We start from the raw sequence: 282,685 nt of genomic DNA, 5'->3' as shown, positions 1-282,685 counted from the left end.
CTATTTATTATTATTATTATTATTATTTTTTTTTTTTTTAAAGCATCAGAATAATATTCTACTCACAGTTCACTGTTGGATTTAATGTAGCATCAGGTCTGTTCTGCACACAACTCGCTATCCTATTGTTGTCTTCAGATATTTAAAAAATCCAAACACTTCTCTTTTGAGACATATTCAGGATGATTGCAGGTTACACAGACCCTGGAAAATGACTGTCTCAGTGTTCTTGTGTCACATTAGTAAGCGCTCCTGACCAAACATTAAATTCTGTGCTGGAAGAAATTTAAGCTTGAATATCGGTGTACGTGGTCGGCTAAAATAACACAAACTGCTGATAGCCGATTGGGTTTTTTTTACCTTGTATCGGTGCCATGCCGATAGGCAACCGATTATCGGTGCACCCTTAGTTAGGACCCCAACCCAAAATAGCCCCCATCTAGATTGGGTCGACCCCATCAGGTTGGGGTTATTTAAAATTTTTACAACCCCGAAATCTTTTTCGTGTTCAGGGTGGGGTTGTCTTGTCGCATTACTCATGGAATATTGAAGAAAACATTTGTATTTATTAAAAACTAGTGCTGCATAAAATTAAGAAAACCTTGAAATATTTTTTTTTAAGTACTGTATCCATTTTCTAATAGCAATTGAAAGCTCACAAGATGGCTTTACCTTCTGGAAAGGCCCTTCTTGTTATGTCAAACGCCCTTGCTTTCGAGATGGGCCTTACCACATGGTAAATACCTCTTCTTTGGGTTCTGTTGCTTAAGTAAGGAACCGGTCTGAATGGAGTTACATGCACAACTACTCTCTAAAAGCAATTTTGCTCTGAGCCAACAAGTATTATATTAAAAAATGTCAAAGGTTCGTTGGCAGTGCACACCTTGCATCAGCTTTTTCAAAGACTTTTAATTCTGTTCATTTGAGTCTCACACAGGTTGCTGTGTTCTGTACAGTGCTACCCAGAGACTACTGTGTGATGCATCTGAGCTTATACTCAACTGACTAGCTAATGCTGCCCTCTAGATCCATAGCCAGCTGTTTTGTTGGCAATAAAGAATATGCAATTACTTCTCAGTTCTCCCCAGTCCTAGGATGGCATCGACTAACCGAATTACTCATTAAAAAGCTTCCCTTGAGATCCACAGCTGAAATTCTGAAACTGCCTTGCCCTGGTCTCTAATGAGCATAGTAGAATTCTGATTGATCGGTGCACACCCCTAGTGATTAGGGAGGAAAGTCCTCTCCCATCTCCCAGACTGAATGAACATAATCAGGAGCAAAGAAAAAAACAAAAAAAACAGATTCCCAACCATCATTCTGGAAAATATTACCACTTGACATGACCATCAAAAATAAATGCATTCTTTACAAGATGTACATGAAAAGTTCACGTGTCATCCCTGTGCACATTGTTAAGATTAGAAGGATCGTTCAGGTATTGCTTATCAAGGGCATGCAGAGGTATATGTTTCGCACAAAAGGCTTCGGTTCATTTTAAGTTTGATTCTCCTTTAAATCTGCTCCCCCTGCCTTTGTGAAATTGTTTGGGATATTGCTCTGCTCGTTGCATATAACTTAAGGGAAGAGCTAGGGTTTTTATATTCACTTTGGCACTGTTTGATCTAATATCATATTGAAAGTGAATGCAGAGACTCATGTTGATATACAGAGTAGAATCTTTTACTTTCAAAAACTTTTTTTTTTTATGAATGATCTTATTGTCTTTGTAATGACATTTCTACAGAACAAGTACAGTTTTACATCACAAAGTAGCAATTCAAATCCCGAGATTCTATTTTTACTGCTGCAGATCTAGTCCCTTTTCTGCCTAAGAAACTGCATCTTGTCTCTTTGATTTCCACGTTCCATCTCACTCTATCTCTATGCTATCCAGTGTCCAATCTGCAAACCAGGCCCTTCCTGTATGAAAACATTACATATCTCAATATTTCTATTTATTAAATGGATACTTCATAGAATCAATTTTTTCAAAATATTGAATTTCTTACCATTTAATATGACATGGCATTTGTTTTGTATATTTTTTCTATTGCAGTTTCTGCTTGGATCATTAATGTGCCGTGATTAATAGATATTAGGATTTTTTTTCAGCCACTTTCTACTATTAAACTATTACTATTAAAGATGATGAAATGTGTTAAATATTCTCTTTTGACTGTGTGCAATAAATGAAGCCCACTAATCAGCGTTTCTGAGTTTTGTTTAGAAACTACCCTGATTGCAGAAACAGGAATTTCCTTCTGAAGTAGTTATTAAGTATTGTAAATAGTAATCCACGTAGGCAAACCCTTTAAGTTTCTCAGAATAGTTGTATTTCCAAATTCCCCCTTTAACATGCTGTAAGCTGATGGGCATCGCTTAAAACAGAAAGGAACCTGTTAAAAACGTGTTAATTGCATGATGAAAAGTCCTGCCTATTCAATTTTTCGGTACCAATCATTGATCATGAGAAAGCATCATCTGATAATCTAAATAATAGATAACAATGCATTTTACTAAGGCCAATTTCTTTGCTGATTTTGGCTGGAGTTTTTTTTTTTTTTTTGAGTCAACAGTATAGGCTGAGACATGGATCCAGGTGTCATAAGATTAAATCGTATTCCTTTTCTGATCAAATGAAATGTTGTCACTTCTTTACTTATGAAAGGAATACTATATATAAGCATAACCATTAGCCTGTGTAAAATGCGCTGGGAAGTTTTCAGATTGTCAGGAGACACTTTCTCATTATCATTGCTTGGTACTAAAAAATTGCAGACAAGGCAGGACATGCCATCATACAATTAACACGTTTTTAACAGGTTCTGTTTTAGGCGATACCTGTCGGCTTAAGACATGTTAAAAAGGAAATTTGGAAATAAAACTATTTGGATAAACTTAAAGGGATCCCCAGTAATTCGAGCCCTGACATTTGCCTATTTTGCTGAAGGACAAACATGTTTTTATCTTTTAGGAATAGTTGTATTTTGATCATTAGTTGGGCACTTGGTCTAGATACAAGCAGCTGTACGTAATGACGTCACAAGCTTTAAAAAATGGTTATCGCATACATTTTCTTGATCCGAACAAGACTAGCGTGTAAACTGTAGCGAATAACCAACCTCGCTGAACATTCTGGTTATATGTGCTGTTGGCCTGAAAATGGACCAAAAAGGAACAACGTGTTTCAAGAATTAACCCTCTATTGCACATTGTAACTTACAGGTAACTTACTATCTGTGTTGCTTAATACACGTACAAATGCTTTGATTCTGTAGTTGCATGCTCTTACTTTCAGGAGACAATCTAAATAAACCAACGGTAGCGTCCCATTTGGTCACGTGACTTTTTTTTATTTTCATTCTATTACCACGATGTGAGCAGGTTGCATGTGTAAAGGCCCGCTTTGTGAGTGGAGTGTTTTATACTGTAATATTGCCTTTTCTGCTTATTTGATTAAAAAAAATGATTCATAATTATAGGTAAGTAAAAAATTATGTTCATAACTAGAACATCGTGTTATATCACTTTTACTATATAAAATGAACAAAAACTGGTATGTATCCAGAAAGTAACATTATGCATAGGGACACAGAGGGAGATATTAGACTTACTATTGTTGGCATATTGCAATATTTTAGAGGGGTGGTACACTAAAGCAATACTATATTATTATTATATATTGTATTATTATTATTATTATTATTATTATTATTATTATTATTATTATTATTTAGTCATTTAGCAGACGCTTTTATCCAAAGTGACTTACAGAGACTTGAGGATGAACTGTGCAGAGTCACTTACAATAGGACCTTGGTTTTATGTCTCGTCGCAAGGAAATGAATGCATCAATGTTTTACGGCAAAGGGAAGAAAAAGCCAGATTTCGCTATTCCTCCTGATGAAAGTGGAGATGAACTGGTCGTTAGCGTCGAGGATAACGAATGTGTTCCAAATCCCACCGACAGAATCTGCAAAAGCGAGGACGATGATGACGACGAAGATCAAAATAACACAGGTATTATGAAAACAAAATTTATGATTTTTTTTTCAGCTATTGTTTATCATATGTCATGTGTCATGTTTTATTTGTATGGGTATTTACTGATATATCAGTCAAAACAGCCTATGGATTAATATATCAGTAAATACCCATACTAATAAAAGATGTTTTCATAATACCGGAAGCAGAGGAGGTGCTTGTCTTCTGGAGGGAGCGTCCCTCCACAGGACGTGCAAGCATGAAACTTAGGCATGCTTGCCGTCAAGGTCACACCACGTGCAGAAGGTGTCAAGCACGAGGCACGGGTGAGTGAAAAAAATGATTGCTCAAGCACCGAGGGCAACCAGAAACGGAAGCACAGAGGTACTGAGGGCGGCGAACCACCAAAAGCATTGAGGACACCGCATGCACAGAGACTCTGAGGCCTGAGGACGGCGAGGCACCGAGGCCCTGAGGCTCCAAAAGGTTTCGAAGCACAGAGGAGCGTCTAAGTACTGGAGCATCGAGGGCGCTGGAGCACCAAGGGCGTCTAAACTCTGGAGCGCTGAGGCACAGAGGGTGCCGAAGCACTGAGGGTGTCTAAACTCTGCAGCACGAGGCACAGACAGCGTCGAAGCACAGAGGCCATCGCGTGCACAGAGGCTCTGAGGTCCAGAGGCTCTGAGGCTCCGAAAGGTGCCGAAGCACCGAGGAGCGTCTAAGTACTGGAGTACCGAGGGTGCCGAAGCACCGAGGGCACTGAGTGTGCCGAGGCTTCAAGGCCCCAAGAGGCGACGAGCACCGAGGGCGTCTAAACTCTGGAGTGCAAGGGGAGGTCACGCACAAGTAGAGGACATGTATCCCGAAAAGAAGCGAAGAGGACCTGCAGCCCTGTTACCATGTACATCAATTTATCAGGACCACACTGGACACTGGCCTGTTTTTGTTGGAGCTAGAGGAAGATGCAAAAATCCAGGCTGCAAAGGACTTATAAAGGTACAGTGTCAGAAATGTAGTGCAAGAGGAGCCAAAGTTGAACAATGTTACTTCCAGGTAACGGAGCAGGGAGGGGGTTAAAAGCCTCCCTGCAAAAACACATACAAATGCATTATTGTATTATTGTTTTGTAAATTACTGTCAGCTGGCGATATTGTAAATTACAGCCAGCTGCAGTTTAAAAAGGCAGCGGTCAGACTGCTCGAGACTGCTGATTAGAAGGAGGCAGAAGGTGTGCTCTCTTTCCGAGCAGTCAACAAAGGTCCTGTGCGTACAAACGTCTAAAACTTTGTGTTTTGTTTTTTGTGTCGGGCAAACAGCTTAGCTGTCCCGGGATAGACAGGGCTGTTCCTGAATGTTTGGTGAGTGCTCCGAAAAGGAGCTAGGTGTTTATTTTGTTTTTGTTTATTTTGTTTATTAAAAAATTTGCGTAAGTGCTTAAAAATTAAAGTTCTGTGTCTCTGTCTCATTTAAAGGGGCAACGAACCACGGAGAGGAAGCCTGGTTTACTATATATATATATATATATATATATATATATATATATACTGCTGAAACACTTTCAATTAGATTGCTTGAGCAATGTGAGTGTAATAGTTATGACGGCTACAACATAGGTAAAATAGAGAAGGATGGGAACTGTTTCTTTAGATGTTTAGGTGTGGTTTTATAAGGTTCACAAAATGACCATCAAACAATTAGACATAATGTAATAGAACTAATGGAAAGCAATATAAAATGATATGAAATGTACATCGACTCAGTGACCCATATTGAAAAAATGAAATTAAGTGACGGGAGTATAGATTCTTGGGCTACAGAGGCAGAAGTTATGGCAGCTGTAGACCTCCTAAATAGGCCCATACACGTATACCTAGACTTAAAGAATAAGGTTTGTTTTAAATACGAAAGCACAATAGAAACTATTAAAAATAAGAACGATCCAATTAATCTTTTATACAACAATAACCATTTCTCAGTTACTGTATTTAAAGACAATGAAACCGGAAGAAAATCTGAATACTGTGGCATAATTAAGAAAGATAATCAAAATAAATCTAAAACAAAATAAAAATAAACCAGTTTAAAGCAATTAATAAAATGCAAAATAGAGAATTAAACATGACTAGGACAGAGAATTCAAAGAATGATAGGAGACCCAAAAATGGAAATGGTACCAAATGCACTAAAGATAAGACAGAAGACATAGTATTTAATTTATCAAGTAAAACTTTAACCACATCCCAGAAAGCGGTACTGAGTAAAGGACTTATGTTTATACCGACTAAAAAATACATCGATAAAGATAAACTGGCCACCGAATTAAAGGAGAGGGAGAGACAAATGAGATTAGCAGAATATTTTTTCAATGAAAATATCTCAGATTCAGAGGGTAATTATGAACATGGGATTAAGGTTAATAGTACAAGCACTTGGACTCCTCCAGATGGAAGAGATAAATGGTTAGATATGTATATTGAAGCAGTTAAACAAGAAATTGTAGTAGGACTAAAGAAAAAATGTAAACTTAATTTAACCGATATTGAAGAACAAGCTATGACTGAGTTGTTAAATATTGATGATATAATGATAAGACCAGCAGATAAAGGTTCAGGAATAGTGATAATGAACACAGATGACTATATGAAATCTGTTGAATCTGTTGAATTAAATAATACAGATACATATGAAGAACTTAAAAGAAATAAGATCAATAAATCGGTAAAAGAGGTTAAGGAAATTGCAGAGAGACTATACAATAAAAGCATTATATCAAAATAATTAAAAAATACATGCAGCTACATAATGCAAGAACAGGCCTAGCAAGAGGAAATCCTAAAATGCACAAAGAAAATCACCCTATGCGACGATGGATAATCCAACACACATAATAGCCGAAACAGAAGAAAAACAACTTAGGTCACAGGTTGAGAAATTACCAAGCTATGTTAAGGATACAACACAGTTTTTAAAAGACTTGAATCACTAAAGCACAACCTTCCAGAGAATACAATTTTCTTTTGCATGGATGTAAAATCCTTGTACCCTAGTGTCCCTAAAGAAACTTTAGAAGCTTGTCAAAAAGCACTAGATAATAGACTAGATCAATCAATACCAACAACAGAGGTGCTGTTTTAGAAAACTGTTATTTTACATTACAAACAAAACGATGGTACAGCAATAATATCTAAATTAGGAATGCATTTATTAAAAGCGTAGGTTTTATTCATTTTGTCGCATCATGAAGTCTGGTGTGTAGAGGTCTTAACAGACTACTGTATTGCCCATTCTGAAAAAAAAACCAACCAAAAATAAAACATTTTTTTATCATATAAACGTGATGGAACTTTGTCATTTAAATTTGAAATGTACCTGTTCAAACCAGTAACAGGGCAGCAGTGTGGAGTAGTGGTTAGGGCTCTGGACTCTTGACCGGAGTGGGTTGTGGGTTCAATCCCCAGTGGGGGACACTGCTGCTGTACCCTTGAGCAAGGTACTTTACCTAGATTGCTCCAGTAAAAACCCAACTGTATAAATGGGTAATTGTATGTAAAATAATATGATATCTGTATAATGTGAAATCTTGTAACAATTGTAAGTCGCCCTGGATAAGGGCGTCTGCTAAGAAATAAATAATAGTAACACCCTTTTAAAATATTTTATTCAAAACGATGATTCACCCTTTTAAAATATTTTATCCAAAACGATGATTAACTCCTGTGTTAGTCGCCAAACTTATTACGAAAAATAAACTCACCAGGTACAGACCCCTTGGCTGGACGAAGTCGGCCAGCAACATACAACTAAATTAAACTAACAGAAATATTATTCAAATCGACTGCAAATAAACAAAAATTAAATTAAGTCAATAAGCAAAATATTGTAACAAAGGGCTGCTAGGACTTAATATCGTTAAAAATACATTTACGTTGTGGCATTTTTATTTTTTTATTTTTTTTTACTCACTGCGTCAGGCTATTTATTGATTCGGGTGCTTGCAACCTCTCGCTATAGTCTGGGCTAAATTTACCGCCAGAACTGAACAGCCACGAAATGACCGTATTACACACAGTTATAGATTCATATTGAACATAAACTAAATGAAAACCCAAGACGCACTGAGGAATAAGCACGTACGCCTGTTTTAAACACTTTATAAAAATAATGTTCTTGATTACCCTACCTTATTTTTAATTTATTTTGTTTTCACTGCAGGTGACAAAAACTAAACGCGCGTGTGTACGCTATTTTGACAAAAGGTATTTAGAGTGTGTCGTGGTACATGAAGTGGCTGAAAACCGGGGCATTTGAAAGATTTTGAGCAAAATGTCGGGACACCGGGACCTTTGATGGGAAAACCGGGACTGTCCCTGCTAAACGGGGAAATATGGTCACCCTAGTGTTAGAGGCGCGATGTGTAACCTGCAGTACTGCTGTAACCTCCTCCCGGCTGTAACAATAAACATGTTATTGTTTTGGAAGATTCCTCTTGCCCCTGTTTGTTCCTTCATTGCTAATTTATTACAATATATTTAACTACACCCCAATTAAAACTTACAGTACCGTGGTATTTTCTGCGATTGATGTTCTACAATGTTCTTCTCCACTGTCGCGATGATGGACAGCGATAGACTCTTCTCTCTCAGTGTGACAGGGGAGATCTTCTGTGGCAGAATGCAGCGGCCGACAGAGATGACAGTGGAGGGCCGTCCCGATGCATACCTGGACGTGTTCGAAGCAACACGTGGCAAACAGTGGAAGTAGCCACACTTACTTGTTTGGAGTATGGTGTTTGTTTGTTTTTAAGGTGAAATGCAATATTCAATCGCAATGGGCAGTCTAGCGCGGTGTCTGATTGGCTACTGAAGTCATGCAAATTGTGTTCTTAAAGAAAACCAGAGCCATGATCACCCAATTGTTTAAAAACCCAGGCTTTATATCAAAACAGATGCAACTGTGTTTAAAGACAGGAAGCTGCATCAGACTGGGATAAAAGTCGCACGGTGGGTGTCCTGTGTAGGTTTTTATTTATTCTTCTCTTGTAGACTGATCCATGTGTAAGACTCCACATGAAGCCACGTTTTATCATAATTCATTTGTTAATGTCAGATTCCAGGCCTTATTGACTCTGTGCCATGCTTGTTACTTGTTTGTGATTATATTTGTCCCATCTTGTTTGCAAGGTTCAGAGGGTACAATAGTGCTCAATCATAACCAGGGTTTGTTTCCTTGGCAGTAGTGAAATTGGGACTCAGCTGTGAAATAGGGACTTAAGTCTGTCAGAAGGGATAATGACATTGCTGGCTCGAAGTGTGACATGTGTACAGTCAGAAAGACCGGGGCCTCCGTTTATCACCAAATTCTGAACCACTCTACAACTTGTCTTTACCAATGTCCATTACAATTGGACAAGCAATTATATATCAAATCTGAAGGTGTCACAGGAGGATGGATATGCATCCCCAACTAGGATAATGAATTCTGGTGAAAAACAATAAAAGATGTTTGAAGTGAGTTTTTTTGCATCACATGCTCTGTATATGTATGCTTCTGTCTGTATGCACATGTATACCAGATTCAATGCAAGAAAAGAAAAAAACAAACCACTACAATTTCTAATAGAGATACAGTAGGTTTCCTGTGACAAAGTGCAAATGCTACCCTCTACTGGACTAATCAATTACTACAACCTACATTGCTTGCAAAGCCTGAACTATCAGGACTTGACTGTACTACTGGCTGAATCTATCTGGAAAACCTAAATTATACATCTTTCAGGAAAACATTGGATTAAGCCTGGAAAACATAAATATCAATGTCAAAACAGGGACTAGTGATAATGTGGCTATCTGTACATAGTAATATTATTTTTAAGCCTTGGTCATTACACCTGTAGAAGATGTTTTTATGTCTGTTTAGTGCAGAATTTTGAGGGTATTATTTTCCAGTCAGAAAGAGACTATCCTTATTGAGAACCCTGATATGTAGAGGGATGGGTATAAGACTCCTATTGCATAGCAGTTTCACCCATTCCAGGTTTATTACGAGCTTGATTAGCCAGCTTAGGTAACAAGCTCAGGTGTGTCTTATTAAAAACAGCAAAACCAGGATCAGCTCAAACTGCCGATCTATATTAACGTTGTAATGGCATTCAGGCACTTCTGTGTGTCGTAAGTCATTATCACCAAGCCATTGCTGCAGGACTACGAAATAACACAGTTCAAATGATCTGAAGAATACATACATCCTGGGACTTTGAGATTTATCCTGTATACCCTTTATTGAAAAAAGAAATTCACTTTTCTTTTCACAACCAACACATCAGTTGCCATAGTTGTTTATGGTGAGCAGCGGTGAATTCACCCCTGCTCTTCATGAAAGCTGCGTAAAGAAACACATATGTTTAACAATAATACCACCACAAAACTTTTTTTTTCTTTTTAAACTTAAACAATGAAACTTTCAGAAAATAAGGTTTGCTTTATATACATGAATGAGAAATAAAATAAATAAAGTCCAGTTTCAAGTTTTTTGTTGTCAGCATGCAAGCAGTTAGTCCACAGAAGCACCTTTGAATTGGAGAATGTAGCACCACATAGTTGTTTGGACTTAACTGTCGACATGCAAAATTGAAAAACTTGGAATATGGTAGAAAAGTTACCCTACATGTCGCAATACATTACAAACACTACAAGGCAGTTAATGAATATTCATACAGTACCATACATGTAGAACATGAACCAATACAGTACACACATTGAAGAAAGTGCCAGTTTACAGAACAATTGCTTTCCTCCTTTACTTTTACCAGTTTCTAAATGACAATAAGAGAACAAGCTAATGCAATACATAATCGTTTACCCCAAGATACACTTACACATTTTTTTTAAATTTCACCACCTTTTATCATTACCCAACACGTACTATTCTAAAATCCAGCTCTTGCTACAAAGCCATGGCAAATGCAATGCAATACAAAACACAAACAAAACATAGAAAGCCTCTTTGTTACTTTAGCAGCAAGCTATCTACATCATTTTCCTGCAGTCCAATGAGGTTTTACTGCTTCAGGGAAAGCTATTGGGAAGCACACTCCACGTACTAGAGCCACTCTCGTCAAAACCCATAATAAATATCACTTTGGGTCAGGAAGGTTTTGACAAGAGAATAGCGTGATAACAGCACTGTTTGTGTGAAGCGCAACGTGGCTGTCTTCAATTGAGTGTATTGTGACAACCAAGAATGAGTGGAGTTTCCAACTTGTTCATAAGAAAATAATTATTATTACAGTAAAACCTGTATTAACAGTCACCTGCTCAGATCAGACAGTTTTCAGTACTTGAGTGAAACAAATGATCCTTGAGGTCAACCGCCTTTGTTTCATGTCTTGGTGACCAGTTAATTCATGGTTTGCTCCTTGTGTTCAATTCATTTCTCACACAGGCACAATGATATTGCAAGTCTGATGTCCAATACTATGATATTATCCTACTAGGGCCCAGTCCCAATTGGGTATTTTTCTAAATTATGGGCAGTTTTCTACCTCAGGAATAAGCCCATATAACGGGTTCAATTCATAAAACTTAAAGGACTGTTTAAAGGAATGTTTTATTAAAGGACTGGTTTATTAAATCACGTTTGAAATTCATGAAGCCGTTTGAGAAAGGTTTTAATAGCTTATTCTCATTTTTCAAAAAAAAAAAGTTTAACCTAAAAGAATGTTTATCGACTCTTGACAAAAAGTCCTTAATATTTCAAAAGGAAAACACATGAAAATCAATACAGTAAATACATTAATAGCTGCTCAAAAAAGGACCTACAGTTTATCTTTCAGTTATATTGTTTTATTGGAGGCATTAAAAAAAAAAGTCTCTGAAATTTGAAATTTAAAGTGCTTGTTTACTGGTATATATCATAGTATTTTTTTTAGCAGGGATGCTTTGTGTTACAGTAAGTGGATACAAAGTACATCTAGGAATTATTACAAGTAAAAATCTTCTAAAGTACCTAAACAGAAACTACAGTCAACCACCTCCGCACTGTACTGAACTACATTTCACTACAGAATGCTAAGCATGCACTTCTCTCATACAGAAGCACAATATCAATTACTCTATACTGCAGTACAGTAAATCCCACTTTCAGAGTTTAGATCATACATACAATGTAAGCAAGGTCATAATTGAGAGGTTATTTGTAGCCGAGTGAAAAAACTAAAACAAAAAAATATAAATAATAAAAACATTGCTTACTTTGGTCCCATAATATACAGACAAAGAAGGTTTGGAATTTAAACAGGTTACATTAACTGTTCCATGTTGCTGCCAGTCCTGGTAAAACTATTTAAAGCAGCTTTAGTTTCAAAGTACCATAAAGTAAGTGCTTCTTCTCAAATCTCACTCTGCCAATGACCACAGCATCCATGCTGGGTTTGTAGATTCTAATAGTGCTGGTGCTGCTATCATCCAGCAAGAGGGACAGAACTGAAAACAAACCAGAATTGGTTTCAGACCAAAGAAGTACATCAAGCTGTGCAATATTTCTAAACCTAAACAGCCAATCCCAGGTAGTAATCACATCTTTGCAACGCAAGACCATCCAATGAAATAAAGCACAGTAGCTCCAACAGCGCCTAGATACAAACCAGGGGAGCTCCTTCTCCCTGTCCAGTTTATTATTTCTATGTTTAGGCGTAGATATAAAGTAGTCTAAACTTATTATTATTTCAGGATTGCTTTCCAGAGTTTGTGCTTTTTATTTCAGTGTGGTATTAACATGGCATGTGACATCCTGTTTTAAAATGTACTAACAGCTTTTGCACACAGGGACCAGACACGATAAGAGTGGAGAGTCAGGTCAAATAACGAGCTTGAACGTGGTAGTGAAAGCAAGCAAAGCAACACCACTGAATGCCTGGCTTGCTAGCTGTTCACTAGATAGATACATAAAGAGCTCTCAAGAGTGCTGGTTAACCACCTTGAATATGAAAGTATTGAGACAAAACCCACTTCCTCCAAAACTTATTGCAATGTTACATCATCCCCATACTGACTGACGAGGCAAATTAGAACTGTGCCACCGAGGGAAGAGTCACAATATTTGAATTATTTCATGAATGTTTCCATTCTTAATATATTATTCATAACTAACAAGTTAATTCGCTTGCTAGTCCTCTAGAGTAGACCAGTGTTTTTGTTTATAGTGCAATTTGCAGGTCCACTCAGATTCTTATTTCAACAAATTGCAAATAAAATGGCTGACACATAGAGATCAAGTATTAAAAGCTCTAACCTTTTTGCTTTGTTTTGGCAGTTTTGCCTTTTTTTTTTTTTTTTTACACATGATCATATAATAATAAGCTTTCTTATACTGTGCCTTAGCAATATTAAGATATAAAATTCAACAACCCCTACCAGCAAAGATTACTATTTCTTTTTTTTCTTAAACTGTTAAAATCAGTAGAATATATTACCCTAATCACACTAAATAAGGCACCACCAACATAGCTTGAAAACACTTGATTGTCATTCATGTGATGGTTGCGCATTATTTAGGTATTAGAGTACATGTCAGGCAAGCTGAGTGTTGCACTGGCTGTTTTCTGAAAATCTCATACCACTTGTGGTTGATGTAGGTAATTGAAGATGTGCTAAATCACTTTAATGAGAATGTTAGAAAAACTAAGATGTAGTACAGCACTCTGCTTCCCAGATAACTTATCTAGGCTAAGGAGAACCCTGACCAGCATTTCGCTACCTTTGCTAGCAATTAACAGCGAATGTTTATAGGATGAAAACTAGTTTTGCTTCTTTCGATAGTTACAAAATCAATCATTTGATTCTCTATGAAGAAGTTTTTCAATCATTTTAAAACATTGAGAATACATTTAGTTTTCTTATAAAGAATTGGTAACAAATGATTATTTTTACATCTCATACAGTTTGCTAATTATTTTTTGTCGGGTCACCAATAGATCGTGACAAGTTAAAGTGCTATAATAATTAACGCTGTTTCAAGTAACCCTAAATGAGTTTCAGTATGTGCAATCAATGTTGAATTAAGCAATGGCAAGTAGGAAACTTTCTATGTTACATGCCAAAATTCTGGGGCTAGCTAATTTACTGAAGTACAGTACTGATCTACTTCGTTCATTAACATTCCAACTTTGGAATGCCAAAAATCGCTCAGGGGTCCAAAAAGTAGCATTGACCGCATAAAAGGTCCATGATAAAGGATCATTGGAGTTACTTTAGGATAATTATGTAACTCAATTCTGTTCAACTAAATATATATATATATATATATATATATATATATATATATATATATATATATATATATATACACAATATGGAATGCCCAATTATTATTATTTTTCTCCTTCCCACACAGCTCAGGGACCCGAGGCTCAGTAGGCGTCCTACAATCCCATGAGCCAATTGGCGTTTTTTTACACCCAGGAGCCTGAGAGCGGATATCCGCAGGCTACCTGCCTTTGGAGTACAAAGACCAGCCCAGCCCTGCAAATCTCCGCCCCCATGCTCACTCACCGCCTGGCCTGTAGGGGTCACCGTAGAGCGGTGAGCAGAAACAGTCTAAGCCGAATCCCTCCTCCACAACCCCGGAAACGCCAAAACGCCAAAGCCAATGCGGCGCCCTGCCCAGAGTCCCCAGCAAAGACCGGATGCCTCGCACAACCAGGATTTGAACTTGTGACCTCTGGTTGTATGACTCACCCTGCATGCCACGCGGCAGTGCTTTTACCAGGTGAGACATTCGGGGACCCCGTATATATATATATATATATATATATATATATATATACACATACATCCAGGATAAAAAATATATATAATATTTCAAGTGTGTCCTGGCATAAAACCCAGCAGCATACGGCACCACACAAGGTCAAGAAAACATATTTTGTACTTTTTTTTTTATAGAGTACATTTTTAAAGTGCTCCTATATATAAATATATTAATACGTAACAATTGAATGCACTAACCCTTTTATAGTTGTACAAAGTTAAGAAAGCAAATGAAAACTATAACCCTCTCCTTTTTGCCCGGGATTAAGAAAAGGAAGAGACGTCTTGTAATACAGCTTGGATCACACCTGGCTTCCTTTCCTGTGGTAAGTTCAATATTTAATTAGGCTGGATAGTAATGACATTGAGCACTAGTTCTTCCCACGCAGGGATGCACTGATGGCAAAAAAGGTTACTGAATATTAACATTGAGAATCAGGCACAACAGACACATTCTCAAATATTTATGGTGTTTTACCAGTAGCTTTTGTGAAAATCAGAATCCCATATCATATTGCTCTTGGCATAAAGAAAAACTTCACAGCTTGCTTAAAATCACGTGAGGTAAATCATTTACCCTAAGAGGTAAACTAAAATACTAAAATACTAAAATACTGCACCACTACACAGTGTATAATATATCATATACACGCTTTTTTTTTTTTTTTGGATGTACACAAAAGGTTTAAATGATTACAAAATCCCTTTGTGTACATCCTGTGTATATATATATATATATATATATATATATATATATATATATATATATATATATATAAAGAGCACATATTTTGGTGTAAAGATCTGAGAGCTATTAAGCACATCCATTATACATTTTCAATACATAGAAGGGTGGTGGTTAACCATGTCATGCTCCAATGAAAAAAACTGCCCTGTTTTTGTACAACATTTTCTATCTTGTTATACAAAGACTTTATGTTAGAAATGAGTGGCTTGGGAGGATACTTTTTAAATGTGTTTTTCAATCCTGCACTGCGCACTTGAAATCAGTATAGCAGCACTAATCACCTTTTAGATTAAAACATTGGAGAATGCTCCCTGGAGCTACAGTAAAGCACAATCATCATGCAGGTGTCACTCTGTAGTAAACAATGACCTAAAACAACACCAGCAGAAATCACCCTTCATAACGGATTACAGAACAACCAAAAACCAAACATTTAGAACCCAAACCTACAGGACATCATGCTGCTTTCACTGCAAACAAATGCATTTTTATTAATATTTGTGGAATGCAATTAGTTAAATGCCTGAATAGAGACCCGATATTCAGTCTGAGATGAATAGGATGATTTTGGACCTTCCCCAGGGCCTGCAACTGTAGCTTGTACACTTTTTTGTTTTGCCAATTCAATAAAAGGTATCCTACTTTCCATCTCTCATGTGTCTCCAAACATTTCTTGACCAATTATCCTTATGCGGCAGTTCAAACTGCAGTAAAACTGTAAATGGCTACTGCCAGCTTGAGCTGTTTCTAGTTAACTTGAGTGATAGGTGGGGATGGTGTTGACCCCTTTAGCATATAGAGGATACTTTTGTAATGTATCACCCTGTATTTTTTCCACTGCTGTGTTCGGTCAGGGAGCCAACACCAAACAAACTCCTTTAAAAGTATCAGAAAATTTGCAACAAACCTTAATGTAAATACCACAATAAGGTATTATTATTATTATTATTATTATTATTATTATTATTATTATTATTATTATTATTATTATTTGTGCTAAAACCAATTGTTCAACAGTCATTAATTTCCTGCTTCCTGCAAAATTAGCTTTTTTGCTGTTGTTTCACGCTTGATGATGGTGCAAGAAGTTCATGAAAAAACTGAGGGACAACAGTTAACTCATTTCAAAGTGCTAGTTGACGAGAGTCATACAGTACAGTATTTTAGAGGTACAGTATTAGAAAACGAGATATATAAACTATGTTATTGTCACAGTTAGCTTTTTGTTTTTGTATGTAAGCTCATTTGGGTTGTTGTTTTTGTTGATGGGTTACCCATTACCACATTATAAGCCATGGTCAATCATCCTGTTCTTCCCCACTGTCTCTTCGGGGGTCTGTCCTCTTCTCCTTCTGGCAGTTGAAGATCCTTCTCATCTCCTCTTCGTACCTGGTGAAGTTATCGCCGAACCTGGACCAGGCCTTCAAGGGGACAGTGATTGTGTTCCGGTAGGGCTGCCTCACCTCACTTATCTTTAAGAAAACGCCATACCTGTTGGAACCCACGTCAAAATAAAACCTCTTGTTGTCCACCCTGAACGAGACCCCCTCTGGAAGCTCCTGAACCTCTTCGTGGTTTTTTCCTCGGCTGTGGTTGTCTGTGTCTTCCTCCCCATAGTCCTCAATCAGCTGGGACAGGGCATCCCTAAATTCGATCAGCCCTTGTGCTGGCAGGACGATGGTCTGCTCTATGCCCTGTCCGTAGTATCCCATAGTCCCATGCCCTCTGCTCACCGTCTGCCTGATCCGGAGGAACCTGCCGCGCTGATTCTCCTTCAAGTCCAGGTAGTACTTCCTGTTGTCTCTCTCAATCAAGTCACTCTTTAGGACACTGTGAGAGGGCTCTTCGGAGCCAGTGGGGGAGGAAGCTGTGTGGAGAGGTTGCTGTCTTCTCCTTGCGTCCGGGTGATGGTGACCCTGGCTGTTGCCATGCTCATCCTGCCTCTGCCCCTGGGCGCCTCTTAGCCCAATGTGGGCATAATACTCGATGAAATCTCCCAGGCAGTACCTCAAGTCAGGAGCCATGGACATGGAGAGCGTCAGTTTGCTCTTTCTGATATTGTCGTGTCTTCCTCTGCCTATCCAGACCTCTGCTATTTTCAGAAAACGCCCCCTGGCGCTTTGCTTCACATCCAGATAAAACCTCTTCTTTTGGATATCGACTCGCTTGGACGCGAGTTCCTGTATCTCTATGCCCTGCGCTGCAGGATAATACTGCTGAGGGTAAAGGGTTCTCAAGCCAGAGTCTGCCGTAGTCCTTCCTCTCCCTCTCTCCATCCCTCTGGTGCTACCATCAGCCATGATTATTCAATTTTTTCCACAGTTTAGCAGCACCACCGCTAGCCTCCCCATTACTTATGTATTAACAAGCAAAAAAAAAAAAAACCGTTTACGACAAGTGCATTTTTTATAGGCCTTTGTCATATGTTGTCTTTCCTTATACTACTGGCGATCAGGTAAATCGTTTGCTTTCACAAATGACTGCCAACCTTTCCCTTTTCCTTTGCCTTCCCCCTGTCACTGTCACTTTTCTCCGCCCGCTTGATAACCCGGCAAAACAGGAAGAGAAAAAGTACCAATGCGGGAGGTCTTTAGAGGGCGCTGCTTTTCAGACGCGACTGTTTAAAAAAAAAAAGAAAAAAAAGAAAAAGAGTTATAGAAAAAGTATACAGTGATTTCTATACCCGAAGACAGGAGCACAACGTTTTTTTTATTTCTTTAATTTTTTAGACCCTCTACACCCATTTTCTTTTTTATTCTGTAATATCCCTGTAATCTGCCAGGCAGCAGGGACACAGTGACGTTTTAGGAATGCGACCATAAGCGGAAGGGGTTTGACTAAAATCCACAACATTTCTTCTCATATGGCGGGAGTTCATGGCAGGAACAATTTAATAAATAAACCACTAGCAGCAACAGCGAGCAAATTATTTATTTTCCTTTCTCACGGGTTTTGCCAACTGAATTCTATTCTCCCTTTTTAAATATGTTTGAGCGTTGATTACATCGCGTCTTCAGGTAGGTATGTTTTATTTAAAGGGAGTCTTGAATAAAGTTCTTACTGCGATTTAAAAACGAAACCAGGTGCGTAGATCCCCAAATACTAGTAGCAGAAGTCGAAAAGGATCTGCACACTGCGATCAGGAGAGTGGCGACAAAGAAACCACTACATAATCAAACTAAGCGAAAAAACCTACATATTCACATTATTCTTAAATTAGATACTGTACGTTTAAAATCATTGAGATTGTGTAGAAGTGTGTTTGTGTGTGGTTTTATGCATCTGCTGCACGGTCGCAACACCTACTAGCAATAGGAACGGTCAATGATTAGTTATTTATTACAGTCCCTACAAAACATCAACGTTTTGTTTTCGAAACAAGCAACTGATGTAAACTTAGTTGTGAGATGTCAGATAAATCGTATCATGATATTCTGTAAAAACAAAGAGCGGGCCCGGTTGAGGTTATCGTTTGGAGTAGATTAAGTATAGCTGTGGGTGGTAATATAACATTGTGTTACAAACTTAATCATCTTGGCGATTTATTCAAATTCAAATTAAATATGTTCTATAACTTCTGTATCTTTTGCCTTTATTTATTCAGTGTTTTAGCTGATGAAGACAATTATTACTTGCATTCCGTAATTGCTATGCTGTAAATCCAATACATTGCCATTAATGAATATCTCCCTGATGTTGTCTATCTTTTAGAGCGTAACAAGCCTTTAAAAAAAAAAAAATGACTGATAGAAAACTGCCAGAATGGATGTCCTCAGAAGCTTATGAGGAACTTGCAAAGCAAGCCAAGGTAAATATGACAGTCAGTCAATCAATCAATCACGTGGTGCACCTCTGGCAATCCAATGCAGTACCAAATCAATATCTCAACTTTATTTATTTATTTATTTATTTAATTAATTTTATTTCATACCATGCACATTTTTATGTACCCAATTTGACAGGCTCCCCCAAGATCTCACAAGAAGAATGTTTTGGAAGATAACCTTCCATATCTGGAGTTCCCAGGCTCTGTTGTTTATAGCTATGAATCTGGTGACTGTTCTTTTCTGTCAGCGGATTTGAGGTGAGCTACAATTATTGAGGTAGAATGTAGGGGTATAATGTTACAGGTCACAATACATTACCTGCCTCGTATAAGGTTGTAAGGAGTCACATTTTCTAGATAAGACACATGGTATAATAAACGTGTATTTGATTTTAATAGATTTTTAATACTAATGAAGTAAAGAGGACGACATAACGCGGAGACATTTCAAACACATGCGTGGACACATGGCCACACCATGTACAATAATGAATACTTGTAATAGTAAATGTTCGTGTTCTATGTGATAATAGTGTGGCTATGTAAAATGGTCATTTTAATGTCAAAACATTTTGCTTGTTTTTATTGGATTCCTTTTTTCTTTTTTATTTAGGGATACTCTTGCAGCGGGCTCCCCAGTAGGGTTTGATATAGAATGGCCGCCGTTCACCAATGGAAAAGCTGGAAAGGTAGCCCTCCTCCAGCTGTGCCCATCAGAGAAGAAGTGTTACCTCTTCCACCTGTCTTCCATGTCAGGTTGGTGTGATTGCAGGGATGGGAATAAGAATCCCATTGCATAGAAGTTTTGATCCATTCCTGGTTTTACTAGGAGTTTAAGAAGACACACCTGAGCTTGTTACTGTACCTATACACTGTGGCTAATCAAGTAGTAAAACCTGGAATCGATGAAACTGCTATCCAATAGGAGTTGTATTCCCATCCCTGTATTGTATGAAATAGACTCTTGGAAACAAGCTGTGACAAGTCAGAGGATTTATTGATTTTTTACTTAAATGAATCCATCACAGCAGCTGTTTTCTATATCTAAAAAATATGTATAAAAAGAACATTGTCTGTCTACTACAAGCTTCATTCCATCAGTGCTGTCTGAAGCCAAAATTGTTGTAGCTGATTATTAAAATCGTGAGTTATGTGTTTACTCTTCATCTTCAATATGATGTGCTATTGAGTCCCAACACAGTTTAACTGCCTTTTAAAAACACTTTATAAGACATTGAAAGGAGTAAGAAGTAGTCTCAGGTTAGCAATTGAAATTTAAATGTATCAATATTCTTCATCTCCTGTCTTGTGGAGTTTATTTTGTAAATGATTGAAAACAATAGTCTGTGACTAGGCATCTGATAATAATAATAATAATAATAATAATAATAATAGTAACTAGAAATTGCAAGCAACTTGACGGCTTCCAAGGAGTTATGAAATGTAAGCATTTTGATTGGTTGCCATCCATTGGTTGCCATACAGTCAGTTGTAGACATAGGCCTTTTTTTTATGAACAAACTTGACATTAATAGTAACAACACATTTGACCTTAAGGAGAGGTCAAATGTCACAATCAAAGTAATTTTTGAATAAAGCATATATGGGTTCTATAGTAACCATGACATTATTTGCGGGTATAAGCTAGTTTTACATTTGACCTTAAGGCGAGGTCAAAGATCAAGGTATTTTTTTTAATTGAGCATACATTAATTCCCATAGGCCTCCACTATTCTGAAGTTTCAAGAGTTTTTGTTCAACGGTGTTCATTTTATGCTCAATATATGCAACTAGAGCAATGCTGAAATGGGCTTGGAAGCCTAATAATAGTAATAATAATTTAAATGTTAACATTTTTTAGTTGCTGTTTTGCACCTTACAAACAATAGTGTAATGCTGAAATCTCAATGAAAGGGGACACATTTAAGAAGTTAATGATATTCATAAATCAGTTTAGGAAATGAGTGTTCAGTGTTGTAACGTTTCAGGGTTTCCATCTGGTCTGAAACGTTTACTAGAGGATGAAACAATCAAGAAGGTGGGAGTTGGAATAGAGGGAGACAGGTGGAAGCTTATGAGTGACTGTGATATTAAACTGAGCGGCTTTGTGGAGCTGACTCATATCGCTAATGAGAAGGTAAGTCAGCGTTTTACATTTCATTATTTCAGTGTTTCACTAATTAGCATTAAAACATTAAAAACAAGGATCTGTCTGTGTGTAAAAAAGAAGGCCAACAGCGAAACAATTAGGTACTTGTGAGTGTGTATTCCTGTGAGATGAATGCTTTTAAATGATGGGTTATTACACAACTATTATTATTATTATTATTATTATTATTATTATTATTATTATTATTATTATTATTATTAATTACACTATGTAACACAATTTTTGTTCCTGGGTAGTAAGTGTTATTTCCTAATTGCTTATGCCTCAAAAGTATAGAAAATGGCTATTATTCCCCACAAACTTTGCTTTTGTGACCAGGACAGTGATATTTTGAAATTTACCTATTTCCAATGAGAAAATGGGCAAATTTGTGTCTTTTCGTTCACATAAAGTCAGAAAAAACAACATATGAATCCAAATTAACATGTATTTATACTAAAGTAATACAAAAATGACTACAAAAGATTTAGAAGTGAGTAGTTTTTCGAGATTTACGATTATACTGTAAATCACTTTCACGAATCAGCCCCCAAATGTAGTCTCCCATCATGTTCTCGTTATACTGTCCTTGGTAGTGGCGTTCAAAGTCCAGTATATCCTGGTGGAAGCGCTCGCCTTGCTCCTCCGAGTACGCTCCCATGTTCTCCTTGAATTTATCAAGATGAGCATCAAGGATATGGACTTTGAGGGACATCCTACAGCCCATTGTGCCGTAGTTCTTCACCAGAGTCTCAACCAGCTCCACATAGTTTTCGGCCTTGTGATTGCCCAGGAAGCCCCGAACCACTGCGACAAAGCTGTTCCAAGCCGCTTTCTCCTTACTAGTGAGCTTCTTGGGGAATTCATTGCACTCCAGGATCTTCTTTATCTGTGGTCCGACGAAGACACCGGTTTTGACCTTTGCCTCAGACAGCTTATGGAAGAAGTCTTGAAGGTACTTGAAGGCTGCCGACTCCTTATCTAGAGCTCTGACAAATTGTTTCATAAGGCCCAATTTGATGTGCAGTGGTGGAATCAGCACCTTCCGGGGGTCCACCAGTGGCTCCCACTTGACGTTGTTCCTCCCCACAGAGAACTCGGTCCGCTGTGGCCAGTCCCGCCTGTGGTAGTGCGCCTTGGTGTCCCTGCTGTCCCAAAGGCAAAGATAGCAGGGAAACTTGGTAAAACCGCCTTGGAGACCCATCAGGAATGCCACCATTTTGAAGTCTCCTATGACCTTGATGCCATCTCAGAAAAATGCAGATATTGAACTGGTGGGCTTAAGGCCCCTGTATTTATACTACTATTTATATTACTGGAAAGTTCTAGAAAGTTCTAGAAGTTACTCCAAGTTTACTCAGCACTGAATCTATCTGGAATGTTCTGGAAAATAGGTACATTTCAAAATATCACTGTCCTGGTCACAAAAGCAAAGTTTGTGGGGAATAATAGCCATTTTCTATACTTTTCAGACATAAGCAATTAGGAAATAACACTTACTACCCAGGAACAAAAAATAAATAAAAATGTGTTACACAGTGTTATTATTATTATTATTATTATTATTATTATTATTATTATTATTATTTACAGCTGAAATGCACAGAGAAGTGGAGTCTTGATGGTCTGGTGAAACAGCTGTTCAAGAAGCAGCTGTTAAAGGAGAAGTCGGTGCGCTGCAGCAACTGGGCCAACTTCACACTCACTGAGGACCAGATGAAGTATGCAGCCACTGATGCCTATGTAAGCGTCTCAAAAGTAATACAAATAAACACACAGCACCAGCTAATCAGACTTTTCAAAAGCGACCCTTGTAATCCATATTGTTAAGATTAAGTGTGGATCAAACTGGAATATGCTATAAATACTATTGCATTAAGTAAGCAGTGTGTTAGTTGCATCAGTGATAATCACAAAAAGTGATTGATGGTCTTTCATGTGTTTATTCTGAAGGCTGGACTTCTAATCTATCAGAAGCTTGAAAGTAAGGATACTCAGTTGGGTGAGTTTAATTTTTCTTTGTTTTTTCACAATCTACCCTTTATGACCATGTGCGAAGTTCAAGCTACAAGGGGGTGGGGGTCCCCTTCAATTAGGAGGGAATTGCAGGTGCCAGGAGTAGGGTGTGCCAAGAGAAGAGGATATTGCTACAATCAGCAGTTTCTTCATGATGGGTTCCAGAGTAACTTTTTTTTGATGGGCCAGGTTTGTTTCAGGTAAATGTTTTGTTTTGATAGTGTTTAAAAGTGCCCTGTTACGTTTCAGGTATAACTCCTTGCGTTGTTTATGCCAACAATCTGCACTCATATTAATGGTTCCAGAATATTTTTCTTCTAGGTTACATATACTAGAACATCAAGCTAAACGTGGCCACGAATTGGAAAGGGAAGGTGCAGTGGTTGATGATGTGTGTGTTTTTTATTTATTTAATTGTTATTACTTAATGGTAATAGTGATAAAAGCACAACAGCTATATTCAAATAAGCATTTTTAATCTTTGTCCTGGTTTTGAGTTTTGGAAATCTGGTCATCCAAATATTAAAGCTAAAGGAGCAGTTTGTAAACAGGTTTTGAATTTGACTGTTGCCCCTCTTTACAGGAGAGACAGTTTTGCAGCTGGATATAAAAGAAAAACTTCAACGTGTGTCCAGTGAAGTCCAGGATTTATTAAGTCAGGTTCCAGATACAGTCAGTGACAGCAGAGGGTAAAACACATTTCATAACTAACTCTGTTATAACTATGTAAAGTACTGTATCATTTTGCGATATAGGCACGTGTTCAAACCTGAAGCGCATACATGTGTTTATTATAGAGAATAGCACCTGATATTTCGTGCATGATTAAAATTGTAATTTGTTGAGATATATGTGAGTCTAAGGAAGCTATTTTTGTGTTTCTGTAGAATGCAGACTTCTTTATGCGCACAGATGATTGTGTTATTAACTTGGCCGGATCAGTTGTTCTTTGAAACGCTTTGTCGATCATTACAGAGCCGCAGGTCTGTTAGACGACGTGTCTTTGAGCCTGGGTGCTTTGAGAAGCTTGCTGCTGGGGAGCACCTCCAAAACTCAGGCTCGAGTGGAAGATGAACTTGATCCTGAACTGGTGATGGAACCTGCAGCTGAAGAACACAGTCCCTGCTCTGTCCAGATGGATTACATAAAACAGAGGATATCTGGAGGCCAAGACTTCAACAATTCAGGAGTGGATCTCTTCAGCAATGCTGCTGGTGGCGCTGAATCTGCTAAATCCAAGCAGAAGCTTGGTGATTCTCACCCAATGCCTAAACAAAATGCAGAGAGAGAATGCATGATGTCATTGGACATCACTGATCTTCAGATGTTAGAGGAACAAGCCAAGGAAGAGGATTTGGAGGACAATGCTGTGCTAGCACACAAGGTATGGAAGCATTCCATTGAGGAGGTACCTTTTTGAGTTGGGTACAGTACAGAGGGTTAATCAATTAGTTTTATAAATCCCTGGAATGACTATGTAAAGTTGATTTTAAAAAAAAAAAAAAAAAAAAAAAAAAATGCAGTACATGAAACAGGCATATTGCACTGAAACACATTCATTCTGTAAATAAATGTAACATGGATTTTTTTATATTTCTATAGAAAGTTTAATAAAAATCTATAAGGTAAACATGAAGGGCTTTGGTTATGAGTTAGGATAACTACAATGGGTTAGGGAGACCATGTATTTGATTGCTTAAATTATGCCTATTAAACAAAGGTCTGATTTCTAGGGATATCTGTTAGGATCTGGACTGATTAATTTTAGACTGCTGAGGATCTTTCAGCCAATCGTAGTGTGTGTTTGCCAGCTGTATGCCACTACATATCACAAAGAAACCCCATTCATGAGAGCAGCTGTACCAAATGCACTTTCTACTGTTCTTTTTTTCTCATCTGATCATAAAAAATCATACCTGAAGCACTTCTCAGAATTCACTTCAACTGCAATGTGAATTTGAAATGGTGACATCACAATGGGGCACTTATCTGAGCCACTTTTGCTCTTTTCAATTAACATCACAATGGACTTAATAAAGGTTGGTCACAGATATAGCTGATTAATTAAACGTGTTTATTATCAGTAAAGCAGTAACCTGTAGAGTTATAGGTCTGTAAGTGTAATAGTGACACTGCTGTGAAAGGTTCCTCATTACAATTACTATTTGTTTTGTTTTTTCAGAATCAAAGTGTAGTGGATGAAGGAGCTGATCTGTCCTATGTTGTGGAAAGTGATGAAGAGCTGGAAAGTGAAATGCTGAAGGTTTTTACACATGTTTTTTTTATTTTTCGAGCACCCTGACAAGACTTGTATTTTCATAGGAACTTGCTTCTTTGCTGAGAGGGAGAGGGAGATCCTACACAAACACACATACACGCTAGGCGGTTAAACTGCCAACAACTAGTCTTTGCAGAATGACATTTTCTTTAACTGTTGAATTTGAGGCCATGTGGAAGAGTGAGAACTGTGATATGAATAAGGGCTACGGCACACAGATACATATTATCATCTCTGTGTGGCATTATTCAGGGATGGAAATAAGACTCCCACTGCATAAGTTTGATCCATTCCTGGTTTTACTAGGAGTTTAATAATAAGCTCCTGAGCTTGTTATACACTGGGGCTAATCGAGCGCATATTAAAACCTGGAATGGGTGAAACTGCTCTGCAATAGGATTCTTATTTCCATGCCTTTTATTTATGGGTTACTTGATACCATCTATATTTCCTGAATGTTTAATTTCATTATTTGTTGAGTTCTCTATTGCTGTTAATTCTTGGATCATTACTCACCAGACATACTAACTAATGTCATTTTTCAGTGATTGTATCTGCTTCTTAAAATACTCCTAAGCTGAATTTCTGAAGTCAGGTGGTTTTAGAGTGTGCAACTGTAATTTCTGCTCCTCTGCAACCGTGGCAGCTGTGAGTTTGTAAATGTGATTTTGTATAGAGATTCTGCCAATTTCAGAGGGGGACAGAAATTGATGACACATCCCTCATGGTCATTTCTAAAACCACCTCTATAACGGAAATAGGTTAGAGGCCTTCCTCTAAATGACTCTATTTCGTCTTTTTCCAGTACCTAGATGATGTAGACAACTTGAATAGAGGTGAGACTAGTGACCCTGGCAACAAGACCAGTATGCAGACTGTGACACCAGCGGAGGAAGAGGAGGACGAAGGAATTGAGGAAGAGGAAGATGAGTGGGGTAATTCTACATTTGTGTCAGTTAGTTTGATATACAGTATTTGTGTCCCTCCAAACTGAAAATGCTAGATTAATGTTAATTGGTCAAATTTGTATATTTTTTGCTTTAGATTTATGATTGTAACGATTTTATGGTAGCGTTTTAAAATAAAATGGTATGTTTGGGGGGAGGGTGGTGGACAAACATTTTTTTAAATGTTCTGTTTCAAAAAATTGGAAATGTATGTTGCTGGTATTATTGATAAGTCGATTCAGTCTATATGCTTTTTCTTTTCTAGATTCTTCCATTCCAGAACCTAACTCAAGACAGATTAAATGCCTTAAGATGTATTTTGGTCATTCCAATTTTAAGCCGTAAGTGCCTAATTATCAACCTTTGACTTACTGTTCCAGCTGGTTCAGTTCCTAAGGCCCTGTCCTCTTCTTCATTGATAACCCCCATCTAGACAAACCATCAATATTCAAGAGAAGTCTGTGCATATTTCAGGCTCGTAGAAATGGAGAGCCATTTAAAGGAATTGTTGGGTGGTGAAAGGAAAACCCTTTCTTTGAATTATTTTAGAATGATACCTTGAACATCATGTGTAATACTGTTGTCTAAGCATTCTAACCCTATGTATTACATCACTCGTTTTTGTTTTCTCCAAGGGTACAGTGGAAAGTGGTGTACTCCGTTCTGCAGGAGAGGAGAGATAACGTAGTTGTCATGGCAACTGGTGAGTTCAATTTCCTAGTTAATTGACACATTCACTTTAGTGCTTCATGGGGAGAAAATTGAGTATACCATGTTACAAAAGTATATTGATGTTTTCCCATCCTTGAATCCCCACTTGTTATATATGCTACTGACAGTACATGCCACAAACAGGTCTGCTGTTCAGTATAAATCAATAACATGTCCCTATGCCTCAAACTGAATGTAAAATATTATCTACGGAGAGTTTTTCAGTTCAATGTATTACTTGTGTTGCTATAAACATATTCATACCCCCGGAGCGCACTGAATTGAAATGGATATACAGGGCTGGTATATCATTGCTTGGCATGGGGTATGTCTATGCATGCTTTGACATGCTTTAGCCGATGGAACATGACATGGGAAACACAGTGATAATTAGCCCCATGGTTAATTTGCTATGAGCATCTCGTAAATCCACGCTGGAGGTCTCTGCTCATTCACCATGTCACTAAGTGATGTTTACACTCAAAGATAATTAACCATGTGATATGGGCTTCAGCAGCACGCCCTATGGAGTTTGTTTTTGTCATGTCGAAATACCCCTGTGGCTTGTTCTGTGCCGGTGGCAGTATATATGGGCTAAACAAGATTAGTTTAACAGTCTACTATACTGACCTAGATCTATATGCAGGTCTGCAGTGTTAAACTATGTGCTTTCCTGTTTGGGTTTATGTATTGTAAACTGTACTGGGAGAAACTATCTGTGTATATTGTTTATTTCATTTATTGTTAACAAAAAATGGTACAAAATAAATACAGTATTTTCTGGTATGGTTGAAAGTTACTTGTTACACTAAACCAAGTTATTTTTTTTTTATTATGGCCTTAACAATTCTCTTTGCAAGCTACTAAAATTATATGAAGCTGCTCATGCATTTTTGCAACTCATCCACAGCACAATTGAATCTGGCCCGCTGCATTGCTCTTTAGTATTTTTTCTCTGTGTGCAGGTTATGGGAAGAGCTTGTGTTTTCAGTTCCCACCTGTTTACACTGGTGGAATTGGGATCGTCGTCTCTCCTCTGATCTCACTGATGGAGGACCAAGTGCTGCAGCTTCAGTGAGTGTGTTGTGTTGTCCTTCATAGCTGTAATTTTGAACAGCAAGAGAGCCGATAGCAGTCCAGAGCAAGCTAGCTTTGGAGAAGTACAGAAAGGATTCCAATCTGTTGTAAATGAACTGATCACACAGCCTGGGGAACCCTGCTATGTCAGCTGTCAGTCATTTGGGAGGGAATTTTCTGTAGGCCAGAGGTCCCCAGTTTGGGAGCCCTGCTGTAAGGTCATTTTAAAAACCTATATAAAAATTACAATAATATTTTAATGACTGCTCTCTATGTCCTGAGTATTGTCTACCTGTTCTCTTCAGTGATGCGTGAAATAACCTCCAGATGGGATTCTGTACTTTTATAAATTAATATAGTAATGATTTGTTTTTTCATTTGGATTGTGTTGGGCTTACTGTCATCAAGTGATGTAGCACGTTTCTTGAACTGATGGCTCCACCTTGTGGAAGCTTTTTAGAACTGCAGAACAGGAAAGGATTTCCTGATACAAGAGCATTAACAAAATTGTCAGCATTAACAAAATTATCAGAGAAACTGAATTGTGTAAAAATAAATAAACTTTTCTATTCCATAATAAATTGTGCATAAATATTTTTGTTTCAGAATGTCTAACATTCCTGCTTGCTTCCTCGGATCAGCACAAACTGAAAATGTTTTAACCGATTTATTTAAGTAAGTATTAAAGTCAGCTGACTGCTTTTTTTCACACTGCAGACTCACTGTGCAGCCACCTCAGAGCTACAGCGTCGGAGGACAACGCAGCTCTGGGCAGCTTGCAGGCAAGCCCGCAGGCGCCCGGCCAGACTACAGGGGTTGCTGGTGCGCGTTGAGCCGAGGACACCCTGGCCGACCTAAGCCGCTCCCACCACCACCCCCCGGGCAGCGCTTGGCCAATTGTGTGCCGCCCCCTGGGAGCTCCCGTCCTCAGTCTGCAATATAATAGCCTGGACTCGAACCGACGACCTCCAGGCTATAGGGCGCATCCTGCACTCCACTCGGAGTGCCTTTACCAGATGTGCCGCTCGGGAGCGCTTGAATGTATTTTTTTAACATTTGCATGTGTAATTGTTGGAAACTGTGATTTGATTGTTGTGTATATGCTTTAGGGGTCGTTTTCGAGTGGTGTACATGACCCCTGAGTTCTGTTCAGGAGGTACCTCTTTACTTCAGCAGCTGGATAAGAATATTGGTAGGTAGCAACAGTTTATCTTGAAGGATTACTGGATAGGAATTAGTATGCCTGTTTATTCTGTGTTTGCATAAGAGTCTTAGGGGCAGGGAAGGCAGATCTGTTTCTAAAGTCTTACTACTTGTTGCTTTCTTACATATATCCAACTAATTGCTGAACTGTACTGTGCAGTGATTGTTGGAAGGGGGGATGCTGGGTATATCTTTATTTGAAGAGCTATATTGGCAGTTTTTGCACAGCTTTTCTTTTGATTTTTATGTAGATGACCTTGTCACTTATTGTACTATATAAACTGTATATAAAGCCGAACTAAAGTTTGAAGTTACAACAAAATGTGGATAATATGTGGTTATTCAATAAATCTTTTTAATAGTTACTTTGTATTATGACTGATACAAAACAACATCCAATACCTTCAAAATAATAATAGCATGGAAAAGGTTGAACTAATTGACAGTTTTTTAGAAGAACTGCAGTGAATGAGACAGTATAACAACCCTTGGTTCTGGTGCTGAGTTGTGCTGATTTCTGTTTGCACTTCTCTGTATGTAGATTGTATTTCAATGCTTTAGATTTTTGAAGGGCAGTGTGCATGTTTGTGTTTTTGAAGTGCAGTGTGCATGTTTGTGTTTTTGAAGTGCAGTGTGCATGTTTTGTTTTTTTGAAGTGCAGTGTGCATGTTTTGTTTTTTTGAAGTGCAGTGTGCATGTTTGTGTTTTTGAAGTGCAGTGTGCATGTTTTGTTTTTTTGAAGTGCAGTGTGCATGTTTTGTTTTTTTGAAGTGCAGTGTGCATGTTTTGTTTTTTTGAAGTGCAGTGTGCATGTTTGTTTTTTTGAAGTGCAGTGTGCATGTTTTGTGTTTTTGAAGTGCAGTGTGCATGTTTTGTGTTTTTGAAGTGCAGTGTGCATGTTTGTGTTTTTGAAGTGCAGTGTGCATGTTTGTGTTTTTGAAGTGCAGTGTGCATGTTTGTTTTTTTGAAGTGCAGTGTGCATGTTTGTGTTTTTGAAGTGCAGTGTGCATGGTTTGTGTTTTTGAAGTGCAGTGTGCATGTTTGTGTTTTTGAAGTGCAGTGTGCATGTTTGTGTTTTTGAAGTGCAGTGTGCATGTTTGTGTTTTTGAAGTGCAGTGTGCATGTTTGTGTTTTTGAAGTGCAGTGTGCATGTTTGTGTTTTTGAAGTGCAGTGTGCATGTTTGTGTTTTTGAAGTGCAGTGTGCATGTTTGTGTTTTTGAAGTGCAGTGTGCATGGTTTGTGTTTTTGAAGTGCAGTGTGCATGTTTTGTGTTTTTGAAGTGCAGTGTGCATGTTTGTGTTTTTGAAGTGCAGTGTGCATGTTTGTGTTTTTGAAGTGCAGTGTGCATGTTTGTGTTTTTGAAGTGCAGTGTGCATGTTTGTGTTTTTGAAGTGCAGTGTGCATGTTTGTGTTTTTGAAGTGCAGTGTGCATGTTTGTGTTTTTGAAGTGCAGTGTGCATGTTTGTGTTTTTGAAGTGCAGTGTGCATGTTTGTGTTTTTGAAGTGCAGTGTGCATGTTTGTGTTTTTGAAGTGCAGTGTGCATGTTTGTGTTTTTGAAGTGCAGTGTGCATGTTTGTGTTTTTGAAGTGCAGTGTGCATGTTTGTGTTTTTGAAGTGCAGTGTGCATGTTTGTGTTTTTGAAGTGCAGTGTGCATGTTTGTGTTTTTGAAGTGCAGTGTGCATGTTTGTGTTTTTGAAGTGCAGTGTGCATGTTTGTGTTTTTGAAGTGCAGTGTGCATGTTTGTGTTTTTGAAGTGCAGTGTGCATGTTTTGTTTTTTTGAAGTGCAGTGTGCATGTTTTGTTTTTTTGAAGTGCAGTGTGCATGTTTTGTTTTTTTGAAGTGCAGTGTGCATGTTTGTTTTTTTGAAGTGCAGTGTGCATGTTTTGTTTTTTTGAAGTGCAGTGTGCATGTTTGTGTTTTTGAAGTGCAGTGTGCATGTTTGTGTTTTTGAAGTGCAGTGTGCATGTTTGTGTTTTTGAAGTGCAGTGTGCATGTTTGATATTTGAAGTGCAGTGTGCATTTTGTTTTTAAGGCATCACGTTGGTAGCAGTAGACGAGGCTCATTGCATCTCTGAATGGGGACACGACTTCCGAGGAGCGTACAGAAAACTGGGATCATTAAAGAGAGTACTTCCTAATGTAAGTACCGTAGATGAGGTCATTTCAGCTGCTTTTCTAAATATTCTTAACTTAAACAGACTTGATTTATTTTTTATTTTTTTTAGCAGGAGTGAAAACAATGCCTAGCATTAATGTGTGTGTTTTTTATTTTTTATTTTATTGATCTCAGCATTATATTTAATTCCACCTGGGCATATTTTAATATCTCTCAAACTATTACAGTACTTGTCCTCTCCAAGTAATTCAAAGACTAGGAAAATAAGAAATCCTAGATAAAACTTTAAAACCAGATCAAATAATTGGGTTAGGGTCAACAAGATCCATAGTATCCATTCTATCCATAGTAATTTGCCTGTGGGAGCACACTTCTAGTGGAGCACTGTCCACAGGCATACAGGATGGCTCAGGTTCTATTATTGCATCACCAGTGCACAAATTCACAAGTTTCAATCCACTGCTGGCTCATCATCTTAACTTTACAACATTCTCTATTTTTAACTGTGTATTGCTGGAAGGTTATAGTCCTTGGTGTTTACAGTGTGATAATTGTTACATGCTAACTACAGTACTATAATATAATTTGTATATTGTTTTATTTTAATTTGAATAAAACCTTTTTGTTTATTGACCAGGTCCCTATAGTAGCATTAACTGCTACAGCAAGCCCTTCTATCCGACAGGACATCGTGAATAGTTTGCACTTGGATAACCCACAGATTACGTGCACCAGCTTCGATCGACCCAACCTGTTCCTGGATGTCCATCGCAAGTGTGGAAACATCACACAAGATCTTAAGCAGTTTCTTATTAAAAAGAAATCGTAAGTTTACATTTCAGTGCTGTGTAAAGCACTGGCCAACATTAATGTCACTGTGTATGTATTGAGCATGTTGAAGGACATTAATACAGTACATGGTTTTATAGGGCTTTCAGTGCTACAGCTATAATACCTTCACATGCTTTAAACCACACCTGTCACATGCTCTGCCAACAAAGAGTTATCATATATCGCAATACAATGAAGCTGCTTTTCTTAATATAGAAAGTATATCATGCTGTTATACTGTATGTAACTATAGGTTACAGTAGACTGATTTAAAACTTCAAGTTGTAAGAATTAATAAGGATAGTGGAGTAGTGGTTAGGGCTCTGGACACCTGACCGGAGAGTTGTGGGTTCAGTCCCAGGTGGGGGACACTGCTGCTGTACCCTTGAGCAAGGTATTTTACCTAGATTGCTCCAGTAAAAACCCAAGTTTTTAAATGGGTAATTGTATGTAAAAAATAATGTGATATCTTGTAACAATTGTAAGCCGCCCTGGATAAGGGTGTCTGCTAAGAAATAAATAATAATAATATATTTTTTTTCTTAGTTTTGATTATGAGTTTGAAGGCCCCGCTATTGTTTACTGCCCTTCGAGAAAGGTGACTGAACAGGTCTCTGCTGAACTGTCAAAGCTTGGGATAAACTGTGCCACCTACCATGCTGGCATGGGTATCAAGCCAAGAAGAGAAACTCATCACAAGTTTATGAGAGATGAGATTCAGGTAAGAGACCACATAAGGCACAAAGTTATCGATTGTGCTGTAATGTTGTACTTGGCCCTACTATATGTGTGGGATCTGTTAAAACATGACCTGCTTGGAACAAAATGTGCCATATAAGACAAGCACTTAGCACACATTAGAAATTCCTTTTGAAATTGATACTGAAATTGATTGTATCGGTAAGACACCATATCCCATTTAACATTCAGTTCAACAGTCAAGATTTCCTGCTGTATACTATTGATAGTTTTAAAGGATCTATGTGTCAGATTTGTGAATCCTGTGTTTTTTTCTTCAGTGTGTTGTAGCTACAGTTGCTTTCGGAATGGGGATAAACAAGGCAGACATCCGGAAAGTCATCCACTATGGAGCCCCCAAAGAAATGGAGGCGTACTACCAGGAAATTGGAAGAGCTGGGAGAGACGGATTACCTAGTGCTTGTCATGTAGTCTGGGGTTCAGGAGACATGGCTTTGAACAGGTAACTTTCTTACAGCCATTTAATAGTTAATACAACTTTGCCTTGAGAAAGATGAAACTTGTTAGATAAGTGCTTGAAAAAATGAACTAAATAAATGACGATGTGTGAACTAACAATAGTTCAGAGACCTTTAGTTTTAGGACTTACGAGTAGAATGACATTTCATAACAAATGCATGCATGTTTTCATCACTCTGTAGGTGTCTCGGACACCTATGCGACAGAATCAATGATCCAAGTTCTCAAGATATAACGTGTGAATGTGACATTGGTATTTTGTTGTTTATAGGCATCTCCTGAGTGGTGTTAAGAGCGACAAGTTTCGGGGATATAAAATGAAAATGATGGCAAAAATGGAGAAGTACCTCAGCTCGCCCAAATGCAGAAGGAAGTAAGTTTGTACATAATGGAATTTACCTGTGTTCAAGAATTGGAACCATGGAACAGCACAATGTTTTGGATGGTACATAAATGTGTCCAGTTTATCGTAAGTGAGTCGTGTTGCATTGACCTTGATAAATGTAGCCGTTGTGTGGTGTGTCCATCTGCGATGTTTCAGTGCCACTGTGTGCACTTTGAGGAAATCCTACTACACTTATACTCAACTGTTTATTTGCTAAATAGCAGCCATTGTTAACTTATCTTTTACTTTTCTGCAGAATCATCTTGTCCCACTTTGAAGATAAACAATTAAGAAAAGCCAGCTTGGGCATCATGGGCACCGACAAATGTTGTGACAATTGCAGCTCCAGGTGGGTGTTCTGTTTTTGTGATTTTTATTTATTCATTTTGGATCAGTTTATTTTATAACACGGTATTGTTTGTGAACACCCTTCAACATATCCAGGTATTAACTCAAAAGTGGAAATTTTTGTGAAAGAACTTTAATTCTGGTCCTGTCAAAACCAATTCAGCCCTATTAAACATCTCTGGCATCTATATGGCCCCAGTTAAGCAAGATTGCAAAAACACACCTCTGATATCCTGTAGATCTGTTATCTGAACCTAATTTTAATTCACCTGTTCTAGTATGCTTGCAGCAACAATTACACGTGCATATACCATGTGGATAAATAAAAAAAAAAAAAAAAAAAAAAAAAAAAAAACACCTGATTTTTAAGATTGTATGTTTCAGACCTCTGATTTTTACAAGCTGTGAATTCCTCTTAGGCTGCTGTATGACCCCAGTGCAGACGACACAGAGTCTAACCTGCAGGATTTCGGAAAGGAAGCCTACCAGCTGATGTCTGCGGTCACTGCTCTAGGAGAGAAGTTTGGCACTGCCGTCCCGGTCCTCTTCCTGCGTGGATCTGTGAGTACAGCCTTCAATTGGTTAACCATGCATAGAAATAATACTCAAATACAGTTCAGCACTTTAACCCTCATTGGGCAGATTCTTTCTTAATACTTCTAGCTTAGTTTAACCTGTTTAACCTCTTCCAGTATACGCAGCGGTTGCCAGACAGGTTCCGTAAGCTGCCCCTGTTCGGCTGTGGCAAGAACATCCCTGAAACCTGGTGGAAGGCTCTGGGACGGCAGCTCATTACAGAGGGCTACATGAAGGAGAACTCCGGACAAACCAAGTTTTCAATCACCTGTGGCTTGGATCAAAAGGTAAGAGCTGTTGACGTGTTCTTCAGCATGGTAAAGCAGCATAAGTAGCAGGAATGAACTCAAACAAACAAACGGTGCAGATCGATCTCTAGGTCATGCGTGGATATATGATGATGTTGAAGAGCCCTCCGGACCTGCTGCAGCACAAGATGCAGAGCGTGAAAAAAATAAGTTTTACTTTTTTCTTTTGAGAAATGCCTGTAATGTTGCCACCGGCTTAGTGCCATTTGGCCAACTCTATTCCATTTACTCAGAATCCACTAAAAGAACACCAGCGGTATTTCGATATTTTTGAGTGATCCACATGGCAAGTAATAGCTAAAAAGAAAATTATGCTTGTTGCTACTGTCAGCCAATGAACATAGTGAACAACCAAGGAAAGACTAAATCTGATCAACTGTTAAAGTGCTGCTGACTGACTTTGTTTAAACAAACTGTGTGACTGGATGTGGGGTCCATCAAAAGATAGGTGGCCATTTTAAAACAATCTCCCTTTATGAAGTAAACTATAGACCTCCTGTGTGAATGGAGTTATTGACCCGTCTTCCCTGGCTTTAGTCAGCAATGTCTTACTCTATATGATGCTGACCTTTACTGTACTCCTTTGTAATGACCTTTGGAAAGACGTTTTGTAGTGGCTATATGGAGCTGAAGCTTTCTGATTGAAAAGGGCTGGTACTCCAGTCTAAGAGAGCTGAACAACCAGAGACCAGGTTTGCACTGGATAAACCCAAATCATTTGTGTTCTTCTTTTTATAATCCCCAGGGGAGGACGTGGCTCAGCAAGGCAAATGATGAATCGCATCGAACCCTTTTGCTTCAGCCAAACACCGAATTGTGTGCCAGGTTTTTCACTGTGCCAAAGTTATTATTATTATTATTATTATTATTATTTTATTTTTTTACCCCAGCATGACAGAGCCATGTTTGTGAAGGAAACAAAATGGGATTAGATTGAGCTCTGGCTATGCATTTCTGTCATGAACAGGAAACTTGTAAATCAAATAGAAGATGTAATTCTGTTTAACTTAGTTGATGATTAGAAATGAGTGTGCTCTTTTTTAATGTACTTTTTTAATAAACGTGAAGGCTGTTCAATTGTATTCAACTGTATTTTATAATATTCATGATTGTTGTGTATTTTTCTTTTAGTCGGTACCAAGCCCCATCTTCTGCAGCCTCGCCAGCCCCATCCAGCACCCACCCCTCGGGCGCAGAACCGCCGGTCAGTTTGGGGCTTCAGGAATGTCATTAACACTATTTGTACCCTAATTTTGATCAAATTCAGTATTCAATTATTTATTTATGTTTTATTATTCCAGCAAAACACAGTAACTGTTAACTAGATTTGAACACTCCTACACGTGTTTGAGACAATCAATTTTTTAATTTAATATTTTACAGTCACTGTAGAAAGCTTGAATGTGTTTTATAAAGCTCTTAATATAGCTTCACTGCTATGCAATGGCACTGGTTACAGTGAAGACTTCAGTCCGAGCAAACTGCAGCAGATGTGAGTGTATGATGAAGCACTGGTCACTTTGCACAGAAGTTGGAAACAGGCACTGAAAATAAAGAACAAGTATTGTAGATGTATTTCAGTTTTTTTATGCAAACATAATGGCTAATCAAACAATCTTTGCCCCCTTTTTTGTTATTTATTTGTTTGTTTTTTTAAGAAATCTCAGATTTCACAATTTGCATTTCCGGAAAGAGAGAGGCTTCAAAGAACGTCTACTCCAACAAAAGCAGGGTAATACAATTTTTTTTTAAATAACATTTTAGATTATAATCTATACTGTGTTTTACAAATGTTACTGTATCTACAGCAGTCAATTTACAATGTTATTCAGACAAATACACGATAAAAAAAATGTACTAATCTTGCTGTTTTGTTTCTGTGTGAAGCCTGCAGATTTCAGCATTCAAGTCTCCACCAAAGACAGCACCTTCACAACCTCCACCTCCTACTGTGTGTCCCAGGGAGCTGGAGCTTCAGGTAAAGAGCAGAGCCTGGCTGTACTTACAGGTGCCAATGGAAGGTGTTTGAGGTTACTTTTAGTCGTCTTTTTTAAAGAGAAAATAGGGTGAGACGAGACGGGTGGAAGGGGGGTTTACATATACTGGGCTGTACAAATGTCATATCTAATAGAATATTGGTCAACTCTGCAGAGAGCTGGTTAACAAGGTTTCATGGAATAATAAACACATTTTCAGAGTATAAAGTATTTCATAAAGTGACTTTAGTATCACTGACGTCATTTTATCTGACTTTTTTTTTTAAAAGCATCAGATATCGGGGGAATTTCTGTGTTCTTTCTGATTAGCCGGTGATGGTTGAGTGAAGTTTTTTATGCTGTTTTGTCTAGTATTCAAATACTTTAAGAGCCGCCTTTTGAGATGTTCTATTCATCCATATACCAGAAATGACCATTGCAGACAACTACTATGCGAGTTAAAGCAGTGCAGTGTTTAAAAAAGCATTTATTTCACAAGGATCACTATGGTTGAACTAATTGCAGAATGTAGTACTTTTTTTATTCTACATTGTCAAAGAATGATAATTGGTTTAGTTGTATGTTGGTTGTATGATGTTGTTGTATGTTGGCTGTATGATCTTGTTGTTGTATGTTGGTTGTTGTTGAGCAGATGCCGTTATCCAGGGCGACTTGTTATAAAATATCACATTACAGAATATCATGATACAGATAAGAGCAGTTATGAAAGTACAATATTCAAGTATTATATTCAAGTAAGAGCAACATAAAGAATACAGTAAATTAAGAAAGTCTAAGGACAGTTAAAACTTATAGTAAATATTTGCTTATATGAATAAGTCCAGTAAGAACACATATACTGTGTGTGTGTGTATGTGATTTGCACAACCATTAAAATGATACAGCATTTTTTTTAAAGAAATCCCACCCAGATACTATAATAAATACCTCCATAAGCACTGCAATTCATTCATTCATTCATTCGCTTTGGGTCAGGTAGATTTTATTAGCTTATAAAAACTTAAATCTAAAGTGGATGCAATTGCATGGGTCAACTCCTTCCAACTAAATCACCATGTAGTGTATCAATGGGTGTGAATGGTGTCTTTATCCAGGGAGTGTTGTATGGCAAACTTGTGGCTGGCAGACAGAAGCTGGCCAACGAGAAGGACGTTCCTCCTGCAGTGCTGGCTACGAACAAGATTCTCCTTGACCTTGCAAAGATACGGTAAATTCTATAAACTGATCGCTCCGCTCCCAGGGCAGTCCATTTTGGAAGAATTATTATTTTTTGTTGTATAATCTGTGTTCTGCAAGAAAACGCAGGTAGGCAAATTGTGTGGTGTCTTTGTTTCACATTTACCATATACGAAAGGTCGATGTTTTTGGACCAAATATACTTTTGTTTGGGACAAATTTGATTATGCACCACTTTAACTGTACATATACAGACTGATGTTATATCCTAGACTTTCTTCTAGGACGTAAAGGATTAAAAGTTCTTGTTAATCTTTTATTTTTATTTTTATGGGTTCTTGTTTTTTTTTTTGCCTCAGGCCAACCACTGTTGAAAATATGAAGAGGGTTGATGGTGTGTCTGAAGCTAAATCCAGTATGCTGGCCCCTCTGCTGGTTGTCATCAGTGAATTCTGTCAGTCGGAAGACCTGGAGGTAATGGGCTCATGACTACACATTAAACTGCATTTGCAGTTGCACACCTGGCTAGTTAAACTGGCAAATCTAGCCCATCTTATGTGAAGCTGTTCTTTTTTTGCTTCTGACAGTCTGGTTTTCTGATGTTATGGTTTTTAGTTTATAAGAAGGAGCGAAAGGATGGACACCTTACACCTCTTTACACACTGCTGTCTGTTAACAGGCTCAGTAGCTTCATCTCATTTGCAGTGTGGTTTGGAGATGACGGAACCTGCTGGAAGTAATAAATAAATCCCTGAATATCTTTCTTCCCAAGGCAAACACATTTTCCAGCCCATCTGGTGGCATTGAGAGGAAGTGTCCCCCTGGGATGAGCTCTTCATGCAGTGCTCTTCCTGATAGTGTTCGCATCACCTACAATCTCTTCCAGCAGCAGGGCCTGAGCTTGGTGAGTAGCGTGCTTGTACTGGGACAACGACAGTACCACTTTCCATTGGAGCCTGTTTCACAGACACTGATTTGGTAACAGTAAGTTGTCTAGGATAAGTGCTATTTGTGGTTCCATGTAACCAGGTGTAAATGCTGAAGTACCATTGTTAGGTAAACCTGCAGTTTTCTGCAACTTTAAAACATATCCCATCAAAAGAAACTTATCACTGTTATAACACCTTTATTAAAAAAAAAAAAAGGTATATAAATGATGGACATTGACGAAATGTTTTTGGTTTCTTTTTAATCGTTTGATCATTCTACCTTGACCATGCATATGCACTTAATCACCTAATTAGTGAGACAGTTGATTGGACACTGGATATGGAGTGATTTCAGCTGTTGAATTGCAAGCTTGAACAAAGTGGGCGGAGCTCATATGCATAAACGCCAGGTTTAGCTGGCCAGTTAAAAGATTTAACGTTTAGCTAAATATTGAACTAAAACTTAAATCTCTTAACAAGATTTAAAATTTGCTAAATATTTAACTTGTCAGCTAAATCAGGAGTTTATATGCAAATGAGCTCCGCCCGGTTTGTGCTTTCACGCAATTTGATTGGCTCTTGTAATGCTGAAAATATTTAGCTAAATGTTAAATCTAGTTAAGGATTTAAGATTTAGTTAAATATTTAAATTCACAAAGTCCAAATTTATTTGCGATCAGCCAAATTTTGATTCTCAAAATAAATATTTAATAATAAAATATATATTTATTTTTAAAATAAAGATTTAGCATTTAAATGTTAAAGTTGCTAAATATTTTAAGATTTATAAATTATATCTGAATGTACACATTTAAAAAAATATTTATTTTCACAACATTTATAAATTGGGGAAAAAAATCCAAGATTTAAGTTAAATCTGGAAAAAGACATGTTAAAATATTAATACTTTTTATTTTTTTTACACGTGGCACCACATTATTTATTTATATATATATATATATATATATATATATATATATATATATATATATATATATATATATATATATATATATACACACACACACGGCTAACTAATGTCACTGTTTAATAAAACGAACCCAGTGTATTTTTTTTAATTTTTTTTTTTCAAACCTTGTTTGATATCCCTTATTCTGTTATTACTTCTTAATTAATTTCTTCAAAATTGTACAGCATTTAAAAATGCAGTGAAAAGGCAGAGTGGGAGCATACATATTTGTGAACAAACCAAACCAGTTAGTATAACACGTTGCTTGAATCTTTTAAATGTAGGGGTACTTGGATAAAGGCATCTGCTAAATAAACAAATAATAAATAAGCAAATAAAAACCGTGCTGGAATTAGCTTTCATTTTGAAAACAGCTCGGTTGTGGTTGTACCCTTATCATTTATAAGGTCATACAATGCAGGATTCTACAATATTGTGGCACACATTAACTTTTTTTTTTTTTTTTTTTTTATCGTCGTTTTTTATAGTATGATTTGGTTAGTTACCGAAATCTCAGTCAACAACTGAAGACATAAGGGGATCATTTTGCACCACTTAATTTGCACCGATGAAACATAACCTGGTTAACTGTACTGATGGCACATCAAATGCTTAGATGACAGATATGGTTGTGTTCTTGTAGAACTGAAGGATACAACAAAATACATTTAGACAACGAATTGCATTAGTTCCATTACTTAGGCACAAGGTGGTTTCAGTAAATACTTTCTGATTTAAATATAGGCCTGCTGCGTGGTAGTTTGGGTTATTCAGTCTGTTTAAAACAGTAGGAAGGTGTTTATTTTTTAAAATTATTGTTATATATAATTAGTTCCAAGCAATGTAATGGCTTTTATTACTTTTTGAAAAACGAACGAATATCCGAACAAATATTTAAATTGAGAGAATAGCAGGACATGAAAATCCTGTGTCCTTCCTAGCACTATTATTTTGAAAGCCTGATCGAACCGCGTCTGTTAGATGATTAATCACACAGCATGCTGTATATTCCAGAGGAAGGTCGCTGACTCCAGGAGCTTGCCCGTGTCCGTGGTTGGTTCTCACCTGTCCCAGGCCCTGAAAATAGGGTACCCCCTGGACACCGAGCGAGCCGGGCTGACACCTCAAACCCAGAGAAAAATCACAGATATCATCAGAAGTTCTCCCATTAATTCCGGTAAGGCATTATAATTTGTGCACAGTACAATACAAGACAAATGTGAATCTTTTAATCCTTTTTTGAAGATACCTTGTTGATTTTTGAAAAATAAAATTTCTTGTGGGGGGGATTTACTGTACCACTCTCCTCTTACAGTGTGCACAAAAGGTGAGTAATTGCACCCTCCGTCACTGTTTAAAAATATATCAGTTTTCATCAAGACTAGGCAACAGAATTTTACATTCCGCAATTAAACAGTTACATTGTAAACCCAGCAAGCTGATGTAGACTAAAAAAACAGTAATCACATGTATGTACCAGCCCCTGGGCATTAAACTGTGAAATTAGCTGGGGATTGGTTTGAGAGAAAAGCCAGAACATTTGATAATTTATCACAAAAGAACAGCAAAGTTTAAAAGAGCATTTCCAATAATTTCAAATACACCTAACACAGGCTGACTCTCCGGTCATTAAGCTGTAGGAGTGAAAATCCAAAACATGTATAGCTTGGTTAAATCCTCCAGAGAATTATTATTATTATTATTATTTATTATTATTATTATTATTATTATTATTATAATAATGCAGGGGTTGCATTTCCATGCATCCAGGGATATAGCGCGTGACACGATTTTGAGTTTTACGTTTTTCTAGACAACCACTTACCCTACTGTGACAAAACTTGTTGACGCCATTCTTTCAAAGAAGCGATTGGGAGTATCAGAATCTGAGATGTATGGACGCACCAGTCTGTACTTCTGTCACATTTGTATAGATGTTGGTACCCGTAGTTCTCATTGTATATGTTACTAGCATACTTGTTTAATACTGCTTTGTGAATTTGAGAGTATATATCTAAATTGTTCTGATTTTATGGTGTGCTGCTTGTACGGGAACCTGCATTGTATTAGCAATGTCTGAATGGATCAGATCCCCAGTGTATTATTAGGTGTGGATTGTACCTTTTTAAAATGTGTTATCTTTAAAGACCTGAGCAGACAGAAGGCTATTCGAGACCTGGTCCCTCAAGACATAGAGTCCTACCTCATCAGTCTGACCATCGCATTACTGCAGAAACAAACTGGAAGTGGCCAACCAGGACAGCAGAGCACTGGCCAGTCTGGACCCAAACAAGGCCCCTCGAATTCGGTCAGCCAGCAACAGAAGGTGGTGACAGTAAAGGAAGAGGCTCTGACCTGGATTGAAGCAGAGGTGTGTAAACACGGTTCAGGTGCAGCATAGCATGCAGTACTGCAAGACCAGTGCTCCCTTAATACAGGTTCTCACGACTCACTCGTTTGGTTAGACCATTTTGGCTGTAAGTTGTACTGTATTTTATTGTACAGTATAATTGCCCTTCACTAATACACTGCCCATAATATAAAGAAAGTTTGCTAATTTTTGTAGTTATAGTATCTACTTGGCACATGAGCAGACTTTTTTTATACTTGTTTTTCTTTCTATATACAGAAAACCCTTTTTTTACACATATTAAAGGATGGCACCAGTGTAGAAAATAAGACATGCATTGTTCACACAAGCAATGTTGTGAATTGTTTCTTCAAATACTAACCCTAAAACAAATACGAATACCCCTCCAACAGCCTGGTGTTTGTGCCTCAAAGTAGTGTGTTAATACAAGAATAGAACCGTCTTGCTAAAATTGTTATGAATTGGGCTGTATCGGTGAATTGGAATTAATAGGAGCAATGGGTAAACTAGCACCCTTTGCACAGTGTGTGACCTGTACATTTGAATAATAATGCACTTTTAATAGTAACATTTTGTTCTGCAAATTCTATAAAGTATATAAAGAAATGCATGGTTTGTAGGCTTTCTGTATATAGCAGGTTAATATTGAAAGGCAACAATGCTAATCTAGATTAGTATTTTTATCATCATACATTACCAGCAGGGGTCAGCAAACCTCCATGCAGTAATACGATTTAGAGTCTAAATAAATTAGTAAGAAAATCAATTTAATTTGAAACCTCTTGTGTTGATTCACTAAATGTAACATACGGAATTTAGACATAGCACTCTACAATACTAATTCATTGCATCTGTGATGCCCCTTAGGAGAAACCTGTGAAGAAAAGTGCACTGACATCCTTGATGACAAAGTGTCAGCCGGAGCAGGGTTATGCTGATGAAATAGAAGATGACCTGCTTAGTGACATCCCTATGCCAGTAAGACCGGTAAGTCTAAGTAGCAGGAAATAAATATCGCCTGTTTCCTATGCCAGATGTGGACATGCATCAAATGAAAGGTGATTGATTTCTGTTTAATCGCATGTCACGTGACCGATGGGGTTTGGGAAATTTATTTTTAGCCACATGGTGCTATTTTTGTACACTATGCTATTTTTGTACACTATGCCTGTGTATTGCCGCTAACAGAACTGAAGCAATACACCTCAACCCCACTGGAACAAGAATAAATGCTGTACTGTTATTAAAAAACAAAACAAAAAAAAACCGTATTTCTTAGGAGAGTTGCACAAAGAATCGTGATGGGCCTTCGGTCCCCGCTCTGAAAGCTGGGAGTCAGAAGGCTGCTCTTGGAATGGCTTCTTGGAACCAAGGAGAGCTGGATGAAGACACTCAGGAGCTCTTTGGGGACTCGCAGTCTCAGGTAAAAAAAATAAAATAAACAACAACATAAAACTGCATTTCTTACTTTTCTGTAAGAGCTGTTACACAGATCCGATGTGACAGCACTTACTGTGGTTTCCCTCTTCAGTTAATTAATATTTTAACATCTGAATAAGAGTATGATTTATCTGTCTCTAAAACCTTTACACTAAGAAATCGTTTACATTTTTATATATTCGTTTTAATTGTAATTGTAAACAGTCTGTAATTGTATAATCCATTTGTACTGTGCAAACGCACTGTTTTTTCTCTGTGATGTAGCATCTAAATTAAAGTTTCCAGCACCACAGCTGATCAGTTTTGCTGGACTGCTGCTGTCAGACAGAGTAGGTGCCAGATGTAGGGTAGCCCCTAGCTAAGCCAGCCTGTTCATCCTGTAAGAGTGCTGTCTTGAAGAGATACATTCTGAGATCGGATTAGACAAATCAAGGATCAAAACTAATGTAAGTAAGTTGTAAAACCTCACACAGAGGCAGGGGTGTATCGATACACAGAGGTATCCTGTATCCTTTGTGTAGTCCCAGAGTCACAGCTACACAGAGGTATCCTGTATCCTTTGTGTAATCCCAAAGTAACCGCTGCCTGTAGTTTTGTGCTCATGACGGTCCATCAGCACAAGAGCACACTGTGATCCAAAGAAACAGTGACCAGCCAAGAGTTAAACACTGACCTTTGAATAGATAGGATCTACTGGGTGTCAGGACTGCAGAGAGTCCTACTGATGCAATAGACTCTTCCTGTCATCTTTACTACCAGTGAATGAATGTGTTTTAAGATGCCCCTTAGTGGATTTCCAGGTTATGGGGAAAAAAAAATTCACCAGCGGGAAACAGTACAGTGTGCCTACCACTGCCTGCCTTCTAACAAGGGTAAGGCATCTTGCATTAAGTCTTTGATTTAGAGTGAAATATTTTGGGGATGTAAATACCAATGCTGTGTACTTTTGCTTTCACCCAACTCATTTTTCCACATATCACTTTACTCAATGTACCCCCCACCCTCCCTCCTTTATGCCCCCCAGGGATTTTCTAAAGCAACAGGTTCGTTTTGCTTTATCTCGCTATGTTATCGCTCTAAGTATAGATTTTTCTCTGCTGTTGTGTTTTTTTTATCTTTACGTTTTTTTATATATGAAGTATAAAAAGAGATTGTTTGTTTATTTTATTTTTTGTGTTACATGCTTGACATAACTCCTTCACTTCAGCACTCATTGCATTATTCATCTCTTGGCACTCCACTCCGTAGTCGTTCAGACGATTCTATCTACAGTCATCCATAACCAGCAACAGTCACGAAATCAAAGCTTATGGTTGGCTGGGTAGATAGAATACACAAGAGGTTATAAGCTTCATTTATAAGACTATTAATATTTATTTGTACATCAGAGCCTGTGAATAATGTTCCGGTCCTAAAATAAAAGGTTTGATTTGAGGCTTTTTAGCTGAACAAGAAATCCCATTACAGAAACAGACACAGCAAATACCCATCTTAATCACTGTTTGCTTAAAAAATGAAAAGCTCAAAGAATGTATTTTGATTTGGAATCTTAAGTGAAATGCCTTGGGTCTGTTACGCATTCAGTACTGCATAATGATGATTTAATATAGGTTGTGTTAGCAAGTAGACCTCTTGTGGCTTTCAGAGACAAAAGCCATCATGCTACTACATTACTGGTGCTTGTGGGTAGAGCACGCAGCTCTGTGGGTAGAAGTTTGCCTGTTCAAATTCTGATCTCACATCAGCATCGTTATGGAAAAGTGAGCGCCATGCGTTCCTGCTGTGGGTGATCGAGAATCCCACCATATCTGTAGAATTCTAGTAAGAGAGACACACAGTAGCATGAAGGGGTTAATTATGAATAACTTTTTATATGTTGTGATTTTAAGAAACCTGTAAACTCAACATTTTAGTAGTGTCTTGAGGTACTCTGGAAAAGCTGATTCTTAGACAATGTTTTAGATAAGGGAGTCAAGCCATTCACCCTCCCTTTTAATTGATATCCCCAATCGTGCTGTCAAGATGTGAAGAAAACGTCAAGCCTGTCGAGGGCAGGAGAATGCGTTGAAGAACGACCCCTTTTTAAACCCTCCACAAATAAGATTTGTAGACTGGTAACAGATTGTAATTTGACAGCGATAAGCTCTTCTTGTCCTGCTAAATGAAACTGTCCAGTGGTCCTGATGGAGTGCTGGTTGCGTGTGCGTTTTTCACATGTCTATTCATAGTGTAGATCAATATGTCCTTATTAAATTGCCCCATATTGAAAGGAATCGTCGCGGTCGTGAAAGGGTTAAGCCGTTTGCGGTGGATGGATTGGAAAAGAAAAACCTAATTCTCTTGAAATGAAATTTGAAGTTCCAGATAAATGGCTTATTGTGCTGGATTATAATCAGATGAAGCAAGCCCTGTGGCTCTCATTGATGTTTTCTATCTATTGTTGTAAGAGAAGTGGCTTGGCAGCACTTTGCCTGCTGAATCTCAATGCACTAATCCCACTGGTAGTGCCCATCTCACTTCGTGAAGATCTGTGGGACCAAATAACAAACTCCAGTTGCCATGGTGATTCTTTCTTTCTTTATTTGTTGTGCCCCAGTGCTCATTCTAGGAGTGTTAACCATGCTGGAGATCAGACTCCACATCTTCCAGTGCAAACACTCCATTAAACATTACACCCTCCCACTGTGATGCATTAGAGCGAAAGAATGAGAATAACTTATTACAGGATTTGATTCAGCCAAACCATAGTTTTGTTTTGTAGACTAAATCACGGATTTTATATAGCCGATGTAAAGTTGTTTTATGCTGCATAATTCTGCACTGTTTTGAGGTGTGTATCCCTTCTTGGGCTAACCAGGTTTTCCCAATACATGGATTGGTCCTCATCCTAATTAGGCTTTACAGGATTAACATATCCTGTAGCATTACTGCAAGTGTTCTTCTGAATAAAACTAAACAGCAGCAACCCTGCAGTAGAGATTTTGAAAACAATTGTTTGAATTGTAAATATTGTCATTTTAACAACATTGTTTCCCTGTTAAAGACTGCTTTGTATTGACTACAGTATCTGCAGAGAAGCCAGGTTGTAGTGGACTTGAAACACGACAAGCATTTAGGCAATGTCTACGATTTGTTATAATATACACATTTGGAGGTATACTGTTTGTATGTCACACATGTATTTTTACATATAACAAGGGGACCACTCAAGTTGAACTAGTGGCTAACTAACTACAGCATCTGCATTTCTTTCTCAGAATTTTAGCCAGCCTGCCAAGAGAAAATTACCAGCATGGTTTAATGCATCTAAAGGAAGCAGCTCTTCATCTACTGCCACCAAGAAAGCCAAAACAAAAAAAGGTTTGTTCATGTAGAATTGAGAATCTTCTGGGACCTGCCTAAGGAAGTTCTTAATACATTTGAGTAAAATTCCAGAATCTGGGATCAGTCTTCACTTGAGCAATAAGTTAACACACTATTCATAATTTGTATGTACAAAACCAATGCATGTGTCAGATTTCTTTATCTAACAAAGATAGCATTTCATTTAATTACTTTATTAATATACAGTATATGTATATAAATGCATTTATAAACTGGTACCTTTTTTGCAAGGTGATGAAAGCACTTTATTACAATTTTTATGTATGATCAATTAAATGATTTTTTTCATTGTAAATTAAATTCTCTAGTCTGATTTTTAAATATCACTCTGATCTAGGCCGGGTTATACGTACATTTCTAATTATATGACACCTCTGTGGGATTAAAAACAATAATCTTAAAATAACAGGACATGGTGCGGTTTCAATAAACAAACATTACAGATGGTCCCGTTCACAGCACAGCAAACCACATGCCAAATGCCTATTGTTTTTCAAACAAATAGTTATCCCTTATCCTGGTGAGAGTTGAGCTGTGCAAGGGAGGGAGAAAGGACTAAAAACATTTGTAACCGTGTTTCTTCTGCCTCTCAGAGTTCATACACCTTTTTCATTTTCCAGCTGAAAGTGACTAATTAATTTTTATATATATATATATATATATATATATATAATATATATATATATATATATATATATATAAATTGGTGGTATTAAGGATATCTTGGGTGTCTTAGTTTTAGAAATAAGGTCAAATGAGAAATTGACAAGAAGCCCCTTTTTTTTTTTTTAAATCTAAATTGTAAACCATTCCCAAAACGTTCCTCGAGTGGCTGTAAAAAGAACAAAATCCTAAACGACATATTTTTCACATAGTATATTGCTGCTCTGTAAATCACTGCAATTGAATACTATATGAAAATGCAAAATGTGCAATACAAACACGACAATACAATACACTTAATGATAGCTAAACAGTAAACAAACATTGATGCAAGATTTAAATGTTGACAATGGATGTGTTGTGTAACACCGTGAACGTGCTGGACATACGGCATGTGGCTTTCATTAGGATGACTTACTCATTTTCCTGACAAAGTGTTTGTGGTAAAGGTTTATATTGCTTCTATTCTCAACTGTGTTGATGCAAAGAGGTTTTACTGTATCTATGGATGAGTAAAAACTGCATTGAATCTTTTCTCAATTACATGAGATCCAGGCAGCTATATGGGGTGTACTGTTTTTACAGCCCTTAAAGGAGGATGCAATTAGTGTAACAAGACCTTTCCCAATAAACAAGTTATGGGGCATATAAACACTACATATAACAGTCTACATGAGGTCAGAGAACTGGTGAGCTTGATGCACACGATGTATGTTTAACAGCATTCAACAAAGCTTGAAACATGTTAAGAATGTTTAATATTATGATGGTACCCTGATTTTTTTTTAAAAAATTGATCAAATCATTTCCTGTCTTCTGTACTGTGTAAATATACTGTAATATCCCCCCCTTCCCAAGGATAATGAAATGCTCTTTAACCTAATTGGGGCTCTATTCAATCAACCTCCTTTTTTAAATGAGCCATTCCGTTATTAGAAGCTGAGATGGAAGACTTCATTGTTGATGTCCGTGTTTCCGCTGTCTCTCAGAGCAGTCTGCAGTACATGCACTGGATCCTGCTGGCCTGCTGCGCTTCGCCACACCTGTAGCATCTCCACGATCTGTGTGGAAGAAACAAAGGCATCCGGTTATAGTACCTCGGAAACTGCTCGAAGGTCCAAGTCATAGCTACCAACTCGTTTAGCTTGAAGTGTTTAAGAAAGCCTGCATATGATAAGCTTCTGAGATACGAAGGTCAGGCCATGCAGTGGCAGCAGTGGCAACGGTTCATTTGTCTTGAACAACACCAGAAATCCAACTTGACCCAGGGAATCGTAGAATACAGTTATGTACCAAGTATGAAGCCAATATCTTAAACCTTTAGCAGCCCTGTTCACAAAACTTGTAAGGACTTAGAGGAATGGTTTTTGAAAAGTGATAGAGAGATTCTCTTTGGCTAAACTGCTTTGTAATATGAGACCACAGTATAATCGTCGCCTTACGTCATCGGTCAAAGTGAAGGCTACTGTAATATTTTACTTGGTGAGTTTCCATAATACTGAGAATCTGAAACTGTGGACTGAAATGGTTTAAGGCAGGGGTAGTCAACAGGCGGACCGTGGCAGAACATTTTGAGTGGACCGCCAAGTCATATGCCAATCTGTGTTTTTTCTTGCATTCACATTGGAAATTTGAGAGACAACATGGTTCTTATGAGCGTGGTGCGCGAGGGTACAGCAGGTGTCACTGTGATAGCAAGTAGCAGATACAATGAACGGCATGAATGAAACAAAATGTACAACAGCATTAGAAGCTAAAATGAAGTGAAACTGCATGTGTTGGCTGCTGTTGCCTGTTTTGCAAGCATCAATCATTCAATCTCTATGGCTAATAATTGTGGTTAGTATTTTTTTTTTAATGCAAAATTCAGATACACTTGTTATACCTTATGGTTCGAGTTTAGAAAAATGGCACGTAACAAAAAAAGAAAACAAAAATCTACACCAGTACTGCAGAAAGCATTTTTGTTAAGTAGACTTCCCAAGCCGATTAAAAATATTACAGGTAAAACATAATATAATGTTTTTTTAAAAAAAAACAAGTACAACGTGTATTTGTGTTATTCCGGGGGAAAGCACATAATATTTAAGCGATATGTGTTTGGGTATTTGTTCTCCAAGATGAACATTATTCATATTATTAGCGTTCTGTTTCGACTGATGCATATCTTTGTGCCTCTGTATTGCTCTTGCTGATCTGACCTGTAACTCAAGCCCCTAGAGGACCTACCACTTAAGTTACTGTGAGTATTAGCCGATTACAAATGTACTGAATGTAAAAGTACTATAGATTTATTATTTCTAAGGTTTTTATATTTGTATTTTAATTCACTTGAAAGTATTTTTTTTTTCATTTTTGTTTTCTTGTGCTTCACTTTTCTTTGCTACAATAAGCTTTGTTTTTACAATGGTGAAACACAATGTTTTGGTCTGCTAGTACAGAAACATATAAGAATACAGTAGAGTTATGTAATTCTATAGTTTTAGCAGGGAAAGAGCTCGTGTAGGAACAAGTTAGCAAAAAAAGCAGACTAGTGAAGAACGTCTAAAACCAAGTGAAGAACCAACATGTATTTGTGTAGTTATGTGCTTGTTTGAGGGTATGGGGATATGCTCTGGAGCTTCACCTTGCTGTAACTAAGAATTCTGGACCTTCACATAAAATAATTGACTACCCCTGGTTTAAGGTATTAAATTACAATAGCTAAATTAGGGGTAGATGTACAAGTACTAGAGAAGTATTGTCTTTCATTAGCTCAACCCTGAAGGGGAGCTTAAGATAAAACAAGGAACAATATTTGCAATAATATTTCAGACTATAGACCGCTATGACTGTTCTACCTCATTAACACGCTCATCTTTGCTGATTTTTTTTTTATATATATATATATATATATATATATATATATATATATATATATATATAATATAGGTTTATCTTACCTGGTTCTGTACTTCTAAATGTTTTCTCTCAAATGTTTGACTGTCTGTCTCCAAGAAACCAAGGCTATTGGCCAACAGTTTCCAGTCTCTTCTCTGCCTAGACATCTCCACAGCAATTTTAAGAAGCTGGTTATCTGTTACCTTTCTGGAGTCTTGAGCTGTAGTCAACTGAAACACAAACACCACAGTAAATATAACAGCCTGTACGATTAGGGCAAGTAAGACAAACCAGACAATAACCTCTAGTCCAGTGGTCACGGGGGGCGGTGGGCGGGCTTACTACGTGGTGTGCACATTACTAATCAGTGGTTGGTTCATGCAAAAGAAAAAAACACAACATCAGTGACATACAGAGAAGCCAGTAAGTAGCATGCTGAATTTTTTTTATTTATTTTTTTTACTGGAAATGAACGTGGGTGGGTGGGTGGGGGGGACGGGACGGGACGGGACACAAGAAGGGGGGCGCGGTCCAAAGGGTTAAAGACCCACTACCTCTAGTCTAACCAAAACCCATCAACTGAACTTGAAGGTTAAGAGAGAGAGGAAAGCATTAGAACAGGTCTGAGTCTGATTAAAACAAACTAGATGAAATATTTATAAGCATGAAGCAGGTTTTTGTGGCTATTTAACTGGATAATCCTCTCAAGGGAGAGAGCTGGGAACATAATTTATGAAAATATGCTGATCCTGTAAATCAAGTAGAAAAGTGATTTCAGTATATGAAACTGCTTTTGAGGGCATTCCTCAAAGAAAACTGAAACTGACATTCAGAAGCAAGGCAATAAGGGTGCTCTAAATTATCAGTACTGTTTTGTATTCTATAAAGTATTTTCTTCTAAAAAAAAAATGTTTTACATATTACCAAGGAAAAGTGTTTATTTTATAATTATTTATTTTTTTAAACATGAATCGTAAATAAAATTGGAAAATGTAATAAATAAAATAATTTACTTTGCAGTTTTAAACTGTAATACCACATAACTAAAATAAATAAATAAAATACAACAGTATAGAAATACATATTACAGTTTATATGCAATGCTATTAAAAAAAATACATGTTTAATTTATGTATTTATATTCAAGACACAAATTAAGTGTTTCTGCCACCATCCTTTCTGACTGTAACCAATGTAGACCCCAAGTTAGTTGAAAATATGTCTTTTTCAACTCCGCAATGAGGTTTTCTTGAGACTTGGGGGTAAACTACGCATCACAACTGCTGCTGCAGAGTCACTGCCAACAGGACCTCAGCTTTGCGTCTCATCTGAAGGACGAAGCACCAGGAGGGCAAGTGACTGGCTCAGGGTCATACACAGTGAGACAGTGTCTGGGATTGCACCTGGAACCTCCTGATAACAAGCCCCTTTCTTTAACTATGGGACCAACCACTGCATTCGCTATCAGTCAGAATTATCTGACTGTGATGACGGCTAACAACTAATTAAAATCTCTGCAGCGACTGACTCTGGTGAAATTCAACTGACGACTTCGACTTATGCGGGTCTAAGCCAGTGCCACTGTGTTCCTCAAGTAAATTATTTAGTTTTTTAACATACCCAGCATATTGGAATTACAGTGCCACAAAAAAGTACAAAATGCAAGTTTAGGCACGCTTGCAATCTATTAAACAATATTACAGATATACACTGTCCTTTTTTAAGACACTTACGTCTCTCTGGGGAATTTGTGGTGCACTTGCTGCTGTGAGCTTGTGTGGTATCACCGAGAAGTGCAGCAAAGCTGTCAAGGTTTCCTGTGGGAGTTTCTTCATCCATGCAATAAACTGATCTTCATCAATAAACCCTAGAACAATATAAAATCCATAAAGTATGCCGGTTTTGGAACAATCGTACCTTCTCTAGTTGACGGACAGTAGACAATTTCAAAGTGCAGAAACCCGTAAATTAAAGACCGAATATTTATAAATAACCTCTGTCCATAGGGAACTTTTACATGTAAAAAACAATGATAAATAAAATGGTCCCAACCTTATAGAATAACTTTCTTGTGTAAGTGGCTCATTTTTTGGATTACCCCAGAATGTTTCGCACAATACAACAATTAGACACTTTAATACTAATGCTTGATTAAAGTTCAATATCAACATGCATTTATTATTAATGATCCATTCTTCCATTTCTTCCCTTCTGGTCTAACAAAAGAGCTCTAAATAAGCCTTTTTATACCTAGCTTGTGGTGACATCATTCTTCAACAATGCTTTCTTTTTGCAACTGTTCTCCAGTACAGCTTCGTATCCTCCTATACCTTTCCTGTCTTGGTCACTTCTAATTTTCTATGATAAACATAGTCACAATCCATGCATTTGACACACACACACCCTGTTAATAAGATATATTGCTACAAAAGATCACAAGACACAGACATTGGTACAGAAGATCACATGACACCGACAACCTCCATATATCAAACCCAAATAAAGAATGTGTCCTTTACGGTAACTTTCTACAAGTTTGCCTTTACATCGGGTTAAAGAAAATACACAGACACAGCATAGCAACATATAAAACAGAAAACAACAGCTCATCTTGCAGCATGTGAAAGCATTTCATCACTGAAATTTCAATTCTGCTCGATAGCTGACCGGTATACACAGTGTTCCCATTTTGTCCCATAGAATGCATCAGCTTTAAGTAAGAAAGGTGCAGATGATGTCAAATTAAATTCCAGCTCCTTTGTGCCCCTTTCCCCCGCTGCGTTCAAATTATAGTGCATGCTACAGTGCCTTATAAACACACTTTGACCCCCAACTTACAGAGAACAAGATTACTGACATGTCAGTTATCTGCATGCTGTGGGCTTTTCAAGCCATGCAATGCACTGCTTTGTGTTAAAAGCTATCTGTAATTGCCACACCTGCCATGACACTATGCGTTAAGTCTATCTGTTTGCAATTGCAAATAACATTCTTAAAAATGTGTGTTTGTACTCATTATAGCTATTCGCATGTTTAGACGACTGCACTTCAGGTCCCCGGCCTGTTGTGCCCTTATTATCTCATGACGCATAAAATTACGTTGCCGTGTGGTAGAAACCAGGGAGGACTTTTTCTTTCATGGATACTGAACCATGAGCAAACAGGCTCATTTTAAGTAAGGGTAAAACCCCTGGTTGAAGGAGTTTAGACCTCCCTAATGAGAGGTGCTTACGGAGAAGGTCTACATGTACAGTAATACGTTTTGCGCATCTTCAGAGTCTTACCTTGGTTTTTCGTGTCCATTTCCCACATTAGCAGGCTGGAAAGCTGGTTCACTCCCCCTTGACTTTCCTTTGGGTAAAGAGCTTGTAGAAGACGCTCTAGAGAGTCCTTGTTCAGGGAGCTGCAGGCTAATGTCTGATACAACCCTGAGAAAATGAAAACAACTGGATTAGGCAGGAGGTGATTAGACATTGCAAATGTAATTCCTATAACTATACTGTTTAATTAAAAAAATGTAATTACTGCGATACACTATTTAATTACCTGAAAGTTATATTTTTCTCACTTAAAACAAAGTTGCCCCCTTTTGTCATAGTCTTCATAGTTTCTGTAGCGAGTCATTTTAATTAGGCTGGTTACATGATAAACTGCGAACAACAGCAACACTATCTATACAGAATCATGTCTGCTTTAAAAAAAAATTAGACACGTAAGCCTGTCTCTAATGGTTTCCAAGACTTGAATAGAGTCTCTTTCTGTATGGTCAGCAGTTTGTACCATAGCCATTACAGTACCTGTAGTCAGACATCAGGGGAATCAATTAATCTCTAGTGCTATGGCATTATCATTTTTAAGAGAAACTTGATGTAATAACAGACACAGCACCCTATCTGTTAACTGGAATGGCCTTGTTTGTATGCAAGCAGACAGTCAAAGAAAATAACTGCTTTAAACTAATAAGCCTCACATTGAAAAGAGTGGCTCTGCTGAAATGGATAGACCTGGCCAAGACCCTGTCAATCACTGTATAGTTTTGGAGGATAACAAAATTGCTGCTGAGGGTCTCACTGGAAATTTCCATAATGCTTCCACTGCTTAGTAAAGTTAAGACCTCTCTTGAATGCCAACAGGCAACCATTTCATTAGGAAATCATATGAGTGAGATCAAGGCCTAGTACCAAAGTAAAAATATCAGAGGGCTTCCTGAGTCTGCTGCTTTAGTCAGATGCATATTAAATCTCATTAGAAACTAACATGATTGTCTAAGACTGGATGTGTGACTACACACCGTACAACAGGAAGTAAAAAAAAAACCATGTTAGTTGCGGATATTTCTTTCAGCATGAAATGTTTTTATCAGATCTATTTCGTTAGTTCAGTTAGCAGTCCACATTTCAGGTGGCTCATATACTTTCCCTTCCTTCCATGGCTGATACACAGAGAACGGCAGTGCATAACAGGTACAGGATTAACGGATAACAGGAGGTGGGAAAAAGAAAACGCTTGTGTTCTTTCCAAAGCGTTTTACAAACACACAATAATATCACATTGTTAATATAACCTGAGTAAAAACACTCTGGTGCAGGTTACAACATGCGGATTCGGACAGGAAATCTGACTTTATAGCATCTGGGGAGTTTACGACTCTGTGTATTGTCAGTTTCAGAAACAGCGCTGTCAAATCCGAATCACTTACACAAATATTTATAATAAATTCAATTGTAAGAAAAATGATTTCTAATGTGTGTTTAACATCTCCAGAGATTTTCACCCCACCCCCATGAGATAAAAATGGGATCCCACAGCAGTGTGGTTTTAAAGACCACCCTTATTTTAGGATATTTTTACGATGCAACCGCTTGTCATTTTGACACAATGACAATAAGGAGAGAGTAAAATGAATAGACACGATGTACATTGTGACAGGGTGGACCCTGTCGCTGGTTCATCTGCGCTGCCTCTGATTGAACAAGGAGGCTCGCCCGGGGGTGGGCTGATCGGGAGTTCCTGATTGGCTGGGGGCATGCCCACTTCAAAAAGAGGCTGTGTCACAGATCGTGGCTGCTGTAAAGCCATGAGAATGCAAAGCGCTGCTGCTGGAAGATCCACAAGAGCCTGACCGCTGCTGCTGCAGGCCCATGGGCTCCAGTGACCAACCACACATGTAACAAAACACCCTGTTACACACATGCAATGCAGATTCTTACCTCCCAGTTTTGTCTCGATGCTGGAGTTAGACAGCCAGTACACAGCACTGCAGTATGTCTGGAAAGTCACAAGGCCATCCTCTGTGACAGGTATCTGCTGCACCAGCTAAACAGAAGAATAAACACGTGGGAATCAACTGAAAAACCAAATAAGATGGTGCTTTCACACAACTAGCCTGAGTCAGACAATGGGAAAAAGTGTTTCTTTTGTTTTCGCAATACTGGTTGTTTAAATATTAAGCTTAAAGGGGTAATATGCATTAAATTACATTTCCATTGATTTAACTCGATGTATGTCTTCCATGCCTTGTGTCTTTGTCTTTCCTCTCCAGGGAGTAGCAGAAATGTGTGTAAAGTGTGTGAAGGGAAGCTCTCGTGAGAAACCACGTATCTCCTGTACAATACATAGCATCTATTCAATTATAGATTTGAAGAGCAGCAGCTATTCAGCTGGGAGGACGTTTCTCATGGGAATATAGAAACAGGTACATTTTCTGTTTGTCAGCAAAAAAAAAAAATTAAATTAGCCATTTAATTTAAAATGATTGTTATAATAAGCCTGGTGAAATCAGGCTTGTTTACAGTACTTTGAGACCTATACGCAAACACATCATGAATTATGAGGTAGAACTACAAGGAGATTATTTGTGTGCAGATTAATTCAGATCATTCCAAAAAGTTATAACAGCGTTAGCTGAAATGTGTCTAACGGATGTGACATAGTTTCAACTAAAAACACAGGAGCAGAGCCTAATGTATGCAAGAATTTAAAACACAGCGCAAAACTCCTGATGAAACTCAATCTGTGTTTCAAATTACAATAAAGTATCATACCACTGTGCATTGTGCACTGCTGGAATTCATATCCCACGGTTTATGATGAACGAACTGAGGCCTAAACACTTATTCTTATAGCAGCTGTTATTTAATGAGGTATGTGATGCACATATGGGCTTCAACAGCACACTCAGGTGGCAAATTCAGGGTTCCCATGATTTTTTTTGTGGGTGTATACCCCAATCCGAGCGACTTTATATTAGCCCTGTATATTGTACAGCTATGAATTGTACATTTTTTCTCATGTAGTGATATAATATCGTGCTAATTTTATTTGCAATCAATCATATTTGTTGAAATAATTTAAAAACACATCATGGGAGTCATGTACGTTTTGAAATAATACTACTAATACTAATAATACAACTGATAATAAAACATTCCATTACCTGTCTATTGAAAATATCATCCTTTATAAACCTGTGGCGATGAACATTTCCATTCTTATCTGGCTGCAGCAGCAGGAAGCGACCCCAGCACCTCTGCACTTCAGGAACTGGCACTAACATGCAATCAAAGCAAAACCCCATCAGAGATGTGAAGGCCAATTCACTTGCACAGGTGGAGAAATAGTCCAGCACACTGGAGAACTATCCTGAAGTAACAGTAAAAGAGAAATACAATATGATGAAAACCGAAATAGTTCAATCGCATATTATAATACATAGGATAACAGGTGCCTTGGAGTCCATAATAAGAGATGTTACGCACTCTCAACGTACCCAACATGGTCAACTACCAGGCAGCAATTCCTTCTGCTTAGGGTTCTATTAGTTAAATAATACAAAGTTGAGGGCTTATATAGACAATGGCATACATATTTAATGTAAATAACATTCCACACTGGAACCTGTTAGCTCGTGAAACAAGTATCGTTGCTCTGTTCACTCCATAAGCCCTAGCATATCAGGCAGCCACAAAATCAATAACAAACACCAGAAGGCACCCAGATGCCTCTGCCCCAGGGGCTTTCCATTGTAAGTGCACAATTTGGTCAAGGTGGCTTCTGTGAGTATGCTACACATTGTGTGCTGTAAAAACGTTGTTTAAAATAAATATGGCACAAAATATCAACTATACTGGTCATTTAAAGTCCTCACAGTTGGTTTTATTGTAGTTTATGTACCAAGTGTGAAAGGACATATCTGTGCAGGTGTTTTATTTTGAGCCCCGACTGCCATGGAACAAGGATGTAATTACTAGCAATACATTCAGTAATGTGAATCTGTGTATTTGTTAAATAAATAAATAAATAAATAAATACTTTTGATAATATGATTCAGTAGAAACTTAGAAATAGAGTAATTTATATAAGCTATATAAGACAAATGTTTAGATAAGAAGCTTTTTTATGATTCACTTTCCATTATGGGCAAATTGCCCATGTAATACATTTACTACGTAAGGAGCAGTTTGCCTGCGATTTGCCCGTAGGAGCGTTTAAAGGATGTTCGTTTGTTTATTGACACTGCACCAGGATAGCAGGTCATATAAAAATGTATATACCCATATTTGTTATTACAAATATGTATTTGGAAATTAGAGAAAATGTACTGTATATGGATTTGTTTTGCACAGTTTCTTGTGTGTTAAAATATGAATGTGATTGCAGTCTGGGGATATATACAGTGTAAAAGTTCTAAAGCTATCCAGAACTGTTCCTGAGATAATCGAGTTCAACACAATCAGGTCTGAGCAACTGCATGAAAGGATATACAAAAAAAACAACTTTATTTCGGTATCTTGTATCTTACCAAAGTAACAACTGACCAAGCAAAACGTGCTTCAGCAGTACCTCCTTTAAAACCGGCTAAACAGTACCTAGATTAGAATAACAACAATTATCTGTTTGTAATGCCACAAAGCAGCCGAATACTTTCACTCTGCGTCTTTTATTAGAAAAAGTAGTGGATGAAATACTGGGTCCAGCATCCATGCAGCACAATCACTTCACAAATGAAGTGTTCATTCAGAGTTGTTAAGACATGACACTTCAATTATATTCAGTGTACAGTACTGACACAGGGCTTTATTTGGCTGGTAATTGATATGTTTTACACACAATGTACAGAGTTACAGGCACATTACTATTTTAATTCAGTATCAATTAATTTAAGTAGACTGTCTGGGTACTAATATCTAGTGCATACATTTTGAGTTATTTTTGTTGTTCTGCTTACTTACAGCATGCTATATCAGTATGCCCTACTACTGTACTAAGGGAAAATGATTACTGTTTTACATCTGCTGGGGTACCAGACTGCAGTAACTGGAAGGATTGTATGGTTAACACAGGGTCTTTATCACTATGAGCCTGGGCTTTTGAAACACCTTACACAAAAAATAAAAGCAAGTAAGTTATATAATACATCACCTTGGTCAATTGAAAAAAAAATATCTATGTTCTAGGAGTCTATTGCATAGCGATGTTCACATTTATTTAACTTTATCGAATTATTCATTTTACAGAAGACCAGTAGACGACTTTGTTTTGTACTGTATGTAACAAGAAAAACACAGTTTAAACTACACAACATTTAGAGCAAACTGAGCAACTAAAACACAGATAAATCCTTACTTTTACAGGCATCTGAATGGGCTGTAACCCAGTTTGCTTGGGATGGATCTGTGGAATCGATGAGGATTTGACCACTACTTTTATGAAAAACGCTTGCATAAACACCCATGTTGCAAGCAAACCTGCTGGAGTAAATATAATTACAATTCATATGAATAATATAACAAGAGCCCAATGGAAAGTTTACCCTAAATGTCTATTAATCTGGATACAAATACTCTACACAACTGATGTATAATAACTGCATACCGTAACCTTAAATGTGGTCACTTATTATTTCAGTGTGAAAAGTGCTGTTGCTAATTGACGTCTTTTCGATTTACACCCACTGCGATAAAAAACCTTCTGTGCAGTTCGAGTGCACTTTCGTTCTAATGTATGGGAGGTCTCAGTGGTATTTTATAATACTGTACTCTTTTAAGTGTGGTAATAAGTGGAGAAACAAACTTGTTACTTGGATCAGGCGTCTACAATACATGTTATTATCTTTGAACTAAGTAGTTTCCTACCAAATCTCTAGGATAAATTCAACGCACAACCATGTTAAACCCTGAACAAACACTTCAAGTATGACCAATAATTTTTACTAACTTTACATTTATAAACGACAAAAATAAAACTTGAACTTGTTGCTCCTACCTGTATCTGAAGACGTTGGTAGCCAGGCGTGGTCTGGTCGTCAGGAAAACTCTCACGCGATTTTCGATTGGTTGTGTGGGGGCTGGTAACGTTCCCATAGTTACATAATTCATTGGTACTGTACTTATTTTGTTATGACAACTTATAATAATCACACAGTCAACATGCCTTTTGAACGTTTCATATACTTTCCAACAAATAAAGCAACTGAAGCATTTTCAATTAGAGATGAGGGGAGCTATTCGATTAGGTCGTCCCTGCCCAAGACTTTGTAATTTATGTTACATTGCTTTTAGTTTAACTCTGACTTGAAATGTTAACTACATTAACTGTTAACTTCATAACATAAATACAATATTTTTCTATTAGTATTCTTTGAATAAACGTAATCATTTAATATAGTTTTACCGTTTGTTAATTTAACAGACGTTTAAAACTCATTTTGTATAGAATGTGCACATATATCATGTTGTACTACTAATAATTACTAGGCGGTGTCCATCATGGGCCTACACAGTACGTATAAACAGAATACAAATTAGATTCACACACATTTTTAAATATTAATACAGTCTCAGCAAAACTATTTATTAATGGGCGCTTGTGCTGTCAATTCCAGCCCCTATCCATCCACAGCCATCAACATTGTTATGTCATTCAATGGTTGGCGCCAGAGGAACGTGCTGATGGCGTTGAAAATCGTTCCAACACAACAGACTTCATTCCCCGGCCTAGAAGAGTATATTTTGAGTCTTAACATGGAACCAGTTTGATTATTTAGAGCAGAGAAACAAACTTGTTACATGGATCAGTAAGTCTGCAGTTTAGTGATGAAATCATTCTGCATAATCACTTTGAAGTCTGACTTTTATCAGCAAAGAAACATAATGTGTAAAACACAGTTATACATTGTTGCAATTAAAAATGAGCAACAGACCTTTGCAGGCTGATTTACTAAATATCCTAGTTTAATATACAATTATTATTAACATTACATTGTGTGCAGTTTATTTGATTGAAAATAGTTTCTGGGAAAACAAAAACAAAATCATATACACGATGGGTCACATTTTTAAAACATTAGTATGTTGGTTAATGCATACACCTCAATGCACTTTCTCACATGATAATGCTTTATGAATACATATTACAATCTTACATTCTTTACTGACCTTAAAGGGGAAACAATCGAATAACATGTCTGCCATGCAGGCATCAACATATGTTAACTTTAGTGAAGGTTCGGGGGGCGTGAGCCAGGGCTTTGCTCCTTCCTAATTTCACCTGCCTATCATCATTAACTCCCTATTTAAACCCAGTCACAGCTGAGATCTTTCTCTTGCATTTTGCTTTTTCCCTCCTCCTCACTTTATGATATGTCGTGTGCCACGTGACTCTGTGTTTCAGGGGCCCGGAGGCTGTTAGGCCTAGCTTTGACTCCATAGGGAAGTCTCTCTTGGTTGGAGTTCGGCCCGTCCTTTCTCCCCTGTTCTAGAGGCAGAGCCTCCGATCCTAAATGCAAAAACGCTCCCTTCCACTCGCAGCCCTGGCTCCCGCCCTGTGAAACATGTGTAAACTGATGGAACTCATTTTTGTTTTTGTGTTGAATTTGTATTTCAAAGACATGTTGTTTAACATACATTTTTAAAAGTTTAATTAAGATTAAGAGGTTATCTGCTGAAGCACTCTCCCTATGACTTTTAGGAACATCATTTCAATAGAACAGTAGAACCTTGACAGATTTCATACAGTCAAGAACGGATGTAATTTAAGCCAGGACAAGAGGTTGAATTTTACTCTAACTGTGAAAACGTTTCATGTCTAGAACCCAGAGGTTTTAAAAGCATTGATTTCTAATGATGAAACACCATTTAATTAAATACTTTATCTGTCCATCTTGGTCTGTATAGAGCCTCAAACATTTTCAAAGTTACCTTTCAGCTTGTATATTAATGATAACACAGTGCTTTTGCATACTCCCCAGGAAATAATGAACTTGATTAAAAGCTAGATAGCTGACTGGGTAGAATGCAAGACTGAATCCATCAATCATACTTGGAGGGCAGTATAAGGCAGGCCTTCATGTGCGAGGGAAATCAGACAAGGAGAATGAAGAGTAAAACAGGATATTATGAATTAAAACAAGGAACTGCAGTAAAACTAAGCTTTTAAATAAGCTTTTTCTAAATTTCCAAAGGCATAAAATACAGTTTGCAATTGAATATAATTTTATAATGGTTTTATTTGACATTAAATGAACTGTTCGTGCCAGACTCAATCAAGTCAAAGTTTATAAAGTCAATGAAGTTACAATATCAATCCACAATGCTGCTTTTGAAATCCATCTGACTACACGCCTTATTTTATAGATCTTAACAGCTACTGTGTAAGTTATTTAATTTGGTCCTCTGTGCACGAAGGTCAAGAAAAAACATATGTGTAAGCGTCTCTTACATTTTTGTCTGTAAAACACCAGGGAAGGCACTATTTAAATGAAGTAAATGGTGAAGGTGTTTGATCTTCCACCTTTAGGATAATTAAAAGAGCTACCAATGTCTGAACACATTTTGTTCTTATTTTTACATTTCTGTTACTAGTGTTTGCAATGATTATGGGTTCTGTTGCTCCAATAGTGAGGCTTTGTTTCTCTAAATCTGCCCTTTACTGACTTGAAGCTTGCTTTGGACTTGGAGAATCCTAAATGCCAGGACTGGACCACCTTCCTCAATCCATTCAAATCACGTGACCATTCACCCCTGCCAGCGCCACCTACTCTACGTTTATTTTCTTTATGGTAATCCGCTGTCCTGATTGACTGTCACAAGACCACACATATGAGATCAGTTCTGATAGAGTTGATTTGAACTCTTTATACTTGTGTTTTACTAGTTGGCGTATTGGGCCACCTGGAACTCCTTGTGAAGAAGGTCAGCTGTGATTATCATTTTCTAATCATAGTCCCAGATATGAACTACACAAAGATTTCTCTCTAACTGCACAATAACCACTTCCATTGTCTTGGTACCAATGCCAGTATATATATATATATATATATATATATATATATATATATATATATATATATATATATATAATTTTTTTTTTTTATAAATTTAGTCGTTGCCAATTATTTTTTTTATTTTCTCCCAATTTGGAATGGCAAATTATTTTTATGCTCAGCTCACCACTACCACCCCTGCACTGACTCGGTGGGGCGAAGACGAACACACGCTGTCCTCCGAAGCATGTGCCATCAGCCGACCGCTTTTTTCACACCGCGGACTCACCATGCAGCCACCCAAGAGCTACAGCGTCGGAGGAGCTCTCGGGCAGCTCACAGGCAAGCCCGCAGGTGCTCGGCCAGACTACAGGGGTCGCTGGTGCGCGGTGAGCCGAGGACACCCTGGCCGACCTAAACCCTCCCCCCCCCGGGCGACGCTCGGCCAATTGTGCGCCACCCCCTGGTAGCTCCCGTCCACGGTCAGCTGTGGAATAGCCTGGACTCGAACCGGCGACGTCCAGGCTATAGAGCGCATCCTGCACTCCACGCGGAGCTCTTTTACCAGATGCACCACTCGGGAGCCCACCAGTGCCAGTTTTAAGGTGGTTAACAACATATACTTAACTTCTATAACCCAAGAACCGAGCTGTGTTTCCTAGAGCTATTATTAATGGTGATGCTTCAAATCAATTTAATGTTAATGTAAGTATGTTTAGGGCTGTAACAGCTTTTCCATCTCAGGTGCCTATATTATTTAAAAAAGGCAATAATGATTATGATCTAACAATAGGTAGTTACTGTAGAAACATAAACTTGTGATAATCACTGGCCTCTCATTTTGAGAATGCCTGCAAAGATTCCCAGTGCCAAATTGCTGAAAACTGTGAGAGGCATTCAAATATTCAATGCATGAAAGGCATTGGCTTGAGAAGTGAAATGACCAGAAAGGTATCAGCTGAAACAACATTAATGAATACAGACCAGCTGATCACAGCCCCCATCTACTCATTTAATACTGAATTACAATCTTTGTGTTGTGTGGCATTTATGCAGTGAAACAGGCATCCATGCCATTAATGGACCTTTATCTTGTCTGTCATTGTGTCCAATGCAATGATTCTCCCCTCTCAACTCTCTCCCTCACACTGTTCTTTTGATTAAGAAATGCTTTGGCAGACTTGCATGATTGTGGTTGTGGACCCGTGGATCATGCTATGTCCTACTGTGTTCATATCTGTTCATAACCTTTTGGTCTTTATTAAAATAAATCTTAAAATATTAATCTAAATTTCCTTTACAATCCTTGCCTTCACTGTGAGACATCAACAGCTTTTTTTTTAGGGGGACCCAAAATACATTATAATTGAATATCCATTTACAAGGTGAGCCTTATTATTAATCTAAACAGCCACTGTATAGATGACTCAGTTTGGTCATGTGCATGTGAGTCTCTTCTTAGGGAAGGCACTATTTTAATGATGTAAACAGTGATGATATTTATCTGCCATTTTTAATTATAATTAAAATAGTGACCCATGTCTGACCGTAGACTGTTTAAAAGATGGAACCTGCAGCTTGTACAACACAATTCTCACAGTTGACATCTGTCTAAAATAATAAAGAGAACCTGACACGTAAAAAACAAAGAAAACAACACAAACATATTTGCTATAAATTGAAACTACAAAGACACTTGTGGTCTTCTTGGGGCCCTATATGCAAGCAAGCTACATTTCCATAGAGAGAAAAAATCATCTTAGCGGTGCAAGACTGGGAACGCTTGCAATTGTTTTATTGCTCTCAGAAGCATATGCAAGTGTCTGTGTAATAACTAGGGCATTCTACCCAACCAGACCTATGGGTCTGATTCTCAAAACTCGAAACTTGTACCACTCAGATTCTAAAGCATTTTTGTATATTTAGGTAAACAACAGAACCTTGAATTTAAGTTGAAATATAAGATAGGTCGGTTTATACTTCACCAGTTGGCCATTGCCTCTGGGCAGGAATATGAAGGCCTGTATCTTGCAGGCAAGTTTGGCAACTGCGAGTTAATAAAGAACACTATACAAAATCTCAGTTTCAGAGAGGAGAGAAATTATGATATAAGACTTGTTGGTCATTTTTCAAACCACCTCACTTCAGAAGCTGGTGGATTTTTGCTAGAACAAACCTGCTAAATAATGACCTAAGCAGAAACAACACTAGAAAACACACATGCCAGGATATTTAAAAAGGTAAGAAATGAAATATTAGGAAAATATATATGGTATAAAATATCCCTTGTACAAGCATTTGTGTTTTAAAATGTAAGTGTACTTATAAAACGCCAGGAAGAGGGGAATCCTCGCACACGTGGCTTGAAAACATACTTTCCCATTCAGCAACTCCGCCTCCCCGTGTCTCAGGCGGCAGCAGCTGCAGCCTTAGTGGCATCTCACTTGTTTGAACCATTGAGCAAAGCTCTACAGAAACCCAGCATTATCATTTTTCACAAGCTTTCACAAGCTTTCACCTCATCCAACCCCCTCACCTGCATTTCTTTTTCTCACGTTTACAATGAGAGCTCGTCCTGCTGCTCAGAACAGACCGTATTTTAGTCCATTCAATATTTCCACGGTTTCTGGATTTGTTTTGCTCTTTGCTTTTTCCCTGGATGGTGTTTTGTCAAAGAACCTCGCTTGTGATTTCTCTTCCACTCCTGCTACCAGCTCAGTGCAGGAGCTGGCGCACCGATCTGGGGTGATTATTGAAGGCAAAGTGCAGGTAGAAGGACTGGAGAGCGATGTAAACCAGGAGGAAAGAGAAATTCTGCTCCGAGAAAGAGCTGAGGCGAAAGGAAAAGAAAGCCAGGGCGAAGAAATGGACGGGAACGAAAAAACGACGCAGGAGTTGCTTTCCAACAGGACATCTTTTCTAGAACCCTACCTGTTAAAGGTGAGGGTCCACCAGGTTTGGGCGGTAAAAGCGGGAGGTATCAAAAAGAACTCTATCATCTCCCTTATCGTAGATTTTGGATCACATTGTTTTACCCTCAAGAACGACACCAGGTATATTTTCTTTATGCAACCTACGAATGACACTTCAGTGTTTAAAGCCGCTTTTCAGCCTTTGGAGGCGGGAAGGAAAGCAAGAAAGGACGTCAGCAGGGTTCTCTGTCAAAGATGCAGTAAGTGCATAACTTTTTGAAAACACTTTTCAGATAAAGCGTTTAAATGTTGTTAGTTTGTATAGTACCTCTTGTCTCTGAAAGTTGTTATTGCTTTGTATCAAACATTAAGTACATTATAGTTTTAAGGTGTGTGTGCTTTGTGCTTAAGGTAGGCTATTAAGCAAACAGTGTTCACAAGTTTTATTTTCTAGTTTATCCCTTACATACAATGCCATTAAAATCGCAGGCTACTAATTATCTACAGTATATAATGTAGACGTAATAAGAACCTGCTCTTTTAAGAACGTTTTATTTCGTGACTGTTTCGTTGGAAACCAGGTATTTAAAGGTTCTTAATAACCTTGTTTTCCAAAGCAAGACACACGAATGAAAATATGAGACAGCGGTATTCCCGCGAATACGTGAACATTTCAAGGAACTGCCTAGCTCGTGTCTCTGTGTGTGTGTGTGTGTACGTGTACGTACCTTGACTGTATCAAAACAAATGGGTGCTATTAGGGATCTGGGGCACAGACGCTGCTCAAGAGAATTAGACAGACTGCTTTAAAAATCAATTGGTATCTTTGTCACATGGTGCTCCATCACTGTTAAAAAATAGTGTTTCCTGACGTTCCGGTGTTCCTTGATTTATGGTGAATATATTGCTGATGTTGACTACGTTATATTATGCTAGCATGTATGAAATCCAACTCTTTTTGCATATAGAATGATCTGCACTTTATAAATAGAGATTGTTGTTTGTTTTCTATTGGTAATTAACTAATGAGTATCACAGAGGTCCTTTATTGCTGACATATTTAGATAATTGCAGTGACATTCCATCAGATCATCATCATCATCATCATCATCATCATTATTATTATTATTATTATTATTATTATTATTATTATTATTATTATTATTATTATTATTATTATTAATAATACTGAAATCAGTATACCAAATCTCTGGTATTGTTTTAGGTAAAATGTGTATTTATAAACAAATATAGGCCTAATAATAATTTATTTTAATATTATGATTTTTTAATGGTGTGTAATATCAGGGGGTACCAGAGGATTTATATCAACTCAGTGTATTGATTTTTTTTTTTTTTAAATCCCACGATTTCCTTGCTGCAAATATCTTTCAAATGCATTCACATGATAACACCCCTAAAGCTTATCTTGAGTCGTATTGCAATCATTTCACTGGTAACGGGAGCTCTCCGCCAGCTGTGGTGCTGAATCCTGCAGTTTGACGGACAGGGAAAGCCCCTTTGCTGCTCTGCTAAGTGTACAGAACCAATAGAACTGGCGTCCTAGCGTCTCTTCTTGATATGGTAGCATCACATGATAACCTCCATATATCCAAAGCCACATGCTTGTTTGAATTACTATTCCAAAATGGAACAATACATTTTAGGTATACTGTATTTGTATGTGCAGTCTAATGTAACTCATGTAGTCTTTCATCTGTGTACTCTTTACTATTATGAAATACATTATTGTATCCGTTAGAATAACGTAATGTAAAGCACTGTGAAGGAAAGAAACATCATAAAATTGATGTGTAAATATGGAAATTCCATTACTTGAAGACAGTATTACAATGTGATAGAAATGCATATGTGACTGTAATAGTGATGGTTTAAACAACCTTGACATCATTTGTCATCGTCTAGTGTTTTTCTTAATTGAACAAATCCAGCTGTTTAATCAACCTTTTGTGGTGTATTCTAATCATTGGAAGCTGTGTGTTGTTTTTAATGGATTTACAAAACGTATGGCAAGTTCATTGAATCACTTGCCCAGCTCAGCATATCTACAAGCCTCAGGTACAGCAGTTAATAATGTCTGTTGACTTTTATGCTAATAGAAAGCTATAGAAGATTGTGGCATTATATTTGCAGCATGAGATTGTATGATGTAGTGACACTCTAGCCCAAGAGCAAATAATTGGGTTATGGTCCAAAATTACATTCATAATACCGAAACCTTCAATGGCGCCCCAATAAATGAAATATTTCCCCCCATAATTTTATACTACTAATAAAGCTTCCTTCTTTTTGTATTTAAGATGTGGGATTCTAAAGCCAGGAAAATGGCCCTTAGTGAAATTTATAAAAGGTTCATGGCATTCTGTCCTTCCCTGCGTTTCACTAAACCTCAAGCCCTCCCTCCAGAACGTTAGCCTCGGCTCCTTGGGGAGTTGGTGACAGCGCTACCACCAAACCTTAGACATCTGGCAACTCTAACTGGCCCTAGGCCAAATTAAGTCATACAAGCACATAATCAACTTTTTGCTATTGACTTTTCAAGAGTATTTTGCAGTTCAAAGCAGATTGCTAAACGGTTAGTTTCATAAGAAGGTGAAATGCAAAAGATACATGTAATCAGCGTGGCACAGCATTTCATTTTGGAGATCCTAACAGTGGTGGTGTTGTTGTATATCTATACTAATACGAAACAAATGAAACAACTTCTAAGTTGCTCAGCGGTTTATATTGTCCCATTTTGCAGTATTTATGTATTTAATTATATTGGGTAGAAGACCACTGTTTACATTTTAGCAGGCAAAAGATACAAACCAATAAACCAACCAATAACATGTTCTATGTACTTCATGTAATGTAGTTTGGTGTCTATATGAAATTACACACTAATGATTTCTTAGTGTGTAATTTTCGCGGAACATATAACACAAAATGTAAACCTTTATTTATACTTTGAATATTAGCTTAAATGAGTAACTCGTTTCTCGATGACCTTATACTGCAATCTGTCTCTATTCCACTCCAGCCTTCCTTGTAGTCTAGCCTATGGTATCTCTAATCCCATATACCAAGACCCTAGCATTACTTTGCTCCAATTATCACAAATGAGAATCACCAATTAATAACTGCTTTGAGTCTCCCACTCTGACACAATACCTATTACAGTATGTGGAATAGGATGCAAGTGTTTAAGGGTGTTATCAAATAAGTACAGTAGGTTCTATCAATATACTATTCCAGCCACTACACATACAATAGGATCATAAAAACCTGTGTCAGGCTGTTTGCTGATCCAAAAAGCATAGCCTTCATTTTGGTTGCATTCATTAAGAAGTTCACTGTTTGCAATCCATTTTGAAGTCTGTCACAATCAGATTGCAGTGTGTGTTCTATATCAAACACTACATGTAGAAAGGCTGTCAGACAGTCTGTCGTGAAACCTGGAGCACAAGCTGGTTCTGACTAACATGAGCATATGTATTAGGTGCCCTTCATCTTCCCTCTCCATCATTGTAATGAAATGTATTTGCTTACGATTGTAAGTCGCCCTGGATAAGGGCGTCTGCTAAGAAATAAATAATAATAATAATAATAATAATAATAATAATAATAATAATAATAATAATAATAATAATAATAATAATAATAATAATAATAATTGTAATGCTGTCCCCAAATATAGAACCCTTTTAAAGACTGGTTATTTCAGTGCTTTCTAATGGTAGCGAGTTCACACTAGGAAATTGCAGGGGAGAAACAGGCCAATCTGATATAGAAATGCATTTTATTGTGATAGATCCGTAATATGGTGGGAATTAGTTAGTGCATGTTTTTTCATTGTACATTTCAGGGATCTGAATGAGCGTTTTATTGATATGTTTTATATGTATCAACCGTACTATATTGAGTTTTGACTGTTTATTCTCAATATTAGCACGGTTGACATCACCTGCTTGATAAATCATACCTGAGGCACCAGATGGAATCCCATTCCACTGCAAAGCCAGTTTAAAACAGTGACATTTCAATCGATCAAGTACCTCAGCCACTTAACAGAATACCCTTAAAACACAAAACAAACCTAAACATGACAAACCACCTTCAATTCAGTTCAATTCTACTTATGCTTGGATTCCCTCAAACACAGACTTTCCTCTTACCTTCTTATAATGTTTGCAGTCCTGATTGGTGTTTTGTTTTGTTGTTTCAATGCTGACATTAAATTGCCCCCCCCCCCCTCCCCACCCCCATTCTGCAGTTTCCTCTAACATACACACTTACAGAGAGTCCAGGTGAATTTCAAGGGATTTTTAAAAGACAATATTTTAATCACATGCCAGAAAATATGAGATTAATTCATGTTTATATTTACAACATGTACTGTATTTCCATGAGTCACCTGAGGTTTGATGGTTACCACAGGTCTCCCACTGACATTTACAGGGATCCCACTGACAGTTAGCCTTGGGCTAAGTGAGATGTTTCCGGGCTCCTGCATGTGCAATAACTTTCTGTAAGCTGATGTGATCAAAATTATTGTGTAAAAGACAATTATTGACTCAAAAAAAGATGCAGGTACATACAATGTTCTGGTTACCCAACAGTGTTCTCCACCAGTGCACACCAGGGACCCTATCTTGAAGTAAGTGTAATGGCAAACTCTCTGAGATGAATATGTTTTTAAACTGGCAAGCAAGCAAGAAACCTACTCAGAACCATAACTGAACTGTTCCTTCCTGCAACTAAGGGGGTTGTTTTGAGATAATTGAATGTTCACTTCAAAACGGTCCCTCAGACGTTATCAGCTCAACAATGGTTTATGGTTCTTTTTTCACTAGCCAGTAGCAAGCACTTAATATTCTCAAAGTGTCTTTTTTCATGACAATAGAATTTCTAAACTAGTTCTTGTCGCTCGTTCGCTTTAATCCTGGGATCAGCCAAGCTGATCGTTCCATATCTTCTTAGCTGCAGTAATGTCTTTTTAGTGATGCCCTTACGAGAGCTGGACAGAGGACTGTATTTTAGATGAAGTTTTGTACTTTGACAAATAGAAAAGTTATTCATAAATAATATTATCAATGTGAGCCACCCTAATCGTCCACGCTCACGTTACTCTCACATGCTCACAGAGTCATGTGAGAGTAGCGTGATGTTTTTCTATTGGTTATCTTGTTTCTGAAGCACAACAAGGAGGCAGATTCTCAAAAGCATTACATTACTCAGTTAATGTGGTTATGGATTTATTTGGCCTTTTCTGTGAATCCCAGTGAAAATCGCATCTTTGCAAATGTAGTATTGAAAACCCTTAGTTAAGGGTTTTGAATTGTGAATCTAAATCGAATTAATTCAGTGTTGATTACATAGAGTAACTATCAGCTAAACTTTCACAAAATCCCTGTGTGTAAAAAAGAACCTTTTATTTAAAGAACGTTTGGCAGAACCCCATAGACTACATCATTTTCATAATTCATTCTAGAGAAATGAAAAAGCAACACTTCAGTTACCTATTTAAACAAATATGTAATCATTTTCAGTCTATCCAGTTTCAAATCTTTTTAAAGGTTTCTTCAATGTATTGGCTGTTATCAATATGGTCCAAACACTGAACCTTGTGGGAACCCCTGCCAGTACCCCTCTCTTACTTGCAAGTATTGTTATTTTTACAATCTGTCCATGCAGAACTTTAAATATATAAAACTGACATGATGGACCTCTTGTAGCATCTTTAAAAAAGGCAAGAGTTTAGGTAGGCTGTTTGAAATACTGTACCTTGGCATGGATAGCAGTATTTTGGTTCGTTGTTATAATGGGTTTGTAGCCTCCTATTTCATGTCCCAAAATAGCTGTGTTGTGTTTGCAGGCCACACTCTTCTATTAATGTTTTCCTTCCATCAACAGATGATTAAAAAAAGCATTAGACGTAACAGAAAAGGGTGCATGATTCCCTTACACTCTTTCAGATTCTGATACTGCAAGTGTTTTTGCATGATTCCCTTGGACTCTTTGATATTCTGATACTGCAGGTGTTTTTGCATGATTCCTTTAGACTCTTTGATATTCTGATACTGCAGGTGTTTTTGCATGATTCCCTTGCACTCTTGAGATTCTGATACTGCAGGTGTTTTTGCATGATTCCCTTGCACTCTTTGAGATTCTGATACTGCAGGTGTTTTTGCATGATTCCCTTGCACTCTTTGAGATTCTGATACTGCAGGTTATTTTGCATGATTCCCTTGCACTCTTGAGATTCTGATACTGCAGGTGTTTTTGCATGATTCCCTTGCACTCTTTGAGATTCTGATATGGCAGGTGTTTTTGCATGATTCCCTTGCACGCTTTGATATTCTGATACTGCAGGTGTTTTTGCATGATTCCCTTGCACTCTTGCGATTCTGATACTGCAGGTGTTTTTGCATGATTCCCTTGCACTCTTGAGATTCTGATACTGCAGGTGTTTTTGCATGATTCCCTTGCACTCTTTGAGATTCTGATACTGCAGGTTTTTTTGCATGATTCCCTTGCACTCTTGAGATACTGATACTGCAGGCGTTTTTGCATGATTCCCTTGCACTCTTTGAGATTCTGATATGGCAGGTGTTTTTGCATGATTCCCTTGCACTCTTTCAGATTCTGATATGGCAGGTGTTTTTAATTTCATAAGGAAATTGGTATTCCGTTCCAAAATTAACTTATCAAAGTGAAAAAAAGATGTGGATCAATACTGCCAATGATGTACTCTTGTCGCCAAGTTGACTTTCACAATTTCCTGTAAATATATATTGCTACCCTGTTGGTTCAGACGCTTCTAGCTGAACTGAGAGCTAGCTGCCTACTCCCACACATGCCCTTTCGGATCAGAGCTATCATGCAATCATAAATTGGTAACATTTAAATGTAAGCTCCCTGGGTCTACTAATAGATTTTAGATTGCATGGCAACCCTTTATATCTTACTTCAAAGAAACTAAAGTCACATTTCTGTCAAAACTCCTTTGACCACCGTGCTTTCCTGCTTTCCTTCTCTCTCTTTGTATTTTTTTTTTTAAATATTCATTTAGATTGTCAACCGGGAAAGGAAGATGCAACATCTAATTTACAACGTCACCCCAGACCAGTTGTGTCTGGACAAGTGTGTATTTAATTTGCTATGATCCTATTGATCTTACTACATACTGTAAATATTCTTAACAACTCAAAGAAAAGAGTTTAGAAATTACTGTTTTTACAGCTTGAATCCCCTTGAAGGTTAAAATCTTTGTTTTGAACATCACAGTTTTATTGTGTACTTGAATCTATTACTGTACTGATTCGTATACGAGTCTATTCCCTGTTTGTCTGCAAGGAAAGATACCATGCAATCAATTATCACATCAAACACAAGCATCTTATGTAGCAGCTTTGGGAATTCTATCCCAGATAACAATTTATCATCATATATTGAAATTGTGTGTCTCTCCATAGGGAGCAGAGTTGCAGCCATAATTGTTTATTGCAATATCTGGTATTCAACTCTCATAAATATTTTTCCGGCCCCTGTTTGGGTTTATTTGTAGGGGAAGTGGCATCAGTACAGTTGAATGCATTTTCACCAGCAATCTACATTAGGTGCTGTGGTTAATTACAAGGAAGATACTGAGGCTGATTAATGTTTTTACACTTTGTAAATTAAGACTTGGAAAAAAAAAAGTTTGTACTAAGATTAGAAAAAAAAAAGAATGTTTGAACTCATTTAAAGTTCAATTAAAGTTCTCTTTCAAGGTTAACTGGGTGATACATTACATGGCCGGTGCAGAATAAATGCAGTCAAGGTATATATTTTAAAGGATGGCTGGGTATTCCATACAAGACAGTAATTCAATTGAAGGGTTCAGATGACATCATCAACTGCTAGCCCTGGCATTGAATTACTGCCATGTGGTGTATTTTGTCAAGCTTTTCTTATGATTTGTACAACTTTCAGGTCTGTATTATTTTCATCTTTTTTTCTGACATCAGTGGCTATTAGCATGTAGTTATGCAGCAGGTGTATATTTCGTTCTGCTCATTTTCCTTAGGCATGTACTGAACAACCACACCGGAAAATATCACTGGCCTGAGGTTCTTGGAATCCAAACCAAAACATTGTGAGGGATCCAGAGATGTGTTTAGCCGGATTCCACTCAGTGATTGTGTTGTGTGATGGGCTGCCGTTATGGATTAGGGTAATTAATAAAAATAGCCAACCAGAACTTTGAATAGTATACAGTAGTATGGTCATCTGAGAATTTGCTATGATTGTTGTATTTTTTCATGTTGTATAAATATATATATATATATATACACACACACACACACACACACACACACACACACATTTAGTAGAGACAATATTCTCACATACGTGGTTTGACTTATACGTTTTAAATTGCTTTCATTTACAGAAATTTTGTTTAGCTCATTAAACATAACTTGAACCAAGAGATGTGCTAGAACTGTAGGTCAGTCTATTCCAACTAACATGCTGTAGGTGGGGCTTGAGTGGCAGTTTGGTAGAACCCCCCACCCCAAAAAAACCAAAAAACCACTGACTATCTTGCCTGACTGTGTAGTTTCAATGTGAGCTTCCAATGTGACCCTGGCAACTGATTAGGTTTCTGCACTTGGAAGCTTAGTTGAAACAGGCAGAATGGAAAGCCAGAAAAACAGCATTAGTTGGCCAATTCGTTCGTGGGGGTTCAGGGAACAGTCAGCGAGTCTGAGTAAAAGGGTACAGCTGAAATATTGTTTAGAGCCCCCTGATTTCTTTTTTCTGACAATGGCTTTGTATTGGCTGCTGTATAAGAAGTCAAGCAGATCTCCAGAGCGCTTCTCTTTTCAGTTTCTCTGAGCTGCTGTCTAAAGTGCTAAAGAAATCCACAGTATATAAAAGCATATGCACATACATATATAACAAGTAAGATCAAAAGAGCAATGCTTTTGGGCTTCAGAGCACTTGCTGCCCTCCAACACTGGGAGTCGGATTTGATTCCACAGATAAGTGGCATGCCCCTGTGCCCCTTTATTTAAAAAAAATAACGATTGCATGCTAACACATACTGGTTACATACACTTTCTTTTAGATAACAGGATAAGAATACACCATGTGGGATAGCGGGTTATGAGAGATTATCAGCCAATAGTTTGGTGAAGATACTGTTAGGTTTGGCAACAACAATTAGATTTTTTTTATAAATCACAAATATATGAACCACATGGTTTATTCACATGGCCCATTGTCACAAGTAAAACACAGTAAATCAAGCTGACATTTTTAAAGGTAAATTTATAAATATAAATATGAAAAACAAGTTTGAGTAAGATTGTAACTATTGGGTTGCCAGTTTTGCTAAATTGTGCTGTAGTTTTTTATCAATAGACGAATATCCCCTGGGGGCTAAAAAAAAAAAGTCTACAGGACGTGAAAGAATAGTGGAAAGCTAAACACACAGCTGGATTTTTTTCTAAATATATACCCCCGTTTACGACTGAAGAGCAACTTTCCAGCTGTATAGTCAATCAAACCTTTTCTCCTGGCAAACCTAAAGAACCAAAGTTTCAAGCTACTAAAACCTGGAGACGAGGCCCAGCCTGGCTTGTCTCTACCTGGCCTTGTTTAGTGCCTGACCAGTAGGGGTCGCTACAGTGCGATGAGGTGAACCAACCCCAGGTGATTTTCCTCTGTAGCCTGTAGCCCAATGTAGAGCTGCTTGGGTCCCCAGCCAAGACTGGAAACCTGGCACAACTGGGATTGTAACCAGCAAGCTCCTGATCGCTTTGATAGTCGAGCCACTCCTTCTCTACAAAGGAGCATTTGGAGTCAAGACAAAAAAATATATACTTTGAAAATACCAGTGCATAGAAATTAGCAAACAATTCGACTGCATTCCTCCACATACATGTTTTTAGTCACGTGAGTTTTAAAAAGAAGTCCTGCTGAATACAGATAACTAGGATTTCGGATATTACTGATACTGCCCATCAGGTTGTTTTTTCTCCTGAAACATTTCTCTCCAGTCAGTACAAGATTTGCCCATTCATGTTTTTTTTCCTAACAGAAAGAAACATGTGTTTGTGAATAAGCCCCCTTTTGCTCACCTCCTTGAATGAGTGTTAGAAGCAGCAGCATGATTCACAACAGCTCTGATTCCTCTTCTAATCCCTTAATACTCTCCCAGCTGCTTGGTCTACAGAGCTCACATCCTACATGCGCTGCAGAGCCGAGAGCATGCACTAAACAAACCTGCATATTGCAGGGTAAAGCAGGCCTGTTTTCATCAGGATTTACAAGGGCCCTCCATCCCTTTAACCTTTAATTGCACCTTAGAGCTTGATATGTCTGAGGAAATAAGTTGGACAGATCGCTTGAAATCTGGCTAATGAAAAATCTAGTTTTGTAATATCAAGGGAAGTGAATTAGGGAAGGGTTCTTATGCAGTAAAATATTGTTCAGAACAAATAAAATTACAATAAACACAGCATATGAGTGAAATAAGAGAATTTATGAATTAGGCAGCAAAAAAATATTTAGAAAATTACAAGTTTGTTATCTACGTGTTTAATTGTGAACAAAATGAATGGTAAAGCTAAGAACCCTAGTTTAATCCCTAACCACAGCAAACACTGAAACAGGGTCCATATAAGCTTGGACTACTATACATTAATGTACAAGTTAAAAATTCTGAAGTTTATCAGATTATACCCAAATGCAATCTGGAATGTCTATAGGAGTGTGTGACAGGGATGGCTGAGTGGTCTGACGTCAGGCAGAAGCAGGAACAAAAACTGACACCGGGGAAGTACTGCAGTTCAAAAAGGCTTGCGCCGCAGTTTTTATTAACAAACAAAAATAAATACTGTGCTCACCGAGCAAAATAAAAGAGTAAACAAACACAAATCTCGAACACAAAATCAACAATAAATAATAAATAAACCATACAGGTCAGGCTGGGCAGTCGCTGTCACTGTTCCTGTATGCTATAATTTAGTTTCGTTTTCACCCGATCGCTCTCGCTCTCTCCGCTCCTACAACACCCACCTCGAGCTAGAGAGCTGCAGGCTTTTTATAACAGGTGACCATCTCCCGATTAGCAACAAATTAAATCACCTAATTAATTCGGGAGATGGCCACCTTCTGCACGAGTTTTAATTATTCCTGGCAGAGGACGAGCACCAATCTCGCCTCTGCCAGAACACGTTTTAAAAATAAACAAAACACTCGGCTACGCCGTCCTAAATACATAAATAATCAAATGTACGGCGCTCGCCGTCATGTATGCAATAAATCATAATAAACAAAACACAAAACAATAATCTGCACAGGGGCGGAGGGGGAGACCCCGATCTAAAAATAAACAAAACAATGTACAGGGCTGCTGGCCCTGTTACAGAGTGTGTCAGGGCTGAGGCCCTGCACATGTAAACAATGTGATTTTTTGTTTGTTTGGGCTGTAAATAAATTTTGTTGAAAGCATACGTTTGCGCTAGATAAGGCAGGGCTGGGAGTTGGCATCCCTTTGTAAATTAGGAAAAGTGTGGAATGTGGGCAGACATTTGTTGATTAATTGATTGTTAATTTACCCTGGCCACATGTTTTAAAAGACAGTTCTTTGTTCTCTACAAGCCAGAGGTGAAGAGATGTGAATCTGTGGAGAGACCGTACGGTGGTGTGGTGTGGTGTGGTGTGCTGTGCTGTGTGTGGTGTCATGTGGTGTGGTGTGGAGTGGTGTGTGTACCCAGGGTGACTGAACCAACTACGTGACCACTGGGGGTCGTGAGCGCAACTGAGGATCACTGCGTGTATACTGGGATCCTTGGTTCTCATGTTCTCATGTTCTCTTGTTCTTCTCATGTTCTCATGTTCTCATTATTTTCATTACACTGTGTGTCTATGTTCTCCTGCACTAGGACTACAATTGCTGGTACCTTAGTGCCAGCCACCTAACACTGCAACTAAACTATTTGTAAATATCATAAATAAATCCTGCTCGCCTCGTGCCATGACAAACGCAACCACCTTCCTGATCTCCTGTCTCACAGCGGATACCCCTACCCCCTGTTATACCCCTTCTAAAAGGGGGCTAATAATGTATTGGTGAAAATGCACTGTTATGTGTTCACTGTGTAGAAATGCACATAAAGAACATGAGAAAAGTTACGAACAAGAGGGGGCCATTCAGCCTGTCAGTTATTGTTTGGTTCCTAATAGCTGATTGATCCCAGAACTTTGTGTAGTCGGTTCTCAAAGGATCCAGTGATCCCAATGACTGAACAGCAACAACATGACTTGGTAACCCATTAAATACACTCGCCACCAGTGATGTAAAGCATTGTCTCCTGTCTGTCTTTACTTAGTGTCTTCCAGTCTTTCGCTGTGCTAGAAATGGTAACTAGGGTTAACCTTTTGTGCTAGAAATGGTAACTAGGGTTAACCTTTTTACCCAATATTGTTTGTACTGTGTATTTATAGTATATCTCTTTTACTTATGTATTGTAGTACACTATGTTAATGGCTCTTGGAGCTCTTAACAACCTGTCTGTTAGTTTGTATTAACATCTGCCTACCTTGCAACTGTATTTTCCTTTACAATATTTGATTCTTATCATTTTTCTGATATAAACAGTGAAGAAAACACAAAGTAATGGACATCCTGGGTTTAAACTGCCACCAGTTAAAAACCCACCTATGAATCTAGTTATGTTTAAGTGTCCTTCTGCTGACAGAACATAAAATATTAATTACATCTTTTTCATAAACCTGTTTTCAGTGTCAAACAAAAAAAAAACCATAAAAATGCAAGATTTATGTTAAATGAGAAAGGTATATAATTTAGGATCTAGATGGCAGGACGCTCATTTTTTGTGAATTATTATTATTATTATTATTATTATTATTATTATTATTATTATTATTACAAATTGACTTAATAAAGTAGAGATACACTTTAAAAAGCCTAGTTTAATTTTTAATTTGTTACAAAATATGCCATCTCTATCAAATAATTCTTTGAAATTGAATCCAAGGGAAAGTTAAAAGCAACAGTCCCATTGACCAGTATATTTAATTATTATTATTTATTTATTAGCAGACACCCTTATCCAGGGCAACTTACAATTGTTACATGATATCACATTATTTTTTACAAATGATTATATTATTATTTTATTATTTTTTTTTTTTTACACATTATTTTTACATACAATGACCCATTTATATAGTTGGGTTTTTACTGGAGTAATCTAGGTAAAGGTACCTTGCTCATGGGTACAGCAGCAGTGTCCCCTAACTGGGATTGAACCCACAACCATCCGGTCAAGACTCCAAAGCCCTAACCACTACTCCACACTGCTGCCCTAATTTGATCCTACAGCACCTCTGCTTGTTCCTGCAAGATACCCATGTTGCGCCAAGCTGGTATTGTGGCTGTAATCCCTTTGTTCTTCCATAATGTGATTTTTTTCAAAATGTTTAATGCTTTACCTCTGGTGTTGTGCCCTAATACTGCCCAGGCTCTGACAGGAATAGGTATTTTAGTGAGGTTAGTGCCCTCCTCTGTGCTTGGACATGACACACCACAGTCATTCCATAAAGACTTTTTAAATCTCCTGTTCTATAGTAGATTACACTATAAATCCAATTTCAAACTATACTCAACATTTGTATCAGCCTTAAATTTTTATGGAACTGGCAATCATATTTTTTTGGCAACTGTTTTTGTGGATTATATTAAAATGTCTATGTTTCATATATATTCCATTATAACACTGAATCATTAAGGTCTAGCCTTAATGTTTTTTTTTTTAGTTCAAGTATAAAATATTACAAACAAGTATATAAGTGACATCCACCCCCCTTCATAATTCTGAAGTACTGTACATATCTAGATATCTGTTCAAACATAACTGTGGCGTATGGGCGCACACATAGAAAGACAGGGCCTTCCATATGCCCTAGCTTCTGATATTTGCAGTATGAGTTTTCTAGAAGTGTTTCATTTTGGAAGCCAGCTGTTGGTTAATAAAGGCTATTATTTTTCATACTGTGATACACACCGAAAACCTGAAGTATATTTCAACCTCTGCAACCACTGGCGATGCCAGCAAAGTAATCTCTTATTCTGCACTAATGCAAAGATCCTATTAAAAAACACATACAATACATGGAAATGTCAGACCTAGCAGTAAGTGACGCACAAGGCCGTGCTGATGTTTTATTGACATGAGCAGAACCCCCTCTTTACTGAATCACCTCCTTCTCTTTCACTTGTTAGCAAGTATTATTATCACACTCTGGGGCGCCTTGAAGCAAAACCAAGGGAAGCCTGCTTCACACTCCATCGCTACAGATTATTTGTTGGACACTCAATCAGTATTGGTTAGCTGACAGAAAAACTGCATATCCTAGAACAGCGATTTAATGCAAATTCATTTTACGTTATGTATTAACCTTTTAAATCTGCAGGATTACCTGTTTCTTAAGCGGTACTTAGAATAGTGTCTAATCTGATGAAATGCCATTGCAGCTATAGTTTGAATATTAAAATATACATTTTTATCTGATCTTTAAATTCCCATTTGCTAAAATGTTGTGCCTAATAATTTCCCAATGAATGACCTCTGGGTGCTGACAATTATTAGGTCAAAGTTTTCAACATCCTACAGTGTATTCAGACACCCTTGTGAACAAGATGCTGAATCTCCAAAGAAGCTTGGAGAGAAAACAGAAATCAATAAATACAAATATATGGAATTGCTGAGTGCACACTTACAGGGCTGACTGTCCAGGGGCTGGCTGGTCTGTGATATTCTGTTATTTTCAATTATTAAACATATTGAAAACTTGAACTTGAGATTAACACTTTGACTACACTGTAGGGCTGTGTGGAATACAGGATACTGGCTGGAGTCAATAATGTGGTACAACAATGATGCTGGTAGCTGAAGGACATGTAAAACATTTGTATGGCTAGTTATTCGTTTCCTAGTATTCCCTAACAGTACACCAGTAGTATCCACTATCGGCTGTTTTTTAGAATCAAAGTGCTATTAGAGGAAATCTAATAGCAGGTGGATGACATTTCACATTACGTACAGCGCAACACTCTTTACAGAGACAGCTGTCCTTGTCAATGTTGTGGCGATGGAGTAAGACTCAAATGAATTATTACACCAAATGGCTAAAGGTTAAACAATTGACTTGCAATAACTCACAAACAAGGCAGCTTTTGTGTGCGGGAGCTACTATTCAATCTAAACAAGTATGACATCTGCCACTGTAGGACTTTGAAGAAATAATACCCTTGAAATGAATTAATAAGAGGAATTTGAAATCAGATTAGTCTGCCTAATATAAGATTTGGAAACAGATGAGAAGACTGTGTAGTGCTGTTGACTTGTGTAGCTACCTCAGCATAAATTAAACAGCCCTAGAGATATAGGGTTCCTTATAGATAAGGGTTGACAGCACTGCAAAAACTGTAAAAGTAAAAAAAGAGACCACACAGGCCCTAGTTTCTGGCCTGGTCCTCGAAGGAATCCTAGTCTAACCGTCCTTGTAATTGTGGGGGGCCCTTGGTGTTAGAGCATGTTCTATGGGGGTGTTCAGGCTGGTCACCAGGCTAACAGCCAGTGAGAGCCAGTCAAATTGCACAGCCAAGTGGGAGGTAGGAAAAACAGAATGGAGCAGGTCACGAAGACGATCAACAAGAGCTCTTTTGGCTCTTGTATTTGGCTCTGTTATGTGACCTGCTCAGAAGATAGTGCAGTCTTGGCTTGAGCTCCGGTGCCTGTGAACATTAATAAAAGTACCCTCCGTGGGGGGGTTTGTACAGCAAGCCCTGGCCTCTGCCTCATGATTGTTTTACTGACTTTTCTTTCCTTTTCATTTTGTTTTTCTGCTCATGCAGGGCAAGGCCAGCTCCTGCACATGGCAGTACCTTTTACCCAATTTAAACCTCATGAAATAATTTTCTTCATTCTGGTAATCCTTTGGTGGTTCTAGTGTTTATACCAGAAAAGAAGGGAAACTATATTGGTGTAAAATGTATTATATATTGTTCAATGCTTTATCTTCCCCACCATTCAGAAGAAGCAAATTGCATTGTTCATTGTAATTTCTTCTTGAATCTGTTCTGTTTGGATTAACTGACTTTATTATCGACATGGTTTACCACAATTCTTATTGGATTAACCAGTCCAAGTCATGTAATCAGGAAAAACCGCTTATAAAAAAACACTTAAACTTAAACTCAAATAACCCCTTATAAAAGTTTACCATGGTATTTCTGCAGTTTTATCATGTGTTTCCCATGGTTGTACTATGCATTTATCATAGTTTACCCTTATTTCCCATGTTTATTAATAGGCTTTCCCACACCTCACTATTCTTTACTATGCTACTGCTTTTTCACTACGCTTTATTACACTTTGCTATGATGCTATTATGGTAAACTTATAGGGGATGGGACTGCATGTCAGTGCCAATACTACTGTGTCCATATGATGATGATCACTGTCTCACTTGCTGCAACAGAGAGCAGGTACCCTATTGACCGGTAATGGATTTCCCCTGATTGGGCCAATAAATAGTCTCTCTAATTATACTCTATTGCAAATGCTTTGAAAACTGACAGAAGGACATAAATGGCCTGCTGTGACACTAAATGATTCAACTGAGGGCAAAATGCTGAATCTCAAATCTTTGCTTTCATTTAAATAATTGCATTAATATCATTAACCACAAGGTCACTGGATTGATCCCAGCCTCCTCTGCTTTGAAAACATACCTGTCACTAGAGGCAGTCCAAATCTGCGGGAAATATGCAAAAAACTGTGGACATTTGAAGTAGATATCAGCAGAGTGTTCTGTGGACCGTCTCATGTGTTTAGCATTTGAAGTAGATATCAGCAGAGTGTTCTGTGGACCGTCTCATGTGTTTAGCATTTGAAGTAGATATCAGCAGAGTGTTCTGTGGACCGTCTCATGTGTTTAGCATTTGAAGTAGATATCAGCAGAGTGTTCTGTGGACCGTCTCATGTGTTTAGCATTTGAAGTAGATATCAGCAGAGTGTTCTGTGGACCGTCTCATGTGTTTAGCATTTGAAGTAGATATCAGCAGAGTGTTCTGTGGACCGTCTCATGTGTTTAGCATTTGAAGTAGATATCAGCAGAGTGTTCTGTGGACCGTCTCATGTGTTTAGCATTTGTATTATAATGGCTTACAAAAATCAAATCAAGTAAACATAATCATATCAAACAATTTATGGGTTGAGTACTTCCAATTTAATATAACAAACATTTTTGTCAGTAAAATCTTTAGGAACTGTCAAACAAAAACATGACATGACATGACATGACATGACATGACATCACACGAGACTTCTTATTGGGCCACATTTTCAAAGCCTTAAGAGTAAGTGGCGGGATTCAGAAACATATAGCCTTACACGTTCCTGCATGCTGCTACAACTGTTTAAATAACATACCTGAATTTTTTTGTTTTCATTGTTAAACATCCTGACAACTTTTTACACTTTATAACTTTAAAGTTAGTTTCAAAGCTTTTTTCAAAATGGTCGCTCTAGTGCACTGGGGTTTGAGGTCTGTCCTCTAAATTCACTGCAGGAAGAGCGATTAAAAAATAAATAAATAAAAACATGTGTGTTCTAGCTTTTCTGTTCCGTACCACATCATGGATTGTTATTGCTGTGTTACCGGTTTGACAATGTGGCCAATAATCCTTACACTATCCAGTGCACTAGAGCGGACATTTTCTCTGAATTGTAATGGTTATTACCTATTGTAAATCAATTGTCAAGCCAAGCGCCAACTTTTCAATTAGATTCTAAAAATAAGGCCAATTAGAGGTTACTACAGCTTTACAGTAACTGTTGTAAACACAGTATGATATACTTCTATGGTTAAGGGTGTAGGTATCTAGATCAGCATCTCCATAATATTTATATACTTTGAATCCAAAGTACTGGAATGTGATAAACTAACACTTCATTAATCTTTGGTTTACATTATGTAAATTAAGTTTGAGGAACAGAACCAACAGCTAGCTTTCAAAAGCAACCATTGTAATTAAAGTGATCTTCAGACTATGTCTTTAACTATACATTGATGGATAATTCAAGCATCCTAGCAACAATAAACCTATAGTTATTCTGTGAGAATCACACTTTTGTGCCTAATGCTTTCAAATACACAATATAAAATGGTGCAGCAGAAAATACAATATACAGAGTTTCCCCTGTAAGACTTATGCAGTGCTCAAGGTAGTGGAAGTACAGACATGTTTAACAGGATTACACTGTGGCCAGCTGATGCCCACACACTGTGTCTAATGAATAACGAGGTATTGACCTGCTGGTTAGTCATGTTAAACTATTAGGCATAAAAAGGCTTGCCTTTGTTGTAACCCATGGACTATGGATTTTCAAATCCATGCATTTAAGAGATTACTTGTATCACATACTTGTATGTGTTTAGGACAAGAATCAGACTGCTGTGTCAAAGTTAACCTCTTCAGCTTCTGCTGCAGCGTCGCTCATATTTATAGTGTTGTGTTGTTGCAGCAGGGAACCCCAACCTCAGTCTCAGGATAAAAGTTTAAAGCCTGTTTCAAGCTCACACATGGGAATGTTAAAACAGTACCATTCTACTCTAGATCAGGTGTGCCTTTAATAATGGTACATGCAGTATTTCTCATACATTATTTATTCCAAATACAATATGTAGAAATAGACAGCAATATTTGTTGCACTCCATTTACATTTGACAGCCATAATAAGATACTTGCGGAGAGCAGATAGTGAAAGGAATGCATTTCCTAATATTCTACAAACAATTGAGGACCATACAATGTCATCAACTGTAGATGACAAACTATAGAAATGTACATTTAATAATTCTACTGTATAAAACGGCCACATCTTTCTTCAAATGGCATTTAAGCATTTTCTTTATTTGCTTTGGCATTGTATGATTTTGTGATGTCTAGTCAGAGCTGTGATGAGACAATCAGCACTTGTTTTGTTGATTGAATGGGTTTGAACAGGTAAACCCATTCCCCATTGGGATCAGTGGCAGGAGTGTCTTGTGTCATTCTTGACCTCTAAACCTGGTCCCTGTATTTTTTTTTTTAAATACAGTAAATACCTACTGTTTTATTTAAAATATCCTCACCATATGTTATTAAAAATGCAAGTGAACCTAAATATACAATACTGTAGATTATGTACTTAAAGAAAATGATCAGTAAATACCGTTTAAGAAAAACATGACAGGACCAAGACAGTAGTAGTTTTCATTGTATACCTAATGTTTTCATGTGGAGCTAGACTTCACAGATTTGTTGGCTTAGATCAGAATAGGTCACAGTTCTGTATTTAAAATATCAGAGGTAGCTGTACATCCCACATTGTGCTTTAGTTGCTGCACTTGCAGAAGAACAAAACAATATTGTATCAGATAAGATGTGCTTGCAAGCATTCTACTTAATAGATACAGATCTGTAAACCCACGACAGCAGATCTAAGTGAGATTCTTTGATGTTTGCTGTTTGTTATGGGATTGAAAGGGGTTCTCTTCGGGAGACTAATGTACATGAAGCAGCAGGCAACACAAACTCATCACACTGGTTATTGTAAGATCTTTGGGTGACACGTATTTGCCATGGCACATCTGTTACCTACCTGTCTTCTTTGTTTGTGAAAAGAAGCAATCATGCCCTTTTTATCCTCCTGTAAGCACATGTAAATGGAGACAGTAAGCTGTAAAAGTCATTCGAATTGTGTGGAAGATGGTGAATTATACAACTTTATAGTACAGTTTTTATTAGCCACAAACAGAAATGGGATTATCCACTCTGATTTTATTCAGTATTTTCAATGTGACTTTTAAAGGTTTAGATACTGTAGTTAAATATACTGTAGTGTCTGGCCAAAAAAAGATGACCAGCTTTTCACAATTCATTTTACATGGCTGCTGGCTCTAGCAGTCATGACCCATTTGCTCCCAGAGCTGTAAATTTCCGGTGGTGGCTTTCTGCAAACATGCTATTCCAGGAACACCTTTTTGAAGTTAGTCAATGAAGCAACTGCATTGAGGGAAGGACCCATTAACATTGCCCTTGAAAATCCTTTGACAACTCTCACAGAGCTTATGTAGTTCTAGTTGATCACATGACACACTTGTAGCTCTTGGGAGTTATCGATCACGGAGACTGTCGACAAAATCAGAGCAGTGTGTGTGTGTGATTGTTTTCTTTATTCTAGGATATTCTCGGGTCACATGACACAGTGTGCTGAGTGTTTTTGGCTAAGGGAACAAACATAAGCATCTGGAATCATGAGCTATAGAACCAAAATGACACCAGAAACTTGGGTTTATTCCTTTGTTCAGAACTCGTACAATTCTAGCAGAGGTCTGTCAGAGGCTGGCTAAAGGAATGTGCAGAAAGACTGCAGATCTGGTGAGCAGCCATTACAACTGCCTTCCTATTTAACTGAGCATCTCTTCTGCTCTTCTAACCTAAATGTCAGTACAGGAGAGGCACTTTTCTGAGGGGCATGGAGGACAAAAATAAAGTAATATCACTGTGATAGATTTCAATTGGTTCATCTTATTACATGGTATACAATTGCAGATTTACTTCTTTATACCAATCCTCAAAAGAAGATTAGTGTTAACATTTCTGAAAACAAATTATCCTCCTCCCTACACACAGCAGATTACATTACATAAATCTTTTTTAAAAATCCGTAGCATTTTTATTGTCATCATTCGTTTCATATTTGAGTGGATTAAAATATAATCGTATTGTTTTAATGCTTATTGAGTGATTTTATTACTGCAGTCTAGCTGAACCTTTGGCTGAAAAATTATAATTTAGTGGCAGTGCAAGCTGCTTTATCGCAGTCATTTGCAACTGTATATGTCTAAGTCAAATTAATCACTGTCATCTCAAGCAAGCTCAAATTAAACTTTTGACAAGAATTGTGCATTGATCCACAGTAAGCATGTTCTTATGCAAGGTGCAGCTGCCCCAGGAATGTACTCTTCTACTTGATGTGCTGTGTGGAAGTCATTTGAAACGCTAAAATATGTTCTGTACAAGAAGCCCACACAAAGGCAAGGTTTATCTCATAGGCTAGGAAGCAAAGCAAAAGCATGTTTGTGGTTGTTTTGTTCATACTGTGCAGGGTTTCCATCTCTGAAGTATAAATAACTTGTATGAAAGAAGTAAAAAGTGTACAAAGACAGATTTGACATCTAACGACTTTTCACACTTCCAATAAACACAGAAATTAAATGCAAAAAAAAAAAAAAAACACCTCACCAAAAACTCACTTTACAACACTTTGTAACACTAGAACCCCTTTCAGACAGGGTTATTGTCTATGACTACTATAAATGACTGCTGTACAGTATATAGAGCTGAAAATTGTATTTTAAATCTTTTCACTTGGTCTGTACATGCTTCTTGATCACATAGGCAGTGTACAGATTATGTAGAATTGCAGAAGAGAGTGAAGATATAAGTAAAATAGCAGTATCACTTACAAAAATCTAGAAATGGAACATTTTCTGTTCGTTTGTCAAAATATAATAATTTAACAAATAATAGCAACAGCATTTTTATTTATTTCTAGCAGATGCCCTTATCCAGGGAGACTTACAATTGTTACACGATATCACATTATTTTTACATACAATTACATTATTTTTTAAACATAATTTTTACATACAATTACCCATTTATACAGTTCGGTTTTTACTGGAGCAATCTAAGTAAAGTACCTTGCTCAAGGGTACAGCAACAGTGTCCCCCTCCTGGGATTGAACCTACAACCCTCTGGTCAAGAGGCCAGAGCCCCTAACCACTACTCCACACTGTTGCCCTATTGATTTTATAAAGACAGCTTGATGATAATGTTGCCACAAAGCACTGTAAATAATAGTAATGACATGAGGTATACAGATACAGGTGTAGGCCTCACAGCTCTGTGAACTGAAAAATATTTATAATTCATTATGAACAGGCTGTTTAAACAAATAATCTTAAACACAATTTAAAAACCAACTTATTAATATAGTTTTAAAAAAATACTTTCATGTTAAACTGTGCTGTATCACTCACATCCCTTTTTAGCACTGCATCCATTCACAAAGTATAGGCTATATTAGGTCACTTGTAATACAATTTGCTTGATCAAATTACCTTTCGAGATTTAATTTATATGCAGATTTTGCTCCCTGTAGATAATGACAAATATTTATTGCATGGTGGTCTTTTCTGCCTTGTAAGGATAACAGGTTAGAGGTTAAATTCTAATGGGCAACTACCGGTAATCAGTATGTCAGCCAGAATACAAAACAGTATATTAGCTGAATGTATGTTTACCCATTAATTTATACAGCACTTCGATTGTTGGTTAAAGTAGAGACGTAAAGATTTCATCCCTGTTTAAATATCATACAAGAAAACAGGGTGTGTTGATGTCAATGGTTCATCGTAACATTTTTTATTTTCAAATTTGAGCATACAACGGCTAGAAATATAAGGAATGATTACAAAAAAAAATTTGAAAAACAAAGGGTTTATATGACTACTGTTCACTGTACAATGTGCTCTGAAGTACACATGTAGTTTTCTGTTTTTCACCACAGCTAAAATCACTGAACACAAGTCATGAAAGATAAGAATGTGCAAGTTCAAGGTTTATGTCTTTGGGAGTGAATTTATCTGTGATACAAACACATATGCATTTTTTTTAACTCATAAAGTAACTGTAGCTAACAAAATAGTTCCAGACATGGTCTCCACCATGAAGGTCTGTTTATTATATAGATCTCAAAGGTGCAGATTTAGAAACATGTGTCTGGTACTACACTAGGCTAAATAAATATCTGCTTCAGATCCGTGTGGCTAACAAACTGAACACATCTACAATGCTTCTATGCATAAACTGATCACTCTTTAAGCAAAATAATTGTAACAAATATACAGGATGCGGCTGGAATATATTCTGTTTAAATATTTCCTAATCCTATGAGTTGTTAATAAATCTCTTTCTGAAAACATGAGGTCAACAAAATATACGTAATTTTAATCTCTTTAGCCCTGATGTTTATCAATGAAATCCTAGTCAAACTAACCAAACAAATGCAAATACAAAGACGCAAATACAATGTACATGTCTTTGGAGTAAAAAATACATTGTGAATATGGAAGTACTAATGAACTATATATAGCTCAATACTTCATAAAAGATCTTTCCAGAATATTCTGTTAGATGCGTGGTAGACATTATGCCTGCCCATTTGAAAATATGCTTTACATTATTAAAACCTAAAAGATGTTGTGTATTGCAAGATTGCCCCCTACCCATCTTTATTTGGTTTTGAGTCTACAATTCTTTTATTGCCTACTTTCCAAAAGCTGTCCTGTACGGTTATTTGCAGTTTATCTTCGGTTTCCTTGAAATTACAAATGCAAATGTGAAGAAAAGAAAATCAAGTAGCCTATTTGCTTCCTCGTCTTCTAAGGAGCTGAACTGAATGCTGACTTTTGCCCTTCTCTTCTCTGCCAGAAACCATTGTTAGTTTATACTGAACTCGACAGATCTGACCACCCGGCTCATCCATAAATAATAAATTGCACATCCTACCATAGATTTTATCTCCACTATATGTAAAATCAATTATGCTTTGTGTCCACTTTATATACTGTTGCATTATTAATAGGGGACTTGTGCGAATATGATGACATGGGGATGACTGGCGGGGATCCAAGAACAAAGTATTTGACTTGGGTAAGTTGTGATAATGTGCAGTTCAGTGCTTAAGTACAGGGGTTCTCATGGACCAGGCTCTCAGGGGTCCCCACAGCCACAGGGAATCCCATGTTATTCAGGGGACATGGGAAAGAAAACCTATTCATACGGGAAATGAACCAAATGACCCTATTTTAAAGAAAGGCAAATGTTCAGAATGGAAATAATGTTAAATATATTAAACAAACTAGCCAAAGACTATACCACTCTGCAACTATGTTGTTTCTTGTTAATTTATATCCCTTTTTGATGCGGTTAAAGGCAAAATTGGTCATAATACAGGTATGTTAATTTAGTGCTCATGTCTCCTGTTCATAATGACACACAGTTATGAACAATTCTCAAAATGTGACATTCAGTTTGTAATTGATTTTGTAAACAATTTTCCTCCAACTGCAGTTTTAGGGTGGCTAAAGCAGTTTTTTGTCACAGGGACATGAAGAACACCCAAGCAAAACAGATCTTTAAAAAAGATCATCTTTTAATATTTATCACACCTCATAAAGCTAATCAACTTACCAAAGAATTAAGATGTTTAAAGATAGCCCTCAGATAAAAGAATGGGTAGAAAGTAGGAAATGTTACCTTAAAATGAGCACAATTACAAAAGTAGATCTACATAGGATTCACTATACATGGAGAAAAAAGGAATGTGGTAATAAGAGAGTTCATTTCTGCACATTTTCCCTATGGTAGTTCTTTCACCTTTTTTTGGTGATCACATTTTATTCCTTTCCAGTTGCTGCAGGATCGATCTAAATGAGTCAATCTCAATGGACCATGGAAGAATCCAGTAAGCACCCAGATGCTTATGAAGGGGTCGAGTTGGTTGTTTCGCGGTATCCTCATGAGTTAAATAACCACAGGACTCTAATGTTTGATGGAGTATTTTCTTTATATAACAAGCATCATTTATTGAAAAGGAAGCATTTTAAACCTGCCCAGGGCTGAACCCTGAGTCACGCTTACATCACAGCGCATCATTTTTATATGGACGCTAGTTGTGTCATTCCTCCACCAGTGTCTGGGGCACAGCGAATTCTCTCAGTACGGACTCCGACCCATACCATCGGAGTCCTAGTTCAATCTGCGCTGGTATCGCTCTGCTGCCAATAGAAACAAACGGGACAGATTTAAAATCGCTTTCAACTAGATCCAGTGTAAAGTGGAACTGGAAACCAGGCATTATAAACCCTTGTCATTTTTATAGAACAGATCGTTTCGAAACAGGTATTTAACCTTCTTAAATCCACATTCACACTGTATACGTTCATTCCATCTCACATCATTGTGGTGAAGTAGTTAAATTAGAAGCAACTGTGTGTGAAATGTCTTTCACACTTCTCTGAGAGAGAGCAATCACAGGCATATGAATGCGCCTCTATTTATGTATTCTATTACTGTCTGTTTTTTAGATTGCTATCCACATATCATTAATTTATATCACATTTGTCTGGTGCTGCAACAGCAGATGTGAAAAACCCAACAGATTAACAGGATGTTTATTTAAATATGCATGACATTTGGGCATAAATATCAGCTTTACAGCTGAGTATATCAGTGAAAGAAAAGTGGTTACCGGAGCTTTCCAAAATCTTCAACAATGCTAAAGTACATAGATGATTTCTATTCATTGCATTGGCATCTATAGATACTCAAATGTTGAAGATCTCTGGAAGAAAAAAGGTAGATATGGAACTTCAAATATCAATTAAAACTATTAAATCATTAATACTTTATTGAATATTTCTTACCTGTGAATAGCTGCAGAGCTGCACAGTAGCCTTTGGGCTAAATAATAGACTACTGTATATCATGTTAAAGACTGAAATTGTGAAACTGTGCTGATCTGAAGCATTCATTGTCTGTACTTTCTATACTGCTGCCTGACCTATCAGTACATTACCCAATCTGATTGTTACTTCACATGTTTGTAGGTTAGGATCTATTCACTGGCCCATACGAATGAGATCCGCACGTGTGCAGGATAATCTCTAATGTGACATTGGCTTATTTTTCAGTAGCAGACATTGTTACACATTTTCACCTCCACTAAAAGCGTGAAGGTTCACCAAGAAATTCATTTTCCAGTATCATTAAGGGAGAACTGATGAGCCAAGAATGGGAGAATCTGCTTAGAAAGTCGAGGTGTGTGGATGTGGCTTACTGAGCCCAAAACTGGAAAGCCATTTAAAGCAGAACTGCAGAGCAATTATATGAATCGAGGGATTTTTATTTCAGTGTTCTGCCAGATAAATGGCAAAACCACACTTTTGTTTCATTGTGTGAGTGGTTACATTGAAATGATATGGCATTTAGACAGCTTAGTGGCAGAGACAAAGGTAATGCGCGATAAAGTTAATGGCTTATCAAAGACCTTGGCCAGCAATGCAGTTTTTTAATAGCGAGCTGTCATTTTTGTATGTTTCATTTTCACAGTGCAGTGGCGTAACTGAAGGCTAACACATGGCGTGGCAGGTCTGAGCATCATGCCAGCATTCTCCCACATTCAGCTATCACCAAAAGATTTGCATCCCCCTATAGAATTAACTAATTTTGCTTCATAAAGTCAAATGAAACCTGCTGAATAATGTTACATTAACATATTGCATTACATACCGCTTTGTAGTTTTCAATATACTTAACCAAACACTGACAAAAATTGGAAATCAAACATAAAATACTCTACTACTATTATGGCTTCCGGTAGATTTTTGCGATATAGTTTTGTAGTTTCTTTGATTACATGATGTTAAATAAAAGATCTAAATTATGTTCATATAGTTTTAAAAAAAATATTATTATGTCTCAATCTTCAATTCGTAGGAGATGCAAAACTTTTGCTGTACATGCAGATTACTTGCGTACAATAACTGTAGTGGATTTAAGGCTACCATTCAAATAAAGAACCTGACCTCAATTACATGGAGAGGTGATCTTGCAGATTGATCTGTTAGGAGATTAGATTTAATAAAACAATAACATCTGAGAGAGTAAGGGAGTGCATTTTATTTTTGCATTAATACACCTCAATGCAACCATTCCATAAATCAGTTTTATTTTAGAAATGGAAATATCCAGTTAATGACACTATAAATATCTCAGCTAAACCTATACTGTCTTGTAATGTAAGGTGTAATACAAGTTTTTGGTAAACTACATACGATGTTTTGACATGGTAACAGCTGTAATAAATTGTTAACATAATACATACAAGCTGGACTACTGCAGTTAATGACCTCTTCTGTAGTTAGGACGTCTGTAGTTATTTTTGGGACAGCATGAAAAGGACTTGCTCAATGTTTGTTTTTTTTTCCCCCAATAATTAATTACCTTTAATGCACAACACTTTCCTATTACCCATGATCCTGTGAAGTCTTTTGCATGTCCATTTATTTTAGCCTGGTAAAATCCATTTAGCAACTGGAGACGACAGCTTTCTAATCCTGGGCACCAGGCACATCTATTAAATTGAATGAGAAGTGGCAAAAAGCATTCCGTGTTGATAATGCCACTTCCTCAATCAGGAGCTGAGGTTCAGATAATCTGTCTGGAAAGCCCCACCCCCAGTGGAATGCACACATCCTGCATTGATTTCCAGCAGCTGCTCCTGACGCGGGGAAGATCTGCCGGCCAGGCTTGAGGTTTCCAGATATTGTGTTTGCTGGGCAGATCGTGCGGCTGCAACAATAACAAGGATCACATACAACTCAGAGGAAAAAAAGCTGATAAAATATGATAGCAGCTGGTTTCAAATCATAGCCCATGGGCAGAATACATAGGTGAAAAAAATATATAATAGCACTGCCCTGGAGCATGTAAACCTGCTTTTTTCATGGAACCAGTTCCACTGTGTTTTTATTTTACATAGTTAATAAAGAGGGCAATATGTCATACCTAAGGGGGGAACGCCTGTAGGAATAAAGGGTGGCGACAGTATTTGGAATAAACCTAAAATGCAGAAAAAAAGAAGAAAGAAACTGTACAATGCAGGCCATTGCTATTCATTTAAGTTCCCTAAAAATATTCAAAGTTTGCCTAATTTTTAATATGTACGTTTGGTTAACCAGAAATTAATGACCATTATACCATTACAATGTAAAGATTACAATGACTTAATGAAGATTTGATGGTATTCCATGGTGGGTGCTTGACAATTAAATAAAATGAGATTTCACTGCCATTCCAAAGCGTGCAGTACATGTTATTTTAAATGTACAGTGTGTGGGATTTTATGTAAAGCCATTTCATTTCAGTAATGAAACAAAGAACCGAAAACGTTGTTTCTTTTTTCACATTTAAAAAGCTTTCAGTGTGTAAATGAAAATCCAATTGAATGTGCACAATGGGTGATTGGATTACTGCGTTAATTGATTTGGGAGCTTAGAGGAGAGTGGGAGAGAGAAGACTTTCCCAGTTCCGTTTCCAAGACTACATGAACACGTATTTTACTTTTCTTTAACCCGCACTTCTTCAATGCCTGTCCTGCCGTGGGTACAATAAGTTATATTTCCCATGGGTGTGTAACATTAATAATGGCAAATGTTATCTCAGGTTCCTTCACATTCTCTGGTGTTTTAAAATTGATTCAATTGTAATAATATTCCATTTGCTTTTGCTTCTTTTTAGGTATGTATTAAATGTGAATGTGACTACAGTTATTTTTGCTATGTATCATACTACACAGTAGTCATACTGTATGTTGCAATACTAAGATTTATCCAGTTTTTATTCAATAAATGATATGTACCAGTAAATTTAACCTTCTTGCAAAACACAATGAAATATTCTGCGGTAGAGACAAAATGTCTGTCTTTCTGCAGACTATTAACAGATCAGTGATGCCATCCTGTTACAGATAGTGTTGCCCCCTACCTGTGAGATAAGGTAGTGGGATGACAGTGCTATCAATGAGATTGTGATCTTTTTGTACAGTGGTTAAAATGATCACTTGAGGCAAACTGACTTAATCTGTCTATTTTAATCTGAGCATTTGACACACGTCCGCTGAGTAACAGGCTTGTGTCTGCATTAGAGTGGTTTATATTGCGCTTATAGGAAGTGTTTATACACAAAAGCTTTTTCACTTTTTTCTCAGGAAATCCCCTTCACTCTCCTCTCTTGAGAAAAGCTAAGTTACAATGAGTGACAAGTCTTGCCACCAGAAGCATGTAACTGTCAAGATGTGTGATGATGTCAGATTGGCCGCGGTTGAAGAGATGTGTCATCACATTGTCAGCTTGACTAATGGAATTCTTTTTGTTTCAATCTCTGAGAATGCTGTGTTCCCCAAAGGCTATGTGAAACGCATTCACTTTACTGTGGTTGCATTAGAGGCTGTTAAGTAAGTTTTACTGAACTGCTGCATTAGTTATTGTAAGGCCTATTCTATTTCAGGGTATACTAACTAATGGCAAGTGCTTATGGCATTAATATTACTAGTTCTATAACAGGCATGTCAACCCCTAAGTGTTCATACCAGTGAGACCCCTGCTGAAAAACCTTGGGATTGATGACAAACCTTGTAAATATAAAATTAGCCATACGTAAAATTAGCCGTACGTATTTTCTCTCCATTTAGTTACTGTAATCTCACCAGTGCGCAGTTTATTTGAACTTTAAACTCCCTCTCAGCTCTACTACGGGTGTCATAATACAAAGACAACCATCCATGCATTTATAAAACATGAATCTCTTATGACAGGAATCAAGAGCCATAGTGGTTTTGATTTTGCTGGGTATTAAACACAGCTCCAGCCCTGACAAACCAAGGCTGTGTCTATACTGAAGTCTGACCCGAGAGAAAGGAGTGAAGAAGTGAGCGATGAAGCAGAACATGAATTTCAAGTGATTTTCAGCATTTCTTCACGCCTCAACAGCAATTTCTTTAGACTTTTGCAATGTGGTTTCATTCAGAGATACATAAAATAAATAATGGATTTTGATGCAGTTTACTATTGCTGTATTTTGTAAGCTTATCCTGCTTGTGTAGTCTTTTTAAAACCTTTATGGTATGACGATGACAACAATTGATTTTATAGCATACCATTGGTCTGAAGGTCATTACAGTCTGTGGTACAATAATAAAAGCAGTTAGGGACATAATTAAGGGAATGTACTTTCTCTGAGTTGCCTTTGAACCGCCGTCTGAGACACAAGGGCATAAGAATCCCCCAGTGACTGGTGGTGCTGTATAGCCACAGGCACATACAGTAACACTGAATCCTGTTTGTCTTAGTGCATGCATTCATCATTAGAACTGGGGAAACAGAGCTCTCCAATAATCTGAGGAATCCAGAATAACCTACAGTACTGATATTGTGCATGTGCCCATGGCTTCAGTTGGACATTAGAGCCATGTACAAAATGACCCCCTCCCCCCCAAACACACACACACACACACACACACACACACTTATTTTTTACTTATCTCCCTTCACCAACCCATAGTCGAGGCAACACACCAGTACACTAGATTCAGAAGGCTAGTGCATGTTTCCCGGGTATAATAATATTGTAACGACCTCTGTTAACGCAGGCAGGCGCATCACACAGGGCGAGGCAATCCACACACATGCTGAGGGCGGGCGCGAACCCGGGACCTCTCGCACTAAAGCATAGCGCCGATACCGCTGTACAAAAGAACCGGCTCCTGGCAAGGAGCGTATATCGGGCTTATGTCACTGTGACAGAGATCGAATGATTCTTGGTGGTAGACCTCCCTCTCGACCTGTGAGGGCACTGTGTAAGAGGAACAGAGTACCCTTAACTAAATGGCACGACAATTTATTCCGTAGGGTAGGTGGAAGTCGGTCATTTAGGAAAGGGGCGGAGCTACAGTATCCAAACTCAGCGACCCAGACGGTAAACGGTGTGGCATCTGAGGACTGAAGGAGCGGATGTGCTCGTTAACCTAGTGGTCATGAGCGAGGATATAAATAGGGTTATAGCGGACGTGGTCTGTTCCTTTTGTGAATGGTTAGGAAAGAACCTAAAAGGAGTCCCTGCATGTAATAACCGTGAGTGGTCTGTTAGTCTGTCTTGTAAACGTTGTTTGTTTGTTTCGTTTGTCTAAAAGATTACTAACACGATCCGGAGCTGCAGCCGCAGGCAAGCATTGAACCAGGACACCACCACTGAGAACTGTCTTTTCACCACAAGCACTATCACGCACTGTAGGAACTGTATCTGTGTCTTTGTGTTTTGTGTGGGTGCTAAAACTGGACTTTTTGGTTGCGGGTTAAACCCGTGGGATTTTACAAAACCGAAGTGATACACGCCGCTGTAATCACTTCCAGCATTATTATTTACAGGTGTTTGCCATAAGGCTCTGGACATTGTAGTAATTTATCATTAAACACCCTTGCACCTGTTAGTAATTGTCGTGTGATTTGTACCTGCACTGCACTCACCTTTGTCCTCTCACCACTTTACCACAGTCACCTACCAGCCCTGCTGCTGCCTTCCCCCGCACTACAATATTATAATGATACTCTGTAGAATGTATTGCACCGTGCTAATCTCAGAGGTATCTGCAGCTATGCATGCCTCAATACAATTAATTAATCCTTGTTAAATAAGCCATGGTTGGCTGTTCTGTTCTCAGAGTTGGTTGCAGTGTTTTCAGAAAACAGTATTATACATATTAATGGTAGGACGGTTTTAGAACAGTAATCAGTTACTTTTATGGTTGACATCCCATTAAATGGATTTCTGCTTAGCTATTGCTCTGTGGCTTCCTTGAAAGCAATGTATTTAATACCTTGTTCATAAACCTAATGTTAAGAGTTGTTGCGTTAAGGATGGGGGTTTTGGAATATTGCCAAGAGCCGTCTGCATTACAATGTTGACATGCTTTCATCTAATCTCTTCACTTACTGTCGACTACACCCAGTTGTTGTCAGTTGATTTTTAAAACAATTAGCAACATTTGTTCTGGACCCAGTGCATTCCATGGCATAAATATGCTTAATGTTTCAAAAGGCAATGTTTTCAGTTTCAATTCTGTCCTTCTAAAAAGACAGTAATGATTCCCAGTGCACACAACTTACAGTGCACAGTGTTTCTCTCATCTTCTCTAAGGAACTGTTTAGTCTGAAGTGGTAGGTAGAGCTAATTCTTAAAAGACGCGGGCTTGCCAGCAAACATCCAAGTCACAGCCTCATGATAACCAGTGCAGGCACCTATTGTAATCATAATCCCATAACAAGATTATCGGGACATGTCTTCTGAAACTTTTATAGGAGACTAGGACTGTAAAATAGTCAAATAAAAGTTTGGTGTGGTTTGTGAATGCACATTGGGTGAATACAGGGTAAAGTGATGATGTCGTGCTTTTGGACTGCTTCAGGTAAGAAAGTGAATAAGTGAATGTAGGTTGAAGATATTCATACAACATCGAAGGTGTATCAGATTTGAACCTCATGAAATCTGAAGCGTCCGTAGGAGGCTGGAAGTGCAGATTGGTGAAGATTGATACAAAATCAAGGCAGTTGTGTTCACCTGGTATAGTGTGACAGACTGATGGACAGATAGACAGACAGATGGGCACAATCAATGCATAAGGATCTCTGGAAGGAAGACCCTAAAAAGGGATTTAGTTCCAATGTTTCAGAAAGCTTTAGATGTGGCAGCCTTAGAACTTGTCCTGGGAAGTGGGTCCCTCCAAGCTCAGCAACTTGGTGCAAACATGATTCAGCACCCTCTGGGCAGTGCTTTTATTAGGTGATCCTCTAGGCAATCCACCCACTCTCATTTACTGTGAATAATTCTATAAAAATGTTTGTGAATGCAGTCAATTTATAAATGGGCCCCTCTCCTAATGATTACTACGCTTGTAATATGGAGTGGATGCAAGTGTGAGGCAGTATAACAAAGTGCAACAGCTGGAGGCAAGTTCAATACTCATCATCACCAGCATAAAATAAAGGGCTCCCTCGTTATTTATCACATGAAAAAACAGTGAAATAATGAAAACAGTAAATTAGTGAAGCACCCGGACACAGTCTGACTGTTTACTGTCAACACTCTCCAACTGTGAATTATCCATATTTATTGAATGGGGAAATAAGACTATATTTCAGTATAAGGTGAAAATTACAAGCAGTATTTGTTTTATTTATTTAATAGAGAGCACTTTTGATCACTCAACTATGGAAGGTTGTATATGAAAGTTTGTCCCTTGTTAAAATATGTACGCTTTTACAGGACATTTTTGCTGATTTAGAATGGAATTTCCTCCGTTATGTGTATTGCATTTAAATTTCTTTGTTTAGCAATTATTTGGTCATGACCCTGCATTAGCCAGTATGGGCCAATTAAATATGAGAGTCACAGTCTGTTTCATTTTTTCCAGTTGCCAGGAAGAAAAAAAAAAAAAAAACATTATGTACATTCAAAATTCAGTGGTTCAGGACAACCTCCACAACTTGAGTGAATTAAAAATAGATTTTTGGAATTGAGGTTGCAGCATGCTGCATGTAAACTTTGGCCTCAAACTTGGTCGGACAGGGAACTATACCAGTAGGCCTATTGTAAATGCTACGTGCACCACAGCTCAGAAATTCAGAGTGCGCATTTCACAGTTTCTCCAGAAGCCTGGGATGGTTAGGTATAATTTGATTTTTGAATGAACAGCCACTTGTCCAGAAAGGCTTTCACTGTCTTGTCTTGGAGGGAATCCCCAGAGTGATGATACAGCAGAGCTGAACTGCACACCTGACACTCATTCTGAGAGAGAGAGAGAGAGAGACAGAGAGACAGCTGTTTACTCTGGTGTGATTCCCCTTGTTTGCAGAGGCTTTACACTTTACCCCTCCCTTCATGAATTTCTGTAAAAAATAATGAACCTGTTTTGTTTATACGTCTTGTGATGCAGAACTCAATCTGCATAGTTCTTCATATTGACTTTTTCACCTTAAATAGAAACTTGCTATGCATATGAAATACCACAGTTCTTCTTGTTTAGAATCACTAAACCCCTCAACATTCCGGCTATATGAAATCACACATTTGTTCTATGTGGTATTTCCTACTGATGTACTTCTTACGCCCACTAGGGGCAGTGGGCAGGATTTTCAAAAACCAGCATTATTGTATCGAACTCGTGGTATAGTAACGATAGCTTTAGTAGCAAGTGATTTTCAAACAACATTTGTTGATATGCTTTGAAACTGAGTCGATTAGATTGTTAATGAATGCATTTCTCATTAAAAAGCTTAATTGTCGCAGGTCACGTACATCACTTCCTCTCTCATCGTCTAGATAAGGGGAACTCCTTAATCAAAATGCATGTTAACGAGATCAAGAAACATGAATGGAAGCACAATTCGCTGTTATGGAAACTACTAGCGTACAGGGAGGCGGCTCTCCCACCAGCGAGCAGCAGCCAAATGGGAATATCTATTTTGTATATAATTTGTAAACTTCATTTAAAATTGTGCATTTTGTCATCCAGAATGTAAATTTATTTAGAACACTTCACATAAAATGCTGATTTACGATTATATGGCATGTGGGTATAAATCGAACGGCACGGTTTTAAAAATAACTAACTAACTAACTAACTAACTAAATAAATAAATAAATAAATCCCATTAGTCATTTACCCTCATTCGGGTATATATACAACTCTTTTAATGTGCATTTTTGGAATTTACTTCTGTATGTATTTTAGTACTGTATGTACGATTGTAAGCTGTAAATAATACGTTTCAAGTGCCATTTGTGTTTGTAGTTCTTAATTCTTATACATATATACCATGTATGTAACACTTCATTATATATGGTAGTGTGCATGGGGGTGGGGGTCAGGGCTGGTAGGTGACGCAATCTTAAAGACATAAGCCCGATATATGCTGCTGCTCTTCTGTATAGCGGTATTGGCTCAATGCTTCAAAGTGGGACGTCCTAGGTTCGCATTTGACCTCCACCTGTGAGAAACCTCTGCCTGCGGGAACTGCGGTTTGCCACAATATTTATTAAGCTTTTAAAATTACGATAGAACTCTCTAACCCAATACACAATTAGTTTATAAATAATTGTTCTGTGAATTCCTTCCATTCCATGCATTTTCTCTGGTACTCTTTCCTTACCTCCACAATAAATAAACTCAGCATGAGTAGAATTAGCCACTGAACACTTGCAGTATTATAAGAACATGTTATGTGCATACAAACGTGTGAAGGTGAAAGTGTACATTGTACATAAAATATGGGGGGAGTCTGACAACATTACAAATATGTTTAGGTAAAATCCATGTCAGTGATCTGTGACAATTAACACGGATTTACTTTCAAATTCCCACGCCAACAAAAGAAATAGTCGCAGAAGCACTGCTCGTTAAGATATTAGTATAATTTCGTAAATCACATTAGCACAATTAATAATGAAATAAGCATAACGAAGGCTTGAAAATGCCAAAATCAGTGCTGCATACCGATTTATTGATTAACACTGGAGTTATCATTTACAACCTCTTGAAAATCCTGCCCAAAGTATTGCAGTGGGACAGGTTATTGGTTACACTCTGGTGTATGTTTGAGAGCTCGCTAGAGGCCCTATGGGGCTAGATGCATGGGTACAACCCAATAGACTTTATGCCAGGCCTGTATGCTCATCAACCATGAAGGATATGTGGAGGACTGGTAAGCCCCGGGTGCATGTGCAGTCCCACGTGAGCCAACTGAAGTACTTTGAAGCTCTAGGGCTGCAGAGTGTGAACATTGTAAGAAAGACAAAGGCAGATGGTCTACTGCTATAGAGTGCGGGTGGAGGTTGTTTCACAGAATAGGAGGTGAATTGGGATTTAATGCCAGTAATGCATCTACTAAGTGGCTGAGTGTAGTATTTACCTGGGGAACAAAGGCAGTTGCCTGACTTGGTTTCATTTCTAGCTATGTATTTTCATTTCTACAGATGTAAATGTAAATACCTTTGAAGCCCCTTTAATTCTGCATGCCTGTCACACTGGAGAGCAGTCTGTTTAAACACTGGCTAGCACATCTTCTGAACAAAGATAGACTTTTCATTATAATCAAACATGCCTTACTTTGTCAGCACTACTTTGTGTTATGGATTTCTCTGTATTTCTTCTGTTTGACTGTTGACTGTTCCTTTTTACGGTAGATGGAATACTAATTGCTTATTGACTCACTCTGTGTGGATTTAGCTGGGCAAGGTGTTTTTTTAAAGGAACCAATGTAGTAGATAATGACATACAGGACTACATGTTGTGATAAGCCATAAAAACTGCATTGCAATATTTTTTTAATTGTTGGAATATTGTAGGAACATGTTCCATTATCCAGAAGGGCATTACTGCCAAGTGGAAAAAATATTTAAGTTACTGACCCTAGACAGCCCTCCTAGTCTGGTTTTGATGAAGTGTTTTTCTTATCCTACTTTGCTGGCCTTTACACAACGGGTTGGATTAACACTAGAACGGTCAATCTGGTATCTGTCAGAGTGATGCAGTCGGGCATAGTTGACATGGGCAACTAACACATAATTATGGATTACCTAGTAACAATTTTATTGGACCATGTACTGTATATCTAAAAAAAAAAATGAATGTGTGATAAATTAGGACTTGATTTGGCTATACCTGACTGCCCCTTCTCAGTAGAAACTGGGAACTCATTTATTAAAACCTAAAAAATATAACATCTTAAAATCAGAACCCCTAGCAATAAGCAAGGGCATCTGTAAATTATTATAGTGTTGATTTTATTAACACGTCTTGTAATACAAAAAACTGTAAATATTATTCTATTGTGAATGACAAATAATTAATGATCAAAAACCTTTCACTCGTACCAGATAGTATACTGTGCTTATTATTTACTAGAAAGCCAGTCTGGTGTCCTCAGTTGGTTAACTGAAATATTCTGTGATAATTTATACAAACAACAGCAAGTTTATGACTGCTTCCTAATATACAGAGATGAGTTGCATCATTGTCTGCTGATTTAGTCTTCAAACATGCATTATGAACTGACAAAGACTATTTTTTTTTACTGTAGCCTGGTGTGGATTGGCATGCAGATCAATGGCTCCTCCCTGTGTCAAATAATATCCCTGTATTATCCGCAGGTGGAACCTTCTGTCTACATTGACTTGCTCCTGCACCTACCCTTTGTCACCACTGGGGGCCACGCCTTGGGGCCTCTCTGAGGACCCCCCTCTATTAGGGGAAGCCTGTGCCAAATATCAAATCTCTCTGCTACCCTTAACACAGAGATTGCTCCTGCCAGGCCAATATGAATTTGAAAGTTTGTGAAAGGTGACGAACTGATGGTGCTAGACTTTGAAGTCGTCCATTAGGCACACTATTGAACCACACAGCAGGTACCGCACAGTCCAGAAATGTCAGCTACCCCACTCTGCTTCATAGGGCATAAAAACAAATTTCACATGGGAACTATTACTATATGCTGTGGCACAAGGAGTAATCTGCACACATCAAGGTAAATGTACTCTAAACTATGCATTTTATTTTCTTGGCAATGTTTTGGGTTGTTTAATAAAACTAATAACTAATATATCTATCTATCTATCTATCTATCTATCTATCTCGCTCTCTCTATCTATCTCTCTATCTATCTATCTCTATCTATCTCTCTATCTCTCTCTCTATCTCTCTATCTCTCTATCTCTCTATATATATCTATCTCTCTCTATATATATATCTATCTCTCTCTCTCTCTATATATATCTATATCTATATATCTATATATCTATATATCTATATATCTCAATTTAATATATTAAATGTCCCTTTATTCAGACATTTCTTCTGCTGGGAATTGTCTTCTATAGATAATTCAGCTAAATTAGTGCTCCTATTACTGGTAGTTAGTTGTAAAAGTCTGACAGTTGTAATCACATAAAGAAAGACGAAAGGAGGAGAAGCTGCTGATAACATTTGGCAGAGATAAAAATAGCATGTTGCAGTATGGGGAGTGGTGGCAGCTGTGTGGGGGAGTTTCTAAGGCAGTCCAGGCTCAATAAACACAGATTGTACACATAGGGGTGTAATAAAGAAAAAAAATGATAGACTACAGGGTGAGATGTTATGCAAATCCATTTGTTACTCCAAGGGGTTTATCTAGAGTTGGTTACACAACATTTTTTTTTTACCTTCTGTATTTTGTTAGTTGATATGACCTGCTGTGTGAACAGATAAGGTTGTTTTCAGTACAGCCCAGTATTCTTTCCAGAATCGGACCCTATCTTCTGCTCCTGGTGGAAAGTATACCAAGAGTGCTGGAGTTCTTGAGTGTGTGTTTATAGCTACTGTACTCTTACTGCTATTTACTTCAAACGCAGAGATGTTCATGGGGTTAGAGGCCTACCTTGTGACCAGTTCATGGATAATATGAAATTACCTGGATGTCTTGTAGTTTGATCTGCTTAATAATTCTGTTCATTTGGATCCGATGGCATTTCAGTAAGCTGTTAAAACTGTCCAGCAGGTGCTGTTGATTCTGGTGGTTATTTCTGTGCCCAGTAAGTTTTGTTTGGTTGAGAGGAAATTCTTGGATTGCATCAAAGTGTAACAGGCAGAAACTGGGAGTGAACAGATCACCTTGCGGGTCTCACTCACCTTAGCATCTTAGCAACCGTACAAAAGGACGGGTCCCCCTGGACGAGCAGCTTTTGGAAGCTTGTTTGTACCCTTGTGTGTTAAGGTACATTGCAGACAAACCTCTTCAAAATAGACCTCCATCTGGTCACATGTTTGGATGTGAGTTGTGGGTGCATAAAGACTGTTGTGCAGGTTATTGATTCTTCCACTGGAAAAAAGAACATCCTGCTCACATCTACCACCCTTCAATGCATAAACTGAGCACCCTTTCCTCAGGATGCTCCTGGAGTATTTCTCCTTCAAATACAATAATTAGAACACATGTAGGATGCTCCTGGGATACCTTCCGTTTTATTATTTCCTTAAGCTAATTTTATGAATTATTAATGTAACTACCGGTTTCCCTGTCTCTAAACTTAAGGGAATTAAAATATAAATATTAAAATTTTCAGCCCATCTGTTAATCAATGAAACCCTAACTAAACACTAATGTTAAACTCACTTTTTACTTAAAAAAATGAATAATAATAGCATATTCCCAACCCAAACATGAAGCCTGTTCTACACAGTTGAAGCAACACTACCCCGTTGCCATTACAAGGATTATTATTTATTTCTTAGCAGACACCCTTATCCAGGGCAACCTACAGCTGATACATTACATTACAGATATGAGCAGTTATAAAATACAATAAGGTAAGAGACAATTAAAATAAGAGAAAATAAAATAGAGTAAGTAATTACGTTTGAGAGCGATTTCGACTAAGAGCAGTTGAACTTATAGTAAATAGATTTGCTTATACGAGTAAATTCCATTAATAGCAAGTAGTAAGTACAATAAATGGGTAAGAACGATTTCAAATAAGAGCAATTTACAAAAAAATATGAATACAGTTACCTTTAAGAGTAAAATCAAGTACAAGATACAGAAATTATAGTCATAATTGAGAGCAGTAGTACAATACAGCAAAGTATGGAGCAGTTAAGTGCAAGTGTGGAGTAGTGGTTAGGGCTCTGGACTCTTGACCGGAGGGTCGTGGGTTCAAATCCCGGTGGGGAGGCGGTGTAGGGAGAAATAAAAGTCTGGAGAAGGGAGGGAGCAGAAAGGTCAAGGCAGCAATAGGCAAGTACAAAAGTTTTATATTAGATGCAAGCATTACAACATTAATGAAATAGCCACATAATGCTAAAAAAGTCTGACCCCGTAGTGGATGTTCAGTTTATGTGTAGATACTCCTGGAGTTGTGGATGTTCCTGGGGAGCATTTTCAGTGAACAAATGGATAGCCTGTGGCTATATTACTGCAGGCATTTGCTATTGGGATGTGGCGCCTAATACAAAGAAAATCAAAAATTGCTTTGTAGTCACAATCAGTAAGTTCTGTTACCTAAATTAAAAGCAGAAATTCACTTTAGTTGTGTATTGGCTCCAAAACATATTAAACTTGACAGGCCAAGTTGTGACACTTTATAACCTGCAAGTAGATAAACACAAAACCCTTGGCTAATGATCCACTCTAATTGCTGTCATCAGTGCACTTTTATGGGGTAATTTGTTGTTGTAAACCAGAAATGTGCTGCAGTGTATATATGCTGGATATCAACCAGCAGCACGGAATGGTAATGTTTTTTAACATTCTGACATTAAAGCCTAATGTGTTATTGCTAGAGTGAACCATTACTCTGGGTTTCTGTTTATTTTCCTTAGTAAATCTAAATATATTCCATGGAAGGAGGAGCAGATGGGCTTTTTAAACTCAAACTGTAGCTTTGTAGAAAATGAAAATACTGTTACAAATTAATTATTTCTAAATTATAGATGTGTACTTTTTTTGTTAAAGTCCTGTATTTTTTCAAATATTTTGTAAATGGGCTATGTGAAAATGAATATCTTCAGTATGATCGTGCATCTTTTGATTGGCTTTTCTGATGCTGGGAATAAAGAGTAGTCAGTGTAGTCTCTCTGAGTGATCTAAACCCCAGCGGATCTTAATACCTCTGGCCTAAAACTTTAAAATCTGCTCTTTCTGAGATCCTGTTTCACTGTATTTTAATTGTCTCTGTACAGGGTGGAGGCTGGGTGCAAACTGGTGACCACACACAACGCAAGCGAGTATCTTAACCACTATGCAAAAGAATCGGGCCTGTCTACATTCATGGTTATAGAGCTTTTAACCTTATCACATCTCACCGACAGGGGACACAACACGCAATGGCAGTGCTGTTATGTAGACCAAAGGCTGCTTAGATCATTAAAGACCCAAATGCCATTATTTGGCTTAGGGGTTTATTTCATCAACCAATACCCTGCCAGCATTGGAACAGGTGGATTTTATTGGTGCATTTTACAGCACTGGGGTGTCACCCTGGATTTCACCAACCAGTTATATTTGATGATGCAGTCCAGTGTGAGGCCCCAGTACTGCAAAATATTCCAATAAAATCCTTCTGTGACTTATCCTGGCAGGGTATAGGTTGATCAAATAGACTCCTTTGTGTCAAACCTGTTTACTGTAGCAACCACAGCAATCGCAGTGCACTCCAGTGAAACAGGCTTAGATGATGACATACCACCAGAGTCTAGGGGTAGGGGTAGCCTAGGGAGAAGCATTAATTGTTGTCATTACTGCTGCCATTAACTGTTAAATTGTATTTTGCACTCCACTTACATATTACCAAGCTCAATGTTCTTTATAATGCATTCATTAATGTTAGTTTAAAAACACTCCATTGTTTATTGTGTAAAGAGAATACTTGCTTATTTTAGAAACAGAAGGGTTTCTGTGCATTTTAAAATGTAATAACAGATATACGCCAGACCTGTGACCTGTTATGACCTATTAACCATGCAGCTGCTCATTACAATCACTTAAGATAAATACAAATAGTTTTGCATGGGGTCAGAGAGGAGTCAAGAAGATCATATTCTGCTTGACCAATATGTTGACCAATATATGATACCCAAACCTCCAGCAACGTCCGTAGTGGTTGTAAGAAACAGATTTAATAGATTACATTTCTGTGCGGATGTTGTGATGTTGAGTTACAATTCATTTGGTTTACCACAAACTGTTGTGTCATTGTTGACACCTCTGTTTACTGTCTCAGGAAGCCGCTGGAAACCCTATTCTTACTCTCAGGGAGCCTAGATAACCTTACAGTGGACCACACTCAGGTTCTACTTTATCTTGTTCTTCATTTTACCCCACAAAATGGTTTTCTGCAATGGTGACTGGACTAATACCCCACCTGATTGTTCTGCGTTGTGAGTAAATGCAGTAGACAACTTTGGGGTATCATCAGTTCAGGGATACTAAGATATTTAGTTCACAAGGGGTTTGCTTGGGTGTTTAACTAGCGAATGTACCCTCTTCATTTTAGGGTGACACTGCACTTGTGCGACAGCGTTCTCATTAAAAATGGAGTGATTATCTCTTCAGGGATGCCAAGATATTTTTGCAAGAGGTCTTACAAATGGGGTAAAAATTGGCAACAAATGCCCCACCCCAGCATAACAAAACAAGAGAGGTAGGGAGACGATATTTACTATAAATCCAGTAAGAAGCATATGCTCTCATCACCTCAGCACAGCTCTTGTATGTAACCCAGACCCTTATTTTCTTGATCACAAACCTTACGTGTCTGTTTTTTTGGAAGGAACACATGAAAGAATGGAATTAAAGAATGGAAATAAATGACATGGGATTTAAATAAGAAGGCTAGGAGACAACAATAAATATATCTTCTGAAATAGAGGATACATAACTAACAGTATTGGACATATTTTTTATGAAGAGTAAAATATGTGGTTTAAAGTATTTACCAGTATTGGTAAAATGACAGATGTTTCACTTTTCTTAATACATTTTCTTAAATGTTACCAGGTTAATTGGTGAATAACTAAAAACGACAATTCATTTACTGTGTGTGTACACTGCAGTTCTGGCGAGTTATTGTTGCCTAGTAGGCAGGCTGTCTCTGCTCTATTTGAAACCAGTAAAGCAGACATAAACGTCACTTTAAACAATGTATTACAGCTTTTAATTCTGACAGAGGATTTTAGGGAAAATGTATCATTTTCGCAGTCATTTAATTTAGCACTCAGGCAGGTTGATTAATGATGTCAGCTGCAGTGCACGATCATTCACTTGACCTGTAATTGCTCTCCCGTGGGTCTGCTGGTGCAGCTTCATTTCCTGTGTGAGTCCTCATGAGGATTACAGGGACAGCTAACTCTTTTAAGACATGATTAAGAAACTGAAATGTCACAGATGCAGCAGGGGCTTTATGCGTTGAGTAAGGAAAGAACCATCGCCTAAGGAAATTAAGACACGCTATCCTGTCACCATGATTACCATTAGGATTGAGTAAACCACGATCTGGAGCGCGTTCTAACCAGAAATGACATATCCGGGAGCTGGCAGTAAGCAGTGCATTAGGATGTGTCCAGTGTGCATGTTAAGTGGAAGTATTGCTACTTTTTATAAAGTAATCTGTTGCTGTCTAATTTAATCTGAACAAAAATATTTCATGGTATCTACAAAAGCAGCCAAGTTAAAAAAACAAAACAAAACAAGAAACATGAATATAAAAGGGGGGCCAAAGTCAAAACCATTTTTTTAAGGTGACCTAGATATGACATCGTTATATAGCTGATACTTTTATTCTAAAGGATGTTTTTGTACATGAAATGCTTTGTTCTCTACAAATTTTGTACATGAAATGCTTTGTTCCTACAAATTTATCCCCCACCCCACCCCCCCAGTTTGTTTCATGCAAACATGGTTGTCCTTGTGTCTGGTAGTTAAACAGAGTGCAACATTGCTTCTTTCTTTCTTTATTTCTTTATTTATTTAGTAAGCCAGAGTGTATTGGTTCTTTTTCCCTGGTATCTATTTATTTTAGATTTGTCTTTGCGATGTTATATTAGCTATGGAATTGAACATTTAAACTTCATTAAAGCATAATTCAGCTATTCAGTTACATTGATACACAATATTATTGACTGCTGCAAAACCACTTTAAGTCAGAACCTGTAGGTACAAGATGGAAAACCAAAAATAAAGTTAAACAAAAAGTATTTTATTTTTAGCCATCAATCATAACATACACAAGATTCTTATTCTTGTTTGCACAGAGATGCCTGGCATTTCATTTTTTCATCTCGTCATATGCTTAAAATTACTTCAAATACATTCTTGTTCAACCTTTAAATTGATAGGAAGGAATACAGGAAACAAACAAACATATACCTGTATTTGTTTTTTATCCACATCAATTTGGTTCTACCTTAACCACAATCAATTCCAGGTAAGTTAATGCCTGCAATACTTTGAGTCTGACTTAGAACCTTTAACTGTTGGGATCCCAGCAGTTGTGGTTAGAAACTCTTCCTTATATTCATCCATGTGTGAATCTGTCTGTCTGTCTACTCTACAGCATGTATGTACTGTATCTGTCTATCATGAAGGAAATCTATTGGTTGCATGTCTCTTTATATAATAAACCATATTTTCTGGTCATAACAAGACTCAACAGGTATAAAAAACAAAAAAACACAAAACAAATAGTCTGCTGGAAGACTGCCGAACGGCATTTCATGTTTATGTTAGATTGCTAGCTTTCACCACTGATTATGACAAAGTAGGATGTCATGATGAGAAATGACAGTAATGAAGCACTCATTGGCTATAGCATGCTGCTGTTTGATCATGCTAAAGCTGTATTATGTTCATACATGCCCTGTAGCAGATTGAAAAGTGTAAGTTAATTAAACAAAAAAGACCAGAGGCTTGCCAGGTGACATTGCCTTCTTCAGCATTGGCCAAACCTGAACTTTGACCTGGAAGGCTAACATGTTTAATTTGCAGAAATGAATGGGGTCTCTTGGAGGTAGGGTATGGTAATCCTTCCAGACCTGGTGTGAGGCACTATTTGTTCAGATTTGAGGGAACAGTGTGCACTCCTGTTGCCGAGGAATTTTCTGCCTTGTGGTTAAAAAGAGGGCCACAGTCTCTGTTCCTGCCCACATCTTTCATCTTAACCTGGCCTTGGCCAAAGCTGCCATTCTGCATTTACACACTAGACACGACTGTCTTGACGAGAGGGTCGGTGTGATGTGAGATTGGGACCTAGTTGAATTGTGTTATGACACACAACCACAGGGATCTCACTTCACACAGACCCTCAACGATTAAGATACAAATCTGCTGACCCGTAGGTGAGAAATCTTCTATCACATTAATAATTCAATTTCGCCACTGGGCTCACAGATCAGATCTTTAAGTGCGGCAAGCAGTCTTGGTCGATTGTCAAAAAGGATATAACTCTATGAACCATAGACAAGTGTTTACCTTCTGAGTTGTCAACAGAAAATATCAATTCTTTCCTATTCTGTACATTTCTAAGTTTGCATCAACATTTTGTTTTCTTTCAGAAAAAAAGTGGTTCAAAATTCAAATAGATAAAGACACTTGAAAGGTTGATACTGCTGCGCACAGAGCCAGACATCACAATATGAAATTGAACAGTGGAATAGATTAAATGTTTCTTCAGTGAATTGTGAAGTGATTAATTGACCAGCCTTCGCAAGGCTAAATTACCCCAATCAATCACTAAGGGACCTCACAGAGCTGCTGCTCTATTCGTTTTATAAATATTCAAACAGAGCCCTCCCAGAATTGGTAAACTAACCATAAAAAAGAAACTTCTGTTAAAAAGAAATCCTACAGGATACAGTATAGATGAAAGAAAATGACTGCACAGCCAAGACATTAATTGTGCTTTTATTGAAACCGTTAGGTTACTTACCGTAACCCTGGTTCCCTGAATGAGAAGATGACCACCAACGACATTATGTATGGGATATGTCTGCCCATTGGGTAGCCGCAGTACAAATATCGGACCGCGAGGCCCCTCTGAAGAGGGCCCAAGATGTAGCTAACCCTCTAGTGGAGTGTGCGGCTACTCTCTCAGGTGGGGGCAAGCCGGCACCATCATACGCAGTCGAGACTGTGTCTACAATCCAATGCGACAGATGCTGCTTTGAGAGGGGCTGTCCTAGGGTCCGTTTCCCGTGACACACAAAGAGCTGGTCAGAATGACGCAGAGCTCTTGTCCTATCCACGTAGCATCTCAATGCCCGCACTGGGCAGAGGAAATTCAATCTCTCATCCTCCTCCGAAGAAAACGGGGGTGGATGGAAGGACTCAATTTCCACAGACTGATTTAACGTGAATCATCTTGGGGAGGAAAGCAGGGTTTGTACGCAGTGACACCCTGCTGCCATCGTCCCAAATCCGCATGCAGGAGCTGTGCACCGATGTTGAGTCTGACAGTGCCGATGTCGAGTCTGACAGCGGTGGAGCGCTGGCTTCTGAGGCCACCTCGAAGCTAGTTGAGTCGTTGATTCCAGGAAAGCGGCAAGCCGGCTTTCAGCACAAATGCAAGGGAAATGCAATCGACATAGAGAAGCGCTTTTCTATCAACACGCGCAGCTAAACGCAGAGGTCTTACCGTACCGTCTTGAGAAGGAAAAAGAGAATTGGCTTCCTCTGGATGACGTTTTTAATCCCTCGGTGGGCGGGACCGAGTGTGCCACCCCAGGAAGGGGCCTACCGGCAGCTCTGATATAAAGAGCTCAGCAATACCTACCCAATGTCGTTGGTGGTCGTCTTCGAATTGAAAGGGAACTATTGTTAGATTCCCATGTGGAATCTAAAAGTAAGTGGAAATGAAACACTTGTACATGTATACAATAAGTAAGAAGCAACTTAGATGAAGGATTGAGCTGCTCAAATATTTGTACTTGTTGTTATACTTGCATGTTGTACGAGTATACAAACGTGATGATACAGTAAAATCACAGTCAAGTAGTCACGCTTTAGCACAAATCTGTATAACAATTACAACATGTTTATTCTTGCATTGGCTGAATGAGAAATGAGATGTAGATCAGTTCAAGTTTAAACTTTCTACTTCATGTTTCATTACTTTTATTAAAACAAATATTTAACATAAAGTCTAAATGCAGCTTAGAAGAGTCGCTTATTTCAGTCCCTGTATGACTGTAGCATGTTGCCTCTGCACTCGAAGCAGATTAGTTCAGCAAACAGCCTCCAATCATACTGGTATATGTTTCTGTGATGAATGGTTTTTATATCTAGCGACATTGATAAAGAAGCACATCTAGAATAATGCAGTGTTTGCCACTTTCATGCTAGCCCGATTTTGAATATTTTTCATTCTGGTTATGTGATGCTGTAGGTTTTATAAGATCCTTTCTGTCTAAAGTTATCATTTTAAGGTTTTTAAAGCAAACTCTGAGTTCTGTATATAATCCGTATACAAAGAAAACAAAACAGAAACATATTCATAAGGTTCCTATGTATGAGACATCTATAAATTAAAAAAAAAAAAAAAACTCTGCCATTCACTTTCATTGGAATTACAAATCCAAACATACTCAAGAGACTGGGCATATCTACTGGAATACATTTCAAGTATACAATGTATTCAACAATCACTGCCAACATTGAAATGGGAGGGCAGATCAACACAAGCTTACTTTAAGCTCCTGTTAATCTTTTTACTTTTACGTACTAATTTAAAGGCATGCGTTTTCCATGTATTTTCAAGCCTCCTTGCCACACCTATTTAACATTCATCCTTAGTCTCGGTTCAACCCTTTGTTCTGTAATGTACATCGTTTGAGTCAGCAGTGCAGTATAGTGGGTGAGTTTAAGTTGCTTTCACGACCCAAGAAGAGTTACTGGAAACTCCCTATTATGTGGGAATTCCAATAATGCCAGGACTCCCTGCAATTTGACAGTACCAATAATTCAACACACAGCCTCTGAAAGCTAATATCGTGACGGTATAGACCCAGTGCGTTCATGGTAATGGAGTCTATCTGGAGAAATTAATTGAGGCAGCTGACCTGCTGTGGAGAACTCACCACGCAATACATCATCAGGAGCAGAGCCATTTTTAATTCAATGATCTGAAACACATCTTTCAAGGATTCCCAAGCATGCATGTACACCAAAGCCCCAGCATTAACAGAAAGCTGATGAATAAAAAAGTATTGTTATCTTATGCAGATTTTATATACAGTATACATCCACTAGATGCAGAATATCTTAAAATATATTTTTAATTCATTAAAAAAACCTATTACTATATAAGATTACAGTGGACAGAAACAGTGGACTTGTGGGAATATCCCCCTGTTATTGTTCTTTCTATAACAAACCATTTCCAATGACTCAATTCACAGCATTGGTAGCCTGTGTGAAAGCTATCATTGTAAAGATTAAAACTGACCTTATAGCTCCTCACTAGAGGAACAAAAAGAATAAATTGAAACTCTATATGTGTCACTTTCAATGTCGGCTCCAGATCACTATTCCAAGTCCTTCTTATGAGGATTCTTAAAAATAAATAATACAGTGAATTTTTAAAGAAGTGCTGTGAAGCGAGCATTAATTAAACCATAATATCATTTGACCTTCAAACAGGCCTTTAAATTACTGGACCATGATATCATGTGGAACTAAATAATGGTGTTTAACCTTCAGGGCATGTGACTTCAGACAGTGGTAAATGATTGGTGTGTTACTTGACTGAAGAGGACAATGACATGATACCTTAACCACACTGTAACCGTGACCTAACCACACATGGCCTTACTATAGTTAAGATGTCTTGGCTGAGGGTTCACTAAGCAATATTTCTGTGGATTTCTGAAGCCTGGAAGTGTTTATTTAGTGCATCAGTGTGCATTTTAGGAGTTGAACTGTACCCATCAAATGTAGCACAGTTCATCGAAACAATGGACATTACTGATGTCAGCAGTTAGTTGTTCTACTAAAGCTGTATGTCTGGTTGGTAACAACTGATTATAAAGCTATGAATCCCTGAAAGGCAGATCTTTCAGTTTGCACAGATGGGCTGTTTCATGGCTTTTAGACTTTCCTGCACAAATTCATTAAATAATAAATAGTTTTTACAGGGGGGCTGTGTCTAACTGCTTTGGCTTCTGGTATTCTGGGCAGTGGATTTGCCGTTTAATTTCCCCACACAAAACCAGAAGGAGCTCCCTGCAGGTGATCTTTTTTTGTTGTTGATAATTTCATAAATGGCTAAGCACCAGGTAGGATGCTTTCAAGATTTGAAATGACTTTGAGGGCATCCTGTTAACAGCGTAAAATGTCACTTATAGATAAAGATTGCTGAAGTTATTTAAAAGCTGCTATTGACTAAATGTGACCTTTTTAGAAAGGGCACACTCCCTGTAATTGTTAGCTGGCACGTCTCCTATTACATTGGTAGCAGACTGACCTTAAGGGTTTACCACCTTTAATCTTTTATAAAGCCTCCAGTATCGATTACTGGTTTTCATCACTGGTCCTCAAGTTCCCCCAATGGTCCAGGTTTTTGTGTTTTATTAAATTCGTATTGCTGTTTGGCGATGAACATAAATTCTTGTCTTGAGCAATTATGAAGGCAACACAAAATGCGCATTGCCTGCCTGTACAGTAAGTGCTGTGTTATTTGATTCGGAAAACAATGCGTGTTTAAAACAAAATTGAAATCCGGCATGAAGCAAAAACCTGGACTGTTGGGTGTGCTTGAAGTTCCTTGTGCTGTGCTGTGATTAGGGTGTCATGGGACCCGTTAAGTGGAATGTACGGGAGTCACATGGGTTGATTCCCTAATTAGTGACTTACAGTATTTGCCTTAGTTTTTGATGGAGAAGCTTTCCTTGATACAGTGACAGAGTGGCACTAAAGCTGTTTTTTCTACTTTTGTGTTACGTGGCAGTGACCTCCCTCTTGTGGCTGATAAGAGCGACTATAGGAAGTAAAGCCTATCTACTACGTGCTCCTGCAATGCAGCCCCAACAATCAGAGCAGCAATCGAGAGCATGATACAACAGCACAATGATGCATGATACGATGTGGGATAGTCATGTGGTTTAGAGCTATAATAAAATACATTGAGTCAAATGCCCTCCTCTCCTTTGTAAATGTTCTAATCTAATTAGAGGTCATGTCACAAGATTGCCACAAGATTGCAAAGTTCAATCAACAAAGTGACTTGAAAACAGCCCTTTGTATTTTAAATTTAAATTGATTTTATGTCCACTAAGTGCATGGTTCTTTAGTACAAAACAAACTTTTCAGTTATAGCACATACAGTCACAGTATTTGGGCAGTTAAAAAAAATGAGAAAAACTACAAAGAAAGTGATTTCTATCCTTTCTGATTGTTCTACTGAAATCTCTACCTTATAAATTAAGGTAGAGATTCAGCTTTATAATAAACAACACATTATTACATAACATGCATAAAAGGTATCCGTATTCACATTTTTTGTAATTGCTCTTATTTGAAATCGATCTTATCCATTTATTGTACTTAATACTTGGAATTTACTCTTATAAGCAAATATATTTACTATAAGTTCAACTGCTCTTAGTCAAGATTGCTCTCAAATGTAATTACTTACTGTATTTTTCTTATTTGAATTTTCTCTTATTTACCGCTGACTTTATTGTATTTCATAACTGCTCTTATCTGTAATGTTACATTTTGTAATGTGATATTTTGTAACAACTGTAAGTAACCCTGGATAATAATAATAATAATAATAATAATAATAATAATAATAATAATAATAATAATAATAATAAAAAAATGAAAGATAACATACAAAAACTAATTTCATAGTTTGACAAAAGTATTTGGGCAATCAATATATTTCATATGAAAACCATTTGTTGCCAATTATTGACAATTATCACGATTGAAAACCAACACCTGATGATAATTATAGAATAAATAAATACACAATCATCAATCAAGTGCTGAAAAATAAATTGGAAATTTGTGATTAAAAAAAAGCAACAAAAATGGTTAAAACTAGAGTACAGCAACGATCTCAAAATGGCAGTGATACAACTAAACGAAAAAGGAGAAACGACCAGAAAAATAACAGAAAGACTTGGTTTACCGCAAAGAACTGTGTGAGCTATTATTGACGAACACAGGAGGACAGGAGATCATGCAACTAGCTCCAGGTGTGCAAGGCAATCTGGAAGAAGAATCGTTTGAGCAGCCTGGCAAAACCCTCGGATTACTGCAAAAGATTTGACACAAGAATTGAGAGAAGATGATCAAGAAATTCACATGCAAACAGTTCAAAGATACCTTAACAAGATGAATGTCTGGGCGAAAACCAAAATGCAAACATTTGTTAAAAACAATAGACAAAAGAAAGCGATTGGAGTTCCATTGGATACTTCAAGAAGCCTGATGATTTCTTCAAACACATTTAATGGTCAGACGAATCCAAAATATATATTTTTTCACCAAGAAAGCAACAATATGTTGGGAGGAAGAGAGGAGAAGAATTTAAAGAAAAGTTCATCATGCCCAGTGGTAAACATGGTGGAGGTTGTGTGATGGTATGGGTTTGTTTTTCTTCCATAGGCACTGGTGACCTTTGTATTGTGGAATATCAAGACATTTTGCACTCTTATTTGCTACCCAGTGCTAGAAGGTTTATTGGACGGAAGTTTGTATTCCAGCAGGATAATGACCCTAAGCATTCTGCGAAGTCTACACACGACTTTCTGAGAAAAAGTTAGATTACAGTTATGGATTGTCCATCTCAGTCCCCAGACTTGAATCCCATCGAGATGTTGTGGATTGACTTGAAGGCTGCTGTTGCAAAAAGGAAACCAAAGTCGATTGCAGAACTCAAAGCTGTATGTGTTGAAGAATGGGCAAAAATATCTCTGGAAAGATGCCAGGAACTGGTTTCAAAATACAAAAAAAGACTGTAAGCTGTAAAGGAAGCACACAAAATACTAATGTAAGGGTGCCCAAATATTTTTGTCAAAGTATGAAATTAGTTTTTGCATGTTATTTTTCATTTTATGCATGTTATGTAATAATGTGTTGTTTTATTATAAATCTTTATTTCTTTCAGTAGAACAATTAGAAATGACAGAAATCACTTTCTCATTTTTTTTTGTTTAACTTCCCAAATACTTTAGTCTGCAACTGTATGCTTTTGTAGAATCCAGTTAGGATTAAGGGTTTATTTGACAAGCTGGTGGATTTATTCCTTTAGTTTGTTGATAAGGTTCTCATTGTTTTGTGGTTCAGTCATTATTATTGTCCTCCTTCAGGTTTCAATAAAAATGAGTGTTTTGGATTCATATTAAAATATCACGTGTGTACAGAGCGAAAGTGCTTGAAATGGTCACCCATTCATTTACTACCCGTTTCTCCTATTCTATTTACAGACAGTAACATTGTGATATGCAGGTGGTATTATAGTGTCGAGATTTGTACAGAAACACAAGTAAAATGGCTTTCAAACAATTGAGATAGTTACTGCATGAAGTTTCCTGCTCTGCCCTTTTCAACTTGGTAGGAGTAACTGCTGTGAGTCCTGATTCCAAATGTTACTCCACCTACAGTAGGTTCCGTTGTTTGCCTTTACTTTGTTTGCCTTTTTGAGGACGAGTATAAAGGAAGATTTTTTCTTAGGTTTGCTAATAGTTTTACTCTCCTTGTTTTTAAATGTTATCTCAGTAATCAAAGGTTGAAGTGTATTTGGATATCTACAGATTCATTGTATCTTATTTAAAAAAATAATGAAATTTCACTGGATATTAATAATTAGTCTCCATAAACTATTGTTACGTTTATGCACCTGTTCCCAATATTTGTGCAATGCTATACACGAGACACTGTATGCTGCTGGAGTGCATTCGGAGATGGTGATTAGACGTTTACTGCACATGGAGAGGACGTGAGAATAATTCTATTGTGCTGTTTGTTCCCCAGGTTTGCTTGAGGCAGAGTGCTGCAGAAATTAGAGAGACGAGGCTGCTAAACTAAATTGATAGTGGCAGATAGAAAAAACATACATGCCAAAGAAAATCCTTGTGTATTGTCTTGGGGTCTCCTACTGACATAACACATCCCATAATGTGAACAATTCCAGTTGTACATCAGCACTTCCAAAGAGTTCCTGCTGTGCAATAGGGCACTGAGTGACCAGGCTAAGGTTTTCTAGGTATTCTTAATTTCATTGACCTTTTGAAAAATGGCCTTTAGAGGACAAAAAGGGGCAGCAGTGTGGAGTAGTGGTTAGGGCTCTGGACAACCCAACTGTATAAATGGGTAATTGTATGTAAAAATAATGTGATATCGTGTAACAATTGTAAGTCGCCTTGGATAAGGGTGTCTGCAAAGAAATAAATAAATATAATAAATAAACAAAAAAGGTCTGTTTCATCACCTTACCATAGACAAGGTAAAGTACTCAAGAAATCCAGTTTAATTTCAGCAAGGAAATTAAGTTATTTGTGTGGCAAAATACATTTATCCTTTTCCATTCTATTAAATGGCTAGTCCAATTGAGTGTTTAGATCCTTAACGAGCTAATAGCTCAAAAGTAATTGGTTTGAGTTGCCTGTAACTGTGCCTTTAGGGATAAAGTAAATGGCAAAAAGAGATTCCTTGCATCTTAACCAGCTACTTCATTAGTTTTTGGCATATTGCCACATTTGACACTTGTTCATTTCTAGTGTAAGGAAAACATTGCCCTTCACATACTGTACATAACACTATGTAACACAATTTTTGTTCCTGGTTAGTAAGTGTTATTTCCTAATTGTTTATGCCTCAAAAGTATAGAAAATGGCTATTATTCCCCACAAACTTTGCTTTTGTGACCAGGACAGTGATATTTTGAAATTTACCTATTTCCAATGATTTACGATTATACTGTAAATCACTTTCACGAATCAGCCCCCAAATGTAGTCTCCCATCATGTTCTCGTTATACTGTCCTTGGTAGCGGCGTTCAAAGTCCAGTATATCCTGGTGGAAGCGCTCGCCTTGCTCCTCCGAGTACGCTCCCATGTTCTCCTTGAATTTATCAAGATGAGCATCAAGGATATGGACTTTGAGGGACATCCTACAGCCCATTGTGCCGTAGTTCTTCACCAGAGTCTCAACCAGCTCCACATAGTTTTCGGCCTTGTGATTGCCCAAGAAGCCCCGAACCACTGCGACAAAGCTGTTCCAAGCCACTTTCTCCTTACTAGTGAGCTTCTTGGGGAATTCATTGCACTCCAGGATCTTCTTTATCTGTGGTCCGACGAAGACACCGGCTTTGACCTTTGCCTCAGACAGCTTAGGGAAGAAGTCTTGAAGGTACTTGAAGGCTGCCGACTCCTTATCTAGAGCTCTGACAAATTGTTTCATAAGGCCCAATTTGATGTGCAGTGGTGGCATCGGCACCTTCCGGGGGTCCACCAGTGGCTCCCACTTGACGTTGTTCCTCCCCACAGAGAACTCGGTCCGCTGTGGCCAGTCCCGCCTGTGGTAGTGCGCCTTGGTGTCCCTGCTGTCCCAAAGGCAAAGATAGCAGGGAAACTTGGTAAAACCGCCTTGGAGACCCATCAGGAATGCCACCATTTTGAAGTCTCCTATGACCTTGATGCCATCTCAGAAAAATGCAGATATGTATCCACTTAGGCAGCTGGAACTAAACTGAACTGGTGGGCTTAAGGCCCCTGTATTTATACTACTATTTATATTACTGGAAAGTTCTCGAAGTTACTCCAAGTTTACTCAGCACTGAATCTATCTGGAATCTTCTGGAAAATAGGTAAATTTCAAAATATCACTGTCCTGGTCACAAAAGCAAAGTTTGTGGGGAAGAATAGCCATTTTCTATACTTTTGAGGCATAAGCAATTAGGAAATAACACTTACTACCCAGGAACCAAAAAAAAAAATAATTTGTTACACGGTGTAATCTTTGGCATGACCCAGGTTACTTGGTATCAAGGTATCCAGTTTCATAGGTGCACATGATCCATGGATAATAGGAGATTCCTTTCTGTTTAGGGAAAGCAATTTAATTCATGGCACGTGGACGGAATGCTCCACATGTACACACCAAATACATTTGGGAGGCCAGCCACCTCATAGGATTTGTGCTTCGTCTAATTTTGTTTCAGGTTATAATCAAACAAATAGGTATATAAACATTGCTGACATTTGTAACATTAACAGCAGTTCAAATAGTACAACAGTTATAATATGTGATAAACTATTATAACAGTTTATATTAAACTGCCCCTGGCATGGTTATCCGTTGCATATTTAAGGTTAGTTTTCTGTTGGCTTTCTAAGTGGGATAGAAGTATGTTGGGTTAATCGGTATGAAACAAATATAAAAAGCACTAGAAGTTCCAGCAACTTTGAAAAAGAGCTGGGATTTTCAAAACAGTTCAAAGCACTAGCCCAGGTCATAAGAAAAAAAAAAAATCAATAACTATTGTAAATATCATTAAAAAAAAAATGGTAAGGAAAAGAGTCATAAAAGCAGATACAATGCCATTTGAAGCTATTTGGTCTTTAAATAATGTGTGACAGTGGAAAAATAAGATACGCTGTAATGTTCATACACTGGGCATTTGGAGTGGCTGAGAGGAACCTAAAGATGTATACTATTTATTATTATTATTTATTTCTTAGCAGACGCCCTTATCCAGGGCGACTTACAATTGTTACAAGATATCACATTTTTACATACAATCACCCATCTATACAGTTGGGTTTTTACATTATATAACATTATACCTGCATATCATTTTTATTTGAAATCACAGATTATTTATACAGTGCGCCTCACAGAAAATAAATGCAATTTGATTTTTTGAGCAAGGTTGTAACCAAACAGGATGAACCACATGTCAGAAGGAAACAGGCAGCAGTGTAAAGAGGTTACAGGGAGTGCACCAGCTTTCCAAAAATATCCTGTGCACCAGGCATGCTGCAGATGTTTCTGTGTTTATCAGCAGATCTAACCATCTCCTGCGTGCAACACTGTGCAAGTGACAGAATCACACTGCCCTCTCCTGCACACAGCCTGCAAGTGACAAAATCACACTGCCATCCCCTGCGCACAGCCTGCAAGTGACAGAATCACACTGCCATCCCCTGCACACAGCCTGCAAGTGACAGAATCACACTGCCCTCCCCTGCGCACAGCCTGCAAGTGTCAGAATCACACTGTGCTCCCCTACGCACAGCCTGCAAGTGACAGAATCACACTGCCCTCCCCTACGCACAGCCTGCAAGTGACAGAATCACACTGCCCTCCCCTGCGCACAGCCTGCAAGTGACAGAATCACACTGCCCTCCCCTACGCACAGCCTGCAAGTGACAAAATCACACTGCCATCCCCTGCGCACAGCCTGCAAGTGACAGAATCACACTGCCCTCCCCTACGCACAGCCTGCAAGTGACAGAATCACACTGCCCTTCCCTGCACACAGCCTGCAAGTGACAAAGAGAATCTCCCAGTGATATCACTGCTGCGGAACAGGAATCCTCTTTAGAGAGCTCTTGTTGAAGAAGGAATCTATGAAAAAGACCTAGGAGTTTATGTTCACTCAGAAATGTCTTCATCTAGACAGTGTGGGGAAGCTATAAAAAAAGGCCAACAAGATGCTCGGATATATTGTGAAAAGTGTTGAATTTAAATCAAGGGAAGTAATGTTCAGACTTTACAATGCATTAGTAAGACCTCATCTAGAATATTGTGTTCAGTTCTGGTCACCTCGTTACAAAAAGGATATTGCTGCTCTAGAAAGAGTGCAAAGAACAGAATTATTCCGGGTTTAAAAGGCATGCTGTATGCAGACAGGCTAAAAGAATTGAATCTATTCAGTCTTGAACAAAGAAGACTGCGCGGTGATCTGATTCAAGCATTGAAAATTTTAAACGGTATTGACAATGTAGACCCAGGGGACTTTTTTGACCTGAAAAAAGAAACAAGGACCAGGGGTCACAAATGGAGATTATATAAAGAGGCATTTAGAACAGAAAATAGGAGGCACTTTTTTACACAGAGAATTGTGAGGGTCTGGAACCAACTCCCCAGTAATGTTGTTGAAGCTGACACCCTGGGATCCTTCAAGAAGCTGCTTGATGAGATTCTGGGATCAATAAGCTACTAACAACCAAATGAGCAAGATGGGCCCAATGGCCTCCTCTCGTTTGTAAACTTTAGAAAATAGTTTGATTTCTTTCTTTTTTTAAAGAAGAAATCTATTTAGAGGAAACCAAAGGGATTAAGGTTTTTGATGAGACATTTAAATTGAAATCAGAGTAATGTACAGAAATTGAAAGTGTAGAATCTATATGAATGCTTTTATGTAAGAACATAAGAACATAAAAACTTAATAAGGTTGACAGCTTTTGCCACTACTGGCTCCAGATTTTATATTAATTATATAGATAGATGCTTTATGGGAGTGTTATGGGTAGAGCCCATAGAGATGCCGCTCCTTGCATTATTCAACAATTTGCATTAAAATTAGGTTGGCCTTGGACTTCCACATTGAGATCTTGCAGGCCAGGACTGATTTGCAAGCCATCATATGTTTTTGTGTGTGTGCGTGCGTGCGTGTGTGTGCGTGTGTGTGTGTGTTTGAGGCATGGCTTGCATAACTACTTCGTCCTTCAGTTTTATTTATTTAATTAAAATCACAGATATACAAGATTCATTATTTTGGATCTATTGTTCTTTGTGTGGAAAACACACGACAGTAGGGTCATGCTTTTCAAACATGAAATTCTAATACAGTACCTCAAGACTCCACTAGGTGTCACCTAAGATCAAGCAGATAACAACAAATGCAGGTAAAGAAGCAGCATGAAGAGCTCCCAAAAAGTGGTTTATTCAACAGTGAGAATTAGATTTCATGAACTTTCCATATTCATGCCCACTTAAGATCCTATTATGTGTGCTCTGCACGATTCTCTGTTTGTGCTTCTTGCTAATACTCTTCCTCACCTAACTTCTCCACGATTGGCCTTGTGGAGTCTTTTCAGAAACATTTGCTGGAATAGGAAGCATGGCCAATAGTGCTCTTAGTAGAAACAGCAATAGAGGATATTGGAGAACACAAATCATAGGATATTAAAACTGATAAGAAATTAAATATTAATACATTGTAGGTGATATGAAGTACCACTTTAAAATAGTTGCAGCTACAAAATATTTCCATAAATCTTAAGTGTTTTCCACTTCCATTAGTTCCATAGGTCTCAAATGTGCAGTTCTGAATGAAATACTTGTTAGAGAGCACATGTATTCGGATTTTAAAACATCGTCTGTGTTACTTCTGAAAAGCTGGTTAAGGTAAGTTTCAGTTCTCCCTGGCTTTTTCACAGGAAATGTTATACATTTTGGGTTACTTCACCTGCAGGAATGTCAGTCAATAGGGGAAGCAGTTGATTGGTTAATGATAGGAAGAAGCTATTGAAGAGATGGGGGCAATGTCACCCTCCAGGTGAAATGATCAAGCAAGTGAATGATCAAGCATTGATATAAAACAGTTTTCTTTATCCATGTGTCTTACCAAATATCATGTTTTAAAATAAAATATATGCTTACAATAAATCAAAACTGATTTACAATCATTCAAAAATTATATATATATATATATATATATATATATATATATATATATATATATATATATATATATATATATACAGACGTGCTCAAATTTGTTGGTACCCTTACAGCTCATTGAAATAATGCTTCATTCCTCCTGAAAAGTGATGAAATTAAAAGCTATTTTATCATGTATACTTGCATGCCTTTGGTATGTCATAGAATAAAGCAAAGAAGCTGTGAAAAGAGATGAATTATTGCTTATTCTACAAAGATATTCTAAAATGGCCTGGACGCATTTGTTGGTACCCCTTAGAAAAGATAATAAATAATTGGATTATAGTAATATTTCAAACTAATTAGTTTCTTTAATTAGTATCACACATGTCTCCAATCTTGTAATCAGTCATTCAGCCTATTTAAATGGAGATTTGAGCACATCTGTATATATAAATATAGTGTAAAAACCCCCCATCATTTTAACACGTCTGTTTTCACAGATTTAAACAAAAATATTTTTTCAGATTTATAAATCTTGTGAAAAACATTTCAATAAATGTTTAAATGTGTACTTTCAGATATAATTTATAAATCTAAAACATTTAAATCCAGGTTGTGAAATGAATCAGAGAAAAAAGCTCCAGTTTTTAAATCTTTTTTACACTTGGCGAGTGGAGATGTTGCTAGCTAAATCTTTGCTGCTTGCAAATAAATATTGATTTTCAAAATAAATATATAAGTTGACTGCTAAAGCCGGACATGCACTTTTTCATATTTATAAAGCTCGTGAAAAACATTTAAATGTTTATTTTCAAAATAAATATATAAATTGACAGCTAAATCCAGACATGCAGGTTTTCAGATTTAGAAATCTCTTAAATAAATGATTAAATGTGTACTTCTAGATATCATTTATAAATCTGAAAATATTTAGCAAATTTTAAATCCAGCATGTGAAATAAATCTGAGAAAAAGAGCTCCAGTTTTTAAATCTGTTTTACACTCGGGGAGCACATATATATAGTGTTAAAAAAACCCCATCATTTTAACACGTCTTTTTTCATAGATTTAGCCTAAACCTTGTATTTTTTCACAGATTTAAACAATCTTTTTTTCAGATTTATACATCTCGTGAAAAACATTTAAATAAATGTTTAAATGTGCACTTTCAGATATAATTTATAAATCTGAAAATATTTAGCAAAGTTTCAACATTTAAATCCAGGTTGTGAAATAAATCAGAGAAAAAGAGCTCCAGTTTTTAAATGTGTTTTACACTCGGCGAGCACATTCATTGGATTTGAATGTTTAAAGTTTATTGAATATTTTCAGATTTATAAATTACATCTGAAAAGTACACATTTAAACATTTATGTAAATGTTTTTCACAAGATTTATAAATCTGAAAAAATATTTTTTTGTTTAAATCTGTGAAGAAATACAAGATTTAGGCTAAATCTGGGAATATATATATATATATATATATATATATATATATATATATATATATATATATATATATATATATATATAATCATACATGCCAACAGTCCCTGTATGGTCGGGACAGTCCTGATTTCCTTGCAAATGTCCTGCGTCCCGATGCATAGGTAAGAATGCTTCATTATGGCTATTTTTACTGTCATGATGATGGTTGTGTCGTGTTGAGTTGGGGGGATGCTGAACAGTTTATATATATATATATATATATATATATATATATATATATATATATATATATATATAACGAACGGAAGTGTACAACAGATAAGATGTTGGATTCTGTACGAACAGGTACATTTGTGATGCTCTCAGCCTGTATGTTCCTGAGTGGAGCAATACTTCTGATGGCTCACAGTAAATCAGAGAAACACCTCATGATGACATGTCCAGACTATTTCACAAGACTTTACACAGACATTTTGTCATGACTTGCGATGGGGCATTGCATTACTAGATAGATCCATTGATATGCCGCATGTCAATGTGATCTTAAAAGTCTATAGATTAGACAGTGCCTCCAGCAGCACTGTGCTTCCTATATGAACACCATGTTGGGGCGTTAGTTGAGCTCTAGAAGTCTTGCTCAATGTATTCATTTTGAAACCTTTCTTTTAGAATTTCTATGTGTTCTATTTATCACCCATACTGTACACTAGATTTTGTAGAGAGTGTTAAATTATCCAGCTGACAACCATGTACCCACAGACTTGTTTCAGACAAACACATGCTTTGAATTAAAGAATAATTGTCCAACAGGGGTTACACTGAAGCTGTAAAATTAAAACCTAGGCCTAGGTAGAAGCCAGTAAACAATGTGATGACCATAACTGACCTGAACACGTGATGGGCATAACTGGGTGCTCAAACCACTTGTGCAAAATAAGAGTGCTCTGCCACTGAGGTGTACTGCACACTTGTTTGTCAGTAAGATGAACCCATCCTGGTACTATCATTGCACTCTGTAATGCATGCATTGCAACCTCAGTGAAAGAGGATCACCCACACTCACATTATGTTTTAATGTAAAAGCAATAGACATTGCAGAAAAGCAAAGTGACAGTGCATTAAATCATAGGCAAGCATGGTAAAGCCCATAGAGGTATGGTAAAGCGTTGTACACATCAGGAGATTCACAGTATACAGTAAGAATGGTAAAACTGCAAAAATACCATTGAAATCTATAGGTCAGTAGGATGTTTTGAGGAATCCATTATTACACCAATAGTGTAAACAAATAAGGTTGACAAGAATGGCTCCTTTCAAATTTATAAAGCTTTACACTATAAAGCTTAAAATCCCAGCAATTGCCACAACAATGTTAAAACATGTTATAACAGTATGAGCCAACTATTCACAGAGCCCTGCCCTGAATTGACTCAGTCTTCGTGTTCTTCTTTGTTCCTCTGCTTTGCCCTTCCTGTATAGGTGTGCAGCATTTCAAGGAGGATCACGAAGGCCTGGACACGCTCAGTGTAATCCATTATTACCAGCTGTAACGAGGGATTGTTTTGATCTGATCTTCACTGTGGGTATAGGTGTGTTTAGATTGAAAATGATAAAAATGTTAATTTACAAAAAACTAATTTGTCTTTGGAAAACAAAGTATACATTTGTTTTAATTGAAAGGGACTACACTGTTCAAGGGGTGGGGCTTTATATATTTATAGCAATATGCTGTATATATGCTGCATAGCAATTATCAATTGTACGCCCATTTTTCTACCCGGTTTTAACTCAATTCAAGGACTGGAGACTGTGGGCGATCTCTGTTCCAATTACCAAGCCATTCACTTCTTTTCCCCCCACTAAGCTTAAGCAACACATCTGCCGAACCCTGGAACCCCCCAGCCTGGACTCTTGGGGTGCCTGATCAGTTGTGATTGATGAAGCACGGCGAGGTGATGTTAGCTTAGTGATGTTAGTTACTGAACATGGTTATCATGTATTCACTGGAGTCCTGAGCAGATAAGCACAGGAAACCCAGAACACAAACTCCGAACCAAATCCATGAGCTCACCAAAGCAATATTATGCTAGGTTTTCCACCAGACACAGTCAAGTTTAGATAACTGGTTTCCTGAAGGTGTAAGTTAAGTGATAGTGGTGCAAATCTACAGTACTATCATCATATGTTTTATTTTGGGATGTTTTGAGTCTTCCTTGTTTTTGTTTGTTTTGTACCATGGCTTTACTGTCATTTGCTATTTTTAGCTTGTTCATGTTATAGTGTGCTCCCCTGGCTTTTAGGATCTGTTCCTATAGAAGCCAAGGAACAAGCATTTTTCTGGATCATTCAGCAAGCAGTTTGAAATGCTGGTAAATTCAAAAGCCAGAATGTTTGTCTAATTAGTCTATGTACCTCAGAATTAAATGTACCTATCTATTATATACAAAAACTCACAACCTAAAATATTAATACTGGAGCTTTGACTGACTTAAGCAGCATGAATTGTTGTTTTTAGGGTTTAGGGTGACATTCTCTCAAACCCCTTGATTTTATTATCAGCCAATAATGCATTCGAGCCAGTGTGTTGTTATTATTACTATTATTGTTGGACCGTGCTTGTGAAAAGTATATTTCTCTGGCTCCCTGCGCTGATTCTTTAGCCAGAGTAAGTGCAATAGATAATGTTCTGATCCCCCCAAATCAGCTGCACCTGGCATGCGTGGGCAGGGCAGCAGCACAGGCTTGGGATACACAGCAAGCCTGGTACCAGGAGCTGGGTTTAATGGAAGTTGCCGAGATGATTTGTAATTGCTTTTATTGTAAAAACAGTATTCTAAAACCAGTGACACTAAATTAGTCAGCTAAGTAATTGATTTGTTTTCCAAAGAGAACAAGGTATTTTTTTGATTTGAGGTCAGCACACCTCCAGATCTATTACTTAGAAAAGGAAAGATCTAACTTTTTTGAGGAAATTACAAGAGGGTCAATATTTATTGAAATAATGGTCTATTTCAGGGCTGTACAATATATTGGCTCTGATTCTCCAACAAGACTTGATTTAGAAGTGGAGTTTCCTCTTCAAGGCTCTTAATGGGGTTGAAAAGACTACAAGGGAAATCGGGAGTCTTGTAAAATCAAGTACAGTCGAAAGGCAGCTGCAGCATGTTTGTGGACATTAAACATGTTTTATGTTTTGTGTAAACATGACACGTGTTTAATGACCACAAACATACTGAAGCTAAGTCTTTTAGAGTCTTGTTAAACCCTTTTTTATTATTTTTTTTAAATGTCTTTGCTACTTTTCATTCAGCGATTTTATTTACTTTGTTACAGTCTTATTTTCTCGTTAGTAACGCAGTACAGATTCTATTGCATATTTTGAAAGGCTCTTTAACAGGTTTAGAAACTCGCACTAGCCCTGCACCCAGTCCTGGGTTTCAGAACTACCTTCAGTTAAGTTTATTATTTCAATAATTCAGTAGCCAGGAGTTTGTGCAACCTGTTAAACATATTGTCCCTTCCCTGTAGCTGCATTAACCTCCTAATAGTCAACCTACAGACGCAGGTGAGACTTATTCCAATGTGATCAGTTCAGAGCAGATTTAGCAGGGACCTGGTTGTTCAAACTCCTGTCACTTGTTGATTTCAATAATCTATCTAAACAAGGGGAGTTCTGAAACCCAGGACCAGGTGCAGGACTAGTGGAAGTTTCTAATCATGTTTAAAAACTCCCTGGTCATCAGTATGGCTATTTAAACCAAAAAGGTTGAACAGCTCTAGTCTATTTTAATGATCTAAACCTTGGTGAATCGAAATAACTCAAAATTATATATAAATCATGCAGGTGCTTAACCCCTTAATAAAATACTAAATACAATAAGAACACAATGAAAAGAAATCCACAATGGCACACATGTTATTAAAGCCCAGAGCTGTCTCCATCATGTAAACATGCCTCATCACCACTGATAAGTTAATTGAATGAAAATGAATATTTAAGTCGAATTAATGAAAACAGACACACTTTTTTTTTTTTTTTTTTTTTTTTTTAAATAAAACTTTTTATAAAGCTCCTGAAAAAGCATTACAATTTCTCACTTTATTTTCAGGAAAAACTGTAGAATGGGGTGTTCAAATCTTAATCTAAGCTCAGCTGTGGGTCCTTGGAGTGCTTGAGAATAACCTCTAGCTAAGGCTTGGCTTAGACTTTGTGTGTGGCATCCTGTATAAAATGTACGCCTGCAAGCTTGTGTGTTTGTGATCATGAGGCAGTGGGTGCAGTGTCCCTGCCTTGGCGAGCTGAAATGTGCAACGGGGGAGTTAAACTAACACGCCTGCTCTTGAACAGAAAAAAGCCTTTATCAGGAATATTAGCAGATCATACTTACCACCTGGCAAAAGGACACTCAGTCACTGCGTAGGAGAGAAATACCACTCCCGTTTGGGCTGATTTTTTTTTTTTTGTGTTAGTTTCAGTTGACAGGTTCTGTCGACAGTGTCCACTGAGCTAACAATCCTGGAGTAAATGTATTCCTTTTGGTCTTTGGCTAAAATAAACACTCAATTGAAACTCATTGTAACTTTCAATAGATTTGCAGCATACAGGTGGTTCTTGAAATTAATAATTATTCTCAGAGGGTACCGTGTTCATAAACAATTTGTTGTACTTCAAAAATATGTTAAAAAAAAAAAAAAAACCATGACAGATTTCTTGTAAGGAAAGTTTATAAACATTATTTTAAATTAAGCAGTTCTTATTACCCCTACAGAACAGTTGAAAAGGATTTTGTGATCTACAGACTTCATTAAATGAATAAAACAAATCTTAAAACTTAAAGTTAACATCATTTTATGTAATTTGTGAAAATAGGACCCTAATATACTGTAGCTTACACGAATACGATAACAAGAAAAAACAGTCTACATATATTGATTTCTCTAGACTGCTGTTAACAAGTTGCTAACAAGTCATAAACCTCTACACACAGTCTGCTGAATTCCAAAAGACTGTTTAGCCAATCAGAGAGGTACACTTTAAAATAGTCTTAATATCATATTAGTGCTATCACTTTCAAAACAACATACTGTATGCAGAGATAGAGGTGGGAGCAGTCTGAAAAATGTGGTTTTGTTATACCTGAGTGAGCATTTTTTTAATAAAATTCAATTCTGTTTCATAAATGTGTGTACAAAAATATTCAGGGTTATTGGGAAGTTCTCTCTTTATAATACTGTACATGTTTATATGTCAGGTGGCAAAATAATTTAATGAAACATGTTTACAGTATTAAAAGCTTAATACTGTAAATTAACTGTATTGCTTCAATGTCTGGTGTTACAGTCCTGTCATCAACTCAATAATATATATTTTTTGAGTCACTGTCATGCTGATCTCAATATAAACTGGGACACAAGCACAAACAGTGAGGGGATACTGATTCAGTACCACCCCAAGATCTACATGCATTTCATTTTCGGGATTGAATTGAATCTATTCAGCCATGTTGGAGCAATCATGTTCACACTGAGTTTCAGCATACCAGATAAGTTTGCTAACACAAGTGCTACTAAACAGCTGGTAATATATGTGGTAGTGGTCAATGCGTTCAGTGGTTTTTTAAAAACCTACATTTGTATACAGTACATGAAACAAAAAGACTGGCTAATCTGGTATAATTGTGACTATTAAGATTGAACATCCCTTCTTAAAAATTGTGTAGCCTTGAGCTACATGGACATGAATGAATACCTTCTGTATCATTGAAGTGAAAGTCATTACCGTCAGAAATATAGAGGCTTTCTTCCGTGAGCAAGTCCTGGGCGTATTGACGTTGCATGCACAGACTGCTTTAACTATTGCTAAATATTTAACTGTTGGCAGAGAATGAAACAAAGGTTACTTAAGTGGGTGGTGTATGCATATTTTCAAGAGTTCATTTTAGTGACTCACAAATAAAATAGTATTTTGTAGAAATCTATTAAATGGTTTATGCAAAGAAACTCATCTTTTTTTTTAATACAGTACATTTACTGAGTAATAATGTATTCAATTTCCTTACACACCCTTAAAAAAAACACTTGGGCCCCCATTTCAGATTATGTCCCAGTATGCCATGTTTGTATTGTAGATGATTTTAGTACTAGTATTGCTCCAGATGTTTAGTGAAGTATGTGGTAGTGTGTAATAAGAAGGTAACATGTTTTCTAGTGAACAGGAGGCTTTTAAGGTTAAAGTGACATAATCTGAAGAGAAATGCACTTTTATTGATAATGTTTTTCTTAGCCAAATACCCAGTAGTTTTGTGATGTGTGTATTAGGGGATGTGTTACTGCTGTCTGGTGTTGGTCCTCTTGCCGGGGCTCTGTTGTCAATGAGGCTTCGGCCTCATCGGGTTTTCCAGATTAAAGAATTTATAAATAAAAAATAAATGACCCTTAGTTTAATGAATTATACAATGGTAAGGTGCAGGAACGCATGGTAAAACTATATTAAAAGTATAGCAAACCATAATAACAGTAGTAAATTGCAGAGAATTGTGGTAAACCACAATAAACCACAGTATAAGCATAGGATTAGCATTGGAACAACATGCTAAACAGAAAAATGACCATGCAAATATACCATGGTAAAGTTTAATTAGTGCCGGCATCGCATTCTTATGTCATATTTTCCTACAATATGTGTTCATTATCGGAAAAAGGAAAGGCTCTGGATTGGAATCAAAAATAGAACCAGGAACTAAAAAGTTTTAACATTGCAATGAAGGAAAGCTGGCAAAGCAAGCCTGCCCATTTGGCAAGTCAATCTGAACACACTGCACAAAAAATAAAATAAAAAAACAGCTGAAGTATTCAGTAAAGCAAATTGCGAAATTGGCATTGCGCATTGCAACATATAGCATGCTGTGTTTTAATATATAGACAATCTATGGGCAGCATTAATAGTACCACCATCTGGCACATTTGTCTCACAGTAGAGGGTGCTATGCTGACATACTTAAGTAATTCGTTTCTGTTTTTTCTTCATTATTAAAATACAAAAAAACATTGCAATTTCCTATATGAATTGCTTTGCACTGTCAGTGCGTGCCACGAGATCGAGGCACTCACCATTGCAGACATAATCGGATTCACATTTCTCTAATGTGCCAATACAAGTTGTTTTTATGGATTAATTAAAGATTTGAAGAGCTAACACTTTTCCACGCTGTTTTTAAGTGCTGATTTGTGAAATCCAAGTCAGATATCACAAAATGCTTCCTAACCCTTTTTGTTCCACAGCTCTATCTACTTTCCGTTATATGACCATTCTCTATGGATTATGCAACAAACAAACTAAATGACATTATTTTAGAAAGCCTTCACAATCATTACTTAGCCATTTGCAAAATGACCTAATTAATTATTTACTTAAGTTCAATAGGAGTGTCAACATCAGATTAAGAAAAATCACACTTTCAGCGTCACATTTAGAAATACGAATACAGTATAGCTGGAGGGCTCTGTGTCATTAGCAAGTTACAAATGCAATGCATGATGCAAATGTTTTCACAAATGTAGCCTCAGGTATATAAGACTGTACGAGAAAATCAAGACACAATATTTGATTGCCATTATATACATTACTGTGAACTACTTTATTATTTGTTTATTTAGCAGATGCCTTTATCCAAGGCAACTTACAGAGACTAGGGTGTGTGAACTATGCATCAACTGCAGAGTCACTTACAGTTACATCTCACCTGAAAGAGGGAGCACAAGGAGGTTAAGTGATTTGCTCAGGGTCACACAATGAGTCAGTGGCTGAGGTGGGATTTGAACCAGGGACCTCCTGGTTATAAGCCCTTTTCTTTAACCACTGGACCACACAGCCTCCTTTATATAGATGAATTGCGGAATAAACTCAATGTGACCATGATGACAAAATGCATGAATGACTCCATAAAATGGACAGAATGGACCTTGCACTGCAGGAGAGCAGTTTTGAGTAGTGGTTAAGGCTCTGGACTCTTGACCGGAGTATTGTGTCTTCAGTCCCAGGTGAGGGACACCGCTGCTGTACCCTTGAGCAAGGTACTTTATCTAGATTGCGCCATTAAAAAACACAACCAACTATAAATGGGTAATTGTATGTAAATATAATGTGATATCATGTAATAATTGTAAGTTGCCCTGGATAAGGGTGTCTGCTCAGAAATAAATAATAATAAAATGGCCAAAACAGACATCTTTTTCCAAATGTGTTCTTTCAAGTACAGTATCATCATCTTAATTGGCCTTTTTACTCAAAAATATTCAGATGAGTTTGTTTTAGTGGTCAGAAATCCTTAGTTCCACTATACAAAAGCTTTCTGGCAAAAGTAACCTCATTCTAATGGAAACAATATGAAATTTGAAAGTAACCTCTGACGAATTTGTGGTCAGTGCCCACATGCATGAAAAACGATGCTGAAAAAACAGAACATCCTATGAGATTAAACCCATCCCTCCGGGACTCTTTATCTTGATCATCAGGGCTGTTGCTTCTCCCACTGTGCTGTCAGTGTATGATGTGAATGCAGGAGAAATCTTAGGAGAGGCCGTTAGATCCCCTTGGCTGAAATGCTGCCAAGAGGCTTGCAACAGCCTGATGAAGTTGACTCACATTCACAATTACTGAAAAAATAGTATTAGGTATGGTTTAGGATACGTTAAGGAATGCCTTCTACGTAAATGCAGACTAATTAATTCTTTACTTTTGTTGTAGTCACAGTAGTGGGTTATTAACCCTAATCTGTTTTTCATTCAAGCTGGTTATTCATGCCAATTCCTGTGTCTTGTTATGAAATCTTTCCCTTATACAAGTTTACCGTGGTATTTTTCCACTGTATTTTTGCAGTTTTACCATGCTATTCATGCTTAACTCCAAAAACACACATAGATGAAACGATTCAGAAACAAGTATAGTGAAGTAGATTCACTTTTCTGCTAGTGCCTTCATCAGTATCTTCATTTTTTAAAGTAACTTATGAGGTGAACTTGTGATCACGGCCCACATGCATGAAGAATGATTGTGAACAAACACAACCTCCTGCAAGATTAAGTTCATCCCTGAACTTTACCATCGGCACTATAGCAGTGACAAAGCCATCACTAAACGGTTCATACAAACAGTGGTATTGATGGACCCCCTCACAGACCCCCCTTTTATTTATTTTTTCAAAGCAGTAAGAATTTTGACTTGGTTTTAATATGATGTACTTTTAGGGTTTTATTGATTGCAGGGCTGAACATTTTTTTAATATTTATAATATTGTACTGGCATTGAGTTTCGAGAAATGGAAACGGGTAGTTCTGATTCATACAATTGGATATAGGAAATATTTAAACACAAGGTATTCCAGGAGCATGTGTAGAAGTTCTGCAGATGCGTTAGGAGGCGTGGGTGCTGCGGGTACATCAGTGATTACAGGAGTATCTATGCCAGGGCTTCCCGAACCCGGTCTTCGGGACCCCATGTCTTCTGGTTTTCATTCCAGCTGAGCTCTCCATTAGTTCAACTCTTAATCAGACTTTTCTAATTATTTTCAGCTCTTAAACAGTTGGAAATGTCAAGTTAACTATACCATTTTATAAGTAACTTGAAATCTACAGCTTTTTAAAAGCAGAGAACAATTAAATGAGCCAAATTAAGCAAACTATTAGTTCAATTAAGGGATTAGTTAAGTAATTGAGAGCTCAGTTGGAATGAAAACCAGAAGACACAGGGGGTCCCGAGGACCAGGTTTAGGAAGAAGCCCTGATCAATGCACAAACGTAACCTAACATATTTATATTGTCTTACACTTTACACCATTCCCTGCTCTGACTTTCTTGTCATACAGTATACACCTGAGTGGAAGTGCTGTCTAGTCACTAAATAACCGAAATAACGCTGCTGGGGGAATCGATTCAGTCTCGGGGTTCAGAAGAGACCATCTGAAGTAGAATCAGTAATTCACATTCAAAATAACCCCATTGCTTGTAGTGTTTGTTATATGACTATTTACCAACTGTTACTTAGTGGCATTAAAGGGCAACTTGATAAGGGTATGAAGAATTGTCTTTACTCATGTATTCTTATGATGGTTTAGATTCACTTTGTATCATTTTCTCTTTTAGTCATCACATCCTGGGGAGTTTTTAAAATTGCAATGTTTAACCCCCCCCCCCCCCTGTTGCCTCACTAAAGCTATCAGAATCATGTTTAAATACTTGGTGAATGGTGAATCTAAAGCTCAGGGAACACAAAATCACTTTGTGGCTGGGAACTTGGTTTCAGGAGATTAGGTTTCAGGCCACTGCAAGGCACACCAGGGGAGACTTGGAGTTTGATACAGCAAAGTTGCCTCAAACTAAGTCTCCTGGTCTCCTGGAACCAGGTTTCAAGCCACTGTTCCTGAAAAAGTGGCTTTGTATTCCCACAGCTTAAATGACAAAAATAATACATTAGTTAAGATAACAGATTGTTCCTGCCTTAAGACGTTTCCCTTTATATAACTAAATATGCAAAAGTCAAATTGTACACATTTCTTAAAACTTGATTTACAGCTTTACTTGAAAAAAACACAGTAGCTACACCAGTGCAGAGATTGTATGTGACTGTGCTCTTCCACTTTGCATATCTGGGAGTGCGTGGTCTGGCCACCTCAAGACACATGGGCATGATATAGATGCTCCTGCAGATTTCTTAATTTCTCCTGTATACAATCTTTATTCTCCATTAAAAATAATCCATATTTCCTCTGTTATTGTGTCCACAGGTCTAAAAGCAAATACATTGTGAGAAATAGTACAATTATATTGTTCAATAATCAATTCAGAAAAGGTTACACTGGTTTTATTTAATACTGTTAATTTGGTTAAAAAAATTAAACGGTACAAATAAAACAGTGAAAGCTGCTGCAAAAAACTAAAATAAAGCAAGAGGCAACTGAAGTGATTAATATCACACGCCTCTCTCTCTCTCTCTCTCGTTAACTTCCAGAATAATGCATTTTCTTAATTCTCATTAAGCTACAGTTCTTCATCTTTTGTCTTCTAATTGCATCCTGCAGTCAATTCAAGATTAGAGTGAAAATCCTGGAATCTCAAGCCACAAACATTTTCATCAGAAGACAGGTGAAAACGACTGCATTGATTTAATACCGGCACATGAATCATACCTAAAAAGGCCTCAACAAATTACAGATGTATTTGTGGATGAACTGGGCCAAATGGTCACATTACTAATATATGCAAACACGTTCAAATGTTTTCTTAGGTACAGCAGGAAACCACACTGTTTAGGCAACATCTGGGACATGAAAAACACATAAACACACGTCATTTACAAGCAAGTGAGCAGTGGTGAATCTGTTTTCCTGGCTCGTATCTGTGTCTGTCATGATTCATTATCTATTTATGTGAAAACTTGAATCTTTCCAACAGAGCAGTTGGATATGTTTAGATAAGGCTGTGTACCAGTGGCATTGGTCTTTTTTATTTCAGAGACTGTCGCGTTTTGTCAGCCGCAAGACAGATAGTCTGCATATCTTTGTATGAATAAGCTCAGATCTGTCCTGTTCAGTTTAACTACTGTCAGATTTTTTTGTTGTTTTTACACTTTGCTAGAATTTCCTGTTTGAAAAAGAGAACATATTAAATAAATCAGTAAGAAATAAGTTATTATAAATATAAACAAATTAAATGAATATATTTGGTCTATTACTAGAACTACTTTTACTACTAGAACTAATAATAATAATAATAATAATAATAATAATAATAATAATAATAATAATAACATTTTCTCTCTCGTATATTTTCTAAATGTTATTTTCACCCTTCCTGCTACCTTCACTGTGATGAAGAGGGTCTGTTAGTTTCTTGAATAAGAAGATATGTTAATCTATGAGACGTCCTTATTTGTTGGACTGTGTTTCCGTGTTTTTCCTCAAGTAAATTAGTAAGACTTTCTTGGTTATTTTTAATACCCAACCTAAAAAAAATATCCAGAAAACATCCCCACCACTTGAGTGTGCTCTCAAGGGGTGTGCACTAACTCAGAACCCCAGACCCAAACCAGAGTTATTCAAACCAAATAGCCAAATGTTCAGACAGTGAAACTCAGTGGCCTAACTAGCAAATGGATGTATTACTGAACTTATTCAGCTGTAGTGGGTAAACGGTGTAGGGTGGCTTTGAAATCCATTATATGTACTTATTTTCTTGCAGTGGTTTACACATTTGTTAAAAAAAAAGTCTGAAAAGATATTAACAACAACAAAAAAAAATAATTTGGAATAAAAAACAATATTTTCCCTATTTTTGTGTGCATAGTTTACTACCGAATGCTGTATAGGGAAACATTATTGCTAACGATTGCAGCTTTGTCCCTGAAGTGTTAATGAATTTGAAGATTAGTTCCACCAGGTTCTGGGTAGAATTCCAGAGCTGTTGAAATGCGGCTGCAGCACCAATCAGATACCCATATTTTTGAGCCCAACTCAGTTTGTCTTTTATAAGCCTTTGTAAATCTATTTGTTACAAACTCTAATGATCTGCCTTATATGAGAAGTGATGAGTGCAGGTTTCTTGTAGGTTTTAGGTTAAAAAGGCCACTGAAGTACACAGAGCTCCAGGAACATCATACATAAACCTACTCCTAAACCTTAAATCACACATTTACTCCAAACCTTAAATCCATCCATAAAGTCACTATCAGATTGCAAAATAGCAATTCAAATCAGGACCCCAGCAGAACAATTTAAAGATTATTCTCTATGTAACACTTGCTGTTCAAAGGGTGGATGTCCCCAGGGCATTATGTACCAGACGTACAGACAAACGGTCATTGAAGATTGGTGGCCTCTTACATCACAACATCTATCCTCTTCTGTTTTGCTGCCTCTGTAATACGATCATTACAATTTCAGGTTAGGAATGGATTTGCAGAACTTTCTTCTGGTATGATAATGTAAGGTACTAATGAGAGTGATTCTGAGACCATCGAAAGCTCTAATTGTTTGGTGCAATCTCCAGGTGATGCTCAGCCCACATTCTGGCTGTTGGTCCCTGTCAGTTAAGGTCTGGCACTCTTCATTTATTGTTATGTGGGTTGTTTTGGGTGCACCCACAGCAGTAGGGCAAGGACATGTATCTAGAAAGCTTTTCTTGTCACAGTGATGAGCCAAGGTTTTAATTTGAAGATTTAACTGTCAACGAGGGGTTTATTATGAATTTTCACAAAGCAATAATGAAGGGTTTTCTTTATTCCGAGAAGATTCCGGTAGGGAATGAAGCACAGAGGCAGCTGATGTAGCTCAGTGCCATATTAGTTTAAATGTACATGGAAGCTATCTACTGGATTAGCTCCCCTGGCACACTTCTCTAAATACTCCAGCATATACAGCTATGGCCACAAATGTTGCATCACCCTATAGAACTAACTCATTTTGCTTCATAATGTCAATTGAAACCTGCTGAATAATGTTTCATTAACATAATGAATTACACACTACTTTGTAGTTTTCCTTATACCTAGGGCTTCTGTTTTTCGGGTTTTATTAATTGTATTTTTCTGTGCATATTTTTAGCTATTTTTGAGTTTTATGTAAATCGTTTTTTTTCGGGGCTTTTTTGTGTCAAAATATGTATAGTAGTAACTCGACAGTACTTGCACACTTAAGTTGTACCTTCTTTCCTTTGCTGTCTTCCACAACAAAATCCCTACGGTCACGGGCACATTCTTCTGGGTTTTTTGTGTGCAGGCATTTTAGTACATTTCACCACAATTTTGTTTTAAATCCCACTAACAAGCCTCCAACCTGATTGTAATTTTTTTTTAAATCTCCAGTAGAAATGTAGGAATGTGCTGTCACTCAGTAGTTGGGGTAAGTTTAAAGTATTCAGAACTAATCAATGATAGATACAAGTCAGGAAGGCAGAACATTGCCCAGCAGCACTGGGGAATGTATTTATTATTATTTTTGTAGTAGGTTTTATTTTTTTTAATGTGAAAAGGGTAAAGTCAAAGTGAATAGATTAACCATTTCCACAGTTTTTCCGGTGTTTTCTGGTGTTTATTGGCTGTCCACCGATTTAATTTTTTTTTTGTATCGGGGGTGTTTTATCGGGTTTTATTGGTTAAAACCGAAAATCAGAAGCCCTACATATACTTAATGAAAAAATATGACATTTCAAAATCTAACATGAAATACTGTACTACTATTATGGCTTCCAGGAGAAGGTTTATTTGATGACACAGTGTTAAATAAAATATCTAAATTACATTCATAGTCTTTTTTTTTAAACAATGTCTCAATCCTAAAATTGTAGATGATGCAAAGCTTTTGGCCATAGCTGTAATTGTTATTGGTATTTTCAGGGTGAAGAAGCCCGTGGCAATGGACTCTCATAGTGATGTTACTGATTTTATTTTTTTTTATTACCAAGCAGGTTAGGCTGGTGATGCAAGCGTAATACATGTTTTGTGTGGAGCAGGCTGGTGCAGTAAATCTTGTATTTGAATGTTCTCTCTCCCTTTCAATATACCAAAATGCTCCGTTCAAAACTGAATTCTACGTCACTAGGTCTGAGGTTCATTGCAGCATTAGTTTTAAGTCAGTTATGGACTCAGAGGATATTGCTATATACCCTGTTAGGAAAAGACCAACCATAATACCAGCAGAGTGCTGGGCAGACACTGGTGTCTTAGAAAATAAGGTTATGGAAAGATTTAGTTAAGAGGCTTTAGAAAGAAACAGCTGTCTAGCTAGAAGATTTATGAACACAACTGACAGAAAAATGTTTTCAAGGGGGCTTCTATCTACATTCATAGGAAGTTGCCAAGTTTTATGGAAATATTGGCAGAAGGGCAACAGTCTGTGTAATTATTCCAGGCGGGGGTCTGGTTACAGAACTGCAGTCTTTCCCCAAATTTGTAGTGACTGATTAACTGAAATTCACATGAAATGGCCTTGAACTGTGTACAGCTAATTTTACGGTTGGGGGTTAGGCAGTGGAAAAGCTGATTCTCTAACTTTATTTACTGAGTTATAGTTCAGATACCCTCCTGCCGTTGTATTGCATTGAAATATATTAGTAGATACATGTATGCTTCAATATTACTTTTAAGAAGATGGGCTAGACTGCAAGTTCTAAAGTACAGTATTTCCAAATATGTAATAATGTTATCATTTCTGTTTTGTCACCACTTGTGGGAGCACAGACAGTCAGTCCCCTGTTAGTTCATGCAACAGTGCCGGTTCAGATTGCTAAAATCATCAATTGCAAAGAATGGGGACAGCTGATTTATAACTCTTAAAATGATTTTTTTATTGATCTATCTATCTATTTATTTATTTATTCATTCATTTGATATTGTATATGAGTCACGCAGTTGCTAAAACCCACACCATAAGCACTGTACTCAGGGTTATTAGAAATTACATTATTAGAAATGACATTTCAGATGTTACAGTTTATAGGGCTATAAAAGCATGCGCTGTTATCCAGATAAATACAAGTTTGTTCAAATATTGGTATTCACTGTATGAAGTGATTTGTGTTCACAGATTTACAGTATGACTAGCATTACAGTCGTTTAAGAAAAAATCTTCCCCCTTTTCATGACATCATCACCCCTATAAGGGTTCTGTGAGCACTTTTGTTTGGTAGCAGAAGGCTGTGGCAAGGATATCCACAGAAATATTTGACATAGTTCACACACTCCAGCCTCATGTCCTTGCTACAGCGAAGTATATATGTCTTCATTGTTTTATTCATGTAAATAAAATGCATTCTTAAACCTGTTCTAAAAAATCCAGAGATTCTAGTAATTTAACCATAAATAAATAATATTTTAACCAGGCATTTACAGTATTCACTCCATCTTGAACAGGAAATGAATTTACATGGTTCCTGTGGCATCAATTAGTAAGAAAACGAAGCCATTAGAGATATTAAAGTTAACCCCAAAAGGTTTTCTGATTGAACTAATTTGTTTTTTTATACACACACACACACACGCATACACACATAAATATATATATATATATATATATATATATATGCAAAAATCAAATACAAAACCAAACCAGAAATCAAAAGTCTGGGCAAAGAATTGTGTTCACGTTTTATTTTCATGGATGACTGTTCCTAACAGACATCAGCTGGCTCTTAACAATCACAATTAGCAGTAAGAGTAGTTGTCTACTGTCAGAATCAGATCATTTCTCATGTTTTCCTCATTTTAACTGTTGTTGACTCTTTTTTGAATAGAGCCCATACTGTACTGTGTGCATGTGATAACTCGGTCATTACCATAGTTAATTTGTGCTGCAGTGTGAATCCCTCTGGGACTTTTCCCTGTGGACAGGTTTTTGTTTTTTTTTTTTGCTTAAGATATAGTTAATTTATTAAAAGATTACTTTGGATTTTTTTTTTCAATCCTACTTATTTATGGTTTTAATTTAAGCATTTGGAATTTATGAAAAAGCTGGCTTAAGCTGACCATCAGAATGGAAAAGATCCAGTCCTGGGTAGAGCGGTCTGAGCTCCCCCTCAGTGATGCAAGGAGCTTCCAGATAGTCATCAAAAATGACAGGAGGTCACTGTCCTGACGTCCAAGAGGAGAGAGGAGAGAGGAGATGAGACAATAAAAGACTGAAACAACCTTTGCTCTGTCTGTCTGTAGGGAAGACTGTCAGGCTGACCATGTTTAGCTTTTCTGAAGCCTGCAGATATGACTCAGTAACAATTTCCATTTAAGAATATGGAAATTGAACTTAGAAAAACAAAAACAAACAAAAAAAAAGAGAATGTTTTTACACAATCCAGTTGATGCTGTTCAGTTATGGGGTGCCATGTGTAAATAAAAAAAAAATGTCTTTTTTCCCAGATTTAACTTAAATCTTGTATTTTTTTCCCCAGATTTATAAATGATTAAAATTTTTTTTTAAATGTGTACATTCAGATATAATTTATAAATCTAGTTACAAGATTTAACATTTAGCTAAATATTTAACTAAATCTTTAATCTCTTAACAAGATTTAACATTTAGCTAAATATTTAACTGGCCAGCTAAATCTGGAGTTTGTATGCAAATGATATGCAATTGCATATTAAAGTTACTTTAAGTAAATATTATATAGATATGCAATTGCATATTAAATTCATTTTAAATAAAGATTTAATAGATATGCAATTGCATATTAAATTTGCGTTAAATTAAGCCTTGTTACTCCCATTAACATTTAAGTCAGATTAACTGTATTTTCAATAAGGACATGTAAACAATGGGAGATATTTTCAAGTGTAACAAAACGTAATATAAACTGACGTGATATGCAGTTACATTTTCAATCGACATTTTGTTAACATTTAGCAAGAAACCAGCTATTGCATATTTATTAAATATTAATTTAACATTCATTTAATATGCCATTGCATATCTATTTAAGATAAATTTATGCCACGCAATATAAAGCGTTACCGACATTTATTTAAAAAAATGCAATGGGTTAGCTGTCTGATAGGCTAATCAATAGCCTGTCCTCTTTACATTCCACCGAAGAAAACCAAGAGACAGCGCAGAACAGTGCAGCATCGTCTTTTAAAGTTTAACTGGAGGCTTTTCTTAAAGTGAGTAGGCTACTATTAATCGATAATGACACTTAGATTGTGTGTATTAAAGTAAGACGGACCACCACACCAACGGTCTGAATAGGTATCTGCGACAAATTCAATGTTTGGAAGTACACTCGTAAATGCAGCGTGGTATAAAATAAAGATGCTTCTTGGCTAGAATATTCAGATAAAAACGTCATGATGTTTTGTTGAGCATATTGTTTCAGTGTAATTATTTACACAGCAAAAATTAGAGCACTCAAAACTGCAGCTGAATGTGCAGTATCCAAATGTGAAATGTTACACGTGAATTTGATAAGTAGATCGATCAAATATAATTTTAGATTTATATAAAAAGGATAATGTTTGCAAACAGTTTTTATTTCACTTAAGTGACAGCACACATGCAGTATGGCTTGCCTACTTGATTACTGAAGGTGAGCAGTTTTATTGACATAATGTGTTTATTTGGGGTTGGGGTGGGGTTGGGTTGGGTTGGGTTGGGTTGGGGGGCGGCTCTGATTCTGTGCCTGAAAATTTAAATTTAGCAGTTATTTATTCAGTTAATTAAAAATGATTTTTCCATTACATTATTCTAATTTTGCCTATTTTTTACCAAAATGTGAAACAGGTCAATTGTTTAAATATAATAATAATTATTGTTGACTCTTTTACAAAGAAAAACAAATCAATCAAGAAACTCCCGATGGACATTCTCATACAGTACTGAATGTATTTTAATATCACATACAAATAAATGTTCTTCAACTACGGAAGCAAGCATCTGTATATTATTATTATTATTATTATTATTATTATTATTAGTTGTAGTAGTAGTAGTAGTAGTAGTAGTAGTAGTCATTTAGCAGACGCTTTTATCCGAAGCGACTTACAGAGACTTGTGGATGAACTGTGCAGAGTCACTACAATAGGACCTTGGTTTTACATCTCATCTGAAGGACGGAGCACCAGGAGGTTAACTGACTTGCTCAGGGCCACACACACTGAATCAGTGGCTGAGCTGGGATACAGTGTGGAGGTATGTTACCCTTCACATTCTGCCAGACCAATTCATAGTCCAATAGAAGATCTGACAAAGAGACAGTGTGCTGTATTTGAGCTGGATGCAATGTGACAGATGTTTCAGTCCCCACAGTGGTTTCTTTTTATTCTGATTCTTAAAAGATGTCACCCATTTATTGACATTATTCACTCTTTATAGTAACTATTTTTAAAGCCTGATGCCAAAGTCATTTTCCCCCTGCCCCGGAGGTATTGGTTCATTCCTGTACTATCACTGGCATATACTATTGTGAGTCTTCAGAATTAAAAGCAGACTGCATTTACTGTCGTAAATAAAATTTAAAAAGTTTAGCAGATTTTTTAAAAATGATCTCTTTGAAAAAAGCTTTGAGAATGGAAAACAGTCTGTGATTTTTGTTTTAGTAGCAGTGGCAGAATGCAATTAGCATCTTATGTTTCTGAAATTCTTAAAAACTATTAAAACAATCATTACTAACAAACAACATTGCAAAATATACATTAGATATCATGGTTAATTATTAAAACCCATCATAAGGATTGTATTTGATCACGATCAAGCCTGATTGTTAAAACCAATAATTTTAAAATCATTTGACAATCATACATAATCATTTAATAGTACTTTGAATCACAAAATATTATTATTGGTGGCTTGATAGCAGATAGTTTTGGTTAATAAGATCTCCATCATAGAACATGTAATTTCAGTAATTTATAAAATATGGGGGCTGATGTAAGGATAGGCGTAGTGCAAACAACTGCGACTGCAAAATCCAATTTGCCTAGTGGCCAGGCAATTATTTTGCACTGCGGCCTATGTAAGCTTAAGAGCAATGCAAATTACTGTACATGCATGAATAATGAGCTGCAATCATGACAATGAGGATCGCAATGAGCGCTGACTGTGCATCGGGGTATTTAGCGGCCGCACTTACAGCCCAGAGGTGAGGTGAGTTAGGAGTACAGAGAGCAGTAGGCGCTGGATGAGATTTGTGGAGCACGAAAATCAAACCAAAATAAAAAAATATGTCAGAGGAAGGTCAGCAAAGTCCTCTTGGCGCATGGAAAAGAAAAGTTTTCTGAGGAGGAGTTATTTAGAAAAGCCTCAGCCAACATCAGTTATGCTACCAAAGAGGCAATATGGTCCTCTGTAGTGGAGAAAGTAAGTGCTGTCGTGTTACCAGGTGGATAGTCAACCAGCTGATGAAAAGGTGGCAGGACCTGCGGCAGCGAACAAAAAAGAAACTTGCAACGCAGCCAATGATATGCAGTAGGAACAGGAGGGCCGCCATCCACATCAACAGCTGACACCGCTGGAGAGGCAAGCAGAGAGGACAATCCATTCCAAACAAAGTGACCCTGGGTTTGAATATGTAGGGTCTTCTCCGTCTTGCAAAGTTTTTGGAGGGTCAGCAATTGCCCAAGTGCAAGGCAAAATCCTTACATCTCATTATAATGTTTGCTCCTGCTTAGTATTCCAGATCCCCATCCAATTCCATGCTCTTTTCTTCTTTTGAATACATTTCAACATAATTTAAAAGGATTAATGATGGCAAAGAGTTAATTTGATAGTGGGTGCAGAACGCCAGGTCAAAACCATTCTTTATCCTTACACCGGCCCCATAATGTGGTATACTGAGATGCAACATCTTGTTTACAATGACGCCCTTGGAGACAGTAGAGTACATGAGTTACAGTACTCAATCAACATCCACCTGCCATGTGTATTTTAAAATAAAACTTTAAAAGTTCCAATAATCTTTACTGTATTATCAGGCATATAATTCCAGTAGGAGGCTGCATGACTCGCAAAGGTCAATTTGCCAAAATGTGTATAAGTACAGAATATATAAGAGGTATACCAAGACCATCAAGGAGCTTCAATACTGGGGAACTTTGAACACCAATGTTACAGTCTCCTGTTTTTCAATAATAGCCAGTTTAATGTGATGCACACAGTTCAGTGGTGAGTAAAGCAATCACACTATAAACTAAATCGATGCAGCGAATCCTAAAGTACATCCAGCCGTGCTAAGATGTGACCAGTTGTGTCAATGACTCCCTCACCACACTGTAATCCAGCGAAGAGGAGAAGTAGCCTGATTCAGAATGATGCTAATTATTTATCAAACAAATACTGATCAATTACCAAACAGGATCAACGATGATTTACTGTTTTGTCTTGGACTGTGTTGATTGCACAAAAAAGAAGATAGAAGTAATAGATATTCAAATATCATTCTCAAAATGTTGTAAATGTTGCTGCATTTATTCTTCTATTTACTCTTCAGTCCTGTTGAAAACAGCTGGATGGTAGGAGGGTAACAAGATGCTTATCATGCATTATTTGCTGATACAGTATTCATTTATGGTTTACCTTTGGGCTGGGAAACTAATAATACTTTGTCAGCGTTAGCCAATGATTTACTGCAGCCTTTTTTAATTAGCCAAATGTTCTATACACTGCTGTATTTTGGTATTTCAGCCAGGGCACTCATAATATTTAGAATAGGATATTTATATTACTAGACCTTGTGCTTTTCTTGTACGTAATAACCTTTCAAAGATAAAAGTTGTTTACAAAAATACACCTGTTAAATCGTCTTTGGCATTTAAAGATATGTTCTACTTATCCCACGCAAACTCAAGCTTAACACTAATTGTTGAAAAAGAATGACAAAAAAGACGTGTCTTCTGGGGTAAACCATCGGTTGTCCAGTTGGCAATAAACAGTCACTTACAAACATAGCGCATTCTCAAACGATCCACTCTCTAAGCACATTATCTTCCAACTATACAGAGCTCCATAAATCTTTGGGGTCACAGGTCGCTTTAAGCTCAACAGTAATATAGGATAGACATACTATTAAGTTACTCTTAAAGTGGTTGTAGCTAACAAATAAAATCATAAAACCCTGTCTGTCATGCACTTTCAATCTCTACGTAGGTCTCATGCTTATTTGAAAGAAGTACATGTTATAGCAACATCTGGTACTACACTAGGTTAAAGAAGGCACATTTGCTTACCTTGCCTTCCAGCGAGTTCTGTTACTGCTTTACTTCCTAAGTCCTACTGTAGGTCACTACAGCAGTTTCTTTAGGTTCAAAGTATCTTACTGGTTACAAAGCATGTCAGGGACAGCAGCTGGAAGTGTAAGACAATCTGAAGGCATGGCTTACAAACAGAGATTTGTGGCAACAAAGATAGGTAAGAATACTGTATGCAAAAGTGTTTCTAAAGCTGAGAGAACACGAAGTCACTATGTGGCTTGAAACTTGGTTTCAGGAGATAGGGTTTCAAGCCACTGCATGGCATACCAGGGGAGACTGGGGGTTTAATAGAGCAAAGTTGCCTCAAGCTAGATCTTCCAGTCTCCTGGAACCAGGTTTCAAACCACTGTTCCTGAAAAGGTGGCTTTGTGTTCCCTTAGATTAACACAGCTACAGCTGATGCCTTGTTTTTAATGTGCCTTACCAAAATGTGTCACCTTTCAAATGAGCTGGATCCAAATGCTTCAAGATAAATGGGTTTCAAAAAATCTTCTTTCAAACTGCATGGATTTGGAAACATGGAAACAGGGCTCAAGCTGCCTGTAAGTTCATAATTCCTTTTAGAACTTAGAATTTCTCTTGAACCTTCTTGATCTGTGATTGTATACATGTATTGGTGCATGATCAATTGAGCAGGGTGGATTTGCCGTCCTCCTCAGTGACACTTTATTGGCGTGTCACACCACTGTTTATTTCTATCAATGGCATTGATTATACGACCAATGCAACTGTTGCAGACTCGTCCTGTAGCCTTCCATCTCTGTGGACCTGTCATCTACTGCCAGAAAAAATACCACGGGATGATTTCCTGTCTGCACATACCTCTGTGCCACTCTGTATTAGAAACCTTTGATGGATAAATGCTAAAAATAATAACAGGAGGCCAGTCCATTGTTCATTACATTATTTATTTCTTAGCAGACGCTCTTATCCAGGGCGACTTACAATTGTTACAAGATATCACATTATTTTTACATACAATTACATTATTTCTTTACACATTATTTTTACATACAATTACCCATTTATACAGTTGGGTTTTTTACTGGAGCAATCTTGGTAAAGTACCTTGCTCAAGGGTACAGCAGCAGTGTCCCCCACCTGGGATTGAACCCACAACCCTCCAGTCAAGAGTCCAGAGCCCTAACCACTACCCACACTGCTGCCCTGAACATTACATAATCAACATGTTTTTGCTTTTAATTGTCTTTCACTTTCCTGTCAAAATTATAGGCTTTGTAATACAGTAATAGCAGCAGGCAATACAGGTACAGTGGAGTACAGTATAACTGGTTTTTCTTTTTTTTTTTTTTTTTTTGGACTGGAATATCTAGTAACTAGAGGAATAGGATACAATGAACAGTTCAAGTTAAAACACGCTTTTGGGTCTAGTAAAGGTAGGTGAAAGGCAAAGGCTCCTCCTAGAAACCAAAGAAGATCCTTGTGGCAGGGCAGGGCCCTGCCTGTAAATAGTGTTTGTGGTGTTTTGGTGGTGGTTGGCAGTGATGGTTTTAATTTCCTGTCCCTGCCAAAAACACGTGAGACTGTGGAGTTAAGGAGTAAAGGAGTTTGATGAGTGTTTTTGTGGCTGTGTTTTTTACATTTTTGTACCTGTAAAGTTCAGTGAAGGCTGTGCCCAGCCTGAATAGTTTTGTGTTTGTTTAAACCGTTATTTTGGCCCGTGTGCCTTTTTGTTTTGTATTTTATGTTACTTTTGTTTATTGAAGTGCCCTGAAGCGCTTAAACTGCAGTTTCTCTGTGTCTGAGTCTCCTTCCCTGCCGTTAACATCTGGGCCCACAACGCTATCCCGTCACAAGCCTAATAACACTGAATCCCTTCACTGAACAGGAATTCCTAGTTTTGGCCAGTAATAGTGCAAGGAATGACAGTGGGAAACAGAAATGAATATCTGTCAAATATGAAAGGCAATCCATTCAAACTGCAGAGTATGGTAATTAGGTCTTTTTTATACACTGCTGTGCAAAAGTCTTAGACATATTGCATTTTTCCACTCTGATGCATTATGAGCATCAACAATTTACTCAAAGCCTCCACTAGTGTTTTCTACTATTATAACATCCTTGACTTGCATAAAGTAGGAAAAACATTGAGTGAAATAGCTCACATCACTCGATTTTCAAGGTGTGGTATCCAAAGCATAATCAACAAGTACAGAGAAACATCATCTGTAATTGACAAACCCATGACTGGAAGACCCAAAAAGCTGTCTAAGAGGGAAGAGCAATACTTGAAGATAATATACTTAAGGAATAGAAAGAAAACAAGCGTTGAATTGACAACAGAACTGGCAGAAGGCACAGGTGTCGCTGTCCATCAAATCAACTGTATGAAGGACACTCTTGAAATCAGGACTTAAAAGATATGTTGCAGTAAGAATACCTCTGTTAAGAAAGGGGAGCAAGACTAAAAGGCTAAAATATCCACAGGAACACAGAAATTGGACTATGGAACAATGGTCAAAGGTGCTTTGGACTGTTGATGGATGGACAAAAACACCTGTGCCTTCTGCCAGTTCTGTTGTCAATTCAACGCTTGTCTTCTTTCTATTCCTTAAGTATATTATCTTACAGCTTTTGGGTCTTCCAGTCCTAGGTTTTTATTTTATTTGTTTGTTGCAATTTTCCAGTTTGTTTGCGTAAGTGAAGCCTTTAAATGAAACAACACCAATAAACAGGATATTGCACTGCACTCCTTATTCATCTTGGAAAAATATATGTAACAGTTTAGTATTATGATGACTCAACCTTTTTTTTGTTTTAGTTTATACAATTTCGGTGAATTTGTGAGGGGCAATAGCACCGTTTACAGGGAGGCATGGTAGCGGGAGGGGAATTAGCAAACTAATTAACTGCCTTGCGTCTCCTCCTAACTGCTTAAAGCAAACAATGTTTATAATTGTAGGTAAAATGTGACTTTCCCAATGCAGTTTGCACGTGGGAGTGACGAGTAAACTGATTACAACATGGACATACTATCAACTTCTCAGAAAAAACACTTTTAGGATTTGAAATTCAAGTGCGTGGGGCCTCATTATTGTAAACTGTTTGTACAAACAAGCCTATGAGTAGGTGAACATGGCTGATCTAGCTTGTTTAATGACCGATAAAGGGTAAGGAAGAGCATTATTGATACAGATGTTCTTCTAACATGCAACAAATCCATTGACTCACATCTAGGTTGTGTATTTGGATTAAATGTGTGCACGTACAGGCATTTTTAGAAAATGTGTAATACTGAAATCTGAGAAGTCGAAATTTCTGCAACAGGATTACAGTGAAAAAAAAAACACACACACACAGACACACATAATAATAATACAATTCCATGCAAATGTTTATCTTGGTAAAAAAAATAAAGATTGTCCTCTTCCTCTGCTTGATGTGCAGGCTTTCTGTTTTAGTTTATAGAATGTTGCTCCAAAAAGCAAAATATTTTACCCAAATATTAAAAATCTATTTAAAAATAACATTAAAAAATCAAGAAGACACAATCTTTTAGCATCTGTGTTACAGTACAGTATGTTGATGTGGAGACATTAGCCAAAGCATTTGTTCACGCATTAAAGTAACCTTTACCAGAATAGTTTTATTTAGCCACTATAAGAGCCTGAAGCTGACACCCTGGGATCCTTCAAGAAGCTGCTTGATGAGATTCTGGGATCAATAAGCTACTAACAACCAAACGAGCAAGATGGGCCGAATGGCCTCCTCTCGTTTGTAAACTTTCTTCTGTTCTTATGTTCCAAATACATTTTATTCCCTACCACTAGTACTGTAGAGGCTTCAGCCATATGTGTGTGTATTTAACTTTCTAGACCAGAACTATCCAACTTTGAGAGCTGAGAAATAAAAAATAAAAAAAATAGCCTTACTCCAGATACTATAGTGAAGATGAGATATTGAAAGGGTTGGACTGAACACATCATATTCCAAGAAGTTTACTTTAGTAACCTACTCCTATATTGCGCTGGCCACTACTTAAGAACACTGTAGCTTACACACACACATATCTATCTATCTATCTATATATCTATATCTATATCACCCATATATCTACAGTATATCTATATCTATATCTATATATATCTATATATATGGGAGTTTCCCTTCTTTTAAGATGTGCCGTGCCAAGATTAATCTAAATTTAGACTTTCATTCCCTACAAGTTATACCAGTATACTGTGTACTGTATGTGAATCAAGTTACAAGAAAACAAGTAAAGACTACTGTATGATGGTTGATAACTTAATAGTGACTCCTGGAACTTTGCATTCCAGTGCAAAACCACCTGACTGACAAACTGTACCTGACTTATTTTCTTTCCTTTGTTTCATTTGCTGGTGTTTAGTGTAATTCCTATGCTAGGGATGGATTGACAGCCCTTGTGAATTGGTCCATCTATATGTAAGCCACTAATAACACAAGCCTAATGTCTTGGGATTACACTGTGACCAGAAGACATGTCAAGTGAAGTTCATCACTCAATCAAGAGACTTATTTAGCCAAAGGTATATTATTATAATTATTGTTATTACAACATCTAATGAGGTTTTGTTAATCATTTTCCCTCATACGGTAGGTCTGTATTGCATGCTTTCATATTCCTCCTTCAGACTGCATTGTGTACAGGTCTTATATGTAGGCCTCTATTCACCGATCCTTACATACAGTAATGCATGTGCCGTGGAATGAGCTTATTAGGGGGTTACAACTGGTAGTATCTTAATATATCATCATGTTGGTTCAGAATATACAGGGTGGACCTAAATAAACACTGGTAAATTAACTGCAGGAAATGTGGTTGAATGAGAAAACCAACTAACTAACTAAACTCCTTGGTCTTCTGTAATCAATGAAAGACTATACAACATTATAACTATATTGTGTTTTTTTAAAATCGTACTTTTGAATATTTCCTGTTTTATGGTTCTGTGATTCGAGTCCAGGACCTACTCTTCTGTTCGTGTTGCTGCTATAGACAGCCCAAGCTAGATTACCCATAGTGTTTGTATAGAAATAAGAAACATTTGCCATCTAGGAACAGGATCAAGGTTGTTTTTCAAGTGCTGTTTTACTTCAGTCAGCCTGTGGAGATACCGTAGCTCTAGCTCTTCAGTAGGATTGTGTCCGCACTCTGCTTTGCCATTTAATTCAGTGGAATGAAATCTATTAAAATATAAAATCAGAATTTGCCGTTGCTATGGAAAGGAAATGAACTACTACACAATACTGTAGATGCTTAAGAAAAAAAAAATCTGTTTCTACTAGTTTGATTTACACCCACAGAGTGAAACTGGTACTTCAAAAGGGACCATAAAGTAATCTACGCACACTGAGAAATACCTTTATATCCAGATGCTTGCCCAAACTTGCTGGTGTGGAATTTGCGTTTTTCAGAAGACTTAAGAAACCTCAGAAACCAGACCCCCGATGAATACATGGAGGGTTCAGTTATTGCATTCGTATTCGGTATTCAGTTTCAAATTCTTGGATGATGATGCCTTAGCCAGACACATATTTCCAAAAGTAAAGCCTTTTCTTTTCTTTTCGATAAGCAGTAGGCAGGAATGTTATTTTGAATACTGACTTTAAATAGATAATGTTTGACACTGTGAGGCATATTCTCATGGCGTTACACAGTCTTTAAAGGGGAACAGGGAGAGGCTGAACATGCGTCAAAAGCTTTAGTTAACATGTTTTCTATTGAAATGGTTATATATTAATTTGCATTACAGTTCCCCTTTAATTTACTGCTACAGGATTTACTTCAACAAAAGTACTCAGTCATATCATGTAAGGACCATTCAGCACTCTCAAGTTGTTTGTTTCTCATTTTCTAACATTAACATGGACATTTCACAATGTATTTTAATTAAAGACTGGGACTTAAATATATCCCTTAATGTTAGCAATGTTTCAAAAAGTTCTACACCAAGGACCAATTAACCAATAGGATTGTTATATTTGAAATGATATATTTGTTTCGTCTACGTGGTACTGCAGCTCGGCGTGTCTCCTAACATGAAGTGAAGGATTACACTGTATGTATTTTATTAAAGCAGTTTTGTGTCACTCATGGTTCTCTTCCACTTTTAGCTTTAATTAATTGTCTATTGTAATGGAAGAAGTTGATGTGGCAAATGAAAAGAGCAACTTGGTATGGATGTGAATGATCACATGATCTTAACCAATTGATTATTTTCTTGTTTCCATTCACTTTGGATATAATGTACTGTTTCTGATGTCGCCTCCTTGTGACTCTTTAAAATGCAGCAGTTTGAAGCACCTATGTAGCCTCAACATTGCGCTCAAACATGTATAATCTCTAAGAACAGCTGGTACATCAAAGTGTCACCAATGACATGCCCCCCTGCAGCACCCTCGTGGAGATTAAAGAAACACATCAGTAAGGAATACCTCAGAACAAGTGTGGCATTTCTAACCTCCACTTGGGGGGCAGAGTGTTGCTGGTGGACAGGTTAATGGTTACACTGTATCTGTGGTACAGTATTTTATACCGATACAATGTAGCTTTTAGATATATTCACTTTTGCAATAGTTATGCATAGTAAATAAACATGTACTAAATACGTACTAAGAAAAAAAAAACTGCCCTTTATCCTTGCACACACTAGCTTACAAACGTAAAAACGTTTTTCTTTGTTTAAGTATTTATCACCACAACACCTATAAATAGAGACAGGACTTCATGGAAATAGGATCCCAGATTACCAATCATGAGCAGTTGTCTTCAAATAAATGCCACACTGCTTATTCTTAGCTGGAAAGAATGGAAACATGTAAAACTATAATGGTTTTAGTTACTTTTGTGTACCCACCCTGTCACTGATAACGGCTACACCCCCATCCATAGGACAATCCACCCGGAATATATGATGCCACTTCAGCTGGACCAATCGCCTTGCTACTGACTGTACTGTTTTGCTTCATATCTGCCAAATCTTCATTGAGTTTCACCAGTTGCTATTCATTGATAGGGGCAACATCAATTGACATGTACTGCAACTGCGCCTGTCAAATAGGCTTGAACTTTCAACAGCAGCAGCGCTGCCAAAAATCTAGCTTCTACAGACATGTCTTCTCTTGCAACGGCAGCTTCTGCTTTCGTCTTGCGTTTCATTGAAACCTGTTGGTAAACGCTGGCTTCCTGACTTTGTCATTGAACGAATTGCACAATATCCATACTGGATTTTGAATTGAAACTCAGAGCTGTAAAAAAAAAAAAAAAAGATTATTTAAACAACAATAAAAGACTGGCAGCTTGATTTTTGCTCAGATGTACTATGCAGTTGATTCATTGTTTTCAATATCATAACATGTATTTCATGTATTATGCTTTTTTTTTACTGTATATCGTGTATTATGTATTTAAAGTATTATGGATTTTCTTGTTGTTACTGCATCGTGTAAAGCGCTTTGTGATGGTGGTCCACTATGAAAGGCGCTATATAAAATAAAGATTGATTGATTAATTGATTCTGTGATATGTACGTCAATTAGCGAACTAAAAAGGTAGCACTGTAAACGATTCACTTTATGAGCATTGTTGAAAACATACATACAGCTCTTTAATATTGTAACGTTTCACCGTTTAAGGAGACCAGGGAGATGATGGTGCAGTTTCCAATTCACAGTTTATTTGTTGTACAATTGCAGGGTGCCAACCGAACTTGCGGTAGCTGCTGGCAGTCCCTGTAAACTAATAATAGAAGCGGCTGCAATTATCTGTTTACAGGATTCTTGGTCGCTGTAGGCCTCGACCATGCACAACAACCGTGTACTGTATACAACGCTAACCAGTCTCTTCATTTGCTCCCGACGCTCTCCTAGTGGTGAGAGCACGCAGCTGCTTTTATAGCGCCCCTAACTCCATCCCTCGTGATGTCAGCGTTCCACAGCAGTCTTAGTTCAGTGTCCCTTTTCCTGATAGGTTGACTCTCCATTAAGCATACCCTGCAGCAGGGAGTCTGGTGATGTTAACCTTGCAGACTGTCGATGTTACAATACTTTTTACTGACACTGACCTCAATCAAGCATTATCCAGCCTGAATGCAATAGTATTGTACATTTTTCCTAAACAAAGCTATGTGTCAATTTCCTAAATCTGCATTGTTATATAAACAACTATAAACTATACAGCATCTGGATTTCCCACCCCCCACTTCTTTATGAAGGCTTCAGAGCCCTAAGTATTCTTCCTCTGTGTGCATTGTCACGCAAACAAGACAGCAGTCTCTATCAATTTTTATACAATGACACTCATTGACGTCATCAGACTCATCACCAATGTTATGTGTTTTCATAATGCTGCAAAACAGATGTTTATGGAAATGATTCTGGAGAAAATGAGTCGTTGAGTTAATTTTTTTTTTTTTTTAATGTATAATGCACTTTAATAGTATATATTTTAATAATAAAAAGTGGCATATCGAAATGCTGCACACATTTCACACAATGATTCGATATATGGGACCAAACTTTATATATCAAAGGTGTCACCAAAACAGGGGTGAGGAGAAGACTGAGGGATTCATTCTGTTCTGCATATGACGTGATGGGCCGTATTTTCAAAGCGTTTACTCCAGTCTTTAATTAACTCCTGTTTTTAACAGAGAAGTAAAGGACTCGAGGGTGCTTGGGAGACTTTGCATTATGCTACCTAGTTTTTTTTGGTTCTAGCTTTGACAGGTGTCTTTCTCCAGCCAAAAAATAGGAGTTCTTTAAAAACTGGAGTAAACACTTCGAAGAAATAGACCAATATACAGTTTCAACACAAAAAACCCAGTCACAAAAAGACAAAAAGTGAGAGAGAAAGCCTCCTATCTGTATTTTTGCCTTTTAAAAGTAAGTCAAATTGCAGGTTTTAATATTTACATGTTGGTGATGTTAGGATCCACCACTGTTTCACTATAGGGGTACGCTTATTGCCCAAAGTAAATTATGTTTTGTGATGTTTTAAATGATTATTTCAATGGAGTAGTGTTACATGTACAAGATACTTTAATAAACTAAACTGCAATAAATAAATACCACTGTAAGTGTTATATTCATGTATAAATAAGTCAAAGATGATAATCAATAGCAACAATATGTGATTGAAACAAACTTATGCAATCCTTTTTTTTAATAATTGAAAAAAAAAAAAGGTTTTACTGTTGTGGAAACATTCCCATTACAATTACAAGCACATATATCAATTAAAATTATAAAATTGTATTTAAAAAACAAATTAAAAAACGTAATAATAATAATAATAATAATAATAATAATAATAATAATAATAATAACAGGTTTTAACAAAAAGTTAAAACCTGTTATTATATATATATATATATATATATATATATATATATATATATATATATATATATATATATATATATATATACTCCACCCACGTGGGATGGGCGTTCAGGAGTTTAACCTGTCATCCACACCACATGCTATGTTAACTTTCAATAAGATCTTGATCACAAGAGGAGTTGCTGGTAGTTATTGTAAGTGTTAGTGAAGTGAAGTTAGAACTTTTTATCATCTCCAAGGACAAAAGCGTGACAAAAAAAAATACAGCTGAAGGGAATCAAGTTAAAATATTGTTATACGTTTTGACAAGACAGTTTACTTATATATTTCTGTTTCGAAAGAAACCTTTCTTCAACAGTCGAAAAACTTTGAATAAGCGTTTTTGGAGAAGTATTTTTGAACTGCCTGGACCTAGCTGATTTACACAGGTTAGGGATCTAATATAACATTTACAATGTCGGAGAAGAAAACTGGAAGACGTGGAAATAAAGGGAAAAATAAGAATGAAGGAAAAGAAAAAGTCGACACAGCTCCCGCAGAAGACACTTCAGAGCAAGGTAAGTTAAGCATATCAAGCACGGGCAACGTGTCACGCATTCAAAACTTTACAGTTTACGCTGTTGTCAAATAAATATTACCTTCCCATGCAAGCTTAGTTGTGTTGGACATCAAAATATGCTTTAACAAACGTACAGAAAAGTATCGTATTTACTAACGCTACAGTAGAAGCCAGTTCCAAGCTGTGGAATTTCATGTGATCAAACCTCTGCTTCAGGCGGGCGAGGAAGCACTGTACAGCAGGTGTATCTACTGTAGCCACTATGAGATTACATATCTTTACAGTAAGGTAACTCAAAACCAGTTATCAGTTTTTAAACGTGTTTGTCAGTTTACTTTGCGTATAATTAATTTAAATTTGAGTTTCACTTTTTTGCATCGCCTTCTAGCGGCAAGTGTAAAAATAACATCAAATCGATACCGTCCGGACTGTATTAAAAAAAAAACCAAAAAAAACAAGCAAACAAAAAAAACGTTTGCGTGTAGAGAAGGTAATGCTAAGCTGTGCAAGTTCAAGAGATACAATAAGTTATATAATATTGTTCTTAACGCCATAAGGTAGCGTATAGTTTACAGTGTACTGGGCATGAACACAATATTGGAACATATGGAGTGAATCAGTCACACGACTGATTCATGTGTCAGTAATAGAACAACTTCCTCTTACAATCACGTTTCAGTTATTGATCGGTAGGACACGCATTGTGATAAAGGCTGAAAGTAAGGCAGCATGTACGAGTTGTTGCTGTAACTACAGCTGCATTTATATGTTCATTGTATAATAATGAGGGTGTGGACACACAAATCAAATAAAACAATTGTCATAATACTGTCAACAGGGTGTAGGGCCACCTTAAGGTAGGATGCCCCTGCCAACCAAGCACCTTGTCTGTGTGGACTAGACCCGAATTGTAAAAAGGAGATGCACCTTTTTGTAAGTTACTGCACAAGACTGGGTTTCCGTTTGCACAACAAAAGATGAGGTATTCTGCATTTCTATCATGTATCGGTTAACCTCCTGAGTGCAAGGTGGTGACACAGCTTGTATGGCTGTGATGTGCCACTAGCTGGTAGTGTTTGCAAAGTAAAAGATTTTGTCACAGTTGCAGTTCTGTAGGACTTGCTGCTGTTTCCTGCTGTTTCCGGTCATTACAGGTTTGTGTTTATAGATTGGGAACCATACAGGTGAAGGATGCTAACAGCTGTTTCTATCACAACAGTGAGTATACAGTTGTAGTAAAAAGTTTACATACCCCAATGGAAATGTATAAATTCTAGAAATTTCTTAAAAACTAAAGAATTATAAAAAAAAATCTTTTGTAGCAAAAGTTTTGCTTTTGTGGATGAGGAAAAAAAGTTACAAGAAAGAAATAGATGTCTACAATTATTTATTTCAGCAATTTTTTTGCACAACTCCAAAAATACAAATTCAAAAGTATTCATACCCTGACAAGGAAAATGAAATTAATAGCTAGTTGAGGCACCTTTTGCAACAATATCCTCTTTTAAACTATTGGGATATTTGTCAATGAGCTTTTGGCATGATTTTTTTGTGATTTTTGACCATTCTTCAACAGCCTTCTTCAACTCATACCAAAGATTCTCAATCAGATTCCAGAACCTTGATTTTATTCTTCTTTAACCATTCTGAAGTAGATTTTGATGTGTGCTTTGGATCATTGTTGTGTTGGAACGCTGTTGCGCTTTAAACCAAGTTTTATAGCGGAGGGTTTCAGATGATTAGCCAATATCTTTTGGTATTCTATGGAGTCCATTTTACCATGTATTGAAACTAAATTTCCTGTGCCATTAGAGGAACAACAGCCCCATAAAAGGATATTAGCACCTCCATGCTTGACAGTAGGTATGATGTTCTTTTCTTTGTACGCCTCACCAGAATTTCTTCAAATGTAACGACTACATGACCAAATAGCTCGATTTTTATTTCATCACTCCACAAAACCTTTGACCAGAATTCATATCCATCATTCAAATGCCATTTTGCAAACTTTAAGCGATTGTCCCTGTGAGGTTTTCCTTTTTCCTTGGCTGCGACTATTGAGACCTTCACCATGCAATGTTTGACTTATGGTTGAAATGGAAACCCAGGTCTCACTTGCAGCCAATTCACTTTGAATATCTTTGGCTGTTAATCTCAGATTATTATTAGCCTTCCTCGCAATTCTTCTACTTGTTCTTGGTGAAAGAACCTTCTTTCTTCCAGACCGAGGGAGCGTTGTGACAGTACCATGAGTCTTGTACTTCTTGATAATAGAAACAATAGTTGAAATTGGGATACTCAAATACATGGAAATCTTCTTGTATCCTTCTCCAGCTTTAGACAATAGATAATTTTCTGCCTAAGGTCTTCAGGTAGCTCTTTACATTTTCCCATATTGACTTATTGGTAATGACAGCAATTATCCTATGCCTAACCCTTTTATACATTCTAAGAATGTTCATCTACAATCCAGCATTTTCTAGACTTTTCTAGAATTAGGTTCTGCACCTTGTAGACAATACTATCATAACATCAAAGGGTATGAATGCTTTTGAATTAGCATTTTTGGAGTTTTGAAAAAAAATTGCTGAGATAAATAATTGTAGACATCTGTTTCGTTCTTGTAACTTTTTTTCCTCATCCACAAAAGCAAAACTTTTGCTACAAAAATTTTTCCTAAAATTCCTTGTTTTTGAGAAATTTCTAGAAATTATAAATTTCCATTGGGGTATGTAAACTTTTGACTACAACTGTATGTTGAAGTCAGTCAAAAATTAAAAGAAAGCAATTGCATTACATTCAGCCAGACACAATTATTCCATTATTTCAAGCACCAAGAAGTACTGTTTAGGTTAATTATTGTTATACAACCACCGTTGGTTACAACTTGTTTTGCATACAAATGTTATATATTCCAAACTGAAAGACACAGCTGTGTCTAAAAGAGAGAATTATAATTAATTAGACACTTGAGGTAAGCATCACTGATGAATTAATGCCTTGATGTTTTTAAACAAGGTGATCAGCATTCTAATGTGAATAGATAGTTAGAACATTTAATACAATTAAAGTGCTTTGATTTTGACACAAATGGAAAATATTTCATTATCACTAGTATGCTGTCAATAGCGTGAAGCACTGAGGAAATATTTTTGCTGTAACAATAATACTGTATCAATAATTAAAGAGTAGGCCTATACAGTGTGCTGCATAGAAATGCTTTTAAATCTATACAACACAGAAATAAACCATTTACTGTCCATGGTGTTAGGATCTGACTGAAAGCATTGTGTCTTTGTTTTGCTGTCCTTACAATGTGCAGACCCGAATTACATGTAAGGAGTCTATGTGTGCTTTTAAAACTCATAACGTTTATGGAAAAATTGATATGCCCAGTGTTTCCTGTAAATTCTAAATGTTAAGAATAAGTGTTTGGTGGAACAGTAAGTGGGCCATTAAAATCATTTTTCTGTCTCACTTGTAAGGTTTTTCCAAACCCTGATTAGCACTAATCTTGGCCTATCTCATTTTACCTCAGGTAAGGCAGTCCAAGAATAGTGCTAATCAGGGTCTATGAAAGCACCCCTATTATAAGTCAGTTACTCTTCCAGTTTATTTCTCACGTTGAGCGTAGTGTACTGTGGGTATTAACTTCATAGTGCTTCATGGTCAGTGTTCGTGGATAAGTAATACCAGCAGCACCCACTTTCCTCTGGACCAGAAGGTCACATCTGAGCTGGTTGAATCCTGGCAAACATTAACCTGGATGTGCACCATCGGTGCAAGACTGAAAGAGATGATGGTACAGGGGATCCAAGACTTGAGATACTTTACCAACACTACATATCATCAAAATAGGTATGCCATGTTTGTGTTTCATTCAGAGTGACGTATACTAAGTTAACAAGTACAGTTTTCGGTCAATAAGCATACAGTGCTCACACGTGAATTGAGTTTGCTGGCTCAACTTATTCACCAGTAGTCTGAATACCAGAACTTTAGCACCCTGCGGCACAACTGGTTGTCTCTGCTTAGCTCATCCACGCCATGCCTGGCTATAGAAATTCACAAAAACAACACAAATATAATACAAAAACACCTACATGAGACCGGACAGAAAACTATCCAAGAACCCAGATTGATCGTTACAAATCCAAGAGTGCAGTACGGTACAACATTAATTCACCAATTATCAAAACCATACAGCAAAAAAGGGCATGAGTTTCCATGATCTACCTCACACAAATAAAATGCAAAAAGGAAACTAGTGACACATATGTGTCTGTGGAGTTGGACGTTCCAGACGGATATATTCAATCAAAAACAGATATCATTTACGCAAAGTAGTCACAATATTCTCTTCTTGTAAGCTGGAAGGTTGCTCGTTCCTAATACTATCTGAAAACAGTATTAGATCATAGAATTCCTTGGTAACTTTGCCGGCATTGAAATGGAATGTGGATCTTTATCCGTGCTAATTTGTGGTTGAAAAGCATGTTGGAAAGCTCCAAAGGGAGAAGCACCATGACATTGTAAAACAGCTGGATGGCCAAACCTCAGTCTGTGGCATTCAGGCCCTGAGAAAACAAAGGGATGTGAGTGGGATGAAGTTATTTCTTTACCATAGTAACACTTGCACTGTCAGACCACATGGCGGCTTCAATGCAAACATTTTTAAAAATAGAACTCGACACGTCATCCGTGGTTTTGACTTTACACAGCATCTTGGATTGTTTATAAAAAGCTTGAAGTTTTGTAAACCTGTAGTCATTGGTATTTTTTATTAAGGGTCATCTTTTAAAGTCAAGTTATTACTGATTTAAATAGACTATCAGGAAACCACAGAGATGAAAAAAGAACCAACAAGAGCCAGTACAAGACTGACCCCTGTGGTGTAGAGGAGGTAGTGCATGCTAGACAATACTTGAGCCTTTGCTGTCGATCCCCATGTTTCCATCACTCCAATGTTTTCCTTCCCTAATATGATAATTTTGAGCTAAAAAAAAGAAAGAAAAAAAGTTACAGAACTGTTATTTTTAACAGCAGAGGGCCAACAAAACATTCAGCAGAAGAACTGTTTGAGTCCATATGACTCAATATGAGTCAATTTCCCTGCGTGTGTATATTGTATTTATGACCATTATGCAAACGTCTTCATGTACTACTGCTCTCCACGAATGTTCCCAGGATGTTATCAAGCAGCTTCTTCAGCACTGAAATATCGAGGAGAAAACAGGTAAAACATAATAAACGTGATAAAAATGAGTTGAGTTGGTTGAATCCACGGCACACTGGTACAAATGTGTCACTCTGCAGTCAAGATTCAATTTCTTTTGAGCAGGAACCGTAAATGTTTGGCTACAGAGCTGTCATTGTAAACTCGTGTGACAGCAGATTTGCTGATGATAAAAAGCGAGTCGGATTCAGATCAAAGAGTAAATGCCACCCATAGTGCTGCACAGAGCTGCTGCTGGTGATTCTCCAGGGTCTCCCGCTGTCTGAATATTTTGCAGACTTGCACTTGATAATCCTGAATCCCCAGGCTGGCCTAGTTTTTATTAGTTTATAAATAGGTTACTATATAAAGTATGATAACTCCCTAGTAAGTTATTTTAAATCACAAAACTACTTGTGTGTTCTTACGACATTTTTTACACGTCGTAAGATGTGCTTTTGAACAAATCCTTAACTTCATGTCTCATATGTGATTTATAATGCACAGTATTTCACCAATAACACCAAACATTTTTTTAACAAGCTATTTGTTTAGAGTTAATAAACAAAATAAGAACCTATTGAAATGATTGTGTTCAATACCGTTATTAATAGGTGGCAGTGATTTAAGGTAAGTTTGCATACATTCAAAAAGCACATCATATTCTGTAGTGGCACGTTTGCTACTCCTTCTACGCTGTTTGGGAGTTCTGGAATTTATTTCATGTCATTGAGATATGCAAATCACTGATCCAACCACAGTGTCACGGAGCACACTTAATACATCTGAGTATATTCAAGGGCAAGGGTTTTATTTTCACACCATTGAGTGTATATTTAATTCATTAAAGTACCTTTTGTTTTTCATCTTGCTCTCGCAAACGGCCCAGCATTTGTTCCAGCTCAGAAGAGGATTAGAATGATTATGCTAGATTAGGATTTGAAGACAGCAGTATTTAAAATAAACACAACAAATACAGCAGAACACCATCTTTGATAGGAACTCAATCTAGACGAGGACCGTCTTTCTAAGACCACTAGTGTTGCCTTTGGGAGTTTATCTGAAAGTAAAGACATTATATTTTAACCTCTGAAATTTTCATTTGCCGATACCAAACGTGTGTACCTCTATTGGAACAGAGTTTAGGACAATAATTTACAATGATAAAATAGGGCTACCAGGGGGTGCTGTGTGCTGGACTGTTGACTTTTTTTAAAGCTGCCGTGTCCAATAATCCTATTCAGTTTTACATTACAATTACAGGGTGAATACTTGCTAAATTATTTCATAGTTTAGCCTTCTGTCCATCCTGCTTCACTAAAAGCCAGACATTAGCTAACCAGTTAGTGTAGCTAAGGTAGTTTTAGCCGCAGGTACACAAGCTTCCTACCTCCATGAAGCTTTTCAGCCATAATGTCACTCTGAACAAAACAGCCAACTTCCAGCTACAAAGAGCTTGGGGGCTTTAATTCCATATGTAAACTCTAGTTTAACTTCTTTTTTTTAACCTTTTGATTACATTTTTTGTATACCGATAAGAAGAAACGCCTATGGTATAAAGCTCATATTTTCAACCTTTTTTTTTAAACAACTCTCAAATGTAAACACAAGAGAAATGTGAACCCACAGGCTGCTCGATTTCAGCAGGAAACCCTGCATTTTCTTTCTAGGTATGTCAATTCAGGTAAAGCCACCTGATTAAACACAGTCCTCTACATTAACAGTACAGCGCACCGTCATAGGGGGTAAAGTCACAAGTGTATTTCAAAGTTTCTCTTTGGGAGATTAACTCATTCCTGTCCATTAATGCAAACTCTACAGCAGGGTTATAACACAGTAAGCACAGATGTTCCCTTCCCATACCCTCTTTCTGATGTTTGCTATCTTTCTTTATAACTGTCTCTGCATCTCTTGAAGAAATCATTTATAACACGGGCCATTTCTAGTTTGTACCACCTGCTCTATGGTATAGTACTGTATATATAGTATAAGACATGCACATACCATATTGCATTATGAGTCCTGTATCTAAAAATACGTGGCTAAGGTTTTTACTTTACCAGGAGCAAATATGAATTAAAAAAACAATACTGTTTATTAATCCACTTTCCTTTCACAGTACAGTCTACCATACCACACATGTGTAAAACAATGCAGCCATTCAAAGTAAAACATTATGGTGTCCTGTACTGTGCACTGTGTTGTGCAACTTTAGATGTCAGAACATTACAGTACTGTATAGTCAACCTCAAGTGATCTAGCTTGATCTCCAAAGCAACAGAGAGCTGTTAGTGTACTTGTAAAATGAGAATATTGTCTGGTAGAACTGTATTAGATTCCTTATTAATATGAAAATCAAACTTTGTAATTACATCTGAACACATACGAACCCGCTGTCCAGCGGCGTATGTCAAACTAAATAAAAAACAATGCAATAAAAAAAATCAGTAGACAAAGCTGATTTCCATACAGTATCTACATGCTGTACACCAGGTACTACTCAAGTTCTGTGACTGCTCAGCATTCACTGACACCCAAATGCATTGATTCAAAAGCACTTACAGTAGTGAATGTGTTCAGAAAGGCTAGAACGAAGCTGCACTGAATAGAAACAGTAGAAGGCTCACAAGTTCTGATCTTGAGCGCAGGTGGTTCCTGTTGCTTTTGTTGTTTGAACCAAACAGAATCTTGCTTCCTGGCTTTATGCATGCTGCCCTCCCAGTGGTCTGTATCTGTAGGGAGGCGATACTGCTTCTGTGTCAGCTTATTGCTAATGCCGTTCTACATTGTAACCTCTAGCTACTGTTGAGGTGTTTTCTCCTTTTTGTCTTTCTATTGGTTCAGGACACTTGATACAAAATGGAACTCAGGCCACTGCCCCACAATCATTACAGACACATGCACAGAGGCATACAGGGCACACAAGTAAAACCAATAGTACATATATAGATCACTTTATAAATATAAATCCCCCTTTTTAGATGTCAGAATTAGAGGAACAAAATGCACTGTTCTTTAAAGTTGATAGCGGATTACAAAGATTACGATGCTGCTGTCCCCTCCAACGTCTATAGGTGTCTTGAACACCACACCTTCTAATAAAAGGTTCTATTCGTTTTGTCGTATTGCTGCACATTGTCGCTTGTCACATCGCGTCTGGTGTGTAGGGGCCTTTAAGTGTAGTTGAGGTAAATCTTTGTATAGTTTCACCAGGCAGTTTTTTTCGAAGGCCATCACATGTGGATACTGTTCACACATTTGTGATGACAGTACAGCACAGAGCAGCTGTGGGTGGCGGGGGCTTTGTCAAGGCAGCCAGTGTCTGCTGTGGAGAGAGTCGTGAATCAGTGCTTATTCATGGCATCGTGTTTCACATTTATTTCTTTGAGTTTACGAAGCACAGATTTTTTGCTTCCTCTTCATTAACATTTTGGCTATCGTGGGTAGGTAGCAAACAGTGATAGCACTGGAATCACATGTTATTAGACAGGGATCGTCTGTAAATGTATATATATATTTTTTTTTTCTTCATGGTTCTAAGGACGGGAGACCTGTTTGAAGACATTCAAGTGAAACATTCTGTCATTATAATAATGCTGGGAATTGATCACTGCTACACCTAATAAATATGTTCATTAATTATGTCTGTGTCACTCTTACCAGTGCCAACAGCTGTGGTGGTGACACATTTAATTAGACACATGTGTCCATAAAGCTCCTTGGAATGCCACTGCATAGAGAAGGGGAAGACATCACGTTTAATAGCAGTTAAAGTGGACGGCCAAACCAGTCTTCTAGTTACTGCTGCTACAGATTGGCCACTTTATAAGTCAAAATAAAGGGAAACTTGAATGGGTTATTTTTTTGTAATCTCTTTAAAGTGCTAGTGAAAAAGATTTGTTTCGGCCACTACAGTGTACAGTGTATGTTGTAATGCTCTTGATTGTTCTTGGTCCTGTGCCTTAACCTGCTTAGGTGTACTGTAGATTCAATACCACAATAATACAAGAAAAAATACACCCCCCCACCCCTAGCCACAGGCACAGCCCTCAGAATCCTAACCAAGCATGACCTGTCATAACTACTGAAAAACAAAGATAGGACCAGACAAATCTCCATACTGCAGCATGCTATCTTACACAGCCTGGGCAGGACGTACTGGTCGACCATCCTGTATTATCCCTGGGGGTGGTGGTCGTGCTTTTCACATGTAATTTTGGTTACCCAGGTTATAATATAGTGCATAAATGATCACCATATTTATTATTTCCCTTACTCTAGATTGTACTTGTGGAGGGTGTATGATTACTATCCACCAGGGGGCACAGATGGGAAAACTATATTGTCCAGCTAGCCCATTGGGGAACGTATCAGGATTCATAAAGAGTAGAAAGAGTGGAGCGTTGTTAAAGACGTTACAGCTAATGAAATAGCTCCATAACTCTTACCTGCTGTGCAGCCCATTCACTAAATAGATCTGATAGAAGCACATGTTATGGTAAACATGTTTTTTTCATTTCTACTGTATGTTTGCATGCCTTGCTTTCAGGTTGTCTGCTACAGTATACGGGTGCTTCCAAGGTCGTTTCACCTGGAGAGTGAAATTCTCACGTTCAGCTCCTTTTTTCCCCTGTCATGAACCAATCAGCTGGTTCCTGATGACTGACATGCTTTGCAGCCAGTGACATACTTTGATTTCAAAGACACAGCTGAGGTGAAACGACCAAGGGAATGTAACAGTAGTTTAAAGTAAGGCATTGGGTGCCTTGTTTGTTTAAGTATGGTACCAGATATAAATACATATTTCCTAAAAGGTGTGCTTTTTGCAACCTGCACATATGAAGCCTACGTCATGAATGGAAGTTCATGACAGGTAAGGTGTATAGAATTATTCCATTAGCTGCTGTATAGTACATCTGCCTTAATGGAGAATTACTTCTGCTGCATGACCTGTGAAGTGCATTTGTTCTGCATCTTTCCGATCTGCCTAGCAGGTTTGGATCTGCCTTGCAGGTATGAATAAACATCAACACTGATTAAGGTTTGCTTCATCAGTCATTATATACCCATGGGTACAATATTTTAATTTCCCGTGGGTGGATGTTATCTATGATTATGATCTTTTCACTCTGCGTACTTGTCAAGGGTGGTTGTATGAGGCGGATTATCTTGGCTGATAAATGGGAGTGGGTGTGCTACAGCGTCACAGGTCAGATCCCGTTACTGTGCAGCTTATCCTTCAAGGTGTTAGCTTAGCATCCTTTCCTCTTTTTATTACATTTCTGTCGCATCACTAGAAGCTACTCTCATGGTGCTTGATGTTGCTGTGTGTTGTCTTTGTGTTGTAGCAGCTTTGGGAACAGACCAGTCTCCCAGTCCATTCAGGGCAATCAGCAAGTAGTCCCAGTCCGATGTAGGTTTCATTTTAGGCTTCAAAAGAATTCCAAGTCAGCACTAGAGTCTAAATTCATTTACCCAGAACCAATTTAGAGCATTTCAGTGATGCGGACAAAGTGAACTCAGCATTCCCCAATCCAGATGAGATCAAAAGGGAAAACATATATACTGCAGTACAGACCTTTGAAGCCTGTTTCAATCTGTTGCTGGGTCACATATTCATTTTCTCACATGTAACATAATTCTAAAACACATTTTTAAATCACAATTGATGGAAAGGAAGATTGAGTTTGGGAACAGACTATGCTATTAAAACTGGTTGCATTACACATGAAATTGCGCAACAAAGAGGATTGGTTGAAGAAGAATTGATGGTATAATTAATTTCACAAAAGATTACTATAACACCTGGGCTGTGTTCCTATGTGTGGGCACCCAGGAGAATGCAGCTATGTCTTTGTACATGTTACTTTGAATGTTTTGATTCAGTTGCCTCTAGAGCCCCTTTCACACTGGCACTCCTACCCGGGTCCGGATCCCGGTCCTGGCTAATCCTGCGTAATGTGAAACCACGTACCTGGGGTGGACGCGGGTCAACCCAGGACCCAGTGACCCACCTCAGGATGTGGGTTGACACACTTTGACCCGGGTTGAGCGAGATAAAATGCTTGATGGCCGTTCGTGAGCCGACGCAAGGAACGTTTCTGTTTATTCTGTTTAGCCATATTTTTGTTGATTGAGACACAGCATGACTCAGATTGCAGCAGGGATGAAGAAACATGTGCTCTAATTAAAAATGTGTCCGACGGTTCAATCCAGAGAAGCTTGGATGGAAGTGTCAGTAACACTTCCATCCAAGACATTCCGGGACATTGATACGCACATTGTGTACTTGCGTCTGTTATGCAGGTCAGCCCTGCTTTATCAAAAGCAGTGTGAAATCGCGTACCCAACACGCATGACACCGGGTTCTGACCCGGGTAGATTATGCCAGTGTGAAAGGAGATTAGGATCCACTGTCGTATTATCTAATTGTTAAAGCCTCTGTAGCCATGATTTTGTTCCATTAGGGACAGGAAGCTGCGCATTTTTATAAAATCACTAAGGGGGATTTAACATACAAATACAAATACATAACCATGTAAATAATGTCAACCTAACTTACTATCAAACTAGCACAGATAATAGGAGTGGGGGCATTGATCATTAATGAATGTACAGTATACATGCATACCTTACCCACAAGAAATGTGGTGGATGGTTGACTGGGTGAGGATGTTCCCAGCAATGTGTGTGGCTACAGTGTGTTTTACAGTTCATTCAATTGTGACAAAGGGTATTTGACTTTCTTCTGTATGACGTCTGGGCTACTTTTCACTGTACTGACACCTGATTGGCTGAGCTGTAAAAGGGCTTTATCTTGGGATCCTCATGTCTAAATTTGATACAGCTTTGCATATGCATTTGTTTAGAATGTGTTCCACATACAGCACAGTACTGTAAAGGTAACTCATGGTTTGATTTCGTGATGAGCTACTTTTGTTTGTGTTTTTTTGACATTTGAAACATTGTTTCTATGCTTGGCAGGGGATATGTTTTTCACTGAAATACTTTGATTTCCTCCTGTATAGTGGAGGAAATCCAAATTGTAGTAAATACTTTACTCTAAAATGCTATTTTGTTCTTTATTTAACAGCAGCCCCAAAGTTAAAGAAAGTAAAAAGCGTTGAAGTGGAGGAGGGGAAGAAAGTGGTCTTAAAATGTGAAGCCAGTGAAGGAAATCCCAGGCCGGTCCTCACGTGGTACAAAGATCGGAAACCGTTAAAAGGAAAAAACAAACCCAAAGACATCAAGATCAAACAAAAGAAAACGTAAGAGGACTTTATCACTCAAGATAATAGATACCTTTCAATATCGGTCATCACTGTTTCATGTGTGATACATACAGTATCAATAGAAAAGGATGCGTAATAACTTTCTATGGTTATTTTCCATTCCACGTGCACATATTTTCTTTATCATTATCATAGTTTTGTTCTCATTATAACTAAAAAATATATGAAGCATAAAACACTGAGAGAGGTGCAACCTCAAAAATCAGTCAGTGCCCATTCAGTGTTCAGTTTTGTTAAATCTTTAAGGTGTAAAGACTGTCATCTGAGTAAAAAATAAATAAATGATTTGACTTAGGTTTACAAAGTGGCACCTCAGTGAGCTTTTATTAAAAAGTCATAGTGTTGTGCGATGTGTAAATGTATGTTTTTTTCCCCTCCATTTTGTTTTCTGTAGTGGGAATTCATCAGATATTCAGATTCCCAAAGCAAAGCTATCCCATGCTGGGACATACACGTGTGAAGCTGCCAATAGCCAAGGAATAGTCCAGTCTGCAGGCAACATCACAGTCATTCCAGGTAGGCTTCTTTTCAGAGTGCTGGTTTAGTGGAAATCTGTGATGCTCCACAGGCATTATTCCTCGCTGCACACCTGCTGTATGGTTTACGTATCTGAACGCAGCGCTTAGCTCTTACAACATATCTTTTTCTTTCTTTTATTGTTTTTTTTTCTGTCACATGTAAAAATACAGTACTGGATTCTCAAAGATGTTAACTCAAAATTGTCATTAGCGTTATTTTTGTCTGAAAGGGAAAACCACCATTTGCAGTTCTGAAATGAATAATAAAGAATGTCAGATGTCTCACAGATCCTTCAGTGTAATGTCTCAGCTGCTTATTTCTGGTTTGGTAACTTCATTCGGTGCATATATGTGCTGTCGGAAAAAATTGTGCTAATGACTTTTTGGAGTAAATAGCTTTGAGAATCTACCCCTATGTGCTGGTTTTCAAAGCTTGTTGTGTTTTAAATGACCCGTTAAATGACCCCCCCCCCCCCCCCCCCCAATAAAAAAACACGTTAGCTATTTAAGTGAAGACCTGTTAAGTACAGTTAGTTTTTTTTTTTTTTCATGACGTGAAAGGATGTTTATTGTTAAGTTTTTAAAATAAAATTACAATTTGAAGTAAAAAAGCTTTTTAAACCACCCCTTGTGATATCAATTTTTTTTTCTAATATATGCAAGCCCATTTGTCGTTTCCACTTTCCCCTTGTTTTACGTTTACAGAAGAGTCATTGCTGTGTAGGCTGGTTGAATCTGGACACTCAATCATTTTTTAAATTAGTGAATAGTACTTTTCTGAAGCAGTGCCAAGTTGAAATAGCTGTGTCATTGTTTTGTGTTCCGCACCAAGGAAGAGCGGCCTGGGTCATCTGCCAAAAAGGGTTTAAGGAAAAACAACCCCTCGCCCTGAACCAAGGTCAGACACAGACAGCAGCTAGAGAAAATTACATTACACAATTGAAATCCAGAAGGGTTTGTCTTTGTAGTTCATTTTTCCTGATATAATATAAAAACTTTCCGGTTGTCTGCTTTAACCAGACAGTTAACCCCCCCCCCCCCCCCCAAACGACTGTGCTTTTTCAAATGCAAGTAAATGATTTAGAATCCTTGAATAAGCAGCGACAAATGATCAGTCCCTTTCGTGACCAGTTAATTCAGGTTTTGTTTTGGCTATATCAGCTGCAGTTCATGTTCATATGCTGTAGTGTTAAGCCGAGACTGCTCATTATCTTTTGTAAGAAGAGGGTTGTGAATAAATATTATTTTTTCCACATGCAACTACAAAGGTCATTAAGTCCCTATTGATTTTTTCCCCCTAAAGAATAAATGAATTCCTTTGCTTTAATGTTATTCATTGTAAATACATTTAGGTAAGAGATAATTACAGTACTAAAAAATGTAATAAAACAAACAAACAAAAAAGAACAAACAAACAAACATTACTGGTGTCGACTGGAGATGAACCATTTCACTGGCATATTGTTTTAACCTCTGTACAGCAAGGTTCATCACGTCAGTGATACAGATGTTTTCACATTCCCATTTTACCAGTCGCTCTGATTATCTGATATGACCTTCCCCTTAGATTGTGGTACCAGGGATGCTTGGTGTTTGCTTGGTTTGTTGCTCTGGTGAAACTGGGAGTTTTGTAGCTTTAACTTTGCCTCAGGCTAAGCAGGCGTTTTTCCCTGTAGTGCATAATAATTACCAATTGGGGGAATAAATGCCAGTAACCAACTGGAGGTCTCCTTCGAGCTCCAGAATGCCTGTCTGAGCTCAAGACTGACTCTGCAGGATACTGTCATTTATTTGCCTTTCACTCTGCAGTAATGTTTTAAAAACTCGCTGGCAGTCCTGAAGTTGTGGCCAATCAGAGAGCTTTCCTTGCTCAGTCTACAATATAAATGTCACCACTGGCCTGACAGCAGTCCTACTTTTCAAATATAACCCTTATAAATAAGACGACGACAGAAATAAAAATGCACTGCGCAATTGAAGCAATATTTAATGAAAAAGCCCATTATAAATAATAAAGAGAAATATTGTAGCACTGAAAATAACTCACCTACGCTGCTGGTACAGACAGTTTAATAACCCTGCATGTAAAAATGTAATTATGCAAAGAACCAACGACACAGGTAAAATAGTAAAACAATAGATTAGACATAGACAAAAACACAGTAAAGGTATGGTAGATTGCAGTTACCTCTAGTCTTTATTTCAGGGAGCTTTTAGTTTCACTTCCCATTATAATAATAACAAAAAAACCTTCTGATGCTTCCAGTAAGTATCATTCACTTGAAGTAAAGGCTTTCATTTTCTCATTGTTCCGTTTGATAATAAAATTACCTGTTCACTGGCTATGGGCTAGATGAAAACAACACGTGCAAAACTAGAAATAAACTCCAGAGCTGTTGAAATATATGTAGTTTTGTAGCTTGGATTTCTGTTTTTCCTTTCAGAAAATTGGGAGTAAATGGGAAATTTGGAGTGACTTTTCCCCCATAGTACAGTATAAAAACATACAAATATTGCATAACATTACCCAACGAGCTGATTAGTTCTATTACTACGTGCTCCTTGTGAGGTTGCTGAACAGTTGCAGTAATGGTGAACAGAAAGCAAGGCAGGAAATCTGGGATGGAAGGTGCAATATTAGAACATTTATTATCAAAAAAAAAAAAATGTGGAAAAATAAACAGACCTCTTCAAAAGTCCAAAAATAAATAATGAACAGTCAGCTCAATGAAAGGTTAAGCTCGGCTTTAACAGAGGATTAGCTTCCCTCTAGCCTGTCCAAACTTACACAGCTCCTGTCTGCTGCTGTGCTGCTATTTAAGGATATCAAACCACAAAAACAAAACCCACCCTCACTATTGCCTAGGTGAGCTTATATACAGCTGACTCTCATCAGCCCCACCCTCTAAGCTTATCCACTTGAGAAGGGAATTATTATTTCAAAATATTTTCACCCCTGCAGCACACTACTCGGGGCAGCCCAAACAAACAAACATCATGGCCGAATTTAAAAGGTGTTTTTCTTTTTACTTTGTAGCTTGTATTTTAAAACAAACCCCTCCTGCGATATTCTTCTAACAAAAGTTGTCACCCTTTCATTAAAGAATGTGTGCATTTCACAGTGTTTACACAGATTACTTTTATTTTTCTTTTCACAGGTCCCCAGGCAACAACACCACCAACACCCCCTCCTACCAGTAAGTACACTGATTTCCATAAGTTTGCAATACATGACATGTGGTTTAAAAGTACAAGCAGTTGGGCTCCCGAGTGGAGCATCCAGTAAAGTTTCTCCACGTAGAGTGCAGGATGCGTTCTATAGTCTGGACGTCGCGAGTTCGAGTCCAGGCTATTCCACAGCCGACCGTGGACGGGAGCTCCCAGGGGGCAGCGCACAATTGGCCGAGCGTCACCCGGGGGGAAGGAGGGTTAGGTCGGCCAGGGTGTCCTCGGCTCACCGCGCACCAGCGACCCCTGTAGTCTGGCTGGGCGACTGCGGGCTTGGCTGTGAGCTGCGTTGTCTTCCGACGCTGTAGCTCTTGGGTGGCTGCATGGTGAGTCTGCAGTGTGAAAAATAGCGGTCAGCTGACGGCACACGCTTCGGAGGACAGTGTGTGTTCGTCTTCGCCCTCCCGAGTCAGCGCAGGGGTGGTAGCAGTGAGCTGAGCTTAAAAAATAAGTACAAGCAGTTAATAGAGTAATGTCCGTTCCAGTCCTTGTAACACTGTTCAGTCCTTTTTAAAATGATAAACACACTTCGATGAAACTGCAATGTTAGCTGGTTTTTGGTGAGGGTTGGAATGAACAACTCCATCACACTCCTTCATAAGGGAGAAGGTAGTGAGGGAACCATGCTACCCTCATTTATTGAGATGAAGTGGTCCTGGTGCAGCGTGTTATTGATTTGTAGTACTTCTCTCTGATTAGCGTTCTCTGACAGGACACACCATGTTAGGAAGTGCCCTGTAATTGAACACCATGTGCTATCATTAGCAAGTCACAGATGCCATTGAGCTTTCTTTCCTACTCATATAGAGGAAGTCATTTTTCATTCATTCTTGGGGCATCATGACCTACATTTGTCCCTAATATGTTTGGGAAATGAATTGCCTTCGGCAAAGCTGAGAGCCTATTGAGCCAGCATATTAATTTCCATGTTCCTTCTTAATTTGCATTTACTCTTTTTTTCCTGTATGTTTTTTCATCTTCTTTTTCCTGGAAGTTTCAGAACTCAATATAACAATAATCTCTTTGAAAACCTACTAGGAACAGCTGACTGTTTGTCCAACATTTAGAAAAAAACACATTATTATTATATTTTAAACTCTGTTATAGACTCGGCGCTATTTATTTATTTATTTTTAAGTAGATTGACAATTCTGTCTCCCTCTTTTACAGGGATATTCTGTCTTTATTAAACGTAGTTCAGTAACATCTAAACAAAGCTAACAATATTAAATACCATCCTTAATGTTTCTTTAGACTGACACTTAAAATAGTCAGGTGTATCTGCATGCAGAGTATGACATATTGTGTATTTCTGCTTTTCTGTGCCCTGTGGCGTGCACATATTTACATTTACAGCTGTAGCAGTGTTCCCTGCTTAATCTGATACTACATTATAACTAAATTCATGCAAGGAACAGTAGGGAACCTTATGAGTTTTACAGGCACATTTGTCCTGACATTATCATTCAGCAGCATGACTTACAGGCTTTGTAAATGAATGAGTTTACACATCACTCTGCCCACTTTCCTGCTTTGAGACTGCATACTAACAATATTGCAGCAAATGCTCAGTAGGTGCAGGGCTTGGTCATCCATTATATTGTATTTAACAGTCAAGTTAAGGAAAGGGGAAACTAGTTGAAAGATGTAAAACAATACATTTGTTATCACACCTGGGGCCAAGTTTATCAAGGTTTTACTTTATTTGTTTATTTAGCAGACACCTTTATCCAAGGCGACTTACAGAGACTAGGGTGTGTGAACTATGCATCAGCTGCAGAGTCACTTACAATTACGTCTCACCCGAAAGACGGAGCACAAGTGACTTGCTCGGGGTCACACAATGAGTCAGTGGCTGAGATGGGATTTGAACCGGGGACCTCCTGGTTACAAGCCCTTTTCTTTAACCACTGGACCACACAGCCTCCGTTTTGAAGCCTACTTCAAAATACAATTAGCACTTTCAAGTGCTAATGTTGCCAGATAGCTAACACTGGAGTAAACCTCATAGATTGTGTGTTACTACTTTGGTGACATAAGCAGTTTGATTTTGATGTAAAGACCTTGATAAATCTGGCCCATAGTGGCTGAATATTGGAACTGGGCAATTATTTATACAAAAAAAAATAAAAAAATTAAACTAAATGTCAAATTCATCATTTTAACCTGGACTAGAGAAGGTCACAGAGTTTGAGAGACTGTTCGTAAAGCATTTCCTGTTTCTCAGCTGTGTGAGCGCATCTTTGCCTGTCCTGAGAACACAGGTGTTCATCTCTCAGCTACAGTATGCTTGTGAGGCTCATATGCAAAGGACACAGTATGTGGCAGTCTCATTTTCTTACTGCCCCCACCCATTGACTGATTTAAAAATATATATTGTTTTCTTAAAGCACCACCTGTGGCCTTCTGGCAAAGTTTGAACATCTCCAGAATAGACTGATATTGATTTAAGACTCTTGCTTTGTACAGCTTTTGAATCCTGTTTAAAAGCTGAACAAGCTGACATTGCAGTTGGAGTGAAATGGATGGGCCAGTTTAAAATGCTTAAATACAGCTGGCAGAACTGAACAGTATCAGAGATCATTAGCTGTATCCATCTGCATATTTAAGTCTGGTGGAATAAATCAAGGGTTTGAACTGCCTCAGCAGTCAGGTTGTCTGTTAAGTACAGTAATTCTTAATGATTCTGAAAAGTCAAATAGCATTTTCTGAATACCCAAGAAACTCTTTATGCAAGCTCAATATAAGAATGTGGAGGCCTCACATGCTAGAAATACACCCTAGATCATAGTATGTTATGGTGAACAACTGGTGTAAATACCCAATACGTTCCCTAGCTTTAATGACTAAATGAAATATGTTAATATATATATATATATATATATCCCTTTTGTTTAGTGGCATAAATGGGTTCATAAGCCAATGGTTTCCATTGGATCCTTTTAATGATTTTTGAAAGTTCGAACAAAAATAAACTATAAGGTGATTTACATACAGAGGTTCTGATTTTAGAATTAAATCTGATAAAGCATGATTTCTACCACACCCAATGGATTTAAAAAAAAAAATGATTAGGGTTAAACCAGATTACATGAGGAAATGGTGGGAATGAAATGAAATGAATTAATTAGCCTGACAGATTTAATGTTGTGTAGTTATTTAGGACATTTTCCAAACCAAATGGACCCAACCCTAAAATGGTTCAGAAAACCTAACTCATAATTACAAACAGCAAATATATTATTTAAAGTTAAGCTGTTTGATACCTTCCATTGGTCATTGCTGTTGCTAATACCTGTCAATCCTGTTGTGTGTGTGTGTGTATATAATCATTTTAAAATTCACAGCATTAACATTTGCTACAATAGCCTTACCAGTAATATTTAACACTTATTTTCCCATCGTGGTGTGTAATTATGTAACAATTAATTCTAGTACAATAACAATTAGGTGCCTTTAGCCCATTTTCCCTGACGTTTTGTAAATTAGTGTGTTGAGCATGGACAGTATTTTCCCTTTTGCACACAGCCCCATTTCCCACTGTGCAGTAATAATAAGGCACGATAAGGCCTGTAGACCTGACAACTATCCACTATACTGGACTTTATGGCACCCAATTGTACCACTACTTGCATCAGCTTGTACTTGCACTGAACTGCTCCATACCTTGCCGTATTCTACTACTGCTCTTAATTATAACTACTTCCTGTATCTTGTACTTGATTTTCCTCTTTAGGTATCCGTATTCAAATTTTTTGTCGATGCTCTTATTTGAAATCGTTCTTATCCATTTATCGTACTTACTACTTGCTCTTAATGGACTTTACTCGTATAAGCAAATATTTTTACTATAAGTTTAACTGCTCTTAGTGGAACTTGCTCTTAAATTTAATTATTTGCTGTATTCTTTATTTTGCTCTATTTGCTCTCTCTCTCTCCTCTCTCTCTCTCTCTCTCTCTCTCTCTCTCTCTCTCTCTCTCTCTCTCTCTCATTCCCCTCCTTGCTTTCTAGACTTATGTTTAAAAAAGGCTTTCTGTTTACCATAGCTCTGTGACAAAGGTCAATGCTGCAAATCACAAAACCACGCTGTCAATTTACCATTCCTGGTTGAACACACGTTTGTAATTAACAAACCATCTCACACACAAACAAGCAGCCCCCTCCCAACGGCAGTTACAATAGTAACTCACCAATTATCGGTGAATGGATGCACTTCAGTGATATGCGACAGTATGTGGCGATGCACTTGGAATGGCCTGCAGCTTCAATGTTGTGTTTAAGCTTGAGTGCCAGTTTTAGAAGGAGATTATACTGCAGCAGTACCTGGTGACACCCTACACCATGGAGTGTGAAATTGAAATTCTTGTCAGACCCGCTGATGGTATTAAATGATGCTGGGTAGGTCATGGAGTTGTGCAGCAATATCAGGAAAGGTTTATAAGGGCCATTGAAGCTTCCTGGTGACATCACTGAGTAGTCTAGGGTGGCCAAAAGGCCTTGTCTCTCCCGTGGGGCCTTTACTCAATTTGTTGTTGTTCTTTTAAGAGTCCCATAGTCTCTTAAAATCTGAATTTCATTCAGATGCATTTATTTTGTATTTACTGTAGATTGCTACATTGCATTATGGTATTTATACGATTAGCTTCATTAGCATCAATTATTCAACTTAAGGACTGCCTTAAGGACTGAAATAATTTTTGTTTCTTGTAGAGTCAGTATAAGGAAAATTGTATGATATTCCCTAGAAAATCACATACAGTATACTGTGCTTTTCAGTTATGAACTGAGAAAAAGTTGTATATAGTTCATGGTTATTTTATTTTTTTGTTAGGGAAAAGCTAGGCTAGGTTACTGCAAATGCTAAAAACATTTCCATTTATTCTGTGCTTTTCTTTACTGCAATGAACTGGGTCACCTATTTCCATTGAGTACTATGAAGTGCATATTCAAGAGGTCAGATTGTCCTTCCGTTAACACTAGAGGAACACAACAACATTGATAATTGCAGACCTCATAGAAGATGAAAGTTTGTTGCACAGTATGATATATTTTGACATTACTGATTGAAACATTGAGCATGTTCACTATCCTTCTCCTTCTGTTTATGTGGAACATGTTAGTGAAAGATTCAAACCAGTGGTCCTCAACTTTGACCTTTGGCCCGTTACAGTCTGGGTCCAATTAAGTGATAAATTAGTTAACTGGTCCCAGCGAATTAGGATACCTACCATGTGGACTGCCGCAGAGCACTTATGTCACACTGTAGGCAGACTTAGGTTTGAACAGGAATGGACTGTAAATACATTTATTTGAGTGGGTTCAAATTTAGAATAACTAACTGAATACATATATAATATGAAACATGTCAACTGCATCACTGACTGCAAGGATTTTAGTATGGGGCTGTATTTCAAAGACAATTCTAGAGATCAAAAAAGACAAATAAAAATAAATAAATAAATAAATAAAAAATGGCACACTGCCTTAGAGCAGCCGCTAGCTGGAATACATACATACTTGTGGAAACTAAGCTTTCTTAGTTTCCACAAGTTTCCTTAGTTTCCGCTAAGCTTGGTCGTCGGAAGTACATTCTGACACTGCCTAATAGATTCAGCTTTCCCTGTAATTAATTAATCTTGTTATGTGTATCAGTTATATAATTAGTCTGCATATTGCCGTAATATGTATAGATATAAATATGTTTGAACTACAGTTGAGAACCTATATTCAAAATCTATATAATAATAATGAAAATGCATTGAAGTCATATAGAATTCAGTGTTTTGATTCACAGTTTTCATATTTTTGTACTTTTGTTTTTGTTGTTTTATGCAGTTAAGCTTATGTTTCTATTTGTTCTGCTGTGTAGATTTTTGAAATATATTTGTTTTGTTTATTTGCATTATTTTGCACTGCAGTGTTAGTTAATGTTACTAGCTTATATTTTGGACCAGAGTTTAAAACACATTTTGAGATTCTGACAGGATGCTAACAGGGTTTGTGGAATTGTCCCTCGTCAGTCTGGGAGTCTGCAGCTGGAGAAACAGATGAGTCATGGTTTGACTGCGTTTTAATTTAATGAATAACGAGTGGAATTCTTGCAGACAAAACTTTTTTCCTCAAAAAGGAAATCTCTGCTTAATTCAATCAATTACAACATATAATAAAAAAAACACATTCATTATGGCGTATTGTCTGCCATACATGTAACCATGACTATCAATAAAGGTCATTTAAAATAAAATAAAATAGGGTAAGGAACAAAGCTGGGTCTCAGGAGCTATACAATACTTGGGCTTAAAGCACAGAAGATTATTTTACTACATCTTACTGTAAATGAAGGGATAAAAAAAAGGACTGTTCAATAGCCCTTGTGCTTCCCCCAACGCTTACAAATGCTGCTAATTTATTACAGCTGTTAATATTATTAATACTAAAGCACTGTAAGAAATTTGAACCTGCATTCGTGTCAATGTGATTTACTTGGTATGCAATCTGAAGGAACACAACAGAAGAAATAGCAATACAATATCATTACATGGTTAATAATATGTTTCTATGGTTGAGTGCTTGATTGCTGAAGGATTCAGTTATTTATGAGATCTGAAATAAGACGTAACCACTGTTGTGCCTGGCCCACTGACTGCTAATCAAATATTGCTGCTGCTACATATTTTTCACTTCATAAAGTACTAAAGGTTAACAGAACCTTTAGCAGCTAATTAAAAGAGCAATGTATAATATGTGTGCCGATGAAAGAGTCGTAGCTAATTACAAGAGCAATAAGATATGAATATGATATGAAAAAGTAATACAGTACAACATAGGCTACTGTTAAGTCTTTACAATGAGACCTAATGCTGTACTGTATGTGATATATATCATTTATTAAATCCAAGTCTTTCAGCTTGTTGGGGTCCAGACAGGTCCTTACATACATGTGCATCTACAAACACAAAGACACTGCACAGGAAAGGACTGTACTCGGTGGGATTGAGGCCTACAGCATTACTGGTCTTGGATCAGAGTACTGATTTACTACCATACTAATATGGTGGTCTGATTAATACATAAATAAGTATACAGAAGATCGATTGAGTGATTATACGGTTCTATATTATAGTCTGAGTATTGTTTTACATTGCAACACAGTATATCATATTACACTAAACAATGACAGTTCTTTTCTGTTAGCTCTGTCGGTATTCTATGCTGTACACATCGTATTGTTTTTTCTGCATGTGTAACACTGGCAGCGCAATGCTGATTGATATTGGAAACCTGAAGCAGTTCCCGTACAATTTATTCAGGCGGCTTTTAAACTGTCCTTCATGTGTTGCAGCCTTGACTAGAAAATCTATATTTTTTGACAGCTTTCAGCCAGAGATCTAGTATTCTTTGTAATGTAAGTTAATAAAACCCCACAGAATAAAAGTACGCCCACACTGTGACTAACAGATACTTGAAATTATAACAAAACCTTTAGCGTGCGCATCATCAAACGTTTTCAGATGTTATCTTAATCTTCTAGCTGTCAGAAGGCAGAATTTGAAATCAGATATATAATCAGAAAAGTATGTGTTTTTTTTATATTGTACTGGGTTAGTGAATGTATCGGCTGTTCTATATTGAAGAACAACCCATTGGGAAAGTAGAGGGTTCAAGTTACAGTAAATGTGCTTGCATTTAAAGAATCACAGCAAGCCAACAATAAAGTCCAATGATGTGTTGCATCCCGCATTCGGGTACTGAATACCTAAGCTGTCTCTCAGGGATGTATGGGCTAAGAAGGTCCATCATGTCCACCCTTTGCACAGCCACAGGGTTTAAAATGAGAAAACTGGTTTGGTGTTGTGTCTTTCTGGGGAGGCTGATTGTCTGATTAATCAGCCCGAGAATGCTAGGCTGTTTTGTTTGAGGTGCTGTTTTTGGTATGGATTTGTATTTTTGTTTAAACCTTTTTTGTTGTTGTAGAAGTAATAAAAGTGCTCTAAAGCACTGAACTGCAGTCTTCCGTGTCTGCATTTGTAGTTTCTGCCGCACGCCACTACGTTACAATGTGCTGCCCATTGTTCTGGTTTAAAATTGAATGAGGTAAATGAAAAAAACTTGATGGGGATAACGACTGTAAAAAAAGAAAAATGTGTACAGCATTTGACCAACTAATCAAACAGATTGACCCAAAACTTCATTATAAATTCGTGTTAAATTTCACCTTGCTTTATCACATTGCGTTGTAGAATAAATGATAACAAGCACGAGGTTTCATGTTCTGCCTTCAAAAGGGTTATTAGCTGTGAAGAGCAGCATGTCTTCTGTGTGTAGATCACGCATTTGCCACTTTTCAGAACATACAGTGTGTACTCATTTAAGGCAAGCTACCGTCATGTAATTGTTTTAAGTGGTTCCTCCGTCAATGAGATTACATGTATTGACTGCAGAGGATCCCGTGTCAGCTAGTAGCTGTTCATCGCTGTGGTGCTGAAGCCGCCCCCCCTGCCCCCCTCCACCCCTATGCAGTGCAGCATTAACGGTAATGGAAGCTGTTTTTATTGATGGTCGGTACATCATGCAAAGCTTCCTTAACTGAACAACTGTGTTGCGTCCTGCCCTGAGCTCCATTACACACACAGCAGGAACTGAGCAGATTGCTGCTCTGTCAGGGAGCCCCCAGAAGTCACGATTGTGTGACGAATGAGTCTCTGTTGCAGGCACCGAACTGGCAGGCTGGGGCAGGGATGACGTATCTCACGAGTTTCAGACACAACAAGCTAGAAGTATTCTGTAAACCTGTAAAATGAGAAAACATTCGATTAGATGAAAACACAGTAAAGAAATACCACTTTTTTTTTTTACTTAACTGAATTTATTTTGCTAAAAGTATATGTACTGTACACACTGTTCACCCACCAGAGTCTTAGGCAGCTGTGGTGGGAAGTTTTCATCAAAATAGAAGGAATAATGTAAAAATATCACCTACAGTAATGGTAAATGTATGCAATTTAGTGTTAGAGACCTTGTTAAGAAATAGCTTTTAACTCATACTTAACTTCCATGAGTGTTTTCCCTCTATTACCCTCTTCTATAGCGTTCTTTCTCCTTGCATGAAGTTGCAGGGTTTGGCACCAGTGACTGTCAGGCTTCTTATCAAAGAAACTACTCTTGGTCTTGTATCGATGCGAAGCATGTTCACTTCGAGGGCAGCGGTCACTGACTGTGTACTAACAGTGTACTCATGATTTCCTAAATGTGCTTATAGGTGATAAAATAGGTTTTCTATCCCTTTGAAAGCCCTCTTTGTCTGTGCGTCAGCAGAGAGATGGCTGCATTATTGAATTCAGTCCTACCTCTGAGACCTCGGGCCTTATTTGTTAATAAAAGTTATGCATTGCTGTTTTTGGCTAGATCCAAATCTCATCTCCTAATGCACTGGCAAACATCCTGTTGCCTATAGCTGGATATTCAGCCTGCTTCTCTAAGCTACAGAGGGGGAAATTTCTAGGTCATTCTCTCTCTCTCTCTCTCTCTCTCTCTCTCTCTCTCTCTCTCTCTCTCTCTCTCTCTCTCTCTCTCTCTCTCTCTCTCTCTCTCTCGCTCACACTATAAATAATACATATAACTTCCTGTAAATGTCTGTTTGCAGAAGGAGATCATTTTTTTAGCTAAAGGAATACAGTAATTACTACTGATTAGAGTCCTGGTTCATCTTTTATTTAGAGCCTCTCTGTTTACTACTTTGCTGTCTTTCCTCACACATCTTTACTAGTATGCTGACAGCTGGTTGTAGGAATAAGTTAAACTGCCTAAATGCCTCTCTTTTAAATAGCTTCTGTTCTGCACACTTCAGTATTGCTTTATTAACCCTGTAATGCCCAAGCATTTTTTTAAATGGGAAAAGGTTCTTTATTTATGTAATTAGATTCCGTTCCTTGTAAAATCTTTTTTTTTTTTCCTTGTCTGGCAACAACGTGTAGTGCATATGACAAATTCTGGCTTCTGAGGTTGGATTTTAAAAATAATAATATAGACGGGTGGCTAAGCATTCTATCATATGGGATACATAAATGGGCATTATATGTGGTTTACAATACAGTAAGTGTGCCAGATATGATCCAGATCAAAGTATTTAACTGAATAGTGTTGCAGCAGTGATCAGTGATCTCGTCTACCCTGAAAGATATGGATTGCAATCATTTTATAAAGATAGGATTATTGTTGAAGACTGGGGCCATAAAATATTAAAACCTAGTTTTTTTTTCTTGTTTTTACTTGCAAATGAGTTCAATTTGAAAAGGAAAACATCTAAATGGATAATCTAAGTACATTGCATTGTACACAAAGACTAAGTTCAAACAGACCCGAGAGCATACATCATATAGACTGGAGTCTTTATCTTCATTTTACATAATTAGGAAAATAAACTTGCTTAAGCCTCACAGCAGGATTATATTCCCCTCGTGTTGCAATTGTACTGCATCATGACATGGACGTATCTTTGGAAGGCAGAAGTCTTTTGTAAATGATCATACACAGAAAATGGCACTACATTGTTAACTCTGTAAGCAAGGAGCTCAAAGTACGGCTCTAATAAATCATTCAAAATGAGTTAATTTAACAGACTTCACTTTCCAGTGTAGTAGGTTGAAATGCAATCACAACCTCAGGTTACCAGTGCCTATTAAACTAAACCACACAAGTTAGAGGACTGTAGCTGTATATTTTCTTTTGGAATTGTATCAGTGCAGAGGCTGCGTGTGAACTGGTGACCCGCACACCACAAGTCAGCATCTTAACCACTGTGCAAAAGAGCCAGGCTCGTCTGCATTCATGCTTACATCTCATCTCGCTGATGGGACAGAAGCCGCAATGGCAGCATATCACACAACACTGCCTGGTACAGAATCGTATATTTTAAATTCAAAGGACATTTTAGCTTTAGGCTAGACAAAATACTGTGTTTTCTTGCTAAATTATTTAAACTTGTGTAATTGAATGGAACAATGATGGGCCTAATGAGCTGTGTTGAATTAGTGTAAAAGGGCCTCCAGAATTCTTTCAGGGTATTTTATGATAGTGTAGTAAATTCCAGGTAAAATGCGGAAAAGGCTAAATATCTTTATACTAATATCAAGATGAATTAGTCTGACCATAGCCAGCACCATGCCTGACCATGCCTGACCATAGCCAGCACCATGCCTGACCATAGCCAGCACCATGCCTGACCATAGCCAGCACCATGCCTGACCATAGCCAGCACCATGCCTGACCATGCCTGACCATAGCCAGCACCATGCCTGACCATAGCCAGCACCATGCCTGACCATGCTTGACCATAGCCAGCACCATGCCTGACCATAGCCAGCACCATGCCTGACCATAGCCAGCACCATGCCTGACCATAGCCATAACTATGCCTGACCATGCCTGACCATAGCCAGCACCATGGTCTCTTACCAAAAAACTGTTGAATTATATACTGTATTTCAGCATTAGTCAATGACTTATCTTTCTAAAAGACGTCTGTACAGTAGTTTTCAGTGTTTAATAGGATCTGTCACCACTTCCACAGATGAATAATATTTTTTTCCACACAGTGATAAGATACATGCCCTACAGTAAAGTTCCAGTGTAGTAAGTTGCTGGGTCGTTTGTGTATATCTGCAGTGAATGAGCAGCTCTGTCTTTGTACTGTGGCTCTAGCCGTTGTGCTTGCTAAGTTCACTCATTACAGATGCTGCACTGACCGAGGACTCACTCTCCATAATGCACTTATTTAGCTCTGCGGTGGTTCAGGGCAGCATGCAGTGCCCCCAAGGTGCTCATTTCCATAGCACCCAGCTCCCTTTGACCCCCCCCCCCCCACCTCCGTCTGCAAAGCAGTGGGATGGGACTAGAGATTAGTGTAGCAGCCGCAGTCTGCTCACACCGGATCTATTAACTGTGATACAGTACAGTGCTGTCTAATATAAAAACAGGGCACTAAAGGTTGAAAAAAAGCTTAAATTCACTAACTGTTTGTTAATCAGATAAATATACAACTTGATTTAGTACTTATTTTTGACACATTAATATGTTTTGTAAATTCATATTTTTTTTTATCTCAAATATATTTGAATTCTAAGCAGGTTATTGAGAAGGTGGAAGGATTAGGAAATGGGAAGTTAGGCGCAGTCCCTATATATATTGACACCATTAATGTGAAGTCGTTTTTACAACTAACCATTAATGTATGGGACTGGAGGGAGTGACCACTATAAACATGATTGGCTAGAAAGAAGGTAAGTGTGGCGATATTTCCAAGGGAATGGAATATTTTATGATAGATTAATCATTTCTGTCAACCCTTTAAAGAAGACAATTATGTGTGTTTGCCCTCCTTGTAGGTCAGGAGTTCTGGAAGCACTGTTTTTAGTTCAAAGTCAATACATACGTAAACGACATAGTCTCTCTATAATACAGGGTTGCATTCAATAAGAAAGCTCCAACTTTTGAGTATTGACAAATAAGAAAAAATAAGTGAAATAGTATTATTTGTAATGCTGTTAACCATATTTGTGTACCAGATACAGTTTATTTAAATGACAGAAAATCAATATTTATACTTGTCGTATAACTGTTGAAATATATATCTATATCTATATCTATATATCTATATATATATATATATATATATATATATATATATATATATATATATATATATATATATAATATATTGCATGCCTTTTAAAAGGGCCTTCAGTACTTCTGTGGAAAAACCATCCCTGCTCAAATGGTTAAAAAGAGAAAAACGAGGGGGTCCCTGTTAGGTTCATCTGATAAATTATACAGTTAGGGGAGAACAGGTTTGCGTCCTGGCAGTACGATGTCATCAATCTCAGCGTTTCATTACCTGTGGCGCCCTCGCAGGTGCCGAGTTCTAATAATGAACAGATTCATCTGTATTAAAGTATCAGTGTGCTTGCCTAACACGATTTTTCCATAAAGGGAATGTTATAGAGCTAGACTCTGTGGAGACTCAGAGTAGACTTTTCTATTGACCCACAGTCAAAACACCTTTTACTTGTGTAAGCAACCCATGCTGACACCAATCTGGATTTCTTTTTACATAATCTTAATTAGCACAGTGAGAGAGTAACAGCGCATTGGAGGATTTCTGTGAGCAGCTTTCTATCTCACAGTGTGCTTTAAAGATTGTGTCTCCTGAACCCGACAATGCTTCATGAATTAGGTGACCTGTAATCCTGACCTCCTTAAAGCGTTTGGCCAGTATAGAAAAGGCAGATATATCTGTTACTAAAGCTCTGTACTGTGTTAAGAAAAGAAAACAGTGTGTGATTGTTATGGTTATATATCGATTTTTAGTATCCCAAGGCATAGGTTCTCCTACTTTTTTGTTTAGGAACCTATGCCTTTTTAATAATTTGGCAAAAATGTTGAATACGAACCCCCAAACAAGAAAGGAGAATTGTAGCAGTGAAATTGAAGGTATATTATTATTTATTTCTTAGCAGACGCCCTTATCCAGGGCGACTTACAATTGTTACAAGATATCACATTATTTTTACATACATTTACATTATTTTTTACATACAAGTGCCCATTTATACATTTGGGTTTTTACTAGAACGATCTAGGTAAAGTACCTTGCTTAAGGGTACAGTAGCAGGGTCCCCCACCTGGGATTGAACCCACAACCCTCCAGTCAAGAGTCCAGAGCCCTAACCACTACTCCACACTGCTGCCCACACTGGCTTTAAAGCCTTGTAATTTGTAATTTGTTTAAGTTTGAATGTAACGTGTTTCAAGGTCTGGACACCCAGGGGACACCCAGTTGCAAAGTGTATTAAAGCATATTAAAAGTGAAATTGTGGTCTCATACAGTGTGATAAAAATTGTTATAAAAAAACCCCCAAAAAACATGGGTAAGTATGGTAGATGCATAGTACTTTATAATCATAGTAAACTACAACATTGCTGTGCAAATTCACTTTTATAAGGGTTTATACAGGAAAGTTAAGACAAGAACAATGTTAGCGTTTCACAGAGTTGTTCTTAAAGTTTTAGTTTCCACATGGTGTTCATCACATTAGGGATTCCAGGCTGGACCACATGCATAGTTTCATTGTGTTTATTGGGTTGGATCCTCCTTAGCCTCCCATCCCACAGTGGAGCCGACACTGAGGGGTTAACTGTTCCCCTGGGTGGTATTTTATTTTTTCTTTCTAATGAAGTAGAATTTGGACCCTCTGGACATTTGACATTCTAAATGCACTTTTCATCTGTATTCAGGGTATCAAGAACCTTTTGTACACTGGAACGGTTAATGAGAAAGCAGACCTAATGTGATTATTCTAGTTGTGGGAGCTGAAGTGTGGGGGAATCAGATGCTACTCTTTGTTGAAGCAGGTTCATGAGCATGTGGCTGTAGGTGCTGTAATCTTTAGTGTTAAAAGGTTTCAAGTGAGTAGGAGTAGGTCCAGTACATCATGTTGAATGCTTCTTGTAAATGTTGCCCTGGTTTTAATAATACTATTTTGGTGTTCGTTTTGCTAATCATGAAATGTAATAAAAATAATATTTTTTTTAAACCTGTTGCTTTGTTTTCATTAGCGTACTGCATTTTTTTAAAGACATGTTTTATTGTTTATTTCTCTGGTGATAATACACAATGTTTAAAATTTGTTTTAAAAGTATTTGTTAATTATATGAACACTAAATGCTTTTAATAAAAGGAGGGCTCTCACTTTCACACTAATGCATATCAAGTTATCTCTGTCTAGTAAAATATTTATGTTGCGTCAAAGCTGTTTCCTGCTAGTCTTGACAACCGTACACATCCCCTGAGTCAGCACTAGACAGCAGTGTCACTGTAAATGTGATTATTATTAACAAAAAAGCAAGTTTTACGAGCAGCAATTTTATTCACAGACAATAACATGAAACCAAATCAGAATAGATTGAATTGAAACTGCGGAAACTGAATTAAGATTATTAAAAAAAAATAAAAAAAATCATAAAGCTGAGTACCATGGATTGAATGTAATACTTTCAGAATATTGCTCTATCTGGATTACTGACAAATCTAATGAATACCATAAATGCATTTATATACAACTTGCTATTTTATATGGTTAAACAACACCAAACCTGTAATGCAAAAACAGCATTAATGGCAGTCATAGTGCTGGGGCAGGGAAGCAAGCCTCAAGATATATATGGCAATATTTTAAAAAAAAGCTGTGTTCTCTGGGGAGGCATCTTATATCAGTTCTGCCGGGTTCAGCGCCAGCCCTTCAAACCTGCAGTAGCTCTTTACATTAACATAATCAATTGCCAGCCTATCTATACCTATCAGAGAAGAAAGAGAAGAGAGAAAAAAAGAACAAAAAAGTGCTCTCTGCCTCTGATTTGATGGATTTCTCTTCTTAATTGGATCAAGTAGGAAGTTGCTGCCAGCCCCTCTGTGTGCTGTGTGTTCTGATTTTGCTCAGTCCTTCTCTGCAGTCAGAAGGGAAAGAGGGAAAGAGAGAGAGACAGAGAGAGAGACAGAGAAACCAGGAAAGAAGGCAAGGAGGAGGGGAGAAAAGAAAGGGGAGTATCCACCCTCCTGGTCCTTGTGTTTTTCTAGTCTCTCTCTGCTAATGATACGCTTTGCCAGTGGTGCTCAGAGGACTGGCACCTGCTGCTCCTTGGTGATTCAGCCTCTTACAGCTGCTGTCTGAACACAACAGGATGTCGCTTGTGCCGCTGCTGCTGCTGCTGCCTCTGCCTCTGCTTAACAATAGTGTTTACATGAGAGCCGGCTCCACTCGCAAAGTCTTCAGGTGAGTCAGCTGAATTTTGAAACCTGGAGTTATAGCAGTTCTTCTGAAACTGTGAAAAACCTGAAAGAAACTTATTTATTTTCATTTTTATTATCTGAACAACCACCATGCCTTGAGAACGGTCCCAAAAGAAGAAGAATCTTCATCATTTATTTGACTTTTTATATATGTCTATCGCTTGATGTCTGTATCTACGCCCGCAACATCAAGCTATTTTGTGATCAGATAATGGAAGACGCGCTTCATCATTCTTGCTGGCTGCTGTCTTGTGCACCAAGTTAGAGTTCAGGCCTCCGGAGACCTTTGTCTGACTGACGGCGTGAGGATGTCTGAGGGAGCTGATGAAACCTCCCCGGGCCCTCCCACCCCTCCCTGCGCTGCTGCTGCTGCTGCTGATTCCCCGCTCTTTGCCTCCACGGCCCAGGAGAATGCCCCAGAAGTGTCCGCGGCAACGGAGGGTGTTGCCGAGGAAAACCGAGCTCTGGGATTGGCAGGCATGGCTGCTACCTGCTGCATCTGCATGGAGACAGCACAAGTGAGGAGCTGCCTGAACTCGGAGAAGATCTGCATCCTGCCCATCCTGGCTTGCCTCATCAGCCTGGCTCTCTGCACCGCTGGCCTCAAGTGGGTCTTTGTGGACAAGATCTTCGAGCCCCACACCCACCTCGACCCCAATCGGATTGGTCAGGACCCAGTAATCTATGCCGACCAAACTCTGGGGCCCACTGGAGAGCCCCCAGCTGTACATACCTCAGTCCTACCCAGCCACAGCACAGGGCAGCAAACAGTGCAGGTGAAGGGTGACCCTTCTGTGGCGCCTGACCCTGTCCACAATCCAACCTTCAATAGCCCTACCTCGGCTTTAACTCTGCTAACCACTCCTGCCACCCAGAGACCCCTCACAACTACTAACGTGAAAGGACCCACCACTGGGCATCCTCTGCAAACAGTGGAAACTAATATCATAAAAATACCCAAGTTGTGTAAGTATTTCATTTTTTTAATTCATAACCACCCACCCCCTTTTTTGTTAAGCCATTGTCCCTTAAATGCAATTAGCAAGTCTGTACTGTAGACATGCAGGGAAATAGGTAGGGATGTAGGTTCGTAATTACCTCATGTTATGTACTGTAGAAAGCACAACACTTATCTTAGGAAGGCCAAAATAGGACATTGTAGGTTTGGTTTAAAATGACCAGTGGTGGGTTGGCATTTGTTCTCAAACACAGGAAGAATAAATACATTATTTATTAAAAAATGAATACTTTGAAAGCTCTCTGAGTTCTCATTTTAACAGGGTATTGTACAAGAGGCAGCGGTACAGTACATATCAATGCAAAGGACTTGAAAAGCAATGTATACACAGCACATGTAAATAAGAAGAACATTTATTTATTTTATTACGTGACCAGACTGAAAAAATAAAAACCTGCATGTCTCACATTGACCCTCTCTTGTTAATGATCAGGTAATATTTTTAAAAATCTCTTTGTAAAACCTCTATGGACAGGCGTCTTGTAATTAGAGATTTGTATTGACAAAATGACTGATTAGATTATCTGAAATACAATAGGAAAGAATCCCAGAAAACCCCTGTATGCTTGTTTAGCAAACGGTACAGGTTTAATATGTCACTTGTTTTTGTTTAAACCGCTGTCCAGTGTTTAAGACTGTAACATTCCTTTGAAATCCCGGTCTGAGTTCAAAGTAAACATTTTCAATCCAACATACTGTAAAGCACTGAAAGCAAAAGATGCTGTGTCATGTAACAAGTTACTTTGTGTACTTCTTTGACAGCCATGTAATGTAACGGCTCCCTTTATCAACCCAGCCGTGGTGAATGTTGCAATTCAGCGCGGGTTAACATGTTAAAGAGGAACATGCCATGAGAAACTCTGCCCTTCCTCATTCCCTCACTACACAATAATAGTGAGGTCCAGATTTGATTGGGATCTGAACAGCTGATCTATTTTTGGAATTGCACATGATATAAGTCAGTAGACAGATGCTATATTAAAAATCAATATCTGATGATATGTTACTTCCTAAATGGAATTGCTGTGGAGCCCAGATATTTCCCTTTCTCTCCTCTCTGAGATCTACTTCAAGGTCACTGCCTGCTGTGGGGCTAATTGATTCCTCTTTATCCTGGAGTCTCTGAGAAAGACAATCCCAGTAATGCTATCTGCTCGCTAACTGCCGTGACTTTGGAAGCAGGGAAATTATTACATTTGGAAAGCTGCCAGCCTCATAGTGTTTTATCATTTATAACCCTTTTTTTTTGCTTTTGCTTTTAGTAAGGTCAGGCTCTTGATTTTTTTTAGTTACAATAATACAATGATTCATTGTGGTTCTTTCTTTACCAGTGTGTGTCAATTGTGTTACTTGATGCATTACTATATGAGAGACCATTTTACTGACCCGCTCTCTCCTTTGTAAAATGTATGCATTGATTGGACTGATTCATTAGCATGCTGTTGCAGACTGATTAATGAAAATTAGGCATAAGCCAATAACACCGTGTGCTTACACTTCTGATTTAGAGTATAGATTACTTGTTTGTTACTACATCTATTGTTTCTGGGGCTTAGTTTAGCATTTGCATTTCTCTGAGAGGTAAATAATGGAGATGACTATGAGTGTACAAAGATAATATGATTTAATACTTTGCACAAAAGGTTCTGAAAATATTTGTGAAACATGTTTATTGTTTTCCTTTTTGGTGAAGTGTTCCACTTTGAACACTAGTGAGTAGCTGTACTAGACCTATCATTGCATACTACTAAGAGAAAGTACCTATCAGAAAATGCAGGCTATTTTAATGAAACCTTGTGTTACAGTTCTAATCCACAGAGGTATTTGGCAGTCACAGGTAATATCAATAGTATTACAGGGATGTGAAAAACACTATAATTTCCAAAGACAATACTATAGGAACATGTAGTCATTTTGGATGGTGCAATGGTATTGTATGGGTATTTGTTTTGTTTAATACAATGGATCAATTGTTGCTGTAAAATACCCATAATAATACATTATGAACAAAGTAGCCATTTGAAAATGGTACCTTTTTTGGCAAGAAAGATTTATCACGTGGTTGGATTTCAGGTTCTGCGATGAGATTATTTACATCTGTAAGTCTGCCTTGTTAACCTGGCTCATACTGATGTACAATGCAAGTCATATCTCTTATAGTACATGGCTTCAAGTTTACATTTAATACAAAATTGGTTCACTAAGGTGCGGTGAGATATAAACTCTGCCACCTTATCAGTATTTAAGTTGTTGCATTTAATCACGCACAAGTCAGCTATTACTTTGTCAGTACGAACCCATGTTATAATACCTTAAAATCTACCAGAAAACAACCTGCCAGAGGTGCAGTGAGTAAAAAAGAAAGAAAGAAAGACAATCAGTCTATATTTGACTCCAAAAGATTGAAACGGGACAGTTCAGTATCTCAGGTTATACACTTAAAACAAATTAAAATAGCTGCACCACAGTGACTTCATTTAAATAAGAATTTATGCTGAGGCAGTGAAAGGTTAAATAATATTCCTGTACAGTCGTTCTTACCAAATGCAACTGTAAAGCAAAAGAAAGCACATACATTTTGTAAATGTGTTTGATCAATTCTGCTGACCCTAATGGAAATGCAATAGGCTGTCTCAGAAACCTAAGTCTAAAATCAATAGCAGGAGAATAGAGCAGCTGGCTGTGTGTGAGTCAGCGAGACAGCATGATAGACATCTACTGCAGGGGTTACCAGTGAAGGCTGTTCTTCGTGTGTTAGACTCAGATAGAAATTATAAGCTAGAACTTCTGTTAAAGGCTCCATGGCAAAGGAATGTATTCATTACAGAAGCTGGTTTAAAAGCAATGTGAGGTTGTTTAGCGGGAAGTTTTTTAGACTTTGATTATTGAGGATTAAAAGCCTTTAGAAATGCTGCCTTGTTGTTTTGAAGCAGTGCAAACATGCATTTTTAATATTCTAGTCTAAAAACGTGACAGAAAACAGTTGCTCTATAAGATGTTAAAAGCTTAGCCTGTTAATTACAGTACTGTGCTTTAGTTTTCTGAATGAAATATTTAGTTTATATTGTGTAAATCACACGGTAATGACTAATGCATAATCCAACTAATTAAACCATCGTTTACAATTGACAAAATCACATTTTGATTTAGGGTTTACCAGAGATGCTTCCTGTGAAATGCAAAATAAATCATTTAACATTTCTATCTCCCACCTTGTGTAATCCAGTTAGTTAGTTAATTGTGTATATTATTAAGGCATAAGTTTCACTTCTGTATACATTAGGACACACAGGGCTGGATGTCAAGGTGCAATTTCAACAATTTCAGGCCATTTTTATGAAAATGAAACATTTGCAAATCAAATTGAAATTAGTATTCTGGGTTGCTTGGTAATAGTCTATTTATGGAGCTATAGCTCCTTTTTTAAAATATGATTTGTCTTTCCTTTTCTGCCTCTTCCAAATCACTTGAATTGATTGAGATGTGGTCTTTTCTCAAGCTTCAGCTTATTCCTTTATGAGATGTATTTACAGTTTAAATTGGTTAGCTTAAAGAGAAACCAACCTGCGGGCAGCATTTGTTTTATAATTGACCCAATGGAAGAAGATGACAGTTTATGCCAATGTACAGTAGTGCTTTTGTGATAAAAGCATTTAATCAAGGTCTCAATCCTACAGTATCTGCTAGATTTAAACTGTGGTATGCAGTGCCCAGGTATTATTATTTTTTGTTGTAAGACTTTAGATGACTGTAATGGACAAATAATGCTATTTTCTTTGTAATAAGCTGATACTTATTATTAGTGTCTGGTTAATAAAAGTAATAGTGATGGATTGCTACATGACATCCAACTACAGTTCATCCCTTCTGATCCTGTTGAAGCCATGGAATCAATGGTGTGATCAATATCAGCGATCGATTGCTACCCATTCGATGCGGCTCCATTGAAGGATGTGCAGAGAGCTCTCTGGTTCATCGATGGTCTTGAACGCACCCCAGCAGTTCTTGTCTACCTCTGTCCACCTTTGGTGTTCTTTATGGGGATTTATGGCTTTAAAAAGATCGAAAGTTGTTTTTTTTTGTAAAACATTAGATTGCATCAACTTTCTTATTACACGTTCTCACATCACTACCAGCACTATGACTTTGTACAGACGTGGATAATTAATGTCAGTGTAACTTTAAGGATTTACCTAAGTATATTTTATACTAAAGCAATGGTTCACAGGCACAAATATATGCACTTAGACCCCTAAGTACGTTTTGAGGTTGTAAACTTATGTTCTCAATTGACTCATAAATAAAGGTTTTGGTTGATGTATTGATTGTTTGATGTTTTTGTCACATTTTACAGAATGCTAATGGTGCATTAGGTTTAACCCTACATTGTTCAATATGACAAGATTAATGAGAATCAAAAGTGTAAGTCTGCCCTGCTTTTGTATTTCAACTCAAATTGAAATTTCTGTTTTGCTCGATTAAGTTCTTTTTACGTAAATATGCAAATATGTAAAGAGCATTTTTAGTTCCAGAGTTGTATTATCAGAGATTTACTCCATCAAAGGTAGCAAGCTTGAAGCTTTGAAGTTCAGTTTTTATTTTTATTTATTTAAATCATTTCTGATAATAATTAAAAAGTGTAGCACTTGAAAAAAAGGCAAGAATAACTTTGGCAATAAATATGTTATTTTATATAAATATATGATAATGGATGTTTTCTGTAAACTTTCTGGTTTACTTTGTTATAAATCCAATGGGTCAGTTAATAGAGAATGTTCTAGAAGTTCAAAACATACTGCCATGGACACTAAATTGTTTTTTTTCCCCTCTTGAAACGGATCATTGGTCAAATAATGATGTCAATGCGTGGTCAGAATACTTTGTTGCTTTTTTCATTGAAAACGTAGATTGTATGCCATACAAAACGTTTTACATTTAATCAACATAGATTGATTCATTTCACAGAGATTGCCCAAATGTGAAATGATTACAAAGAGGTACATTTTAATGTAAAAGAGTTAACAGTGAATCTGCATGCTATTCTCAGGAGGCTGGTTAGGATTTCAAAGCAAGGCTTTTCCCTAGATATCGAGCTTTCTTCTGATGTATAATCTCCAGAGATCTGCACTGGAATCAACAAAGCCAGGAAACCAGTTCACTTACGACTGCACGTTAGGTACCCGTTTAACTGGAATTAGAACTAAAGGGTTATTTGTCTGAGAAATGAAAACTCCAGAGGAAGCTGAGCATAGGACTGTGAGGAGTGCTTTATCAATACTGCTCCTCTTTAGCCCTACAGTGGATCACTTAGCTTGGTAATGGAGCCAGTAGAGCTTGTTCAAATAAAGTAGAAACTGTATTACAAAATCCTCTCTCTACTGCAAGTCTTCTTCCCTTTAGAGAAAAAAAAACAACAAAATAAGTTCTCAGTCATTATAATGCTTCATTTGTTTGGGGGGATGGGGTTGTCATTTCCACCTAATAAGTCATTTATTTCGAAAATCAGTTTTCAATGATGATCTAAAATGTGGGAATTCTAGTCGTAACAAGCTACTTGGCATTCTGATGGATTCTTCTTGTTGTTTAGATTTGCTTTGTGTAGTTTTCTGTTTCAGTCATCTCATCTGTGTGGTGTTTTAAAACTCAGAGGTTGAAAGCACCCCTGTGGCTTCACTAGAGGTAGCTCTCAGACAGCAAGAGGAATACTTTAGTTATGATAACTCTGATTGTTCCTCCCTTGAAAGATAAGACTGAATACAAAATGATTTAAAGATGTCAAGTAAAGTTCAGGACGATTCTGAAGTAGACAAGAGTAATCTGTTCAGCCTTTAACCTGGAGGCTGAACAGACAATGTTTTATGTATTTATGCATTTATGTATTTTTTGTGATACTTGTTTTATGTTTGGCCAAAGTTTATATTTGCTTTTTGGAATCAGATACATGTTTTATCATTTTTTTAAATGAATCACCCTGAGACTTTAAGCCTGTAGCTGAGCAGTGGGATGTACAGTATAGCTACACTGTATGCTGGCTTGCTACCCAGCACTAGAAAATAACCCAGTTTATAGAAGCTAAAGGGACTGGACAGATTATGAATTCAATTCTATAAGTGATTCTAAGACTACAATATTAGAAGGCAATAAATCAAGCTGAGTAAATTGGGGTCCCCGACGATATTTGTTTCCCCAATTCAAAACAGATTTTCTTAATGTGTTCAGTGCTACTTTTGAACTGAATAATTAATAGACTTTGTGCTCGTGTCCTTGACTGGTGTCTGCAACGAGGCAGTGTGATTACTGCACTGTGGAGTAACAAACAACAGAAAATAAAGGATATTGTGAGTCAATTAGCTGCTGTTATTATTAGCTGTTCCTTCATAAAAGTGCTTCAGGGCATTCATACTTAAAATAAATAAAGTCCTTTGTTTTGTGGCATGCATTGGTGTATTGATTTGAACTGAGCCCTCTACACCAGAATATTATGCAGTTCTCTTAAAATAAATGTTATCATGCTTCATGTTTATATTATGCTTTTAAATTGGAAGAATGTGCTATTTTGTATGCTGAGCTTCAAAGTAAAGTATTTTACCTAAATATGCCAATATGATACTCAATGAAATATATATGAATATAATCCTTGTCCTGTCATGGATTAGTATTCCAGAAGGTGAAAGTCAGCACAAGTTAATTCTCAACTACAAAACCTGAATTAGGATTTCTGGTATATTTATGTTTGACATCCATGCAAGGTTGGCTTATTTGATGAATTTGTAAAATAGAAGCAGACTTCTTTAACAGAGTTATAAACATAGCAATTTAAGCCATTACAGGTGCCCTAAAGCTCATAGTGAAACCAATAATGGCCCAAACTGGTTTTCAGTTGAAGTCTTACAGTATTTCCATCCCTGGTTAAATGTTCCAAACATACGTCAATAGATTTTAAAACACATGGTTGTCCTGCAGAACAATAGTCAATTACCTTTAAACCCCTCCGCCCAAAAAAAAAAAAAAACTACTAATAGCTGTATGCATGCAGAGACAAATTGTAGATGTGGCTCATATTTACAGCCCTTCCTTGAGGCTCTGTGCTGCACTGATAACTCATCCAGCTCTTTGAGCTGACAGGTCTTCATAGGTCATTTTTATGGCCTATAAAACACAATCTGTATGTGTGGTCTTGCAAAAGTCGTTCTCATCAGTACTTTCTGGTGGTTTTAAACAATGGGAGAAGTGTGCAGGCACACCTGGAGATCTAATTAGATGTCACGGTACCGCAGTATATTGCTGTGTGTAGACACCAGTGGAGGTAAACTCACAAGATACTGTATATAAAGTTAATTTTGGTTGGTTGGTGTGCCGTTTCATTCATCACCCAGGTCATTTCATTTTATAGGTCACCAGTCATATATATAGTCACATGAGTCACTTTATTGCACATATTACTTGACAAAAAATAATGTTGCTTTGGCATTTAACTGAAATGCAATAAAAAAAACATAAATTCTGGCTTCTGGTATATTTATGTTTGACTTAAAAAACATGCATTCATTTAGTGTAGACAATAAACATGTAGTGGAACAAGCTGTATAAAACATGTTATTTGTTAACTACCAGCCATCAGAAATAAGTGTTATATATACATATCCAGAACAATAAGAGGTTGGATTTCATAAAGATTAATAATATGTATGTTATATCAATGTACACTGTGCAATTTAAACTGCAAAATCTTACAGTGTTTAATAAAAGACAAGATGTATTTATCAAGAATGTTGAGGTTATTTATAAAGACTTTTTTGTCAATCTGATTGTCTATAAAATGTACTAATTCTTTTTAGACATAAAAGTTCAGTTAAATAGGATGATATGAATCTGTCTGTTTTTTGGGTGTAGGGGATATTCAGATCCAGCACTGGTGAAACGTGAAATGATGCAGTAATCCCCAAATCTGTTTCTGTCCGCCTTTAAATTCAACAATGAATAAATGGAACTCTAAAACAAAAGACAGATAATTGGTTTTCTAAAAAGGAACCTGCTTCTGTATTCCGATCAACAACATAGCAACCACATTTAGAAGATACTGCATCTATAATATGATTACTTGAACTTTATATGTGATTATACAGCTCTGATAATCCATGTACCTGATTCATACCCAATGATGTTAGGTCAATTGTTGGGAGAATTGCAAGTCAGAAACAGTTCTTCCTGACACATTTGCATTAAAGTACTCTATTTATTTCTAATAAAAAATTAAGAAATTACTATCTGCAGCCCATTTTTGTCTTGCGTTTCCATTTTCAATTAAAACAGACTCCCCCTCTTTGCTTAAGTTTGTGATTCCCATTGTTAAACAGCAGTAATTTAGACACGTATAAGTAATAAATAATTAACTGTGCAAGGTCAAGAATGTGCTGATGCTAGTCCCACTGGAACACAGCATTTCAGTACAGAACAAAAACATCCCTTTCAATCAGGCCCTGCACTCCCAGCATCACTACCACTATAGTAAACCACGTAGAAATATTTTCAATTGTGAAACCTGCACAGTTATGCCACAAAATAGTCCTTGTTTGCATATCAGAGTATCGCCACAATACTATCTGATTGTGTAACACAACCAATATAAATCCACTACTACTCTGATTCCAGTGGAAATGAACAGGACTGATGTAAACTCAATCCCAGTGGCAAATGAAAATGTGGCATCATTTTAGGTTTTCATTTCCCCCTTGCAGAGGGGTATTAAAGGGGGTTGTGAGCTGGAAAGCTAAGCTTGTTGTAATACATAGACAGTCTTCCCAATGCAAAATGTTGTTGATTGATTAATGAGTCAGCTTCCTACTGAGTCATTGCAGGTCCCTATTCAGAAAAGTTCAGGTTCAGGCTAATTCATTTAATTTCATGACTAAAGATGATGAAGAAACACTTTTTTTTTTGTTTGAAATAAGAAGAAATTATTAAATAACTTGAACTGCATTAATCTGCAGTAGAGGCTTAAGGTTGTATGTAAAAATACAGAACAAAAAACAGTGTTTATTCCAAAGAACTCAATTGCTTCTTCAATGACTATAGCCTCCTCTTTAAGAGAGGAGACCAAGCTCAACATCTTAGAAATAGGCGTTAACGACACAACTCAGATTGCGTTGGTTAAGAATACAATAGGGTGAAATGGTAACAACAGGAGTTCTGTATCACAAAATGTAAATCTAACACATTCTGAAAGATAATATAGTGTTAGCTTTTCTTATGGTGAAATGGCATGGCTCATCATCCTGTCCCACCCTGTTGTATTGTGATACAGATTGATCTGGCAAGGCCCTAGAGCAAGAAACTATATTTTTCACCCTCTTTTGAAGGGCAGTGTCAGCACAAAAGGGAGAAGATGAACTTCACAAAAATGATTCTGAAGACCTGCTTTCGTGCTTATTTATTAATACAGTAGCTAGTTTTTTGTAATCCCTTTTATATTGTTTTGCAGTATGCTGTATTAAGTGAATGTTCCTGATTATGAACTTCAAATGAGAAAATGGGCAAAAACAGAATGGCCTTGTGTCGTGACGTGTTTTTTACTGGGAATCTGCTGAGTTCATTTCATGAACTGCTGTTCTGTATTAATACTGTAAAAATAATGATGTAAATCAAAACACACGTTCATTTTGAGCTTTGAGGAAATTAAAAGACGAGCAATGTGTAATAGATTTTAACAGCATTTCTTCAGCATTGTGAAAGTGTAAAAAAGGTGTTTATTTTGTGTTTTATTAATTTTTTTAATTTATTAATATATGTATTAATGTTAAATGGCTGGTAACAGTTTCCTCCCCAGATCCTAGTCAGTGAGGACCTAAATCTAAAGTAAAAATAAATTAAAAAATGTACTTCAAGAATATTCATTTTCATTTCCTCTGCTTAGTGCAAGTCAATTTTAGGAGATGTATCCTTTCCCTTCCCTTGTGCTATTGTCAAGATACATGCTTTTAGACATAAGAATCTTCTTTTGTACAATGTATAGGGTAAACAGATGGTCTGTTCCTTTATCTGAATCCATAATTAAATTTAAAAAAAATGAGAAGGAAGCCCTTTAACTATTTGCCCAATTTTATTAGAGTTGCTGTTCCTTTAGTGTGGCACTAGTTCAAAAAGCTGTGCAGTGCACAGGCAGTGTGGCATTCAGTCTTGCTGCTTTCACATTGAGTGAAGTTATTTACTGGACTGGAGTTCCGCCAGTAGCATAATGGATCATGAGCGAGTCACTTTCATTCAGCCTCTTAGCAAAGTCAGTATGTCCGACAGCATGTGATTAATTTTATTTGGGAAGATTAGCCAGTGCTGGGTCAAGGAGTTTTTTAAACGGCTCCTTTATTCAGCAGGTACAATGGAATTCAAAATATAGGATGGGCTGCAATAGTGTAGGTGTTGATTTCAGTGAAATAGGGAAAGGACTTTGTTCCACTGTTTCGCTTACTTCTGTACGTTTTTTAAAGTAACATGTCTGAGCTTCAGCTTTCTAACATGACTGGTTGATAGTTATATAGCAAATACGTTTTTGAAGGAATTATGAGACCTAAATCTGAACTCCCTACTCTCATCTCCCATCACCACACCCAGGGCCAGCATCAGCACCCGGGCAACCCGGGCATGCGTCTGGGGCTCTGATGGCAGAGGTGGGGCCACATACATACAGGAATAAAATTGCAAATATGAGTAAACTCATATTTCATACTTTCCAACAATGAAGACTTTCATTTTATGAAAATCTTTTTGAGAGAAAAATATTTTTGATTTGTGGGTTAATGTTTGGGAGGATCATTGCCCGAGGCTCACAAAAACCTGACGCCGGCCCTGACCACACCTGTAGTGTAATACATTCTCATGCATAATTAGTTAGTAAATTGATATGGTAAATTGAGCTTGTTGCTTAGCAGTCTTCAATTCAGTCACCTGGGGTACAAGTTCTGCTGCAAATTGTACCACTAAATTATTTTTATGGTATTCATTAAAACAGCCTCCTACTCTACCTGTGCTATAACTTACACTCTGAAAATTATAATACTGAATGCCAGCATTAATAACGAGCTCCTATTCAGTTAGGCCAAGTGCAAAATGTTATTACTCACACATATATAATGCATAGAATAAAACATACACTGTAGATATAAAATATAAATAAAATATTTATATAATGGTGAAGACTATTAACACTCTTGACATTGTTTTGCTGTTTTATATTACTGCATACGTTGCTAATAATGAAGGTTCACCAAGTATTGAAAGGCTCCTCCTCACACTAGACTTACGCAGGTGAGACTTCTTATGTAATAAACCCACTTCTATAACCTTGTTAAGGGATGGAAGAGTCGGCAGATTGACTGAAGGCCACTAAATTATGACTGAAGTCTTCAAAAGTTTTTTTAATTTGCAAAGTGTAGCGTTTCAATCTGTTAGTAACAGTCAATTTATTTTAATTTTTTAATTTATTTATTTTTTTAATCCGTTAGTAACACCTTAATTGATTTATTATGGTTGCAAACATCTGTCATTATTTATATCTTATTGGCACTTTGTTTTCTTAGGAATGTGTGCAGTTGATTAGGTTTAATAATGATACATAGCGATGGGACAGGTGCTGTATTAATTGTAATTGAAAAATGACAGCGTTACACTTCCTTCCCTTTCAAAGGTAATATTGATGGAGTATACTGTGTCCCAATCATGGAAATAAACTGAATCATTATACTAAAGCACTTGTGAAACAGGGATTCTGTTTGGCTCAGACAGACACACATATTGAACCTGGTGATTAATGCACTGTGCAGGAATGAAATCAATTCTCCATGAAGATTGCCCTTCAGCACGCACATTCAATATTTACATGTCAATCACACTGAGTAAAAGGGAAATGCCGTGCTTCTTTGCTTGCATTCCTCACTTTAAAAACTAGTGCGGCATATTAATAACAACACTTTAAACTGTAATACAGACCTCCAGAACTGTGACAGGGTGACCTTCTGTTAACCTATTGCTTGATTTTAGACGATATAAGCTTAAAATCATGTTTAAAAATCAATAAACTAAAACATGTCATACCTGTACACCTTTAGACTACTGATTAGTATTTTCATGGTGATTTGGTTGAAGCAGAATTTGGTTGAAGCAGAATTTAAAGTGGATAACTTTAAAGCTGCTTGATGAGATTCTGGGATCAATAAGCTAGTAACAACCAAATGAGCAAGTTGGGCTGAATGGCCTCCTCTCGTTTGTAAACTTTCTTATGTTCTTATGTTCTTAACTGCAATAACTTTACGCAGGCATTGTAGTTGTTTGTGATGCTTAAAGGGCTGCTTTACGTTTTGATTTCTACATGCAATAGTGTCTGTTCTGTACAATACCCTGTCGTTGTTTCTGCTTAGATCATTATTTTTATGGGGATGCTTATTTTTTGGGAAAGCATGTCATTGTTGTTCCAGCGCATAGTGCTTCACCTATGGGTTCAGAGCAGAGCAAAACGCTACCAGCATGCTTCCCCACCTGACTGCGGAAATTCTGCCTCGACGAGGATGAGGCTTTTCAAAAGTAAGCATGGCAAATAATAACAATAGAGAATCTAATAGGACATTCAATTAATCTAAATTAAAATGAATATAGCATATTCTTTCATTTCTGGTCTAACTGCATGACTACCGAGCTAAGCAAATGCAATTGTTTCTATACTGTATAGAAGAGGCCAGTTTGGCACGGCAGCTAAAATGAAGCCCTCCAGGCTGGCGTATGGGCTAACTTAATATTTATTTTTGGAGCAAAGGGAAAATAGCATGTTGCAAAAGAGTCTGATGCGTTGCAAAAGTGTTCTTCATGAGGCTCTAGCACTGGTTAAATGTAGACTTGTTGGTTCTAGGTGAGAGTTCAGAACTCTGCCTGTTTTTGCCATAGTTTTTCACCACATGTTTATTACCAAGCTTTACCATGTCTGTGTCTGACGATGCCAATATGCTTTACTGCACTTCCCTATATTTTTATATTGGTATAGATGGGGGGAAAAAAATACTAGGGAGATAAAGCATGAAGATGATTCACAATAAAGGTATTTCTTCACACGTGGGATGTATTGTGTGTGCAGACAACACATTAATCACCAAGATTATTATTATTATTATTATTATTATTATTATTAGTAGTAGTAGTAGTAGTAGTAGTAGTAGTAGTAGTATTACTACTACCCTTATAAAAGTTTACCATGGTGGTTTTGCACAGTGTTTTTGCAGTTTTACCCCATGCTTTTCCCATGGGTATACTATGAATTAACCATAGTTTACCATGTCTATAGCATTAATATGCTTTTCCGCACCTCACTATTCTTTACAATGCTTACCTATGCTTTGCCATGCTTTCACTATGCTTTATTACACTATGCTTTATTTACTACGGGAAACATTTAGAATATTATTATTATTATTATTATTATTATTATTATTATTATACTGTTAATTTAGTTGTGTAAATCTCACTGGCAGTGAGGGTGTAAAAGGAAAGTGTTTTAAATGGATTAGGTTCTCAGACTATGCTATAAACACTTACTGTTTCCTAAATGGATTGGCATGGGAGCTGTAAAAGAACATGTTGTGTATTGTAAAAGCTATATTTGGATCCATTGACAAGAAACAGAACTGCCAATAAAGATAATGTAGGACAGGTTTCTTACAATGCCCCTTGCATATGGAACCTGAAAGAATTGTGTGAGTTTTGTGTAGCTGAACTGATACATAATGCACACAAACCCAGGTGCGTCTTGCCTTTCTACGTATTTGACATTCTTCCATGTCATCTTTAATACTGTATAAAAGTGTTGTTGCTGCGCAGTTACCTAACCTTTAGACCTGTCTCGGTTTCCTTGATTCATGCTTGATTCCACTGAGAATTAAAGAAGAAGAAAGTAACGGCACGAAGTTATTGATTAGAGCGATCAACTCCCCTACCACCGTCCAAAAGAATGAAGTGTGCCTCTCATGAGCAGGCTTTTCTGCTGACCAGCGTTAAAGGCTCAGCAGTTCATATTTCCTTACAGCTTCAGTCTAGAATGTACCTCTGTTTGATGTAAAGGGATCTAATGACCTTTTAGTTACCTGCAGGTTATAGGTCATTGGATCTGTCTCTTTTTCTAATAGACAGTCCTGATGATAGAGGATGTCATATGACTCTTTGAGGTATTCTTTGGGTACTTTTTTCTGCTTGACACTGCAGTCATTTCAGTTGTGTGTTTTCTGGAAAGAAAAAGATATGAAAAAATAAACTTAACACATGAATAGGAGTTCCAAGTTCCTTGAATTTAGAAATAGGTAAGCATATTCTGTGCATGGTGTTCTGCTGTTTAAAGCTGTCCATGCAGTATTTTCTATACCGTAGCTTCCATTCATTGGTTTCGTAGCTATTGTCAGAACAGGTAACTGAAGATTTGGATTGGTTCTTTTTTTTCTACAGCACCTCCCATGTTGCAGAATGTGGTGCTATTGTGTTTTTACTGTGTAAACAATAATGAATGAAATGGCGTGCTGCTTAGCAGCAATGACCTTTAGCTTTGATGTAATGATTTGATAAACAACACGTCGCATATAGAATATGAATAGGTCTACCAGCGTAGCCTGTGACTTTCTCAGCAATTGAGACAGTTAAATTACTTTTTTAAGTTTATTTTTGTTAATGTTAATAGATGAAAAAAATCAGGCTAACATACACTGATAGGCTTCACAAGCATCCCAAGATAAATACAAACATTTTAGATTAAAAGCAACCATACTTTATTCATAAGAACCCAATACTGGCATAAAACCCAACAGGCATATTACAAATTAAAGGGACATTTTTTACAAAAGGCTGGAATGCAGTTATCACTTTTAAGTTTTGCATCTGCAAAAGAGGCTTTGTCTCTGTACTTCTCCAACCATCTCTTTATTTAATAATTAATGTAAGTTTTTGTTTAAGGGACGTACTGTATACAAAGCTGGCATAATATCACTTGGGTCATATCCACGCATACTGAGTGCTGTATTTTGGTGCGGCACAGAACAGGCCATGGCCAATACAGCGACGCACTTTAAAAGCCCATCATACCGCATGGTTAATTAAATATGAAATTCTAAATTTAAACACAAAAAATACAGCAAACTGAAAATGTCTGACAGGGCAATAAAACATGCCCCCCCCTTCACTTCAACAATAGCCAACAGGCTAGGGAGGACATGATATACAATGCAGCTGCATGGAGCATGCCTTTGATTACATTCTGTTAATTAACTATGTCTATCAGACGTATTGAGTCTTTTTTTTTAATGTTGTATTTCATAGTTAAGTAACCTTGTGCAAATACGTGCTTCAAAACGGATTTGTTATTGCATCTTTGTGTTCCCTATTGTTTGTTCTGTGCCAGCACTCTACATCAGCTAGATAAGATTTGTGTTATTTTTCTAAATAAATAGTAAACTTAACACTAGGAGAACATATTTTACTCCTTTAATATAACATTTCTAACAGAAAATAATCTTGATGGTTAAAGTTTATCTTACTGTTCTTCTGCTGGTTTGAATTGGGGAAAATGCTTGTCTGGCAATACTTCGCTGGTGGCCATTGATCTAGGAGGATTTCTTCTCAACCCGCTGCCAAAGGGAGTGTAATGATCCTGCAGTTTCCGCATTTACAGCATGTGAAAGTGATCCCTAGCTTAAAATGGGGGGGGGGGGGGGGGGGGGAGTGTGATGCCACACTAGCTGTGCACTTAGATGAGGCAGGAGACTGCAAAGAGAATTCAGATAAATCATGAAGTCGATTAAGGAAATGGACTAAGGGCAGTGCCTTCCTTTCTCCAGTGCAAGGCCGGTTGACACATCAAGATGTATTCATGTATAAAGCCCTCCTGTGCATATTAAATCTTTGCTCGTAATCCGTCACTCATTAGTCACTTACTCACAAAGACACAAAAGGAGAGGATAGTGGGTGAAAGGGAGAGACAATGTTCCTGTTCATAGGTCTTGCTGCTGAAGGTTTCATTTCACCTTGGAGACTTGTTTACACAGTGAAGTTATGGATTACCATTTAAAGAGCATTAAAAGGCTCCTAGTAATGGAAATTCATACTGCTACTAGCAATTTGCCTTTTTATTTATGGTAGTACAGTTACCTTTTACTCGCTGTTTCAGCTTATCTTGAAAGAACATCGTTTTTTTCAAAGGAATGTTTTCAAAGGGAGCTTTCCTTACAGCTACATTTAACATCACCTTCAAGTAAGCCTGTCACATGGTTTGGTTTTACAAACAAACAAAACAAAAGACTATACATTATAAAACCTCTAGTCTATGGTATGTTATTAGGGATAGATGAAACTAAACAAAATATTTCATCATTTGATAACACTGGCAAGATAGCAGCCCCAGAATTCATAACACCTCTGGTATCTTCTGTTACTATGTATAGCTGCTTACCAATAGAATAATGAAACACTTCTGAGCTCTCATGGTGGAATTTGAGTCATAATTGTGTGCACTTGTGGTTAATTGCTTGATTGTGCTTACCAGACCTTAACGGTAATTAGCATTCTGTAACAAGCTTACTAAATAAAAATCTCCTCTTATGCTGCAAATTTATTTACATGGAAAAGAGAGGAAGCGATAAGAGTTAATTGAATCAGAAAAAAGTACCATTAATAAATCATCTTCTTTAGTATTATGAAGATCAAGAAAAATAAACAAAGAAGTTGTCTCTAGAGTTTATAAGAAGGTCAGGGTGCCTTTTCTTTTCAGAACTAACACTGTGCTTAGTTTAAATATTGCAGGATTAAGTCCTTAGTCTAATGAAGTGAACTTCACCTTCACGGTTGATGTAATCCTTTTTAGTCGAATAACAGCATTGTTAGCATCTGACAGCGTTCCCTGTTTCACTGATAAATTAGGTTGGATGTCTGGTGTACCTAATTGTAATTTTTTTAAAATGTTTTTATTGTACAGTTAATTTATAATTTATGAGGTTCTTGCGCTGGTCTTTAGAGCTTTGTTTAAAGCCTACATTGCTTTGCAATGCCCATAGAATAAACTTAATAATATCCACAACATGATTCTTTTAGTATGTGTATATCTTGGACTTTTATTCCTCTTATTTCTGAAATGTTTTGCTTGCTTCAGTCTAAAGTAAAAATGCAGAGTAATAGATGCATATATTTCCTACTGAGTGTTTCATATTCGGATGAAATGACTCCACTGAACTGAAGGATCTGTGGATCATAAGAACATAATAACATCCAAACCTCTATCTAATTGATTCAGTTATTTATTAGAAAATAATTGTGTCTACTTTTATCTGACATGATAAGGGTATTGTTGAAATACATGAGAGAGTTCCTACAAGTACCTTGGATGTAACCAGTTGTGGTATTAATATTTCATATATGGGAGAGTAAAGTCCTCTTTACTCTATTGATATGATTTATTTCATAATTCTTTCAAAGCATGTCTGATGCCTGGGAAGAAACTCTAAGAGCTAAAAGCAAAAGATAAATAAATAAAAGTAACAGCTGTCAGGATTTGCAAGGCTCTGTGTACATGCTGGCATTGTGACTGAAGATTGATGACAGACAGCGTGGGAGTAATTAACAGCTCTGTATGACTTCCCTAATTAACAGACTATTTTTAATTCTTAGATTAAAGTAACCTAAAGTAACCATTGTCTGTTAGTAGGATAAAACGCTACAGTTGCAGCCTACAGTAATATAGTTCTTACTTAGGAGTGACAAATGGCAACCTTGGTAATTGATGGTTTCTTGTTGAATGGGTGAAGGCTAGTGTTAACCAGTGCCACAGACAGTGTCTTATGAGTGTCTTCAGTATTCTTGTAATAGGCTGCAGCTGAGTTGGGTAATCGTCCACAGCAAGGTTTTTAAGGGTTTCACAGGGAGTGATAACAAGCCACCACCTGCCTTGGTTTATTGGCTCCCTCAAGTCAAACACAGTTATTCCGTGCTGCGTATGTTTTAAAAGGTCTTCTAAAAACTAAAAGATAAGAAAGGAATAGTCGTTTTAGCATGTTAAAGGACGCTTGTACATTGTTTCCATTCTAGAATACTGTATATGAGTAGATAGAGACGTTCTGTTCTCCAGCATCCAACTTGTCGGCTGAAACAAAACAAGTCTCCATTTATTCCCAACAACTTCTATGACATGATGCTTATGAAAGTTTTGTGAGGTACCGTGGTAAAATGCATGGTACACTATAGTAAAAGATAGTGAAAGTATGGTAAAACATAGGTGAGCATGGTAAAAAGTATAATACATGTACACATAATAGGGTAAAACTCTTCTGTGGACAACAGTAGTGATAGGCCTTATGAAAATGTTATGGTCAAATGCCCTCCTCATGTCCACAGATTACAGTAACTGTCCTGGTTACTTCTATGCAGCCCGATGGGTGACACTGTACCAGCCACAAAGCTACAATTGGAACAGACTGTAATAACATGGATTTTTGGTTTAGAAGCAAAACCATTCTGACTTTACACCAATGCCATTCCATTTGAGTGAAACACATTTATACTGTATAAGGTCCTTCAAATGAGAGTGCTGTAACACTAGTGGGGGAAATAATGTTCTTGTTTCAAGGTCGCACCACACCTTCCAGCTTCAGGAAAACCTTGGGCTCGATGGATTTGCTGGGTGGTTGCCTATTAAAATGTAATCTGTAAATGAACAGGTTGAAATTAGTATTCGTTAGGGCTGTCTGAAAGCCGCTGCTGGGTGTTCTAGATAGCTTAATCACAGGGATTTCAAATGACTTCAAAACATTGCTTAAAGCCTGATTAGCTATGCAAGCAAGGCAGATCATTTAGCAGCTGTACTTAGCAGGAATTTATGCTACTGGTAGATGTTGCCACAAGGCTGCTTCTTGCTGCAGTGAGAAGGTTCGTTATTTGATAATCAAACTGCCCATTTCCTTTCAGCTGTCAGAGCTTGTTGTATTACTGTATTACATGTGATCACATGTTACAGCCCATCATGGAAGTTATAGTTCTGTATCAATTGAGTGGTGTTACAAGCAGGTTTCCACTTTCAGATTGTCTTATTTCTGTTATGTCAAACTGTTTTACCAAATCCCAATTGGCTCAACTGGGCTCACTATAAAACAAGCATGCTCACTATCGAAACAGCCCTTCCCGTTGGTAACAATGCTCATTTGCAGGTAAATTTATAGATTTCCATGTGAGATTTTTAGCAATGCTAATATAACATACCCATATAGTAAAACAATGTGTCATTATTTAATATCAGAAGTTGATATTTCCACATACTGAGAAAGCAAAAATATTTTGCTCACTCATCAGCGCCCCCTGCTGATAGAAGCTGATTTGGATGAGCAGCAGGCCCTCATGCAGATTTACCATATAACGATTCCTGATTGTTATGTGCTGTCAGCTTTGTATTTTGCAGTATAGGATCTGTGATGGTATCTCATGCAGAAATTCACACACCTAGGGTCACTCCTAGAAACATCACATAAGTTCATAGAAGTTCATTATGTAGTTTAAACACACTTTGGTGTGGTATTGATTTTGTAGTTTATAGTCATTTTTGATCCCATTGTATCACATATCCAACAATTTAGCTCTTAACCCAGATGATAAAGGCAGAGCTTGAGTTTCCCTGTAATCTTGGTTTGGCAATACATGCTTCAAAATCATTAGATTGAGCTGGTTTAAGGTTATGTTTCCAGATATCAACTACCCTTTCCAGCACCTGGGATTATGACCTATGCATGCTGAGTCATTCTCTTATGTTTCAGACTCCTGCCAGGATTCTGACTAGAATGCACCACCTTAATGCAGAAAAGAATGGAAGCACTTCCTGTCACCCGACTGCCTTTCAATGCCCCCTGCTGACAGTACAGCCAGGCTGTGACACACACAGCATCTATGAATACCTGTGTGCATCCAGCTGCTGTAAGGCATTCTGATTATAGTCATTATGCTTTATCCCCCTAAACAAAAATGACTCTGAAAGGTTATGCATACAGTGGATTTACACATTCTGTTTTGTTATGGTTGAAAATAACCTAATTTGGGATTTTTTTTTTTTTTTTTGTTCTAGGTGAATAACTTTAATCAGGTATTGTCCTCTACCAAGCTGGAGGACACAACATTAATCAGCACTTTTGAATCCCCGACTTTACTAGCCTCTATCGCTTTAATAAGCTTAAGTAACGTTTTCCCTGTCTGTGATGTGTACAAATTTAACAAGCAAAGTCAAAACCATTGCTAACATTTGGAATGCCCCAAAAAATGCACAGGCCAGTGACTGAGCTTTCTTCACTATTAAAAGATAGGGCATGGTGTAAGGGAATAGTATTTGCAGAAGAGACAGGAAGGTAATTATGAGCCAAGAGCGCTTGCAAGTGCTACTATTACTTTGTGAAGCTTTTTATTTTCTCCCAGAGAAGTAAGAGCGACGTCATATTCATGTAAGACAGGATCACAATTGCTATGAATCATTTTTCAGTCCAAAGATTTAGTTTTGATTTTTTTTTTTTTGCAATGTTCCACTGAGAAACAAAGACTATGAAGCGCGTTATTTTACTTTTGGGTGTCTTTGTATTTTACTGTGCCGAGCTTCCCTGATGTACAGCTATGGCCAAAAGTGTTGCATCACCCTATACACTTAACTCATTTTGCTTCATAAAGCCGAATGAAACCTGCTGAAACCACACCGCTTTGTAGTTTTCCATGTACTTAACAAAAAACTGACAAATTTGCAATATGATTTTTAAATATATTTATTTTGTCTAAAATTCTAGGTAATGCAAAACGTTTGGCCTTAGCTGTATAATGTATGCTGTATCCTGCAGTGTTTCGTTAGATTATTTGCTACACTGATGCAATGCTTGTTAATCTGTCCTTGGCCAGATTTGGACGTGGATTCCTCTGAATAGGGCTGGTTCAAAATGACGATGTGCCACTACAGCAAAAACATGAGACGTGTACGCTAGTGGAGTAAGCAAGCAACTGTCTGTGCAGCATTGCAGCTTCTTTGCCTTTAGGTTTTGTGTTACTTTTCCACAGCAGATGTAAAGAAAGCCTAATCAATTTTTAGTGTCGAGTTCCGATCAGAACATTTAAAAAAAAAAAAGAAAGAACGCCAGACTCAGCTCTACCGCATTGAAACTAAATACCTTGCTCGAGAATAGAAGCGGCATTCCTGTGTGCAGGAAGTCAGGATAATGCTGACGCATGATATAAAAAAGCCTTTTAATTAATTTCCATTTTATAAGTCAACAGTTTATTACTGAAGCCATTTATGCTTCCTTAGAGTTTTGACAGATACTGTACGTACTGTTAATGTTGTTTTGTGAGGATTTTAATTCACGCAGCATGCACGGTTTTTAATTGACTTTTAAAAGGAGAAAAACCCTGTTAATTCAGCAAGCTCTTTGTTTTATTCTGTAGTTTCTAACATGGTATCTTTCATGAACATACATTGTGAGAGTACATTTAAGACTTGAGTAAACTGTTTAAAATGTTGTTTCTTACTGTTCAAACTGGTGAATATTTAGTCCAATAGTCTGGTACTTCACTACTTTCACTCTCTTGTAGCCTGCACACAGTCAGTATTGTGGGGAAAAAAGTCCTGATTCAATGTTGCGTTTTGACTTGAATACACGCTGGTATCATGTCTCCAAGCAGGATGAGGAATCAGCTGTGACAGAACACACAAGAAACAAGTTTATTAGAAAAAAAGACACTTTTCGCTGGAAGCGGTTAAGCGTTGTTTTCCTTAAATAATTGAAGTCATTCTTTATTGGTTACTGCACTGAAAAGGGTTTGAAAAATACCATTGGGTCTGTTTCCATATAGTTTATAAAGAAGTTAACGCATACAGCACCTAATCCAACCATCAACTGAATCAGAATGGTTGTTTTTCACCATTACCCATCATTCACCTATACTGGTTCAAGATAGTATTATTTACTTACAGAATCAATAGCTGGGTAGGGTTGAAAGAGTAGTTATTGTGAGTGCTGGTGCAGTGATGCTGTAGATATTTCTTTATGACCAGTGTTGTCTGCCTATGGACATATACTGTACACATGCAGATTTTGTGCTACAATGTGTATGACTTTTAGAGTCTCAGTTAGATCAGCATGTCTGCAAAGTGAAATCTCTCATGATAACAGCTGGACCCCCTTGAAGAGACTTGCTCGTCCTAAAGGACCAAATACTGTACCAGCATCGTAAGCTGTGCATTCTTAATGATCCGGTTTACAGGGTCCGCATCACTTTTTCTTTAGGAATCCTGGCGAGGTTGGTGTGAAGGATGGTCTGATAGTGGAGCACATTTGCGTGGGAATTCGATTTACTCTTACTGCATGCTATTTTTTAACAGTCTGCGGAGCGTGGAAGCACTTTCTACGTGTTCCCTTATGTATTGCATGGTACTGTACTAAAATTAGAACATATGTAAGTGCAGAAGAACATTATCCAGCCATTAAGGTAGGTTTTGTGGTGATTGTCTATATGGGCCCTATTCATAAAACTGTTTTAAGGAATGTTTTTTAACCCTTTCATGAATGGCAACCTTATATGGGGATAGATACAAAATCTCCATGGGGACATAGGGAAGACGCAAGTGCATGATAGCCTCATATGAGGATGCAATGTTTTGCCCATATAATATATTTTTTTCAATTAAAAATATATTTATTGTGTCCAAAACTACTTTTTTCAGATATTTAAAAAAATATATATTCCATACATGAAAGGGTTAAAGAGCGTTTGAAAAATAAGATTAACTAATGAAGCCTCTCTAAAAGAGTTGCAAACTTGATTTAATTGATCAAAATGGAAAAATAGTCCTTAAAAAAACAATCCTTGCATTTTTGCGAATAGTTACACTCCAGGGAATTATGCACAAAAAATTATGCAAAATTATGTGCAAATAACAAAATGATCTCATACTGGATATCAAAATACTATCAAGTAAGTAAAAAAAAACAAAAAAAAAAAACGTATCATTAAGTAGAAACCAATGGATTTTTTTAACATTAAAGTCTTTCAAAATTGCAAGATTGAAATAAAGGAACGTCAGCTCTTTCGGTTTGTCTTCCAAAAGAGAACGCCTCCGATCAGACAGGACAAGATTACACAGTGAGTTGCTGCACTCAGCATCAGCTGTATTTGTTACTGCATTTATGTAGGAAGATGGTCAGCTGTCGATGACCAAAACTAGTCGATGTCTTCAAATATTTCTAACGTGGGACCTTTGTCGTGGCATTTTCTGGCAAAATCGATCAATGCTCCCTTGACCCTCATTGTGATCCAACATTTTCCCTGTCCTTCTCTGTTAACGGTGATATGTAATATTACACACCTACGCGTGGTGATACGTTTTATGCGTAACATTATGTTTATAATTGCGTAATTCCACGAGGAGTAAATACTGCCCTTTAATTGTAAACACATTAATACATTATTTCCAGCTGTATAATTAGTGCTTTTTTGTTATCCCATATTAGCTTATTAATTCATGAACATATAAGCATTTATCTTGTATCCTCAATTCAGTAATTGCTGATGAAAATCTATAAATTCAGACGCGATTAAGATTACCTTTCCTTGGTTGAGGATATACTCATGAGACAAAACACACAACACCAGTCGATGAAAGACACAACAGTAGTCTGAAATGTTCACACAAAAAGTTAAACTAAGTGAAATTGCCATGTCACCATTAAATTGAGGTTAGGCTGGAGGAATGAGGGACTGCAGTATATTCATGTTTTAAAACTGGCTGTACACAGCTCATTTACTGCTAGTCCCTGCATCTATATTGTTATTAGTTCTAGATAGCTAATGTTGGGGCAGAAAAGAAACAATTGCTTGGCATAGACGATATTTCAGTAATAATTCATGTTACAGTGGGGGCCTGGAGAGGTCTGTGACCCATGAAATCATTCCAGATTTAAAATGACAATCTAAGGATAAACTCAGTTGTGTCTGCCAGGAAAGACACAGGGTTCAGCGCTGTCTGCGGTTTTGAAAAGGTTGCATCAGAATGCCAATTTCAAAAAGCCTGCATTGGTGTCACACAGTATTCGCAATTACAAATCAGGGAAGAGAAGAGGGGACACTTGGACGTGCCCAAGTGGGGATGGGTGGATTTTATGGAACACCAGAGGTCTGCAACAACTTTCAACCTTTTGTGATTGATTAACATTTATGAGGCTTTAGGTAAATGGAGCAATTAGTATGAGAAATCACGCTTGGCATTCTCTGCCTGTAGTTGTGGGGCTCCAGGCTTGCATTCCAGACTGGTATTGATTTATTGTAATAGCATTTTTGGAGGCTGATTTACGTGCTTCCAATCAGCTCTGCTCCCAAAAGCGCAGAGGAGGAACGTGCCTCTCAATTCAGGTGGCGTACTTGTTTATGACATGCCAGCTCATCTATGCATATTTTGTTCTCTTCAAGTGTCTGTGACGTCTTCTTTCCACCAGTTATTTGAGCGCATAAGACCTCTGATGCTGTCAGTGACGTCTGTTGCAGAGAGAAAAAAAAGCTTATTTAAAATAGTTATGATCTTTAACGCTCCAGACAGGGGAAGCCAGATATTGGTGAGGTAGGATTAGCTGAGATCTAGAGCACACAGATCAAAGTCCTGAATCTGAGGTAGAGAGCCTAGAGTGCTTGAGGAGAGCCAGCATGCATCTATACCTTTCCAGACACTTCAGAAGACTTTCAGGTAAGCCCTCGAGGAGATAGAGCTTTTATGGTGATGAAAGTTTGTATACTGTAAGCTGTTTTTATTTTGTATTTGTTTTGAAGTGTTTTACATTCAAACAATAGTTCCTGTAATATTTTTTGTCCGCTTTGGGGGAAAGGCAGAACACCTATCTAAAACAATAAACACATACTTCTAAAGTAGAAAGTTACATAGAAATAAAACACTTTCTTTTCTAAATTACATATTAATAAAAAAAAAAATGTAATTAGTTTTTTTTTATGGGCATTTTAAAAAATCTATATAAAATGTGATACTTGGACACTTTTTTAAATTTACTGATAATATTAATATCAATGGTTATGAGATTTTCATATTTACTGTTATTAGCTATTCAAAAATACAGCCACAATTATTATAGCTCATAGCATGTAAATCTTATTTTGCAATAATAGAAAGTAGCTTATTTGACAAAAAAAGGTGTTAAATAAATGCTAAATTGTATTCACAAGAACCAGACCTAATCTAAAATGTACCTTTGAATATGTACCCAGAGCAATTGAACAGTGGTTCATACAAGTTTTTTCTTTATTTAATTTCTCTTTGTAAGGAGAAGTATGTACATATTTGACACAATTCACATTTCATTACTACAGTATATCTATGTACATGTAAAACGCTGTTGTAGACAGTAATTACAAATGTTCTTTCAGGTGTTGTAATTCATCTTATTTCAATTCAGGTACATACTTTGGTTTATAAAACAGTAATAGACTAGACTTTGGTGAACATTACCTTATATATTTGTTAACTGTGTTGGAGATTAAATGTCTCTTCTTGTGAATACTGCAGGAGGAATCTGGGTCTTGCAGAGACAATGTTTGCTCTTGTGTTTAGCGGCTAGGATTTACCATCGTTCAAGGTGATCTGTCTTGGATGGCTGTAATGACATTGAGTATTGTATTCGCCACAGATACCCAATACAGCTTTCATGTGATAAAAGTAGATTTTTTTGGGGCAGGTGATAGGAGGTCCTGACCTTTCTCTGTTCTGAAGTATTAAATTGGCATTGTAATATATTCAGTGATTTGTGGTAACCCGTAGATGGATTGGAAACAGTGATATTGTGTGCGTGTGTCTCTATTCCAATGCATAGTTTATTGAATGTGGTTGAACAAAACCAGAATTTATGGAAAATTCTAGTTCAGCAGAATAAAGAATGCAGGTTATTGGGACTAAATTAAGAGCCCTGCTGTATAATGAAAAAAACATTGTTAGTTGCACAGTGAGTTTTGTTACCTTTTTATTGAGCAAGGTGTCTTTTTAGTTCTTCTTTACCTGCATAGTCCACTGGATGTGTCGACTTTTATACAGTATCAACCCTGGTGATTTAATAGAGCACTTTACAATAAGTCTGTCTCCCAGCAAAGACAGCTTTGCAATCTTTTGAAGCACAGTAGAGTTAAAGAACAATATCATCCTGTAGGTCCCCTTTTTTATTACCTTGAAAATGATAGAAACATGCAATTAATGCAATGTGTCAGCTTTAATCCTCAGAAATAGGGATCATACAGCCAGCTTTGAAAAGAACATCTGTTTATAGCACCCATTTTAATTGGAAGGGAAGCTTTACCATAACAAATCACTCCGTTGACAGGTCTTACAAGCGATCACAGTGTGTTGATTTTCCTAACACAGTGCAGTGTATAAACAGGGCACACACATTCAGTGTTGTCATGCATGACCTGGACTTTCTGTGAGAATGGGATATATAGAGAGAGCATACGCCACGGCCCAATTCAAGATATCAGATTTATTTTACGAGTTAGCCGTGGCCTCTTCGTCTTCACGAGTGGCGGTTGAGGACGCAACATGTCCTGTTTGAAGTGATGGATTTGCTCACCCAGGTCCCAGTTATGTATGAAGACATTGATTTCTTGGTCTAGTTGCTCTGCCTCACTGTGATTGCTACGTGTGCTGTCTGCTTTCAGGGCTGTACTGTTTGCCGGTTCCTGTGCCTCGTTCATTGGATTCATGGCATAAATTGTACTCGGTTACTTCCCTGTTTTCATTTTGATGGTTTCTGTTTGGCCGCTATGTAAGGGTCTCGATCAGACTTAAAATGTTTGAAGTGAGTGACTTTTTTGAAAAAAAAACAAAAAAAAAACACAGCACTTCTTAAATTGAAATACTGTACAGTAAAATTAGATCCGGCTAAGAAGAAAAAAGCTGTTATGACAGGCATGACATGACGGGCCCAATACTTGCTATTCTTTTCTGTGACAGGCACAGCATATGTTATTGTTTGTTATGATGCCTCATAAACACAGATAACATGGTTTATCTATGAAACGCATTGTATAAAATATATCTTTATATATATATATAAATACATACTGTATATCCTTGATTTATGCTTGACCCAGTTCAGTATTAAAATATCATGGATATTTAAATAATTGTAATATTGTACATACTGTACCACCAGAAATCTACTAATCTAATGCATTTTGCTTCAATAAAAAAAAGTAAAAGGTAATTTGTTTTATTGAGATTCAGAACTATGTAAAATATGCAGAGCTCTTTATAGATGTGCTGACGTATGCCATATTTATGAACGATAAAAAATGGATCAATATCTTAAGTGTCGCAAGCACTGTACTTTCAAGCCAGGTTAAAAAAAAAAAAAAAAAAAAAAAAAACATGTTAAGTTCAGCAGTCATTAAACAGAAAGTTCAATTTTTCTATTTAAACCATTTACTATAATGTTGTTAAGTATTAGCTATTTACTACCTATTTACTTTCATATTAACATATCTGTTTTTTTTTTTGTTTTAGCAACCACAACTGTTCCTACGATAGGAACTGGTCATGTGATCAAGTGTAGCGACAGTGAGAAGAACTACTGTGTGAACGGAGGAGAATGCTTCATCCTCAACACAATCCCAAGCAAAACTAAATACCTGTGCAGGTAAGGGGCAGCAGAGGTAAAGCTGAAAAATCACCAGATAAAACTAAGAAGGAACGTGTGCCTTTATAATGTACCTGTACATCTTTAGAGTAGATTCTCATTTTTTTTAAAGGTAATTGTGTTGATAAACATTATTAAACATGGCAACATATTTGCCCAAGATTCAAACAGCAGCTATCCAATCCAATTACCTTGGGAACTGAAAATTAATGAGTATTTACTTGGCCGTATTGCCTGAGTACTAAAAGGAGATTAAAAAGGGAACAGGTGGAGGCTCCTGTCTGCTGGGAGCCCTTAACCATACCGTACATTATAAATATAGGCGATCTTTACTTTTAAAAAGACAGTGGGTGATTTTAAAGCACATTTACTAATTACAAATATTGATTCCTGATCATAAAACACAGGTTTCAGAATATTCTTTATAATCAGCAATGAAAATGCATTGGAATTCAGCCACTCCCTCCATTCAAATTTTAAAATATTTTATATTCCTCTAGTGTCATGTTAGTCCAGTGTCCCTAGTGATCAGACATCCTCCACAAAACTCAGCATATATTAATTAGGACTTCATTCAGCCATAAGCTTACTTACGCAGTGCCAGACAGCATGTAAGGTAATGGACAGAAGAAGGATTACAGAGGGCACAGCTGATGTGTATTGACGGTTTTGAAAACGTGGATACCCACACTGTCACTGCTTTCACAATGAATAACCATCAAGGATTTACATTGACCAGACGCAGCTCATAGGGTACTAACCTACTGGATTCCATAGTGGTTCTATGTGTACTGGAACAAAAGCTAGCCCTATGTCTGCAGTCGTGCGCCCCTCCTCTCCTTTACCCATACAGGCTTGACATTATGAAAGAAAACTGCAGATAGTGAATTCCTTAATAGCACTTGAGAGGATAATTGACAGCGCTACAGAGACATTTGGCTCACATCCATAAGATGCATAAGAGAAAGTTTTAGAGTCTATCTACAGCGAGATGAAGTGTTGGCTTAAATTCTTCAATGACTAAGCAGGAAAAAAAATGCTGCTGTCCCTAAGGGCTTTTGTTTCCTTTTAGTAAGTGCTGCATGGCAGCCATTAAAAAAAAAAAAAAAAACGTTGTTGTTTTCAGTTATTGCAGTTTAATAGAAGTAACAACATTTGTTGAACATAACCTGTAGCCAGGTATATATCACTCCATACCGACATCAACTGGCAACATTAAACACCCCCACACAACTACATTTCCATGAATGAATCTATCAATAATTCATACTGGGTGTTTTCTGTTCAGTAGCTGTAAACTGCTGGCATTCTGGGGAATAACCTGTTTTTGTTTATGCAAGTTGGGAGATGAAAAAATAACCGTATTCATAAACCATAAAGCTGTTTTTTCTCATGTCCGGTAAACGCTTACCCTGTAAGAGTGTCTCTGACTCACTGCCAGGCAGATGTGCCAAACACTCAGCTTGTCTCCTCAGCTGTAGGTTGACATGTGAACTATCACCCGTGAAAACACGCATCGATGACGTATGTTATAGTTCTACTATGTCATCGTAATACAAGGACAAGTATAGGAACAAATTAACCACTTTGGGAAAACACAAGTGAAAATGCGACAGCAAGTTTTAAATAACAGGAAGATGAGGAATAGTAACGGAAAAAAGAGAGATCAATGTAAAATATTGACATTAGTGTGACACGCTACAGTGACATTTTCTGTAGCGCAGCTGCAGAGCCTCAAGAATTCTGGGAGCTGTCAGGTGTGAGCGATCTACCCATTGTCCCATAATTGTACTAAATGCCTGTTTCTCTTGTTTAATAGAAATTGCAGAGCTGTAATTAATGTAAAGACCAAGTCAATTGTAGGAAAGCGGAACACAGATTACCCAGATGATAATTGGGATGATTGAAAAGCAATCAAATCTACTAACTGGGCCAAGGGAAAGGGAAGTCAGCCAGAGCGATTTCTTTTACAGTGAATATCTAATGCCCAACCCTGAAGAGTGCGAGCTCACCATCAGTATTGCATTTGCAGACTCCAGCAAATGTGTAAAACAGTGTAGAAACAGAAAGGTGTTTCATACACTGTAGGTCCCAAACCAATATGAAAGTACATCCCTCTTTCATTAGTGAAAATGCTTATGTTCATTGCAATTTTAAAGTGTTTTCTTTTTTTGTTTTTTTTAACCTCTCTTGGTAGTATATAGAGTACAATAATAATATATGATGATCCAGTGCATTATACAAGAAAAAACATTTTATTATTTTTTTATTGATAAACTGATTTAAGTTAATATTAATCTGTGTTATGAAATACAAGACAATACCCAGACTGACAGCTCCAAGTTTTGTTTTGTTTTTTTTTTGTTTCTTATTACGTTTTTGCTCTTTAGGTGCACACCAGAGTTCATGGGAGAACGATGTCTAGACAGAATGCCGCTGAGAATCCAACGTATGTCCCTTCAGAAGTAAAAAGAGATCTCTGGTGTTTAATCTCTGTTAAAAGTATCAACGCCTGTGTCTTCTGTGTCTCCTAGTGGGCTGCTTTAAGCTGGTGCAATCAAAAAATCTAATTGAATCTTCCCTAACTTTTGATTTAAACACATTTGTGTTACAGGAGGGATTTCCAAAATTGTTTCCATGGCAAGCCAGAAAGGCTAGTCATTGGTTGTCAGTATTGCAGATGTAGTTTTGATTGGACGTGGAATTTTCTTTCCTGTAACACACTAAGCTGTATACACTGGAGTGTGTACTCAACATTCATTTTAATCTCTCAAGGAATCATTAGCGGTCAAATTATTTGCACTTGAATTTGATAAACGTTGATTGTTATCATTGTTTTTTTTTTATTTTTACAAAAGAAAATACATTTGCAGTCCACTGCGGCGCAGACACAGCCTGGTACTTCTTTCAGCTAGGACGTGTGTTACAAACAGACACAGTCGTACTGTAATTGAACGTCTGTTTGTTAAACACATTCTAGTTTGTTTTTTTTTAACAGTGATCAACAACGGTGATACTCGCTGAGGTGTAAGGCATCTACTCTGCTGTAAACTCACTTCTTCTCTTGTTTCTTTTCTTGGTGGTTTTTGTTTCCCTCTCAGGTGCCCAAATGAATTTACTGGTGATCGTTGCCAAAACTACGTAATGGCCAGCTTCTACAGTACGTCTATTTCCTCTTTCTGTCTGTGCTTGAACCCAAACATGCTCATTCAGTGCTACTTCCTGTTGCTTCCATATTTTCTCAAATTCTAGACAGATTAGTTCTTAATTGGATTTTTATTGATCATGTATTGATTTTTGTAAAAACAATCTATATATATATATATATATATATATATACACCACATTGAAGATGATTGCAGTCTTAATTTTTAGTGCTTGCATTTGGGAGGGGGGTGAGCAGAGACAGGTTAAGAAGTTGTGCAAATATGTGAGCGACAGACTGAATCATATTAAAATGCATACTGGAAGGTATACCATCCATATCTTTTAAACACTCAACAGCGCTACATTTAGAAATGCTAAAAGAAAATGACAATTGTTTCAACTAGTAATCTTTTGCAAACACTCAATCACCAAATATAAGGTAAAGATTTGTAAGGAGAAGAGGAAATTAATATACAGGAAAAAAAGGTTATTGCAGTTTAGAAATACTGAGGTCAAAGAGGACACAAACAAAAGACAAGTGCAATTGTAAATGTGCTGAGGTAGCTGTTCTTCATGGGTGTATATCTATAGCTGAGGAGTTCACAGGCAGCACCAAGAGGTGTATACATGGATCATGGGGAAGGATGGATGTTTGTGGTGGTGAGCCTCCACTATAGATAACTAAGCCCAATAAGGTTCATGCAAAATACAAAAACTTAAATGTTCATACAGTCAGTAACTGATCAATGGAGCTGTTTATTTCACAGTATACATGAGAGCTAACCAGCAGTGTCAGGGTGCAGCAGACAAAGAGGACCCCCATCCTTTAATATATCCAGTCTATCTCTATCCAACTTCCTAACGCAAGAGGCGAAACATGAAGGACTGCTGCACCATGACACTGCCGGTAAGCACTCGTGTAACTGCATTGCTGTATTTATCATTTTAGATGAAAAATAAAGTTTAACAACACGATTGCACGACACAGACATCAATATAACATACTTTATGTTGGACAGAAAGAGTTTTCAGGAATTAATGTGTTAATTACCTTTACTACAAACAAACCCTTTAATTGTCCAGTGTGCATTGCTTCAGGGAGGCTGAACTAAGAGAAAATGAATAAACTGGGCTTTGAATATAAGCTCTAATGAAGCCCTTTTGGCAACAGATAAATGCATGAACATGAACATTAAAAATGAGTGAGTCATCATGTCTAGCTAAAGTGTCTGTTTTTAATTAAAACGTCCAAACAAATGCAAGTGCTCAAATGATCACTGGAGTATTACTGTCATTTTATATTTTAAAATATTTTTTTGTTAGAGGAAATCAATAGCAAAACCATGACCGATAAGGCCAGTGTGCTTTTAGATGCTGATGTCTAGTCTCCCAGAGTGGGACAGGCAAAAATAGCTGCTGCCTAAGATAGCCTTGGCATCTGAGATGGTGCAGCCTTCAAGAACAAATGGATACATTTCAAGGGTATTTTTGATCAGTCAGAACCTTTCTCAGGAGTTTTATAGTTATTCAGAAAAGTAAAATAGCAAGATCCAAATGATCAGGCTATTAAAAATAGAGACTCGCGGCAGTAAATTACAAGTTTACTCAAAGAGATTTTTTAGGTTGTTATTCGAACTCTGATCTGATAAATATGGAATGCCTGTATCAGTGTATAAGCTGGGATTGTTTTGAGCAGTGCAACTTTCAAGTTATACAACGCAGGTGCTATTGCAGCTCCCCAGCCTGCTTACTGCAGCCTCTGTCTTGTGTGGGATAGGTAGCTATGTCCATTTCTTTTAGTAATTATTCAATTGGATGGAGGCACTTAGTTAAAGCAGAAACACAACTTTAAAAGTTGTAAAGAAGCTCTGTATTTGTGCTGCTCAGCAAGTCTCGCCTATTCAAAGGGCATATACAGGACGAAGGGTATAGAGAATTGAGATTAAAGATTAGTTACCGTTTCACTCAGTTTAGTCATTTAAAATCCAGTGAGATGATGGCAAGGGTTCAAAATCTTTTTTTTAAACCAATATGCTTTGTTAGCCCCAGGGTCTCATGTATTAAGGTGCTCCGTAGCAATGTGCAGTCTTAACAGCAACATACTGGTGGGTCAGTAATGACTTTATAACAACTCCCATCTTGGCTAAGATTGAAAATCCCATTTTGTTACTATGTCTAAATTCAAATGGAGTCCAGAACGAAACTTTATGAATTATTTATTGCGCGTCCTTATTGAAAAATAAGAGTGTTGACAAAACTTCAAACGAAAGCAGATTTGTTTTTTTCTAAACAGTACATACATATTTGTGAAAGATGGGACATAGTTTCTGGGCAGTGATGTATTTTATAAATGAAGGCAACAGGATATATATATATATATATATATATATATATATATATATATATATATATATATATATATATATATATATTCAAGTCTTTGATTAACATGGTGATTTAACCACATTATTAGAGTATCAGACAGCGCTATCAATAGTACATTCAGTTTATATTGCTGTTCGGGTTGTGGTTGGGAATGAGTTGTGCATGTTTTTCTCAGCATGTTTTCCTGTGAGAATTATGGAGTGAATATATTCTGATTCTAAGTACCTATTTCCCATTGAATTAGTTAGACTTGAAGCTGCCTGGTAAAAATGACTTCCCAATAAATGTGATTACAGTTGAACTACCAGCCTTACATTTGCAACGGAATAACTACAGTGAAAATGTATGCATGAGCATGCCCCTAATTATGCTAGCTACTTTACAAGCTCTCTGCAGTATGCATCATTTGCAGCGCTCACATTAAAAAATACTATTATTATGCATGGATTTAACCTTCAGACTACAGGAATATTATGTACATGTGATGTAAAGCATGTTTTCATTAACTAAAATCAGAATAGTTTAGTGCTTCTTAACAACAACAAATTACATTGTATGTCGCAAGGTTCTTTAAAATAATATATATATATATAATATTACAGTACATAATGCAATACAATAGAAATAACCCCTTCGTCTGAATTTATTTGTTAAAAACAACCTAATTTTATTTTGATGCTATTGCAAGAATGATAATAATATTGAAAGAGTTGATTATTTTTTTAAGTGGAACTATTACTACTACTGTGTTTTAGTATCATCAGTTTTACTGCAGGCAAAGTTAGACGAAGTGCAGCTCTAAAAACCTCGAGTGCTTTCACTTAATTTTTTACATTTGTCTTTTTTAAACAGTAAGAAAGAGAGTGAAGTCAATTTAACCAGACCAATATAACGAAGGCCATCACTATAGAAAAGTCTCTCTCGATAACTATTAGCCTATCTGAGCACTGTCTCATTTGAATGTTTGCCGCTTGTCACATTTTCTGTGTGAAAGCAGACTAGTCATGTGTAATTTGCTTTTTGAGTACAGAGTAATGCTCTTTTCTGAAACTGTTTTTCCTTTTTTTCTTTCTTTTTGTCAACTTTCTGCATTGGCAGAGCATCTTGGGATTGAATTTATGGGTATGGACCAATCATTGCTTTTAGCTTGCGAATTTAGAATTCTTAGGAGCTTAAGACTTTTCTTTAATTCCAACCAGTTTCCTTATGCTTAAGAAGGGATCATACAGCTATAACAGATTTACACAAAAGTAGTGCTAAAGAAATTACTCAATATAATTTACAAACTTCTGAACATACTGACAGTTAATTGTAATTATAAAGCAGTAGTCCTAGCAAAAATGTTTGGCAGTGATTCATTAAACATCTGCTACATACCAATTCAATATTTCCTGAAAATAAATGGCATTCCTTCAATTTAATGTAAACATTATACATTATGGTAGTGACCGACTCTAAATCACGTTTATACTGTCACAATAGATTCCTGCATGACTCATTACACTTGAGGAACATTCAATATATCGTTAATTCTTTATGCACCTTTAACCTCAAACACTGATGAATGCTGGGAGTCAAGTCCTCAACTCTGCATTGCCTTAGGACAGTACAAGCAACATATACACATTTGATATAGAATTAGTTTACATTTATTGAGTTTGATCCTCAGTCTGCAGAGTCTGAAAATATGCATTGAACATCACTTGAGCAGAATGAATATTGTATTAGTATCTGTTCAGTTTAAGCACTGACTGACTGTAATGCCACCAAAGGAAACAGTACATGCCTCGTTAGCTGGCCAAAGTAATTTAGTCGTTATGCTGTATGGGAAATCCCTTCGAACTTTGCTTCAGCCTTTCCAAGCATTCTTCACTCTGTTTTTTCCAGTATCAAGCATGCTGTGCCAGGCCTACAGTTGACTCCTCCAAACTCTGTTTATTTCTTTTTTTTGTTGTTGTTTTTTTTTCAACTTCTGTTTCATTGAGTGTCTCTTTGTGTCGTCAGTGTGTTTCCTATCATTTACTACACTATTCATGTTAATTATTGAGTTGTCCTTTGTCTCTTTTAAACAACCTTTCTTTTCTGCCAATGATTATTCAATAATTGTAATGTGTTTACATGCTTGCCTTACCAGGGTTTGTTCACAGGAAATGTACATGTACGTGTAATGCTAATGATTATGCTGATTGGAATAATTCAACTCCTGCACACAAAACACAAACATACTGTAGTATACTACAGTTCTACAAATTAATAAATCACATTGGGTGCTATATTGTGATGTGCTACGTATAAAATGTAAAACAAGTGTATACAGATTCAATTACTTACATTGCTATTCTAAAGGAAACAACTTGGATTCTCTACAAGTATGTAAGATCTCCAGTTTAGCTGGGAGAGAGCCTTGTTATGTGTGACCTGTGAACAAAACCTTACATGTACTGTACAATGTGTAAAGATAGATGTATGTTCTATATATAATGCGTGCATTAAATGAAATGTAATTTTAAATTGTGTTACATTTAAAATTATAATATAATAATTACAAAAGTATATTCAAACATTTGAAATGGTCCATGTAAAGGAACTTAGTATACAGCCACTCACTAATTTTGACAGGAATTTGTCTTATATATATATATATATATATATATATATATATATATATATATATATATATATATATATATATATATGCTACAAACATGATGTAACAAACTAAAAACAGATTAAACTGTCTCTTGTGCTCAATATTGTATTTTCATGTATGCATATATTTACATAACCATACCTTATTTAACATTTGGTATGTGCTCCCTTGTTTTCCATCACCGTTAGCACTTTATTCAGTATGTTTATGGAGATCTCAGAAGAGCTCATTCCAGAGTGGCTTAATACTAACTTTCACCAAGTTTTAAATAACTGAAATAATGGAAGGAGGCGGGTCTCCTTGTAAAATGAACAAATAAATACATTAAAAGAGAACATCGCATCAGTTTTGAAATTAAAATTGTACTATGGTATGCAATTATCTTGTTTGTATGATAAACACCGACATCATGGTTAAACACATAGCTTTAAATAAATGAAGTTTAGTAAAGAGTGGAAAACTTAAAACTGTATTATTTTTTTTCTTTTTAGAAGCTGAAGAGCTCTACCAGAAACGAGTGCTAACGATCACAGGCATCTGCATTGCACTGCTAGTGGTTGGCATCATGTGTGTGGTTGCCTACTGCAAAACCAAGTAATGCAGTTTTCCCATTAATTCAATGATGACATAGTATAATGTGAATAATTATACATGTTGAGCTAATACAGTGCAGTAGTTATCACCCACTACTGTATATGCATATGTATATAGTCGTCAACATTTAAGTTCAGTCTAATTTGAACAAAAATATGTTGAAAGTCTAGTGAACCTCCTATCCAATTGTGAGGAGACTACAGTAGAGCATTCTTTAGCTCCGTAGTTAGAAGGTGTTTGCCTGTCTGCCTGTATGCATGTACTAATGTTTCACCTCCATTTCTACTTACAAAACAGCTTATCCAACTTTGCTATTGTCTATAGATACCAAATCATGGTTATTTACATGTGTGTGGGGATTAAGAAACATTTTAAAAACTTTGAATGAGGATACAGGACTCTTCTGCACTGCACAAGGAGGTCAAGCCCCTGCTGAAGACATCAGAAGATATCTGCAAGTCCTTGTAAACTTGCGGAATTAAAGACCTGATTCTAACTTTTTCTGAATGCAGCTGGAAAGTAAATAGCGCATTAAACAAACGTACCACTGAAACAGTGTACTTATCAGTGATTATCTTTACTCAAACAGGAAACAGAGGAAAAAGCTTCATGATCGCCTAAGGCAGAGTTTGCGATCCGAGCGTAACAACATGAATAACCTTGCAAACGGACCCTACCACCCCAACCCACCCACAGAAAGTGTACAGCTAGTGAATGTAAGTGTAAAATAGCACATACTCTTTATAAGGTAACAAACATGAAGACATGTACTTTCTTTCTTACACATTATGAAATGTATCATATCACACTCCCAGAACCAGACTGCCATGTTTTACAAATGTTAAAGAAGAAAAAATAGAAGGAAAAGCACTACACTCTCCAGTATTACAAATTTGAAAATGCTGTTCTGTTAAAGGACATTTTTGTGATGTAATAGTAGGCACCATGAAACATTTAGTTCATGAAAGAAACTCAATACGTAAATGGGTTTATCCACTATTAAAAAAATAATGCAGTAAAATGTAAAACAAAACCAAGAATCATGGCAAAAAAGCGTAATAACACAAGACGGTAATAACACATGAATATAATTTGCTAATTATAGTGAATGTTTTTTTTTGCCTTCATTGAAAATTAGTCAAAGGATCATAATGTCTCATTTCTTGTATTTTTATGACGTTATTGTTCTGTAGTCTACCATGTTTCATTTTATTAATATCTGTAATGGCTTTTTTATTATTATTTCAGCAGCATGCATCTAAAAACGCCATCTCTGCAGACCATATAATCGAAAAAGAAACAGAAACATCATTCTCCACAAGCCAGTACTCGTCAACCACACGTCACGATACCCCTGTTACCCAGACATCGAGCCACAGGTAACTACAGGCCTTTGTTTCAGTTCAATTTCATACAAACTTAAACAAGCAGCTTCTGGTTCTTGCCAAAATTAACTAGCCCTCAGTTTCCCCTTTCAGTGCATACCTACAAAGAGCCATTTATACTATCTTTGAAAGTTTAGGGCATATTTACAGGCTGTCTGATGCTATTATTGTAGAGTGCTGCCTTCCAGTTAAAAGCTTCAGCATTGGGTGCATTGTCCCAGAATGAGTTTTCGAAATAATCTATTATTGCATTGCGAAATAGGCTATTATTCTAATGTTCTGTGATGTCTTTGTCATTAGAAGTTGGAAGATAAAATAACAACTGTAAGTAGCTATGGTTATATCCAATATGCTGTATTATCTAATACATCTTGACCAGTGAGGTGAGGTTGACTTGCTTGGTGTATGAAAATTGTGTTAGCTAAGATAGATAGATAGATAGATAGATAGAAAGATAGAAAGAAAGAATTGTAATGGATGTTAACAGAAAGTGAAACCATGAACTGAATTTGGTTCTTTTTTCCTAAACCTTTTCTCAGCTGGAACAATGGAAAGACTGAAAGCATGACATCAGAAAGCCGTTCTGCACTGGTGACATCTTCAATGGGAACCAATGGACAGACCAGTCCGGTTGGGCACCGAGGCCGTCTGAATGGCACAGGGTGCGCTCGAGATCTTACCACTTATTTAAAGAATGCACGGGACTCTCCCGAGTCTTACAAGGATTCGCCACACAGCGAGAGGTAAGAAAGCAATTGCTTTTTGATTTTTTACTATGGATATTTCAAAGAGACCAAGGACCCTCAGAGAACCTCTGTTCAGCCATAATGTAACACAAAAACACATTGCTATTAATCTCTATGCAGCTGCTTTGCCTTTGAAAACACATTGCTATTAATCTCTATTCAGTTGCATTGCCTTTGAGGTTTTGAGCTTCACATTTAGAATATGGAGGGATCAGCCATAACTTCAAACACACCATCATTAAATCTTCAGTAATCTTAAATTATGAACACTGACCAGAGAGTTTGTTGAATTGTGTATTTTATCAAAGCTTAATCAATAGACTGCTGTCTTATGCTGACTGGCCAAAACAATGGAGAAAGTAAGATTCCACTGTCTTGTTTATTGAAGCATCCAAGGAGGATAGGAAGCCAAGTGATCAATGTTTCATCACAGCTCCTCCTCACATGCGCTGAAACACAGAAGTCAGGGGATTAAAAATAATCAGCAACTGAATATTTATGGGTATCATAACTAGCAGAATACATGCAAATGTGTTTTTTTTTTAATTTACACTTGAAATGCAGTAAATCCTATTTTTAAAAAGTCTGGTTAATCTCCCATAGAAAGAAAGAAAACTGCACATAAATAATTTGTTGTCCTTCAATCCTTCTAAACTTCTGTGCTGTAAATCAGAATATAAAGGGGTGGTTTTATAAAAGTAGGTATGGTAATTTAGTTATATTTATGCTTTGAATAGCTTGACATAGACATTTCTCTTCAGTAACACACATTCCATGGAGTGTTTGTAGTTTGAATGGAGAATGTACAGTAGTTCTGATTCTGCCATACTTTTCTATTATCAAAATGGTATTAAATGTATCAAAATAGTATAAAATGTATCAAAAGTAGATTCAACTTTGAAGTGGTCTGGTAAAGCATTATATTATTTCAGAAATCTATTTCAACAGTGATTCAAATTTCTATTGATATTATTAATTGTAACTTGGAGCTGATGGAATGTAAGCATTCATGGTTTTTAACACAAACACTATGGAGCACAAACAGGTTATAACATTAAACATAGTGTACAAACTGCAATTTAGTGTGGGGGATTTTGTAGACAATTGACAACATCACTTTAAAAGTGATGCATTGTATTTTCTAGGTGGTAGGGGATTCTGAATAAAAAGGCAAAGGAAGGAGGCTGTAAGAATAATGTGCCTGCTTTGTATGTATTTCTCTGGTTCTCTCTGCCCATCTAATACTGTCTTTTCCTTGTAACGTTGACAGCCCAGCAAGTAGCACACCTGCCTCTGGGACAGCGGGTCATAGGTTCCACATTCATTTCAGATGAGGGAAAAAAAAAGTCCCATCTGTTTTCTTAACACAAAAGACGGCACAGCAGTTGAAGCGTAAAACTAATGTGAAAATGTTGATCTGCTTGCTTTTAAATTATGCATACACAAATCCATATAAAATGAACACACATTACACAGTTACATTTGTTTTTCAATGTTTCTAATTTTTCGACATAGCCAAACATTTTGTCCAGCGCCTTCAGCAGTGTGATGCATTATCCCATGCATTATTCAGATAGTGTCTTCATCAGTAGTTGGATTGTTCCATTTATGACCTTGGAAAATGACAGGGTTAGAAAAAGGACTCCCAGTTTGAGCTGTTCTATGTTTTAAGATGAGCCTAATTAGACACATCTGAGCTTGTTATCTTTACAAATGGATCAAAAATGGGCAGCAGTGTGGAGTAGTGGTTAGGGCTCTGGACTCTTGACCAGAGGGTTGTGGGTTCAATCCCCAGTGGGGGGACACTGCTGTTGTACCCTTGAGCAAGGTACTTTACCTACATTGCTCCAGTAAAAACCCAACTGTATAAATGGGTAATTGTATGTAAAAATAATTAAATAATGTGATATCTGTATAATGTGATATCTTGTAACAATTGTAAGTCGCCCTGGATAAGGACGTCTGCTAAGAAATAAATAATAATAATAATAATAATCAAACAGCAATGCGTACTTCCATCATAAAACACCTTTTGGTGGTACCTCTTTTTGTTGCAGAGGTTTCTGACGTCAAAGGGTTGAGAGTACCATTTATCTGTGTATCCCACATATTCACATGTTTTCTTCTCTCTACTCGCCAGGTACGTGTCTGCGATGACGACACCTACCCGCATGTCCCCTGTGGAGTTGCAGTCCCCTTTGTCTCCGCCTTCAGAGATGTCCCCGCCCCTTTCCAGCTTGGCCACATCTGTTCCCTCCATGGCCATCAGCCCCTTGGTGGAGGATGAGAGGCCGCTCCTATTGGTTACACCTCCACGTGTGAGGGAAAAACGGAACGACCATACCAATAGCAACCAGCAGCGTAACTCTGCCCACTACAACCATGGCCATGAGGCCCACAGCCCTCCTCCCAGCCCGCTGAGGATAGTAGAAGATGATGAGTATGAGACCACCCAGGAGTATGAACCAGCAGTACAACAGCCTGCAAAGAAAGTTGCCAATGGCCGGCGGGCAAAAAGAACAAAGCTCAATGGCCACATTCCACACAAATTGGAGTCTGACAGCGACTCAAGCTCAGAGAGCAGCAGCTCTGAGAGCGAGACTGAAGACGAGCGAATAGGGGAAGACACGCCCTTCTTGAGCATACAGAATCCCATGGCAGCAAACCTAGAGTCAGCCCCAGCATTCCGGTTGGCTGACGGCAGCAGGACTAACACAACCCATCAGCTATCCACACAGGAGGATTTGCAAGCTAGGCTGTCCAGTGTAATAGTTAATCAAGATCCGATTGCTGTGTAAAAAAAAAAATACTTATACATAGAGTCACCAGTAAAACTTTATTTTATATAAATGAAGTGTTCTGAAAAAAAGAAGAAAAAATACTTAAATTAAACTATTTTATTTTAGCAGTAGTGGATTAAAAAGATAGTCTTTTATAAATTAAATATATGTATGTAAAATGCGTTTTGAGTTTTGAATGAATGTGCCATATGTAGCAGGTTTTACAGTATTTCAATGGAGAAAAATATCAATGGTGCCTTTATGTTCTGTTATGTTAAGAGCAGGTTTCATATAGTGATTGGTGTCCCACAGTATTTCCACTAAACTGTTACATTTTACAATGGCTTGCTGTTTAGTGTTTGTGACCAATATGTCCGATGCTTCCTAAGTAATGCATTATGGGGATTTTAATAAAAAGTTAATGTTGACTGACACTGGCAAAGGATAGTCATAAATTGCCTTCCTTCTAGTTTGTTTAATTAAATGCATTAAAAGTGTTGGCCATCAGCTTAACTATCTTGCTCTGTAAAGTCCTTCATTCTCGAATAGATGTCCCTTTCAAGTGGTTATTGTGTGAAGTACAGAAAGAAAACCATAGCTGTTCTTACTCCACAGCGGAGTGCCCTGCCACAAATGTAATAACACATAACAGGTTATGTGTTGAGACTGAAAAAAATAAGCAGAAACACACACACACCACATAAAAGAAGATTGGTAAAGATGGACCTTGATGAGTCCTACTCCAACCAAATTCAAAACCTCTATCAATACCTTAACGGAGAAGAATACAAGAGGGTTGTACTGTTTGCATTCATGAAATAGTTGGGAACTTTGGCCTAAAATCTTTTCAAAGTGCTTATTTTAATTATTTATGTATTTATGTATTTATTTATTTAACTTTTAAAAGTATTATTTTGAAATAAAAACTGCCCATTTACCATGTATCAGGACATGCTGTATACCACTAGGGTATATACACTATCCCCTGAACAAGTACAGGGCACCCTGTGGACAGAGAGTAGTGTACACAAAGGAATACAAGCAGGCTCACCCCATGATGCTTTGCTTTAGAGCAATGGGCCAACAGCAAGACTAATGCAATTACACAGAAACAAAAATCTACAGCTACAGCTTGTTGTTTTCTTGTCAGTAAAAGTGCAATAGCTAATTTTGACTTTTTCTTTTGTTATTTTTAGGGTTGCTATTTTTAAACAAGCATGATCACAAAGGTTAGCAGTGCACCAGTAATGTATTCCTATTATGCAGCTGTTAGTAGGAGTAAAAATGGTGCCCATGGTTCAATACCAAAGCCTTAATGGAACTCTGTACTGCTGAGTAACAAATGCTGTTAAATTTGCTTTGGTAAACCAGAATACTATACCATGCACGCACATTGCATTGACCAGACCTACAACTAGCATGCGGTGCACTTATGTAGTGAATGTGCATGTGAAGTTTGGATGACTTACAAAACAAGGACCTCCTGCAAGTAACAATTATTACATAATGACAGAACTATTGCACCTTTGTTGCTTTTCACCCACTAATTCCCATGGCAAGCCAGTCTGAAACGCTGTTTCCGTTCTGCAGTGTCCCCCACCAGTTATCGACTGTCAGAAAACTGGTGTACATGTGTGTGTAAATATATATATATATAGATATATATATATACACACACAGTGGTTTGCAGAAGTATTCACCCCCTACCAATAATGTCACATTTTGTTGAATTACAAATGATGTATGCACAGTTTTTCAAAAAAAACTTTTTTTATTCAAAGCTGTAGTGGTTAAACTGAACACTGTTATATGAGGAGGAGGTTAAATGTCAGCAAAACTTGCAAAGAAAATGTACAAAATGAAATTTACTGGTTGCATAAGTATTCAGCCCCTTAAGTCAGTACTTGGTAGAAGCACCTTTTGCAGCAATTACTGCTATGAGTCTTTTTGGATAGGTCTCTACTAGCTTTGCACAGTAGGATGGTGAAATGTTTGCCCATTCTTCACATTAAAATGGCTCCAGTTCTGATAAGTTTGTTGGGAATTGTCGATGGACTGCAATCTTCAAGTCTCGCCATAAATTTTCGATTGGATTCAAGTCAGGACTTTGACTGACCCACTCAAGAACATGAATTCTCTTCAGCGTGGCTTTGGCCAATGTCTAGCTACATATCTGATGCTATGGGTCGCATAATAAGTCACTGGCCCTGCAAATATTTCTGCTAGCTATTAATAATGCCACGCCTTTAGCATTGACACTCTTTTTTACTGGTCAGCTGTCTGGTTTTAACAATGGAAATCTATACATTTTGCTGCCTTTTATTATAACCATCTCTTCGTAACATCCAAGTCCATTTGTGAAGTCGAACAACACAATACATTACACTTAGTCTGTGCCTGACAATAGAGTCAATTCATTGTGCAGTAGAGAATAATAGTCAAATCAAGAAAAATAATATAATAAAACTCACCTTGTTTTGAAAGCAACACGCTGTAAAATCACACACACACACATTATATACATTATATACACACACTTCAGATCTTGAAATCTGTCTGATTCCCGTAATCTGCATTATTTACACAGTTCAATCCCTGACAGTCTATGCATGCAAATCTGTTGTAAATCCTTTTTCAGCAAAGGTCTAATACTCAGAAACCCTATACAAGGTCTACCAAGATAAAACTGGACTGTTCCCACCAAGCTGATAAGTGGATCAGTGTTGAACTTGTATAAGAACTTGTATAAGAACTGCAAGATCTAATATCAGTCAGGTCTGAACCAAACATACCATTTCTGCTGTTTTGTAAAGTATATATGGAACCTGTGCTGCATCATCATGCATACAAATGCTATTTTTTCTCATTGGCTTGTCTTTAGAAGTTGTGTACTGTTAACAATGGCACTCTAACAAATTAAATGTATTTACTTGTCATTTATTTATGGTTAACTTGTATGAATGTATACTGTATTCATAAAAAATATTGGTTTTTTTTGTTGTTGTACTATGTTTTTTTTTATTGTTGAGAATAAAGAATGTATCTTTGGAAAACTATAGAAAATGTTGCAAGCAGAAACTATAACTCGGGAAACTCAGCAATACATTATTATTTATTTATTATTTGTTTTTTTTTTAAAGAACTTACATTTTGTACCCTTTTTTTGTTTATTAAATTGTATTATGTCATCACAGTGGTTGTTTTTCTATCGTTGTTTGTTATTCTTTTTCCTTTGCTTTTAAGACAGTGATATAAAATGACCACGCTTCATATTCACGTCTATTCACCCGGGATAATGTCCTTGTTCTGTTCAAGCTAGGCATTGTATTCTCCCTGATAATACTTGTACCACTCACACGGTTTTTGTTTTTTCTTAATAATTAATCCATTAATCAAAAAAGTTAAAGGTTTGGTATACAAATCTGATGTAAGGTTCAGAGTTGGTTTATGTGTTGATGCTCCAGGGAACAAGTGGCAATGCGTAAAATGAATTTAAATCTTAGGTAGTGGATATCTTTACAAAGACATATTGATTCCATCAGCAAGGAAGTTTGTAAGACAAACCTTTAACTTTCAGCAACGCAAAGACAGGACCTTCTGAAAAAGAAGAAAGTCAAAGTATTAAAGTGATTGTTGCTAACAAAATAATAATATAACTTACTTTCATTTGTTATGTAACATGTGTCTCAAATGTCCAGTTTGGAAAGAAACACTCTTGTAAACGTGTTTATATTATAGCCCATGATACCTGATTCTATCTGGTACCTCTCTTTGATATCAATGCTTTCAGATTGTGTTGCACTTGTGTTGTGTCGTCCCCACACCTGAAATGGATTCTGTATAGACAATGTCGACCCAGGGGACTTTTTTGACCTGAAAAAAGAAACAAGGACCAGGGGTCACAAATGGAGATTAGATAAAGGGGCATTCAGAACAGAAAATAGGAGGCACTTTTTTACACAGAGAATTGTGAGGGTCTGGAACCAACTCCCCAGTAATGTTGTTGAAGCTGACACCCTGGGTTCCTTCAAGAAGCTGCTTGATGAGATTCTGGGATCAATAAGCTATTAAAAACCAAACGAGCAAGATGGGCTGAATGGCCTCCTCTCGTTTGTAAACTTTCTTATGTTCTTTCCTGTCATTAACCAATCAGCTTCTTCCCCTAATGACTTGACTTTCAGCCATTATCATCCTATGACCAAGAAGATACTACTGAGGTGACGTGACCCAGGAAGTTTAAATGTAACGAAAAGGCGGAGAAAATTGAAATGTCATTTACTTAACGTAGTAACAGATATCATGTTTTAAAATGAAAATACATGTTTGCTAAAACATGTGTTTCTTTCAAAACTGCACATTTGAGACCTACAGTATACGGCTAAAGGGTGTGCGTGGCGAGGGATATTTAAGTAATTCATTTGTTATCTACAATCCCTTTAACAATAGGCACGCAACATCAGTTTCTGACCGCCATTTTGCAGAGGTTTTCTTAAAAAAAAAATTTTCATAGTAAATAATCAAACTGGAAAATCAAGAGAATCCGTCATATGAGTGTACTGCATGTGGAAGAAGAAAATCCTCATGGAACTTGAAACAAAATAAAAAATGATTTAACTTTTTTGAATCACTACATGTAGTGAATCACTACATGTAAGGCAGTGCATCCCAACCCTAGTCCTGGGGACCCCCTGTGTCTGCTGGTTTTCTCTCAATTACTTAACTAGACCCTTAAGAAGAACTGATAATTTGCTTAATTAGGCCTTTTTAATGGTTTTCAGCTCTTAAACAATTGCAGATTTCAAGTTAGCTGTAACATTTTTGGTTGGGAACCACTGGTGTAAAGAATTGCTGCACAGAGTCCTTAACAGCATAGAAGGTAGCAACTGAGGATCGAGCCCCTGCCTGAACAAATTAATGAATGCTTAAACACATTAGATAGTTAAATGTACAGTTGGCTTTGTACTGGGTATTGCCATTTAAACAAATAAATACCTTGTTTATATCGACACACAGCCTAGTTTATAGATGCAATTTTTGACCAGTCTGCTACAATCATAAATCCAGCTGCCATTTATACAAACAAAAGTAATTATTGGGATGATTACATTGTTAAACTTTTGCTTTTGTGGAATGTACTGCATATGCAACTCAAAGTCCAACTTTAGTCAATCATCAAGCCTTAACATCAGACATGAATTCCACACATATTTCAGAGATGGCTCGTCCAAGACCATGATAAAACCATTGCCAAGGTTTTGCCACTATTACAGGAGCCAAGGGGGTGATTTGATCACCCTATACCCTGCCGAGATAACCCACCGCTGGATTTTTATTACAGCACTTGGGAATTACCCTGGATTGCATGAACCACCTATCAGTGATTTCCCCACGATTACTCCTGAAAATAAGTGACTGCTGTAATTCCGGTGGATTCCGTCATGCTTTAATCAGATCAATCCTTTTAGCGCAGGGCTCACCTTTCTCAAAATATCGGCTTGACCACATACCTCCATCTCAGAACAGATCACAATACTGTGTGTCTGTGTGAAGGGCCTGCTGTATTTGCTGATAATCAGTTGCTACTATAATTGTCAGCACCCAAGAAAAAGGCACCGCTGCAGCAACTATCATATCAGTACTGCAGGTGGGGAAACTAAACTTGAGTGTTCACTGGTAGAGCTCTTAAGATTAGGATAGCTTCAGGAATAGTATAAAACATGACAATGGTTTTTGGTTCATGTGAGTTGGAGTGTAAAAAAAACTAGTACAAAGAGCAAGGAAGAAAAAGCTACAATATTTATAGTTAACCATTTTTGTCAACATGGAATACAGCACATGCCGCAAGATTCAAAACTCCCGTAGTATGCCTATCTAGTGACATTCTCAGCAGGTGTTACAAACACAATCTGATCAATTTAATTGGTAAATTGTGTCCTGTTTTTATAACACAGTGTGTGCTGGATTTTCCTGTGAATCTAATGATCATACTTTGCAGTGTATATAAAGCTGCCCTGCCTGAAAGATGTGCATTCTTTAGTCAAACTCATGTCTGAATGGCAAGCAAAGAAGTTCAGTTTAAGTACTGGTACATGAAGTGTTCTGTAAGTTATTTGTAATCTTTGATCCAAAGTTTATTTTCCTGCTGTAAGGTTCTCCCTTGAAAACCAGTCATTTAATGTGCTCCTCAGCTTCCATTCTCAACCCTCAAAGGTCCTGGAGTGTAAAAATGACAAGAGGGTAACATAGAAACAAAACTAAAAACACACCCTGGCTGTCAGATTAATGGAGATTCCATTTTAACCTTTTAAATGTTACTATACATTCTACAGAGGACGCTGTTGTCCATAAAGGCCCCAGCATGTCTTCTTTTTTATGGTCAACAGACCTTTGACCTTGTTAGGCACTGAAGATCACAGATCAGGTTTGTAGTAGTGATTTGAGAGTCTGTATCTACTATGTTATTACTGCTTGGTGCGCACCTACAGTATCTGCTAGGACGAGGTTATTAAAACCAACAAAAGCAATAAAGGAAACTTAAATCAGTAATCAGAAACACTTTCTTGATTGTTACATGTTTGTTTACATGACTTGCTTCAGCCGATCAGACAGGTGAGATGTATGAGGAAAGGAAAACAAACTGGTCCTGCTTCTGGAACAGGAGAGTGGATAAAGAAGGGAAGGGACGATTATTACCTAAAGTATTATTTCTTCTTATTGTGTCCATTCAAATGCGTGGGTCGCTATGACGACAATGATATTCTTATGTTTAGAAATGCTTTGTCAATAATGCCTGAAAAGAAAAGAAAAGCAAACTTTACATCCCAATTGTGACATTTTTTTTTTTTCAGAACAAAGGTTCCCATACCTGCCCAGGCATGTTCCCTGAACCGAAGCCATAGTTACACAATTACATTCCACTGATTGTTTCTCATTGAAATCATCATAATCCACCTGGGAGCAGGCGAATCCCATTGGCCTGTGAGTTCAATCACAACAGCTTGGAAGGCTCTGCCAAACGAATGAAGTATGCTGCTCACACGGGTCGTTGCACAGGGTCCCATGCTGTGCAGTCAGTGACACTGCGCTTTTGTGACTGATGGAGGCTTGGAATTTGCACTGAAGTGTTTCTTACAACAAGTGTTTTTGATCTGTTCTGCATTAACTTTGACATATCTCGCTGCGGACTGCCCTTTCATCAAGCACTGTTTGTTTAACATGTTATGGAATGACAAAGCAAACAGCACTCCTGCTGTGTGAGATCTCACAGACTCCTCACAAATTTTGACCAAGATCCCATTTAGCTGCTGCCCGGCCTGTATCTTTTTGTAAGTGATTGATTTCACCTAATTCAGGTTTGCAATGTCACTTTATCTGCAACTACCGGTTAAAAGCAGATTCCTCGGGGAATAGCACATAGCTATTAAAGCTCAGTATGTTTGTTCTGAGAATGTCAGAAATGTGATAAATATATAATTATCTAACCAAGGGGCGGCTGCAAAGGAACTGATTAAAATGTCAACTATGCAAAGACCTTTCCACCTTCTGTGTTCACATGGTATTGAAACACAGGTGCTAAAAATAACTGGCACAGCTTTGCTTTTACACCTGTAATTGATAACCAAAGTATCTGCTTTTAGGACTTGAACTTTGGGATAGCAACCATACTAGTAGCGCCTATACCTTCTGATGTTTACATAGCAATTAGAGTTAATAAATAATAAAGTTACTTTTCTTAGAAATACACTGTAGGTAAAAAGCCAGTCTTCATTTCCAAATTGTTCATATAATGCGATTTGCATCATGGAGGACTTGCCTTTCCTATCGCTAGCTCTTCCCAAACTTATTTAAACCTCAGTGAAACTCACCTAGCTGTTGCTGGCTTCCTCCTTCACCTCCTCAACCTCGGTTTTATTTGTAGGCAGTCCCCATGATGGGGGAGGGAGTGCGTGGCTTTGTCAGCCCAGCTCCTCTTTCAGAGGGAGGTGTGATCCAGTGGTACTAACATCCCCCCCCTCCCTCCCCCCAAAAAAATACAACCATCATTCATACATTGAACACATATGGCATACCGGCTAGAAACTGTAAATAGGTATGCATTACTTTAGCAAGTTACAGATAACTTATTTATCCAACCTCAATACGCAGGATTAAATAAGCTAGTTAGTTTCTTTTAGTACTTCTTAATTCATCACTATTTAACTATTGTTAAATGAGATAAGAAGGAGCAGAGGTTTTACTTGGGTACATTAATAAATACAAATATGATTTTTTTTCTAACATGAAACAGGTTTCTGAGAATTTGATTTACTAATTTACGTTTATGAAAACCTAAAATATGCAAACATAGTTTGGAAAATAAAACTCATTTTGTTGGATAATATACTGTATAGTACAGTACATGCTGTAAAAAGTAATACAGTATATACCGTACTGTAGGTCGGGTATGCTGGAAAGCATAAATAATAGGGCATGATTTAATATAAATGTCTTAGTGGTTAGGGAACACTGATACTATATGTGAATATTATTAAAACACATTGCTTGAAATAACCCAGTGTCCACAGACATGGCTTACAGGATACTGAGCATTGGGTACATGGCACAATAATACAAAAAGATTGATAAACTTGGACTATAAAAACCCAAAAGAAAAATGTCTCATGCCACTGAGATTTTAAATTAGACTTAATTGATTTAGAGTTACGGCTTGCTGCAGTCCTTGTTCTCGGAAGGCGATTGATCTCCCGCTGTTACTGGAATAGCGCGGCCAGATGCTGGCCTTGAAATGTATTGTGTGCTGGATGTAGAGTTATCCATGAAAAAAACAAAAAAACATCACAATTTGAGTCCCCAATGAGCTGCCAGCAGTTACATACAGAACATTACCCTCAGCAAATTACTATAGGAATTACCGTAGATTATAATTGCATCTCTGGATACTGGCTGCAGTGCTGCACATTCTGAAAATGGAGTAAAGCATTAATATTGCATAGTGGCTGTCCAAACCATGCTGCCATTGGTGGAAGTTGCCATCTTGAGTTGCTAAGGGACCTTCATTAATCTTGCATCAGGTGGTCAGCAAAGTAACAAGCACAGGCAATGTGAGTGTCAAGATCTACAGATGAGTTCGCTTTTCATTGTGATCCAGTCAGGCATTACGTAAAAACGGATTGCAATGTTTTTTTGAATACAGTTTTTTTTTTTTTTAGGCATCAAACAATGAATGTATCATTACACTAAGAATTGGCAGATCCAACAGATTTTGCATTGAGAAACATCGAGGAGGTGACTGACAACACCAGAGATTAAGACAATTCTTAACTATAGGATAACTGAGGCGAGGTTCAGGGCATCACCCGTTGCCAAAATTAAATATCTAAGACGATGACTTGAATTTATTGAGCTATTGTCATCTGTTATTGGATGTTTACTGTTTAATTTAAATAAAATAACATATAGGCTAGATTCTCAAAGCTACACATTGTCAGTAGCACAATTTGAAAGGAAAAATCACACATAAATCAGCAATTTAGGACTATTTCCAAGCTCCGTCATTAAATGTCTGAGTTCTTTTTTTTAATGATTTTTTCCCTCTGATAAAGTTGCTCTAATTATGTTTTGGAGTACATTGCTTTAGGGAACTAAATTATAGAGTCTTAGAAAGTGCCAAGTAACAAAACAAACTTGAGATACATATCAATAGTATCGTATGCAGTGTTAGCATTAAATAAACACTCACACCACATCATTGTTTTTTCTATTTGGTAATTTCTAAAACCAGGTATAAGAAATAATAATAATATCCTGTAGTTACAGGCACAAGTTATGTACCAGCTCTCTATTGTGAAGAGAAAATAACGCATTTCAACTTGTGTGAAATCAGTTGAAGTCGATACACAACCTAAATGTGGTTTGTGAGGCCAATTGAAAATATTGATGAAAGCAGAGGTCTACAAATAGCTTATCACTAAATGGAAAATGAGCATAGCTGTGTTATTTGAAACTGTATGGCAGGGGAATCTCGTTTTCACTGCAGTTAAAAATCCTTCTTTATGCGACAACAATGCGTTACAGTTTCAATAAACAAATGTCACAAAATAACTTAATGATATGTACAAAGAGGCCACTTAAATAATGCTGTAGCAAAGACTAAAATAATACACAGGTTAAAAAAACAGTGACACATTGGAAACATTAATCTAACAGATTAATATCTTTCTGTTTTGTGACTGACATTAAGAGTAATTCTCCAAGGGGTTCTAAAATACTGCTTAAGTGTCTGCTAAAAGTCTGGAAATGTGTTGCTGTATTCGTTACCTTCACTGCAGTATTCATCATGTATTTATTATTAGTTCTTACCTGATTTCTGAGCACTATGGCACGCAGTCATTTCTAAATTTCCAGTCTTTGCCTACCACACATTCCACCCCATTCACTTACAGCATAAGAAAAAAAAACAAAAAAACAACAATAAAAGTCTGTTACATAAATCTTATAAAAAGCTCTGCGGTGTGCAGGCACTAAATATCAGGAAATCCACACAGTAGAGCAGCGTGTTTTGTACCTGTCAGATTTTTGTCAGTTGATTTTTTGTACTGGAATTTTGGGGGTTTGGGAGCTCTAATTGTCTGAGAGGCCAAATTATGCTTTTTTAAATATATTTTTGGTCTACCGCTTCCACAGCGACTGTACCAGATTGATTGACTGTCAGTGGCTTTATGCACTACTGGAGTCAATTGTTTTGCCTAATTTTGAAAAGGCAGAAGCTTTTAAAGCTCCTCCAGTACAACATTAAGATTATCCAAGCTAAACCTGTTTTATTTTACTCACAACAGAAACACACAATCAGCAACTTCACAGCTGCTTTTCTCCACAGCACTTCTTGCTTCAAGGTACAATATATTTGTGTTCATTTTTTAATTATTTTGATGGAAACTAAAGGTGTCTTTTGTTCCTCAGACGCGTAAAACTGGACGAATGCCTCCTGGTGTGTTATTCTGCCTTCTCCATTGTGTGGCTCTATTTGCGATCACCCGGGCATTTTTTTTTTTTGGGGCATTTTGAACTCCATTTTCCAACATCCCCTGCTGAGAAAGAATGCGTGCGAGAAGAATTAAGTGAGCACAGAAGAAAGGATTTATTTTTTATTTTTTAGATGCATAATTTCATACACATGATTTTAAATCTATGGGCATTTTCATCCAGTGACGAGTGCTAATACAATGAATCACTATCTAAATATCAAACTAGAAAAAGAAAGTGTTGGCATTCTTTATCGCTTAGAGATTGCTTACAAGAGCATGGGAACAGAACGAGACTTCTACTGCACATTCCAGTGTCACGGATACCGACAAGCAGGTTGAGATTCCAGTCTGTCTAATGCATTGTTTTGTTTGAAGCACCTGGCATGCTTTGAAAATGAAAACTTACAAACTGATCCTGTTATACCAAATATATATGTTAATTACATCCCTCTCCACATCAGTTCCTAAGAACAGCTCAGGAGAAGGTCCTTACATACAGGAGCTTGAGAGCAGATTTCGGCGACTACTGACCTCTAGAGGACAAATGCTAGTCCTACAGGAGTCCACGAGCTTACTGGGCGCCTGGCAAATAGTGTAGCATGATGACAAGAAACAGTGGCTGCCAATAACTGATGACAGCTGAATGATGTAAAAGTTGCTTTTACACCATTCTTCATTGAAAGCACAAGGTGATACATCATGCTGGAAAAAAAAACAGGTAGCTTATGTCCCCAGGCACTGCTGAAGTAATTCATAAAATCTATTTTTGTCAGGGAGGGTAAATTCACCTTGACTTAAATAGGCAGGATAATGTGGGGATTATCAAATACAATGTTATTTCCAAGCTTCTCATCTGTGTACATGTGGTTTAGAGTCTGGTGTAACTGGCAATGTTGTGTGCTGCACTGCCATTACAGATTTTCATAGTGCATAATGTGGTATGCGTGGTTGCCAGTTCACGCCCAGTTTCCACACTGTTACACCGGCACAAGTTACGGGTAAAACAATTTTTGGTCGTCTCAATCTCTAGGCTCCAGGGGCACATCAGTTCACCACATAAAGCCACCACATAATTTGGCAAAATTGGCAGCCCAGGCCAGCTTGATAAAGGCGCAGGATTGAGGTGCGCTCTACTTACAGAGGTGTGAAGAAAACTTGATATGCTTCATCCCACCCACGCGTAAGCAGGTACACAATAGAAAAGGTGTGGTAATTAAGCTGGCTGGGTACTTATTATAATGCTTTTGTCAACATAACAGCAAATTAACAATGCTTTAAAATCAAGCCAAAACAGGTACCGAGTGTCGGCACCTAGGATCCATGTTCACAAAGCTTGAAATCATGCTGTATGCATTAAACCCTTCAAGGCTGTTGTTAAGGAAAAGAAACACTATAGAGCAATATATACCACCAGTCCATCAACAGAAGTTATGAAACCACTAGCATAGTGATATTAACCTAGTCTTGAACTGAAGACACAGGGGTCTTCTTTAATGAATAGCAGTGCATCTAAATAATAACGTTGCAGTTTCATCCGCTTTGTGTTTCCCCCTCAAGGGTTTGGATCATTAAGTTGTACCTTTCGGACAGTATTTAGCGTTCGATCTGTCGCTCCTGGCAACCATTCTGTCCACAAACAAGGCAGAGAAGAGAGAGGCCTTGCTGGCATGAAACTATGGGCCCCATGCGTCATTATTCTGAGAACCCCAGAAGTCATAAGCGAGTGAATGACTGTCAGACCCCGCTGTATGTGAGAGACACTCACTTTCACACTATCACATATTTCAACAGGTATGTGTTTCTGTATTACAGGTTCAGGTCATTCATTTTTTTATTTATCTGATCAGAAACTCCATACTGTTTTTCACTCAGTTTCGGGTGAGACAATCCACTCGCTGACATAATCTGGAGGGGGGTGTAGGGGCTGTAGGAGGGAGGGTGAATATTAGCAATAACTTGATGACATCATACATCTCCATCCCAGGTATTACTATGGATTTACGTAACATAGCCCAGTCAAGCTTCATCATTACCACAGAGGATATTGTATGTATGCTACTTGCATTATTCAGTGCAAAATGCATATTTTGTGCACAGAATAGCACCAATACCACTGCTTCTGAAATAATTCTGTCACATGAAGCATGAACATTAGGATTTGCATTGTGTCATGTGTTGTTAGAACTAGGCTTGAAACCGATGGCTTGAAAAATAACTCACCTCAAATCTCCTTGAGAAAAAAAACTTTTTTTTTTTATATTAAAATATAATTTACAGTGCAATTATGTTGTGGTATTCTCAGAAATAGATATATCTTATTTTTAGGCACTGCTTTACCTGCAGTTACAGCATGCAATTCAGTTTATATTAATGGCATGTACCCTTGAGCAAGGTACTTTACCTAGATTGCTCCAGTAAAAACCCAACTGTATAAATGGGTAATTGTATGTAAAAAATAATGTGATATCTTGTAACAATTGTAAGTCGCCCTGGATAAGGGTGTTTACTAAGAAATAAAAAATAATAATAATTAAAATATAACATAAATATTTCTGTTTCCAGTTAGCCGTTTTCCCGCCCTCTGGCAACAATGGAACGTTCTTCAAGATTTATGTTGCTTTAGGTCAACTACAATTAGCTGCATTTAGAAAGGCAAAAGATGTAGAGTGCAATGACAAGACCATTTTAAAACACAGTCTTCAATATTTCTTCAGAGATTCTGTCAATATGAAATGTGTATGCTTACATTTTCAGTCCTTCTTGCAGGTTTCTTAACAAAACCTTTTCAGAAACTGATGTGACATTTTCTTTAGTACACCATTTTTAAATATATGAAGCGATGTGGCAAAGTGCCCCGCCCCTGTGTGCGTTTGTGTGTTCTGTGTATGTATGTATGCGTGCGTATGTTAATGTTGGTGTATAGATTGGTACACGGGATATAAACGGGTCTGTGTTTCACGTGTATTTAGAAAGTGTATATTTGTATTTAGGCACGGGATTGCACATCACGCACGTGCATTTAAAATATAATATGTGAGCACGGGGTTGCACAGAATTAATTCACGTGCTGGGATTCAAGTGAATAATTAATTAGTAATTGAATCCCAGCACAACAGTATATATAGAGACACGTAGCATGCAGTCGGGGTTTAGGTGTTCGGGAGTGGAGAACGGGTGTGGAGAAGGAGAGTTAAAATAAGCGAAAAGATCGTAAATATAATAGTTGTTTGTACTCACCGTGTTTGTTTGTCTCCGTGCACCGTTTGTTAAGTGTTTAGTCCGTTTTGTTTATATGTTTCTTTTGGCTACCAGTGCCGTGTCCTGTTTTTGTACTGTTAAACCTTTTTATTTTGTTAATAAACGCTGAGTGCAGCCATTGCACTCAGCTCATCACAACCACTGTCTTTGTTTGAATTCCTGATTCTGGTCTGACGCCACCCACTCCGGCCGTCTTTGTGACACGTGGTGTCATCGTGGGATAGCCGCGCCTCCAAGCGTCAGACCAGGAGGGTTTTTTTTTTAAAAAAAAAAAAAATATATATATATATATATATATAATGGCAGAAGACGCCACAAAATGGCGGGACTGGTTCCTAGAGAATGCTGGGCTGGAGGCCCAGGCTCTGCCCATAGTCGTTCGGGCCCTGTGGATGATGGACAGTGAGAGATGGGAGGCCTATCAGCAGGAACACACCCCAAACACCTTGGAGGAAGGTGTGGAGTTTCTCCTCAGCTACCTGGAGGCAACGATAAACGGAACAGCAGCCCAGGTAGCAGGACCACCAGCAGAGGAGTACCTGCTGTCCCCATCTCCACCAGCAGAGGGTGAATGCCTGCTGGTTTTGCCTCCACAGCCCAAGCGGGAGGCAGAGACAGATAAAGAGGTGAAGGACAGGGAGGAGGAGTGCCGCCTAAGGGCCAGGCATCCACGGCGATGTAACAAGCCATCGCCGGGGTGCCTCCTCTGCGACCAGGATCACCTGTTCGCCCACTGTCCCTTCCGCAGTTATGGGGAGGAGCCTGAGCGTCCACAGCCCAAGCGGGAGGAGCCTGAGCGTCCACAGCCCAAGCGGGAGGAGCCTGAGCGTCCACAGCCCAAGCGGGAGGAGCCTGAGCGTCCACAGCCCAAGCGGGAGGAGCCTGAGCGTCCACAGCCCAAGCGGGAGGAGCCTGAGCGTCCACAGCCCAAATGGGAGGAGCCTGAGCGTCCACAGCCCAAATGGGAGGAGCCTGAGCGTCCACAGCCCGAGCGGGAGGAGCCTGAGCGTCCACAGCCCAAATGGGAGGAGCCTGAGCGTCCACAGCCCAAGCGGGAGGAGCCCGAACGTCCTACGCCTGAGTGGGAGGAGCCCGAACGTCCTACGCCTGAGTGGGAGGAGCCCGAACGTCCAACGCCTGAGTGGGAGGAGCCCGAACGTCCAACGCCTGAGTGGGAGGAGCCCGAACGTCCAACGCCTGAGTGGGAGGAGCCCGAACGTCCAACGCCTGAGTGGGAGGAGCCCGAACGTCCAACGCCTGAGTGGGAGGAGCCCGAACGTCCAACGCCTGAGTGGGAGGAGTCGGTGCGTCCACAGCCCAAAAGGGAGGAGTCGGTGCGTCCACAGCCCAAAAGGGAGGAGTCGGTGCGTCCACAGCCCAAAAGGGAGGAGTCGGTGCGTCCACAGCCCAAAAAGAGGGAAGTCGGGGCTTCCACAGCCGTAGGACCCAAGCTGCCAGCAGAGGGAGAATGCCTGCTGGTCCCACCTCCACCAGCAGAGGGTGAATACCTGCTGGTGCCGTCCCAAGAGCCAGAAGGGGAGGAGTTACAGGCTCAACCCCCTGAAAATTTTTTGGGGGGAGAAGGGCAGGATGTTGGTGTCCCCCAGCAGCCTCTAGCTATGCTACTGAAGGCAGCACGGCGCGCACATGCCCAGCCGCCACAGCAGAGGGAGCCAGCACCGCCACAGCCTCCCTCTGAGTGGCCAGCATCAGCCCCATCGCCTCTACCTCCGCCACCTCCACCAGCAGAGGAGCTGGAGCTGCCTCTGCCTCCACCACCGCCAGGAGCAGAGGAGCAGGAGCTGCCTCTGCTGCCTGTACCTCCGCAGGGAGTACGGTGGCCGGAGCCCCAGAAAGGGGAGCTGCCGGCCACGAAGAAGGGGGAGGAGGTCTGGAGACCACTTTCCCCAGCAGCAGTTTCGCTGCAGGAGTTCTTGTGGCCGGAGCCCCACAGGAGGGAGCTGCCGGCTACGAAGAAGGGGGAGGTCGGGGGACCACCTGCCCCCGCAGCTTTTTCGCTGCAGGACGGGACCAGCATGCTGTCAGCTGTGCCACTACCGGCAGGGGAGCTGACAGCATTTCCAGCCATGGGCCCACTGAAGCCTCCCTTCCCAGCCCGAGACTTTGGCCTGGACTGCTGGGTATTTAAGGGGGGAGGTGGCCGTTGAGGCCATGTGTGCTGCGCACAAGGGGGGGTATATGTGGCAAAGTGCCCCGCCCCTGTGTGCGTTTGTGTGTTCTGTGTATGTATGTATGCGTGCGTATGTTAATGTTGGTGTATAGATTGGTACACAGGATATAAACGGGTCTGTGTTTCACGTGTATTTAGAAAGTGTATATTTGTATTTAGGCACGGGATTGCACATCACGCACGTGCATTTAAAATATAATATGTGAGCACGGGGTTGCACAGAATTAATTCACGTGCTGGGATTCAAGTGAATAATTAATTAGTAATTGAATCCCAGCACAACAGTATATATAGAGACACGTAGCATGCAGTCGGGGTTTAGGTGTTCGGGAGTGGAGAACGGGTGTGGAGAAGGAGAGTTAAAATAAGCGAAAAGATCGTAAATATAATAGTTGTTTGTACTCACCGTGTTTGTTTGTCTCCGTGCACCGTTTGTTAAGTGTTTAGTCCGTTTTGTTTATATGTTTCTTTTGGCTACCAGTGCCGTGTCCTGTTTTTGTACTGTTAAACCTTTTTATTTTGTTAATAAACGCTGAGTGCAGCCATTGCACTCAGCTCATCACAACCACTGTCTTTGTTTGAATTCCTGATTCTGGTCTGACGCCACCCACTCCGGCCGTCTTTGTGACAAGCGATTATTGGGAAGTATGTGTGTTTGTCTACATGTTTGTCTAATGTACTGGGTTGTAATTAACAAGGTTTCTTTATGTACAGTATGTCTCCCTGACTTATTTTCAAAGCTTGGTCATTTGTGTTGAGTAAACATCTGCTGAAACAGTGCTGGGACTAAAACAGTGGTGCACATTTGGTGCACATTTTGTTAAATAACAAAACTTAACTGAAGTTACATTTAAATTGACAAAATAACTTGTGTAAACTTGACCAGTCTCTCAATCTCCTTGTGCCTCAGTGCACCAGCTGTAAAACGGAGCAAAGGCAATTAACTATATTGCTACACATATCTGTGCACCTGCAAGGGGAATAGCTACCTTGTTGATTTGATTCTAGCTCAACCTGAATTACTCCAGACAGCTTCTCACCAGAAATTAGCTGCTCATGGAGTAAATTACTTATATGCAGTAATATAGTTTAAAAAGTTTGAAAATGCCACAAAATAAACAATCATTTTGTCTCCAGGCAATTCTTGGGGAAGGTCTGGAGTTGAAATACAACGGTCCCAATTATATATGTTTTTATTCCAGTGTGTATTTTGTTTGCCTGCATGTTGTTCCTGATTGCTCCTAAGTAACTCAGTTGCCAAAGCAAGAGATTGAAGTCAAACCTGCCTCTTATTCCCACTGCTCATGATTACATGACATGTCCCTGTGTGACTGAGCCCTCTGTAGTGTGTGTCAGCTGCAGATTGTAAACATACTTGATACTAAACTGATTGTATGAATTCAATCATTTGTTATATTCATCATTTTTATATTAAGATTCGCCCCTCGCGATGCACTCGTGAAGCTGATGGAATGGTTCACAGTAGAGAGATTTAAATGAGTTTGTGATGTTATCCCCACTGTGTTTAGGGCTACAGCCTCCCATGGTTGTTTACTGTTGTTTTATTTTCCTCTATTCATCAACATTCCTGGTGCAAGGAGCACCCTAGCTTGACTCTCCGAAGACCCAGAACCAGAGGAGAAGGAGGAGGAGAGGTGACCATCACCCCTATGCAGAACCCTGGCGCCTGTGGATCGGTTCCCGCGGCTCAGGCTCCCAGACACCCGGCCTTCTGGTCTGGACCTCTGGAACTCTGGTCGCTGGACCCCTGGACCTCTGGATCTCTGTTCGCTGGGCCTCTGGACCCCTGGACCTCTGGTTGCTGGGCATAGCTCCCAGATCATTGCACCACCACACTGAAAACACGTGTGGTGGTTCTATGTAGTATTCTATAGCAGAATCACTCTGTTACAGCGCTGGCTGACGGCTACATGAGAGTGAAGCATCAGTGAAGCATCAGAGGCAGATAAACACGTGCTGACTGTTCTCAGGTGTGGACGAAAAAAAGAAACAAAACTCATTTCACTTTTTTTTCTTTTGTAAATGCATTGTTTTTTGTTAATCTAGAAAGTAAAAAACAACAAAAAAAAAAACTGGGTCTGTAATGAATCTAGTGTATGGCAATTCAGGTATCCAAATACCTACCAGTAACTTTACTTTGAACACGGACAGAAGTGCAGTGTTCAGCATCACTTTTCTCATTTAATTCTGCTGAGTGCATTTTTTTATTATGCATCTTTTTTTTAGTAAAATGCTTCTGGTCCTCTGAGTATTCATTATTCTTGGCTCACAAGGGAATGTTCATCAGGAACCCAATCAGAGCTCTTCCTTTAGCTTCCAAAATGTCTTCAGAATCTCAGAACATGATGGGTTTGAACCTTCAGGGTATGCATGTAGACTAATTTAATCTGGAAGAGATTTTTCGATGTTAAACATAGATAACATTTTTCATTAAATCAAAATGGTGCAGTAGAGTACGATTTCTATTAACCGTTAACAGAACATTAAAAAGTTCTTACCGTTCCAACACATACAGCATTTATAAGTACTTTTGCTAACCCCACCTGAGCCTTGCATTCATGTTCTTTGTAGCAACTTGTGTGTGTTCAGGTAGGTAGGGTCCTAATAACTGTAACGCAGGAAGTGCACAGTGAGGGAAAACCAAGCACTTTCTTCAAACAGAGCATTGAGGCAGGATACATGGGCTATACTATATTTGAAGTGAAAATAAAGTCTGGAAAACAAAGCAATAAACAGAAAAACAATAAAGGGGAATGCTGTTATTTGCTAATGAGAGGTAAGGACATTTTAAAGTATTGATTATTTAATCAACAGGACAGGAACATTAGTTATGTCCCAAACTGAAAGGACAAGTGAAGGTCCAATACCAGATGATTGAGCCTTCACAGTCCTTTACAAAGAAGGAGTGTAAAATCCAAGACTAAAAAGCTAATGGGATGATGTTACTGAATCATCTAATCCCTGTGCCCTCTTATACAATACAATGCAAAGCCAATCATTTACCCACAAGGACACATTTCACACATTGGCAGGTCAGGGTATTGTAAAACTGGAACTAACAAACGCTAAGTTAAAGCGCAGTACAAGGACACACACTTGCTGATTATAGCACATGACCTATTTATTGAGGGACTCAGACTAGACAGGTGAGCTATTTTTAGGAAAACTTATTAAACCAGTCAGCTCCAGGCACTGGTAGCAATCAGGCTGTTGACAGCGCGGCACATACTGTATGTTCAAGGAAAGTCCAATGAACATTTAGGTGTCATGGGAAATACACAAAACAAGTCTTTCTGCTGTGTTAGGTAGTTTTCTAATAACACACAAAAAAGGATTCAAGTGCTGGTGGTGCACCAAAACGAAGGTGCTGATTAGAGTTTTACACTGTCACAGATAGTACAGTAACAAGTTAATTTATTCCCTGGCTTGTCTCTTGAGCACATACCCTTTCCAGACAGCATTACGCAGAATATTTTTACCATGATTGTAAAACTCTGGTTACCGAATCCCTGTTGACCTTTGTTTGCTTCAGTATCCCCCCTAATGGTTTGTTCATAAACAGAATTACACCCCCTATAAAAAGGACATTTTTAGAACGACCTGCTTTGAAATAGGTCTATTTCACATGCTTGCCCCCCTTTTTTTAACTCATTCACCTGGTATTGATTGCATTTTATTTTGCATAACATAATGGCTTCTATGCTTGTAACACACAGGGTGCATGTTATCTCCTAAAGTGTTTGGTAGCTACCCCATTGCCCTATATCTGCAGTTTCATAAAGTCAGACCTCCACCGGCATAGCTATAGAGGTCACATTGGAACCAGCTCCACAAATCAGAGAGCAGAATCAAGTCTGCACACATGTACTTAATAATGGTAGAGTATTAAACTGACCATAAGCAACTGTTTGGGCATCTGAGTGTCCATATTTAAACAGCAAAAAGCAGTGCTTGTGTTCAACTTTTCCAGCAATAAATCTAGACAGCTAGATGTTGCAGAGTGTCAGTTCAGCTTTAAGTTAAGTGTGCTTGTGCACATTTTGTGTGGTGTGTTCAACTGGTCCATTCTTTTTGTCAAGAATGTGATACATTATAAAGTGAAAAGCAGAAATGAAGTCATTGTTGCTATCGTAGTTTGTGATAGCTTGGGCCTCTCACATCCCTGTACAGGAAAAACATTTGCAGCACACATTTTCAGGATGGAGTTGAAAAACAACTTATTTTGTCAAACACAGGAGCCGTTGGAAAGTCATTCACATTTTTATTTGTAAAATTACTGCCATGTTGTGTTAAGACCTGTCTGATACACTCCAGGGAAAAACAGATTAAGATGTTGCCTGAGCTCCTCTTTCCTATTCTACATGAGAATATTCCTCTCGCTTATTAAGAGTTGAATGACAAAGCAGAAATCAATTACCGCTGGTGTTGGAGGTATCGCTGCAGATATGATTTGACCTTGCTTTCAGGTCCTGTTTATAAGAAGCAAAATAGCAAACATCCATCAAAATGAAATATGATTCAAAGTTTACTAAACAGACTTTTCTTTTTTTTATTGCTTGGGGATCCAATGGTTTATTCTCCATTTTTAGCAAAAACAAAACTGCAAGAATTGAGTAGTTTGGCAATACCCTCTGTTTGGATTAACCTGGTAAAAATAGGCTATTAGCTAGATAGATAGCGAGGGCAGCTGCTGATCTTCAGTTCTCCAGGCTCAGTCTGTGGTGAGGTGACATTCAAATTGTGCATTAAGAAAACTCACATAAATATACAAAAAAAGAGATTTTTTTGGTTGAAAAAATAAACTTTATGGAGATACAAAGGGCAGCACAAACTCTTGAACTGAAGTAGTTTTTCTTAGAAAAAACCAGTATCTGTGGGGTGAGCACTGGACTGGGGAACCTGTTTACATTTTACCTGTTTACATTTTATTTGACATACTGGACAGATGTTTACATTGACCAAGCCACGGTTAAACACATAGTCCCTTGAGGAAATCTGTCACGCCAGCTGGGTAATTATCTAGGGTGGAAATGTCTTGCAGCTGAACAAATTAAATGAGATGTTTTCTTAATAATATGTTCTTGACATATTGTCAAGATGCTATTAGTCTAAACACTGTAACTGCTGCCATTTGACCTCGTGATTTATTCTAAGGCAGTGTTGTGCTTTTGGTTGACCAGGCTTAAGCACCAAACACTTTAGCAGGACAGAGGAATAGTATCACTAGTACAGCATATACAGTATATGTCACATAGGCATGATTTGGAATGATTATATTATTGGTTACAGGAATGTTCTGTTCCTTTTGTACAAGCTAGGCTGCTATCTGAATACAGCTAGACTTCTGTATGTTTTTTTAAAGCCATTTTGGTCAACTTTGCAAGGACCTTTGTTACAAGGCATTATTGCACATACGTGTACTGTCAACCCTGGAGAAAAGTGTTTGTGGGTCACGCATGCTTACTCTCCGTGGACACGGATGTTACTTACTGGTTTATACTACAGTTGTACAGTATTGTATTCATAGCTATAAAAAAAAAATCTAATCCAGGCTTTGGTGTTATTCATGCTACATTAATAACTACACACAAAGGATTTGGAGTACAGTACGTAGTATCATTAAAGTGTATAGTACATTATGTAACGATTGTGTCGTACCAATTCCCTTTTAAGAAAAGGGTTCCCTTTTGTATTGCATTGCATAATAGCCTAAACCTAATGTAGTCATATGTTCTATTTTACAGTACACGTAAGGAAGGACATACTAGGAATGTGGGCTGCAAGTTGGGGCAATATTATTGCTGCAAATATAACTTTGCAAAACCTTGTTTTTATATCAGCTTAATGCTGCTAAATCCTTGTTGTCTGAAAACAAAAAAGCAAGCTGAGCAGGAAACCCCTTCAGAACAAAGGATAAAAAACAGAACTGGTGCCTTAACAGAATACACACCTCGGAAGCACCAAATCCCTTCTTGTTTCATTATGAATAACTGGATTAATATTTATCAAACCAAGCATTGTGCAGTAAACGTATACTCATGACAGCAGTGCAGGGAGTGAGACGCATGTTAATAAACACTGTCATCCTTATTAATGCTACTTTAATTATGACGAGGAAAGTGCACAGCTCTTTGTAAATGATTCATTGTCGAAGAGTCTAATGGTGCATATGATGGTATTAGTAGAAAGACTCCCAGATCTCAGTATTGTGGAAATTGCTGATTGCATGGGACTGCAGAGTGATTAATTCAACAAAAATGTAAAAACCCTTGGGACAACAGTACATGTCTGTACTTTTTAAAAAATATGTCTGGGGCTCCTCTTCTCAGAGTTGAAGTTTCTAAGAAAATGTGAGCTTTTTGTTTTTGTTATTGTTAAAACTGTGTAACATACTGAAATCTACTGTGTGTTAATATATACAGTATTTGTTCTTTATCTCCAACAGTGGAAACACATTTTTCAAGCTTTACTTACACTGTACAGCATGTAGATTGTATGTATTTTTGTTATATACAATGTATTTAATGAATGTGATGATAAAGCAGGATTCCAGAGACAAACATAAATAATAATGTGCATGACATTAGCATGTTCCCTTGACACATGAGAACAGTGTACATGTTACATTTATACAATAGCCTTCAAGCCAATCAAGCCACATGCATGACTATACACACTACTATGTTCATTCCTATTATCTGACCACGACCTGATCATTAATTCTGAAACACACACACCTGCTGCTGCATTCACATTAACTTCCTGTGCCAAAGCAGTAGCTGCACTGACATGCATGCACCCAGGGTTTTTGTATCGATTTCTGAATACACATTTTGCCCATAATAGATTTTTCTAGCTATCATTTGTTTTATGCTAAAGGCATCTATTGTGCCTGTTTGGCTGCTGGATGATCCATTTCAGGAATCTCAGTAGAAATGCACAGTATGTCTGACGGTGTTCATTAATGATACTTACGCTAGAAAATACCTCATTTTACTACTCATGTCAGAGGTAATTTCCATTAAAGTAAAGCCAATGATCAATCACACACCTTCTTCATTGAATAAACACAATTGCCAGGCCTGTACAATGCAACAGCATGACAGTCAAAAAGAAATATGCACATTCTTCCTTGATGCATAAAAACAAGTATAAAAACATCCCTCAACATCGATCTGTGAAACTTTCAAAAGCACATATTTGGAAAGTCCTGGAATTAGTCTTTATAATCTACAAGACTTTCAAGGTATCCACTCACATGGTCTCAAAATGTTCATTTTTTTCTGATTGGTGGTTATTCATATTTTTTTCTTGTTTTAGAAAAGTTTAATTTCCATGTTAATAGCACAATGAGACATCTTTAATGTTGTACTTGTTTCATGGCAGTAATGGATTAGCTGAGTAAAACACACATGGCAAGGATGATAATGAAGGCGGGGGCAGTTATTCATTGAGATGAATTCACCAGGAAGCACATGGATGCCTAATCGGGTGCACGATCTTTATTTGCACAGACATGGTCCTGCATAGAGAGATGCAGGGAGATGGTGAAGGTCGAGTCCCCAAGGAGCTTCTGTTGCCAATGATCCTCGGAAGTGTTTCTTAAGCTTGAGAAGGGACATGGGCTGAGGAGAATCATTTTGAAAAGAAAATCAAAGAGCTGTCAGAATCTAAACTGGCGTATCACAGAAAGCTGGCAGAAGAGTTCTAATCCACTCAAGGAGCCATGGAGGCAATGAATCGCTGAATGCAGCACTTCATGATGACAGTTGAAAAGAGCTGCAGGTGGAATGCACTGATATATTATTAAACAAAACAGACTAAAAGGGAAGATTAGTTGAGGAAACACAGAGGAAAGCTACTCTAGTTGAGTTTCCTCAGGCTGCAATCAGTCACGAAGGGCATCGTGTTCTACACCACAGTGACATCTAGTGGTAAAGCAGATTATTACACCCTCACATCTTACAAGAACCCTTGGCAGTTGGCATTTAAAAAACAAACATGGGGTGAGGAATGTTCTGTTCATTAATTTTTTAACAGAACTGGTTAAATGTGTTTCAGCAGCTTTAAGTCAATGCAGATACTGATTTAAACAGAACTTAATATTCTTTTGAATGGATGGTAATTTTGTATTGCTGACTGGGTGTGTGGGAATTAGTATGTTAACATGCTAATTCAGGGTATTACTCACAAACCACAGGTGTGCGATGCTGAAGACATTCATCTTAAGTATTGCGCTTTGCCATCATTCATGTCGCGCCGTATAGGAATATACAACACAAACGAAAACATGTTTCAAAAATATATATATGACTGTGACAGGATGACAGAGGTGGAGACAGTGTGAAAAGTTCAAAATAAAGCTTTTAATACACAAAACATACAAAATAAACCGGCACGAGGGCCAAACAAAAGGGTTTTAAACAGAATAATAGACAAAGCAAAATTACAGATAAATGGTAATGCCACCAAGGCTCTTCAAACAAAAAACAAATAAACAAACAAACCAACAACAAACCCACAACCCCCCAAAAACCAAAAGACCAAAAGACCAAAAGACCAAAAGACCAAAAGACCAAAAGACCAAAAGACCAAAAGACCAAAAGACCAAAAGACCAAAAGACCCTTCCTCTCCTTCTGGAATTCTCCCCCTAAGGGGAGGCTGAGGCCTCCTTTTATGCCAGGTGGCTGGGTGTTAATTGAATAATTGATTGCTCCCACCTGACACAATCAACCTGGGCAGGGAGGAGAATTTAACCCCATCCCTGCCAGTATTTACAAGGGCAGAGCCCTGTTCTGCCACAATGGCTTATAACTGGGTGTGTTATCACTACAAAATCCTGTTCCTGTTAAGTTACTTATAAATAACTCATGAAGATTACTTTCTGCCAATGGGAAGTGATTCTGTTGGTTTGTTCTGTAAATAAGTCTTATCCGTCTTACACCTTAGGGAAACCCTTGAGCAATTGGAATTCTTCATGTTTGCCTGATAAGTGTACTATTTACATAACCAGCTGGCCATGTCACGTTTTCATGTGGTTTACTGTCTATTTTATATAAGGAAGTGTATGTACGTGAAGATTCATTTAAAACATAATATATCAAATATGTGTATATATTGTATTGTTTTTGTTGACAAAAAAAGACACATTCCTACACATTATGCTTTCCTTTATTTAGGTAATGACAATTTACTCTCAGGTTAGCAGCAATTCAATTCCAATAAAGCCCATAGGATCCTTTTAGTGAATTGAAATCCAAGGGTGGAGCCCAGCACTGATCAATGGCTTTTACCATACATTGTTACAGTTACTTTACAGAATGAGGATTTACAGGGAAGATCATTTAAGATTAGAAATTATTTGCTTTCACAGTTGTGCACCGCATTCCTATCGGTCTAAGAAAGTTGAACAAACAACAGGAAGCTTAGTATATTTAAACTACCAATTTCCATTAGTTGATCTCTTTGGGGTATATATGAACCATATACATTTTAATTCGCCCAGACATAAAAAAAAAACTGTTTTTACCTGCCTTTAAAATATTTCTTCTACGACAATACCGGTAGATATTAACTAATACAAGCCTAACATACTGTAAATATCTTTGCAGATATTTTATCAAAAATAAAAAGAACAATTGTATTCATAGCAGTCTACATTTATAAGAGTATTTCCCTTGTAAACATATGCAAGATTTTCCATTAGGATTTATTATCATTAGTGGATAGTGTTCTGCTTAACAATCACTTAGATATCAAGCAACAGACCTCTGTGAGAAATTCTGTATCTGGAATGCAATTCAGCTTATTATCTATAGACCTGGCTCAACAGAAATCTACAGGGTCTAAATCTCACCACGAAGCACCCCTGCTTTCAATATAGCTTTTGTTATTCATATAATTATGGTATAGTATAAGCATTTGATGCTACAAGACTATTTACCTGTTGTATGGACAATTATAGTAGCCAAAAATAGAAAAGTTACTGTATTTTCCCCGTTTTAGGTTAGACACTTGCGCACAAGGGTGGTTATTTGTTAGTTTGACCTTGTAAATAACAAAGAGGCAGGTTACATAGCCAGAACTGTATGCTATATACAGTGTTTTATGGAGATGCTCATAAACATTGAGTTTTATAAAAAGTTACAATCAAGCATTACAAATTAAAACACTCAATCAAAAGATATATAAAAAAAAACTAAAAACAAACTAGTAACTTTTTTTTTTTTACCAACATCTTCAACAATTTATCTAGTATACAGAATACATTATTTCCAAGCAACACAGTACAGTGCAGTATATATACAATATGATATGGTTCTCAGTATAGCCTCTCTTAGCTAACACATAATGCAGCCACACCTTGCTGATACAGACTTTCTTGTGAAGCATGAAGAAATGAAGTTTTAACTCACTATTCCTAGGTAAATAGTATTCTTATTCTTATCCCTTTCACAGAACAGCCTAGCGAGAATGCAGCTCTCCTTGTTTCTCCCCTCTTCTTTGCTTGGGATAAGGCATGGTGAGTTTTGATACGGATTCTATGTACAGCGGCAGATATAAAGGACAGAGATTAAGGACACTGGCTGTTGTGTGGTTGTTTCACAACTGGCAAGTACTGCATTGTATATGGACTGTGTTTTTATGAAGTTATTACAACTGTGCATTTAAAGTGCTCCAAACTGGGTTACAGCTCTGATTGCTCGCACTCTAACTCACCTTCTCTGCAGCTGGGCAGCTGACTTGAATCATGTGATTAAGCTTGGCTATTACTTCTACACTCTCCAAGCCAGCGGCAGAGATAAAGGACAGAGATTAAGGACACTGGCTATTCTGTGCAGTGTGCAATCCCTTCATCAAACTACAGCGCCACTAAGCCCACCCGACTCCAGGATACAGATTCACTTTGATATTTTTACATCTATTTGTTATCTAGTTATATTACTTTAATATGGAGAGTGACAAGCGAGCCAGTGCTTGTGATGTCTGTGAAATGTTTTTGGTAGTTAACATTTTGTGTTTCAGGGTGAATTTTATCAGTGCATTTCTATTCAGACCTTAAGAGAAAAAAAATCCTGTCCCTTGAAAAACAAATTGATACACTTAGATCAATCAGCCCCAATGAACAATTCATTGCAAGCAGTTTTAATTATTGTAATAATCCATGGACTGTGTTAGACACAGTAGGGCAAACTACTCTAGTCAATGACTTCAACTTTGTGCATGAAATCACTCAAACAGATGGTGGAAATAGTTTAAACTTGTTACAGGAGGTTAGCGTCTATCATCAAAAACAAAAACAATTAGTCTCTGAGGTAGTTAAAGAGCCAGACACTGGGAACTGGGCTACTGTAAGGAACAAGGGAGGTAAAACCAGTCAAGAGACTTCTACAAGCATCAGTCTGTCGAATAGATTTCATGTTTTAAGTACTAATGACTCCTCCCTCCTCTAGCTCCTCTAACGACTTTGCCTCTTTCTCCCCCCCACCCCCCCGGTTCACCTCCTACCTCTCTGACCGCAACTACCAGGTAACCTGGCGCGGCTCAACCTCCACACCTCACGTGACAAGACCTGAATAAATTAGTGATGAAGATGAACTCCTCCACTTGTATTTTAGATCCAATCTCCACTAAATTCCTCAAAGACATTTTTAACGATCTGTGTCCTTTGGTTTTGGAAATTATAAATAAATCCTTGTCAACTGGAATAGTTCCTGCTGCTTTTAAAACTGCCCTGGTTAAGCCCATACTCAAAAAACCTAACTTAGACCCGACTATTTTAAGCAACTTTAGACCTATATCCAATTTACCTTTTGCTGCTAAGGTTTTAGAGAAGGTGATAGCTGGCCAACTCAATATATTTCTTGGTGATAATCAAATACGTTTCAATTGGGCTTTAGATCTGGTCACAGTACAGAGACTGCCCTAAGTGCTGAATGATTTGCTAATGAGCGCAGACTCCAGTCACATATCCGTTCTGGTTCTGTTAGATCTAAGTGCAGCATTTGATACCATTGATCATGCTAATTTTAACTGAACGCCTTGAAAATTGGATAGGGCTATCAGGAACTGTTTTAGACTGGATTAGGTCATATCTCATGGACAAGCAGAATTATGTTTAAATAGCAGACTGTATCACAATGTCCCCCAGGGCTCCCTTCTTGGCCCCTTACTATTCTCCTTATAGATGCTACCATTAGCCATGCACATTTCCACTGTTATGCTGATGACACACAACTTTACATTTCTGTAAAACCTGGGCATATATTGGCTGTCTCCACCCTAATTTCATGTCCCCAAATTTTTTGCAGTTAAATTCAGGTAAGACTGAAATCTTGCTGTTAGGTTCTCAGCAGAAATTGGGAGTTTTTAAATTCTATAAAAACAAATTTAGGTAAATATAATTCAAATATAAATTCCAAGGCCAGAAACCTGGGATTCGTAATTGATTCTGATTTATGTTATTATTATTATTATTTACTTCTTAGCAGACGCCCTTATCCAGGGCGACTTACAATTGTTACAAGATATCACATTATTTTTACATACAATTACCCATTTATACAGTTGGGTTTTTACTGGAGCAATTCAGGTAAAGTACCTTGCTCAAGGGTACAGCAGCAATGTCCCCCACCTGGGACTGAACCCACGACCCTCCGGTCAAGAGTCCAGAGCCCTAACCACTACTCCACAATGTTTTGAGGCTCATATTCGCAATACCACTAAAGTGTCCTTTTATCATTTACATAACATTGCCAAGATTAGGTCTTTTCTGTCACTGCCTGATACTGAGAAGCTAATTCATGCATTTGTTTCATCTAGACTGGATTAGTGCAATGCTCTGTTATCTGGGCTACCAAATCATAACTTATTCCGTTTGCAACTTGTTCAAAATGCAGCTGCCAGGGTGCTAAGTAGAACAAAGAAAAGAGAGCACATAACTCCAGTATTGGCTGCACTTCACTGGCTTCCAATACCTTTTAGAATTGATTTTAAGGTCTTGCTGCTGACTGACAAGGTGCTCCATAGTCTGGCTCCTGACTATCTAAGAGCTCCTGTGCCCACATGCACCTGTCCGTGCTCTAAGGTCAGTCGACTCTGGTCTTTTGCTTGTTCCAAAGATTAAGACCAAGAGAAAGGGTGAAAGAGCTTTTAGCTATAGCGCACCAAGATTGCGAAATAGATTGCCATCCAACATCAAAGAAGCAACTCATTTTTTAAGATTAGCTTTTGAATCCTGATTTTATGTACCAATCTATTATTATTTTAAACTTGTTCACTGTAGTTCTGTTTTTAAACCGAGTTGTTGCTTACTTTTTATTAATATTACCTATTTTGCTGTAAAAATTGTGTTTAATTCTGTATTTTGTTGTTTTTTATTGTATTGTAAATCACTTTGAGACACTTTGTGTGAAAGGTGCTATATAAATAATCTTTAAACTTTAAAAATAAACTATGTTCAAAATAAACATGGTGCATTGTTTGTTTTTGATTACGATATGCATGGATGGAGATTATGTATCTGTCAGGCTTGCAATGGATAGCTAAACGACTGAGACACATTGGGGTCTGTTTAAATCAAGGCCCTTTGTGTACTTAAAGTTATTAGCAGTGCACTTATTAGACATACTCTTCAGTTGACCTTCAAAGAAATTAGACAAACATTTCATCGAGAAGTCTTTGACAATGCCGTTTGTGTTTATACACATACACAAATATATGCAAAATACATTGAAAGTCTTTTTATTCCTACACGAAAATGTAAAGGAATTCATTGCAACATAAAAAAAAATCATTTTTGGTCTTTAAATACCAGTTTCCAAAATTCCTCAACTGTAAAGTTTGCATTCCTCTCAGCCAGTTGCCTCAGTGCTCGAGCCTCCTTCTTGGACTGCTCAAAGCTGGGTTTCCAGACCTCCATCACAGATGACCATCTTGTGGGGCCATGTGACAGGCTGAAGGCCTTGGGTGCTGGGCAGCTAAGATGATTTGCTTGGGCCTTCCATAATCTCGGCACTAACCCCTATCAAAGAAATAATACATGCAAGACAAAAAACTAAAATTAAAATTGATTTTATTGCTTTATACTAATTCTGTCATTTATAAAAAGCTTTGCAGATAAAGTAGGACCGGAAATGACACACCACTGAATAGCTTATCCAGTGGCAACGATCGTCCTTCTATTCATTTCCATGGGCTATGCGATGTCATCACCATGGTTCCCTTAAAACCTTTTGTTTTGTTGTTTGTAGTTTCATATTACCTCACAGCCATTGAATAATCAGATTATGGCACTCAGAATGTGTGTCATTGTGGGATAACGACACTTCATAACACACCCGGGGCAGATCCAGCAAGGTGGTAAAAAGCAGGGTGACCAAACTCAAATCAAAGCACTTTACAGTCCTCTTCTTTCAGTATTTGTTCAAAAATAAGAAATGGGGAAATGTAAATGTAAGCTATGGCCCGTTATAAGCAACACACAAGCCAAACCATAAACAAATTCAGTTGTCTGAAGATGGTACAGTTGAGTAGAAATGCAGCTGAAGGTCATGCATAATTGCGTATAATCGGGGTGCGGAAAATTGAAGTGTTACTGTACCATAGAAACAGGTGGTGCAATATCTGCTGAAAAGGCAGCAAAAATCAAGGACTTTCCCTAACCTATCCTGGCAAAGAGAGAAAAAAAAGCAAACTAGGAGGCCAGTGGAGGCACCAAATGTACAGTGAATGTACATTGAGCTTACAAAACAATTCCAGGAAAACCTGATTGCTGCACTTCCACTTCAAGAGTCGTAGGAAAATCAGCGCTTGGTTATGGGACCGAGAAGGATTAGTAAAGTGGGAATCTGAATTATTTTACAACTCTCAGAAGTAAGTCCTCAGTACCCAATCACTGCTTTTCCAATAACTTGTGTGTTTTCCATGTCCATGCAATTTTCACGTTACCCTTGAGGTAATACCCTTGCGCCCCAATGAGATATATTCAAGGACTGATCGATAAAATACAACACCATTAAAAAAAAAATACTGTTATCTATTATAATGGAAAATGTGAGATGTATGAAGTGATGGTAATAATATTTTGTCCTGGTTAATCCAAAGGAATTTCAATGCGGACATTTCAGCAGACTATTTATTCATTAGTATTGTAAAAGGGTTAAATGCAAATACCATTTACCTGTTTCTTTCTGTTGAGGTTCTCCCACACCCTGTTACACACCATACATTCAAAGGCATCGATATAGTTATCCTGGGAAATATCCTGAACTCCCCAGTTGCGTTCCTTCATCGTGGTCAGAAGCATCTGGTTTGAGATTTCACCGGTACACTTCCATTCCAGGTAGGCCTCATACTTTTTGTCATTTTGGTCAAGATCTTTTATATACTCTGCCAGGTCTTGCGGGGAGGCAAATGTGTTGACTAGGACCGCACTTTTATTACTGGGGAGCCACTTTGCAATACTGGGAGATCCATAGTATACAGGGACCACTCCAAGCTTTAGGGGCCGCCAGAACTTTTCTGTAATGTAGTCGTCACACACTGCATTTTCAAAAGAAAGGATGAACTTGTACTGGGCAAGAATCCCGTAGAAGTGACGGTCATCCATTGCGCTCGGGTACTTCAGGGGAGGAGGCAAGTCCCTGTTATGGAGACACTCCCCGTAAGAGTCCACCTCAATGTACTTCATGAGCTCCCGCACGTAGCTATCCCTGTCTGAAGGCGGGTCACAGTCAGACTGCACATAAACCAGCGGAGCCAGATTTTGTCTCTGGCTGTTCTTCTTGGATAAAGGAACCAGGTAGGTGTGTGACTTCAGCACCTCCACACTTTCCAGGTACTGCGTGGTGAGAGGCATGTGGGAGTGGCTGCTGAAGGTTGCCGTGTGGTTGAAAAGGGTGATGGACGGCTCATGGAAGAGTTTATAGTTGTTTTTAGGGGACTCTTCGTGGAACAGGGCCCAGTGATGACTGGGTTTGCGAGGAAAAGGAAGGCTCTCTATGTTGAAGTCAGTACCTGATAAATAAGAAAGAAATTACAATGCGGTTTAAGGCTAGACACAAAAACTAGACAAGTCCTAAATCCTGTTAGAATAACTCTCAGTTATATCTGTCTACAGAAAAAACAAAATCAAACAATGGGAATCTAATGTGACTCTGTACCCCAATATATAGACACATCCCTATCACTCTCTTGAACAGATCCCATTCAGTATGCTTAGTCATTTGGCACCACCTATCCTGTGCTGTCGTTGACAATTACCACCAATACACTCATTCTGCAGGTTTTCTTTCTTTAAAACCCCCACACTTTGACTAGCAAAAAAGCTCCTCCCTGTTTTTTTTACTATTATTATTATTATTATTATTATTATTATTATTATTATTATTATTATTATTATTATTATTAATTAAAGCTCAATTAACCCCCTTCCAACCGGTTTCTTTTTTGTTCAGAACAACATCCACCAAACATCACTAGTTAAAGGATGAGTTATATTAATTAGTAAATGGGCCTTCCTTATCTGAGAGCTCAGCCATTATAAGCGTCAGTATAATAAAAGGTACTTGATATTAAAGCACATGGATTTACCTGGCGCCTTTCCATCCAATATCAGCAACATCAATTAACTGCACTGTACTGATACCTCTAAAAGCACAACATGAAAGTTTAAATTCAGAATGTCACTAAAGATCAAAAATTCTGTTCTGCATTAAACTGCCATTGCATTTCCCCTGGGTGTCTTACCTCTTTCTTTTTTTGTTACAACACTAAAAAATGACACCACTTTGCTAGATAACTTTTCTATTAAACTGGAGTCTGAGAGCACCACCAGCCAAAATAAATGGGACTGCCATGCACAATTTAATTTAGTAAATCATGCAAATCTGTTTCAAGCTCTTTAACCTGGACATCAACACAGAAAACACCATCATTCACAGAAAACACTATGAACCAAAAACCTTAATTCAATATCCAGCTGCACTGTGTGTTAGTGACAGCCTTGACTTGCATAAATAAGGAAAAACATTGAGTGTAATAGCTCACATCACCTGTAATTGAAAAACCCAGTACTGGAAAACCCCAAAAGCTGTATAACAAGGATGAGCAATACTTGAAGATAATATCCTTAAGGAATAGAAAGAAGACAAGCGTTGAATTGAGAACTGGCAGAAGGCACAGGTGTCGTTGTCCATCAAATCAACAGTACAAAGGTCACTCTTGAAATCAGGACTTAAAGGATGTGTTACAGTAAGAATACCTCTGTTAAGAAAGGGGAACAAGAACTAGGCACTAAAATATGCACAAGAACACAGAAACTGGACCATGGAACAATGGTCAAAGGTGCTTTGGACTGTTGATGGATGGACAACACCACCTGTGCCTTCTGTTGTTGAAAATCAAGTGATGCAAGCTATTTCACTCAATGTTTTTCCTTCTTTATGCAAGTCAAGGTTGTTATAATAGTAGAAAACACTAGTGGAGGCTTTCTAAATTGTTGATGCTCACAATGCATCAGAGCAGAAAAATGCAACATGTCTACGACTTTTGCACAGCAGTGTGTATATATATTGTAGCTATCTCGGTTAACGCAGGCAGGCGCATCACAAAGGGCGAGGCAATCCACACACAGGCGAAGGGCGGGCGTGAACCCGGGACATCTTGCACTAAAGCATAGCGCCGATACCGCTGTACAAAAGAGCCGGCTCCTTTGCAAGGAGCGTATACAGGGCTCGTGTCTTCGTGTGTCACCTACCAGCCCTGCAGCTGCCTTCCCCCGTGCACCCTACACTAATAAATATATATATATATATATATATATTACACAGTATATATATATATGGGCAGCTGGCTCTTTGAGCTAATTTATATATATATATATATATATATATATATATATATATATATATATATATATATATATATATATACACACTTATACATAGTAGGGCTGTCAATTAATAGCAGTTAACTTCTGTGATTAAAGCATACATTTTTTGGGAGATTAATTTTTTTAACACACATTAATCACACTCCTGTCTTGTCCCTCTTGGCATACCGTAATTAATTTCCTGCAGCACCATTTCAGTGCATGCCAGGACTGAACGAGTGTAGTCTTCGTTTGAAAATAAAATTAGTCAAGGAACCGCATTATGTAGCAAAGCACTCACACTGAAAGACTTGTATCTACTGTCAAAGTGAGTTCCAGTATCACAGAAGTGCATCTAGTCTGCTGTACCACCTGCATGCTAGACATGCTTTCACTTCTCAAAATACAGCAACAAATGAAACCCGTCAGTTTCTCACAGCACTCTTTTAGAAATTCAGGATCGCTGCAAACCCATGAATCAAGCTCAGTACTATAACCAGTGCTGTTGGAAAGCTACCGACTGCAGACCGTTAACATTGTTTATTTCAATAACCACATTTATTTTTAAACTATATTATTTACAATTATGGAAGATATAACCGTTATTATATTATTATTTAAACAGCAATGAAAAACATCCGTTTATGAGTAAAGGAAACTGATCATTGTAAATGCAGTAAGGTGAGCAATAAACTGACTCCATTGGGATCTAGCAGCTGAATCAAACCATTTTAATTAAATATAAAACTATAAAGAAAATAGGAAAACAGGGTTTTTATGCTGGGTTGTTTTTTGGATGATAATAATAATAATAATAATAATAATAATAATAATAATAATAGTGTAGGTCGGTATAAGTTTATGTGTGCTCTTCAGAGGAGCCGGCTAGGTTCATAAAGTGTATAAACAATGTCCAAAACGAGATTTCTCTGTTCAATATTCTTTATTTCCTTGGCACAGGTTTGTTGGTTTCAGTTACAGCATTAGAATACAGAGCTCAAAGTAACCCTTGGTAACGATCTCTCCCCCTCGTCCCAAGACACCACCAAACTCCCCACAGTTCAGCAGCCAAGTCACAGTGCGGAAGGACTTCCAGTTAAAGCTACAGTACCATTAGCTGAACAGTGCAAGTACTGTAACCTGTCCAAAACAATAGAAAATACATTCCAACATTCCAACAGCATCAGTCATAAAACAAACTTAAATGAGATGGATGCATTAATTGTATCAATTAAATAGGCAATTAAAACCAAGATGAACTGGCATTCATTTTTTTTAATTTCAAATCTCAATTATTTTCTTTAATTGCTTATCAGCCCTAATACCCAATATATATATATATATATATATATATATATATATATATATATATATATATATATATATATATATATATATATAGTGTCATCTCTCAAGTAATGAGCCCCCTCTAGTGTTTTGTTTGTGAAGTGGAATAGTGATGTGCAAATGCAATCTTTAAAACTGAAATTACTTACTTTCAAATATTTGTATTCCTGTTGACATTTCTTAGTTTTGAGAATTTCATTTTAATGAGTTAGAAGCATATTATTATTATTATTATTATTATTATTATTATTATTATTATTATTATTATTATTAATAATAATAATAATAATAATAATAATAATAATAATAATAATAATAAATAGTTAACCTTATCACTGCTTTTTGTGGACCATTTTCCCTGAGGTCCAGTTATTGCATTATAGATTTACTAGCAATGCTATACATGCAACACTTCCTGCCATTACTGCTCCTGTGTCTCTTCATGATAGCGCTGATCCTTGTGTGTGGTGCATTAATGTAGATTTGGAGTTCAGTAAGGCTTAGTGTGGAATGCATCATTCATTTGTGTTCATATGAAATACATTCTCATTACTTTAAGAAGCTGCCAAGTACTTATCGTTATTAATGGAACTTTACTATTACCATATTTATTTTAAAATAATTAAAACACAAATTCATCTTTAAATACTTAATGATTAAACATACGAAAGACATACAGCAAACGTCTCATTTGATATTGCATTTCTGTATTTATTATACAGACTCGTTTTCCTTGCACCCTCACTGATTTTAAGTTTCAGCCCGTGGTTCTGAATGGTTACATCCTGAATGTAACTGTCAGAAGAAAGGCTCCCATCCTACAGCAACACCCCAAGTCCTGTCTGTGTCAGTGAATAGGTTATTGAACCTCCTTGTTTCCCAGACACCAGCTGCATTCTGATGCTTTCTCCAGTTTAAAAAGCGCTGTAAAGAACCCTAGTTCTGTTCTGATAGCGATCTCTAATCATACCAGCAGAATAAAAAAAAGTACATTAGTCTGTCACAATCCCATATTTTACTCTATCACAGAGAAACCAAATCATCTTTAAATGCCTCACACACACAGAGCTCCCCTTTTTATACCAGTGTAGCCGGAAGCCATAGTTAAGAGACTGTGCTGTTTGTGTTCTGCCTTATAACAGAGTTTAAAAGACTAATTCCTGTTTTCAAACACTCCTCATAATAAAATATAGTACTTTACAATAATGAAACAAACACTGGAAAAGGAGCGGCCATCTTGTTGGGCTTTTGTGATAAGGTAATTAATTATTTTCAGATATAACTTTTGTGCACAGCATTTTTAATTTTGGGATCTGTTTTGCAGGTTTAGATATAAAAGTCATTATTTTGAATTTGGTCAAAGGGCTTCAATATTTCTTTATTTTTGACTGAACTTCTGAATAAATCAAATTCAGCAGATGTGACTGGAAAGGTAACTTTGGTGGTGCAAACGACACTAAACCCTTGATTTTGCTCATTACGTTTTTAAAGTTAAATTCCACAGCCTGTTTGATCTGGGGAAAGGCTGCTACAGGAAACATGTTTGACATTTTTCTATTGATGATACTTACCATAGAAAAGGAACCCCTCTGTCATGGTGTGGTCATAGTACGTCTTATCAATGGTGAAGAAACATGTGTTCTTCCCACAGCCTCCTAACCTGCTGCCTTCACCAGTCAGAGGAGACCACCACACAAGAATGGGATACTGGTGACCTGGGTCAGACAGTCTTTCAATACCATTCAGCAGATTCTTAAAGAGATTAAGCTGGTCCACTTCTTGTTTGTTTCCACGCAGATCAGAGTGATGTGGCTTCTTTTTTTCAAACTGTCCCAATTCCACCAGAACCTAAAACACACACAAAGAAAGACCCTTTGACTTACATGTTCCTGCATAGATTTACATTAAGACACCACTAATATACACACAAGAGCTACTGGCTCGTGTTAAACAGGACATACTGGAATACTCATAGTATACCTTAGATTTTGAGAATGGGAATCTCAATTAAAATAGAAATTAGCTTGTAATATTGGACAATGTGAATTACTGCCTTTGATTGAGAGTACATTGCTGACATTTTGCCTATTGTTGGTCAGGGAGTTAGCGTGTACTACAAGAACAAATATGCAGTTCTGGAAGCAAATCCAAAAAAGGTCATAATCCTTGACCTTGCACTAAAATCTGTACAAAATGAACTGCAAGAAATTCTTCAGAGTTCATGAGATATGGTCACAATGAATTATAATAATAATAATACTACAAAACCAGCATATCAGACAGCAATACACAGCCTAGTTGTTTTTAGAAGTTATTGTACATAGAAAGAAAAGAGGAAAAATTATCTATAGCCTATAGTGTAGGTTATCACAGTGAGTTTCACAAAACTACTAATGTAAATCATTTAAATACCAGGGTCTGTATTTTACACTTCTTCTAACATCAACACATTCACCTACATTAAAATCTTTAAGCATTAAAACAAAACAGAAAAGTAAACAAAAAATAAAAAAGAAGGTGGAAAGGACATTAAAACACACTGACTCGGGGGCAGGGATAGTTCAAAGTGGTTGTTAGGAAAGATAAGGAATGAAACAGGCTGAAATACCAGGAGAAAAGGAAGAGCAGAAGGGGTCAGTTTTTCATCAGGGAATGAAAGGAGGAGGAGCAGCAGCTGCAGGATTGAAGTCTCCCTGCAGAGGCAGATCAAGCCTGTAAACACGAAAGGAAAAGCCAGCAGAGATACTCTACAGTAATGGAAATTGCTTTGGTTAACCAGTTATTAAAACCTGTACAACACACAACACAACTATACCCCTGCCCCCCACAGCATCAAGCTGGTAAGACATATAAATGGAATTTACTCATATAACCAAATATTTTTAAGTTTAACTGCTTAGTCATAATTGCTGTCAAACATAATTATTTACTGTATTTTTTTTCTCTCATTTGAATTTGCTCTTACTGATTTTATTGTTTTTATAACTGCTCTTATCTGTAATGTAATATTCTATAATGTGATATTTTGTAATGTGATACTTTGTAACAACTGTAAGTTGCCCTGGATAAGGGTGTCTGCTAATAAATAAATAATAATATACTGCATTTTTATTAAACCATACCTTAACAGTAATTCAGAATGTTACCAATTTATAAATACGATTAATTTTAGGTGCCGTGAACTATAGCTTAAATATTCTCTTTATGACTTGATGAAGGTATGGCTGAATAATTACTGAACAACAATCTAATTCTCCAGGAGTCCAAATAACAAATACATGCAAACATAAAACATAAAGCTTGTATTTGCAAAGAACCCCTGTTCTAGAAAACGTTTTTATTATTAAGAAAAAACATTAAAAAAATAAATAAAATAAAACAAAAACATGTATTATTATTTTTGTTTTAAACTAAATAATTTAAAGCACCAAACCAGTATCCAGGGATTTGTAGATGTACTGGTTTTTTTCCCCGGTAAGCTCTCTGCTTAAAAAAAATAAAACAGTATATTTGCATGTATATAGTTACATCCAGTCAAGCGTGCACACACTTGGTTCTGTTTTCTTTCGAGTCACAGTACAGTTATACAGGATAACACAATGCTTCGCTAGCTACTCTTGTTGATTTTATCAATTGAATATTAACGGGAACTACTCGCTGTGAGTTTATCTTGTTTATATTTTAGTAAATAAATACAACTATTTTCAGAAAACTACACAGTCACGTGACTTACTAGGCACACTATAAACTGAAGTCTGATTATGTAGACAAATTACGGCGTGCTGTCTATTTAGTTTTAGTATTTTCTACTGTAGGCGTTAGTTTGTAAATTGAACAGGTTAACTGCTCTTCTGCGTTTAATATGAATGCAATATTGTGCATGCTTTACATTATAAAAAGTAAATAAATGTGCTTTGTTTGTACCTGGAGCGTAACAATGAGAAAAAACAACACGGCTGAAAAGCAAAAACAGTAAACCCAGAGTTTCTTCACACTCAATCTTGCCATTACTAGTTAGTCGAACTCCGGTGATTGTATTGTAGTTTTCTGTGAGGTCCGCTTAGTGGAAGTGCTATTTTAGACCGGTATTTTATTACATTATTGCATTTCAACACAAATACTCCTGTTCTAACTCCCACCTTCTGGAATTGGAAGGAATTTTCACCTATCGTCACTGTTACACCAACACCCTTGCATATTATTGTACAGTGAATCTGTCAATCAATGACATCTCCTGAAGCGGTTCACATAGCTGCCATGAGTCTAAATGCTCGTCACGTGACAGTAGATCATTCTGGTATGGTTGGAATTGATTGTGTAGAAAAAAAAAATCATTTATAGCACAATTGAATTTGTTTATTAAATTGTTTATTAAATAATTGAGATAATAAGAAATAGCTTAAATATAATCACATTTTATTTCAATTATTTAATAAACAATTTAATAAACAAATTAAATTGTGCTAGAAATGATTTGTCCAAAAAATATGTTTTAGTATAATCTCACAATATCTGTTTTTTTAAAATTGTAACTTTGAGTAAGGTAATAAATAAATTAGCACATGGAAGCTTTCATGCTGTCTTTTCTAGTATTTGAAAAAATATATAAATAAATCACACTATCCAAAGGGAAAATGTACTTGTTACTTGTAATCTAAACCATTCACTGCAGAAAATGCACTCCTGGATGGCATGTGGGAGAAACCATGCAACAGCTAAAGGAAAAGACAACACCAACACAGTGTCATCAAGGGGTTTGCACACACCAGTGAGCAGAGAGGGGTGGTTTTTCTCAAAATGGACACTATTTCAGACCTTACTATCACTGTTATCAAAGGAGACCAGAAAAGTACCCCTATAAGAAGAACTACTACCAAGTTATTCTTTTGAATTATGTTCAATCTTATTGTGTCAGGCAGTGTGTAATTAAATATTGTGGAATTCATTTGGTTGTATAGATTAACAAAGAGTGTGTATAAAAATCAATGAGATAAATGTTGCCCTTTATCAATATGCAAAATACATGTTTAATAAACTATCACAGTCATAACCAGATAATAATGTCCCATGTTGAAGAATGGAGCCTATCTGAAGATGCAATTCACTACAGCCTCTCATGCATTCATCCACCCACCAGAGGGAGTCTTTCAATTGAATAAAACACAATCATTCTGCAAGAAAAGGTTCCTTCATTTTGCTGTTTATCTCTGTGCACTGTGTTTTGCCCTTCTGTGCATTTCTGGTCTGTAATTACCTTGCTGTCTGTACTTTGGAATGCTTCTACTGTGCATCCGCATTGCGCCTTGTGAAAGATGTCAGGCATGACCTGGGAACGTCATTTCCTTCAAAATGAATATCTCCTTGACAAGTTCATACCAAAGGGTGTATTTCTATGTTTATCCAAATCAGAGGATGGGTCTGTTTTTAATTTACTTCCAACGCTAAAGGAAACAAGTCTGTGCCTACCTTTGGAACTGTGCAAAAGTGAATCCATATTAGCTCATTAGAATGTTGAAAATAGACGAATCGATTGTGTTTTAGGAAAAGGAAATCGTGTCTAACTAACCCGCTTGATTTTTTTGAGGATGCAACATCGACAATGGATAATTGCAAAGCCTGCAACATGGTTTATTTAGATTTCCAGAAAGCTTTTGACAAAGTCCCCCATACAAGATTAATTCTCAAACTGAACGCAGTAGGGATTCAAGGAAATGCATGCACATGGATTAGTGAGTGGTTAACATAGAAAACAGAAAGTACTGATTAGAGGAGAAACCTCAAAATGGAGCGAGGTAACCAGTGGTGTACCACAGGGATCAGTATTAGGTCCTCTGCTACTCCTAATCTACATTAATGATTTAGATTCTGGTATAGTAAGCAAACTTGTTAAATTTGCAGACAACACATAAATAGGAGGAGTAGCAAACACCTTTGCAGCAGCAAAGGTCAATCAAAATGCTATAGACAGCATTCAGAACTGGGCAGACACATGGCAGATTACATTTAATAGAGAAAAGTGTAAAGTACTGCATGCAGGCAATAACAATGTGCATTATAAATGGAATCTATGAAAAAGGAGTTTATGTTAACTCACAAATGTCTTCATCTAGACAATGTGGGGAAGCTATAAAAAAGGCCAACAAGATGCTCTGATATATAGTGAAAAGTGTTGAATTTAAATCAAGGGAAGTAATGTTAAAACTTTACAATGCATTAGTAAGACCTCATCTAGAATATTGTGTTCAGTTCTGGTCACCTCGTTACAAAAAGGATATTGCTGTTCTAGAAAGAGTGCAAAGGCGAGCGACCAGAATTATCCCGGGTTTAAAAGGCATGTCGTATGCAGACAGGCTAAAATAATTTAATCTATTCAGTCTTGAACAATGAAGACTACGCGGTGATCTGATTCAAGCATTCAAAATTCTAAAAGGTATTGACGATGTTAACCCAGGGGACTTTTTCGACCTGAAAAAAGAAAGGAGGACCAGGGGTCACAAATGGAGATTAGATAAAGGAGTAGTGGTTAGGGCTCTGGAGCAGCAGTGTGGAGTAGGGGTTAGGGCTCTGGACTCTTGACTGAAAGGTCATGGGTTCAATCCCAGGTGGGGGACACTGCTGCTGTACCCTTGAGCAAGGTACTTTACCTAGATTGCTCCAGTAAAAACCCAACTGTATAAATGGGTAATTGTATGTAACAATAATGTGTAAAAGAAACAAGGACCAGGGGTCACAAATGGAGATTAGATAAAGGGGCATTCAGAACAAAAATAGGAGGCACTTTTTTACACAGAGAATTGTGAAGGTCTGGAACCAACTCCCCAGTAATGTTGTCGAAGCTGACACCTTGGGATCCTTCAAGAAGCTGCTTGATGAGATTCTGGGATCAATAAGCTACTAACAACAACACGAGTAAGATGGGCCGAATGGCCTCCTCTCGTTTGTAAACTTTCTTATGTACTGTTGAAAAAGTGTGGCCCCCGTCCATATCTCAGCCTCAATCATCTGCCATTTTAGTAAGACGAAAACTAGCTAGATTTGACATTTCTGATACTTATAATAACCAATTGATTTCATGGGCTTGTTCAGATTCCAAATGATATCCTTTTTTATGCAAAACATAATAAATTTAACATCAACATTTAAAAACTTACTGGTTTGATGTGCAACAGGTAAAATTAATGAAGTCATAAATTATTAAAACCTTAAAATCAGTGAAGGGCAAGTCATTGATTTTTTTTTTGTTCGGTATTATTTACTCCTTTTTAGTCTTTGCTGACCTTTTCAACACCGATTATTTATAACTTCTCAGCTCGTTACTGTTAAGAAGTGCAGTTAATCAATGGCTTCAATTCAATTTGTTTCAGTGATCTGACATTCCTCAGTGAACACTGCTGACAAAAAAGAAAAATGCTATAATTAAAGAACATTCTGATTGCATCAGACCGTCTCCTTTCCATTGACAAAGCAGGCAATTTTGGACATGGATCCAACCCGCCTTCTATCTGTCTGCAGTATTTTATACTGTGGATCATTCTGTTCTGCTTCGTCGTCTTAAAGACTGTGTAGGCTTATGTGGTACTGTCTTAAACTGGTTTTCTTTGAAACAGGAAACAGCTTGTTCCATTAGGGGGTTCAGTATCATCCATTTCTGAAGTTGCTTCTGGTGTTCCACGGGGCTCTAATTTTGGTCCCCTGCTCTTCTCTATTATATGTTGCCTCTGGGCAATATTATTCGGCACTGAACTTTCATTGTTATGTTGACGACACTTGTTGTACCTGTCTGTCAAACCTGTTTCCTCTTTGGCTGTGGCTGTGCTGTCTGCGTGTCTTTCTGACATAGAAAAATGGATACACCAAAATGTTATTTGTCCTGAATTCAGATAAAGCTAAGATAATGTTTCTGGGTTCCTGTCATCAGATTACAAATATTAATTTTACAGGCTTTGTCGTCGATAGTTTTGCGCTGGAACTAAAATTTAAAATGCAGAACCTGGGTGCTGTTTTTGATCCTGAGCTCTCTTTTGGGGCTCGTGTTCGTAACATCACTAAAGTATCCTTTTTTCATCTTAGAAATATAGCCAAGCTTAGGTCCTATTTATCTTTGCCTGATGCTGAGAGACTTATTCATGCTTTCATTTCTTCTAGGACTGATTATTGCAATGCTCTCTTTGCGGCCTACCTGAAAAAGCTTCATCACATATTCAGGTTGTTCAAAATGCCACTGCAAGGGCGTTAGCTAATTCTAGGAAATGTGATCTTATCACCCCGGTTTTAACCTCATTACATTGGCTTCCAGTACTATTTAGAGATGATTTTAAGATCCTCTTTTTACCTATAAGGGGTTACATGGTATTGCTCCATTATTTCTCGCTGAATTATTCTCTCCACACATGCCTGGCCGTACACTATGCTCACAGAATGCCAGGGTGCTGTGACTTCCACATTTTAAAATCCGTGCCAGGGGTGAAAGAACACCTTTGGAATTCCTTACCACCTTTGGTCAGACAAGTAGAGTCTTCCTGATTTTAAATCTCATTTAAACACGTATCTTTTTTCAAAAAGCATTTCCTGTTACATTGCCTTATGGCTATGAACTGATTTTAAATAGCTGACTAACAACTAAAATGTTTCTTATTCATTTTAAACTATTCATTTTTAATCATATCTACTCTGCTAAAAGTTGTTCAGTGCTTTGAGAGGACCTGGTCAGTCCTGCATAGAGGGTTCTAATTTGCCAGTTGGAGGTCAGTTAACCAATTACATACCCTCAATAGGTGTATGTGGATTTATTTTCCATGCAGACTATATTGTCACCCTGCCACTGATACTGTATACTCACAGTTCTTTATGTGCTGTGTGCACAGTTAAGGGATAGTGCGTGCAGTTCAATGTCATCTTTTCCACATTGCCCTAAAAGCCTCAAGCCTGCCATGGGGGGCTTATGCGCAGTGCTAACGTGGAGGACTTATACACAGTGCTAATGCGGAGGGCTTTGCACAGTGCTAACGTGGAGGGCTTATGTGCAGTGATAACGTGGAGGGTTTATGTGCAGTGCTAATGTGAAGGGGTTATGTGCAGTGCTAACGTGGAGGAGTTATGTGCAGTGCTAACGTAGGGTTATGAGCAGTGCTTACTGTGCAATGACTTTCAGCCCTGTGTTTCTTTCTGTCTCCTGAGGGCTTCATGAAGACCACCTGACCCATTCCACTCACTTGACTTCAGCCCATGAAACCCAAGCCTCTGGGGGAAATGCTGGCACAGCCTTTGCCAAGTATTTTTTTTCCCTGTAATTTAAAAAGCAAGTATATAAATATGAAGTATATACTTTTTTTCATGAATTTGCTCTTATTACATGCAGTAATACATTTTTATTAATGGATGCCCCACATCACTCAAGACAGAAAAATGCCTGTGTGTACAAAATGATGGTGCGTCTGCACTGATCAATACTTCCTTTAATAGATTGCCTGTCTGACCCTTTTTCAGCACTCTGATTCAACACACTGATTGTCTTCTTGCCCACTACAGAGGGAAGCTAATGGAGATAAATGGAATAATTTTAATCTAAATGGAATTTAGTATCCTTTTACACAAAATTAATTGTTCAGCAAACTGATGAGGAAACAATCTGAAGACATACCAGAAAAATAATCTTCTTGTAATTTGCGTTTGCAAACATGTTTTTTTTAATGTTACATCTAAAGTGTTGTGTATTGTTTCATAAATGTGGAGCTTTAGTGGAGCTTGACTGAGAGAATCCTAGAACACAGCTGTGTACAAAAATGAATGCAGAAACCTAGTAAAAAGTTACATGACCACAATATGGCAGCCAGCAGTAATTTTACACTAGTAAGAAACACATTCTGTGGACTTTAAGGGCCCATAACATTATAAAACTTTCTCACAAGTTTTGTAACATCACTGATTAATTTTCCTGTCACGCAAACAGCACATTGGATTAAGACTTTATTTTTAAGTTGAGCATTTTATTGATTAATACGTACTGTTTGTTCAGTGAATATCAAGTGATCAGCTTCATTGCACACTAACGCGTTTAAAAGAGGTCAGAGGTCAGGTATAGCTGACAAGCAGTCGTCAAGCACTGCTGGGATACGTCTGGCAGCAGACTGACTAACAAGAACTGAGAAGGGTGACTGAATTCTCATTCTTTGTGACCTTCATTTTTCCTACAGGCTTTAGTGAGGATGAATTGAAGGGTCTGTTGTTTGCCAAAGATGAGATGGCAGGCGCACACAAAGCGAAGCGCATTGGTTTCCTTCTGTCACATCATCTGCTGTACCTCATCCGCAGAGATCATTTTCCATTGCTCATGTCCAGATAACCACAGTGGTTCTATTCATCCCAAGTCTGCACTTATTACAGCAGCAAGCCGAGATGCTGAACTTTGTTTCCATCACAAAGAATGTAAAATGTTTATTAATAAATCAGACACAAACATATTCAGGAACCAAACTATATGTAAGTATTCAAAACAACTGTAATAGAAACATTCATTAAGCAAGTTATGTATGAGTTAAGATGTGTGACTCTGTCCCACAGGGTTCAAATAATTAGTGAAGGGAACTTGGATTGTCGAGAAGAGGATAATTGTATTGGCTGCCACTTGGCATTGTTATCTTATCTAGACCATCTGTCTCACAGCATCCCGATTTATTACAAAGAAGTGAGATATATATATATATATATACAGCAAAGTACATTTTATAGCTCTTTTATTTCCAGCCTTTTGTCTCCCTATGAAGAGGTTTTACATTAGGTCCTCCCTCTTTAATGACTTGAGCAGCTCATGAAATAGTCCCATAAATCTTACATGTCGTGCAGTTCTGTTCAATTCCATATTTTAATCATGTTAAAAATAAGAAAAGACATTTGGTTAACGCTTTAAAAATATGCCTCTATACAGTATATACAGGATAAATACTGACCCGATGTAAAAATATGTTTCAGTTATCCTCTACCAGTATTTAAAATTAATATTGTTCTGGAAGAAAAGCATCACACAGGGGGCATCACATTAGGTTGCTCAGAGTGGTGTAATATCAGACTAGCTAGATAAGCCAATTTGTACTAAGCTATGCATTCAGAATGATATCCCCTTTAGTGAAATCTGCCCGATTCAATTTCAGCTTGAAAGGCCCAGGTTGCCGATTCTGAATAGTGAGTCACAGTTGAATAATAACAGTAGTTGTAGGCTCCTCGGGATATATTACATTTGCTAATTTTGTTTTTTGGTGGCTTTCTGTTTTCAAGATAATAAGTGCTGTGTTTTATGATCTTTTCACGCATTTTAGTAATACATTACTTATTGATGGGTGGTGTATATATTTTTAAATGTATATTTTTGAAAATATAGGGTTATAAAAATCTCATCATACTGTATTCAGTTTAAACAAACCCCTTTTTCTAACATCTCACACCGATATCGATACCATAGTAACCGTTAATAAAGCGTGGTTGTAATGTAATTCTTAGACACAGGCTGTATATGTTACAGCAGAAGCAGTTGCTAAGCTGTGTTTTCTCTTGAATCCTCTGCTTGACAAAATACAAAGAAAATATCATCCAGGTCACCTCAAAAATCACCCAATTCCATTTCCTTCTCTGAGCATTTATGGCATTTTTTGTAAGTGTGAGTTCAGTCTCTCTGACAAGACAGTTAGATAGCAGAGGGATGCAGCCAATGTGTTTTCCAGTTAGAGTAGTTTTAGGCAATTACATTTGGAGTGACCCTCTATAGGGTTAAGCAGTTACAGATAATGGATGGATGGATGGACATTTGGAGTGCTTTAATGAACATCAAAGCCTTCACTGACAAGGCTAATGGAAAGCTAATAAAAGTACTAAAACGTTGTACTAATAATTAAATATTTAGCGGCTACAAATTAAGAAAGTTATATTAATAAAAATACTTAACAGGTGATGGTGTACTTTTATTAATGATTGGATTTCAATCAATATGTCCAATTGAAGGACACATACAGTATTGCCAACTGCCAACTCCAATGAGTAGGAAACCACTGCCAACAAACAGGAGCCTGGTCACCGCTGCCAACAGCTAAAAGCTACATTTACTCCATCAATAAACTTTTTGAAAGGGAAACATTTAAAACCTGATACAAAAATATTGGGTCATTCTGTATATGCATAAAGATTGCCTGCCTAGAATGATAAATGTAATGGAAACGATAAGGACTAAAAGGGTTATTACATCACCGTAATAGTTTGAATATTTAAAAAAAAACTTTATTTTTCTATAATAGTAAAATGTATTCAATTACATAAAATAACAAGTAGGCTACTTCTAGTGTGTAAAAGGATACCAGGGACATATTTTGTACTTTGTATCAGTTACCAATAAACCTAGCATAAAGAAATCTGATATGGCTGCTATAGCAATAAATAAAGCAATTTAAAATGTAAAACTAAAATGATTTTCTAAGCTGTTTGAAAGACAAGGTTTAATATGTTAACGCATTACGAACAAACCCACCAAATTCAACCCAACATTTTAATAGAGCGAAACTGTCAAATTTAATGCAAACAGTCTTACATTTCCAGGTTTACTCCTCACTGAAATTCTGGAAAAGAATATAGATTAGGAGGTGTGGTCAGGGGTTCCCCAGTAACTCACCTAGTTAATGGATTGCAATGTGGATTGAGTCATGCAATTGGTACCCTGCAGGTTCTTCACTTAGTTTTGTACCATTTACTGTACAAATCCAGGAAAAGTTACATTTCCATGGCAACCCATTGATGTAAGACTTCAAAAATACTACCATACCTAAAATGCATTCATTTACTGGAGGTCCAGCCTCTGCCCATTTCTGCATAGCTATTATATTTTTGGTATTATAAATATTTTAAAAATACTACATCTACTGCAAAGCTTTGAGGTTTCATTGCATATTCCCCATGGGCCAGTTTAAGATTTCAAAGCAGCAAACAGGTTTTGAGATGCAGTATGTGATGCTTGGTAAAGCAGTGGAAGCTCGTAACAGCCTGTGCAATGGTGTGTGGAGAAGCAGACAGTTACAGATGACTATGAAGGAGAGGCTCTTCAATAGGTGTGGGCACTGCATTCCACTGTATGAGTCAGGCACCGAGCTGGATGCTTTCCAATACAGATGCTTATGCTGCAGCATCCCTCCAGTAAGGCATTCTCTCAGCAGCAGAGTACTGGAATGCTTTTGCTAGTTGGAGAGAGGCATGCAATGCCACTGCATAGAGTAGCTTACCTAAACAGAGAAACAAGAAATGAGCCAGTAATCCCCAATGAGCCACACAGACTCAATAATAAGTATACCTCCATGTGCAGTATTGGTAACATTACTCAGTGCCTTATGTGATGGTGCTCCACTATGAAAGGCGCTATATAAAATAAAGATTGATTGATTATGGAAGAACCAGAAAATCATCAAAAAATTAGTCAAATCTTGTCTTCATGACTGAAATTGACTAGCAGCCAGGGAGGCTGTTTGCACAACAGATTCATCAGCTACATTGCAGAGCACAGATGTTTCTAATTGTTTGTCCAATCCCTGTAATTATATACTCTGAACATGATTTCCTGGGAGATGTCACCAGCTGGCATTCTCGTCCTGCCCTCATTTCTACACAGATGACAGCATTATGCTCCAGGGAGTGAGACCTTACACCAAAGCCATGCTTACGCCTGCCATGGCTGTAATATCATCCTCCATTCCTGGCTGTTAACATACAATAAATGTTCTAGAGATATCAATTCATAAGACACATGTTCCACATGTTTTTAAAGTGAACTCTTTATTAAATAACCGTGTATCATGAACACCCAAGTAATACGATAGTGGCCTGCTACTGCAGATTAAAAGTACGACACATACAGAGGTAAGGAGTGGATAATAAACATACAAGTCCTGCAAGGTAATCGTCACTAAATCTCCAGATTTTGTATATCTTTTTCTTATAAAAAAAAGGCTATACATTAATAAAATAAAATGGATTCATTGTTAATTAGAAATTTAAAAGGAGCAAAATGTACCTTTAGCTGCATTTTAGTTAAGCAGCACTTCATTCAGTGAGGAATCATTGTGTTGACACTGGCATCCCTAACACAGAGCAGCAGTGCCACCCTCTGTCTGTAGAGGTTATGCAATGTGTTTTTTTTTTCTGTCTGTTATTTTGGCTGCCTTAACAAGAAGACCTTCAAAAACAAAAACAATGAGTCATTCTCTTTGTGTTAGTCACTGCGTTCCATACCAACTGGAAATTACATTTGTCTTAATGTTTCAAGATATCAGAATACTAAGCTGAAAGACAGCAGTTTGTACTATATATATATATATATATATATATAGAGAGAGAGAGAGAGAGAGAGAGAGAGAGAGAGAGAGAGAGACTGTTTACAGTTGTGTAATGTTCTGAAAACAAAAAACAAGTTGCTGTGTTATAATATTACAGCATAAAAACTGATTAACGTACAATCACAAAACAAGTTGATTTCCTATAGAAACGCTTCGGTTTCTTAAACTAGAAGACCCCATGCACTAGGTCGAATGCAGCTTTTATTATTTTAAAATGAGTTTGGCTCAAATCTCTATATATTTTTATATTTGTTTATGTTGAGATGGCTTTATACTGCAGCTTGTGGGTTCTTGTTTCAGTAAATTGTTTTCCATTATTGAATCTTAACATAAAATCCCACTGCTTGAAAGTCAAAATGAAAGTCCCTTATTACCACCTAGCACTCGTTTAGACTCGGGAGGCGGGACCGAGGATGTCACTCCACAGAGGGGCCTATCGGCAGCTTTGATATAAAATGCTCAGTAAATACCTGATAAGCAGGCATACCTGACAACCTGACAAGGAGGAAATCGTTTTCTATTTCCTTAGCAATGGTCTTA

At 37.5% G+C, this 282,685-nt stretch overlaps 5 protein-coding genes across 14 annotated transcripts; 2 read left to right on the top strand and 3 right to left on the bottom strand.

The window, feature by feature from the left end:
• Nucleotides 1–15,578: 15,578 nt before the first annotated feature.
• LOC117408859 (purine-rich element-binding protein gamma) lies at nt 15,579–18,076 on the bottom strand. The gene has a single exon (XM_034014223.3). The coding sequence runs from the start codon at nt 17,838–17,840 to the stop codon at nt 16,839–16,841; it is 1,002 nt and encodes a 333-aa protein (XP_033870114.1). The 5' UTR covers nt 17,841–18,076; the 3' UTR covers nt 15,579–16,838.
• A 220-nt stretch (nt 18,077–18,296) lies between these two features.
• On the top strand, nt 18,297–48,100 carry LOC117409515 (bifunctional 3'-5' exonuclease/ATP-dependent helicase WRN). 2 transcript variants are annotated; one of them, XM_034015696.3, is made up of 36 exons: nt 18,297–18,557; nt 19,252–19,348; nt 19,503–19,624; nt 19,980–20,122; nt 21,355–21,503; nt 23,109–23,258; nt 23,469–23,517; nt 24,115–24,220; nt 24,507–24,915; nt 25,714–25,794; nt 26,615–26,744; nt 27,022–27,097; nt 27,392–27,459; nt 28,433–28,541; nt 29,151–29,219; nt 29,654–29,736; nt 31,784–31,890; nt 32,505–32,692; nt 33,245–33,419; nt 33,718–33,899; nt 34,188–34,289; nt 34,558–34,650; nt 35,069–35,210; nt 35,342–35,512; nt 36,279–36,376; nt 36,665–36,737; nt 37,201–37,265; nt 37,421–37,511; nt 38,625–38,737; nt 39,066–39,180; nt 39,479–39,610; nt 41,620–41,782; nt 42,753–42,976; nt 43,844–43,963; nt 44,256–44,399; nt 47,674–48,100. In XM_034015696.3, exons 2-36 carry the CDS (start codon nt 19,280–19,282, stop codon nt 47,788–47,790), a joined length of 4,428 nt encoding a protein of 1,475 aa, XP_033871587.3. In that variant the 5' UTR covers nt 18,297–18,557; nt 19,252–19,279; the 3' UTR covers nt 47,791–48,100. The 2 variants fall into 2 exon arrangements, with proteins under 2 accessions (XP_033871587.3, XP_033871586.3); XM_034015695.3 differs by having other exon boundaries at nt 37,192–37,265.
• Nucleotides 48,101–48,659: 559 nt separating this feature from the next.
• On the bottom strand, nt 48,660–57,970 carry LOC117409195 (uncharacterized). Its single transcript, XM_034918484.2, has 6 exons — nt 57,780–57,970; nt 56,554–56,659; nt 54,628–54,771; nt 53,077–53,210; nt 51,406–51,573; nt 48,660–49,524 (listed from the first exon to the last, which is right to left on the bottom strand). The coding sequence occupies exons 1-6, from the start codon at nt 57,918–57,920 to the stop codon at nt 49,396–49,398; spliced, it is 822 nt and encodes a 273-aa protein (XP_034774375.2). The 5' UTR covers nt 57,921–57,970; the 3' UTR covers nt 48,660–49,395.
• Nucleotides 57,971–66,128: 8,158 nt separating this feature from the next.
• LOC117963644 (pro-neuregulin-1, membrane-bound isoform-like) lies at nt 66,129–235,259 on the top strand. 7 transcript variants are annotated; one of them, XM_058990491.1, is made up of 12 exons: nt 66,129–66,777; nt 169,864–170,038; nt 170,457–170,578; nt 173,739–173,777; nt 218,249–218,381; nt 221,483–221,541; nt 225,012–225,035; nt 227,055–227,157; nt 227,747–227,873; nt 228,406–228,536; nt 229,082–229,285; nt 231,429–235,259. In XM_058990491.1, exons 1-12 carry the CDS (start codon nt 66,168–66,170, stop codon nt 232,084–232,086), a joined length of 2,385 nt encoding a protein of 794 aa, XP_058846474.1. In that variant the 5' UTR covers nt 66,129–66,167; the 3' UTR covers nt 232,087–235,259. The 7 variants fall into 7 exon arrangements, with proteins under 7 accessions (XP_058846474.1, XP_058846477.1, XP_058846480.1 ...); XM_034904491.2 differs by lacking the exon at nt 66,129–66,777 and adding an exon at nt 157,185–157,553; XM_058990494.1 differs by lacking the exon at nt 225,012–225,035.
• A 21,647-nt stretch (nt 235,260–256,906) lies between these two features.
• On the bottom strand, nt 256,907–271,967 carry LOC117409433 (alpha-(1,3)-fucosyltransferase 10). Of its 3 annotated transcripts, none has more exons than XM_058990477.1 (6): nt 271,707–271,967; nt 271,216–271,268; nt 270,391–270,475; nt 269,354–269,630; nt 263,745–264,580; nt 256,907–262,586 (listed from the first exon to the last, which is right to left on the bottom strand). In XM_058990477.1, the coding sequence occupies exons 1-6, from the start codon at nt 271,788–271,790 to the stop codon at nt 262,356–262,358; spliced, it is 1,566 nt and encodes a 521-aa protein (XP_058846460.1). In that variant the 5' UTR covers nt 271,791–271,967; the 3' UTR covers nt 256,907–262,355. The 3 variants fall into 3 exon arrangements, with proteins under 3 accessions (XP_058846460.1, XP_058846466.1, XP_058846469.1); XM_058990483.1 differs by having other exon boundaries at nt 271,216–271,265; XM_058990486.1 differs by lacking the exons at nt 270,391–270,475; nt 271,216–271,268 and having other exon boundaries at nt 271,707–271,966.
• Nucleotides 271,968–282,685: the final 10,718 nt, after the last annotated feature.

Source organism: Acipenser ruthenus, chromosome 2, assembly GCF_902713425.1.
Source record: "Acipenser ruthenus chromosome 2, fAciRut3.2 maternal haplotype, whole genome shotgun sequence".
NCBI lineage: Eukaryota > Metazoa > Chordata > Actinopteri > Acipenseriformes > Acipenseridae > Acipenser > Acipenser ruthenus.
The sequence above is the reverse complement of the archived record's forward strand: the minus strand, read 5'-3'. Positions and strand labels throughout refer to the sequence as shown.

Coding starts and splice junctions, on each gene's coding strand:
- LOC117408859 (XM_034014223.3), bottom strand. CDS start 17,840: ATGGCTGATGGTAGCACCAGAGGGATGGAGAGAGGGAGAGGAAGGACT.
- LOC117409515 (XM_034015695.3), top strand. CDS start 19,280: ATGACTGATAGAAAACTGCCAGAATGGATGTCCTCAGAAGCTTATGAG. Junction 27,460..28,432: donor CGTAGTTGTCATGGCAACTG/GTGAGTTCAATT, acceptor CTCTGTGTGCAG/GTTATGGGAAGAGCTTGTGT. Junction 35,211..35,341: donor TCCTCTTCCTGCGTGGATCT/GTGAGTACAGCC, acceptor AACCTCTTCCAG/TATACGCAGCGGTTGCCAGA.
- LOC117409195 (XM_034918484.2), bottom strand. CDS start 57,920: ATGGGGTTTTGCTTTGATTGCATGTTAGTGCCAGTTCCTGAAGTGCAG. Junction 56,660..57,779: donor ATGATATTTTCAATAGACAG/GTAATGGAATGT, acceptor TCTTCTGTTTAG/CTGGTGCAGCAGATACCTGT. Junction 54,772..56,553: donor CATCGAGACAAAACTGGGAG/GTAAGAATCTGC, acceptor TCATTTTCTCAG/GGTTGTATCAGACATTAGCC.
- LOC117963644 (XM_058990491.1), top strand. CDS start 66,168: ATGAGAGCTCGTCCTGCTGCTCAGAACAGACCGTATTTTAGTCCATTC. Junction 227,158..227,746: donor GTTGCCTACTGCAAAACCAA/GTAATGCAGTTT, acceptor TTACTCAAACAG/GAAACAGAGGAAAAAGCTTC. Junction 227,874..228,405: donor AAAGTGTACAGCTAGTGAAT/GTAAGTGTAAAA, acceptor TTATTATTTCAG/CAGCATGCATCTAAAAACGC.
- LOC117409433 (XM_058990477.1), bottom strand. CDS start 271,790: ATGGCAAGATTGAGTGTGAAGAAACTCTGGGTTTACTGTTTTTGCTTT. Junction 270,476..271,215: donor CTACAAATCCCTGGATACTG/GTTTGGTGCTTT, acceptor CTGCCTCTGCAG/GGAGACTTCAATCCTGCAGC. Junction 264,581..269,353: donor AGAGGGGTTCCTTTTCTATG/GTAAGTATCATC, acceptor CTTATTTATCAG/GTACTGACTTCAACATAGAG.